The sequence below is a fragment of the Channa argus genome, chromosome 3 (assembly GCF_033026475.1).
Source record: "Channa argus isolate prfri chromosome 3, Channa argus male v1.0, whole genome shotgun sequence".
Lineage (NCBI taxonomy): Eukaryota > Metazoa > Chordata > Actinopteri > Anabantiformes > Channidae > Channa > Channa argus.
Genome location: NC_090199.1, coordinates 17,511,644 through 17,800,001, shown reverse-complemented (window position 1 = coordinate 17,800,001; position 288,358 = coordinate 17,511,644). Strand labels below are relative to the sequence as shown.

At 39.4% G+C, this 288,358-nt stretch overlaps 11 protein-coding genes and 2 long non-coding RNA genes across 38 annotated transcripts in view; 4 read left to right on the top strand and 9 right to left on the bottom strand.

The window, feature by feature from the left end:
• Positions 1–18,725, top strand: part of septin9b (septin 9b) — a 71,107-nt gene extending 52,382 nt beyond the window's left edge. For 5 of the 6 annotated variants that reach the window (XM_067498123.1, XM_067498121.1, XM_067498120.1 and 2 more), the window contains 9 exons: positions 4,150–4,335; positions 7,153–7,281; positions 7,444–7,525; positions 7,778–7,915; positions 11,253–11,370; positions 13,440–13,535; positions 13,805–13,901; positions 16,268–16,319; positions 16,632–18,725. In XM_067498123.1, the coding sequence (XP_067354224.1) occupies positions 4,150–4,335; positions 7,153–7,281; positions 7,444–7,525; positions 7,778–7,915; positions 11,253–11,370; positions 13,440–13,535; positions 13,805–13,901; positions 16,268–16,319; positions 16,632–16,848 (1,115 nt within the window). In that variant the 3' untranslated portion in view covers positions 16,849–18,725. Of the gene's footprint in view, positions 1–3,481; positions 3,641–4,149; positions 4,336–7,152; positions 7,282–7,443; positions 7,526–7,777; positions 7,916–11,252; positions 11,371–13,439; positions 13,536–13,804; positions 13,902–16,267; positions 16,320–16,631 lie in introns of those variants that run through there. The other variant, XM_067498125.1, reaches the window with a different exon arrangement.
• Positions 18,726–73,801: 55,076 nt separating this feature from the next.
• Positions 73,802–89,624, bottom strand: LOC137123541 (uncharacterized). 2 transcript variants are annotated; one of them, XR_010913862.1, is made up of 5 exons: positions 89,469–89,624; positions 88,547–88,630; positions 85,964–86,026; positions 80,017–80,209; positions 73,802–75,012 (listed from the first exon to the last, which is right to left on the bottom strand). It is a non-coding gene; the product is annotated as an uncharacterized lncRNA (long non-coding RNA). The 2 variants fall into 2 exon arrangements; XR_010913863.1 differs by having other exon boundaries at positions 85,978–86,026.
• A 290-nt stretch (positions 89,625–89,914) lies between these two features.
• On the top strand, positions 89,915–140,033 carry tnrc6c2 (trinucleotide repeat containing adaptor 6C2). 5 transcript variants are annotated; one of them, XM_067497415.1, is made up of 24 exons: positions 89,915–90,730; positions 99,967–99,986; positions 101,848–101,948; positions 102,316–102,337; positions 111,611–112,012; positions 120,898–123,354; positions 123,980–124,183; positions 124,738–124,904; positions 125,045–125,122; positions 125,293–125,350; positions 125,676–125,818; positions 126,048–126,194; positions 127,215–127,355; positions 127,853–127,972; positions 128,302–128,385; positions 128,952–129,234; positions 129,592–129,756; positions 130,606–130,797; positions 131,772–131,921; positions 132,056–132,172; positions 132,793–133,008; positions 134,466–134,539; positions 134,751–134,890; positions 135,380–140,033. In XM_067497415.1, the coding sequence occupies exons 3-24, from the start codon at positions 101,886–101,888 to the stop codon at positions 135,726–135,728; spliced, it is 5,772 nt and encodes a 1,923-aa protein (XP_067353516.1). In that variant the 5' UTR covers positions 89,915–90,730; positions 99,967–99,986; positions 101,848–101,885; the 3' UTR covers positions 135,729–140,033. The 5 variants fall into 5 exon arrangements, with proteins under 5 accessions (XP_067353516.1, XP_067353514.1, XP_067353519.1 ...); XM_067497413.1 differs by lacking the exon at positions 99,967–99,986; XM_067497418.1 differs by lacking the exon at positions 111,611–112,012 and having other exon boundaries at positions 89,916–90,730.
• Positions 140,034–143,401: 3,368 nt separating this feature from the next.
• cd7al (cd7 antigen-like) lies at positions 143,402–154,470 on the bottom strand. Of its 5 annotated transcripts, none has more exons than XM_067497407.1 (8): positions 154,350–154,440; positions 153,692–153,723; positions 152,951–153,010; positions 150,053–150,185; positions 149,291–149,641; positions 148,477–148,848; positions 145,233–145,339; positions 143,402–144,788 (listed from the first exon to the last, which is right to left on the bottom strand). In XM_067497407.1, the coding sequence occupies exons 1-8, from the start codon at positions 154,372–154,374 to the stop codon at positions 144,573–144,575; spliced, it is 1,296 nt and encodes a 431-aa protein (XP_067353508.1). In that variant the 5' UTR covers positions 154,375–154,440; the 3' UTR covers positions 143,402–144,572. The 5 variants fall into 5 exon arrangements, with proteins under 5 accessions (XP_067353508.1, XP_067353513.1, XP_067353509.1 ...); XM_067497412.1 differs by having other exon boundaries at positions 150,053–150,208; positions 154,350–154,381; XM_067497408.1 differs by lacking the exon at positions 153,692–153,723 and having other exon boundaries at positions 150,053–150,208; positions 154,350–154,470.
• Positions 154,087–162,420, bottom strand: znf207b (zinc finger protein 207, b). 3 transcript variants are annotated; one of them, XM_067497405.1, is made up of 12 exons: positions 162,259–162,420; positions 160,997–161,123; positions 160,739–160,877; positions 160,350–160,535; positions 158,935–159,010; positions 157,612–157,673; positions 157,189–157,328; positions 156,811–156,909; positions 155,845–156,093; positions 155,308–155,464; positions 154,660–154,836; positions 154,087–154,387 (listed from the first exon to the last, which is right to left on the bottom strand). In XM_067497405.1, exons 1-11 carry the CDS (start codon positions 162,297–162,299, stop codon positions 154,685–154,687), a joined length of 1,428 nt encoding a protein of 475 aa, XP_067353506.1. In that variant the 5' UTR covers positions 162,300–162,420; the 3' UTR covers positions 154,087–154,387; positions 154,660–154,684. The 3 variants fall into 3 exon arrangements, with proteins under 3 accessions (XP_067353506.1, XP_067353505.1, XP_067353507.1); XM_067497404.1 differs by having other exon boundaries at positions 154,087–154,836; XM_067497406.1 differs by lacking the exon at positions 156,811–156,909 and having other exon boundaries at positions 154,087–154,836; positions 162,259–162,418.
• A 6,184-nt stretch (positions 162,421–168,604) lies between these two features.
• Positions 168,605–215,981, bottom strand: rhbdl3 (rhomboid, veinlet-like 3 (Drosophila)). Of its 4 annotated transcripts, XM_067497394.1 has the most exons (10): positions 213,364–215,975; positions 212,712–212,735; positions 188,484–188,642; positions 182,465–182,689; positions 181,647–181,795; positions 178,294–178,406; positions 172,712–172,812; positions 172,555–172,605; positions 172,078–172,138; positions 168,605–170,642 (listed from the first exon to the last, which is right to left on the bottom strand). In XM_067497394.1, exons 1-10 carry the CDS (start codon positions 213,502–213,504, stop codon positions 170,371–170,373), a joined length of 1,296 nt encoding a protein of 431 aa, XP_067353495.1. In that variant the 5' UTR covers positions 213,505–215,975; the 3' UTR covers positions 168,605–170,370. The 4 variants fall into 4 exon arrangements, with proteins under 4 accessions (XP_067353495.1, XP_067353496.1, XP_067353497.1 ...); XM_067497395.1 differs by lacking the exon at positions 212,712–212,735 and having other exon boundaries at positions 213,364–215,974; XM_067497396.1 differs by lacking the exon at positions 172,555–172,605 and having other exon boundaries at positions 213,364–215,966.
• Positions 215,982–218,795: 2,814 nt separating this feature from the next.
• rhot1b (ras homolog family member T1) lies at positions 218,796–230,284 on the bottom strand. Of its 2 annotated transcripts, XM_067497391.1 has the most exons (20): positions 229,888–230,284; positions 228,981–229,039; positions 228,737–228,818; positions 228,585–228,628; positions 228,440–228,493; positions 228,258–228,310; positions 227,863–227,971; positions 226,918–227,019; positions 226,595–226,693; positions 226,349–226,457; positions 226,119–226,239; positions 225,763–225,847; positions 225,198–225,343; positions 224,814–224,914; positions 224,320–224,450; positions 223,798–223,881; positions 223,353–223,475; positions 223,060–223,262; positions 220,702–220,824; positions 218,796–220,056 (listed from the first exon to the last, which is right to left on the bottom strand). In XM_067497391.1, the coding sequence occupies exons 1-20, from the start codon at positions 229,922–229,924 to the stop codon at positions 219,939–219,941; spliced, it is 1,983 nt and encodes a 660-aa protein (XP_067353492.1). In that variant the 5' UTR covers positions 229,925–230,284; the 3' UTR covers positions 218,796–219,938. The 2 variants fall into 2 exon arrangements, with proteins under 2 accessions (XP_067353492.1, XP_067353493.1); XM_067497392.1 differs by lacking the exon at positions 220,702–220,824 and having other exon boundaries at positions 229,888–230,283.
• A 639-nt stretch (positions 230,285–230,923) lies between these two features.
• LOC137123537 (arf-GAP with dual PH domain-containing protein 2-like) lies at positions 230,924–235,655 on the bottom strand. Of its 5 annotated transcripts, none has more exons than XM_067497400.1 (11): positions 235,358–235,655; positions 234,690–234,820; positions 233,730–233,821; positions 233,487–233,572; positions 233,222–233,334; positions 232,917–233,063; positions 232,593–232,676; positions 232,424–232,490; positions 232,159–232,236; positions 231,710–231,877; positions 230,924–231,568 (listed from the first exon to the last, which is right to left on the bottom strand). In XM_067497400.1, exons 1-11 carry the CDS (start codon positions 235,443–235,445, stop codon positions 231,540–231,542), a joined length of 1,083 nt encoding a protein of 360 aa, XP_067353501.1. In that variant the 5' UTR covers positions 235,446–235,655; the 3' UTR covers positions 230,924–231,539. The 5 variants fall into 5 exon arrangements, with proteins under 5 accessions (XP_067353501.1, XP_067353499.1, XP_067353502.1 ...); XM_067497398.1 differs by having other exon boundaries at positions 231,710–231,938; positions 232,428–232,490; XM_067497401.1 differs by having other exon boundaries at positions 232,428–232,490.
• A 1,535-nt stretch (positions 235,656–237,190) lies between these two features.
• On the top strand, positions 237,191–239,396 carry tefm (transcription elongation factor, mitochondrial). Its single transcript, XM_067497390.1, has 5 exons — positions 237,191–237,341; positions 237,611–238,098; positions 238,335–238,484; positions 238,615–238,796; positions 238,921–239,396. Exons 1-5 carry the CDS (start codon positions 237,296–237,298, stop codon positions 239,183–239,185), a joined length of 1,131 nt encoding a protein of 376 aa, XP_067353491.1. The 5' UTR covers positions 237,191–237,295; the 3' UTR covers positions 239,186–239,396.
• Positions 239,397–239,481: 85 nt separating this feature from the next.
• On the bottom strand, positions 239,482–245,881 carry atad5b (ATPase family AAA domain containing 5b). The gene is made up of 13 exons (XM_067497385.1): positions 243,853–245,881; positions 243,660–243,756; positions 243,485–243,561; positions 243,152–243,300; positions 242,684–242,855; positions 242,254–242,519; positions 242,056–242,149; positions 241,918–241,982; positions 241,550–241,748; positions 241,338–241,462; positions 240,460–241,253; positions 240,034–240,192; positions 239,482–239,794 (listed from the first exon to the last, which is right to left on the bottom strand). The coding sequence occupies exons 1-13, from the start codon at positions 244,619–244,621 to the stop codon at positions 239,719–239,721; spliced, it is 3,042 nt and encodes a 1,013-aa protein (XP_067353486.1). The 5' UTR covers positions 244,622–245,881; the 3' UTR covers positions 239,482–239,718.
• A 135-nt stretch (positions 245,882–246,016) lies between these two features.
• suz12b (SUZ12 polycomb repressive complex 2 subunit b) lies at positions 246,017–259,269 on the bottom strand. 2 transcript variants are annotated; one of them, XM_067497388.1, is made up of 17 exons: positions 258,946–259,269; positions 258,583–258,727; positions 257,995–258,041; positions 257,814–257,878; positions 257,596–257,664; positions 257,403–257,452; positions 256,962–257,047; positions 256,629–256,860; positions 256,132–256,237; positions 255,927–256,032; positions 255,618–255,795; positions 254,322–254,407; positions 253,844–253,987; positions 252,430–252,587; positions 251,250–251,448; positions 248,942–249,021; positions 246,017–247,850 (listed from the first exon to the last, which is right to left on the bottom strand). In XM_067497388.1, the coding sequence occupies exons 1-17, from the start codon at positions 258,958–258,960 to the stop codon at positions 247,538–247,540; spliced, it is 2,079 nt and encodes a 692-aa protein (XP_067353489.1). In that variant the 5' UTR covers positions 258,961–259,269; the 3' UTR covers positions 246,017–247,537. The 2 variants fall into 2 exon arrangements, with proteins under 2 accessions (XP_067353489.1, XP_067353488.1); XM_067497387.1 differs by having other exon boundaries at positions 254,322–254,410; positions 258,946–259,268.
• An 817-nt stretch (positions 259,270–260,086) lies between these two features.
• Positions 260,087–270,214, top strand: utp6 (UTP6 small subunit processome component). Its single transcript, XM_067497389.1, has 19 exons — positions 260,087–260,346; positions 261,384–261,468; positions 261,566–261,607; positions 261,799–261,891; positions 262,299–262,346; positions 262,450–262,513; positions 262,610–262,728; positions 262,919–262,996; positions 263,129–263,210; positions 263,484–263,565; positions 263,667–263,845; positions 264,370–264,449; positions 264,617–264,694; positions 266,434–266,613; positions 267,690–267,770; positions 268,501–268,610; positions 268,783–268,849; positions 269,035–269,107; positions 269,412–270,214. The coding sequence occupies exons 1-19, from the start codon at positions 260,255–260,257 to the stop codon at positions 269,567–269,569; spliced, it is 1,791 nt and encodes a 596-aa protein (XP_067353490.1). The 5' UTR covers positions 260,087–260,254; the 3' UTR covers positions 269,570–270,214.
• Positions 270,215–270,898: 684 nt separating this feature from the next.
• Positions 270,899–274,368, bottom strand: LOC137123534 (uncharacterized). Its single transcript, XR_010913861.1, has 2 exons — positions 273,425–274,368; positions 270,899–271,950 (listed from the first exon to the last, which is right to left on the bottom strand). It is a non-coding gene; the product is annotated as an uncharacterized lncRNA (long non-coding RNA).
• Between the last annotated feature and the right edge of the window lie 13,990 nt (positions 274,369–288,358).

Genomic DNA, 288,358 nt, shown 5'->3' with positions numbered 1-288,358 from the left:
TGTTGGCCTGTCTAAATATGTAATGGTTACAATGAAAGATTTGTCACATGATTTATGTGGTCCTAACAAGCTTGAAAAATACCACGCGAAATACTGAAAAAGTATTAATATTAATTTAAGGTGTTTCTATTGCATTTGTAACAGGTTTTGGTACATTCAAATAAAAGTAATGCTCAAATTCAATTTAATGCCTGTCCAGGAAATGGGCCTATCTTCAGAAACGCCTCATCTTACAGTGTCCCTACACCCAACATAACCTTCGTCTTTGATCTCCCTCCCTCCCTCCCTCCCTCCATCTTTGTAACTTGGTTTGTAGAATGTTTTTACTGTGACATCCCTGGTGTTATAATCTCAGACCTGAGACCAGATAAAACTCCATTCAGAGCCGCCTAAATAATCAGAGCCATTATACAATCATTACCACAAGCGGAGCAGTATCCCTTGTGACTGACATTTATGTGTTAAAAGATGGGGTAACCCTTTAAGCTACAAACAACTCTAGTGCGGATGCGAATGCTGTGGTTTCATCTGCTGTGAAGCCCTCGGTGACAAACAGGAAGCCTAGCCTTTACCATAATACTGATAAAACACAGAGCAGGAACTCATTTTTGAGTTCACTATGAGTGAAATGCAAACACTTTGAAATGCAGATATCTGTCACCAGCAGCACAATAGAGTTAGTGCTGTTGATACACTTTGAAACAATCCCCATTCTACTACTGTAAGTACCCTCATTTGAAGATAAACCACCAGAGTCCTCTCTTTGATGGGATCTATCCATTCATGCAAATTAAAAAGCTGAGCTCATCTCCATTCATTGAACAAAGCTCTCAAATCAACTAATCCCAAAGTGCTGCCTTTTCAAGCTGCCTAGTGAATTCAGTGGAAGTTATTGTAACATGTGGTTGTCCTTGCACAACGCTGTTTTCTTTTGGATAGTTTGCACCAATGAAGGGAGCTTAAGAGGCAGGCCAAATAATATGTCATGTTTCGTCATTGAAGAGTCAGATTAGACTCATTGATGCACCTGGTGTGTGAGCTGCAAAATTTCATCTGACATAGAAACTTTTTATCTGAATGAACTGTGCACTTTTTTTTGGCTAAGTAAAAAAAGCAGTCTGAAGAATTTCAATACATTCTTCTATTTTTCATGCATCCGTTGGGTGGTTTGAGTTCAATTTTGGAATCAACGGCTGCAGCCACGGAGTCCTGATCTGAGTCACACTGCATGTCTCTGTTCATTACAAATGAAGTTAGTCATCCAGAAATGTGGTTTGCAGTGGCAAAGGTTGTTAACTCTTTCATTGTGGAAAATCATAATGCTGCAGATCTGATACATGAAGAGACACCTTAGAGCGTGTCTGTACTGTAAATGGCAGAGCTCGGCTACAAAACAGACATTAAAAAGAAAAGAAGTTAATCACAAATGTTAATGGGCAGCCATTCCATCTTTATTAGGATGCAGTGCAAATAAAAATGTAACGCTTGAATGATATACAGAGTGAGAAGTGTTGGTAGCCAGGGTGGGTAACTGTCTTGATTCTCCTGGCACTGTTTGTTCTTCTTTTTTCGGTTGCATGTGTTCGCATGTGTCTCACATTTGCCAGTTTTCGGTTCTACGCCTGTGTATCTGCCTCTGCCTCTGTGTGACTGTTCTATTCTTGGAGAACGGCCTTGTAAGCCAGCAGATGGCCCAGGGCTGGCATAGCCATGGTACCATGCCCAGCGGGCACTTTGGCTGCCAACCCTAGAGTATGTTATTAGACCTAATCTGCATTCTGTCATTCAAAAGGCCACTGATGCAATGGGCTCAGTGTATTACAGTTCAGTGCTCCACATGATGCATTTTGACGCTATGCTAACATTTGCAAACACATCTTGCACACTGAAGCTCAATTGATCCAAGTACCTCAGAATTATTGTATCACTTCCAGGACACTGCATTTCTGTGTCAAGTTTCTTGAGGACAGCAGTGCAGCATTAAATCACCAAGCACTGTAAGAAGATATTTGCAGGGGGATATCATTACAGCAGCTGTCCTCCTGAATGTTAGTGATGCTGATGCATAAATGGGGTTTTCGCTTAAGAATGTGAAAATTATTGTGCAAAAACAAACCCTAATTTATGGAACGGTTTCCTGATTAATGACTGCCACATAGGCATGGAGATTTCTTATTTTCCAAAGATTTAACCAGTAGAGGTGAGTTGTAGCCAAGCACCATGTGCAAACACACTTCATGAGACTATGTGGGAGCTGAGGGATGGGGAGACTCATGCTTTTGAACAATTTTGTCTTGTGTGTAGGAGAGGAAATTATATTGAATTTAAATATATACCAATGTAGATGTGATCTTACTCATATCAGGTGTTTCAACAATTATTTACTCCAGAAATCGTTGTACGATAACCACTGAACATTTATTGAACTAAACATTTTTCTTTTCTACAGTACACATTTACGAAGTAATTTCACAAACACGTTCACAAATCAATTCCATCGAACAAGGTAAGAAGCTGCGTGCCTCCACAGCTACAAACTAAACCTGTGACTTCTACCTTGTTGCGGTCCCCACTACCTTGACCTTAAATCTCTAATAGATGTACCTTGTAGCTCCTATAAGCTGTGTCTGTTCTTTACAAACGCTGAGCTGAACTACTTCACTTGTAACAACCTTTCTATATACATTGTTTCTACGACAACTAGTTATACAAACTTGAAAGGTAAACTTAAAAGCCAAACTTCAAAGACAGTTATGTGATGTCATTGATGACATCATCAGTACGCTTATACATACACATCTTAATCTAACTAGCCTAACAATACACAAAATAGGCAAAAACAGAGTAAACCCTGGTTGGCTCATACGACAATGCTTGACTTTTATTCTCTGTCTGTTTTGCTTGTGTTTTTCTTTGCATTTAACGGAAGACACCCAACACAAAAGGATTTTTTTTTTTTTTCATTTTTAAAAGTCTGTACTTTATAGCTGAGGTAAAAACAGGAAAGTTTAAGATCACACCTTTATACACCCCCTCTCTGTCTCTTATATATTTTAATTCCCACCTTTCAGTCTTCTCCGATGGCCCAGGTGGTTAAAATTCAGATCAATGAAGCTTGAGAAAATGTTCCACTGTCTGTGTGCTTTGTGAATATTCATATCACCAAGAACCACAGTGTTGCAAAAACATGTTATAGGCTGACTGATGCTGCGTCATGTCAGGCAGGCAAATGAAAGGCACAAAGGCTTCAGTGTTTTTCAGCAAAATCTGAAATGGATGCTGGTGTTTTAAACTTTCAGTGTTATGTTATATGAGAGAGAAAATAGGCTCAAAACAGAAACATTCAGGTGTGTGTGTGTGTGTGTGTGTCTGTGTCTGTCTGAGTGTGTGTTTGTGTTCGTGGTTCATATTGTCTGTGACTACAAACCTCACACAGACAATATAACGGGTTTCTGTTATAGGACAGGAAATGCTGTCTCCTCCTACACCAAGAGTGTGAATATGTTGCTGCTTCTGCTGCAAGCACATACTAGCACATTTGGCTCAGTTTAGCAATTTTTCAGTTGGAGGTTTGTTTGGTGTAGCATTGCCTTGGCACACAATCTTTTTCATCCAGTAACTGGTCCTTCTTTTAAGTGAGGTAAGTCTTGGCACATAGTTGGCTGCTCCTTCGCTTATATAGGTCTTGCCATTTTGTATGCCTAATTATTTTTTATTATCCTGAAATTATTCTTTAATCTTGAGCTGTACTGTGTCACTTTAAATAAATTTTCCATATAACTGTATTTTAAAAAGTCAAAAAAAGTGCATATATGTCTCCTGGCTGGCACCAGTTGGATTTTGGCAAAAGCATTTTATTGTTGCCTTTCTTAAAGGCGAACACTCATAAATTTGAATGTTTGTCTGATGCATGCTGTTTCACACAGGAAATGAAATGCTCGAAACTTGAACTTGGTGTTATCTGCAGTTAATAAGCTTTAACGTTTTTTTAATCAGTGCCTCCATTTTACTAAAGGGGTTATCAGTGTGTGGACTTGAGTGCTGAAAAACTGTGCTTTCATGCATGCATACTGAAGCTCAAAGCAAAACATGAAATTAAAACAACTCAATAAATATATATTTTTCCTTCTTTTGTTTTTAATCCTTTAGGGTCAGAGGTCAATCTGAGCCACAGCAACATGTCTGAGTCCACAAAGCCCCACCAACCCACCCCTCAAAGTAAGGGGGAGAAGACCCATGGCAGCGACTTCAGCTATGTGGGCATTGATGCCATCCTGGAGCAGATGAGAAGGAAGGCTATGAAGCAGGGTTTTGAGCTCAACATCATGGTTGTGGGTGAGTCGCACATGCGCACTGACAACAGTCTTGTCTTTGAAGAAATTATTTCATTATTCTGTCGACCTTGCAATTTAAAACATCATAAAAACATTGCAACATGCATTTTTAGAAAAGCTGTCAAGAAATTAGAAACTCTTGGCAACACTCAAAAAGTAGTCTGTAAAGTCCTAGAGGGGCTGATTTAGTGAGTGTTCAACGCTACTTGATTTGCAAGTATGTGCAAATATGTGGTGCAAATCAACTGACAGGTGATGAGTTTCTTAGGCTTCTGTGCTTTGATCCCCTGTTTGTCTTGCTCTTTAGAATTTAAAACAAATATTCACAATGTAGAGTGCCTGCAGTTTGATGTAAAGATGATTTTGGTTGTCACCCAGCCAGACCTTAATTTATGGCTTCATGTTCTTCATGTTCAATCTGAACTGAGAGTGACAAGACTGACACTGTAATTGATTCTACATGTCATTGACTCAATATTGAATTCAGCAAAAAAAATAAAAGTTCAGATGGTAATCATTAGAAACATCTTCAAATTTAGGCTTTAGCAACACTAAATGCAAAACAGTGTAGCATTTGTCTTTAACGGCGCCGTGCCTCAAGCTAAAAAACGAAATGTTTACACACATCTGTTTTCACTGCCGTTTAACATCATAGACAACATGCTTAGTTTGCATTTTATCTGATGTGGAAAATACATTTTTATTCTTTTCCTCCATTGCATCTAAAACTTCTCCTTGGCCATTACAAACAAAGATAAACACTGTATGTGTTTGGTTCTACTTTAGCTGTTCTGCTAAGAGTCAGCCAGCATGGTGCCTTCCTCAACCACCTCTTTTTTTATGTCTCCACAATATAACAAACAAACACATACACTTGAGTGGATAAAAGGAGGCTGTCAGGCTGAGAAAGTGGCATAATGATGGCGATTACTCTGACAAGCTGAAGCACACACTCCAGAGGGAGCACTCACCTCCTTTGAGAGCTATAACACACTTCCAATTAGGTGCCACCATCCAGCCTGTGTGTACACTTATGCACACACACCACAATTGCACCTGTGTAGATGCATACAGACAGGCACTTTTAAAATGGAAACAAGCCCCTGCACATATTATGCTTAAAGAAAGGAATGTCAAAATGTGTTTGTATCACACACTGGGAAAAGTGTCAAGTAGGATTCTTTAAGCCTTGACGTTAACTTTGTCTACATTGGCATGTTGGTGCTGTCTTTTTATTTCAGGCTCTTCAGGTCAGTGATATCCAACAGCATGACAAATGTAGATTTGTCGCTCATGGACTGATAGTGGCACAGATGTGTAGATCTTGGGGAGATTTCAAAAGTTTATGCAGTATTTAATCTAATCTTTCTCAGATGTCCATTTCATTACTGTTTCACTTTTGTTGCAGGCAAACATTTCTACATAAGATTGACATGTATCCACTTGTAGTGTTCCTTGAGGAAAAGTGAAATTTGTGCCAAGAGATGAACTATATCACTGTGTTGCAAAATAGAACTCACATTGTGTGAACAGGAGTAGAATACAATGAGGATTACAGAGTAGAAAAACTTGCATGAAGTGATTTTTGATCACTAGAGGAAGTCTTGATGTATCAACAATCAAGTTCTTCTGAATAAATATTTGGATACACGTTATTGGAGTTATATTTCAGACTCTAAGGACATTTGACCTGAAACAAGAGAACAATGTCTTACATTTTTTGGAGTGAAAGTTGGAAAAAGCAAAGTAAAGTTTCTGTTGGCTGACAGAGTCGTCATTAGGTTGGCTAGTGAAGACGTGAAAGGTTAGAGCAGCTGTAGTCTTTGCCCTGTCTCCTGTGGTCGCCTCTGTGACTTGCATTTACCTAATCGCTTCCCTCAGGCAGCTGCCCTTTTGATGTGCGGCATGCAGAGAAGACAGCCAGGGTGTCTGGTGTGAGTGTGGGTGAATGCATGCGACAAACAAGACTGCGTGGAGAGAAAGAGTTAGTGTGTGTGTGCTTGTTTTTTAAGGAAAGCTGTTGAAAAGGTGCCCTGGGGCCTGTCAGCTTGGCAACGTTTTACATGCCACAGTGGATGTCCATAGGGACTATAAACAGAGGGTGTTACAGGAATATACAGGAAATATGCTGGTGGGACATGTGTGTTTGTGCATGTGTGTGAGTGTGCCCAAGTGTGAGGGTTCTCTGCTTTGCTGGGTACATAGTTGAATAAATAACACTGGGGAGATGCTTCACCACCCTCCCCATTCTTGTTAAATTAGGTTAGAAAAACACGTGCATCCATTTACTGTGAAGTACAGTACACACACCATACACATGTTTCGAGTGAATTCATCCCCTGGTGGTATGACTGATGTATCAGTCTGATGTATAAAGCGGTAAACGCTTTTCAGTATTGGTTCACAATAGTCTACATTTTTGTGCGAATGCCTGTGTGTTTGTGTGTGTGAGTGTGCGTTTATGTTTGTGTTGGTTTTCTATATAATACATCTGTCCTCTTGGCCTCCTCCATGTGTGTCTGACCCTGCAGCTTTCCTGCTATGCTCATAGTCCATTACCACACACAAATGAACACACACTCGGCACACAACCCATACATCAGAAATGATGTCATGTGCATAATCAGGCTCACAGTTTTTTGGTGAAATGAGCACTAAAAGAAACATTTTTATTTGACTTGAATGACACCATTGTCTATAACACTTTTGCTCTTGTGATTTTCCAGTGAGTGTATTTCTACTTTCTCTAACTGTGTGTGACTGTGTCTGTGTCTGTGTCTGTGTCTGTGTCTGTGTATGTGCGTCTTTTCCTGATCAGGGCAAAGCGGCCTGGGGAAGTCCACTCTCATGAACACCCTGTTCAAATCCAAGGTGAGCCGTAAGTCTGTTCAGCCCGACACAGAGGAGAGGATTCCCAAGACCATCGAGATCAAATCCATCAGTCATGGTTAGCACACAATCATTAACAGACAGTCTAAAAACTTACAGTACTACTGATGCACAAAATGTGTGTTTACTGCTGTTCTTTAACACTACTGATCTATTGACTCTTTCATTATGTGTGTGTGTTATGGGTTAAAATGCTAATACATTTTCTTTCTTCTGTTAGACATTGAGGAGAAAGGAGTGAGGATGAAGCTGACTGTCATCGACACTCCAGGCTTTGGAGATCAGATCAACAATGAAAACTGGTGAGCTGATTGATGTTTCATCTCAAATCATCAGGAGCTGCTAGTAAAGCTGCTGTTGAGTAGCACATGCTTAGCACAGCCAAATACCAAAAACAGGATTTTTAGTTGTAGGAAAGAGTTTCTATGCGTCTATATTATCATGCCACCCAAATTCATATAAATATTTTTACGCAGCTCTTTTCAAAGGTAGGGAATTTCAGATAGCTAATACAAAGTTTCTCTCTCGTGCCTAAACTCTGTTTCCTTTGTCAGCTGGCAGCCGATTATGAAGTTCATCAATGACCAGTATGAAGTCTATCTGCAGGAGGAAATCAACATCAACAGGAAGAAGAGGATCCCTGACTCAAGGGTGCACTGCTGCATATACTTCATACCTCCCACAGGCCACTGGTAAGATCACGTCGTAGAAACACACATCACTTTTTGTTCCTCATTCCACAAGTTTCGCCCACAGCTGCAGAGACGAATTGCGTCTTCTGGGAATCTTTTTCTTAACCTATTGTCTTTCCAAAGCTCTTTAACCTCATCCGTCTCCAGGTCTTTATTTCTGTGTCCTTCTGTCATGACCACACTTGGAACTCATTCTCTCAATGGTGCTAAAGTATCAACTGAGATTTTGCAAAGAAATTACAATGAAGAGAGGTGAAGAGTAAGTGAAGCAACTATCATGATGTCTATCCACTATCAGAGTGTCTTGTATTGAATAGGAGAAATAACAGTTGAGATAATTATACACACGCACAAAATATGTAAACCCCTAACCTGAGCATGTTGAGTATAGTTTTACTGATCAGTATGTTGATATTTCCAGTGTAGGGCAAATGTGATCTCGCCATTCTTAACTTGCCAATCCACCCACTTCCTAATCCAAAGAATTGGAATTAAGAAAGAGCTGATTCAGAGATCTGGATTTGATTATTTATGGATCTGAAACATGTTTGACATATTTAAGATGGAAAGCCAGACTTACCTCATAATGTGTGTCTGAAGATATAAAATAAAAATTGCTTTAGTTACATTTTACTAATACGAATATAACGAAAGCCACATTTTCCTGCTGCTTTGTCAGCAATTAGGGTAATTTCCTATTAGTTGACTCCATGTTTTTATTTTTTTTTTAACAGTTAAATGTCTGCATGTGCTCTGAAGGTCAGAGCGTTTGTGTTTGATAGAGACATTATGATTGGGTCTGTATTATACACAAATGAACCAAAGTGCACAGAACACTGGTATCATTCACAAACTGTATTTTAGTGATGGCTCCATGTTGTGATGGCTCCTGCTTCATATTTGTGTGCAAGAGTAACTCAACAGTTGGCCACTTAAACTCTATAAGTCAGAGATGAGATGTTTGTCTCTGTGACTCCCACTGTTTGACAGACCCCCTCATCATCTGCTCATCTCACCACAGCTGCTGCTGCAGAGAGCGAGGGAGGGAGTGTGTGTGTGTGTGTATTTAACCCTGTTCATGTGAAGCAGGGTGTGTGTAGGGGACTCAAGTGGGCAGTGGGCATGCCAACACTTGTACAGCAACACTTATGTGGACTCTCTGAATAGGTTTGTGTATCATGTTGCATACAGCTAGACAGTTAGACAACACCCAAATCTTTCTGCTCCTTTTTTAAATATAAATCTGTATTACTTCCTTTTCTTAGCCTCCATTTCCTCAAGCATTGCCACTGTACGCGCACACACATATTCACACACACATATACACATATACACACACACACACACACACACACACACACACACACACACACACACACACACACACACACACACATACATACACTTACTTATACACATTTCATTTCACAAACAAATATTCAAACATCTTTCAGGAAGTGGTGTCTTCCTTACAGTCAACCAGAGAGTTGACTGCAGGAGAACAAAGGAGACATCTGTTGGGCTGCCATTATGAACTGACATAAGGAATAAATATGGTTAAATCGACAGACTGGGAAGCATGCTTATGTGCATATGTTCAGGTGCAAAGACTCAGAATCGGCAACGTACATACCTACACTAGATCTTTACAATCCCATTTCCAAATAAAACCAATGAAACATTTTAAAAGCTCTGTTTGTGCTGGTTTAGTAGCCCAGTTCATCAAAGTACTGGAACAACTCAAAAATCCTCTGTGGTTTTGTATGAGCACTTTTCTCCTTTTTAAAAATTTGTTTAATTTTTTTGTAGCATTTCAAACAGCAGTTTGTATTTATTGAGACCCAAATGTAATTTGCTTGTCAGCAAATTGCTTTTAAGTTGCTTCTGCGGTTTCAGATAGATGAACAGGGATCAGTGAAGCAGAACATAGCCTTGGCATCAGCAGCCATTTACAATAATGGAAGTCAGCTGCACTCTTTTCCCTCTGGGCAGTCTTGGTGTTAGCTCATTTAACATCTTCCTGAGAAATGGAGCGGTGCACTTTGACTCTTAATGCAGAGCCGGTCTCTGATCTATTACTAAAAAGGAGAGAAGGCAAAGCTTTCGACACAAAGTTGCTCACTTCTCCACGGAGGTTATGTTTCTCAGTTTATTTGAACAGGACAGATATTTTTTTCTATCCAAATAAACTGGACAATTTGGGCATGCATGCAGGTATAAGTGTAAATCTGTCTGCACATGCACACATGCACGTTTACTGTCCAGGCTGCATATGTCCATGTACAACAATACACGTGTACACACAAACGTGTGAGTGTATGTTCATTCATGTAAGTGAAGCAGCACGTGGCTATTTTTTACATTTTTGCTTCTGTACTGTTGCACTATAAAGTCATGTATAAATATATATTGCTTTCACTTTATGTAACACATGCTCCCCACTGCTTGTTCATAGTGATATGCCCGTTGGTCACTGGTGAGAGCCAGACAGGTCTCTCCTACAACTGCCCCTGGGTTGAACTTAGCTGGCATGGCTTGACTGGGACTAATTGGAGGGCAGAGCAGACAGCATTAAGGGAGTTGGTCTGGGGGAGCAACTATAGGCAAAGTTAAGACAGAAAAAAACAAGGAGGGCAGAGAGAAAGAACAACAGTTTTTTGCTAATCATTGCTTTAGCAGCAACAATCACAAGGTTGTCGCAGGAGAAAACATCACGGAAGGACAAACACTGAGAATATACTTTGATCGTAATCTACTTTAAGTTAAATACCAGCAGAATTTTACAAGGTTACAAACCGCACACGTAGTGATGCTCTGCACAGTTTTAAGCCTCAGAATGAATGTGCAAGCGCCACAGTAGACTCACTGCTAGGGCAGTGTAATAAGAAAGCGGTTAAAGTAAGTATAAGAAGGGAACATCAGCAAATATTAATGCAATGTGTTAAATGTCAACATAGTAAGAAACCAGGGTGGACCGAGACTAATGGAAAAGACCAAGATTGCCCTCTAGTGATCACAAGGATTCATTACATATAATAAATACTCAGTGTTGTGACTTCTTGCAGCAGAAGATATTTTCTCTCTGTCATTAAGGGGACAAGCTGATATTTTGACCCAGATGGGATCTAGTAACACAGAGCTGTGTTACTCAGAACTAAAAATAGATAAATAGCCCTTTTCTTAAAATTCATTGCTGTATTCTATTGTTTTTTACTTACTTGACTCCTTCAGCCCGAGGCTCCTTAATTTAGAGCATCTAAACAGCTGAGGTATATTCAGAGACACGAGCTTATGTATGAATTGAAATTGCAATCTGTTGTCTCTTGTCTTCCTCCAGTCTGAGGCCCCTGGATGTGGAGTTCATGAGGCGCCTCAGTAAGGTGGTCAACATTGTCCCCGTCATTGCCAAAGCTGACACACTCACCCTGGAGGAGAGAGAATACTTTAAACAGACGGTGAGAGGAGTGTGTGAGGATGTATTTGTGGATGTGCTTTTAGTGTCCAAGAATATTGTTTGTGTGTGAGCTTTTTTTTTAATGACACCTACAATAACTTGCAGCAGGTATTTAATGTACGCTTAAAAAAACCCTTACAAAACGGGAATTACCCCACAAACACAAAGGTATATGCAAACCACAGGCCACTAACATATGAAGAGCTGCCAGGTACCACAAACAAAAGCCATCTGGGCAAACCCACACAGCACCCATCCTAGGAAATACTGTATCATCTTTAGAACTGTCCGGTAGTTGTGCTCCGTCCAGACGAAAGCAGGAACTATTCATCTTGGCCAATGTTTTTACTGAGTGGTGTTACACAAGTGTGGCTCTATTTTAGAAGGGGAACCACTGCCCAGGTGCCAACCAAGCAGGCTGGTCACTCTGTGAATTACTGGGTGAGCGTACAAGTTCATAGCCACTGTGTGCTACATGAGAAAACACGTTCTCTCTGAGTTTTCGTCTGCAGATGACGCAAGTGTTGTTTGTTATGAAAGATAATTTTAAATGTTTAAGAGCGAACACTCTAAATTAACATGGTGCACATTTTGTCAACATTTTACCTGCTTATTATCAGTCTAACATTATCATTATGAGCGTGTTTGGACGCTCATGTTAGCAATTAATCCAAGGGGCAAAAATGGTTGTAGATTCTACTTTGTTCCAGTATTTACATTTAGAGGCAGATGTTAGTAATGGGCTACACTGTTCCTGGTTGGACCATTTCTTTTGCTTACTGGAGTACCTTTCATACCAGACTAAGTAAAAGAGTCCTCCTCTGCTATAACCTTACAGCCGTCACCTCAGAATCATGGATTTCCCTGCTACAACAGATTCTCGCTCCACTTTGCTGGAGTACCAAATGGTGTCTGGTTCATTCCTGCCTCTCTGTTGTTTCTGTTGGATAATTCTCAATCCACAGGAGGCAGACCGCCACCTGCCTTTCACCCTCATTTCCTTTATCTCTCCATTCCTCTTTCCAAGAATACACATTTTCCTAACAGCTTCATTCATTTTAAAAACTTGGAAGCACAATGGATGTCTTGGCTACTGTTTTCCCCTGATGCTTGTAACACCATCCAATAAGAACAAAGCAGGGATAGGACCTGGCCCCGGCAGAGAAAGACGGCCTCATGGCTTGTAGCGAGGTTGTTTTGGTTGGCTGCACAGGCTCTGCATGACCTTGAAGATTATTGAGTAAAAGCCTCTCATGCCAAATGTATTTCCCTCATTTTCCCTGCAGCAACTTGAAATGCAAACAGAATAAGAGGGTTGTTCTATTAAATGTTGGGCCTCAGTGTGTCCAGCTGTGAGTGCCTGGTTGCGTTACACAAATCAACCGTTGATGTGGGTTTTTGTGCAGAATTTCTCTTGGTTTGCATCCTATAATGTAACCCTGAGAAGCTTTCAAGAATAAACAATGAAACGTTTGATCAAGGACCAAGTGGAAATTGCCACAGTAGTAATTGTGGAAGTGAAGTCATTCATTAAAAGGACATTTCTCCTGGAATCTGTTTTTTAGACACAGAATTGGGGTGGCTATTTTATAAACCATCCCTGTGTCTGGATGTAATGTTTTTTCCTAAGAGCGGTTAACCTCTATGTTAACTCCTCAATGTCAAAGATATTAAGAACATTTCATGTCAGCCCCAGCCAGTCTAACATAACCAAGTATTTACTTAAGGGCTCGGGTGTGTTAGACCAGCTTCTATTCTGTTCTCTGTCCCAAACCCCCAATACCCTATTATCTTGAGTACTGACTGTGTGGGGAGAGGATGGATGAAGGATTTAGACCTCAGTGTTTCTTTTTGCCAATACTTACCTTTCTCAGGTCTAAGTCTCAGCTCTGATTTTGGAAAACTTTGTCTGTGCAGTGGTGATTTAGAAAGGAATCTTTGAAGAACCTAAAAGGAAAATTGTCATGTTTTTTTCAATACCAGACTCCTTGTTGTGTTATCACTGTGTATATTTAGCCAATTTCATTCACAGTAATGTTTCTTTATGTCGTTGTGTTTGGCTTCGTGCAGATAAGAGAAGAGCTGCGTGCCAATGGCATTGATGTGTACCCTCAGAAAGAGTTTGATGAGGATGCAGATGACAGGATGATCAATGACAAAATTAGAGTAAGTTCACAGCGGCTAGGTCTGTCGGTTTAGATTTTAACAGCTGCTGTAGAAGGTATAAGTGGCTTCTGCTGTTATTATTATTATTATTATTATTATTATTTAATTTGCCTGTTCAAATTTAAACCCCTGTTACATGTAAATTAATTGGAAAATGTTAAATTGCACAATTGCCTCAAAAAAGCCAATTACAGCATCACATCGATGTATGACCTGGTTGTGTGTTTCTTTGTTCAAACTGAATGTGTTTACACATGTGCACTCAACAGGAGATGATCCCATTTGCTGTGGTGGGTAGTGACCAGGAATACCAGGTGAACGGGAAGAGGATTCTGGGCAGGAAAACAAAGTGGGGCACCATAGAGGGTAATGCACAGAAATCCTAAAACACAAACAATCACTCATGCACACCCATAAAAAGTGGCAGCTGGTTATTGCCATAATTAAAACTGTTACCAGGCAGAAGAATGTTTGTGTTTCCTCATATTTAGTATATACTGTTAACATCACCTAAAGCCCTAAAACATAAAAGTTTTTTTTTTTCCTACTGAATTATTACATGCACATACACAGTACAGATTGGTGGAGTTCAATGTAACACTAACAAATACTTCCCCATACGCACACCTGGGTCACACCTGTTCATTTGACAGAGCCAAGGCCATCCAAGTCTATCACTCTGATAGTACATGCACGGTCAATTAATGTCTTTTGCACAACGTGCCAGTAACGCACTGGGGGAAAAAAACAGCTTTTGCAAAGCATCGACTGAGTTTCATGTTTGCTCTATTTTGAGCACGTGGAAAGTTACAAACTGCAGCTTTAAAATCTGGCCAGCTGGTTTAACCGTCTGTTGTTTGACTACCAGGCATTTGTTTACACACGTCTCTCTGGTCTGTAACTAGGGAGATGTATGAGACAGGAGAAGGAGATTTACAGGGACTTTTTGTGTCTGTGGGGATAACAGACAGAAACATAAAACATGCACATGTTGCCTATCTCTCTCACTCACACACACACACACACACACACACACACACACACACACACACACACTTCCATGGGGTAATTTTAATACATTTTACATTTGTTGGTCTGTGGTGCATAGTTACAAGGAAATTGTTAGCAACCATGTGTCCTTACCTTACCCCGTGTGTGTGTGTGTGTGTGTGTGTGTGAGAAAGAGAGAGAGAGGGGGCACGAATGAGAGAGGAGGGCTGTCTGAATGGATGGGCAGTGAAAGTATGATTGAAGGACAAATAGCTGAATGAGGCCTAGACAAGGGACTAATTCTGCTTACCAAACCATGTCCTTTGCTGACTACACTTTAGCACACACTTCTGAGGTGCATACTGAATTGTAGTTTGTCAGCTATGCTATATATACAATTACTTTACCAAAAACAAGAAATGATTACTTTTGTCAGGACATCTGCTTGTCTATTATGTTTGGAATGTGATTGCTGTTTCACTTTTATTGGTGTTTATTTTTGGTGTAAATTTTTAAAAAACATGCAGGATCAAAGTTAGAGTTAGTACTTCTGCAATACACACTGTAGAAATTAATATCATTGCAAATATATTAAGGATGTGAAAGGTACGGGGTTTTCTAACCCCGTACCTTTCACAATGTAACTCAAATATTCTTATACAGGTTTATAAAACCCTTCTAGTCCATTAGTAAACCATTACGATGCTAAAGGCTGTTTTTTCTTCCTAAAGATATGACATTTCTAGTACCGTGAACCTTTTTACTTTTATAATCTGAGGTAGCCACTACTCTCTTAGGAGGCTTTTGAGAAATTACATGGAATCGTGGGACAAATGCCGTCTTGTTTGGCTTAAAGAACAGTGTTTCCATTCTACAAGAGCCAAGTTGTGAGAGGGAAAGAGAAAAGGAGAGAAAAAGACGCTGGCCTGCCGGACTTGTCGGCACCAAAATCATAAACTAGGCCTCAGAGGACAAGCCAGCAGGAAACAGTTTGTTTTCAGGGGCTGAGAGGACAACTAGAGATGGAGGAAAGGAGAACAGTAGGGTAGATATGCATGGAAATGTATATATGCATTTAATTCTTCTATATGAGTAGAGAGGAGCGATACCAGCGGTGCAGCTCCTCACATGTTAGTGGTGCGTTCCCTCGATGCCACTAATCAGGCCCACAGACCCAGGAGTTATTCCACTCTCCTCCTTTCAAAGAGATTTTAATTTCCTGCCCCAGGATTTCAAAGCTTTACATAAATAACACCCTCCTTTTTTCATTTACACTCTTGACATAATCTATAATTCAAACATGTGTTAGCTCTACTAAAGGCACCAGCAGCTTGTCATAGGGAGTTTGTTAAAACGTCTCACTTAAAATTCTCCAATATAGTGGAGAGCAGAGATATTGAATTACTCAAAAGTGGAGGGAGGGTGTGTTATCTTGGCCTTTAGAAAATTGCTGGAGATGTCATGTTAGAGAATGCCCTTCAGTCGACGTATGAGCCACACTGCCATCTTCTGGTTTGTTAAGGAGCAGCATGTGATCTGGATCAAAACACTTTAAGGGACTGTATCTACAGCACCCAATGTCATATGTTCGGTGTCTTTCCCTGTATCTACAGCACCCAATGTCATATGTCAGGTGTCTTACCCTGTAAAGTCTTAATATTTTTTGTTCTTTATAAAAGCTTCAGGAATCATAACATTCTGTAATCTAAATCCTGTTTTCTCTTTTGTTTTTGTTTTTGCAGTTGAGAATATAGCACACTGTGAGTTTGCTTACCTGCGAGACCTCCTCATCAGGTGAGCTTCCATCATATGCTAAAGTTGCCCTGTTAAGGATTGAGTCACTTACTAGATCAGAAGCTATTTCACTTTTTCTGTGGAGATGTTTGAAATTAATTGGAAACATTTATCAGACTCTATGGAGCTTCACGTCTCATGTAAATCAATACAAATTAAATTCTTTGAGGTGGTCTGAGCACTTTCCTGTTCACTGTTACAAATGGCATTTCCACTCAGGTCAAGTATTTTGAGTTACCAAACTCTTTTTGTATTTTTATATCCTCGTATCCTTTATCCCCAACCTGTTGTTAAGTTGCTTTTTTCTTTCAGAACACACATGGAGAACATCAAGGACATCACAGGCAGCATCCACTACGAGACGTATCGCGTACGTCGGTTAAATGAATCCAACACCCATTTCACCTCCCTACCACCTGACCATCCTGCTCTTCAGAAAAATACCAATGGTGAGCCTGGGGAGCACACCAGCATCCCACAAGCCAATGGGGTGGCTGCCCAGCATGAAGCTCTGTCCCACGAGATGTAGAGTCCTGTTTGGTGCAGAATTAGGATTTTAGGACACGACCAGGCACAAAACATAACACCTTACACATATTTTCTGTTTACATGAACATGCACACAGTCACACATTCATGCTCTGAAGACAATGAAGTCACCTAGAAGGACTACCTAAATACAGCTTTTCTTATATCAGGATGTTTCAAGACAAATGACTCAGACTAGATTCAACATTTCCCTCCTGTGGGCTTTTTGCTTGTCTTCTCCCATCATTGCAGTTATGAGCAAAATCAAGTTTTCACTCTGGAGCCACATATTGCACAGAACTCTTTTTGTTTTTTCCATCTGCCTGACTGCCAATTGCAATCTACATTCAGGATTATTTACAATAAACCATGAACGTTGTCAGGTTACGGAGGTAAACAAAGGTGAATACATTAGTCAGTTTTGGCTAGTGGGGCTTCTTTTTAAAAGACTGACAGACACTCTCTATTGGGCGGCAACCACTATGCAAGCAATATATGTGTTACTTAACAAAATCCAGATGAATAACAGAATATCTTTGCGGCATCTTTGGTTGGTAAGAGGAAGGGCTGTCTAGGTGAGAAGAAACCGCATAACTGAATGGGAAAGTGAATCACAGGATATGAGACAATAGTAGATTAGCTCTAAACTAGAATTAAGTGTTAATGCCATTGGCCTGGTCTGCTTTGTGTTGTGCTGTATAGTTTTGTATAGATACTAGGGTTGGGTAGGGATATTTAGATTAGGTTTATAGTATTAAGGAGGAAGTAAAGATACTGTCGACACCTCTGCACTGCCAAATGAAAGTCAAAGCAATAGCAGTGGAGAGCAGCTTTTAGAAAAACTGAGTCCTCTTGTCTTTTTCCATTATTTTTAAAACCCCTTTCGACCAAACCATCTTGTCTCCTTCTATATAAGGCCAATGTTGTGTAATACAGTCATAGCTTGCATTTTACACTGCTCATTTACTATTGTAATTTTATTGCTGTTGTTCATGTTCTAACATTATTGTGTAAGATGTGTGTTGTTGGGGAATCTGTGCAACTGTCCCTTGCAGCCATTTTGTTTGATTTAATCTGTCTGTAAACCAAATAAAAGTCCTTTTTGTTCTAAAGAGAAGCACATACAGTATATAGAGTTGATTTATGAATAAGTATTTATGTGTATGTTCAGTGTAATCAGTAATGAGTTCAGCTTTCATTCCAGCTGTTGGCTTCTAAAGATGTTCTTTTAGTTTATGTTTTTTGTTGTCTGTACTTAAACAGCATGTCGTACCCTATTGGTCAGGCTGAACTGTAAATGGTGCCAAAGGACTTAACCTGCTAGTAAAGTGCTGAAGTGGTCTGTATTTGTCTAATGAATATTAATAATTCGAACTGACAATACCAGCAGATAGTGGTTAGAACGGTGATATTCAAATTGCAAGCTTTGAAGCATTTTGTCAGCAGAGGATGGTTTATTATTCACTGAAGTAGGAGTTTGTGCCAAGCAACCTGAAATAATATCCATAAAAAGAAATGATTCAATTGTATTTTTGATAATGTTTGTGAAAAATGTGTGCATTAATACAAGCTCAAGGGACATTTTCTAGAAGCTGGAAATACTTAAATTTTTAACATTTTCTGAGAGCAATATTCCTCATGTATGCTTTGCCTCTTTATGTCACAACAAAAATATTTTCCATACATGCAAATAGAAAAGAGAATGAATTCAAAATCAAAGACTGACTATTGTCTTTGTCCAGAGAAAGTTACTGGGTTACACTTTGTTTACTGTGGTATCGTTTTTGTGTACTTTGCTATGGTATTATACTGTAGATCAAGGTTTTATCTTTGATATGCTATTTCAAAGAATAAAGATTGATATTTTTATTGTTTTAAAGCAGTTGTCTTCATTGCTGCTGATCAGAAATTTTACCCTGTGACGAGGAACAACAAAAGGCTTGTCAAATATCATGGCTATAGTGTTTGGATTTTTCATATTGGATGTGGTTGTTGGATTAATTTTCATCAACATTGAATTATATGAAACCTTTCTAAATGTTAATGTTGACAGATTTATCATTCATTTAATTATGGAATAAGCCACTAAATGTGTTTTGAGTTAGAAACAGTAGAAAACCTCTCAAAGAGGTTTGAGACCTTCACCTTAACATTATTACCCTTCTTAAATTGAGGACTTGTTGGCTTTTTGTTACATTAAATAGAACCAACAGATACCATTGTGTGGAAAATAAATTGGAAATGCTGGACATATTTTATCAGTCAATGAGGAATAACCGGCAGAGGGTAGTCAATGAACAGTACTGAGTAGACTATTAAACAACAGATGCATGTTTTTTTGTCACATTGCATTTGAAGTGTTATTGACAAATACATAAACAAAATATTACTGTTTATTATATGCTATAAGAAATTGGAAGACTTTGGTCAACTGTGCGAACAGCAGTTCACCTCAGCTTCATAATAGTTTGCATTCAGACACAAACATGTTCAGCAGCTCATATCACTGAGATGAGATGTGAATTTGCAGCTTTGCAGCAGCATCACACCATGCTCACACAGAACTGGTTTAACAGAGCGTCTCATTTACACCTCCTATCACACTCTTTCTCAACTACCCTGCTGATCGTAATGTGTTGACAGTGTTGTTTGTCGAAGGTCATTGTCACCCTTTCACACGCTGTGGCTCCTGCTGTGACTTTTCCTGCCATCTCTGTGTTGTGGATTCATTGGTTTGATACTCCTCTGTGCTGAGGATGTCTCCAGCCATGGAGACGATCAACGTTTCTGAAAAATCAGTATGTATTGAAATCTCACCTAATGTTGGCACCTCTGTCTAAAGTGTTTGATGGGCAGCCATCCTGAAGCATGAAGGTGAGTGATAATGACATCTGTGGCACTGCCATGACAGGGCCAGGTATGCTGGCTGGCACAGGTAACAATGTGGTGATGCATTTGAACTGACATCTGTGCTTTCTCACTATTGGATCAGTTGTAGAGCATTGGGATGCAGAAGGCTGTGGGTTCAAATCCCACCCCACCAGGCGTGGCCCCGCCCAGTCACCAAGGCCCACCTTGGTGCCGGTCCTGAGCCCTGATACAATAGGAGGGTTGTGGCAGGAAGGGAAATCAACGTGCGGAACGCATTTTGCTGTGCTGACCCCTGAAGAAACAAGCCGAAAACCGCTGATACAGCATCTCTTTCCATCTCTTTCAATTTCTTTTTTTCAATGATAAATTCTCATATTAGATTATTAGGTTGTAAAATTTTAAACTGGAAATATTCAGCAACGTATTATTAAGTGAATATTAATATGAGTGTAACCGAGACACCCCATTCTGACAAATACTGCACTGCATTTTCCATTGTATAACACCAGGACAGATTTGTTGAGAAACCAGACAGATTATCTTATGGCACTAAGAGTGAATGGCTGAACCAAACTTGTTGGAGCTTCTTCTTGAAATGGCAGATTGTGGAAAATATGAAACAACTGTGGGGGGAAAAACAAAAACTAAATGTGTATCCTTTTCAAACAGGCTAATCCAAAACCATTGATGAAATAAGAAAATATCATATTTGACTTATGGGAAAAGCGGTAAAATACTGAGAGACACTCATAATATTCTGGGGTTTCGCAATAGATATGTGCTTATCTATACTTGCATATAGTTTATAAATGTGAAAAATAACTTGGCAATGCTAACTAAATCCTTTAAAGGGTCTGCACACAGATGTCGGACAGTTTTTGACAAACTGGGTAGAAGCACAACAGATTATCTGATGAGGAATAGGGAATACCTAACATGAATAAAAAACAGAGACTTAATAAACCTTTCTGCTAATTACTAAACAAATAGGCATATTAAAACACCACTCCATTCTCCAGAAGCAAACTTTTATAGTTCTGAGAACTTTTATTTTGAAGTTTTTGTGTCGTAGGCTCCAGTCCCTATTAAGTGACAGGTGTTATGCCTCCCCCTCCTCCTTAAGCCTTCATTGGATAATTGGAGAAGAAATATCAGTTGGTAGTGGACATACAAACTTTGGTAGCTGTTCTTTCGATGAAGTGAAGACAATGGCAGTAAGCATTTTCAAAATTTCACTTTTGCTTGTTATGATGATTTAACACCCAGATTAATGGAGAAGCAGTTACTTCTGGACTAACGCAGAAGTCTACTTACTGGAGAATGACTTGTTTAATATTTAATCTCGGGTCCTTAATCGGCCTACAGATTTTTAGCCATTGTGTAATTAAATCAGTTTACTGCTTTGTGCATGTGATATGATGTGATACCAGACTGAGCATAGCTGGGATAGAGCCTATCCCCGCTGTCAGAGAGTGAGAGGTGTGGTACTCCCTGGACAGGTCACCAGTCTATCCCAGGTCCAACACAGAGAGACAGACACAGACAACCATTCACACCTGCAAGCAATTTAGTCACTAATGAAGCTAACATGCATGTGTTTAGACTGTGCGACAGTGGGAGGAAACCGGAGTAAAACCTACCGCTCACTCATTCATCCAGGCATCCATTCATTCATTCTCCACACTTATTGGAGGATGTGTTACTTCTCACAGATTGTAGTTGAAAATGATTTTTATTCTGGCACAACACAAACAAGTGGGTTTGCTGAATCTAAGAAGTGGAATTGGCTCTTCAAAATCTGTTTTCGCTTATCGGTCATAGTCAACAAAGCCCTCATCTCTAAATATGCAGGCAGAAGTCACAGGAACAGAGGAAACTTCTGATATTTTTTAATCATGCTTCTGCATAATCTCCACAGCTAGCAGATGCAAGATGTGTTAAGCTACAGATCGTTCTTTTGCAGACAATGAATCCTCGGCTCAGGCACTGAGCCAATATGTAGTAGCACACTGTGAAACACTGGGAGCTCTGAATTAATTAGTCATTCAGCAACAATAACAAACCGGCATTATTTTAAGTCCTATCAGCTCTGGCGAGGTAGATCTGACAAGCTTTTAAATTTGACAGCATAGTAAAATGTGTTTCATTACCTTCTCTCAGATGGTGAACGGTCTGTCTGCAGGTGGCTGGCTGGGCTCAGGGCTCGTGCTGATGTGTCATCTGCATTGACAGCGATGGTCGGGCAGTTGGAGATTGGCAAGGTATGAATTTGCTTTTTTTTTTCAGCGCTGATAATAATAAAATGGAGCATTTAGGTCCTTTTTAATATGATGAGAACATGTAAATTACTTAACTGTAACTCTTAATGCTCATGTAGTAACAGGTGGCTTTCCTCTTTTTCTCGTTCCTCCTCCTTCCATATCAGTGCTGCTTTAGAAATCTAGAAACTCATGCCAAATCTAACAGTGGGTACATTGTCTTACATGTCTCAGCTGGAGCATATCACTTAATATGTCACTGCACTTCATCCACCACCATTTTGCTCTACAGTGCTAAATTATCAGTATGTGTTGGAAGGAAAACTGTGACTCATATCGCACTCATATCAAGTCAGTGTACCATTCTGCATTTTCTACTGTCTTAGAGTAACAATGTTTTAGGTTGATTATTGTTTATCAGATAAAAGCACCTGCTACAGGATTATCCTTTGGGCATACATTTCCCCCAAAATACCAAAAGAAAGAACAAATCCTGATATTAAGACAGGAGAGAAATAAGAAATAAAAAAACACCATTCCTTGTTCTTTTACTGGTCTCATCGTTACCAGGCAGAGTTCTTCCAGCCAGACGGCTAACGAGCCAACCAGAGAGATTCCCAGTCAGACGGTTCACCATCTGGCTGGTAAGCCTATCGTTGAGCGAGCCAACGCCTGTCTGTGCTGGTGTGGCACCAGTGGCTAGTTGTCTTGTACTTCTTAGTGCCAAATGCACACAAACACACACATCATTGTTCATGAGCCTCTGTCTCCTTTAGAACTAGCTGGAGACAGGCAGAACAGGAGAGACCTCTGTTAAATCCTCAGTCCCCAGCTACGAAAACGACCAAAAACAAAAGACCGCTGCCATTTGCCCAGCTCACACACTCTCTGCCTCGCTGCACAGCGCCTCCCCAAATAATCGACTCAAGGTAATTTGTTGGGAATTAATCACAATTTATTAACGTCTCTGCATTTATTAAACCTGTGCATGCTGATGATTGTTCTATGTGTATTGTACTCTGGGATAATCGTCACCTTTGAAATCACCAGCTTGATACACATATAAATGTGCACACGTAAACGCACACAAACTGTTAGTATTCTCTAATTCTCTGCACATTTTACCCTTGAGCCCTCCAACTTGCTCTCCTGGACACAAAGCATAGCACCCCTGTTTGTTGTTGATGTATACTAATGTTCCACACCCATCTGTTCGTTTGCTTAATTTGGATTTTGCTTCTTTCTAGCTATGTTTCCGCCCTTCCTGGTCCACTATCCTGTTCCCTTGCCCCCTTCCGAACCTCAAACATCTCTTCTGTTTCTCCCCTCTCCACCTCTTTTCCATTTCCTTCCTGCCGCTCCAACATCAGGGTGCTCGTCTGCCTGGATCACATCCAACTCTGGCACGGTCAGGGTGGTGGAAGGAGGAGGAGAGTCCACCGCCCCTTCCTGTCTGTATGCAAATTGGCCTTATTTTGATTAAAAGACAGCTGCATATTTTATTAAAGTCACTGTCGGAGGTGGGAAAGGAGAAGGCATACCTCTCTGGGGAGACAGAGGTTGTTTAGCTGGAGTGAATGTTGTGGGAGCTGCTGTTTAGTGCTGCTAAGGGGAACAGATAGCAAAGACAAAAGGGCTGCCCAGGGACTGCTTTGGGGTTTAATGGGGCTGACTGACTGGCACATCAGTTAAGACTCACATTGATGCAGATCGTGAGTGAATGTTTATTGCATGATAACAGGAGCTATTGACAATAAAATATAGCCCCCCCCCCCACCCACCCCCATCAGCCTTCAAGGTGCTCTGGCATGCCATGTCAGTTGTATTGCTGCCCACTGCTGCCAGGCTGCTGAGACAGAACTGCTGCTTCCGTTTCTGAGTCATTGAATGAGATATGATTTCCATGTGACCATCGTTGTTGTTCGTGACAGATGGGCTGATCCCTTGTGGGCTGAGTAGAAGAAATGATATTGCTCCAGCAATACATGTTCAGCACCTCAGAGGAATATATATATTTAGGTTTTCATCTAAGCCAGTAATAATACTTTCAGTGTTTGGCGGCTGGCTGAGCAATAGTATAATTTGAACTGTTGATGAATTAACCTGATTATATTGTGGATTTCTGAATGGCTTCTGCCTACCTTGTCTCTCATATTTTGTTTTGGCTAAGGGTGGCTGTCCCCCTACCCAGAGGTGGTCGAGGTTATAATCAATCAGAAACAATAGAAGAAGAGAGTGAGGGGCTCTGTCTTTCTTCACAAGACTGAATGCATTTATGCAGGGATGTAAGGTGTAGAGAGGGGGGCATTAAAAGGAATTGCGTACTGAGATGTGGTCAGGTGCACGGAATGCTGTAATGGGTGGCCCCCACTGCAAAGCCAAGGACATATACCCAAGAGGAACTGATTGAATGCCATGCCAATAAAAGGAGGCAGTTTCATGCACCATTGACCGAGTTGGCATCCCTACAGTCACACTGTGATGAAACCCCCTTCGAGGTCATGATAATGTGAATCACGTTTTGTTCCTCTGTGGGTTGTAGAGCTCTGAAGAAGAATTAAACAGCCACGTCAAACAGGATGTTTCCTTGTGTTTCTTTTGCAGTTCTTGGCATGTAGCTGATGTTTTCATTGTATGTCAAAATAAGAGGAAATCAGACCGAGTGTTTGTTTGGACACAGATGAAAAGATCAAATTCTTAGGCACAATAGGTGGGGGGAATAATCTGATTTCAGCCTGCTGTGCACACACAGCCGGAGAGATTGTGCTTTTATTTTCTCTGTAGGTAGAGCGCCATGTCCCAGAGTGGGCTAATAGAATGCTTGTCCTGTATCTTCTCAGCCATGAACTTTTCTTTGTCACAATTACATTCAGCCTGGAAGCCTGTGTGCAGTCAAACACCTATGTTGAACGTGACAAGGACATTCCTTTGTATACCACTGGAAAAGTTCTGTTCTCCGAAAAATGGGGGGGAAAAAACTACAGCCTTTACACTATGTTCTCCTTGTTTACAATCATGACTTTCTGGAATCTAAAAAGAAATTACTTGTACTATGACAAAATATATTTTGTGTGTAAATTAAATAGAAATCACACTAGAAAGATGAAGATGACAATGAAAACCCTGCAAATTGACTATAGAAGTATTTTAATATTACGCGTTAAGTTAGTCAGCTGTCACCAGTTTCTACTTATAACCCCCAATTCAAAAAAGTTGGGAAGACATTTAAAACATGAATAAAAACAGAATGCAATGATTTGCAAATCTCTTCAACCCATATTCATTAATTTATTCACAATAGAACATAAACAACATATCACATGTTGAAACTGAAAGATTTTATCATTTCATGGAAAATATTAGCTCATTTTGAATTTGATGGCAGCAACACATCTCAAAAGGTTTGAAGAGGGGCAACAAAAGGCTAGAAAATCAAAAACAAATGGAGGAGCATTTGAAACTAATTAGGTTCATTGGCAACAGATCAGTAACATGACTGGGTATAAAAAGAGCATTTCAGAGAGGAAGAGCCTGTTGCTGAATGTAGAGATGGACAGAGGTTCACCAATCTGTGACAAACTGTGTCTAAAAAATTGTGGAACAATTTCAGAACTTTACTTTAAAGTTACAGTAAATAATATCAAGTTATTCAGAGAATCAGGAGGAATCTCTGTGCACAAGGTACAAAGCCAAAGGTCAAAACTGGATGCGTGTGATCTTTGGGCCCTCAGACGGTACTGCATTAAAAACAGGCATGATTCTCTACTGGACATCACTCATGGGCTCAGGAACACTTCCAGAAATCACTGTCTGTGAAAACAGATCACTATGCAATCCACAAATGTAAGTTAAAACTAAATCATGCAAAGAAGCCATATGTGAACCCGATCCAGGAACGCAGCCTTGATCTCTGGCCCTAACTCATTTAAAATGGGCTGAGGGAAAATTAAAACATTTTTTGTAATCAGATGAATCAAAATTTAAAATTCTTTTTGGAAACCATGAGGGCCTTGTCCTGTGGACTAAAGAGGAGAGGGTCCATCCAGCTTGTTATTAGCGGACAGTTTAAAAGCCTGCATCTCTGATGGTATGTGGATGCATTAGTGCCTATGTTGTGGGCAGCTTACGCATCTGGAAAGGCCCCATCAATGCTGAAAAATACATAGAGGTTTTATAAAGAAGGCGTTGCTTATTTCAGCAAGACAATGCTAAATCACATACTGCATCCATCACAACAGCATGGCTTCACAGGACAAGAGTCCAGGTGCTGAACTGGCCTGCCTGCAGTCCAGAGCTTTCACCAATAGAAAAAAGTATCCCCTCATAAAACAAAAAAACCAGCAACAAAGGCCCACAACTGTTGAGGAGCTAGAATCCTGAATCAGACAAGAATGAGACAACATTCATCTTGTAAAACTCCAGCAACTGCTCTCCTCCTTCCCAGACATTTACAGAGAGCTGTTAAAAGAAGAGGGGATGCTACACATTGCAAATCATTCCATTCTGTTTTTGTTTTGCACAAATTCCCATCCTTTTTGTAGTTGGGGTTGTAATTCTTGGGCAGGTCTGAATGTGTAATGATGTAAAGAAGCACAATTTTTCTGTCTTCTGTCAGACACACTTCCTGACTAACATGGCTTATACGCTGATTAAAACCCTTCGTGTTGGCTGGTTTTGATCCATTAAGTGCATTTTGCTCATATTTGCTTGTGACATGGCTTATATGTTTTGATCAGCTGACAGCTCTTTGCAGCATAAAGATGTGATAAACATTAAGGTTGGTAGTATACATAGAAGGGTAGGAGGGTACGGAGTGTGTAAAATAAGCAGCTGCCACAGCTGCACAACTGCCTCCTACTGTTTGTCCACAGCAGTAACATTTCAAGCCTGTGCCAGCATGTGCAAAAATCATATTTTCCACCGTCAGTCTCTGACATCATATATCATACATTGATCCACATACCGCTAGGAGCCCTCTCCACTTCCACCACATCCACCTCTCCTCCCCCACCCCCTGCTCAGTCATTTTATCAATTCATTGTTTTCTCTAGGAAAATATAAGTTAAGCTTACCTTATTTACATTTATATGATCTGATTTTCTTCCGTATGGAAGGTATGCAAATATGCCCTTTTCTCAGGTCTTAGCCACTGAGAGTGTAGATTTGTTGTAAGGAATGGAAAAGAAATCACATTGCCCTCCAGGAGGAAAGAGACCCAAGTTAGGATTTCTGGACCTCATGAATTTTGTAATGATCAATTTTGTTTACCGCACCCCTTTCAAGATGTATCAGGTCATCTGAGCTAGGGATATATAACAAGAGATTGATTTACACCCAAAATAACTATCAATCTTTCTTTTTACTGCTGTATATACTGTTGGCCGTTGCCCCTGATGTGCTTAGAATATAATTTTTCATTTTCTTCATCTGATCAGTTTGTGTTTTTTTGAGATGCAGGGATGTGGTTTGGCAAGGTGCGTTCAAGCATCGATCACAAGTTTAATCTTCTGTGTATTGGGGGCAGATGGGGAATGAGACGCAAATCTCAGGGCTGACTGGATGAATTCAGTCTGCTTTTTTGAAAAGAGCCCTAGTTGTGTGTGTGGGTGTGTGTGTTTGTGAGTGAGAGCAGCAGAAAACGTGTATGTACGTGAGCGATTCACCCAAGTGAAACTCCTGAAGCCCTTGTGAAATGAGTGTCTGGGCATTGCACTGCTTTGGTGTGTGTGCACGTGTGCTTGCAAGAAAGTGTGTGACCAGTGGACGTTGGAGAGGGACAGCACTTGAGCAAATTGCTTTCTGCCAGCATATTGCCAGCGCCAGTCTTTATTTCTCAGGATGGGGAGGCACGTTTCAGATGATTACAGCCCCCATTTCAGGCTCACACTACTGGCCTGCCCTCTTCAACCCATAGCCATGCTTTACAATACACTCCTCCATACCATGCTATACCCTGCTTGATGAAATGCTGATGTGGAATATTTAACTGACACACCAAGCGAAAAACCTAATAATATAATCAGGTAATAAGAAATTAATTTTCTCCCTGGCTGCACTTTGACTGGGCTGTTGATACAGGGAAGGGGAAGAGAAATCATGAGGCAAATGTTCGTGACAGAATATTGCAGGTAGCCAGCCCCCACCCCTCTGTCTCTCTCTCACATCCTTTTTCAAGACACGATCCAGTGACTTGATAGCCATCCCCACATAGCCATTTACACATCCAGTGCTCTTGTGCACATACAACACAGTTGCATCCCTCTCTACACCACTGAACTGTAAATGGCCAAAGCAAGAAGACCACTTGTGACACCCACACACTACTACAAATGCTCATAAACACACGCACAGTGAAGGAACATTGTGATTGGCAGTGTTGGCATCGGCCTGAAGCAGACAGATGTGTGTATATTTGATAGCACTTGTTAGAAAGAGAGAAGCATCTTGCTGTGCTCATGAACCATGTAATTCAGTTTGGTTTGTCCTTTCTCATCTAACTCCTGACTGCTCTTTCTTTTTATGTTTCCGCATGGATCTCTTCTCTTTCTTCTTCTTCTCAGTCTCATTTCCTTATGTAGTTAATCAGCAAGAGTCCATTGGTGTCAGTGCTCTGGTGTTTTATTGTTCCCCCCTCTTGGCCCTGCAGGCCCCAATGGAAAGACAACAATAACCCTCCCCTCCCCTACAACACATACACATATGCATGTGCGCACACACACACACACACACTCACAAACACACACACTTAAAAATTGAGTACTAAGTGCCAGTGTTTCCACGGCCCTGCCTGCTTCTACCTGGCATAGCCATCCATCTCTCTGTGCCCCCCACCCCCCACCCACCACCCCACCACCCATCCAACTGCTTCTTTCTCCTCCTCTTCCATCAAGCCCCCCCTCTTCTCTCCATCCCCTACCATCGCCTTTCTACCTGAGAGCATTTGTCCCGTCGGTCTGTGAGCAGCCGATGCAATGAAAAAAGAGACCGGGGGGGGGGGGGGGGGGAACTCAGCGGCAATATGCAAAAATGCAAAAAGGTAGATGCACGTTGCCCTGGCAACTGCTCTGAGGCTATTTCCCAGTGCTGATGGAAATCAATGTCATGTGCCAGGCAAGCAGGCACCTCCATCTTCAGGAAAATTAGAAAAATGGGGGGTTAAGGGAGGGTTGAAGGAGGAGGAGGCATGGTTGGAAGGACAAAGAAAAATGCAGATCAGAAATCATCTTTTTTTCTCCTCTTCGAACCTTAAGGGCTTCTGACTATTATTCAAAGGAGCTAGAGGCACGCTGCTTCGTCATTTGGGTGCTGTCATGGGTCACCTAACCTTCTTGTTTCTGACCTTGCATCCACCAAAAAAATTCTGCCCTTCCACACTGAACACCTCCACAGGCCTTTTCTCATTTGTTTGTGTACAAACAGGATAAAACAAAGGCTCTGACTGTAAGGGTGCCAAATCAGAAAATAAATATGGGTGCTGGGAGAGGAAGAGAAGGGGGAGTGATGGTGTGGTTCAAAGGGAGTGTTTGTGTGTTTGAACTGGCCAAACAACTGAATCTTGTTCAGTTCAAGTTTGTTGGCAATATGCAGCCTCACACAGCAACAGCAATGTTGCCTGGGTGGGGTTGTTCTGATGTATAGTCATCCAGCACTTTGCCTGGAATTGCTTTGCTGGACCTGTTTAGACGAGAGATAGACAGGTTACCAACATGGCTGTACCCAAGAGGTTTTAACCACGGTATTTTTTTGGGGCACTTAAGTCCCCAAAATAACTCTGCTTTGGTACTACAACGACATTATACAACCAATGTAACCAATCGTCTCATATGATGATGAACAACTTTTGTTGCTTTACCACGGAAGGATTGAATGAAATCGTCCTGACTATAAAATCTTTGCTCAACATAGTGGTTCTGTAATTATGTCAACAAATTCACCCAAGCTGATCCAAGCAACTACTGAGTTTTACTGGCAGACTGCTTGTAGTTCAGCATGATTTACACCCATGGATCTTTATCCTCAGAGACTTATCTTAAAGACTGGCTGTTTGTCATGATCAAGCTTTGGAATGAACTACGATGGGATGGCTTGTTTCACTCTAATGTATTAAACATCTCATTCATCCAAGTTGAAATGTTATAATACGGTCAGTTTGTGTAAACATTTGAAACACAAATTAAAATTAGGTTCCCCTAATGTACTTTCATTGCATGATTATCCTAGTGGAGGCCGATAACATGTTCATATAGTAACTGGTCCTGTGTTCACTAGGCCTACAAATGAAAATGAAAAGACTATCAGAAAAACTGAACTGGCTATTGAAGGCTGATCAATGGGAGAGATGGTACTCATGAAATTTTAAAACAAGAAAAAAACATTTTTTCTCATTCACACTTCAACAAGCTTGGCATTTGGATTTTGGAACTGTTACCTTCGAGCATGTGAATCACTGGAGTGGCCCAAATCTACTGGCCATGTTTGCAAACTCCGGCACCAAAGAGCAACCACTGACAGCTGCAACATTATGAAGAGTCAAGTAATAACTACACCAATGTTATATTTTCTCCGTAGCTTAGATGTAATCTGATATACAGGTCAAAAAGTGTTCTGATAAATAAAATTGTCTTCCTGCTCATCTCCTCACTAAACTGCAAAATTCTGCCAAAAAATGTTTGTCATTCCTAGTCTTGTATGACTGTAGTGAACTGCTGTGTAGTACATAGGATGTGTGCGCCAAGCCAGTATGTTCTCCTCTTCATTTGCATACCTAACATGGTGTTCACACTCCAGTTGACACATTTGCAACCCGCCACTTATCCCATTACCGGCTGTCTGTGGTCACAGCATTGTTTGCTGTGTCGACACTCTTTCTTGCTGGCTGCCGGCTGATTTCCCACTGTGTGTTGGGCGTTGAGATACTCACGGGTTGTTTGGATTCAGTTGAACTTGACATAGCTGTGGTCATACGTGCACATGTACTGACATGCATGCCACCACACATGCTTTCACAAGGACACAATCTCAATACCAGATGTGCATTGACAGTTATATAAGGTAGTTGACTATACAGTGTTTTGTGTTTTTATGTGATTATAGTCATTCTGTTACTTAAATAATGTAACACACCATGCGTTGTTCCACTTGTTACCAAAGTGAAAACAGAATTTCACAAATGTCTGTAAATTTATAATAAAAAAAAGAAATATCACATGTACATAAGTATTGAGACCCTTTGCTCGGTACTTTGTTCAGGCACCTTTGACAGCAGTTACAGCCTTTTTGGGTATGACACAGCAAGATTTGCACACCTGGATTGAGGGATTTTGTTTGCCATTTTTCTTTGCAAATCCTCTTAAGCTTAGTCAGGTTGGACGGGGACCACCAGTGGACAGGCATTTTAAAGTATTTCCTCTTCTCTCAATAGGGGCTCAATCAGGGCTCTGGCTGGGCAAACCCGTGTTGTCTTGGCTGTGTACTTAAAATTGTTCCCATGTTGAAATGTGAACCTTAGGCCCAGTCCGATGTCCTGAGCACTGTGGAACAGGTTTTCATTCAGCATATCTCTGCTTTTCCTCAGTAATAACAGTCTTTTAGTCCCTGCTGCTAGAAAACACCCCCACAGCATGATGCTGCCACCACCATACTTCACTTTGGCATAAAGCTCAGATTGGTGGAGGGCTACAGTGATGGTTGTCCTTCTGCAACTTTCTTATTGGTTCTTGGTCACCTCTGTTACTAAGCCCCTTCATCACATTGCTGTTTGGCCAGACAGCCAGCTCTTGGAAGAGTCCTGGTTGTGCCAAATCTCTCCATTTGAGATTTATGGAGGCCACTGAGCTCTTGGGAACCTGCAGTGGAGATTTTCTTTTAGCCTTCCCCAGTCCCTTTGACCTCTTGGCTTTTGCTCAGAGACAGTATGCATTTTGAGCTGTGAGACCTTCTATAGGGAGGTTGTGTGCCTTCCCAAATCATGTCCAATTAATTTATTTACCACAGGTGGAGTCGAGTCAACGTCTAGAAACATCTCAGTAACAATCGAGAGAAATGGGAGGCGTCTGAGCTAAATTTCAAGTGTTTTTGCAAATTGACTGAATACTTATATTTATATTTCTTATATATCAGTTTTTAATTAAAAAAATCATTTTAATAAATTTACTAACATAACAAAATTGAAAAGTGGGGGTCAGAAAACTTTCACTGTATGTGTAGTATATGCATATTCTTGGTATACAAAACTACTGGAAACTAAAGACTAAATGGCATCTAAGTGATAAAGCTGCTAATAGGCCACATTGTCTCTGTCTTGATACAAACATTTACATTTCCCAAACTGCACTCTTTCTGTGTATGTGGCAAATTACTAATATATGAGTAATCATTTGTCATTAAAGGTTTAATTGTGTTAGCGCCTTTGCCCTGGATGTTTTAATTTGGGTCTTAAATAAACTTCTCACACCCCGCAGCCATTTTGCCTCCCTCCCACAACCTTCATCCAAACCCCTTTTTCCTTTTTATTCCCCCTCTTGTTGGAGGTCAGCATTACATTATAAGTAAAACGGAACAAAAATAAATAAATTACCTATTAGTGCTCAAGGATGAGTTGCCTCACTCACCTTCAACTTTGCTGCAGGATGTAGTTTGTTACTGTTTCCAAAAGCCCCAATGGTATTTTCTTTTTCACATGATGTGAGAGCTACAGAATGTTGTCCTGTAGTAAGTTTTTCAGAGTTTCATGTCGCTACAGCAGGGGGTCCCGGTATCTCTCACACAAGACTTGCATGACATTTCTGTTGAGCCCTTTTATCAAATGGCTGTATAAACTGGCTTACAACAACACTCTGAACTGACTGAACTTTAAAATCGCTGAGCTGATTCTCTATGCTGGAGGATTGCAGCTGCATGTTGTACGTCACCCATGGATTTTCTGATAAGATCATTTTTACCCTGCACATCTATTTTTGATGTTCTGTGTTGGTGGCATACTGAATTAATGAATATTCATGAATGTGCAGAAAGCCTATATGTATCACAGTGATTTCCACCCGTGTCATCAAGCTATGCAAATTACATCCTCACATCTCCATACGGCCATACAGCCCTCTATTTCTCCTTAATTAATGATGCCAAGAAAATGTTTTTTCTTTAGAGGAAAAATTAGCTCCTTCAAGACAGAATTGGTGCAGATATTAATGGGTGGTAATAACTCTAGACTTTGATTTGATGACTCAAGGAAATAAATATTCTCCATGTGAAGAACACACCTCTTTATGTGATTGTCCTTGAACTGAAAATGTAAATGCATTAAAGGAGTTAATTTACTACCAGTCTGTGGTTGAATAGACAAACATTGAGTCTAATTGGTTTGTTTGTAGTGTCATTATCACATCAATAGCATATTGTAACATTTGATTGAAACCCAATTAACCCAATTCTTTTTTCAACTGACCAACTAAAGTCAATTGAAAAGGGGAATTTGCCCACATACATACTGTACTCTAGTATGAATCCCTTATAATACACTAGCACACAAAAGCCTGATTAACATTCTTCTATATTAATGTTTAGTCAGTCAAAGCACTTGGTTAAGGCTGGAGAAAGATTGTGGTTTGGGTTTAATGTTGAAAAAGTTGAGGTTGACTTCAACTAAAAGACATGACATGTTAAAATTGTCCCAAACCTTACCCAAAATAATTTTGTTGTATAAACGGAACCATCTTTAACCAAAACCTGGCTTTGTACACCCATGATTAAACCCAGTTTCTTTTTAATAATAAAAGAAGAACATTGTGATGGGTCTTTGCTATCAATTGTCAATTTATTGACATTTTGTATATAAAAAGTACTTGCTCTTTGTGGCATGTGCAATTTAAATAAATGTTTTTTTCGTCTCTAGCAGTATATAGTTAACACAAGAATCATTTCTTATTCTGATGCATTAACTACTCCACATCTAATAACTATTCTCCTTTTTGCTGTTGCTCATGAATATGTATAGGAGTGTAGGAGGGGGAGGACATTAACTCATGAGGATGAGAATAAAGGGCAAAAGTGAGGATCAACTGTAACATTAGGGTCAAGTGCTGATCTGGCATCATATTTCCCTTTTAAATCTATATATACGTATGCTCACATGAACACATGTCTCTTCAGCTACATCGCTGCACACCCAGACGCTCTGCAGGGAAACCTGCCAGACACAGGTTAAGTCACAAAGAGACCAAAGCAGATGGATTAAATCAAATGAGTAAAGCAGAATGTTGCAAATTATTTAAGAGTGTGCTCTTTTACACATGTGCATGTGTGCGTGTGCCTTAGAGAAATGATATATGTAGCAGAGGATAGAAAGGGAGAATCTATTCAGAATGGAGGTAGTAGCTCACTGACAGACTGCGCTGCAATGCTCAGCCAGTTCATTGCTGCCATTCCTTACATCTTTTGACATTTTCAATTATGTCTTTCACACATCGCTAGGCACTTGTTTTTTTGTGTGTGTGTGTGTGAGTGTGTGCTCTTCTCATCATCCTCCTCTGCTTTTCTCTCCGTCTCCCTCCTTGCTGTTCTATTTCTCCACCTTCATTTTCCTTTTTAAGTGGTTGCTGCCTGCGTGCTTTGTGTGTCAGCCCTTTTCATATGTGGGGGTCAGGTAGCCCAGGGATCCTATTACTTACCTTCTCTGTGGTGGCTGGAATGAGCGGGGCACAGCGGGGTGAGTGAGGGATAGAGCGACGGAGCAGTAAAAAGGATGCTGACAGATATGTCAAGGAATCTTGTTCAATTTATCTGGTGATCCTGAGGGGCACCTCACAGGTCGAGGTGCAAAAAGTACAAGTGGACTTGGGTGTTTGGTTGGTTACATCCTTCTTACCTGACAATAATATTTGCCAATGAAATCACTTTAAATGTTGTCTCTAATGTGTTGTTTATTGCTAGCTCCTGTGTAAAACCTGAGTTCAATTATGAAAATACTTACTACATGCTATATTTAGATACTTACTGCACTTTGAGGTAAAATTTTTGGGTGCTTTTATTCAAAGCCGATTGATGATGTCATGTAAAATCATATGCGTGTTCATCTCTGACATATAATTATTACTTAGATATGTTCCCCTAAGCTGAATGGTGCTTTTTTGTATCTTTTGGTCCATTTTTCATCTGTGTCATTTCCAAATGCAGCAGGCAGATGTTTTTGTTAACGAAGCTTTGATAAATGTCCGGTACACTAGGTGCACTAAATAGCAGACCAACACAGTTAATGATCAGGAAATGAGCTCAGGAGCATTCAGCTGCTACAAATACAAATACACTGTAATTACAATAATGAAAAAAACCTAGTAATTTGCACAGAATGTGGTGGAAAAGTGAGAGCGAATGTTGAACTTGCAGTCATCAGGTGGACACAAACATGACTCCAAATGAATGCTAATTTTGCTCTGTGTTGGCTGCATGTGTAAATTAGCAGGTGTTTGTTAACAAGCCATATCAGCACGACCACTTGTCTTACAGCAAGATGATGTGTCAGATGCCATATGGCAAAAAATCAATTAATGCAGATGGAATATGCTCCTGCTACTCTACATTTCAGACATTTATTCTGTTTTTGTTACCTCGCTTTCTTCTTGAAACCTCAAAATCTGTTTTAAAAATACACGTTACTATGGATTAAACAACTCCACAAATAATAAGGTATTTAAAATTAGACCAAACTTGACCTGCTACAATATTAAAATGTAAATTAGATATTATTGCGTTGTAAAAATAATCCAATTGAATCTGTACAACTACAGACATGTAGACTTAGCTTGTTTTACTTGTAATGGAATACAATAATTTACAAAGCAGTTTGCTATTGCTAATATCTTTCTTCCACTGCTAGTGTTATTTGTGTTATGGACTATACTGCAAGATGGCATCATTGTAATAATAATAAAACAGTAAACAGATACATAATATAAAATGTCAGTGTGACTGTTACTATAAACACAGAGTGCCTTTAATTTCAAACACCAAATATTGATTGATGTATTGGCTCAGTGATTATTTGATTAATTGATTAACTTATAATGAGGACATAAGGTTTTCCATTAAGCGCATCAAAGGACACAAAACATTTATAATGCATGTTCCATATAAAAGGGAACAGTGATCATTTTACTAACTGATAGATTTAGAGATTGATTGATTAGCCAAATGACTAATTGATTGGTTTTAAAGTAAGGGGAAAACACATTTTTCTCCATTAATGTGAACCAGGAGGGATTCCCCTTGCTCGCAGCCGTGATGTAATGCGTAGGTTCTAATGACCTCAGCATAATCACCGCCATTATGAAACAGGCGCTCAGCTCTCAAAACCACTTCATCATCAGAGTGTTGCCTACTCATGCCGACAGTCATCGCTCATTCTCTCTTCACTCCCCTTCCACAAAGTCAGCCAAACAGATTACCAACACTGCTGCCAGACCCACAGCCAAATCACAGCAGACATTTATCAGGCCGCTAACAAAGCTTTGTTTGGCTGAGTTTTGATTTTAAAAAGAGAGAGGGAGAGAGAGTGGGTGCATTTTTGATCAAAAGGTAGTGAACTTTTGGTGTTGCCAAACTGGCAGCCTTGACTGTGTTTAGTGTTTTCAGAGGGCAGTCAAGGAAGCAGGGGGCCAGTTGGCTTTTTTTCCCAGTCTAATCATGGGAGCTTGTTTCCAAGTCTTTTCCCCTTTTATCAACCGCCCACCCACCCCGTCTCCCTCTTGCTGACTGTTAACCCTGACCCTTCGGCTGGAGATCCCCTGGCAATGGGGAGTTAGAAAGTGAGAGACAAATCTGGGGTAAGTCAGTGGCATGGAACACCAGAAATGGGGGAGACACGGTCAAGGGCTGATTAATGAGCCTTTAATTTAATCAGTACTTCCCATCTCACTAGGGCCTCTTCATGTGGCTGTGTAGCAGCTTATTATTTTTAACAAGTCTGTGATCTCCCTTTTTTCTTTCCCCTTTTTCTCCCTCTTTTTCCCAGTTTCTCGTTTATACAAAGCTCTTATCTGTGTCAGAGTCAGGATGTGAATGGAGGAGCAATGATTAATGGAGATTTAAGACCTACGAAGGATGTCTAGTCACTCTTTTCTTCTCTGTCTCCCTTGCTAAACAGAAATGACTGCTGGAGACAGAGTTTCAGACTGGGCAGCTGCTGTAATGTACCCAATTATGGCCCATGGCACTTTGTCCAAAGTTTGTTTTGATTGACTTTCCACACAGAGCAGCATTTATTTCACACTTTCCTCTCAGATTTTCACAAACACTTTAACTATAACATTAATATAATATTGACCACAAATGTCTCTTACAGTCTTTTCAATTGATAAATACTATTCATTGTGTTAAATGATAAGCTGGATGTGTCAGTTTTTGGTCATTATTTAAGTTCCTGATGTGTTGTCAGTATGAATGCAGCACTGACAGCATGGCCACCCTATTTAAAATGAATGACTACCTCTTCTGATAATGCACTCCAGTACGACACCACTACCCACTTTGAATTGTTTTGGGAATTGTTTTGGAACTGTCCTCCTGTAAAGTACAGCTCTCTAGGCCAATGTGCAAGCAAGAAAAAAAACAAAAAAAAAACAACTGTCTATTATAAATGAGAGGTTTGTAAGGAAGAGGTTTTGTGGGTTGAGGGGTCAACAAAGTGCAGGACTTAAAATCCACATCATTTCAACTACAGTACATCTAACCATGTTTATTTATTGCCTAAACCTAACCCTGATGTCTTTGTGCCTAACCCTAATCCAGCTCCTGTTTTTGCACAGTTGTAATCCAGCATTTTTACATTTTTAAGGTGAGAAATAGTGCTACACCAGATGCCATTTGGCGCCATTATAAAAGATGGCATCCACTATTTTGGTGTCTGACACTAGAACGGGTACAATTCCTCCTGCCTCCCTCTGTTGTGCCTTTTCAACAATCACTTCTTTGTGTCACATTAGAAAATGGTGTCAATCGACCTGTATGGGCAGTAATGTTGGAAGACCTCTTGGATTGTGCATATGTTAAGAACATTTCTACCAGGCAACTGATGTTGTTTCAGTGTGCTGTAAACAAAACACTATGATTCTCATATTGCTTCCTGTATGCATCTGCCAATCTACACTTTTGTACTACATGTGTAAAACTCTGGACAATTTCCAAACCTGGTTGTCCAGACGATTTACACAGTTGATATGTGGAAATGGCTTAAGAGAAGATTTTGAGCATATTTCTAACAATATAGTGATTCAAAAATGTACACACTGTCTTATTAGTTTTTTCACTAAACCTTTCAATTCTGATTAAATTATCACTGTTGATCACTTAAAATAAGTGAGGAAATAAAATTAGTGGTCAATAATAGAACCAATGAAACTGTAAGCCCATACTGACAGCATGAAACCCCTCTTTCCTTTACTGCACAGCATGATGCCCTTGTTTGCATTTTGGCTGGATAAAACTGCCCACACAGCACCTCTTTCAAATGCAGAAGCAATTCATTCATGTCGGCATAATTAGAAATGATGGCAGGTAAAAAGAAAGAAGAGTGAGGGAATGGGAAAGGCTTTGTAGTGAAGAAGACTGGAGCTGGGAGAACCTGTTTAATTCTACCTCTGATTACTAAGTGGCTCTGTCCATTATCTTTACACAGTGAATAGCAGAACACTATAAAGGTAAAATATGACTCATCTGTCACCACCAGTTATCATACTCAGTCGCTTATGGGAGCTGCTCCCCACCCTTATCCATCCCCACACAGATTGACACAGTCTCTACTTAACACACAGCCCTTCAGAAAGTGCTTTTAGATTGTGTGTGTGTGTGTGTGTGTGTGTGTGTGTGTGTGTGTGTGTGTGTGTGTGTGTGTGTGTGTGCGTGCATGCACATGCAGGGGTATTTTTACATAGAAACATTCTTTTTACACCAGATGTCTATGGATGTGCTTTCAAGACTGACTTTTTTGTATGTATGAGTGTTTGTATATGCATGAAAATGTACACATGTGTCTTTTCAAGAGTTTGTCTCTGTGTCAGGTCATTTCATATTTGTCTCTTCTCAATCTGAGACAATCTGGAGATGAGTATGTAGATCCCCTCCTCTATTCTCTGCTGTAGTGTTCTGAGAGGCATTGCCTCTCTTATTGCTGTTGAAAAGCCCCATCAGTGCCAGGTGCACTGATTTATGTCCCTGATTCCCTCCACCTCTAGCTTCTTTCCATTAGACTTTACAATATTTTCCCCATTGTTCAGCTCCCAGCATTATCGGCCTTGCCCAGGCCTGTCAACAGGACCTGCCCCACACACAATCACACTGGGAGCTGCTAGGGAAGGGTGGGGGGGTAGATAGGATAAAGCAAGAGATCGAAGAGGTAGGGTACAACAGATAGGAGAAGGGGAGGGAGAGAAAAATGCTGGGATGAAGAGGGAGATAGAGAAATGGCAAGCAGAGATGGGTGGGGACGGGATGAGTGGAGGAGGAGGGAGACGCATGTTGAAGGAAGTGTAGAATTGGAAGATGTCCATCTAAACCTCGGTTTTATTGTCTGTGAAAGGGTGGAGGTGCTTTAGGGAGGGAGGCGACATAAGTTAGGCAGAATGCAGGAGGTGCCATTTGATTACATTACTGTAGGACATTCTGTGAGTGTATGTCCATTATGATATAGATTTTATTACTTCAGAATGGGTCGGGGTTACTGTGTGCTGGAGAGATAAGTTGATAGCAATGGTGCTAGTGAGTGAAGTGTTTGATATGGACCCCAATCTGTCAATTTTAGTCATTTTTATTGCCTTGCAGAAAGGTTGGATGTAGCAGAAGCACACAGATGCACTTGGTTAAACGTAGGTGCCTTTCAGACTGAGGTTTATCATACAGTGGAGGCAGATGCAACGGAGTTGTTAAGTGCGGTGCAATGACTGCTTGAAAGGCAGCCTCGAGAAAGGTCGAGGGGGCCGCGTGAGCAGAATGTGAATGAGGCAGGACTTTTTAAAGAGATTCAGCATCAATGCTTGTCCTGATGATGTGCGAGCAAAGACAGAGCACAAAAAGGTTGTTTGGGATGGTGAGGCGCTGGAAGTTTCAGCTGCTTGACAACAGGGTCAGTTATTTTGGCATTTTAAAGGTGTATTTGTTCAACGGTTAATAATGCAAACGAAATTCAGTGCCATGTCTTCATAAATTCTAAATGTATTCTTTTGTTCCCCAAGTTCTGTAAAGGGAGTCCACATTGACTTACACCCACACCATTTTCATTAGAACAAAAGTCAATTGCTCACAAATGGCCAAGATTTTCCTATTTGTTTCAGGCCTGCATTAGCTACCCAGACAATGACATGGTAAATTTAAAATGAATTGCAAATCACCCTCATTTTATATGCAGGGGCCTCTCCCCTCTTGAAGAGCTGGCACGTTCCTGTTCAAGATCTCTCTGACATATACCTTTAAGAAGAGGAAGATGGGAAAACGGGAATGAAAAGAAGAGGAAGGAGAGAGGAGGGGTAAGAGAGAAGGTGGCAGATAAGCTTGCTTGCTTTCAACTCTGTGGAGGATAAGGGGGTAGAAGTTTTAATATCTCTAAATCAGCAGCTCGATATTGAAAGTGTCATCTAATTGAAAATGATTTAGGACACCGGGCTGCCTGGCAATCATATATAAATTCACTCCTGACACCAGCTCCAAAGTCTCTCTCTATTTCTACTTTATGAGTCATTTGCATGGTGGGGGCCTTGGAGAGTATAAACCATGCAAATGATATGGAGTGCTGCACAAGGTGATGTAACCCCTCCCTTCTCCTCCATCTTTCCATCTCTCCCTCTCATTCTCCCTCTTAGCCTCAGGAGAAATGCTTTCTGCTTTGCTGCTGCCTTTGTCCAGAAAGTCATTTATTTCTCTTGTTCGCTCACTTGCTATTTTACAGCTTGCCGCATAGGTTTGGGGGGGAAGAGCCAGCTGCCACCCCATTCAGCTGAATAACTGTCATCTCCCATTTGTGAAACCATGTTGTACGTAGAAGTCATTTGTGAAAAGACAGATGGAGAAACCCACAACAGAAATTGTGGTGTGTATTACTACAGTAAATAACGATAAATATACCTGTTCTTTATTGTGACACTGAAAGCTTTGCATTACATCTTTGCACTTCAGACTAGTAGTAGTACCTGTTTGTGACCTGAGGTCCAGCGAGAAATTTAGTTTTCATCACTCTATGATCTCTCTTTTCCTTTAATAATGTTGGCATTGCTAGGAGAAGGTGATTACTAAACACACACGTGGCAAGTAGAATCCACATGAAAGTACGTCACAAAATCAGAAGCCTTGAAATAGTTTGAGGCACAATAGTTCAATTAAAAACAAAGTGAATAAACTAAAGAGACAAAATAAAAAAACATGAAATCTTAAAAGATAGATGGTTATCGTACAATTTCCGAAGCAGTTCTTTACCTGTCTGCCTATCTCATCTCTCAGATGGATATAAAGAACAGGCAGTGAGAGTTCAAAAGGGCCGACTGTACACACTTACCTTTTACGGTTCCTATTAAACTTTTATGACTTGAAAATCCTCTATTTTTCTCTCTGGAGAGAAAAAACGAGATTAAGGGATGAAAGGATAAGGAAGAAATGGAGACAGATGGAAAGCAATATAACGATCATTTCTGTTGCTCCTGTTCTCCTGTCAGTGGGACAAAATCTGTAGTCAAACCCCTTTGGACTGTTTTGCCACGTGTCCCAGCAACACAGTTGTTATTAAGGCATAAGTAAACTGGCATTCGGTAATATCCATGTGCACATTATCATCTAACACTGTGTGGCCTCTCGTTGTAGAAACGGGGCTAAGTTATCCCACTGGGTGTAATTTGTGTGTAAACATGTGTGCCCTCATTTTTTTCCCTTCCAGTCTGTGGATTTGGTCCATTTACCAAGAAAGGCAGCACTGCACTTTATTCCTTACACACAATGTTTGTGTGTCTGTGTGCATATGCTTCACGTTTATCTCTGTGTGTGGTTTTCACGATTAAAAAATGGACAATAACAAAAAAAAACCTAAACCTTTGTTTCTTTTTGGACTATATGTATAAGTATGTCTATTTCACAAGTAGGTCTGCATGTGTGTGTGTTCAGTTGCCGGTGAGTGAATGACTGCAACAGTCTCAAGTGTTGCCCAGGGAGCTCATGCGTGCTGTGGTAGTCTTGTTTGTCTTCCACTGCTGCTCAAACAATGGATCCCCATGGGCCCGCTCTCTGCCTAATTGAGAGACTACAGAGAAAGAGGGAGAAGTGATAGTGCCACGCTTACACCAGCTCAATTACACACGCATCCACAAACACACCCATCATTTACACCACACACGTAGCCGCATAAAGAAGCATAAAAAAACGCAAACTGGTATAGAGCCACTGCGGAGTCACTATATACACTCTTGTATGTGTATCAGCAAACACACAGACACACCAATCACAGAAAGAGATGGCTGCACTTAATCTAGCAGCATGGAGAAGCCTCTCAACCCAGCTCAAGAATAAATCAAATAGTCAATATAGTATTGTGTGAGGCCTTGAAAGGTCTCTGTTGTGCAAGTCTTCACTATATCTACATTACATGGATGGTTACAGCATCTTGTAATTCACTGCATACATCTATACTTGCATCATTGTATAGCTGTTGCGTCACACTGTAACTGCATTAGAACATAACAGATTTCACTTGATGAAACAAGGACTATAAACAGGAATGTTGTCAAGAAATATAGATTTAAAGTCAAAATCTTTGTTTTTGGTTATTTTTTTATTTGAATCAATATCTAACATGTTAATGTAATATGAATATGTAATGTGTAAGTAATATTAAAGCTCCGTCCCAATTTCTTACCACAAAGTGACTATAGGAAAATGCCCAAATGAAGTTCATTCACAAAAGTCTGTTAGATCCATTAATGCACACTTGGTCCTAGAGCCAATGAACAAATAGAGGTACTACTTACAGCTTCAATAGAAAATCATAAAACTGCTGATTCAGCTCCTGAGAAAGACATTCTGTAAGATTAATTTGTATAATATTGCACAAGCAATTTGATTGACGTACAGTATATCAGTTCACCACTGTATTGTTTCTCATTAGTAGTAGCTATCTTCAATTTACTTGTATACTAACTGCAAACATGAAGTACTATGCAATTAGTATTTACGGCATACATACAGCATATAAATGCTATGTAGAGTGAAACTGTTACATATTTCTGTAAAACTGGTCGGAAGATTCGGAAGAAAACAGAAAAATAGCTGGACTCCTTCTCCATCTATTTAATCTTCTACAGTCAAACACACTTGCAAACACTCACAGTTTGATGGCCATGGTCCAACATTTGCTCTTGCGATCCAGGACCCTTATGTGAGAAGATAGAAGCAAAAAGAGAGCGAGAGAGAAACTGGAAGACGTGTGTGTGTGAGACCACTGCGCTGATTATTAGTAGTGCAGGGTGACGATCAGGAGAATAGACTGCAGAAACAAGTGGATTACGGCTTTCTAACGAGGACAGGCAATACCTCTTGATTGATGGCAGCCTTCCTACTGTACCATTGATCGGTTACAGCATGAGTGCTCGCTTTGGTATGTGTGTTTGTGTGAGTAATCTGGTTTCAATGCACATATCTGTGTGCCATCACGGCCTGTCTCAAGAATAAAAAAAGTAAACAGTGAAAATGATATCCTTGAATTTCACATCCCCGTAATAAGGTGTTTCCTTTCTATTTTTCATTTTTTTGCATCAAAGCAGCCTCTTTCTTTTTTCTTTTCTAAAGTGGCATAAAAGACGAGATCACAGATGTCGTTATAAATATTTCCGATGCACCCTCTAAGCCTATTGGGGGGGGGGGGGGGCCGTTGAACAGGGCACCTGTGTTCATCCAGTATCATTGACACATTTCACTTGGTAGCACAATAGAGCCCAAAGCAAGGAGCCATGGAAGTGTCAGCTGCTTGTGTAGTCAATGGGGCCCGTTTACAAGCTATTTAATGGTATAAAAAGCATGTCCTTTTCAGTGTCAGTGTGTTTCAAAGGCGCTCCAGGGCCATTTGGGCAGTGGCAGTGCCGCCCGCTTTGATTAAAGCGCTACAGTGCAGAAAGGAGAGAAGCAACACTGTTAAGTGAATATGGAAATGCCCTCCACAGTCCTCCCTTGCTCCAAACCTTTCCAAACACACAGAGCAGCATGATAGAAACGAGTATGACTTGCTTTTGTTGTGTGTCAGCATCTAAGCATTAAAGGGGCTGGTCTCTGTGTATTTAGTTAAAACAGAAGGGTGGTGCAGAGAATAGGGGGAAAATGAGGGTTGAGACAGACGTGATGGGCTCTTTTTTGTGCATGTGACCAGCTCAAATGTCCTAGTTTTAATTAACATGCTTCCAGTGACAGCAGCCCCTGACAGACTGAGAACATAGCCAGGACCTCTATCTCCTTTTCTCCCGGTTAAGCTACTAAAGATTATAACTATACATGAATACATAAATTATCTCTTTGACTTATTTGTCTCTCTCTATAAATATTTAGTTTAACATAATATGTTCGCACGTGGACTACATAAACCAAGTATATGCATTCAACCTCAACCTGTACATCTATGAAATAAATTACTCTGACTTGTCTTTGCAAAAATGCAAAAGCATAGCTACTCATACACACCCACTTACTGATCCCCATCCATAACAGAGATCACATATTCTGCCATGGTTATGTCCTGTACTGTTTGTTAACTCATTTGCATGTGTGTATGTTACCTGCCATTGGCCCTCAAATGGACCTCTCACCATAGAAGATTCCAGGAATTAACCTAACACAACATAGTTGTCATCCAGTAATTGCCCTAATTGTTTGGCTTGTCAACTCTTGTTCTACATATGAAGCATTAAATATGCTCAGTGCCATTAATCGAAGGATTATTATTTATCCACGAGAGGGCAAATGCACTGCATCTTGTTCTTGTTTAGTAGTTTGAGGTGTGGTGTATTTTAATCTACATAACATTTTACAGGCCTTAAACATTTAATAGCTTGGAAAAGTTCTTATTTTACAGCCCAACAAACACTCCTATCAAATTATCCACAGGGTTTACAGTGTGTCACCAGGCAAAGTGAGGTTCTTTGAACATTGTGTAAAATTTAATTTTGTTTAGCTTGCCTTGTCACAAATCAGAATCTGTTATTCTCATCACCATCATCCCATTACTGTAACTCCACACTCTAAACTTAATGTATTATCTGTGCATGGCAACATCAGCTTACCAGCCCTGATACCTTTCTATAGGCCCTTTTATAAAGGTGTGTGTCTGTGGGTGCACATGGTGTGTGTGTATGTGTGTGTGAGCAGGCAGATGGCTCAGGTCCAATTCACAGCTGATTCACCACTGAGGCTTATGTATTTAGAAGCAAATTGCCTCCAGGTTGCTATAATAAGGTGTTGAGCTGCCACTTTTATTGGATTTTTAAAGAGAGGAGATTACATCCTGTATATGTCTAATGGTCCCCACACACTGGTTATTCAGTTTTGGCTCTCTCCTCTGGTCAGGCTTTTGTTTGTCTAGAGCTAAGGCAGAGGGGTGTGCGTCATTATACCCTATTCACACAGTCAGTGCATTAATAACAATAACAATAAAAAAGTAATCAAATCTGTAAAAACAATATGTACTTAATGTTGGCCCAGATTCACTGCTAAAAGCCACCTCATCAAACTGCAAATTAGTCTCAGCTGTAACTTTATTACGGCCTGGCCAGGAGATGGGCAGCCATAAATAATTCAACCTCACCATCTCTGGAAGCACTGAGATTTAATTCTACAAAATGGAAGGTGGTGTGTGTGTGTGTGTGTGTGTGTGTGTGTGTGTGTGTGTGTGTGTGTGTGTGTGTGTGTGTGCACTTACTTAAATACATACATGCCTGCAAGGTTTTGTTTGAGCTAGTATGTGTACGTACTTTATTTGTTATATTAGATAACCACCCCACCCCCACCCTTGTATTCACAAACATACCCCTCCTCTTTCCCCCTCTTCTCCCATTTGCAGGCTGCTGGCTTCCCATTACAGAACATTCCCCATCAGGTAGCACCATGGCAACCCACACAACTGCATCCATCAACCAGCCAGCACCCACAGCAGCTACAACCATCGCGTGCGTGTGTGAGAGAGAGTGGTAAAGACAGAGAGACAGATAGACAGAGAGAGAGAAACAGAGACAGAGAAGAGTATGGGGAGAAAGGGAGAAGTAAAGTATGGGGTACACTAGTGGGGAAGGAATAGAGGAAATACAAAAGGGAAAGAAAGCAAATAGTTTAAAATTATAGCAGCGCGTTTAACTCTTCAAAGACTAAAAAAGTAGCTATAATTTGAGCTTCTTTTAAAAAATCATTACAATATAATATGATTTGGCTCTTATTTGTGTAGGTTTGTACATCACTTCTGTACTAGTACAATTTTGTCTGAAAGGACATCTACCACAATTTTAAACAAGTGTTCAAAGGGGGTTAAACGTGTAATTGCAGTGCCCAGATGCAGAACTTTGACTTGTTTTTACAACCCCATCAAACTTTTGCGATAAACCAGATTGGTCAGTTAATACCATAATGAATTAGTATATAATCTTAGCCAAGATGTCATCCAGTCAGTCAGGGCCATGTAATTGTTTATGTGGCACAAAACAATAACACAAAATCATGTCACAATTTTCAGTTTTCACTGTGACAGTGTACATAGCTCATTCCCCTGAACTCTTCACTTACCTGTTTTTCATTGTGCCTGAAACTATAGGAACTTGCCAAATCATAGAGCATCATATGTTGTATGAATTGATGCCTCAGGACAGATGGAAGCTGTCTGCTGCCCATGAAAATGTCATCACTGTACCTGCACCATACATCTTCATTAATGCAGTACAGATAGGCATCATGGGAAACAACCCAGTTTGATGGGAATGCTCAAGTGTAGTGAGTTGAGCTTGATGTGGTGGAAAGCAGGCATTCTGAATTCATTGTGTGTGCAGAATCAACCTATTAGTGACATTTAGCTTTTAATACTGCACCATCTCCCCAATATTGTGTGTCATCCTGTCTTTGTGTGTGTGTTTGTGAGGGCAAATGACAACAACAACAATCCTTAACATGGTGATGTATGGTGTGGTATAACACATTACCAAGCTGCAGTATTCTGACATCTGCACCTTGTTTTTTATCAGAGAGATTGACCCTATTCTCTGGGTGGTGGTAAGGAGGGTGAAGCAAGTGGGTTGGGAAAAGGAGCAGGCACAAGGGGAGCCCCAGGTCTCACATGTAATTGAGGATTGGAATGAGAAAAATGTAGACGGGAAAACTAAAAATAGTCATAAAGGGAGAGGGGTGGGTGAAATGTGAAATGGTTTTTCTCTGCCCTCCCTGTTTGTGTGTGTATTTGACTTCCCATGGTTGTGTGGACACATTTTAGTTTAAATCCATCCTTGTGAAGACATTTTGGTGCAGCTTTAAGGTTAAGAGCTGGTTTTAGGTTTCGTTTAGGGTTAATTGTATGGGTGTGTGTGTGTGTACGTGTGTCTGATCCTGTATGATGTAACACAAAGGCAATATCAGTGGCAATATTGGTGGTCTAAGGCTTGAGAGGCTTGAGTGTGCAGGGCCTGGGGGACCCTGTTGTCTCTCACTGTTTGTGTGTGTGTGTGTGTGTGTGTGTGTGTGTGTGCACGCGTGTGTGTAATGGAGCAACAGTTCTGTGGTCCGAAAGTGCAATCAGTTCCACCAAGCTGACATTCAGCACCTGCCTTCACTCCCCTCACCCCCTCCATCCCTGTCCCCACCCCACCCTCACTCGCCAGGAATGCAGTGGTGCAAGTGAAAAGTCCAATATTACTTGGGGATAAAAGTGGCATTAGCTACCTGCTGTGAAAAATGTGCAGCACAAGTCATGATTAAGAGCCAGGGGGTTTCAAGGGGTGCAGCCTTTACATGCTGAGTGTGTATGTGTGTTGCCCCTTTCACTATGAATTTTAAAGAATATGAAGCTTTTCCACACAATTGGAGATCATATATGTCTCATGCTGTTCCCTAAATTTGCTTCACAATTTCAATATCTGCCAATATCTGTGTTTAGGGGGGTTCGACCTTCTGCTAATTGCTAATCTGTGAGAAAAAGTGGCATGACAACAGCTGATAAGTTTGTTTTTCAATATGGTTACAGCTACTTCCCCTCCCAGCTTCACTCATATTAAATGGCATCATGTTGTTGCTCTCTAATGCATTTTAAGTTTTAGTCTCCCTAATTAAATTTTATGATATAAACGCTTGTTACAAAAAACAACAAGGTGGATTAATTCCTAAAGCTTAGCCAAACCTTGTGTTTATTTATCCTCAAACAAAGCCACTTAACCAAAGAGCTTCTGTTGCCTAAACTCAAATATGGAGACTATGGAGTCAAACTCAGATCTGTGACAGTTGTGTGGTCTACACCCACAATCCCACCCCAACGACCTTCTTTCTCTGCCGTAACTTTCTCTGCTAACTACAAGGCAAAGTTTTGAAATTTCATGTTTGAAACTTGAATTTTTGCTTCCTAATAAATTTGACTATTTTGTTTGTTGCCTGATCTGACTTATTATCGACGTGTCTTCACTTCCAGATTTCACCAATCTGCGTGTTATGTTTAGTAATGGGAATAATGGCCTACACCACAAAAGTAAAAGCTGAATTTATCCTTTATTGTGAATAAGAATGAAGAGAAGAGAATAACAAGAGCGAGAAGGAAAATAGGAAGACAAAGGCGAGCAGTAATACAGGCCAGGCTGATGGAATCCAGAGACGACAGCCTGAGTGGCCTTTTTGTGCCTGAGCAGCAAATTCCCCAGAGATGGAATATATACTCACTTATTGGTCACGTTAAAACCTGTCGCTAAATTCAGCCTCGGTTTGAGAAAATGTAGCTATATAGCTTCTTAAAAACTCATACACACTCTTGAGAAACCCCATCTGTACCGTGTTGATGATACTTTGATCCAGATGTAACAGCTTATTTCTTTACTTGACCCATTGCCCGAGGGAAGGGAGGTTAGAGGTGCGATGTGGCCTATCATTGTCCAGATAGGGGTAAATACAGTATAAAGGAAAGGAGTTGAAATATTGATGAGGGCCCAACACGGAGCCTGCAGGTCTGTAGCCTGGTTACTATGAGGTGCTTTATCATTCTCTCCTGTAATTGAGCAGCAGGGGAGAGAGAGAAGCCCTCAGGGCAGTTTGCAGGAGCAAGGAGCTGCACTCCCGCTGCAGCCAAGGACCTCCCATGATGCCTCGCAAACTGAAACATAGAATTGTGGGGAATCTACTTTCCAATCTCACATTAATTGGACATAATTTATCGTCTAAATGCTGCAAAGGCCATCTTTATGGGGACCGATCGCAGTGTTATGTCTGGATTGTTCCCTATTCTAGACTGTAGACTTTAAAAAGAAATTGTCAGCTATGTAGAACGAATCTAATCAAATTTGGCTCGCGAGTGGGATAGTCAAAGTTTAGATTTCTACTTTGTTTCCTCTATATGTACAACTACCAAAAGGGATTTCATCATTATCTGCAAAAACAAAGAAATTGCTGGGGTTGAAACTGCTGGAGGCAGGACTGTCTGTGAAACAAAAATTGTCACTCAGACAGATTGTGTTACTTTTCATTTTATGGAAATGAGATTTCATTTTTGCAGTTACCCATTATCCTGTGGCTGCTGGCTCAGTTTGATTCTGAGATGTACTACAGACTCATCTGATGCGCTGACGTTGGGACAAAACCAGCAGCTCTCTCTGCAACATCCTCCTTTAAGTGTGATACTTCCAACATTCCTCTCATTTACATATTTAGTGTGACCCCTCTCATAATGACCTGCTGGGAAATAATCAGCAGAGCCCATACCAGTAAAGCATGTGGGCATGGTGGCTTGCCAGTTGAAAGGGCCAAAAGGTTGCATTAGTTCATAATTTTAATCAAATATCTTGGAGGTTATTTTAGAAGACAGTGACAATTCAAAGGATCGATGAGGGGTGAAGGATTAGAAGAAACATGAAGGTGAGCAATAGACAGTCTAACAGAGGAGATGGTGGAGAATTTGTATTATATATGATATTGGGCAGTTCAGGGCCTGGAACCTGTGCTTTGTGTCACTCTGCTGTACACTTCCTTTTAAATCCGTTAATTAGAACGAGGCTACATAGGGATGCAGATTGACGAGTGTGCTGTCATGAGACGACTTGGCTGCTAATTAAGACAAGCTCTGGAAGGGAGGGGGTGGCTCTGTGTGTGAGCGAGTGCACACTTGCATAAATAAGCTTTTGCATAAATCTGTGTACATTTGGTTGCCTGTTTATCTGGGTGCATACTCGCATCTTGTGTAAGTACATGTGAGCGAGTATGTATTTAGGGAGTGTGGGTGGTTAACAGTTGCACAGGAGAGGAGGGGTTGATGGGGGTTGATGTAATCTGTGGGGGTACCCGTGTGAAACAAGCATAGAAGGTGGAGAGAGAAAATCTGTTATTTTGTGTAATTACCTCATAATTGTGTCCCTGACTGTCAGTGATTGCTTTGTTTATTAGAGGGAAAGGGGTAAATGAACTCCTGGTGATTTGTCTCATACAGTCTTCTGTTCCTGGTGTCTATATTTGTCATTAGGCAAGTGTGCTTTGTGGTCCTGTTTGTTTATTTACAGTAGACTGTTGGCATGTTTGTAAAGTGCCAAGAATTTGTAAACCAGCTTGAGACTGTGTGGTGAAGTAGAGGAAACTCCTGTTATTGCTTGAAATGAGCTGAGGCGTACTGAAAAAGAAAAGGACACTGGGATCTTAACAAATGCAGTTCAACATATACTGTACAAATATTTGACCAAATAGTATTTGGAGAAATTACTCTTGAAATAGTCTTGGATTGCTAAACCCCTTTTAGATCAGCATTTACTCAAGGTAACAAATATACAAACTGTAAATAGCCTGGTGAATTGTACATGGAGCTACAAATGATTTAAAGAAAATGATTTCACTGTAGCCAAAATTAACATAAACTGCAAATTATCTTTTCCTTGCAACTGGCCCAACTGTACCACTTTACAGTATTTGCAGTAATATAAGTCTGCATATGCTTTTATCATGCCACATATTGAGATTCCTCATTGTCTCCCACGTTGTTTCAGGTTGGGAGAATTTTACAGAAGAGCAAGAACATGGTTAGTTCCAGTTTCCAAAACCCATATATGAAAAATTAAATTTTTAAAACACTTTACCCAGCCACAAATTATGATCAGTTTTAACTAATCATAATTTGTGGCTGGTATAAATGACTGTGTTGTATTTTACAGGAGGACAGGCCCTTATGACGATGAACATTTTAATATCAACAGTCTAATAGTGAATGCCCTATGGTGTACACTGTCTGGTGAGTTGCACTATGTATACAGCATGTACAGAGCTCTCAAAGGACTTGACTCAAATGAAACTTGGAATTATGACACATAATGGTCAGTTTCCTCAGTGTGTGGGCAGGACATATACCAAGCAGCAGTTATGTTAGCCTGTCAGAATCATTGTGTTCTCATGTGAAATTATTAATTATACTGGGAGCCTTGCATATGCATATCTTCCTCCTGAATTATGGAATCCACAAGACTCCAGCTTCATTTCCTTAAGTCTCTCTCCCCTTAAATTTTCCCTTGAAATTTGTCTGTCTATTTCACGCTTTCTGATATAGATATGCTCAGAGTGAAAGTACCAAATGACCTTCAGCTGTCTCTCTCCCTCTCTTCTTCGCTTTCTGTTGTCTTCTAAAAATAGAGTCGCCCAATCATCAGTGGAGTGCTGCAGCAGACCCTGTGGGCACAGGCTTTGGCAAGAGGGTGCCAGAGATGAGCCTAATTAACTCATTGAGAAGGAGCGAGCAAGGGAGGAAGTGGGGGTGGCGGTTGTGAGAAAGCGAGGCACACAGGAGGGGGGTGGGTGAATAATGACGGAAAGATGGAAAGGGTGAAAGATGGAGTGATGCAAAGAGGAAGATGATGAGGAAGAGGAGGGCATAATGAGAAGGAGGGGTCAGACAGAGAGAGATAGTAGGCAAAACAAGGTCTCTGGGAGAATGATGTAGAGGAGCTCTAATTAGACAGAGGACCAAAGCACCTTCTCACTTTACATGTCGGTGGTGGGGGAGGTATGTAAGAGAGGGAGAATGGAGATAGATGGGTCAGGCAGCTGCAGCGCCAAGATATGAAAAGGAGCTATGTAATCTTCAATACTGAACGAACTGAGTGACGGCAATCTAGCCAACTCAATTAGCCCACGTCTATAAAACAAACTGCCCTTAATAGTTCTGTCAGATACTCATAGGCAAATTAACTGCCCGCTTCCTGCAGGGGAGCCAGAGTGAGAGATAACAGAAAAGAAGAGACACCCCATCATCTCTACACCACCTGCCCATTCAAGGTTAATCTGTTAAAGCCATGTTTTGTCCTGCTTATTGCTTCATTTACCTTCCCTCATAATGTTGCTTTTGCTGTTCTACATATCTCTTTAAGGTAAACAGTAAAGAAAAAAAATCACAGGTGTTTGTTTTATTTTTCAGAGCAACATTTTTATTATACTAATGATTCAATCAAATGTGGGTAAACTGTCAGGTCTGTATGTTCACATACCTGTTTTGCTTTGGTTTTGTTCAAAATGTCCGCCACTTGTCACAGCCTCATTTTCTTTCTCGCAAAGTTGTCTCCTTGAACACACTGTTACACTTAAAACTTTGTTAACCTAGTTTTCTATCCTATATTTTTATAAGGGGAACCAAATGAAACAAAAATTGACAAAAATGATATTAATTGATTTATTTATTCTGGAAAATAATCCAATGTTTAATCAGAGACATCATTTGCTGGGAGACCTAGCCTTACTCAAAGATGAGAAATTGTGCTTTTCACTATGAAAATCTAAGACTATCTGAGAAAATCTGAGATTGACAAAATGGGTTTATAGATGTGTGTCATGGCTCGAACAATGGAGATTTCTGAAGACCTTAGCCAATTATTTCTCAATAGTAACTCAGATAAAGCATTGCTAAACAAGAGTTTGGACTCCACCAATCTACTTTTGTGTGCAAATAGAGAACATTCAACACTATTGTTTCCTTATACACTATCAGGGGGATGTTGAATGACAATGGTTAGATAATGGAGCTACCAGTACTCTCCAAAAAAAGCATTTCGGCTTTGCCGGTGTTTGACCGGGATGGTTTCCCATCACTGATGAACCTGAAGAATTATGAGGTGTACAAGAAAATTGGTGTAGAGAAAAATGTCGAATTTCCCATCTGTGAAGTGAAGCTCAACAGTGGATCCTGCACTCAGACAGCAAACCTGAACATACAAGACATTGTGCTAAAAAAAAAAAGACTTAAAGCAGTAAAAAAAATTTTTAATGGGCCACTTCAAGTTGTGTTCGTGTAACTGTGCAAGTGTGAACTGGGCCTTTCAGGAAAAGAGAGAAGTATACTCAGTGAAGCCTCCTTGTCTGATTGTGTGAAGTCTTGGTTAGCCTCTGTTCCTTTAGAAATTCAACCAGTTCAGTTCAATCCCTCATTAAGTAATTTCTCACTGTTCTTTTTTAAAAAACAAACAGCATTTACTAAAATGTCTTTCTCTTTTTCAAGAAAAATACCAGGAACACAAGCTATTAGAAGGTATAATGTCTTAATGTGATTTTAAGAAAATAAAAGCTAAAAAAAAAATATAATTTTAGCATTTGAAAAACTACAGTCTCTGTGAGCTCAAAGTGTAATAGAGCAGGTACCTGTAGGTATAAAAAGAGAGATTACAATATTTCCCATAGCTTCATAAGACCCACCCCAATAATGCAACCGCAGAAAGACAGCAACTTAACATGGACAACTTCATGGTTTAGTGGTGAGCAGCAGAACATCAGTAGGTGAATATTCTAATCTTAAGCCCAATTTGATCCATTCAAATAAACAAATTTGTAAACTACAAGTGTATTATAATTTTATAAACAGCCTACTCACCAACAAAGGCCCAAATACAACAATCACTTTTTAACAGGCTTCCACAAAAAGATATTTCTCATCAAGTTTTTGTTTAATCTTTGTCAATTCCAATCTACCCCTCCTGGAATTGACAATATAAGCAAAACCATGTCACAATACCAATCACATTTATATAGAAAGTTTAATTCACAATTACCAAGATACCAAGATACCTACCCTGGAACCAGTAATGATCTACCCAAATGAATGAAGCCATACCTTAGTTGTCATAAACGATCATTTTCATATGAACACTATAAATTATAGCACTTGATTGAGCAAATATTCATCATGCAAACCCTTTAGTCCACACCCATAAAACTCTGCATGTCACCATGGTCATTATTGCTTTTGTTCTTGCATGTTATAAAGTTTGGCCAGTTTTCTAACACTTTGCACTTTTTGATGTATTCATGGACCACATACAACCTCAGCCATATGTCCCCATACTAACCCTGCCTGCCCTGCTGTCTTGCTTTCAGTGGCCCCTGATGAGCGTCCTGGCCCAGGCTGACTGTAATTACCAAACAGGAGGAGCAAGTAGACTAATTAACACGTTAACAAGCAGCAGCCAACCGACAAGGGCCTACAGCAGCGCCGAGTGAGGGTCTGACAACTTTATCCCCCATCTGTCACTAGGCATGAACACAGACCAGCACCTGTGTGTATGTGTGTTTTACAGCGTATGACATGGTCCACTCCTTCTGTACAAAAGAGGATAGAGATGATAATGGAGAGCAGCAGAAGTTAAGTGCCTTTGTTCATAGTGTCACCCTTTGCACACCACTGTGCAGCAGGGCCCAGCCAAGGCAGTGCCATAGATCACAGTTGGCATCGGCCAGGTGGTATGGTTCACTGTGCCAGATTCTCTTGTTTTGTAACAATACAAAAAAGAATCAGTTGGTAATTGCTGAAACTAAAAATCTAAATTAAAAAACAACGCATATTTGAAATGACACATTAAGGCTAAATAGTGACCGTGTAGCTCAGAAGACGAATTTTTGCCACTATTCGATCAGTGAATGATTGCCATGTGTTTATACTATACTGAGTGAAATAATAATAATTCACCAGTCACAATCCAATTGCTGGTGTACTATGACATTTACATAAATGAGTCTTGGGATATCCAATTCATCATGAATGAAATTCTGGATTCAAGGTAAAACTCAAACTTTTTCGGCTGCAACTTGTGTGAGAGTTCATAGTCTGTGATTATCAAGACATTATGTAAATTGAAGGATAATGGCGTCTTTCTGGTGCATGACTGGTAGTTTGTTTAGCATTCTGGGAAAGGCAGCTGGGGTGAAGATAACATGTTTAGGCCTAATAACCCATTTCCATCACTTCCTGTTGGCAGTGTTTCATCCCCCCACGGAAAGGAAAAGGATGTGAATATTCCACAGAGTTCTATCTCGTAGCGCTGATTTTTGTGAATGCTGGATAGATTTAATGGGGTTTACATGCTGCTATTTCTGTCCACCTTTACTCTCATCCACACTCAAAGTCCAGGATGCTGCTCCCCTTCTGTTGTCAAGACAACCATACACGTGGCTCTGCTTGTGTGTCCATTTGTGTGTCTGCCTATGCTAGCCTATTTTTATTTGTCTGGTACTTTACAGATATCCAAGTACTTTGCAAACTGAGAGCAGCATTTGGTGGCAGCTTGGCAGCAGCATCAGCATGACGGATCACAGAAAGGCTGCATCTGCCTGATAAAGTGGTAAATCTGGAGACTTATGCTCGTGCTTATATAAATAGAATATATATAACTATTTTTTTCTTTTTCAAAAGTGGCAAATGTAAACTCATGACCCCATTGTTGTCTAATCAGCGTCTTATTGTGTCTGTGCCTAAGGTCTGCAGTATCACACTGTCTCAGCAAACAACACGGTCTCCCTAGTGGCACGGCTATGCTTCATATCCAATTGGTTTGATTTCCTCTCTGAAGGAATACAAGGCACATCCTCCTCCCCCCTAGCTTTCTGAAGTGTGGCGGATAGTGTTTTCACGCAGTGTAGACCCAGCACTCTCCTCATTCATCAGCTTGTGTATTTGCATTTTCAATTAATTGCCAGCGTCACACACGGCGACTCTGAAAGCAGCCCCAGCTTTGTGTGCGACCCTTAATTGCAATCATTACGCAACGCAAGTAACCCGTCTTTGAGTGTTCAATTGTATACTGGGTTTAATTATGGGAACGGAGTTAAAGGCATTACTCAACAGTCTAATAGACCAGATACTGGAGCTGTTTTCTCTGAAACTGAATGAAATGATGGTCGAATGCTGAACTCGTAATTACTCACATTTGTGGTTGCTGATTTGCATAGCTGCATCATTTCAAAGAGGATGTAAGCATATTTGAAAACACAGATACCCGGTTTAAAGGAATATTCCAACACTGTGGCAATGTAACTTACGTCTCACAGTACATTTACTGAAATTAATTTAACTTTTCTCACTTCGTGTTAAGGAGGTTTCTCTGTGAGGGAGCTTAGCTTAGCATTCTTTCTGCCAAGCCAACTGTGACTCTGTAGTCACACAAAGATACAATTAATATTTATCTCCAAATCTAATTCTGAGGACTGCAAATAAATACATTTCACAGAATGTTGGAGTATTTCTATGAACACATTCTGGATCTCATATCCATGCAGACGCACATACTCACAGGCAGACACAGATACACTCTTATTTATTCATATGCATGCAGACACACTCACACTCACAAATAGATTTCGCTTCTTGCATGTGAGCGGTTAGGAACAAAGAGGCGATGTGATGCAGGGGGATGGAGAAAAGCAATTATTCTGTGCGGGGCTCTGTACCTGGGGTTAGAGCCTCGCCTCTGGAGTAAATAAGTCACTGTGAGAGTGTGTGCTCACGTCGCAGATCTAAGCAAGACACACACATACACATGCCGGCACACATGCACGTACTCCCAGAAGCAGGCAGAGGCACACAAATTCAATCTTGCATCTTGCTTCAACTGCAGAACACACACATACACACACACACTCCCCATCCTGTCACACAGATAGCCCCTGTGTTATAGTAATGAAGCTCTGTATGTTGCATTCACGCTCGGCCACTGAGCAAATAACACAAAAGGCTGCAGCAGAGAGCTCCCTCTGCTCTCCGGCTCCCTTTTTCTCTCCTCTTCCTCAATCTTTTCTTTTGTACTTCTTCCTTCACTCCCACTTTCAGAACCCTGATAAGAAATAGTCCTGTCTGGGCCATGAAAGAAGTCAAGACAATTTGACTTCAGAGAGAGTGGGAGAGAGGAAGGGAGGGAGAGAGCAGGAGAGGAAGATAGAATGAGGGTGTTTGAGAGAAAGACAGACACGGAGAAGAGGGAGCAATTGTGTACTTGTCAGCATAACACCAGAGCCTCTGATATAAATCTTAATATCCTATTTAAGGCTTTTCTTCATCACATGCCCTGCTTTATTAGCAGGGCTTCCCCTTTAATTTATCAAAATAAACTATGAGCTTATGGTTACGGCCAGCAAGGCAAATTAAAGCAAACAGTAGACAGAGGGGTGGGGGTGGGGGCAGCGAGTCATACACACACTTTCATAGGTCTCTTATACTCCTCCTTTTTTTATCTCCCCAGCTCCATCAATGGCATGTGAAAGGCCAGCTCCAATATTAATATCTGAGCTCCCCAACAGTGAGGTTTTTTTTATTTATTTATTTATTTTACGAACAGAGAGAGAGAAGGGGGGGGGAGGGTGAAGGAGAATGTGGGACAGAATGGGGGAGCATACAGTAGATCGAAGACACCAGGGAGAGCTTTGCGTAAAAGCTGGATAAATTTGTTTAGGGATCTCCAGTGTATCACTTGTGAGGAGGTGAAATAAGAAATCCACTCAATTAGTTCTGTGTGTGCATTGCTGAGGAAGCTGTGTGTGTGCATGTGTTGTTTGGGGGGGGGTCACATGCTTTTCTATCTTAAAGTCTATACTGGATTTGCTTTTGCATGCTTGATTACGTATAGGGTTTCTGTCACTGTTTGCAATTGAAAAAGAGGTTGTTTTTTGCTGAAACTGGTATCTAGTATATCAATAGTATATTTTATATTTTGTTATTCTTGTTGGAAAAGGTGCTAATGACTCACTGCTACAGTGAGTAGCACTGATCACCAGCTTCCAGACATTACTTCGAACGGTCAATTGACTTTGGATCTCCTGTGTCTGTGCAAGGGACTTTTTTTTTAGACTATGGTGTTTTGCAAAATACCACTCTGTACTTATTATTTGGCATTTGGTCGGGGTTGAAAGAAAAAGAAGTTCTGAAATTAAGTAAATATACTCAACACTTGACCAACAATTAATTAATCTCACCTCAGTGTCACCTGTTACGTTGTGCATGTGTGTCTGCACATGTGATATGGGGGATTAAATAACAGACAATGAAAAACAGCAAAAGAACAAGCAAAATGACACCAAGGTATGACAGGACAGGATGTCATGAGATTTAAATGATACACAAAGTGAGTACAAATATGTAAGATGAGATCAGGCTTTTCATCAGACGGGGATGAGACAGGACATCACTGATCAGTTTCAGTTCTCCTGTATTAGAAGATTTCTAAATGTATTTTAAATAAATTAAGAAAATGTGGGTTCCATTTTTTTCATTTCAAATATCCCTTATCATATTCCACATTCAGTTCTTGTCAGATCATTCTTGTGTAATTTACCTCCTGGTGGGATGGTTGTGATTCCATCAGCTGTGATTTCCCTGTGGAAGAGACGCAGCATCGATTTAACGCAATGGTCAATCAGCCATGAGGTAACTGATCACCATCCAACAGTGAAAAGGCTAGATGAGGCCACCAACCTTGTCACCCTTGACCTTGTTCTTCTGACCTCTGAGTCCGATCCAGCGGGAATCTGGCATAGAGACGCTAGAAGAAATCAATAGCAGGGGCAACATGAAATAAAACAGGGCTCCCAAGGGAGTATCCCATCCAAACCATCAATGTCCAGAATGGCCAAGCTGCCTGTCACTCAACCAATTTCGCTCGTGTACAGCATCACGGTTCTTACAATTTGTTTGTTTTTATGAGTAGTGACATGAAAGGGATTTGTACCGATAGCCTCTGGCTATTTGATATCCATGTTTCGTGAGCAAATTCTTGAGAATCCCCTGATTTCATTGTCTTGTAAATTGGATTATTCCGTTAACTTGAACGTTGGATCATTTTTGATTTTATACTAAAGTACTTCATACTACTGCTCTATTGTTCATTTACTGTAGGTTTAGTGTCAGTGCAATGTCATACATAATCAATTTGACAAATAACGAATTATGTTCAAACTGGGTCTAATATTTTCCATAAATACTGTAGTATTGTGTACCCAAAATAAATAAAATCCCATGTGAAACTATGAATTGTTAAGGCACTTATATTTTTGACATGATACATGTTTTAAATCTTTACTACAAACTTTTTTTTCATTTATTTTCATTTGCAGTGTTTCGTGTACAGCTGACGTGTGGAGTGATTCTGAGTTTTTATGGAATTGTGTGTTTACGGATGCACTCATGGACTGAAAATCGCATGCTTGGCTTACAGTAGCAAATCACAGAAGGCTGTTTCCTTTGCTCCCCCTACTACTATCAAATTACTGTTTCTGGGCAGATTTATTTTCAGATGAATACCTTTTCTCTTCCCTCTCCTGTCTTTGTGTTTCAAACAAAAAGCTGCTTTTTGTCTTTACTCCTTATCTCCTAATCAAACCTGGGGCCCAACCTTCTATCCTATGCTTCTCTTCCTCTCTGACCATCTCTCCATTCATCTTTCTTTTATCTGTGTCATCGAGGTCTCTGGTGGGAGCAAAGAGGTGACAGGCATGTGTCTGCCCGGCCCCACTGTCTGCCTTTCTAATGAGCCTGAAACACAGGGGGTCAGCCTATTATGGAGATGAGGAGATCTAGGCAGGCCAAAAGGTGATGGACTTCGCTAATAGGGGCCCTCTTATTTCTCCACCCCTTCCTTGTACTTCTGCTCTTCTTTTTCTGTCCTCTTCCAGTTCCACCTTTCCTTTATCCATTTTATAGGACCAAGGGTCCATCCTGTAAGGTCTAATGAAGGGGCTCATTTGCTAAACCGGAGCTGGCCTCCTGCTTATCCCCTTTCCTCCTCATCTTTCTTTCCTTTTTCTCTTTGTCTTTCTATCTCAGGGATTGTTTGAAGTTTCTCTTCCTCATTTTGTTGGTCCTTTCAGTCCAAGGCCACCTCTGTTTGTTTGCTCAGGCTCAGTGGGGTCTCTTTGTAGCTTGGCCTTGTGCCGAAACCTACTACTGCTTCCTCCAGTACAAAAGTGTCTGCGTGTATTTATGTGTGTGTGTGTTGCATTTCTTCAGCCTCTCTTCAATCATATTTCCCTCATTTTGCCTCCCCTAAAGCTCAGGCCTCAGTCAGCCAGGCTCACTTTGAAATGCAGCCAGAGCTCAGCTACACAGGAACGAGAGAAGACAGAGACACAGTGTTTTCTTGGCTTTTAACGATTTGTGTTTGAAGCAGTTAGACGCGCACACACACACAGATGAGCACTCAGTTTTTATTAGTTACAAATTAGCCAATACACAGCCAGCACCCTCTGTCTCATCTCCTTCTTCATGTGTTTTTTTTTTTTTTTTACCATGCAATCTAGTTTATTTCTCATGGGAGAAAGATTGTGAATTAACCCTGGGTAAATACGTACCTGTGACTATTTAATATTGAGTTGTAGACTTGATGAATCCACGGGGGTGTATGCAATAGCCCTGGTGGGATGTGAAGCTGCTGGGTCACCATCATTGAGTAGCGGCTTATTTAAAAAGTAAAAAAGCCTCAGAAAACTGCTTTGTTAGCACTTTAACATTTGATCTTCTGTGGTCCCGGGGATGTGTTCTATTTCACTGTTTGCCAGTCAAAAGCTCACTGGTGCTTTAGGTTGCTAGGTTAAATGAAATGATTAAACAGCAGGCTATTTGTCAGATCATGTGAAATGCAGATTAGAGCTGCTGTGCTGTGCCAATGAGTGGCAAAGACAAACCTCCAACACCACACACTGGAGAATGTGTGAGATGGTTGTTGCTAGGGGGAATTGGAGGGTTATAGTGACTATGGGCTATGAGAAATACACCTGCTTCTCTTCCAGCAGGCTTGATACTCTTTGCATCTTCTTACTAAACCCACTGAAAAACCCACACTGACTCAGGCTGCATAGGACCTGACACCTCCACGATTAAATGATCAATATTTAAAAGTTTCAATAATTTATTAGGACAAAAGGAATGTTAGCACTTCTAAGGCCTTCCAAATGTCAAATGAAATCACACACACCTCAGCTAGTTCAAATAATTGAGACAATTTATTTAAAAGTTATTAATAAAATGCTCTAGGCTGCTGCAATTATCTGATTGCCATTGCCTGAGGTCCCTGCCCCTGAGGGATATTTAGTTTCATAGCTGAACTCCCAGTGAGAAGTGGTCCTGATGATTAGCCCCTGTTAGCGTCAGGTCTCATCCACTTCTCTGTGTTATCCCTTAGCATTAGTCTAATGGCCCAGGAAACACAGATAATGACTCTCAGCACAGATTAGCATCTGCTGCTGCTGCTAGGCTGAGCACACACAAACACACACACACACACACACATTGTATATGTGGACATTAGCAGACAGAGATCATGCATTAACACATAATCACACATGGACATTAGCAAATGTACAAATGGAGGCTGTAGAGCAAATTACATGCATGGTTTAGCAGAGGATAACACAGATGAAAACAAACACTGTTTCTTTCAGACTTTCCATCAAACCAGAGTCACTTTAGCCCTTTTTTCTTTGTTTCATCCTCACATCTTTTGAACTTCACATCAACACTAAAACATCTCTTCATCTCATTTTCTAAGTTTCTACTGTATGGAGCAAAGGACTAACAATTTAAATTTAAAGTAAAACTTCTTTTCATTTCATCCTTTCACTTGTGACCATTAGCAACACTATTACTGGTTTGTAACTGAGCCGTATACGCTTTCAATATATGTGGTGTGTGGTTGTGTGAGTCAGGGCTTAGAGGAAGCCCAAGGCCTCATCTGTGATGTTTTTTCGGAAGAAGGAGCTGTGTGTGGGTTTCAATGCAAATGAGCGTGTGTGTGCTTTTCGAATGTTTCTCTGCCACATGTTTACAACAGAATGGGTGAATATTGTGTGTATCTGCCTTGTGCTTGTATGCATAAACCCGGGCTTCTTTGTGGATGTGTGGCAATCCCTCCTGCAGGGCAATGGAGTGGGCCAAAAGGGAGGATGCTTTTTCAGTGCTGTCTGAAGTCTAGCCGTCTATAAAGAGACCTCTTCACGTGCGGCACACTGGTGATAGATAGCCACTTGTGCTGCAGCTGACATCCAATCTGGCATCAGCGATTATAAAGCTCTCACCTCTTGATGTGTCCTTCTGTAGCCATTGGACCCCCTCCGCTCAAACACAGAAATCCCATTTTGAGTCACAGGGCACTGAAATGAGGTTGTGTCTGTATGTATGTGTTTGATTTTGTGCGTGAATGTGTTTGTGTGTGCGTGTGCCTGGGGAACCATATCTACATGTGTGAGAGTGGACAAGTCCATAGACTGAATGCATATTTGCTCTTTTTATTCCTTACACAATGTCTTCCTTTGAATGTCTATAAAAAATTTTCAGCTAATTAATTCTAACTTAAATGAGTGTTTAGCCCTGCTTAACCTGACCAACTCTGCTTGTTGGCTATTGTCACAGGAAGATGTTTGCTAATTTGACAAGTGGTTTCTCTTTCCAGACTTTGCATATAGTCCCCTTGTACAGGTTCTTCTTCTCCCTATCTGATATGTCCTGTAGCTCCCTCATGACTAACTATCCCTCTGTGTGACAGAACCTGCCACTGTGAGCAAGACATGTTCAAAATGCATGCACACACTGGGTTGACATTCACCGGGGAAATGTAAGCCCAGCATGGAGACTCCTCTGAGACAGCTGCACTGAAGTACACACTGCCTGTTTGATTAGACGGTGCCACAGGCTTCTCTGGTCTGCATCTCTGAGTGTGTGTCTGTACCATTGTGAGAATCAGAAGCCAGTATCATCTGGCTTTTTGCAACACCAATTTCACCTGATCCCAAGGGAGCCCAGCGCACCTCCAATAAGCCTCTGCTCACACAGAACAAATATCTCCAGCCTCAGTAACTATACATGAGCACCGAGGTCAAACCCCACCAGCATGGCTGTGGGTTATCCCACACCAGGCTTTTGTGACTCAATAATCAGCAAGTGTACTGTAACTTAAAAGCATAATTGCCACACGTTTTTGCTCCAAAGGTACAGTAGTTTTTGTTGGTCTACTATTATCCATATAAAAAGCTACAATATGCAGCTTATGAAAATCACTCTAATAGTAGCATGTGACAATAGATTAAACCACTCCACTCTTGGAGGCACAGCTCACAATATTTAGTTAAAAAAGGCTACAACAAATTGTCTATATGAAAAAAAATCAAATTTAAAAAAATAAATCTTATTTTAACTTTAGCAGACATTGTTTTTTTAATTAGGTGGCCTCGCCCCGCTACTGATCTGTCCTTTAATTCAGTTTTTCACTAAGCTGCTTGTTCCTGTCTGTGGCAATTTGTTATGCACGCCCGTTTGGAAAAAGCTTATTAGAAGCCTGGTAATGCTTACTGTATACACAGCAGAGAAAATGGTGCTGTTTATGAGAAATCTGCCGAGAGAAGTCCCATTTCCCTAATCATCAACCAAGATTTTGGAAACCAGTTCACATAAGGGTTAAGAAAATGGCTTTCCCTACAAAGATGATTTTATCCTGGTTACTGAAGTGTATGTAAACGCACTGAACTGAACTTTACACTACATTCAACACTAAACACTGAAGACTGAACACTAAGAAATATATTAAACTTTCAAAATTGGCATATTTGTGAAATACGTACTGTGCAAAAAATGGTAGTGGCAATGTCTTGTGTTTGGGTACGTGTTTTAAGTTTCCTTCAATGTATTTATCTAGTTCAGTTTTTATTTTATTTGCCACTTAAGGATTGCATTTCAGTTTTAACTTCAGTGACACTCAAAGGGTTATATCCTGTTCTGTTCTATTCTGAATGAGTCTGGGGCACGGTAAACACACACTGAAGAAATAAAATACTCCAAACCTTAAATCTGCACTAGTAAATGCTTTTTGTAATCTAACAAGATCAAAGGACAGTAATGTGAACACTGCAATTCCATAAGCTCTACTGAGCCATTTAGTGCATTTTGGATCATTTTTTATGTCTTTGGATCACAATGCCACTCTCATCCGCCTTGTTTCTAGCTGCAGCAGTCAGATGTTTTCACAGAAGATGAGATTTAGATTAATGGCAAAAGACACTGTATTTTTATCAGGAGCCTATGATGACTGTAACATAGCTAAAAAAAGAGTAACTATAGTAGAACATCTATGGATTTTCTGTATAGGCTTCACAAGTGGACAACACTGTTGTAAGCATTGTGCACTTTTGCAGTTACACCACCACACCCTTAGTGGGTGAGAATTGAGGTAGTTTTTTAAGTTCTTTTATTTTCTATAGATAAAGGTGACTGAAGCTGAGAGCAAAGTCTTGAGTTGGAGCCACCAGATGTTGAATTTTAATAAAATTAGTGCCCAGCAGAAAAGAAAGCTCACATTGAAGGAAATTATCCTTACAATCAATGAAAAAAGATTGTGTCAACCAATCTGGTGGTTGCAGTCCACTTTGCAAGGAGGCTTATTTACATTTCTGAGAAAAACAGCTAGCCTGGCTCTGTCAAAGAGTAACCAAGTCCTCCCACCAGTACCTCTAAAATGAACAAACTGACAATTCATATTTCCTTTGTTCAATTCATACAAAAAAAGTTTTAAGGTGCCATCAGACATTGTAGGTTCTGAGCCACAGAACTCCTTTTCTGCCTCAAAGTCCTGAAAACACAACTGAATACACATTTGCACAAAAGGAAATTCTCAGTGTGATCACACTGATGCAAAGCGAACGGACATACTACACGGCTTAGATCCAAATCAGATACATCTGACAATAAATGAGCATGTTAATTGTTTGTGTATGAACTTGTTAAAGTTTGTTTCCGCACAGCCTTTTGTGTATTCTCTGTGTGTCTGTGGACGCGTCATTCTGTCAGTAAATGAATTAAACTTCTGGTATCCTTTTATTTCAGACTTGTCAAAATTGATTTTCCTCTGTAGGGCGCTGATGACAGCGTCCCAGAAACAGATCTATCCTTGCTGCATTATACTGTACAAGCTCCAAAATATGTCCTGCCACAAAGCTGACTTGACTGCTAATGGAAAAACCTCATTTCAGTAGAAGCATAAAAACGGCTTTTAAAATACCATACCTCCACTTCTCCATTAAGAAACCTCTCCTTCTCTACCTTTCCCATTTCATGTGGTATTTTGAGATTCACCTCAGAGAAAAATGCCAAGAAGACAAAAAGTCAAAGCCAGGATATTGTATGCTTAAGCAGCTGGTGATAATGATGCTGCATTTGAGTCACTAATGGATTTTCGAAATAGCTCTTGTCTGCCAAGAAACAGCTTGACCCCTCTTTCGTGGTGCTTTTTATCATCAGAGGACCGAAACAGCAAAAGTGCATGCTGAATTATTTCATATTTCTTTGCTACGCTACATATGCCATGTGGATGATGACAACAAGAAGTAAGAGAAAAACATCAGTTTTTAGTTTAATGTGAAGTATTGAAAATATTGTTAGAATTATGAAATGACTGTCAAGTCACATTTTTCATATAAAAGCATGTGGCACCAGACTTTGAATAAAGGTGTGGCAATGTAAGTACTTAATAATACCTAATACTTTTCAATTTTCTTCATGAGTTGCTTTAATGGTATAAGCAACTTTCACATTACTTTCTCTCTGTCACAATTACATTTTGAACTCAAACACACTCCTAGGATCTGTGCACCTTTGCACAGATAGTGGTAACTCTGATATCCATTGCAGATACTCTAATTGTCTATAAGTTTTTTTTTAGCAATTATAAAACAATACATGTCCTGTAAGGTCTTGCGTAAAGGACATAATACAATTGCAGTTTCGTAAGTGCTGGGCCATTATCAAAATACTCACTAAATGCATACAATCCAACAGATGCGCTGTCTCTTTCTTATACATTCACACATACACGCACAAATAAGGGATACACCCTATCCTGATGTTTGTGAAGCGATCGGGACAATAGCGCTGATTAATAAAATTGGGTACTGACCGTGAAGTGCTCAAAAGAATCCTGCATTCTTGACTAAATGCATTCTCATCTATCACATATCACTCTATTGGCCTCATCACTGTCTAAAGAGCTGTGTTTACCCCGCTTTTTTAGATGGACAATGGAAGACAAGAAGACCACTAATGAGGACAAATGGGTAGTTGGCAAGTGAGTGATAACGTCTTTTGATGAGGTGCACATGCGTGATTTGAACTCCTTTTTCTATGCACCATTAAGAGTAAAATGTTGCCTACTGAGTAAAAATGAAAGTTGAAATGAATAAAGTTGTGAAATAAGAGCATGTAAATTACTTCAGCTCTGCTTCCAGTAAAGTGGGAACTTTCAACCTACAACCGCTTTTTTAAAACAGTTCGGATCATTCTCTCTAAAATGCAATTACTATTAAACCATATAAACACAAATGCCTGTCAATACAGTATTTTCTTGTACAAGACTCAGCGTATTGCACGATTTTGTCTCCATGCTGCAACATAATTATTAAGGTGAGAGACAAGACCTCGGTAAGCTGTCACATTAATGTAGTGGAGTAAAAAGCACAATATTCCCATTGAATTAACAGTGAAGTAAGGTACAAAGTAGCATGAAAAGAAAGAAAAAGAACTACAAATGTGCACTTACAAACAGAAAATGCACATTGTTATATTTCACCACTTGTGTTGTCACATGGTTAAGCATTTTGTATTTCAAAACCTGCACAACTACATTGATTTCCACACAAGACACCCTGCTTTATTGTTGCTACCCGTGGCTCAACTCGTTTAACCATTTTTGTGCACACACAGATTGGACTGGATCTGTGTGGCAGTCCATTTACCGCTGCTATGGCAGAAGGGACAAAGCTTCTACCAAAGCAAGATCTTAATTTTAAACTCCTATCAGACGGCAATAACGTCACATCTATGGTCTGTGAATTTGCACTGGCCCATAAGAACTGGATCATCACATCACCTGGGTTGTGTAAACAAACTCATACACATACAAAAATATGTGAGTGCACCAGCAAATAAATGCACCCACACTCATCCACCACCGTACACATAAACCACACAGAGAGAGGTGTGCTCCATTTTTCCATTTTCTGTCTCTCCTGTGATCACTCACCAATTTGAAGGCCATCAGAGTGGTGATAAAAACACACTGGGTGCATGAAGGGAGTCTCCCTAATGCGCTCTCCCCACAGTGGGGTGCACCATTTTTCTGCACACTTTCCCTACCTGCCCCACCACCCCTCCTCTCCTCTTTCCCTTAGGCCTGGCTAGATACATCTACAATAATTGGAGTAGCCATGACAGTAATGCACCACTGGGTCTCAGTAGCACAAACACACACTAAAAAATTGAATGCGAGAGAATTAGTCCTTTCACTGTAATTTACAAGATTAAAAGAGATTATGAGTGGCAGGATTAAGTAAGTATGAGAGCCCTTTGACAAGAGGAGGAGAGGGTTTCTGACCTTGAGGCTGTGGACCGGCACCATGTCTGGACAGTCAGATACAGTAATTAGCCTGAAGTCTAAGTAGAACACAAGCAGGCAGGCTAATAATAGTGTTATTGCTATTAATAATGAGAGTGACAACTGCGCACGTAATTATGACAGTCATAATCATAATGATGTAAATCATGTTCCGAGTTAGCACTTTAATCGTTGCATGTGTGTATGCGTGTTAGAAATAACATGAAGGTGATAAATTAATTTGAGGAGGTGTTTATGATTTAATGTCATTAGAACCCTGTGTGTATTCACTGGATTATCATTTATGTAGCACTGCTTTGTTGTGGGAATTATAATCTGTCTTGGCATTGTCAAGACTATCCACTGCACAGTATTACTTACACTGGGTTTATATTTCAATAAGGCCTTCTGTCTGTTGCTCCCACTCCTTCTAAACTCTAACATACACAGAAGCACAAAGCTAAACTAGACTGACAAAGGCAAAAAAAAGAAGAAAAAAAAAAAGAAAGCATAAAAATGGAAGCCACATGATGCCCCCTCACTTTTGTAGCCCCACATCAAGCCCTCATCATCATGCTTAATGTTTGTATCAGCCGTCGATAACCCCCCCAGTTCTTTCACGTAGGTTAGAGAACACGCTGTTCCTGGCTCTGTTCCCATCCAGCTAATTTTTACTTGTGCCAGTTGACCTTTTCCCAGTGCCTCTCCTTCTTGCTTCTCCTTGACCTTTTGCTGGTTGCCGTGTCTGCTTTGTCCTTTTGTTTCGCCCTGAGGTAATATCTCACATTTGGGCTGCTAGATTTATTTACTGCTTACCAAAGCACTGGGTACGAGCATGTGTGCCATCATACACACACACACATGTACCAATCACATGTGCATTGTTCATCTTTCTGTCAGTCTACCTTTCTCTTTTTGTGATTGTCTCCAAGGCACACACATTTAGGAGTGTAGGAGCAGAAAAAACTTTTTTCTGGAGGGTTTATTTTAAATAAACTCATAGAAAAATATGGATTCATTACTGCAGATTGTAAGATTATTTTGTAAGATTTTTTTCCATCACCTCTGCAATATATCCTCAAATGTATTCCAACTTCTTCCACAGAGTGGTATAATCCTGGAGGATAGATGTGAGGTGAGGGTAGGTTTACAATTGTTAGGATTTAATGTGGAATGACCTACAAAAAAAGAGAGTCTTCCAATTTCACCTTCTTGACTCAATTCCCCTCTTAATCTTGTGACTCACGCTTCTGTTTTGACTGTCTGTCAGTCAGCCTAAATAGCATATGATTGAGGTTCATTGCAGCAGATTTGGGAACCTGTGTTCGGATTTGCCAGAGGGTCTTTTCGTGCTGCTCTGTGTTGAGTTGAATTCATTACCAGGCACAGACTCTGTAAATTTCTGCTGTAGGTGGCAGCATCTCTCATACAGAAGCTGCTGCTTTACCAAAGTTGAAGTTTGCCTCAGGGGCACAGTTCAATGTGAGAATATCTTACTTTGATTACTGAGAGAATATTTGTTCTGTTGTTGACCCAGACCTACTCACACATGTCTTGCATTAAACATCAATCATCCATCAAGAGACTGCACAAATAATACTGAGTATAATAAAGTTAAAAGGGGTTTGTACATAGTTGTATTTTTATGTGTAAGTATTTGGTGAGTCCTAAAACTTTGGAGCCACTGATGTAAGAAATCCATCATGATGACTTTCAATTGGACAGAAGGAAGGACAGCATAGAAGTAATTGAAAAAACAAATATCTCTGGAAGAAATAGAACTTTTTTGTCATTTTCAATCTAATCCAGCTTCACTTATTGTATATTAATTGTTCAATTGAAGTGACAAATGTAAAATTATCTCTGAAATGTAAAGAACCTAAAATGACTTTTAAATCACTGACTCACAAATGAGGAAAAATATTGTTAACAAATTTGTTCAAGCGTTTATATAATCATCTTGGACAGGCTGTGTGACCGAGCAGAATGCCTGCATCATCCATACTACAATACCCATAAGCCCTAGGGTTTACACTGTCAGCCAACCAATTAACTCCAAATGCTTCTGTCAGCCAATTATGCAGAAATAATGATACCTTGGAATCCCCCAACCAAAAGAACACACACACACACACACAAACAGATGCTACCTTACTTCATCAGCATCTGAGTTACTTTGGACCTAAGTGTGTGTGTATCTGTGTGTGTCTGCATGTCTGCATGTGTCTGATGATGATGAAATAGCCATCTGCCACGGGCAGGCATGTGTGAATCCCAAATGAAGACGAGTGGCTGGCTTCAAACAGCAGCAGTCTGTAAATTGTAAATGAACAAGGAGAATTTCTGCCTCCAGGCAACCCAACCTATACCTACTTACATAGCACCAGCGCCTCACACTCCTTCAGATAAAAAAAAAACACCGGTCAATTACTCCCTTTTCTTCAATTTAATCCTTTCTCGCCCCTTTTTTCCTTCTGTTCTATTTGAGCTTTTTTCCTCCTTTCTTTGAAGATGATACCAACGGAAGTGGGTCAACAGAGACCAATGTCAGCTGTTTGCTGATACTTGTAAAATGAGAGTGTGGTGTGTGTGTGTGTGTGTGTGTGTACTGTATGTGTGTGAGCGCTAGGGAATGAGAACGGTTCAGAGTCAGAAAGAGATTTACATTGTGTTTGATGTGAGTAAGCCTAGTGCTGTGTTCATTTAGGTGCTCTTAGGGTCTTGCGTACTTATAATCAAATGATTTGATGATAACAGACCGGCCCTATAGTTGATGGCAATTTAGGCTCTTACTGGCAATTTGTGTCTATTAGCAGTACTCCATAAAACTGAAGATATACAGCTGAAGTCAAATTGAACATTTTCATCCATTACAAGAGGAACCTTTGATTTCAATGAAATTGTTCCCTTAAGGATACTTCAAACAATTTATTTTTTCCATTTACCGGGGGAAATTGATACAGTTGAAGCTCTGAGCTGAAGTTCCACCTCTTACTACAAAAGAAATTTTGGCATGAAAATCCATCTGAAGATGAAATATGATTGTAATTGCTGTAATTTTTAATCAATTTATGAAACCCCCATGTTGCCCGTATCTTTACTGTAGTTATACTGAAAAAAGTGAGCATTCATTGGAAAGGAAATATACAGTTAAAATGCAAAACATAAAGGATTAAACTGACTAGATTGAAAAAAGATCGAAAGATGCACCTAAGTCAATAAAATGCATTAGACTGCAAATGTTTGCTTGTACATGTATGCTTGTCTGTGCACATGCATGGGTTATGGTAGACAAGCCACACATGAGGCCTCTCAGACACAAAGGAGTTAATATATGTATAGAAGGGCCTCTGTGTCCCAGTCGTATGGAAATACAGTCTAGCTCACTCTCTCCTCACTCCCTGGTAATGCCTGCTACTAAACCCAAATTGACCATTATGTGTCTGCAGAGTGGAAGGGTCAAGAGATCTCAACAGAAATTGGAAAGGAATGGGGGAAGGGACACGTTGATTTAACTTAGGACTAGCGATACAAAGTCTAATGGGATATGCTCATTCCATGAAGCACTTACAGACACACACTCTGGAGATGCATACACCTAGAAAGGCACACATACATACATAAGAATAGCCTGGACACCTATGCACTGCAAATGCATGTCCATGCATGATTAACTGCACTGGATATAAATGCACACAAACACACACACACACAAACACACAGGAGCTAACATGGTCCCATAATCTACACTGGCCACATGCTTAGCAGATCAATGCAGCGATTGCCCCCTCCCCCCACCCACTCTGCTCTCCTCTCTCCTGTGCGACCTTATCTCCCAGGCTTAATCAAATTGCCAGTTAGAAGTAGCAGCTGGTACTGAAGGTTGTGGATGGAAGATAACCTGGGAGAGAGAAAGAAAGAGAGGAATAATGAACACAACCAGGCAGCTCCGCTCTGCCTCAGAAAGGAAAAAGTGTTATAATAGATGTGGACAGACGTTCTCCGTCAGCATCCAGCGCTCAATTCAGTCTCTCATCTACCACATTAACGCTCTCTCGCCGACGCTTCCCTTGCCTCCCCCTCCTCTTCCTTCCATAGTTCTCTGTAACCTTTTGCTATCTTTGGTTGTCAACCTCTCTTCCTCCCTCTCCCTTTCTCATTCTCTTTCTCTCTTCTTATCTCTGTCTGTCTCTTTCCTGCTGCAGTCTAACACCACACCTCTTTCTGTTTGGTTTTCTTCCCACCTTTTCCTCTGTACCTTTTTTCTTCTCTTCTTTCATTCTTGCTTTTTCTCTCTGCAGCAGTCTCACACTCAGATCTACATATCTTCAGCAGTAATTGACATTTTCCATTTTGCCAGCTTTTTTTCCTATCAGCTGCCAGCCAGCATCACCAAGGCAACTGCAATAGGCCTGTGACAGAGAAATGGGGAAGGGGGGGGATAGGTCCGCACTGGCTTCTCCTCGCCCATGACACACACCACACAAACACACACACACACACGCATACACACACACACACCACTCCTCTGCCCTGACAGGACCCTCGGCAGCCCACTTAGGGAGTAGTTAATAAGCAAAAAAATAATCATGAAGGTGCGTTCAATAAGGGCATTTAAGCTAATTTAAGGAATTAATGAGCATTTTATGATCTCCGCAGGGCAGAAAGGCTTGGCACAAATGGTCATGTGTTCTATGTACACATATAATCTTTCACTACATTGTGTCCTTCTGGATTATTTTACAGAAAGCCATGTCATGTCTTTGATTGAAGCATAAGTGTATATTCTGCAATGGGTATATTGTCCTATTTGTCTTGGAGCTGTCTTTTTCCATCCCTTTTCTTCTTAATGCCTTTTGAAAGTCACTCTCTCGCTCCCTCAGAAATGTACTGTAAACTAACTTATGTTCTCCTCATTAGGATTTTAATTACCTTTTGAGCCTGAAAACTAACTTTGTCAAACATATGACCGGGCAGTGCTCCAGTCTTTCTTCCTGTCACATTTCCACTTTATTCATTTGAAAGTAAAAGACAGGGGGACATGGGGATGGTGACGATACATGGGGATCGTGTTATGGTAATGTAGATGAACAACTCTCAATTTCCATGATTGATTCTGTATTTATTTTATTCATGAGATTGTGCTGTTGTTTCTGCTTTACATTTTTCATAGTAGTCTTTGTATGCAACTTGGAAAGGAGGTGGCAAATAATATCAGCAGCTGGCATGAATGATGGTAAATTAGAGCGAATTAAAACTGAGACCATGGGTGACATACTAACAAAAGTAGTAAGAGAAGTTTGCTTTAATTGATGACAAAACTGTCCCCCCATTTCCCTTTTCCTAATGATCCAGACAGTAATGCCAACCAGCAAATGTGAAGGTCGACAACTTAGAAGAAAGATATAGAAAGATAGATTTACTGATCAGTATCAGTAAAATGTGCAATTCTACATTTGTGTTACTGTGATTGCATGTGTTTGTCACAACACAATGTGACCTGAGGCCAAGTAATGCGTGAGCTTAGCAGAGATATCCTTTAGTATTCTCTGTCATTCAATAGATTTTTTTCTATTGCTCATTATTTTGTTTTCTTTCTCTGGTTATTTTTGATTTGGGTCACCATCTTCATAACTTTATGTATTTTGTAAAACCGTTCAATAATAGAGAGGAATCTTTTTAATTGTGCAAAATCTAATTTTAGTTTGAGTTCAAGTTAAATCCACACATAATATTTATGTTCAATTTAATTAACATTAATAATAATAACAATAAAAGTTCTCAATGTTTAGAGTCCTCATGAAAATTTTGTTAATGGTTCCCCGCACATTAAAGTTCATTCATCCAGCGTATCTATCTCCTTAAAAGCTCTTTTATTGCATGGTTTGCTTGCACATTGTGCAGCCACACATGGTCATTAGCTTCTCTTTCAGAGGCCCTGCCAGTTTTACAAATATGAAATCCTCTTGGCTTAAAAAATGGTCATACAAATAGTTGTAACTGGCATTGTGTGCCATTTGAGGTTAGCAGATTAAAAGAGGTATTTTGTGATAACAACAAAGTTTTTTGCAATATTAAACCATCTATATTACAATGCCAAAAATTGTTTTTTAATTTTTGAAGCTAAACTTGAACTAGTGAAGTATGCCTTTCAGTTGCAGTCAAATAGCAGCTTTTCCTGAGTAGCTGCCTTTCCCCACCTTCTCCACAAGAACAGACTATGGTCAGTTTTACTCATGAAAGGTGTCTTGTAAGCCTGCTACAGTTACTAAAAACAACTAATGCTACTCCTTAACAGTAAAGTGCCTCGAGATGACTATGTGGTGAATTGGCGCAATAAAATAGTTGAATTGAGTTGAATTTAAAAAGTCCTTCCTCTGTATACCATACATACTGTTATTAACTATTTGCTAAGTAGTGAGACATTTCAATTGCCTGTTCTGACTATCTAGTAAATATTATACCAATATTGTTGGTAAAGAGGATCTTGAAAGTTGAAAGAAAGCAAGTATGTGTGGAAAGCAGCTCCTATATGTACAGTACATTGGTTTGGGAGGTTTAATTTTGAGTTTGCATGTTCTCCCTTTGTCTTTGTGGATTTCCTTTCTTAGTCCAAATAAACAAATTGAAAAGTTTAGAAAATTGTTGAAAGTTAAGTTTTAACTTAAAGGGTTAGTTTGATTAGCAGATCCACAGTAGCTATGGATGGATGGAAAGACAAATGAATGAGCTGCAGCAGTTTCAGGGTCCTGTTTTTGTGCATGCTTGGTCAATTTCACACATATGACTCACTGGGCCTATAATAATGCAATATTAAATAGTATAATTCTCACAAATAACATCAAACAATACATATATGAACACAACAACAAAGATACAACAATAAGTATTTAATTGTCATTGATCAAACTCATAGTCTCAGCCTGATTTTGAATTTGGACCTGCCTTTTTCGACTATTGAAAAACCTGATACAAATGTACAAGTCTTGATTATCCACCTCCATTAGAGATAGATGATATTTTCTCATAACTTGAGTGTGTTAAAATGTGGTGTTGTGTGGTAGGAATGAAAACGCAGATAATCAGCAGGACTGGAAACACATCTCAAAAACCACAGCGAAGGGTAGCCAGTGCGATTTCTGTCAGTGCTCGTCTTTGTACAGCAGTGGAGATTCTAAGTATGATTAGAGAGGATGTATGAGATATTCTTTGCCTCCTCAGTGAGGCAACAACTACCACACACACACAATCCAATGTTAATCAGATAATTCTGACACATATTCAGTCTTGTCGTTAAAAATGCATCTATTTGGTTACCATGCAGAACAAATTCATAAATAAACTGTTGGCATGGCAAAGGCAGAGATAAGAATAACATTAACTTCCAATCTTAGGCTTAGGAGGGTCTTAGGCTCTGTCAGTTTTTACTTGAAGGCCTTAAGGCCAATGAGTAAAGGTTCCTTCCAGGAAAATTACTCCATTACTCAGTATCACTGTTTTCACATGTACACACATACACACTTTGTGATCCCTCTCCTGTGTTCTTCATGGCTTAGTCTTTCTCTATTAATGAGCTACTAAATTATTTCAATTAAAGTGTCACCTGTCAGTCAGAAAACTTCAGGTGATGTTTTGTAATGTGGAGCCAACATCAGAGATCCCCGAACCAAACTGTCAGAGGAATTCATTTTAATCATCTCTGTCGTGCGTGGTTGAACCCAGGGACTGAGACAATCCCTCAGCCTCCACAGATACACACACATCCTGCACTGTATTACCTCCACCGCCACTACCGACCCCCCCTCCCTTTTTCTCTACCCCCTCCCTCCCACATGTCTGCTCACTTTAATTAGCTCTGTATTAAATTAAAAGCTATATGTTGGCGTTAATTGATTTATCTGGAGACAGGGTCTATAATTACAGGTTCTCAATGGAGAGATCGTTGCTGTGACGCTAGAGGCTTTCCTCATTTCATTGTCTGTCTCGGAGAGAGACAGAGAGTGTGTATGTGTGTGTTTGTGTGTGTGTGTGTAGGCATTTATGTGTTGCCTGTGTTTGTGTGTAATCACCACTGTAAGCACAATAAACCTTGTTTGAGTCAGTCAGAGGTTAGCGAGCAGGCACCACTCCACGAACCAGGGAATAAAAGATGATGCAAATAGATGTCGTCTTGCCATAATGAAACACAATTACAGCTTTATTAGAAGATGTAATTGCTTTGTTAGAGCATCTCAATTTGTCCTTGTTGTGCTCCGTTTACTCTATACTCCATTCATCCATACTTGACCCGCCAAGTAATATGTGACACCCCCCTTCAGTTAATAATCTGGAAGCATGGCGAGTTGTCTTTATTGTCTTTCTGAACAGAAGAGCTTTCACTGGCTATGTGTTGTTTGTTCAGAAGGACAATAAGGAAGCCCAAAGGCTTTGGCTGTGTCATTGGCAATTGGTGTCTTGTAGTTTAACACACACAGACAACACTCAACCTTAAACCTACAGACACTTCCTGCAACATACAGGCTTTAATGTGGGTAGATAAATGCAGATGCACACATCCAAAACCACAAAACAGTACTCACACATTAATTCTATCTTTTACTGTAAATCTAACAAATGGGGGAGAAAATTGAAGCTGCTGCACTTCACATTTCTTTTTTCTCCTATTCTTCCTTCTAGTTCACCATATGCATCCTAATCAGAGGGCTGAGTTCTGTCTGTCTGTCAGCTGTAACACCACAGGCTGATCGAATGGCTGGCATCAGGCCTGGAGGTATAAAATGAGCCCACTGGGGCCTATAGTCTGGCTTGAGCACTAGTCAAACAGCTCCAGACATCATGGGAGAGAGAGAGAGAGATGCAGAGGCAGAGATAAGTGTGATGAGGTGAAGGCGAAAGAAAGAAACACACGATGAAAAAAGTCAGTGAATAAAAGGTGAGAGAACAAAGGAATGAGTGAGGAAGGAGAAAAAGACCGAGGCCAACTCATGTGGAGAATGAGGGAGAAAGTAAAAGAAGGGAGGAAGATGGATAGAGAGAGAAGATGAGAGATGGAGAGACATGGCTCATCTGCTTCAGCTTTCTGACTGCTGCGGGATTGCAGGATTTCCTAGGTCAGCCAGCTGTGGAAGTGAATTTTTCCCCTGCTTGTCTGCTCTTGCTCCCTCTCCCCCTTCACCGCTTTCTGGTACTTCCTCCCTCTTAGTCATCTTTTCTGACCCTTCTGTTTTTTTCCCCTGTTATGAGCAATGCATTCAATACCTATTTCGTTTCAAATGCTGTCAGGTTATACTCCCTCATCCTCATCTGTGGTACCTGTCATTATTCATATACAAACATGTCTTTCCACAGTTCAGTGTATTGATATGTTTTCTTTTTTTAAGCATGGACAAGTTCAGGTTTCACAGCATAAATGGCAAAACCACGTGTTTGCTATAAGATCCTGGCAGTGTACAGTAACAAGGCACTGTCTCACTCTAAACAACTGCAAATTCAATTTTTTTAGCATAGTTCACCTAATCTTAGTCTTGCAGACAAACAGGTGTGGATCTGGTGATAACATTACCACACAAAACTATTAGTTCCACACATCTATGCATTTGAAATATGGATTTTTCCATGTGTCTGGGACATGAGCTTCTCAGCAGTAGGTAGTTAGAGGTTTTTGCATCCTTATTGAACTCAGTACCATTCTGCGTGAAATCCTTCAGCTAGGCTCTATTAGAAAGTACTGCCTGGATAATAAAAGTCTCTCCAAGACTTTTTTCTCTGAGAGCGAGTGCTTCAGACAAGAATGAGAATAGCTGCCTTTGAATGTTGAAGTACTTCGAAGAAAGAATAACCAGTAAATTACTGCAAGTTATCCTCTATACCTTTTGGGGAAGTAGTTTTCTGCTTTTGACACTTTGAAATTCAGGAGCAGAAGGTCACAGATTGCACCCAGAGATATAAGGTCACAGCTATTAACTTTAGCTCTTATGGGTAATGGAAGGAGCACTGCTAACGCTAAACATGTCAAAAAAATTGGAGAGTGTACAAACTCCACACAGTAAGGCCCGACTCAGGTTTCTCCAATGACCTTTTGGCTGTGTGCTAACCAATAAAAATAATATTGTTAAAATTTCGTGAAAAATTCTTCTCTGTATTCATAAAAATGTAATGCCAAGTAGCCTAAGGTCCCACTGAGTAAAGCTGTAAGCTCATGACAAGTGGTTAGTCTCAGTCATTTGATATCTGGCTCGCTGTCAAAACCCAAAGAAATCTCCCCATCTAGAGTTACAGTTTGCCAGCCTGCCCTATCCCTCTCTCTCCTCCTTTGGATGGATGGACAACAGATTAGGCCTTCCTCCACCACAGTATGTTATATTCCATCCTGTGCTAAGTGACCTATGATTAATTGCACATTATTAACTCAAATGAGATTTTTCTCCAGATACGTAGGCGTCGATAATGTCTGATTTCTCTTTAATAGGCCACTTCTGACAGTATTCATAATGTGCCATTTGCCCTGATCCCTCCCTAATGTATTCCCGCTTTGTGAAAATTTCACTAATTTAGAGGTGGGGGGAAATGGGCCAAAGGGAACAGCAGATCAGGAGATGATTCTCCGTTCGCTTAGTTAGCCCACGGGCACAGGCCAATGCCTTTGGGGATGGAGGAAGAGTTGTTTCATGTGTGAAATCCCTGTTGAGTTACTCTGTGAATTTGCAGGGTATTACCAGATATTTTAGAGAATATTCTGCGTATTGATAGATTACTGTATTGCTGGTATCCTTGTTGTGCATATGGGCAGTATTAATGACTTGGAGTGATATACATGCAGTGATGCAGAACAGGACAGCTACAATTTAAATATAACAACTCTGGCATATTGCTACTTAAGTAACATATAACATAATAGGTAACTTCCTACTTAGTATAACATCAAGTATTGTAAATACTTTATTAAACTTGCCATACATGTGTAATTGACCATTTTCATTACAAATTACAAGTCATTTGGCAGACACTTATATCCAAAGCGACTCACAAGTAAAGAACGCATACCAGGAGCAACAAGGTGTTTTTCCTACTTTGACGTGTCCAGGAGGAACCGAGAGTCAAACCACTGACCCTGTTGTTCATGAACAACTGCTCTGCCAACTAAGCTACAACTACTAATACCTTCTCAGTGACTAGGCTGTCTAATCTCACCCAAACCCATACACACAATATCTCTAAGATGATGTGCTTGTCACTGTCACACACACTCCACTTTAACACTTTATTTTCCACCTTTGTTAATCTTCCTCTTTCCTGTTTGCTGTAGTCATAAACCTATACACTCTAAATCTCCAAAAGAGGTGTCCACACAAGACTGAGTTTATCTCATATTTGGTAGAACACCCAACACACAGACACACACAGACAAACCAACACAGACACATGTGTTTTCCCATCTGTCCACTTGAACATCTTTAATCCCCCTTCTTTCTCTGTTAGTGTGCTTTTGAGTTGTGTCTCTGTGTATATGTCTGTGTGATTTGTGTGAGTACACGTGTATGTATGTGCATTGTGAAAAGCAGCAGGGTTTATCTTCTGCCTCTGTGTGACGTGGCGCAAACAAAGGCAGTGTCCACGCAGCCCCAGTCTGTGCTGCAGCAGAACTGTAAACAATGTACCATTACAAAGGGAAAACCTTCACTGCCTCCCTGCCTGTGTAAATCCTACTGCTTTCACTACCTAACATCAGGAGAGAAATTCACACTTGTATGCTGTCTGCTGGTGTTTACTGGGGGAAAGACAGATTGTCAGTGAGAGAGGGAGGCAGACACACATAGAAGGAGAGAGGGAAGACATATTACTTAAGTCATATAGAAATTGCAGTGCAATATGCAGGAGCTGATGTTTATGACTGTTCAGATAGTCATAACCACAGCAGGCGGTGATGGTAATAATGCTGTGTTGACATTAGCCCAGGTGGGAATATGTCAGAGTTGCATCACCACCACCTAATTGCCACTTCCTATTGTTGTGTAATTAATGGTTAATTAGGAATCTTGCTTCAGTCAGCAGTGGGGTCATTAAGAGAGGTGTTGCAAGCACCATCAACAAATGCTACCTTTATGAATGCAAATTGAGCTGTTTTTTTCCCTGTACCCTCTTTTGTCCTTGTGCCACCAAGCATAAGCAGTGAGCTCACCAAGGCATCCATCTTGAACTAGATGTCGGGTGCTAAAGGATTGAACCGGGACAAGGTTTCTCTTGTGCACCTCAGTTTTTGTCTCTTTGTCTCTCTTTCTTCTTCCCAAGGCACCTCAGATGTGGTTTATTATGTGCTCTAGGTTGTTATTTGGAGATGGATTCCCTATGCCACCGTGCTGTCAGACTACAACCTATGGAGAAAGGAAAGGAGGGGTAAGAGGGCATAGATGGGATTGTGGTGGGGGGGTTACAGTCATTGGAGAATGCAGTGTGTGTGTGTGTATAGTGGTGTAAAGCACAGTTGGGGGAGGAGATGCAGAAATGAGGAGAGCATGCAGCGTGCAGCTGGAAGAGGCAGAGATGAGTGCAGGCATGAAATTGGCACCGCACCGTCCAACACCCTAATGCCACTACCCCCACCCCCCCAGTCCCAACCTACACCCCTTTTGTCCTCCTCCTCCAGCCTGATCAACTGAGGAATGGACTATGTCTCCCAACTATAGCCTTAGTGGGTGTATTGGTATACTTAAATTATGTGGCACTGTATAAGTTATATGTATATATACAGTATATATTCATATAACTTGCTCTTTGCCCCTACTACAGAGTGATCATAACTCACCTTAATTGTATTTGGTAGGTGGTGTTCAGATGTAGAGTGCATTGTGAAATGTGGCTGAGAGCGTGACAGAGCAGTAATAGGGGTGAGGGCAAAGTACTGGAAGGAGGGAAGTGATCAACCTATTGGCCCCTGAAAACACACGTTATACATTTAGGGTAGACGCACATTCTCACATGCACACGCACAACCTCAGCTAGCATGAAAACCCACCCCTGAATATACACTAATCTTGGCGCATGAGCATCAAGGGTGGCATACACGCAAAACACAGCATGTCTCAAAGTCAAACACACACATACAGCCTCTGCACACATTTTCTTGGGCTGTCTGTGTATAGCTGAAGTCCTTGTGACATCTCAGTCCAGATTACAAGTGACTCTGTGCACAGTGAAAATGCTCCTTACATGTATTTATACTGCAACTTCAGACATGCACAAACACACCCACACACTCTCTTCCGGTTTTTCCTCCTGGACAGCCTTGTTAATCAGTGTCATAGTAAATCAGAGACCTGTGGTGTGAAGGTGGGGAGCATAATAAGCTCATTTGGCCGATGAGAAGGTTTTCTCTGTTGCTTGTTGACTGATCTCATGTAATTAAAGCAGCAGCCTCAACTGTGCTGTGTATCCCCTGCCAGTCCTCTATTGTCACTCCATTAGTAAATAACTTGGACAACCTGCATTTGGGTAGACACACACCAAAGGAAGCCAGTATGAAGCTAATAAACTGTGTTGGTAGTCTATTGGTGAAACTATTATGAGATATTTATGTGAACATGCCCAAGGCAGGAAGATGAAAAGGTATGGCACATAACAACAGTTTAACTCATGTATTGCTGTGGTAAGAGTAGATTACCCAATGTGAAACATCCAAAGAATAACTGAATCCTATAGCCACGTACTTTTTAAAATAGACAAGCTTTTCACTTTGAAAACTGGCATCATTTTGGTGAAAATTGGTAAAACCAATGTATTTTAGCTTAAGCAAGACCATAACTGATATTTTTTTCAAAAGCTCTATAGTTTTTAGAGCGACACTATTCCCACAAAGCAAATGGTAGACAGACACAGTTACCAACTGGTAAACACACTGAAGCCTGAGTGTTGTTTACTGTGCCGATTAAAGGAGTCCATGTATTTAGGTATTTCAAATCTTCTTAGACAGAGTGTTTGTAACCAAACCGGGTTATACAATTCTGGAGTTTTCCAACAGCAACTGTTTTATCTGACTGTGACACTTTTGAGGTAGAAATACAGCATTTGTGTCATAAAAGTCATCCGCTGGGAATATAAACATAGATGTATGTGATCATCTGCTAAATGCAATTCAGCAACTGTTTGTCACACCAACTTAAAAAGAGATAATGTGTTAAAGTTGTGTCGACAACATCTTTATACTGCCCTCACATGGCAGGTGGGATAAACGACTGAGGAGGATAATATCATCGTTTTCATAGTTTTCCATGGGTATTGACACACCCCTAAACTCTGTCTGATGATAAACTAGTAACTACTTGACAGATAATGGAACTTGAAAATTGCCTAAATATTATAAATTCAAGACTTTTAATGTGTTTCCATCTAAGATTCTATCCAAGCGAATTCAAAATGTAGTTTATTTGAATTTTTTTCTTTTTTCCCATATTGTCTTTATTGATTCCCTCTCGCATCTTCAGACTTTCTTTTTTTGTCATGTGTTTCGCATTTCTGGTGCGTTGATGAAAACCAGATGATGCTAACATACCACACGTTAAGCATGCTTCCATCTCCTCCTCCTCCTCCTTCATCCATCCCTTGATGGTCAAAAGAAGGAAGGTAATTCTGGCCAGATCCTACTACACACCTTCAATTTGTCTTTTGCGGCTCCCCCCCTCCCTTTCTCCTCCTCATTCTACTCCTCTCCTCTCCTTTCTGCACTACCTCCCGCTTCCCTCCCTTTGCATGTGTCCTTCTCTCCATCTATCTTTTGCTCTCTCTCTGTCACTCACCCTCTCTTTCTCTCTCCCTCCTCCCTGTCTCTCTATCGTTCCCTCGCTCCTGGTGCAAGGTGATGGAGGCGGGTGTGTGTGGGTTTCCGAAAGCACGCCTCAGGGATTATACAGCCCTCTCGCATGAAAGATTCATGATGCTTGCGAGTGTGTGTGTGTGTCTGCGCATGTATGTGTGTCACTCAAGCTCAGGCACTGACTCGAAAAAGGGAACAAGGAGAGACAGAGAAAAAAGGAAAGAGAGTAGGGGGGATGGAGGGTACAGAGTGTGAGACAAATTGACGGTGCACAGCAGGGCTAACTCTCCAGGCTGTGATTATACCCCTGGCTTCTTTGCACACGCTTTTAGGCGCCATCTTTGTCACGCCTGTCTTGCAGAAATGACCAATGACAAAAGTTTGCAACAGAAATATGCATGTGCACATTGTCTGGTGGAAAGCAAATATCTAAAGATGTAATGATTTTTTATACATTCTCTGTTAAACTGAAACTCGAGAAAAGTTTCTGACACACATGGTAAAGGCCATGACAATGTGAGTGGACCCACTGAAAACCAACCCAAAAAGAAACTCCATCAAGACTGCTCAGGTCCTGAGCTGGGTTTTGGTTGCTCCGAAAGACGACCTGTGAAAACCAGGTCAGGCCACTGACATAGCCTGCAGTGCTGATAGGCAGCAGAAACATGTCACTAAAAACTGATTCAAGGTCAAAACAGGTGTTTAAAGGTTGCAAAAGGCAAAAGGTTGCCTAGATGTGGTTGTATTTAGAGGTGCTGGTCAGATAATTTATAATCCAGAACTTTTTTTTTCAGTAATAAGTCCATGAGAACACTAACTACACAGGGGTTTATAATGTCTTTCAAGATTACACCTGAACTTAGCATCATTATCCCTACTGTGGTAGCAACTCACATTGACAGAAATGTTGTTGTTTTTTTTAAGCAGTACAAAACATTTTGAAATTGATCTGTAGTGTGGAAAAAAGAGGGAGACTGCAACAGGAGATTTAGAGTTAAGAAGGTTGCAGAACTAAAAACACTTCACTTTTCCCTTGTCCTTATGTCCCCTCACTCTCTGTATGTTTCTCATTCTCTTACTTTTTGCCAGGTTCTTGCCTGGAAAGACCGTCTGGCACAATAAGCAGCATTTGCTATGAGCTTCAAAGCCAAAGGAAGTGTGTCACTGCCAAGTGTCTGTTGGGGTAGGACAACTCTATTCATGTGCCTTCACCTTGGCAGTCTCTCTATGAACAGAGAAAGTGGAGGCACAGTAGTGGTGTGTGCGTGTGCGTGTGTGTGAGTGTGTATCTGTGTTTATCCAAACCTCACTGGGTGCTCTAATAGCCCCTTGCAGGGCTGTTCCCTCTTCATCTATCCAGCATCTTCAAACACATTGCATTACTGATGGTTTTGATTGCATTTTAGATTTAAAGAGTGCTGGTGGGGAGAGCAAAAAAGACAGACATGATCAGGGATAGGGAGTAAAAGAAATGGTGACAGAGCGAAAGAGATGGTTGAGTATGAGGGAGCATAGGAAAAGAGGAAGGGTAGATCAACTAGAGAGACAAATGGACAGACAGCCAGAGAGGATCAGAGAGAGAGAGTTTAAAAAGGGACAGACAGTGAGAAAAGGGGAAACAGGAAAAACAGAGTGGAAAAGCCCCTGGGGAAGCGTATTATACGGCCGTTACACCCCTCTGGTGCAGCAGCGAATAGGAGAAGCTGAGTACCCACTATTCCAGTGACCTTGGAGGTCAGCTGGAGGAAAGCAGCATTAATCAAACTGACGCCCCGGCTGAGGCAGATGATAGCAGGCAGCAGTGCTCACAACAACCCCCTCTCCATCCACTTTCACACACCCACCCACCCATTAAAAGTCCGTCCAACCCTTCTCACATATATTATTTGCCTTCTTCCTCTGACTTCTTTTATTTACCATTTTTCTCTTTCTGTTGCTTTTTCTCTTTCTTTTCTGTCAATTCCTTTTCATCACCCACACTCTAAACCCTTTCTCCAGATACAAATAGTAAATTAACCCATCTCCACCCTGTGTTAATGGACTTCTAAACATCAGCCTCTGCCTGTGGATATGCCACCAACATTTGCATTGGATATGGGATTGAATTAGATGCCTTCTGGCCACTCGCAGACATGTGGATATTGATTTGCTTGTTTTGTTTTCTGTGTTCTATGTGTACATATCTTGTAGAAATGGCTGGATGTTTGTCACGTACATGCAGAGGTATGTGAAAAATGACCTCAGATATTGGCCTATTCATTTGGCCTTTATCCTGTCCTTTCTACTAACGTCAAATGCAGATGTAAATACAGAAGCAATCATTATTGTTGCAACACTGCACAGTGCTGGCCGATGAGGATAGAGGCAATCCAGTTTCTGAACTGCTAAAGCATCTACCTGTGCTGTTTCTAGCACAGCACGTCCGGGACTCAAATTTACTGTTTTAACCTTCTTCCCTCCCCACTCTACTACCAACCAACCAGCAGAAAATCAAGTCAACAAGCAAGTGTGTCCATGTAGTGGCTCTCAGCATCAGTCAATAGAAACCAATCAATACACACAGGGCTGTTACTGAATAAGGTGTGTGTGTGTGAGAGGGAGAGAGGGAGAGAGAGAGAGGAGAGAGGGAGACATATGGCTGTGTTTGGGTTGGGGATGGTCATAGCCAGGCTGGGTTAATCTGTAACCGCTTGTCTGTGCTGATGATAGTATTGATCTGGTGAAGATCGTATGAAGGTCAGTGGGCTGCCTCGAAGATGATAATACACTGTCTATTCTTTCACTGCCAGTAGATAACAGCTTATACTACTTCATTTCTAAAATACACATCAAATATCAGAGTGGAGGGCTTATGAAGAGCAAAAGCCGGAGGCAGAAATATTTATGTACTGCAAAAGTTAAGGTGGACAATATGTTTGCATCCATGTTTTGAGTGACAAGAAAGTGGAACAATTCACACATGCAACTGCTAAAAAAAGTGAAACCTATGATTTAAGTTTTGTTTTCTTTCTTTCTTTTTTTTGATTGACACTTCTAAAACCTTCCCTCTCTGCAGGTCACTATCATCATTTCAGAATGATGAAACAGAACTAGGCTTGTTAGCACTTAATTATTCATTTGAATCCATAAAAGAAATCAATTAAGCTTAAGTGTGCAATAAATCTGATTAACCAGTCAGTTCCCAAAACACCATAAAATCCACGCAGGTCTTATACCCTGGTAATGAGTTTGCAAGTGGGGAGGGGGAATGGGCTAATAAGTGAGGGTGCTCACCAACAAACACACATGCACGAGCACACACACACAGATGCACACAAACCTTGATATACAAACCAGTACTGTGGTTGTGCATTTTTTAGGGGGTGATAATTTGATGTATTAGCTATAGGGGATAAAAGATAAGCAGGGATTAATGTATGCTAATACTAAGGTCTGCAGCTTGTAACAAAATAAAGCAAGGTCATCAGAAAAAGGCGCACTTGTAATTAATAGATGAATTCATTACAAAAACAATGACTCAGTTCAGAAACACCATTGACAAGATAAGGAATTTGAAATGAAAACAGAAACATTAATGTTAATGTGTTGACAATGACAGCCACTAAATTCAACCTTGAGATGCTGTTAATGCAGTGTGTGTCCATTTGATTGGGCAAATCTGTCGGCCCCTTTTCCGCCATCGCTGTATCATTCCTTATTATTCTGTGACACACTCATTTGCTGTCGCTCTCCCTCCCTGCCTCTATTCCAGCTTTCCTCTGTCCCCCTCTCACTCACTCCTGACCTCCCTTTCTCGCCCTCCCTCTCCTGCTGGCCTTTACCTGCTCACTTGTCTCAGGGGAAATTACCACAGCACAGAATTGCTGTCCTACTGCACTGCAAGGCTCGACTCTGCACTGCCTCCCTCCACCCCATATATGGGTATACATAAGAACACACATATACAATGACTGTAGACATTCACTCACAAACAAGCATGTGTGCACACCCATGCACAGAAAACACACATAAGCTGTATATCCTCTTTCCCATTGCCCTTTTACCAGCCATTACTATTTCTTTATGCTGTACTTCCACCATAATATATCATGTACTATACAGAAGCACAGCAGAACATTGAGGGTCAGACTCATTGTGTTGCCAAGGATTGTACTGCATTTGTGTGCAGGAAATAGACTAATTATCTACCTATATCCATTTATGAACAGAATATATAACAGTAACTGCACCCATGGTATTACATGTGTGTTTCAGTGCACAGAAGTGTATGTGTGTTTATGTTTTTCCCTACCTAATGTCGTTTACGTTCAGACCTCTTCTACTCAAGGTAATTCACACTTAAGTCTTAATGAAAGGTTATAAAAAGGCTCCTTCTTCCTCTTATGGACTACCATGCCTTCAGCTACTTTCAGTCTGTCATATTTATCATTGCAATGCTGCAGACCTTGTAGATGAGCAATGAGCAACTCAGCAGGGTTTTACCACTCTGCACTGTTATTTAATGGATAGGCACTTCAATCACATTGTTAATCAGAGAGAGAAAAACTCAAAATGAATGTTTCAAGCTCAACTGTGCTGCTCCTACTTGCAAATTTAGCATGGAAGTAGCTGGGAGAATCGCTTTGCAGCATTCTTCTTTTATGTGCACTTAGGAGATGTTTTAATTTGAATCCTTACTATGTAAGAATTATCATCATGACGTCCTTTTGCATATGTCAAGTCATGCCTTTGGAAATGTCACTTTGAGGGAAACAGCAGTAGCTCACTGTCTGCATTTTGATTACTCACATGCATAAAGTCCAGACTGCAGAGGGGGATTGTGTATTCATAATCAATACTAAAGTACTGACACCCCCAGCTCATCAGTCATTCTGCATCACATAGCAAACTAAAAATGTCTTCTTCTAGAATGTAGTGTCTAGGGAATGAGGATTTAAAATCAAGATCTGTTTTTTGACTCATGCTGTCATGAAATGTTTGGCTATTCTTCAGATCATGTTTGTTTGGTCAATTCCACAAGATTAAACGTTAAGATGGTGCATTTGGAGAAGTGCTTTGTATTTTAGAGAAAAGCAAAGTAGTAGTAAAAAAATTCATTTCATGATCCTTTAAATTTAGCTGGTAAGTCATGAAATAAAACTAATACATTTTGACTTCAAAAAGCAAATTATATACCCTGCTGGGACACTTTTAATATGTATTATGTCTGATGATTTGTCTGCCTTTTAGGAATGTGTGCAATAATTAATGTTTCTAGACAGAGGCATCCTTCCATGGGAAACATGTAGCCACTGAGCACACGCATTTTCTATGCATGTCGTCACGTAACACTCAAGTCTGTGTGTTTGTGAAGAGAGAGTTAAGTTCATGGTATGCATAAGAATCTGTGGTTTGGTATATGCACATGAATTCTTGTGTGAATCTGTGTGTGTGAGTCTGGCAGACTCCGGTAGCCTTGAAATTAAAACCTTATGTGGAACGCGGCTCATGATTGGACTGGAATTAATACAAAAGTCAGGAGAGCACATTGAAGAGAATTGGGAGAAGAGACGAGAAAAACAGAATGGCAATAGCAGGGGCTGGAGAAATGTATTGTCTGCGAGGGAAACGAGTGAGCGATTGCCTCCGCTGCGGTCCTGCAGCTCTAGTGTCTGGGCTGTTTCTTATCAGAATGTCAGGCGGATCTTTCCCATTGGCTCGATTCTGTCAGCAGTCTACTTAAATGTGAAAGCAATTAGGGAAATTGGTGGAGTCAAAGAAACATCTCCGAGACACCTTAAAGAATAGCTGTGATGAGATGAAGAGCGGATGTGAATGAGAAAGGATGTATGCTCACACACACACACACCTCTGTCTATTTTCTTCTCTTCCACATTAACACACACACTTAAGTAGGTCTCACCTTTGATGGCTAAGATCACGTCAAACCACTATTGTTATTTCAAATCTCTTTGTATGCATGGATTTCCACCTCTATCGTTGACAACTGAAAAAGATTTAAGCAAAAACTAATGTAAGGACTTCAGTTTGCATGTTTATTACTCACTCTAAGCATCAAGTGTGTTTAAAGTACAAGTACGTATTTATGTGAACACCAAATTCCTACGAACTTAGTCTGTGATCAGTGAACAACATATCACTGAAGGCGTTTCTGAAGGCATTCCCCCCTGCTCTCACCTCTCTTAACCCTGGAACATCTGCTTTCTCCATTCATACAGAGCTTGCTGATTTAATAGCTCTGGGCATCTTGCCTTGAAAAGAAAGAAAAAAAAAACCCTTGGCTGGGGCCCCTGGCTTTCTCATTTGCAGTCTCCCCAAGTGATAGTATACAGACCTGAGCTTTACTGAGAGAGTTCTCACTGGTCAGCCTTCCCATTTGTGGACCACAGCCTTGACCTGTTCCCAGTGTGTGTGCCTGTGTGTATTTGTCTGTGTGTGGAGTCGCCATTTCCATAAGAAAGGAGTGCAGAGAAAGGACAGGGGCCACATTTTCTGTCTTAGAGATAGCTGCAGACATAGTTCAAGGGGCACATGGGTGAACTCATCCATCATGCTAAGAATAGGCAAGAATTATCACCAAGTGATTTTTGACATCATGTGGTCCAGATATTTTTGACAAAGGTCATCATGGATAGAGGAAATTGCAGTGGGCCCTTTAAGAGACCTTTACGTCTGCTAAATAGAGTTCATGATGCAAGTTCCAAAGTGCTTGTCGATTTCTTCTGTGTTTCAGGAATCACATGAAGTGGAGTATTATAGCCTATTTCTATAGTATGATATATTATGTAACAGTATCCACTGGTAAGGTTGGCGGTACTACTTACTTTTCTGCTTTTGGTTTGAAACGATGAGAATTTGTCTCTTTAAGTTCTAAATGTTTCACGGTGTTTTCCAGTTGGTCACAACTATTGCTTGTTAGTCACTGGTGTTGAGCACGGAGCACACAGGTATCTGGAAGCTTTTCCTCTTAGGAGAGTGAGGGCCCTAAACCCAAAACAATTAGTTAGAAGATCTAGATGCCTATTTTGCCAATTCAACCATTTGGTACATATTCAGAAAAAATAAAGACATAAACCCAAATCTACATTCACATTTGCCTTTTTTAAAGCACACTGTTTTTGCTCCACGATCCTCCACGCCTGCCCGTCCATCCTCTGCGGACGCTCCGAGTTGTGGAGAACTGGGCGGGAGAGCCTGAGGGCGGCAGGCGGAGTTACCGACTGGTGTTTTGGTTGGTCGGGGGTGACGTATCTGGAGCCACTTCCTGGTCTGCTTGCTCCCTGGGAGGAGGAGAGCGAGACTGCGGTTTTGTTAGTTTGAACAAAATGGCTGCGAGAGCGCTGTCAACGAGAGCTGACTGACGCCTACCATGACTGTCCGCTCCGCCGTCTGGATCCACGCAGAATGTATTTTCCCGGAGTCGTTTCTCACTTTGCATTCGCGGTAGCTAGCCCGTCGCTAGTCGTCCAGCTGGCGACCTAAACAAAACCATTTCTTTTGCACTTTAAAACTAGTTGACTGGGTGGCTGGCTGAGGTCAGCTTGCGTTAATACGTGAGAAGTCATCGGTGATTTTTTTTTTTTTAACGAAAGCTGCCTGATTTCGTTGGTTTCCAAAACCTCGCATCGGTCGACGACTTGCCACCCAACCAGCTCACAAGAACTTAAAAATCTAGCTGCTGCTGAAAGTAATTTCATTCGTATTCGTTTTTTGTTGTTGTTGTTGTTGTTTTTGTTTTTAGTGGTGCTTCGTTCCCCTCCCCGCCCCCCTTGTTATATTGTGACGTTTCAACAAACAGATTTTTTGCCGAGTGTAATTTCTTTTTTATTGTTACATTTTTGCTCAAAGCATACATTACCGTACTTGCTGTGCGTATATCTGGCTGAGTGGCCGTTGTTTACCTCGGTATCTTGTCACCAAGCTGCTTCTGCAGCAGTCGGCTTATCTGCCAAGTCTGCGACTGAATCTCTGCTCCATCTCTTTACGGGTAACTTTAGAAAAGACATTGGACAATGCCTTTCTGCATAATGTTTCTGCCATGCACCCACTCTTCACTGAAAGCTGCCAAAGCTGTGGTTAGTGCAAGGTAAGTTTCAACTCATTGCTTATTTCATATATATTTTTTTAAACATTGATTTGAAAATCAAAATCGCAGCCTGTAGCGTAACGTGGGCAGATGTTAACTATAAGGTTTAATTGAGCTTTTAAAATTTTTTTTTATTGAAATTATGATGCATCCCAATGAGCCCAGTTGTTTGACTTTAATACAATAGCAAGCAAAGTTAAGGGTCTATTAAAAGTTATCCATGCTCGTTTGTGTTAGAATTTCTTTACCTTATTCATGTTGAAATCCCCACAAATAACACTGGGTTATTATGTTAATGTGACACACATTTGATTCTTATTAAACACCCAAAATGGCTTGGTGGGAGTCTTTGAATTTCTACAGGAAAGACTGAATGAGTTGCCTGATTTTGTATATTAATTATGATGAAATGCAGTTTGTATTTGAATAGGATTTACATCCAAATATTAGAAGCTTTTGGGTTATATCATAGCCCTTTCATGTTTGGCTGGAGTGGACTGGGACCCACTTTGTACATGTGAGCTTGTAATGTGAGGATTTCTTGAACGGACTGCGAACAGCGGCTCGCCTTCACCAACATGTCTCCAGTTATTAGAGAAATATTGGTGTGCAAAACAACTTCTTATGAGACAGCCTGATGGCTGACAGTCGACCCATGTATGCTTCTGTTACATGTTTTTGTTTTGGCCATTTAGCTGCAGTTTTTTAGTGTGACACAATCCTACATTTCCTGGTGGTCACTCTTCCATGGTCTTTGGATCATGTATCCTGCACACTATTGTACATTCCAATACACTAATATTGCACATTATTAAACATGGCTCACCCCCCCCACTTGGTGCGAAAGCTGGGGATTCTGATTGAACTGTCGCCTTCCATTGCATCCCCCCAATCCTGCATCTTGTCCCCAGGCACTAGAGTATAGCTTTTAATATCTCCTCCGCATGTCTTAATTGAAGTACATAATTTCCCGTTCAATTTCAAACCACTCCCCACCCCCCTCTGACATCTCTGTCACCACTGTCTTATCTCCATCGTCACACACCAGTGAGGTGATGAAATGAAAATTACATGTGAGCAGCATCGGCACACATATCTAGATTTATTTGTGTATATGCATATCTGTGTGTACACCTCAAGGACTGTTTTTGTATGTTTTGGAATGTGAGTGTGCTTTTATTGTCAATATTGGTGTCAGAATTGTATAGCGACTACACGCACAAAACACTTTTTTGCTATGGGAATTTTTGGGCATTTATGTCAAGCCCAAAACTTGGTTATTGTCTAGAGGTTGTTCCTCAGGTTGCGAGCTGCCTTCTGCATGCTTTAGACACTCAGCTGACTTACAAACACACTGAGAGAACCCTGTTCTCACCCTGGGTCAAGGGTCTTTTTTCCATATGCAATCTTATCTTTCCAAAAGGATGACAAGTGGGTGGCTGTAAAGTGTTGCAGTGCCCTTCTGTTATGTACGTACAACTAGTGAAAAGAAAGAAAGAAAGTAAGACTGAAAGTTGTTATCATTAGGCTAACCCTCCTCAGACACAAATGCTTTAGCACTACAGGTGCCACTTCAGCCCTAATGCCCTTCAGATGAGCATTAAGGCAAATTTAGAGTATGTACAGTATGGTCTTTAAGTTACCATTACGCATTTATGTGTTGCAAAGAAAATATCGGCAGTAATTAAAAAAAAAAAAACAGATATTGCATAAGCCAGAATTCAAGACTTATAGCTGGTTTTACTCTTAAGGCATGTCATGTTTTTTTTATTCCCAGGGCAAAAAGACCCAAAATGATAAACTTGGCTTCCTTCTGGGGCCAAGGTTCATGAAATTATAACACTACTTTTGCCATTTTGGCAGCATACTAGCAGGAAGCCCATAACCCATGTTGGCGCTGGATCCAACCAGGCTGTAAGCTGTTGCCATCTGCACATTGTTATGATTAGAGTTTATTGTAAAAAAGCCACAAGGACAAACCCTGACAGTAACTTCATCTGTAGCCCGTTATCACTGAAGAGGCAGGATTGTTGGTTTAAAAGGAAACTTAGTTTAAAAGGAATGGCTTACTTCCCCTTATATGAACCTGCTAGTATAAAACAATAGCTCAGTCTTTAGGTTGCTAGAATTAGCCATGTTCAGATTTAACTGGACCTGTTTGTCCTATGTCATTATATCCACCATACACATGTTGGCTCTTCTATTTTGAATTTTAACATTATTCAAGACTAAGTGGGTAAGTCCCACTTGTTGTCTATCCCTTTTCCCTGTCACTGACCTTAGCCCAGACCTGAACGTGGTGGTGACTGAGCCTGTGATTATGGGGCTTTTCAAACAACTGGCACAGTCCTAATAGATAACGATCTTAACTGCACCGCAGGGTGCTGCTCTGGTGGGGTGGGGGAGGGCTTTGACAGTACAATCAGCTGGATTCAGTGGGAGGCAGCCAAAAGCCATTACTCTCTTCCTCTGCTCTATGGATGGTTGTTTGGAAATCCAGGGGGGTAGGCTAAAGATGTGCCAGACAGTTGGGTTTATTGTAGCTATTGTACTAGATGAGGAGTGTTTGTATGGGTGTGTGAACCAGCAAAGAGGGTGGGTATGCTGACTGTGGTGTTGGCAGCAGTAATGATATGTAGCATCTGCAGTTGGATGGACATAAACTTGAAAGCAAACAGTATAAGTCTTTGACAGTTTGGAGCACCTAAAATTATTTTGACATTGATTAGTTTCCTATAGTTTAATTTTTTGTAGATGATGGTTTGCAGGATATTCAATCTTGGCTGAATTTGCCATTTAAGGTGATATCTCAAGAAAAACCTGTGATGCCATTGATGTGACTTGATGTTGTTATAAATCTTATCTGCTAGTGCTGTTAGTGATAAATTCTACACTTCTGTATTGAAAGTTTGAAAGAGTGTAAGCTTCACTCACTTTTCAAAAGGTGAAATAATAATATATAGTTTGGCAGAGGTTTTTAAGTTTATTTTTAGTTGTGTGTGAAGGGCCTGGATTTGCTTTTATACAGAAAGATAAACACCGGTTGAACCGGGTATGTCATACACTGGGTTTTTGTATAATAAAACTACAGGAAACATATTACCATGCTCTGTAGCCCCCCTCTTTGTCTTACTTGTGTGCCAAAGGAGGAGAGCAGGGGTTTAGGGGCCCCACCAGGGGTACAGCAGGGCAGGATAAGAGTAGGGGGATCGGAGAAAACGAAGCTGAAACCAGCGAACTGCTGCCTCAGAGTCTTGGCAGGGATCCAGGGGAATGTTCAATGTGCTGTGGTTTGGTGCGGGACCTCCTTTCCTCCCTCTGTTCCATGTCAGCTAATTGGTGAGATGTGATGAGAAGGAGAGAGGCATCGAATGGTAGCTGGTAGCAGAGAATATGCAGGACATCCAACCTACAATGTTCTCTTTTTTCCTGCTCCAAACATTAGGCGGCCTTACTCATTATGTAACAGGACTTAGAGCATTTACAAAGCTCTCAGTTAAGGCTGTGTAAATAGCACTAGCATGTGCTGCTTGCCTGTGCTTAGGCTATGGCTTAGGCTAGTAAGCTTAGGTCATTTCTTTGCTGTCTGGACTGTTTACTGTGTATCTTGATCTTAAGAGCTTTGATTGATCAAGCAGAACTGCTGGAAAGTATCGACAAAACATTTATTGTGGTATTTGGATTTTGACCCATTTAATTACAAAGTATAATGTCTAAAATAGAGTGATAAGCAGGATATAGCTGTATTTGAGAGACTAGATCATAGGGTAGCAGATCTTCAGTGTCAATATTCTAATATAATAAAGCTAGCTTCTTTTCCCTCTAGACGGAAAATCATTCACTCTACCTGACTGCGTTCTCTTCACTCCAACTAGAGTTTGCTATGTGTACATCTTTACTGTCATCCCTCCGGCTTTACAAAGTGTGCTGTCACTTAAACCTTTCTCTCTCTCTTCCTCTGCTTTTTCTTGTCTTGCTCGGTGTCCTTACATGAATGCAGGTTTTGTTCACACAACTAAGCACAGCACTTATTTTCTGTGTCTCTTTCAGGGTCTATGTGATTGCTTACACTGTTGACAGCCATTGAATTGTTGACTGACGTTTTGTGTGTATGTGTGGTTATATACTGGGGGGAGATTGTGTCAAAGTAACCTTAAGGCTAGTGTAGCCAAGCTCATTAGCTGATTTGTGTAAGTGTGTAGGCGTGTGTCCTTTTGATGCAGTTTCTTCTGATTCAGAGTCTTCTGATTTTGACAGTTTGAGGGTGGCAGCAAAGGCAGGAAACAGAAGTTAAAAACCTGATTGTTGTCTTACTCCTTCTAACCTACCAAACAACAGTTAATGGATGCACAGCAGATAGCTGTTGCTCTCTGTTGTGAAGCCTGTTGCTGTTTCCTAAAATGCACTACATTGATTTAATAACATCTTGGTGTAAGAAAGCAGTGCATACAGTTTTTATAATACTGAATCTTAATAAGTCAGTGTAATACTAGGAACATCTGCTATTTTATTGATCTAAATACAGGTTTGCATATGCCTTAGTTGACCTTTAGTGTATATCTTTTTATTGTAGTTAGCACTGTGTCCTTCTTTAAAAGACAACCAGCAGTTTTTGCAAGTCAAAAACATTTTGATGCAATAGACATTTTAAATTGGACATATTAAAATGCAATATTGTAATAATAGTGTTTAGGATGTGAACACCTTACATGCAAAGAATGTGTTATGGCTACTGTCCTGTGTATCTCAATTCATTTAACTAATGACATAGCCTAAAGCATGAATAGAGTTTTTTTTTTTCATCTCTTCCAAGCCTGACTCTCATGCTTAAATTGTTGACCAAAGCTATGTTTAAATGTGTCCCATTCAATCAGCTATGGTGTAATGCACAATTAATTCTAGTAAAAAGTTTAAGCAACACCTGCTTAAGGCTAATCATAAGAGACCAGCCATTGTATTACCGGTAACAGCATTTCATAACTATTCGACCTTCCGATGGGGATTCACCTCAAAGCCTCTAAACTGACATGTAGGTGCACATATAAAAAAATAATGTGTAAAATATGCTGGCGTATGCAGAACATCCACTTCCACATATGTTAATAAACATAAAGCAGTCATAAGAAAAGACAAACACAAGCACGCTCGACTTGACAGCTTCTTCTTGAATTCACTAAGCTTTAGTAATGGTGCTGGCAGGGAGCAGGTCTGCTTGGTCTTGTCCTTTGTGCTGTTTTCCTATTTAATGAGCTGCCACCGTGTTAAAGTTTCACATCGTCTTGGCGGAGGAAGCAACTAAGACACTGAGAGGAAATTTTCTGGAGGTAAACCTCAAAGCGTGTATTTATAGCACAGTTCTGACTCTCTTCACTTTTTTTCTGCATCTTGCATCCACCTTTATTGCCGTTCTCCACCCACCCATCTGCCCTCTTATAGTCCTCCGTCTACTGATTCCAGCAACCAAGAATATTCCTGCCACATTTCATTGAGCAAGTCCAGTCTAGTAGCAATAAAGCGTGTTGTATATTTTCACAATCCACTTTCCCCACCTGCTGAAAGCAAAGCTGCTATGCACAGAGTGCTTACAAACCAAGCAGCCAGTGAGAGTGTAAAGTGTGACCAAGGAATAGAAATGCACAAAAACAACACGGTTATTACTGCTTATCAACTATGGAATTTACAGGCTTGTTTTCCCCAAGTCATTCAGGTTGAGTAAACACACAAACACCTACGTATATTTGTGGAGAGTAGTTGAGGTCTGTAGCAGCATTAGTAGTTATTGAGGAATTATTCCCCAATAGGGGCAGTTCATGATAATGTTCCATGTAATGAGGCTCAGGAGAATACTGTGGCTTCTCTAATGCCACAGGAATGGGTGGCTGGTTGAATGGTCATGGTGGTGGGGAGGTGATTAACCACACTTTCTGTTCATAACCTGACCAAATCAGTTTTTTGTTTTGCTGAGATTGGGAACACCACCATGTTTGTGATAGGTGTTGTGTCTGCAGTTGGTCTGACAGCTGTTCAGAAGCTGCATGTCTTCCAGCTCTTTCCCTTTTCAAGTTCAACCTTGGTGTTTCTCTTCCTTTGTCTTCATAGTACATAACTGAGCTCCTTTTACTCCCTTTTTCATTCTTTTTCTATCACACAGGCATGGTTTCCCCTTTCCCTTTTATTTTATTCTCTTCATTTTAGAAAGTACGAAATGAATGTTCATGGGGAGTTTTTTAGTGACCCCCCTGTCTGTTCTTGTCTGCCAACCTCAATAGTGCTTCATTGATTTATTTTTTTTCCTCCAGTTCTCCAGTGAGGTTTTTTCTTCTGTCTTTCACCTCTTCCAACATAGTCTTTTCTTTCTTTCTCTGCCCTGTCTGCTTCTCCAGCGGCTGTCGTTCTTAATTGGTGTTGCTCTGCTTCTGCTTTCATCCTCCGATTGTCTCCAACCCTCCACCAACTCCACCTCCTTGTTGTCTCTCCTTCTTCTCCTCCCAGCTCCCTCTCCTCTGCATCCCTGGCGGAAAAAGACAGGCATCAGACAGGCTGCTTCTCACAATTGTGTACATCAAGCTTCCCTGTGTGTGTCTTTGTGGTTTTATTTGACTGGGTTTGTGTGTTGTGAGTTTCTAGTCTCTTCATTTCTGTGAGGCATTTTCCTGTTGTCATGCTGCCTGCTCTAAATCTGAGACCTATAGTCTCAGGATATGTGACTGTTTTGTATCCTGCTTCACAGAATTTCCCAGAGACCCAAGTTTATAGGGAATTGTGATGTTTTCTACCGAAGTCTGCATTGTAAAGAAAAGCCACTGAGTCAACGTAGGCTTCCAGGGTAGGTCAGGGTTTAAAGTTTAAGACATTGTTGTTATCAATAGAACGTTTTACTTCAAAAGGCAGGTTTGCCTGTGGGACAATTCTAGTATAATGTATTAGTTCTGTTATAAAATTGATAGTTGAATTAAAGCACTTTTTATCAATTCATCAAATACAAAGAAGTTTTGTTGTATGCTTAGCCTTAGCGCTTCATTGGAAGTGAGGTAAAGTCTAAATATCAAGGTCATAATGCCGTGTGTGTGTGTGTGTGTGTGTGTGTGTGTGTGTGTGTGTGTGTGTGTGTGTGTGTGTGTGTGTGTGTGTGTGTGTGTGTGTGTGTGTGTGTGTGTGTGTGTGTGTGTGTGTGTGTGTGTGTGTGTGTGTGTGTGTGTGTGTGTGTGTGTGTGTGTGTGTGTGTGTGTGTGTGTGTGTGTGTGTGTGTGTGTGTGTGTGTGTGTGTGTGTGTGTGTGTGAAGAAATAATGTAGACAACCAGACTGCAAGCATCTGCTAGCTTCACACACATTTGTAACTCGGGACAGTCTCAGTACAAACCCAGCTGATCATTTGAATGTGTTAGTTAACAGCTTTGTAGCTAACAAAATACAAAGACAGGTGGGAATCTTTGGCAGACTCTCCGATCGTTTTGATAGCCGTTCCCTGTGTCCATATTCAGTTCAAAAAGATCAAATAAAAAGAAAGACAGGCACGGTATTTTAGCTTTTGTGCTAAGGCTGTTTGGTTTAAAACATTGATCTTTTGGAGCTGCAAATGACACCTGACAGTTGCAGAAACTGGTTCTGATGGTTCATTACAAGAACAGAAACAAAGCAGTATTCCTCTGTGTTGTTATGTTACTACCTCTGCAGCAGTAGAGAGGAGCCTCTCTGCCTTTGGGTCACTAACAAAGAGAAACATTGTAATCCAAAATGCAGTATGAACACAAATATTTTAAAAAGGGTTATTTTCTTTGCCCCACCAGGCTTGACTGAAGCTTTGTAAAATGCTCTATTGTGTGCTGCTCATGGCTCTCTCTTTTTTTTTTTTTTTTTTTTTTTTTTTTATAAGCACCAGAGTTTGTTGCTGTACGCCATTACCATTAGTGTGATGGAGGTGGGAAATGTGTTCACAAAATCCTCCACCATCATCTGAAAAGCTCATTATCAAGTTACTGAAATCCACTCAGATATTTGCTTTTTACTGTTCTGAAGATATGACTGGATAATTGTAGTATAGAGCATGCTGTATGTCTTTGCAAGGTTACATTTTTGTATTTCTTAATCATTAGTCTATCTGTAGGGTTGATATCCAGTTGTGAAGGTAGCGTTTGGCAACAGTTAATTACAATACTTTGTGGTACTTAGTGGTACTTCTTACCGCAGGTAGATTCTGGGTATGTTGGGATCTAAGGAGCTCTAGTTTAAGAGAAGAATGAAAACCACATTGTGGGTCACTAACCCCTAAACATATTTTGCCTAATTGCACTGTCATACAGCCAGGATGGGTAAACCTGATGCTAGACGGCAGCACAGAGACACCCCAGGGTCACTGCAGAGGAGGTGCTGGTGTCAGCAGAACTGAGGGAAAGAGACAGGTAAAGATATGTGGGAGCAGCTGAGGCCAGGGTGGAATCTAACTTTAGCATTGACTGTGTCAGCTCAAAAGACAACTGTTCACTCTCACATTTCACATAACAACTGGTTTTCTACCAAGCTGCTTCCAGCAATAGAGCGCCTGGTGATTAACAACTAGTTATAAACCAGTAACTGTGTCTTGACACACAAGATGAACAGTACAAAATACTGTGAGGTGAGATGACCAGGATAAGGCAGTCTTAAGGGCAGCTTATGGGGAAATGATAAACTGAAACACAAAGTTAAAAGCAAATTTACACCCCTCATATCTCCTGTCCCTTTCTGTGCTCATTTGCTTAGAGTCAAAGCCAATACTTGTTATGCTCTGTTTTTTATTTATTTTTGTCATAGTGTTTTGGGTTCCATGCTTATGCATCTTGAGAAAGAATGGTATTACTTTCAGAGGTGGAAGTTTGTGACAGTCAGGTGTCACCATGCATTTGGATGGTTGAGGAGAACCTGATTGGCCACAAATCTGGAAAAGAATGACTGATGCTACACCGCATACTGTATACTGCACACACTAAACTTACTGCATTGAAGTTATCTACACACATACACACACACCACACATGCCTTTCCTTAGCTGCTGAGATGGCACAATGACACACACACAAAGACTATGAAAAATAGGACTCTGTAATGTGTGTATTGTGTGAATTTAAGTGAACGAGAGAGCATAGGGAAGCAAAGGATAAAGGAAAAAATGATGAGAAGAAGAGAAAATCCACAGAGAAAAAAAAGTGATTTGTGGTTGTCTCCTTCTGTTTATCTACTCTTCTGCTATGCTCTCTAGACTGCTAGTCTTCCCCAAAGGTATGTCTCTAACCTCTTGATGTCCCTCCTCCTGCATCTTTCACTACCTGCCCATCTGTATGTTTTCCTTCTTTTATGGCTTTCTGCTATAGAAACATTACCCCACCATCACACAGGCTCTGTGAGGCCTCTACTGTCTTTTTGATTGACGGCTCCCTCCCTCTGCCAGTAGGCAGAACAGTAGGAGGTAGACCTTTGATTAATCATCTGTTATGAGCCATTCATACATTCAGATTACAAATCTTATCAGAGAATGCGTAGACACATACTGTATTTGTTTTTAGTATATCTGTTGGGAACAATTCAACAATGTCTGGGCTTTAACTGTTTTTTTTGTTTTTATTTTTAAATTGTAAATCTTTTTTTCTTTCAATAAATAAAATAAAAGTTGGTCTTTACATTTGTAAAAATGCCTACTCTAAAGTCAGACTAAAATCCAGATGTATTTGCTAAAAATATAAAATATCTTCTTAGAAGCTAGAACTTTCTTGGGTTTGATATTTTTTTAATGAATGGATCAGCAGTATTGTAGATTTTTTTTTTTGTTAGTTGATTAATAGAAAAAAATATTCAGGGATCCACGAAACATTTTTGATCACCGGACCCGACCAGACTTTTATTCTAACATTATTATAGAGTCCAACATTATTAGGCAAGGTGATCAACTGATAAAAAGAATAGACCAAGACACGTTACAGTACGTGGGCACATATGTTTTAGAAGTTAGAGAGGAGCACATGTAATTTATAAAAATGTGCAAAATAGTGTTATTCTAAGTATAAGTCTTCAACAAATAAATGGATGCTTTTGAGTTATCTAAAAAAAAGTTTGCGTACAATTTTGTCCTTCTGTGGTTTTTCAACAGAAAGTACTTTTTTGCTCTTTAATGATGGTGATTATTCTAGTAAAACGATGTGTTGTCAAGCAAATTCAGCATATTACCTAAGCAACAGGGCAGGCTTTGAGAGAAAGTTATGTTCGCCCATTTAGCATGGAGGAACATGCAGGATGGCCCCAAAAAATATAGGCTGTAATTTTTGGCTGGCGTGGAGATAATTGATTTTATTTGCACATTTTAGAGAGCAGTACTATTTGATATGTCACAGTGCTCTAATATAGATTAGTATCCCTTGCACTTACTGAAACGTAAACGTGCACACACATTCAATCCCGATGGCCCAACTCATGCCTCTAATATTTTCCAGGAGCTGTCACTAAATCTAAGCCAAAGAAAATAGAGGCTTCAATGGAACACTGGCCCCACTGGCTAGTTATATAGCTAGTTTGACTTACGCCGACTGAAAACTGATCTTTGTTTAAAAAAATAAATAAAATAACGCTGTATCTTATTCAGTCAGTCTTTTGGTCTTTGCATTGTCTTCCTTGCTTTACCTTTCACTAGCTCTCCATGTCTTTAACTTTTTTTCTCTAACACATACATTCATTTTTCATTTTTTCTTTTTACTTATTCCTTTTTGTACTTATTCCCCTATCATCTTCTTTTAAGTTTTTGACCATGAGGGAAACTGTTTCCCTTTAGAGCATGCCATGATTTTTGTATAAAGTGATGATAGTGGATGGAAAAGTTTTTCCAGACACTGAGTGCACTTTGGCTCTGACTCACATGGATAAAAAAGAATGGGTTTAAAGTCTATGTTCACTCGGCGTGTATGTGTGTGTTTAATTGTAAACATAACTGTGCATTTTTGACTATGCCTTAACACCACAGATGTTTAAAGTGCCAAATGCATGTTGGTTGACTTTAGTAAAGAAAAAGTGAAGGACACAATGCATTTTAGCTGAATCCTAGCCTTTTCCCTTCCACTTTAACTCAATGCTTCCCCCCTTTCTTTTTGGACAGCTGAGAGAAGCTAGCAACAAACGAAAGAGAACCATTTGATGGAAGAAAAGAAAAAGAAAAAACAAGAAGAAAAGACCAAGAAGGACGTTGCTCAGAAAAAGGTGAAGATGAAAACACACACCCATTTACAAAGCTGTGTATCTATTTTGACTCTAGTAACAAGCACTTGAACTAGCACTGTATGTGTGTGAGTTTCACAGCTGGTGCTTTTATTAAAGGTTCAGTTATGCTTTTGTTATCAAAGATTTGTCTTTTTATATAAAAATAGTTTAGACAGCAGACTTCCAGTAAAGAAACAAACTGAGAAAAATGTCTCAAAGAGTGGATCGCTGTTCAAACAACACACGTTGTATGAGTGTTATCAGTTAGATTAAACAACTGTACATTTGTTTACAGTTGTGAATGAATGAATTTTAAACACAATATTTTTTGTATGAAGTTTCTAAGTGTATATCTCCCTCTCTGCAGGCTGCTGATCAGAAACCCAAAGGTGAGAGTGTCATTATAATGTAAACTACACCCTTCATCTGTCTCAATTTCTAAAACTACATTTACACCAATTGTATACATTCATCAGTTCTCATTAACACAGATTGAACCATAAAGTCATACAGACAGATATTATACACACATAGCATTTAGACACAATTATGCTATTTGACTCTGTTTCACAGACATGCACATGCACATGCACATGCACACACACACAGCACAATAATAGTGGTGTGTAAGGGAGAGTGATGCAGAGTAATGCAAAGCAATGCTTAGTACACCCACGACACAGGCAGTGAAACGTGAGGGCACCCAGACAACACACTGTGTGGTGTTATTTGGGGGGAAGGAGTGGAAAAAAGAAATGGAGTTAAACTAACTGAGGAAGCGGGGATGAAAAAACAGTGCACTGACTTCCTGTGTGTATGTGTGTGTTTGTTGCCCTAAACTTTGCTGTATAATTACACTGAAAAGTTCATGAAACACCCAGTGGTGCCTCTATTGTTCTTAGCAGTTGCCATTGAAGACTATAGAGAATTTGAGCACAATTGCTGGCTTTAAGTCTTGCTCTTGTATTTGTTGGCGCTCATGCTTGTGTTCTGTCCGTCAGTTTGACCAGCAGCTTGCTCACTTGAGTGTAACTGTTGGGCTCGGCAAAGGCCATCACCGTTTGCCTTGAGCTCCGGCCTGTGTACTTAATTACCCTCCCTGTGTTTCACTGCCCTGTCTGTGAGCTTGGCCTTTTAACCGAGTTACTGCACAATACTAGTTGCTTCTCATTTGAAAAACACTCTCATTCTTATGCTTGTGTATTAAGCTGATAAGATTTTTTTTTCACGGCATTTGTAAGTGCAGCACTATAATATTTATAGAAAAATTATGAAAAAGCAATTGAGTAAGATGGTACAAGCAGACTTTATTGTCTGCAGCTGTGGTGCTTTTTACAAACATAGTATTTTCTGTTAGCTGCTAAACACCTTTATATGAGGAGGTGCAGTTTAAGTGCCTTTCTCAAAGGTATGTTAGTCATTATTATTGATTCCTTCTCGGCCTCTATCCATAGCCAACCCATAATAACATAACCAACCATTTATATTGACTAAAAATAACATGAAGGCATGTAGATTATGTTTGCATTTCAAAAATGTATACTTGCTGTACACATAGAACTGGCACGTTTGTGCTGCTGTACACTGGCCCACTGTGCCCATCACAGTGTTAGAGTACAACAACTCAAGAGTGTTACTTGTGCAAGTATGAAAATGTTGATATATGTGATCCTCCACATGAACCATGTTCCAGCCTTAAAGTTTTTGCTGACAAATGCCTAGTGAGGGTTTTTGTTATATAAAGAAGAATATTCTTTAACCTTATCCACACTGAAGACAAATAATAGTCCAGTGACAAATTTGTAACCAATTGTAGTGCACTGAAAGTTCCGAGACACATTACTATTCAGTCAGGTGGGGAAATCTTAAAACTTTTCCTGGAAGAGAGAGGCCCACAGTTATAAGCACAGCTTAGAAAGCTGTAATGAAAGCAGGGAAAGAAAGAGGCTGTGGAACAGGGTGTTCTTGGGTCAACTAAAAGCAAAAATGCAAGGAGGAAAGAAAGTAATGAAGCAGTGAACACTTTAGACAAGTGCCAAAAATGTCCATCGGGAGCCAGTGATGGTGGTAATACAGTAGGGACTAATGGCATGGACATTTATTTTATGGTATGTTTAATGAGAGATGAAGAGAAAGGGGCATAGAATGAGAAACTGATTGTGTGTATGTAGTGGGTACTCATGCAGACAGAAGGATAAAGAAAGTAGGTGTAAAGATGGCCTGCTTGGAGACTAATTGTTCAGCCAGACATCAGGACCTGTGACTTTGCTCATAACCTCCCATCTGCAATATATTTTCAAAGCAAGGTGGCATCATCTGGAATGAGGTGAGATTTCATGCGTGACACTAAATAGAGGTGTGTGTGTGTGTATATGCAGGAAGGAAGAAAATCAGTATGCAGTAGTGATTTGTGTCTTTCCATCCATATCAGTGAATTCTGCCTTCCTTATACACTCTTAGAAATTCATAGACACATACACATGCACACCACCTCCCCCCATCCTCATAGTCTTTTTCTGCTTTCCTCTCTGCAGGTCTCCTTAGGCCCAGGCATTTCAATTTGTTTGTCGTAATCGCTCTCAGCCTGGCACGTTCATATGTATGAAAATGAGATAAAGCTTCGGCGCAGTTGAATTAACTTGTCTGCCCCCCATTAGGAATGAAGCTTCACAAACATAGGGTTCCAGGAGGCAGTGTCCCACTGCCCCAACCTCCCCCCACCGCCAAAACCACCACACACACTCACACACACACACACACACACACACACACAGGCTGGACTTGTGCAGGGCCCTACTGTCTGCCCTTGTTCCGTCATGCTCCCCATTACCTCAGAGGGATGCTGATTATTCACCCCCAGCACACATGCAGCTTTATCACAGTCTCTGCCACCACTGCAATCACAATCAGCCAGTTTGACTGCTACACATATCTACCAGCCTTGACAAAAACATGTACATTCCAGGACACATACACACACAATCAGAGTCCATGAAAAGCATACACATACCTCAAGGTGTGAATGTGTATCTCTGCATGCCTACAGTCATATTAAAAGACATGCACACTCTTACCCACAGAAACCTATTCTCCAATAGTGATTCACATTTACATTTTGGGATTGCAAAACAGCTAAGGCAATAATGTAATCTATATACAAACACAAAAAAATAGTATTGAAGTTATGAGAACATGTGGCCAAAGCAGGAAGTTACACAAGTGCAATTCTTGAAACTGGTCACTGGATGCAGGTACAGAAATTAGCAGTAACACCACAGTGTGTCATTTCCACACCCTGCAATCTCGATTTTTGCTTGTAACACACTTTTCACTGCTGAGAACAATAAGGTTAGAGAACAAATATAGTTCCTATTAGTGCTATTCATCCCTCACTTTCCTCCTTGTCCATGCTGCTTCTTTTTCCTGTTTCATTTTGCACTTGATATGCTCTCCCACTGCAACCACATCTGAGGAGAAACATATTTACACTGTGTCACCACGGTGATAACAGCATTATAGTTTTCAAAGTGGCGAGAGACGCATATAAACACCAGTGTGTCGTATTATTATGTATTGGATTAATTTGCAATTTCACATGCTATTAATTGCGTCAACAATTTAAAAAAGAAAATTTATGAATTGCAATCTAATTAGAAGCTAATTTACTTTAGCATTCAGGCTGCTTTTCCTCTTCTGTTAAGCACATTTATAAACACTCGATGAATTAATATCAAATAGCTTGTGAAATACGTCCTGTGAATTTGTGACTGCCAAGCATAATTGTTTTTCCTCTATCCTCTGTGTGCTCACCCTGCAAGCATGTCAAGTGTTGAAGGAGAGTGAGGGATGGGGGGAGAGACAGGGGGCCAAGAGACAAAGGAAGCAAGAGGGTTTGCAAACTTAAACAATGCTTTCCTCTGTGTTTTGATGTTGTATGATCACTCACAAGCTGCTGACAAGAAGGTCCATTCAGGGCCTGTTGCCCCTCCCCCATCATATCCTCCTCCCCCAACAGTGAGCTGCTTTATGTGAAATATCAGGCACATTAAAAGGATGTTGCTCAAATGACTTGAATGACAGTTCAGCCTGTGTTTTAAGATCAAGGTGTTTGCGTATATGTTAGTGATTGTCCAAGGCTGTCTGTATGTCTTCATAAGGGGCTTTTCTTACTCTTCCCTTAGGTGATTGCCAATTACATAAAAGAGAATAGAAAATAAATTGTTGTTTTTTAATATTATTCTAGCAGTTAAATTTGAGATTTTTTTTCTATTAATTCTATACAGCATTTAACACTTTATTATAACATTTTATCATATAGTGATTATGATCATTCAAAATGCTGCTAATGTGGTAATAATGACTCAACACATTGTCAAGCGTAGGTTTTATGGCAGCTAAGTTTCAGAGTGAACAGCAGGGCTATGATAAATAAACAGAATTCCATTTAAATCCAAATTCATTGAGTTTTATTGACTACAAATTACTTTATTAAATAATGTTGAGTTGGGCTTCTTTTGATTAATTAGCAAAAAGGGCAGGGAACTGAGCCCCCTAGAATTTTCCCTTTTCCACTGATTTTTCTCATTTGTGTAACAAACGTTAAGATGCCTTGCATCAGGCTACATGTCTGTCAAACCTAAAGGCGTGTATCCTTACGCAGATGTTGCCCTCAGGCACTGACCTTGGGTGGAGGTGTAGCATGATCCCGCTAAAGCTTTTCACCCATAGTGTACGTTGGCTGATTTAAGGGTTAAACACCAAAAAGGATTTCTTGGGGGTAGCACATCCCTCAAGCAGGCAGAACAGGCAGAGCTAAGATGAGCAACTGAGATGAGAGAGAGAGTGAGAGAGAGAGAGAGAGAGAGAGAGAGACAAGGGAGCAATGAGGGAGAGAGATGCCTGGCATGGAGAGGGGGTGGGAGCAATAATTAGAGAGACAGTGTGTTAGAGGCGTGGAATGGCAAGAGGTCACAGGATGTACAGGGGGTCACAAGAGGCAAATGGAGGTACGTTAGGCAACTGCTAGTCTCTATAGCAACGGCCCATTATCCTAAGGGTGAAGGGTTAGAATTTTGTTTCCTTTTATTTTAGGTTTGAGAAAGCAAGGTTGTGTTTTTCTCTACTGGGACTAACAGATGGGGTCTTAAAAAGACACAACCACTAGTGTGCATAAATGCATGCACATACATTTGCCTTCTGTGACTAAAAGGTTGTTTACTCTGTTGACACATCATCATTTCTGTGTGATCCAGCAGCTGTAGCATCAGTCACATTAAATGCTTGTTGCAGTTGCAATGCTTGTTATTTAACATGTTTACTAGGAATGTTTCAACACATACATAATGTTATACATGTCTTTTATTATAATGAACATTTATTTATTTACTCACAATTTTTAGTAACTAGGATTAAAGGTAAAAGTATAAATATAAAGTATAAATTGTGAGGATTTGGGATCAAAGCATTGACTAACTTAAGTAACTAAAGTCATAAAAGGGGAAGTTACACTCATGCTGAAATTACTTTGCAGAAGGAAATGAGATGTGTGATATAAAAAAAAATAAATAAATTATATTGTTGTGACCGTGGGAATTTTATGCACCTGAACCCATTTTTTTCATGCCATTGTCCGCAGTTTTCATCGCATTTATTGGACAAAAAATGAGGATGCTGTTTCACTAATTTGGCAAATATGCATCTAGCATATGTCTTGTTTTCTTAAACTAATAATTGTAAACATGGCTGCATAATAAAATGTCTGCACAGACAGTAGATAAAAGAGCTAAAGCAACCTGCACTGCCTGGCACTAGGCTTATGGAACCAGTCACTATTGCTCTTACAAGAACAGATCTTGCCCATTATGTATTCGTCATGAATTGTCTATAACTGACTTCTATTTTTTTACATATACATTTTTTTCTTCTTTGTATGATTTTTTTTCCCCATCTATGCTCATTTTCTCTTTTTTTGAGCCTTTTGCTCTTTCTCCTGCACTCTCGTTGTGTATAATTAATTATTTAGTGTGAATAAGAGCTCTAATTAAAAGTTTGGTGTAAGGTTACAGAGAGGACCTCAGCTAGACGGTTTAATGTAATTTACAATCACTTGATACAAATGCTTATTTAATTGCCTTTCATTTTCAACTTTTTCAAAGTCTGCTTATCATGTTGTCCTGCTGTAACTTACATAATGATGTATTTGTCTCTGCTATAATGTTAAAAGGGTCAATTTCAGCAATTATTATTTTAATATCCTATCCTCTTCTAATCAACACTGGATTCTTATATTGTTAGAAGGAAAGCTAATAATCAGCTCAGCTAGTATGGTATTCAAGTAAAAAGCTGATTCTAAATAATTTGGTTTGGTCTGATTTTAGAAAATATAAGGTAGTCATAGAAACAAACTAAACCAACAGTAAGAGTTTGATAGGCAGAAAGTGTTTGTCTACCCATTTAAATTCAAATGCAATAACTTGCAACTTCACTAATTTACTGTGTGGATGTCATTGGCTTCCCTTGGCAGCGTGTGTAAGCAGCATACGTTTCACTTTTCTCATTTAAACTTTTGCAAGCACACACTCATCCAAGGGAATTCCCCGCAAATCCAATTTTTTTTTCTTTGCAGTCATTTTCTTTAACCCCCACCCCCAACACTTCAAAAGCACTTACCCATTTACCATGGATGAAGAAAAGATCTCTCCACTGCAAAATGAAAGATGTATCTCACTAAATCTATTTATGTGTGTCAAGGGCAAAAGGGTGCCTCTCTCACATATTTTTCCCTTTACATTCAGAATTTTCCTGTTTGGTTTTCAGGCATGTGCTTACAGACGTACTACTCTCCCTCCCAGCTGAAAATGCTTTATTTTTTTAAAAAGGTACTTTTAAAATATATAATATACCAAAGATTGTTATATATTTCACAGCTCAATAGCATTAAAGTAGCAAGTTTCTTAAAAATGGGTCATCATTTTAGCTTCTTGGCAAGCATAAAGTGATTAACACTGTTGGGGCAAAAAAAACATTTTTAAACTATTGTGCTTGCGTAGAAGAAATCAGATATCTATGACATTAAGAAATTGCAGCATGGACATTTTTTTTACCATAATAACACAAATACGGGTTGTAAAAGGTATGCTTGAGCAAGAGGAGTTGTGTGCCTCTCTGTATCTGCCATGTGGCTTTATCTGCTTTCTGCAGTATACTAGCCTACCAGGAGTAATAAAAATTGTTCTGACTTACTAACATTCGTATAGGTTTCTCTGAGCAAACTTTGCCAGAAACTAACAGCCCAGGTACTCAGGAAGTTCCCTTTAGTGAATGTGTATGTGTGGATATGAACTACAAAGATTAACACGTCATAGAGGAAGTTTGAGCAATAAGTTATATCCTGTACTAAAATCTGTCAGGTTCTGGTTCACTGAAAATTACTACTCTCTTTGTTAGTTAGGAAGAACTATAGCCCAGGAGGGAGGCAGTGGCTCATTTGGTAGAGTGGCTGCCTTCTGACCATAGGATTGGAGGGTCGCGGCCTGTTCTTCCCGACCACATTCTGAAGTGTCCCTGGGCAAGACACTGAACCCCCAAGAGCCCATCCCCATTCCCTGCCGCACAGCGCCGGTCCCAAGCCCGTTAGATATTGGGGAGGGTTGCATCAGGAAGGGTATCCGGTGTATAAACTGCGAAATCAACATGTGGACAAATGATCCGCTGTGGTGACCCTGAACTCACGGGATAAGCCGAAAGGACAAAAAAAAAAAGTACTAAAGGAGTCAAAATTAGAACCAAGTTTAAACTTTGAGTCGTTTAAAGGGTTTATAGACTCTGTTGCTACTGTTTATGTCAAAGCACAGTAAGAAGGGGAATAACAAATATATGATGGTGCATGAGGGCCGAAAAATTGTTTTTTAAAAAGGGATGAACACAGTGGAAAAGAAAGTAGAGAGAATGGTTGCATATAGAGTCGATATTTGGAGTGGGAAGATGGAGGATTGAAAACAGGGCTATGGCAATGCTAAGGAGACCGGAACAAGAAATGACGTATAAAGATTGTATAACGCCTCAGAAAGAGAACAAGACTGTTAGCAGAGAACACCAGGATGGGACACAGGTAGACACAGAAACAAGAAAGAAGGAGAGAGCTGTGGGGTTATGCAGCAACCCGCTCATGGAAAGCTACATTTTTGGGGAGGCAGAAAGACGGAGTGGAACGGGGGCAGGCACCACCCTGCTTCCTTATTGGCCAAGGCAGCGTTAGGCAGGCCAAGCTGAATTTAATCAGAGATGTGCGTCACCAGCTGCAGTTCCAAGCCTCCAGTCAGCCAGGGGGGGCAGTCCCTCTCCGTTGCTCCCTCCCTATCTTTGCATGCGCATTTGACTAAATTCTCATTGGAGGAAGGGTGGTGCAAACAACTGTGAAAGTGCCCCTTGCCTTGTATGTGTCTAATGCTTTTATGTTTTCTAGAAATTTACAGTAATACATGTTTGCGTCCCTTTGGATGTATGTGTGTCTGTGAAGGACAGACACACATACATCCCCCACCCCTATGTGAGAACAGTCTCAGCTGTTGTGTATAGCAGCAGTATCTATCTCGGGACCATAGAAAACAACATCATCAACTATTTATCATGCATTCACCCATAGACAAAGCAACTGTAATTCACAGACAGCCACAGCAGCTCTTAGGTCACCACCTATTAGCAGCTATTTCTGTGCTGTACAGTAGCTGCTATACCAGAGCTACTTTAGTTTTCCTCTCCACTGAAACTCACAATCATTCAGCCAAAGACCTACGCCAACATCCCCTTAGCTTTCTCAAAAGAAAATATTGAGAGAGGTTATTTATTTATTTATTTATTGGTCTTCAGAGAGCAAACCTTAGCCAAGTCAGTCTGTTTGTTTACTAGCAGTCCAAGTCCTGCTAATAGCACCTTTGAAGCTAATTCCTAATTAGACAGCTGGCTGGTCACTGTAGGGTTAGTGTTAAGCAAGTAGTGGTTATGGTCAGGTCCGCTTTAAATAAATGTAAGTCAATGTAAAGTTCTCATTAGCAATGAAAACAAATGAATGTAAGCGTAAGAGAGAGAAAAGAACCAGAGAAAGTTGTAATGAAAAGTAAAGAAGGTGTCTTGATGTGTTTATGCGTGTCTGTGTTCAGTCAGTAGAAGAAATATGACTTTTTCACAGAGTGCGCCTGATCCAGTAACATATGTTCACCAACAAGCTGCAGGAGGCAGTTAACCTAAATGGATATTTTACAACCAAAATACAGTGCACACACATATTCATATAAACACCTTGATGATCATCTACTGAATGTGGGTCTCATGTCAGTTTTTCCACATAAACTAATATCATTAGTTATACTCTTGTTCCAGCACTGCATGTGCAATTCATATAGGAATATTGTAACTGAAAATACACAACAATTGATTAAGGTAGACTATTTAAAAAAAAAAAAAAAAAAAAAAAAAGGCTGTTTAGAAATACATAATCTTAGCTAGTATTTTTGGTCACCCTTTGTCCATTGCTACCCAGCCAAACATCATTTCTGTAATTAAAAGGACAAATAGTGAGTTCATCCAGACATTAATATCTTGCTGCCTGCATGTGTCTTTTCTGTGTGTGTATGCTTGTGTGCCTGTGTATTGTATCCATCCAGTGCCAGAGCCTGCTCCCACTAAGCTCAGTCCCGGCCCACCCCACCACCTCCACCCTGCCAGCCCTACGCTGTCCCTCTCCTCCCCTTCTTCTTCTGGTAATGGCAAGCGTTCCTCCTCCAATAGCCAGCTCCCGACTCAGACTCCCCCTCAGCAGCAGTGCCAGTTGTCTTCTGCCAGTGCTCGCTACCCACCCAGAGAGGTGCCCCCTCGCTTCCGCCTGCAGGAGCACAAGCAGCTACTGAAGAGAGGCCAGCCACTGCCTGCAGGAGCTCTCAGCGCTCTCACCCTCTCCTCCTCCTCTTCTTCCTCTTCACCTTCATCATCTTACTCTTCTTCTTCTACAACTACCAGCAGCATTACCCCAAACTCTACCACCTCCACTGCGGGCAAACGCCACCCAGGTTTGTGTCAATATACTATGGTGCCAAAATGCACTGCAATAGTTTTTGTTTTTGGGTGGTGGTTGTGTGCAAATTTCATCTTAAAACTTTTTTTTTTTTTTCAGTTTTGTGCATGTTAGTTGCATTTTTAGTGAAAATTCAGCTTTTAAGCTCAGTAAACCATCTTTTAACTATAACATTCAGCTTCAACATTATCTCTTATTCGCACTTGTTTTCAAAATGTTTTGTGGGATGCTACTTCAGTGGTCTGTCTTATCTTCCTTTAATTTGTATTCAGTTTGTGTAGGCAAAAATACAGTCTTATGCAAAGCAGCATTGCAGATAAATTATGATGATTATAATTGTATGTAAACTGTATAGCTTGACTTTCGGTCATCTTAAAATAATGATGAGACCGCTCCTAAGTTTTGTGGGTAATAGCAAATTAAATCCAAATCCAAAGAGTTAGGTCTCAAGATTTTATATATTGCGGCTACACCTGTGTTTTTTCTTGTTGATTTCTTAGGCATTATGAAGGGATTTCAATTGGTTTGTTCTTGTTTCCCAAGTTGAGCTTTGCTAGTTGTGCAAGACTGGATCCTAGATGCTTATAACACCAACAGTGACAATGCCAGATTCTTTCAAATATGAAAAAAATCCTGTTTAGATGTTTTGGTCTGAGCTGGAAGGACCGGGTTAGGTTTTTTCAAGTTCCCTCTTCACAGGAACGCATGCACGCATGCACATTACAGTAGCCAGTGTTAGTCTTGTAATGAAATCACTGGTCGCCACTGAAATCCGTGATACTGAACCTGCCCCTGAGTTTATTGTCCCTTGCATTTTCAAGGTTTAGAGAAACTAACAAATTAAAAATGTCATCATGACTATGATTTATTTATTTTTAAATGATTTTTTTCTTTTCACATCTTTATTTCTGCTTTTTGTGTTCTCTTGGTCTCATCCTTGTATTACTCTGAAGGGTGTCTCTGTTTATTTCTCTTTGTAAAACGTAATAATGCACACAGACACATGAATGGTTGCACCTCACATCTTATAACATGACACACATGATAAACTTTGAAGACATAGATGCAAGAATATCTCTGTAGCACACCACGCAATGTTTTTATGTTGAGGGCTTTGAGCTGTAGCTAGCATGAGCATCTGCCTGGATCTTTGCTCAGTTTCTTTTCTCTCTGTCTTTTTTTCCTCTTTCATCAGTGTTGTTTTGCTACTCTGTGCTGCATTTTAGTACTGACTTAACAATTTTCAGAGGCAATCAGTAAACAAATCTGCAGCAGCTGTGGTACACTGCTAGCTAGTTAGCAAAGTACAGTGCTGTACATCACAGAGCCAGTAGGTCCTTGTATACTTTATATGTTTACTGTTACAATTACACTTGGGTCTGTCACCATTCAAATCAAATTCAACACAGGTTTTATTTAAGTTGCCCAAAATCAAAAACTTCAAGGGCCTCAAGGGGCTTTACAGTCTGTACAACAAGCAGTACCCTCTACTCTTAAAGCCTCCCAAAATAAAAACATAAAAAAGCCTAAATTCCATATAGTCTGTACACTAGCTAATGATTAAATAGTGTAAATTACACTTCTTTTCAGCATTGCACAAATTATATTTAAATATTGATCACTTGAGCTTTTTTCTGCCTTTTTTTTATTAATATTATTTTATCAGAGTTCCAGTTTCTATAATGACGTTTTACTCTGTGCTCAGCTGTTTAGTGCAGGGTTTCCTCAGCTGTGGGCAAGGATCTAAATTTGGCTTCAACTCATTCCATAGAGGCAATATATCTAAGGCTTTATGATTAAAATAATATGTTTCTCGTTAGGGCTCCAGGTTAGTAAAGATCCCCTGGTAGAGTGTATTAACCTATAATGTCCTAGTCCAACAGTTGTCCTGTTTGGCCTTTACCTTGCTCTGGTTTAACCTCTAGGGCTCTTAGTACAACACAGCCTCTGACAGAGTTGCTATTAGCTGGGGTTTTAACTCTTTTCTCCTCTTGTTTTTGTCCTGAGGGCTTGTAATCCACAGCCTTTTTTTCCTGTCTACTCAGCAAATAGCCTCAAGCCTTTGTTGCTTTTGTTGCACTGATTCTGGCATGCATATTTTAGAGAGTGGACATTGTAACCAAACTCGCTGCTCTGCAGTTTAATATGTAGGCACTTTAAATGTATAAAATTAAAGTAAAAAGAGAAGACCATGCAATTAGCCTAAATCATAACATCTTATAAATTACATACATGCATTACAATAAAATAATTACTGTGTAAACAAGACTAAAGTGAAACTGAATTTCTTGAGGCAGGAAAGTATTTTAAAAATATTTTTCATTATTAGGCTAACTATATGCTGCCCTATACAGTTGGACTTATAAATATTATATTAGTTGTGTCAGTCAGATCATTGGATCAGTGTGGAGGCCCTGTCTGATTAAAAAAGAGAAATCTGGGTTTTCAATATCAAAGTCTGATCAGGACAACACAGGGTTTTAGTTTGTCATGGCTTGAACAAAGAAGGACTCCGTCAGGGAGACGGTATACAAATTGACAACATAAAATACCTTTGTTAACCTTCCCTGGTGTTGTCATGCAACAAAGATTACTTCAAGAGCAAGGGTAACTTCTAGGAAACTAAAGGCTTCTCTATTTTAGTGTCTATTCTACAGGAAATTAAAATTCTATAGCAAAATGTAAAGGTTTTCATCTATATATTCTACCTCTCCAGAAAGTAGATTCAAACCTACACAAGTTGTTTCATCAAAGTTTTGACTCATCTTTGGAGGTTACTTTGACCCAACGGTATGTTATGGTGTGATAGTTTCATTACCTAAATACTCAAACACTTTTGCACATGGATACACAAACACATATCCAGCTGCAGTGGCTGTTCAGCAGTAAAAACACTCCATCTGACCTGGATGTGTCCTCTTAGATCTGTGTCTGTTTTCAGTCCAGCTGGCTCAGTTTAAAGGGGAATGGAAGCAAGCACAAACACAAACACATACATATTAGTTTCAAAGCTAACAGCACTGCATTTCTATCAAGTAGATGTTTCAAGGTAGTTAAATCCATTTGTTTTGACTCATGATGGTTATTTTGCTGTTATTAGGATCAAAGAACCATAATGATTTCATTTATAGCCCATGTTAACATTTGAAAGTGTGTGTGATTCATTCCAACAGACCGCCCCATCCCCAAAGTATGAAAGAGAAACGTTTTAAGATTCAGGGACACTCAAACAACTCCCACATAACCTCTGCTCTCCCTATTCCACTGAATTGTCCCAGCCACCAGACAGGGACCCCCTGTCCCCCCCACCCCATTGCACCCACTACCCACCACCCTCATCTCTCCAGCTGACTGGAGAGCATTAAGTAGTCGCGAGCAGCCTGCAGCCGTCCAGACAGGCTCTCCAGTAGCAGGTGCTGGAGTGGGGGTCTCTTAAGACTGTGGGAACTAAAGCCCAACAGCTGTTAGCTGGTCACCCAGACAGAGCATGTAGCCAGAAGGCACTCTGCTGGGTGCTGGTTAAACCCTCGGCCCTTTCATTTAGGTCCTTTTGAAGTCCAGGTAAAGCAGTTTTGTTATTGAGTAGATCTTATTTAAATTAATTACTTAGTGTGGGAATTGTTCTGCTAATTGTGACTGAAAATTTAGTGTTTATTTATATAAAGGTTCCTGACAGTTAAAACCCTTATAACTAGATAAAGAGAGCCCAATTAAATGGATGCTAATAAAATTCACACTGATTTACTGTGGGAAAGGATCCAATCTTACATATTTGTGTATGGCAAAAGTATGTGAGCCTCTTGGATTTTAAACTAGGTATCGTACCAGTTATTGAAGTCACAGGTTTAGATGCATTTACAAATATTAATACTGAAGATATATATGCAAGAAATAAATAACAAAGCGTGGATTTTATTTTCTAGTCTCAGTTCTTGTGTAAAAATCTGATCATATTTATACAGAAATTGAGGATTCTCAAACTTTAAAGTGCAACTGAGTATGTTAGGGTCATCAAGACCTAGATATTTTCAATTTTACTTTAAAAAGATCTGCTACTCATATCTCTTATGTATGCATTTTAAAATGATCAAATAATTAAGACTACTTCGTCATAACAAAGCCAAGGAGGAAAGCTATAAATTGCCCTCGCTCTCAGGCTGTGACACACACACACACACACACACACAAACACAGTGAGACATCCCCCTAGTGGCTTCATTAATCTGTGCTCTGTCAGGGAAACTAGGGAAGTCATCATGGTTTTGCTCTCGTTTTTTCTTTCTTCTCTCAGCACAGGTAAACAGACATGAGTGATGAGCTTTTTAAACCCTTCTGTGACCATTCAGTCAACCTTTCTTTTTCTCCCTGCATCCAGGAAAAACAAGTATACGCTGTCTTTGATGAAAGTGAGCGTAAAGCTCCCCTCAAAGAAAGATGGAAAGGGTCTATTTGGGGGACAAAAGACAACTAAATGTCCCCTCCTGCTGTAGTTCAAGTGTTATGTCATTCCACAGTTTACTCTGAGACAACCAAGATTAGTCTGTGGCTCACGGACAAACTAAAACCCTTTTGTTGCCACACCATCTCACTTAGTCTGTTTCTCTCTCACCTTCTCTGTTTCTTTTCCTTTGCCAATACAAGTACCAGCCCCTCCCCCCAGACTTTCCTCCATCTCTCCCTGCCCTACTCTCCTCCGTTCTTTCTGTCACCCTGCCTTTCACTTTATTCATAGGAAAGGAGAGGCATTCAATTCTTCCCATTTCTGTGATGGCAGGTTGACTCCTTCTCAGTTCATCTCATTTTTATTTCTGCTATAACTCTTGCAAGCTGGCTTCACATAGTTTTTGTTGCTGTTGTTTAATTTCACCCTTGCAGCACAAACACCTTTGGTGTACTCTTGAAAAGGATTTTTTTAATTAATATTATTATTTAGATGTAGGCCAGGTTCCATCCAGAAAGCATGCATGCTCACAAAAAGGCTCCCCTGCTCACTGTTGGAAACATGAGGAGCCATAGAGGGCCCTTTTGTTTTTATTTTTGACCCTATTCATTCATAATGCATAATCAGAGACTGCCCTCCTAATTGCAACCAGCCACATTACTGACACATGATTGCAAATGGTGGATGAAAAAATTGTTCTCTTTGTTTTTCATATTTAGCTCGCTTTTGTCCGATACCGCATCCCCCTCCCCTGCTAAAGCATTGCTTTGCCAAGAACCAGCAAGACCTTTCTGTTGGAATGTCTGGGAAAGGAGTTGAAAGGGTACAATCAAGGCATGATGAGGTGAAAGGATATGAGTGTTTTGCATTAGTCCACACATGTCTATATTTACAGTAGTAGCCATAATAGCATTAGAATTCATGTAGTATAATGCAATCCAACCCAATAGTCTTATTAGTGGAGGAAATAGTGTTACTTTTTTGTTAGGGCATATGCCTACATTTGCTCTTTACATTGTACACAGTAATACAAATCTGAGATGCATCTTACTAATAACCCAGTAATAACAATGAATTAGTGTAGTCAGGATTTTGTGGTTTTATTAAGTAGCTTTTTTAAGACATTCTAAGAGGAGGTCTCTTATTTCCCATTCTACCTTAGCATGGATCTATGTAAGGACTTTTAGAGTGGTGCTGGTGCATCTCTCCTCAGGTATTTTTCCATTCTCTTCCTCTTTCAGACTGACCCCCTTTTTCTACTGCAGCCAACACACATGCCTTTTTTTCCTTTTTGTTTTGTTGTTTGATCATAGTGTCTGTGACAGGAATGATTTCCACAAGGTTGCATTCCGGACTTTGATTAGCCTATTATGAAACTTTTTTTTAAACACTCTTTTGGAAGCAAAATGTGTAATGATAAATTATTATTAATGATAAAGAGAGGGAAAGAGGTAGATGAAGACGGGGGGGTGAGGGTTTCCCGAGGCTACAGCCTCTGAGCTTCTTGGCTGTGTTTCAGGTTTGGTAAAATGGTGATTTTCTTTGTTTAGAAAACCAACATTAATAGAGCTGGGACAAAGAAGAAAAGGAATATCATTAGTGCATTTTAACAATGCTGTCACATTTTTTTTTTCAGTTTAAAAAGAAAAACACATAGAAGCCCTTAAGAGATTGCACTAGTAACTGGGAAGACCCAGGTTTTGTTTGGGTTGAGTTTTGTTTCACTCCTTTGTTTACTGGATGGTAAGATGTATTTAAATTGTTAATTATTATACCAACAGAATTTTCTCTTTTCACAGCAACAGTATCAGTCCTTCAGTATGTAATGACACACAGATAATATAAAGTTGAATATATAGTTGGCTGTTAACTGGCAGTTTCCACTTGACTAATTTTGGTATTCACTTGTCAACTTTGATATGCAAGTTGTTTTGCAGGGATTACTTGTGTGCTTTGTGTTTGCTTAAATTTGTTAGTTAAACCAAAATTTGAATAACTTATTAATTAAAGGTTTTTTACCTGAATGCTCACATCTGGCTTTTTTACATTTGAAAAATTGTGTGAAACATGTGGCTGTTTGAAGTTTTTTTTTTTTTTTGCCAAGTGATTGCAAACTCACTAGTGTTGGTGTGTGTGTATACTGTATGTGTGCCATCAGTCTAACAGCCCCGTGCAATAACGCTGCCTGGGAATTAGAGATAAATATGTATGGCTTTGTGGTGTGTTGAATAGTATCTCAAAGCCACATATCTGTGTGTGTGTGTGTGTGTGTGTGTGTGTGTGTGCGTGTGTGTGTGCGTGCGGGTGTGTGTGTGTGTCGTCCACCTCAAACAAATAAACTTTTAACTCATCTGACTGGATTATTTTGACCACTGGGACTTTATCTCATGGCAGATAACCTGTAGCTATTATTGGCATCACTGAAACAATCTGATGGAAGCTAATAAAGTAATAGAAGGCAAGGCAGCCAAACAAGGCAAACATTTTACAGACATTAAGTAACCACAAAACATTTGTAATTAAAACTTAGTGAGCCAGACTGCTGATAATTACTCAGGCAGGTAGGCAGAAATGTATAAGTGTCTGTTAGACTTCTAATGCTCATTGAAAAACCCTGATGTACATGTCTAGAGTTGCAATTTGTGTGTTTTAATGTACTGTAGACATCTTGAAAATTTATTTTGTCATTTATATTGTATTAGAGAATTTAATGTTTTCATAAGAAGTGCACATGCAGCAACATGCTAACACAGATAAATATCTTTCATTATAGGTGCATAATGAAAAGGGATTTTTTTCCCCCTTTGTTGTAGCTGGATGATTGTTTTCTTAAGCTTGTGTGCTGGTGGTTTTTAAAGCAGTAGCTTTTTTAAATGGATTATTTGAGGCCGGACGAGTTGTTAGGATGTTTGCATGATGGATCAATACCCTCCCTGTGCTCACTCACTAGCATTAATAAGGCTATTGATTAGCTGCCTCTAACTGATTGATTACCCCGTTACAGCATCGACTTAGTCTATTATTAGTTCTCTGTCTAATGAGATGCTTTTATGGCCAATGAAATTGCTTGTGTGCAGTATCATGGTGATTGGAAAATTCTTGGAAAAGTAATTTTTAATAGTGTGCTACTGAATTTCCAGATTATCCTCAGAGGACTGAAAGTTGTAGGACAAGATTTACATGTAGTTCTTATTTCACAGATAGTAATAAAACAGGTATAGAAATTTACAAAATTTTATGTAGGCATGTACGTTTATGTGTACATACTTGGTGGTGAGAAAGCAGTAGACACACATTTATTCAGACAAGCTTGTAGGAAGTGGTCACTTAGTGTAATGCAGTTGAAGGAGGAGTAGGCCTGGCAGAGTGTGGAGAGTGATGAATGAGAAGTCATCCTGGTTTCATTCCAATAAATGAGCGGCGTTCCACTTGGGCTTCCCTTCACAGCCCCAGCCACGAAGCCTCGATGGAGACTGATGGGCCTCTCAGTGGTGGGTGTTAGAGTAGAGCAGAGGGGAGAAGGGGAGAAAATAAAGGGTGAGCAAAGGTAGGGGCTGAAAGGGTGAGTGGAAGGCAACATGGACAGTGAGAGATGAGGGGGAGGGGTATTATAATAGATAAGGGTGGCAAGAGAGTGAATAGATAGCAAGGGACAAAACAACAGTAAGTGAAGAGGAAATTAGTTGAATAGAGAAGTGGAAGGAAGTTGAGTGGAAGTAAGGCCAGAAGAGAAAAAGAAGAAGGATGGGTAAAAGAAAGAATGTGAGAGCTCAATCTCCACATTTCTGTATGGCTGACTGCACAAGGGCACAGCTATATGGATCTGCCATAGCTGATATGCCATGTAGCATGCTTGGCTGTGCATTCTAATTATGTGTTCTATTGTGGAACCTGCAAGTGTGAGCATGCAAGTGATAAAATTGGTTCAGGGGCCATATTACATGATGTTCCATATTCTAACTTTTTTTTCTTTCCTTTCTGCATTTTACCTTTTCTTTCCTCTTTCTTTGTTTTCTTTTTATCCTTCGTCTCTACTCATGTTACTCAGTCTCTTCTTTATATCTTAAATGGTAAATGGTCTGCAGTTACATAGTGTTTTTCTACCTATTGGTATTTAAAGGGCTTTACACTGCCTCTCATTCACCAACACACACTCATGCACTGATGGGGGAGCTGCTGTGCAGCTGGCCTGCACTCAATGGGAGCAACAAAGTTGGGGTTCAGTGTCTTGCTCAAGGACACTTTGACATGTGACCTGGAGATGGAACCAACATCTGTGAAATTGGTAGACGACTGCTTGACTTCCTGCACCACAGTTGCTGTTGCATTTTTGCATCTTCTGTCATTCAGCTCCTGTTTGTTTCTTTTTGACTTATCATCTTGTCCTACTCCCCGGTTCCCCTTTGTCTCAACCTCTCCTCCTTCCTTTTTCTCCTTAGATACATTTCCCCTGAGTGGCACTGGTGCCCAGTATGATACATCTCACTGGGGCACCTCTTTGCCAGTTGACAGCCCTTCCAGTGACAACAACTGGGACAAAGTGATTATTGACGGAAGTGACACAGAAGCTTGGCCGTCCATCAGCCGCAGTAGTGACCCCAGCCACCCTAGAGCACAAGAATGCCCCTTGGGCTTAGCTAGCTCTAAGCCAGACACCAGTGCTGTCACTACCACAAATAGTAGTAGTTTTCTGAGAATGGCCACAGGTGCTGCAGGCCAGCAGGCCCACTATCCATCTCTCAAAGGTAACAATAACATGATGACTGGCCCTGGATCAGCAAACATATTAACTGGTAGTAGAGGTTGGGGCTCAGATGGGAAACAAGACGGTGGCCGTACAGGAGTGCCGAATAACTGGGGCTCTCCAAATTTCAACTTAAACCTCAATCCCAATGCCAACCCATCAGCCTGGCCTGTTCTGGGCCATGAAAGTGGCGGAAGTAGTGGTATTGGCACCAATGGGGTGTCCAGCTCCTCATCTCTCCCACCAGCTATCAATGGCAATGGAAATATGGGGAATGGAAACCTGGGATGCACAGACAATGGTGGTGGAGGTTGGGTTAGCATGATAAATGCTAACGAAAAAGATCAACCGCACCCTTCAACCAATACAAGCTTGTCTTTCAATATGGAACCTGCTAACCTTAACACTGATGGACCAAACCACACTAAGCAACAGCAGCAAGTTCAGGAGCCTATGAGCCCTATCCATGGATTAACTGGCTGGGGAGGCCAGTCACCCACTGAATCATCTCAGCTTAATGGTGACACAACAGGCAGCTCTGTATGGAGTAGTGGAGAAACCAAGGCAGCTGAATCCCCCAAGGACCCAGCCTGGGTCTCAACTCCCTCTGGTGGTCTTTCTGCCTGGGGCCGCCAAAGTAGTGGTGGTGGGAGTAATGGAAGTGGTGGATGGGCTGATTGGGGGAAAACCTCCGGTGGTGGAGATGCATCCAAAGCCTGGGACTCATTAGATAGTGGTAATTCTGGTTCAGGCCAAGAGCAGCAACTTAGCTCATGGGGCCAGCAACCTGGAACAGCACCAGCAAGTGTAGGCAGTGGAGACAGCAGTGAAGGTCGATCTCGCTGCAGAGACAGATCTTCCAGCATGGATTTTACCCCTCTGCTACCTCGGCAGGACTTAGACCCGAAGGTGCTTAGCAACTCGGGGTGGGGGCAGACCCCAATTCGACAGCACACTGTATGGGAGATGGAAGAAGCCAACTCTGATGATGGGAAGAGCAACAACAGCTCTGATATCATGGGAGGCTCCAGTTCTAATGGTGGACCCTCATCCATCAACCCTAACATTGGCCCTAATCAGAGGCCTGGGTCTGGAGGAAAAAGTGACAGTGAGGTATCATCATCCTCTGGGTGGGGAGCCCCACCACCTCAGCCAATTCAGACTCCATCAGGATGGGGTGAATCCCCACAGTCACTTAGCAAAACCTCTAATGGCACTACCAGTGGATGGAGAGACCCTTTGCCCACCAATGGTCCTACAAGTGGGGGTACACCATCATGGTGTTCTGAGGACAAGTCACCCAGCTGGGATGATGGCCTAACAAAAAGCCAGTCTACTGGTTGGGGAGAGGGCCCCAAAAGCTCTCGTGGCTGGGGTAACAGTAATGGAGGGTCCAATGGCTCCAGCACACGGGAATGGGGAGAGAAGGAGGTCAAGAACAGTGGTTCCTCCAGCAGCATGTGGGAAGGAGAAGGAGGGAATGGAGTAAATAGTGGATGGAAGGAAAGCCCCAGGTTAGGAAACAGAGGAGGTGGCTTAGGTAAGCCTGCTCCTAATGTGAGCAATAGCAACTGGGGGGAGAACTCACGTGCCAGTGGCCCAGTACAGGGAGGCTGGGGCTCTACCAAGCCCCAGGAAAGCAGCAGTAGCAGCAGCAGCACTGGTAGTGGAGGAGGTGGCAGCATTGGTTCATGGGGTGGTCCTGGTTCTGTGAAACAGAACTCCTCTTCCTGGGGCAGTGTCAACAAACACGATCAGGGCATGGAGCCCACTGGCTGGGAAGAGCCCTCTCCCCCCTCTATCCGCAGGAAGATGGAAATTGATGATGGAACATCCACCTGGGGTGATCCCAGCGCCTACAACAAGACTGTCAACATGTGGGATCGCAACAATGCCAGTAGCAACCCTGGCAACAGTGGCCCAGCTCCCAGTAAAAATGGTGGAATGATTATGTCTAACAATACCATCAACAATCATTCTGCTGGCAATGGCAACAACAATCACCATCATGCTCATCACATGCATAACCATCCCCACCATAGCCAGCCCCCAACTCACCTGCAACATCACGGAAACAATAATGGGTCACCCAACAATGGCGCTTCACATCCAAGTACAGGCCCTCAGGGTAGACCCCCCCTTGCCAACCCAGGTAAAGTATAATGTACAATTGTATTATGGTACTTAAAATAATTTTCTGTAAAAGCTGATAAAATGTATTACCTTTTAAAAGTTAATGCAGTGTGTAAAAATGCAATAGGTAGGTAATAAACAAATTTGATAAAGCTCAATTTACTTTGACGGGATGGACTAAGCTTAATTCTTTTCACTCATTCAGACAAAGCGATGAAATTACTAATAAAACAATGTTTAAAACCGTAGTTAATTCATTGACACATGATTTCCTGAATGAGTTCTCCCACAGTGTTAAGCATCAATCAGACAGTCTTGCATGTATTGCAGGCTTCTTGATGATCATTACCTTAAGCTTGTACAGCAAGCTTAAGGTAATGCTGCAGCCACTTAATATTAGAAATAGAAGAACTTTAATGTTGAATGCTCTGTTTTTATGTAAATGAAAGCATTGCCCCCTGCTATTCGCCTTTTGCTGCACACTTACCATTGAATATTATGACAATCTCAAGTCATACCTGGCCATCTTTACTTCTTTTCATCTTTAAGACAGTACACATACACGCCACCTTTGATTTTCGAAGTATAATTCTAAGTAAGAGATTGTTAAATTTTACATGTATGGAATTCACTTTTGTTTCCAGGTTGGGGAGAGCTTCCCAGTGTTCAGCCCAAGTCAGAGCCTGCTTGGGGAGAGCCAGCTGCTCCAACATCAACTGTGGACAATGGCACCTCTGCCTGGGGCAAGCCTCCAGGTGGAGTAGGAGGATGGGGAGATGTTGGCCATGAGCCCTCTGGACCCTATGGCAGGGCCAATGGACCTCCAGGTTCTGCACCCTGCAAGCCAGGTAACACTCACAGATAAATAACATTTTCAAACACAGTTATGCGTGATGCCACAGAAAAAAACATGCCAGATTGTAAAAAGACACAGGAATATGTTGTTGATCATATTGCTAGGCATACATTCCCTGCTGGCTATTAGCCACACAGATGCATACAGAACATATTATGTGAAGTAAAACACAAGTTAGGCGAACAAAAACAGAGCTGCACCATTTGTGGCAGTACTGAAGGTTTTATGATGCTCCAGGCATGTTGCATGTGATTAAAGCAATTCCACCCCTCAGTGGTCTTTGCTATTTCTGCTGGTAGTATAAAATGGTAGAGTGAGGTTTTGGAGGAGTGGGGATGCAGAATGTAGAATAGCAACAGTGGCACCAAGTGGTCATTGTGAAAAGTACCTGGTGCTCATCCTCCTGTAACAGTTTGTGCAGTCTAAATGTGAGTGTGGCTTATGCTCTAGATACACTGTATCCAAAAGATTAGATTATCTTTCTTATTATTTTCTCAAATATTCATTTAGTTATGATAATAATGTTTGGAAATGTCTCTTTCTCAGGCCCCAAACCTATGCAAGACAGCTGGGGAACTGGAGGCGATGAAATGAGCATGTCAACAGGCCAATGGGACACTGAGGATGGGGACATGTGGAATAGCCCCACCTCCCAGGAGAGCAACTCCTCATGCAACTCTTGGGGCAATGGACCCAAAAAAGTCCCAAGCAAGGTCATAATAAATTTGTTTTAAAATAAATAAAAAAATATCATAACTTTATAAGAAGATGTCAGTGGCGATGATTAGCTCAATTTAAGGGAACTTTATCGTTAGTGCAATTAACAAAAAATATTGTGATTGTGTGCTTTCAGGGGAAGATGTGCAGTAAGCCAGATGAGACCTGGATCATGAACCGTCTTATTAAACAGCTCACTGACATGGGCTTTCCGGTAAGGATTTACAACAATATTTCTTTCAAGTTTTAATGGTAAATCCTTTAAAATGTCAATAAAACCCACTGCTGTACAGGCTAGAAAAACCCTCAGTAAGACCATCCAAACTACAATTAACCTACAATTAAACCATTATCAATTACAAGCACATTTTCTTTGCATTAAAGAGAGACCCTGCTGAGGAGGCTTTGAAGAGCAACAACATGAATCTCGATCAGGCCATGAGTAAGTTTAGCAACATATGTGTGGTGTTTCCTTTGCATGTGTAAAGGGTTGCAGCTATAGGAGCATCTGTTTACTTTACTTCACATGAAATAATTAATTAATTAACAGTACATTTTCTCTCAGATTCTGCTAAACATCATACCAAGTCATATATTTGTAGAAAAGTTATTAAACTATGTGGTGTAGCCATTTCTAAGAGACGCATTTACAGACATAAATTATTAGATGAAAAACAAAAATCTCTATTATGATTTGGTTTGTCACACAATATATTTTCCTGTCTAGATTTATTATTGACTCGTGCCATTCTCCTTTCTGTTCCCAGGCGCCCTGTTGGAGAAGAAGACAGACCTAGATAAAAGGGGCATGGGTATGTCTGATTACAGCAACGGCATGAACAAGCCCCTGGTTTGTCGCCCCTCTGCACTCTCCAAAGACCCCTCTGACCGCACCACCTTTCTCGACAAGGTAAAAAAAAAATAGCAGCTGACTAGCTATGAGACTTTTCTCATGTAGCAGCTAACTGTGTGTGCATTCGTTTTTTTAAATTTGTTACTGTGATTACTTGATGTTTGTCAAAAAGAACAGTTGTTATGATTTTCACTGATCATTCCTGTGATCACAACTAAATTTGCATCTTTCTTCACATATGTGATGTGTAACAGTTAAACTTTTCCATGATTTTCACCTGGTCCAGGATGGTGTTCTGTCAGATGATGCTCCCCCATCACCGTTTCTGCCTTCCCCCACCCTGAAGCTCCCCCTGGCCAACAGCAGCCTTTCTGGGCAGGGTCTGGGACAGAACAGCCCGGGGCTGGCAATGCAAAACTTGAACAACAGACAGGTATACAACTTGAGTTGAGCGAAATCTAATAAGTGATTGACAGTATTAAATACGATGCAAATAATGAATGAGTGTTAATACTGACTTTTTATAAATATATAGAACAGTAATGGCTTTCTCCTACTTCAATACTGTACATATTAAAAAGTTTTTAGTTTCAAAATGGTTACAAAGGGAAACTTTGTGACATTGGGATCATCTGTGGTCCATACTCAAAGACTAAAATTGTAATAAACATTTTGAGTACATTTGAACAGCAGCAAAATAAACGATGCATCACCAAAACCTTGTTCAGTAAAACACATCCCGGATTTATGATCGTTATTTTTAAACGTGACAGCTTTATGCAGAAGTGTTTATAATGATGTGATAGCAACGACACATAAAAAGATTTTAGTTATACTTACTGCTTTACCCTCATACACTCCCAAATCTCCACTTTAGTATTGCTCACTTATGTGTGTATGACCTTGCCTGAAGGGCTCTTTCAAATCAGATAGTTATGCTCTATCAAATATCATGCCCAGAGGTAGCCATGGCCCAGAAAACTACAGTGTGTCCTTGAAGCCCAAACAAAGGCAAATGGGTTTTTTTTTTCCCCCCTCACTGAACAGAAAAGCCTCTTCAGCAGCATTGAATTGGAAATATGGATCAGGCAAATTATTTTGGGCCATCGTAAAAATTTAAAATAGTCACAGTTTATTCACAGTAGACACTACATTATTTGCATAAATATTAAAGTGAAATTAAACCTCAAAGGTAAACGCTTTAATAGGATTTTCCCTGTTTTTAGATATACATTGTAGAACCCCGAGAGGTAAATGTTGGATGTGTGATATTAGGATTTAGAAATACAATATGACTTGACTTGAATTTGTGAATTGAATAGACCCCTGACATCTACAGACTTGACCAAAAGTGATAGAAGTAGAAACAAATTTATGTATCTTAAAATGGCTTGAGTTCTGAATAAATGTTGGAGAATTTTAAAAGCTGTGCTTTTATGACTCATGCTTGCAGATACCCAGTGGAATGTTTGGCAATAGTGGAGCAGCACAAACCCGGGCCTTGCAGCAGCAACCTCTTCAGACATCGGTGCCACCTCTCAGCTCCTCCCAGCCTAGTCTACGTGCTCAAGTGCCTCAGTTTCTCTCCCCTCAGGTAGGTACACACACAAAACAGTGGACAAATTGGGGCATAAAGCATGGAGAAATATGTAATATGACCAGAGAACACAATTTGTGTTAATTATTTTTAAAAAATATGTGTATATTGTGTATATTTTTTTCTCTGTTAAACCGGTCCCCTGATAATTGATATAATAATTAATATATAAATATCATCCTTTTTTGTGGCAATTTGATTTTTTGTGATACAGTATGCCTGACGGAACTCAAAAATAGGATCATTTCAATCTATAGTAATCTGAAAGGAGATCAGCATGAAGATGCTATGAAGACACAAGCAAACTTACAAATTACTGTCTGGAAAAAAAAAATCCATGACCGGTGAAACCTCTTAGCTTTGCAAGACTCCTCTGTCCAAATCCTTTTTCTCTTCATTTTCTTCATTTCAACCATTACTAGTGACTAATTCCACCTTGTCAGACGCAGTTGCAGTTGTTTTGATCTGCAGTAACTTTTCTGCCCTTCTTCCAGGTCCAAGCACAGCTCTTGCAATTTGCAGCAAAAAACATTGGTCTGAACCCTGCACTTTTAACTTCACCAATAAACCCTCAACAAATGACCCTGTTGTACCAACTTCAGCAACTGCAAATGGTGAGTCGTCAGCCTTCCTTCCTCCGCTATTATAGACATTTTTAGCCAAGGTCCTAATTTAAGTGCAGATAATGGGAAGCACACAACATCAAATGTGTCTTACTTTCCTTTTTTTATGTTAGTTTTTAGTTTTACTTCTGATATTGCATGTCGAAAGTCCATTGAAGAATCTCAACACAAGAGAAAAAAGGGCCAATATGGCTTAATATGACAAAAGCTTTGTCAGATGATAACTGTTGAACCTTCTATTATACAACCCTCTATTATATAATTTACCCCATAAATGCTTTTCTGTTAATTTATTTTTGTCTTGGTTCCTTTTTATCCAGGCGTACCAGCGTTTACAAATCCAGCAGCAGATGATGCAGGCGCAACGCAATGTTTCTGGCCCCATTAGACAACAAGAGCAGCAAGTGAGTCAACATAGTTACAAAGCATATGACCACAAAGGTCATTCACCTTTATGTGTGTGACCATTGATCTAAAACACTGTGACACAACTCAACACAACAACAGTCTCACATGACAAGTAACTGCGACCTGTTGGTGTGAAGATCTGCGAGGGAACAGGTTACTTCTCATATTGTTGAACTAAAGCCAATTCTTCTTTCTCCTTTTTTAAAAAGAAGACAGAGCTTGTTCCCCTTTTATGAGTAATGATAATTTTGCTAGATTTTGTGAACAAGTGTGGACAAGTTCCTCTCACCATTTTTCTCAGTTTCAGCTATTTTTCATAATCTATTCTCTCCATAACACCTCTCCTTCCACCCTCACTTTCTCTTTTTTTCTTTTTTCTTTTTATGGCCTCCTATCATTTTCAAACACATTTCTAACTAATCAGTTTTTATTTTTCCATTCATCTTGCTTTTGCCACCTCCTAACTTATTTAATCAAATTGCTTCCTTGCCCCTCTTTGGGAAATACCCCCTTTTATAATCACAATAGAATCATTTTGACAGTGTTTTTTTCCGCCTCCCAGGTTGCACGTACAATCACCAACATGCAGCAGCAGATCCAGCAGCACCAGCGTCAGCTGTACCAGGCGCTGCTCATGAAACAGCAGCAACTTCCCTCTCATTCCTCGTCCTCTTCCTCCTCGTCCGCTGGTCTGCACGCCCCTGGTGGCCTTGCCGGAGGCCATGGCTCCGGCAAATCAACCCTGGACCCCTTCACAGGCCCACACCAGGCACCGGGCCTCGCCGACACACTGCACACCAAAGAGCCACCATCTTCGCCCAATACCTACAGCACCTACCCTCTTTGTGAGTCTAGGATAGCGCCTTGTTTGTTCAAACAGTATCAAAAAGTATTCTTGCTTGTTACTTGAATGTGACGATTTTTTTCTGCAACCCTACAGTTAGCAGACTCTCTACTTGCACTCATACCATACAGCTTGGTCACTTACGATTCATATTATGTGCCTAACCAAAACCACAGCCAACCAAAACCATCATCATCATCACATCATTCCCTTGACAAGAATCATTGAGCAGTACTTTTGTGCAATGAAAATTATCATTTTCTTTAGTTTTCAGTTTCCATTTGATAATATTTTGTTAATTGGAACAAAAACATTTCACATCAAAATTATGTAATACAAATAAAATATGTTTGTGCAGCTGGACTGAATCCAAACATGAATGTAAACTGCATGGAGGTTGGGGGTCTCTCCCTAAAGGAGCCCCCTCAGCCCCAGTCCCGCCTGTCCCAGTGGACGCACTCCAACTCCATGGACAGCCTCTCTGGCAACTCCTCAAACATGGAGAACAACCTCAATAAGCATGGTACGTTGGAGGAACACTGGCAAGCTTGCATGCATGCATTTGCAAACATACAGTATTCAAGTAAAAACCAAATGAGATGATTATATAAACTATAATATTTTCTGTTAACAGAATTCATTTAAGAAAATCTTTGAGTTATCTGTACAGATATAAATGGACTTTTTGTATAATGGCAATTACTGAATATTTGCAATTTGTAGTGTGTAATTTTGAAGATTCATAGCTCAAATGTTTTCAGTACAAAAAGTAAGGATAGATAACCTGGTTACAGCAGCGACCTATCAAGTGCTGCAAAACTTAGTTGTTTTGCAGCTGAAATCATAATTGTTGTCAGCTACCCACTGTTACACAGTTGAGCCTTAGACTCTTTTGCAGATAAATAACTTAAAACTGACACAAGCTTAGTATCAAATTTGTTTTTTTCACACACATTGAAACTGCAAGATCATTCTTGGGTAAGAGTCTCACCGCCTAAGACGCCAGTGGTTTCTCAGAAATATTTTTATGTGGTGCAGACAGCATATTAGCATAACAATATGTCAACATTAGACATTTAAATTGTTACCAATATTTTTTCCTAGTACTATAGAAGTTTGTGCTGACTTCCTTAGAAAAATAACAATGTACTCTAAAAGGGTCCTAAATGTCTTTTTATGGTGTTAATTATTTGCATTTAGAAATAATTCTTACAGTTGTTTTTATAAACAGAAAGGATCTTAAGAGTGTAATGTAAAATATATTTTCTGTAACATAATTCCTATATCATAAAGAACACATTTTACAGTGTTAACACTGCATTTACTCATACTAATTTCAGTTTTGCTTTTTATTTGTGTTTGTATATGCTAGGTGCCATATCTGCTGCCTCATCCCTAGGCCCCCCTGGGAAGCCCCCTCAGCTGGAAGACTCATACAGTGCTTACAATCTAATATCCAGCTCTGAGTCCCCTAGCAGCCCCCTGGTGACTCCGGACAGCTGGGGCCAGGGCAAGAGTCCCAATGAAAAGATTACCAATGGGACCAACATTAACTGGCCCCCAGGTGAGGAGAAGATGCAGATATTCTGTTTTACAATTGGTGCTGTGACCTTTCCTGTTTTTTGGTGTTTTATCAGTTCTTTATAATGGTCACTACAAAAAGAGTATTAAATGTACACTGTACTGCAAAAATATACTTTTTGTTTTAACAGAATTGTAACTACTCACAGTAGGTGAAGTACAGTTTACTCATTACGTTAATGGTGAGTGTGTCCCAGTCACCCACGATGGCGTGATAATGAACCAGCATGAACAACACAGGACCCTGAAACTGAATCATTTGATAAAAATAGTGTTTCTCACACTGTGTCATGATGAATGTGATCAGTGACTATGACTGTGAACTGCAGTTCCATAGAGACTTTTGAGACTGTCATCCATTGTCCTCCATGACAGCAGTCAAATATTTTGAAGTTTGGACAAATCTGTCTGCCCACATAGATTTTGCATACAGCATGGTTGCTTCACAACACCACAGGTTCAAAAAAGAGGAAATCACTTTTTGTACTTTCGCCTTATACTGTGAGTTACATTTACATTCTACATTTACATTTAGTCATTTAGCAGACGCTTTTATCCAAAGTGAATGAGGTGCAATGCAGCAAAAATCTAAGTCGAGGAGAATAGAATAGATAGAATAGATTGAAGTGCATGGGGAGGTGCGGAAGAGTTCTGTTTTCAGCAGTTTTTTGAATAATGTGAGTGAGTTTGCTGAGCGTGCAGGGTTAAGTGGATAATTTGTCCACATCTTGATTTGGCACAGTTTTTACGGCGGATGCCATTTATTGTACATTTAAAAGCTATGACTCGTACTTCCAAAATAGGTCTGGGGTAGAAGAGCAATCAGATTACTGAGCCATATATTCAGATTTTCAGTAATTTCCTGAGGAACCTGGTTTCTCTGAGTAACTGGGTAACCTGGTTACCTAAGTGCATCTTAACAAAGTTACAGCTGATGCTTTAATTTTTCTCTCTTAGAGTTCTGTCCCGGTGTGCCATGGAAAGGCCTTCAGAACATTGACCCAGAAAACGACCCCAACATGACCCCTGGCAGTGTGCCCAGTGGTCCAACTATCAACACCAACATACACGATGTTAACCGATACCTGCTGCGGGACAGGAATGGAGGTATTATTGCAAGCAATGTTTAAGACAATCAGTAAAACTTCAAAATGTGCTATGTAAAATGAATTACTTGCACAAGTTAGCTAGTTATTTGTTTGTTTTTCTGTCTCTGCTCACAACACTCTACAACCATGTAGCCATTTACCCAGCTCTTCCACTTAAGAATGGCTCTCTGCCTCCCACCAGCAGTGACTGGCCAAACTATGGCTACTGTAGCTCTTTCAGTCTCTCTTCCTCTGATGGAGACAGCTCAGGTACACATCCAAAGTATCTCCCTCACATATGTGAACCTGCTAAACCTCTTCTCTGCCTAATTGGAGCCCTAACAGCCTTAGGACAGTGATTCAACATTGTCTCACATTCCTTACTTATCCTAAATCCTGCCCAGCCCCTGACCTATTTATTACCTGTCTAACACCTACCTCCCCATTAGACAACATCTATACTGATACTATAACAGCTGCATCACTAAAATATTACATTCAACCACCTGTGCCTCACAAAACAAGCCTTACCCCAGCTGCTCATGGCATCAGTACACACCCTGTTGGCGTGTTACCTCTAACATTTTTTAGAAAAAGATGTTTTGTGTTTTTGCATTGTCAAATGTGACCATAGATTTTGTTGCCATTTGCACGTGCACATGCAAGAAATATTATTTTAAATTGCTTATAAACACAAAGCTTTAGAAGATCTGATTCAGTTCAAGTAAGGCATCACCAATTGTCAGAACTGAAAAGGATTACTTTCCAACACGTTTCAAATTTCCAGTTTTAAAATCTTTAAAAATATAAGTATGGACAACAAGGTTTGAGTGGACTTGCATTGCTCTTTGACACGGGACTCTGTTGGGACATCTTCTCTCCATGTAAAGGTAAACTCTCTGACATGAAGTCCACCTGGTCCCCAGGACCCATCTCCCAGAGCCAAGCCTCTCTGTCCCATGAGCTGTGGAAAGTCCCCCAGGGGCCACGCAGCACCACGGCTCCTTCTCGACCCCCACCAGGCCTTACCAATACCAAGTCCTCTTCCACCTGGGGTGGGAACTCACTGGGGCTGGCCCAGGGCTGGAGTGGCTCCTACACATCTGGTAAGTACTCTCCTCTAAATCACAGTGTATTTCAGTTGAGTAAGAAGCAGAACTGAGTGAAAACAGCCTGTGTTAAAAGTCTATGCACCATTCCTCAAGATTAATATTATTATTATTATTATTATTATTATTATTATTTAACCAACCTAAAGTTACTTTTAACTGCATTATTTGAAACAAAAATATTAAAAAGAAAGAAGATGAAAAATGAAATTCTTGCATTTTTTACTACAGTTGGATGCAAAAGTTTGCATCACCATATTTTTAATCGCAAAAAGAACAAAAAAAACCCAAACATTTTTTTCCTCAACATTATAATACTTATTGCATATATATTTATTGCAGCTAGTACAAATGTTTTGTCATCAGAAATTGTTTTTTAATAAATTTATTAAGGGCTATGCAAACTTTGCACTGATATAATTTTTATCATTTTACTATATGTTTAATAAACTCTTTGTCCGCTTTTGTTACTTCTGATGATGAAGAAACATTTGTGCTAATTCAAAATGCTTTATTAGATAGATTTGCATCCCATCTTGCATGCTACTTCAATGTTAGGTGGATGCAAAGTTGCAAACTCTGAACCTAACATAATAATAATAATGCACGTTTTCGTAAAATAATGATGATTAAATCGGTGAAAAAGTTCGGATGCTTCTTCATAAATTAATTAAATTTAATTATTTTCGGCTGAAGGAACAGTTGTACAAGCTGCATTAGTGCATTATACTCATACTTATACTCATACTATGTTCAGCAAAAAATATTTTTTGTTTTCCCTTTGCTTTTTCAAAATAAGGAGATGCAATTTGTGTGTGATACCCATATAAATAAATACCCATATAAATTTTGTACATGTGAAGTTGTTTTAACAACAAATGAAATACAAGTGAAATACACAATATCTCAAAATGTGTTTAGATGATTCTAGTTAGAATCATTTCTCATTTGGTTCCATTTATGACACCTACACTAAATTAAGAAGTAGAAGGAAAAACAAGCTGATTTGAAGGCAATTCTCACCAAACTGAAAGCAAAGATATCATTCTCTGTATGATGGATTTTATTCAAAAGCGAGCACACAAACGACCAACTTGAGATGCATAGGTGTGGTGTAGTATTCAGCTGTGACGGTGTGTTCACAGCGCTTGGTATATAAAGCCAGTGTTGTGTTACCACCCTGCTAAACTGACATTTTGAGGTTTACCGGTTCTTCAAAAAGCCACATTTAAACATCATACTCGTGACCTTGTTTTGACATAGCACCTTTACATGCAAATTATAGAGGAAAGATGGCTTTCAGTCGTGCAGACAAGAATAGGGCAGGGAAATAGTTGTTGGTGGAGGAAGTCACGTTTTAGTCTGTTGAAAAAGTTAAACACTGTGACCATCCTTTTTCCCCCCCCCAGCCTTTTTACTTGACACATTTGACAGTATGTTCATTTCTGTTACAGAGGGAACTACTTGGAGTACTGACAGCTCCAACAGGACCAGCAGCTGGCTGGTACTGAGAAATCTTACCCCACAAGTACGTGCTCTGATTCTTGCTAGAATGAGGCTACAGTGTAATTAATAAAATTAGCGTGGAGATTTCAGGAAGTCAAGTACAGATCCACTGATAAATCACTGTCGTGTGTATGAAAAGTCTCAAATTAATAGACTTGTGTATTAAATTATTTAGATGAATAAACAAATATTAGTTACCATCAGTGTAGTTATGTGTTTTCTTTTTGCTCCAGATTGATGGTTCGACTCTGCGGACCCTGTGCATGCAGCATGGCCCCCTGATCACATTCCACCTCAACCTGACCCAGGGGAACGCTGTGGTGCGCTACAGCTCCAAGGACGAGGCCGCCAAGGCCCAGAAGTCTCTGCACATGTAAGGCTCTGCAACATCGCTCTCAGACAAAGTTGGCTTAGGAAAACTGCAATTGAATACGTTTTTACATTTTGTGAAACCATTCAAACAGACACCGGAAAACAGACGTAAAGGGAAAATCCAATGTTCCTGATAACTTAGATGTGTTTTCCCACACTGAGAACACTTCAACTTTTTTAGACAATGTTATTTTTGTATGTGGGTGATCACATGGAGGAGGAGGTCATGTTGTAGTCAGCTGTAATATGACATTACAGTTAAAATTGTTTCAGTTATTGTAAAAATTATGTGGAGAAAAATAAATGTGGTGTAAATGAGGGGGGACGCTGCCCTCATTTTGGTTGGCTAATAGTGGCAACCACTGCAGTGGGTTGTCATAAAAACAAAATGCAATACACTTTGCTTAAGAATTGTGTCAGGTGTAGACTGGCCCAGTTCACACACTAAGACCACCTTTTTAAAATGATTTTCTCTTTTGCCGTCTGTAAGGTGTGTGCTTGGAAACACCACCATCCTGGCAGAGTTTGCCGGCGAGGAGGAGGTGAACCGCTTCTTTGCACAAGGCCAGTCGTTAGGGGCAAACACCACTAGCTGGCAGGCCAACCCAGGAACCAATCAAAACCGGATGGGCGGGGCAGCGCAGTCCCACTCAATTGGCCAGTGGAGCAGCGGTGGCGGGGGAGGCAAAGCCAGCGGAGGCGACCTGCTATGGGGCGGGGTGCCCCAGTACTCCAGCCTGTGGGGGCCACCGAGTGGAGAGGACGTCCGTGTGATCGGAAGTCCCACCCCCATTAACACCCTGCTACCTGGAGATCTGCTGAGTGGGGAGTCCATGTAAGATGATGCCACGACACACTAACCAACCAACTCACCACCACGTCATGTCAGCTATTGGTGGAGGGTGGGGTGGAAAATAAGTAGAAAACGAAACAAAAAAAAATCTGTATGAACAGGAGCAACATCCAAGCAAATCATGTGGTGATAATCAGTATCAATTTAAACTGTTTTGAACTGTGAATTGTAAATCAGAAGGTTGGGGTCCCTACCACGCAGACTGCTGACTCCAGTCCTTCTGCTTTACCTTTGTCCTCGTTTTTTGGTTTCGTTTACGTTTTTTGGGGAAAGAAGTTCCCCTTTTTTGGTATTTTCAAATGCATCATATGAAACAACCGAAGTAAGAAACAACACAAAGAAACCTTTTTAAGTGTTTTTAGTTTTTCCATAGGTGTACACGACATTTGGTGTCAAGTGTTTTTAGGAGAGCAATCAAAGCTGCCATCCGAGACTTTCCTTTTCCCTCCCAAAAAAAAAAAAAACATCCCAAAATAAGACTTAAAATGACCATTCCCAGCATGTCCATGGCCAATGATGTGGTTCAAAGACCTTTACTGGTTATGTTATGTTTGTTTCTCAGCACTAATATTAGCCTTAAGTGCTCTCTGGCCCAGGTCCTTCCCAAGCCGCCTTTTTTAAGTTTGTTTTGTAACTAAAGAAATAGCTGAAATCTTGCACAGTTTCACCTCTGAGCCAGCAAGTGGTACAGGACACAACTGGTGACCAAGCCTGTCACTGGGCAGTAAGAAGGCCTGGCCACATGACTGGCCCTACCAATCATCAGCTTAATGTTTTTGTCTTTTCAAAGGGATTGACACAGCTGTTAATGTTTTTCATGGGTTTAGGTCCTAGCTCATTTTTTGATATCCATCACAACACATAAGCTGAGAGATTATTTGTTAACCTCACTGCGTGTGTCTCTGTTTCTGTACACGAATATGTAAGTGAGGAGGCACCTAATCATTGACATCTGCAAGCCCAGATCCTTCTGGTCGCCTTCAACTTTGATCCCAGTCGCCTACTGGTGCTTTGTTGGCTTTTTTTATCGTTCAGCTTATTATGAAGCCCAGTCGTCTGTGTGATCTGCCAGTTTTCGGAGGAATAAAAAAAAACACAATTTTACTTGTGTGTGACAATTACATTGTGCAATATATGCCATAGATTTTTCTTCCGTCCATACCTGCTATCCACCGGAGCTGGTTTCTCTTTTATGTTCTGATTGTTGCTGATTACAGCAAAAGACTTTGGAACTTCAAAAACTTTACCCCTTTTCAAAACTTGGATTCCCCCCAGGCCACCAATTCCTCTGCAACTGTCGGGAAAACCTCTGCAAAGAGGAAGTAGCAGCTGTTGCAAGTGTGCATGCAGCAAGGTGGACTAAAGAGTGAAACTCTGCTCACAACAATGCACACTTCCTCTCTGCATGCTACAGCCACACCCATCAGAGACTGAATCCCCAGTGGGTTTGGAGGTTCCTGGGTATCTGGCACAATACCAAATAAGAGGGGTTCCTCCTAATGCAGTAGACCTACGAGTGTTCCTTGCGTTTGATACTGTATAAACAGTAGAGACTAAGACTTTTATAAATTCAAAGGGTTTTATCATAGCACTTATGAAGAGCAAATCACTTCAACTGCAATCCAATAAATCAAAAAAGAAGCAACAAAAACACTGAAAACAAAACAACAAAAAATACTGCTCTTTTAAGTACTGTATCTATTCCATGAAAATGTGTGTGGCTTTGTTCCTCTGGTAGCAGGATGAAGGGAAACAAAACTGAAATTTGGACTTTTGGGGGAAAAAAACTGCAGTCTATGATTTATTTTTTTCCCTCTTTTGAACAATATCAAAGTGAATTTCACTGTGCCTCCAAGTGTTTGGAGGCACTAGACTTGCAATGCCAGCTGTCTCTTGACACCCGCTGGCCAGACAGTCAGAGCGGGGTGGGGAGAGGGAGTGTCCACTGAGTGCCTCTCTGCTGTGGTCCTATGTGTGTCATGCAGCGGGCCCACTGTGCAGCACTTCCTACTGGGCTCCCTTTGACCATCCCTCAGTCTGGCAAGAAAGCAGCTCCTTCAAAACCAGCCAATCACGGCTTCACCACATACGGCATCTCCAGTTGGGGATCCCCCAACACTCGACCCTACTGCCCTCTCCCCCCATCTCTCTGTTGTTTGACACAAAGATCACTTTAGCTGGAAGATGTAATAGTCATATTTCTGGAATTTTTGCCAGTGTACTTATTTTTTTTAAAGATCATTTGTCTTTATTTTTTTTCCAATGTGTTCTATTGTTATTTTTTATCGAAATGCAGTGGTCTACAAAATACTGGCTGCTGAACTAGCCCTTCACTGTTCATATGCAGAAACACTTTGGTCAGAGGTGCCTCTGTATGTTCATCCTGTGTATTGAATGCAAAATGAGGATCAATACTGCAGACCGTTATTGATTCTTTTTTTTAAGTAATCATGCTTTTGTGTTTTGACAGTATTCTGTAGTACTTCCAGGTAGTATCTTGAGATGAGTGTTTAAAAAAAAAAAAAAAAAAAAAAAAAAAAGAATAAGTGTGTGTCTCAGACAGGGTTGTGGGTGTTTGTCGCTCCAAGCTGCTGTCCCTGCTTACCCTTTGCCTAGCTGCTGCGCTATAACCTCCTCCTCCACCTCAACCAGACCCAGTAGCCCTCCCCTGACCAGGCTCCAACAGGCCCTTGTATCTGTTTCTATGCAAAAGACTAGGGGCCGGGCCCCATTATAGCATGCCAAATCTGACTGGAATGAGCACTCCTACCAGAACATGGCAAACCCTAACACTTGTCCCCCTGTGCACTCCTGACTGCACTTCAGAATGGCCACCGTTTCTGTAAAGTAAGGCTAAGCCGCCAGAACACTGTCATATGCTAAAGTCCGAACACTTCATCAAAGGTCGGCCTTTCTTTCTGCGCTGAAGACACTTCTGTCCAGCTTGATCTCAGGGTAGGGGAGTTTATGATACCAAGTATGAAATGCAGCTCTCTGTATCTGTCCTTTCTACTGTGAGAGCAAAGTCTTAAATTACACGGCGATCTGCGCAACAGTATGTATAGACCTCATGCCTCGAACTAGATCCTAATTGGATAGGAAAAAAAAGGCTTGTACTGAACCCTTTTCCTTAAAGGTGGCCTGTCGTCTCTTTGTAGGGGCCCATTATTGCATGTAAAAGATGCCAACATAATGTGCCAATATAAATGTGCTGTGTCATACTGTATCTTTTATAGAGAGCGCTTCTGTTCCCTGAATGGATGAGCTTTGAGAAGCTTTGCAAAGGGAGCAGCGGGGGACAGGAGGGATCAAACAAATGGTCGGCAGCATCACACCCTTAAATGACTGGGATTTTTTTTGGTTTTGTTTGTTTGTTTTATGCTTTTGTGGGGAATGCCCCACTCTAAGGAGAAATCTTAAACTCAGTTGGGGGTTTCAAGTTTGCTACAGTGCACAGTTGATTATGATGGGTAATCCCGGGTACGTATTTTTTTAAAACCAAAAATGAAATTGCATTTTAACGTCATTTTTATGAAGTTTGACATAAAAATCTTAAAAATGCTAAAAAATCTAAATACAAAAAAAAAAAATCTATAATATGTTAAAGCTCTGCACTTCTAGCTGAAATGTCTCCGGTCATCAGCCTCTGCTACCACCATTTAAAGGAGTAGAATGGTGGCCGGGGTGCCTTTTTGTGGATGCTGTATTTATCTTGTTTTATGTTTGTGTCCTGCTCAAAGCGGGCCCATTGAACTGTACATTTCCACAGACCCTGATGGCTTGGGCCCACTGTATCAGCCTCACTTACCCCAGCCTGCATCAGCAGGAGGGGAGGGGCACATTTCAAGAGGTACAAAGTCTTAAATCATAATGAAAAAAAAAACTAAAAAAAAAAAAACATGGGAAAAGGCTACCTTTCAGGACTTGGAGTCCTGCAGCACACAAGCAAAAATCACTATTGCCTGTTTCTGTAACTGCCTTGATCCGAGCTCAGACAGACCCAATAGCCGAGGACCTCCCAGCATCCTGTACTAACTGGAGAACCCTGACAGTGAAGGGGGGTTTCCCATGCTGCACCAGCATCGAGAGGCTCTCCTCTCTCCTCTCTACAGCTCTGTTCTAGAGAACAGTATATAGGTATACACTACACACACACACACACACACACACACACACACACACACACACACACACACACACACACACACACACGTGCGCGCATATATATATATATATATATATATATATATATATATATATATATATATATATATATATATATATATATATATATATATATGTGTATATGTGTATATGTGTATATGTATATGTATGTGTATATATATATATATATATATATATATATATATATGTATATGTATATATATATGTATATGTATATGTATATATATATGTATATGTATATATGTATATATATGTATATATATATGTATATATGTATATATATATGTATATATGTATATATATATGTATATATGTATATATATATGTATATATGTATATATATATGTATATATGTATATATATATGTATATATGTATATATATATGTATATATATATGTGTATATATATGTGTATATATATGTGTATATATGTGTATATATATGTATATATATGTGTATATATATGTGTATATATATGTATATATATGTGTATATATATGTATATATATGTGTATATATATGTGTATATATATGTGTATATATGTGTATATATATGTATATATATGTGTATATATATGTATATGTATATATATATGTATATATATGTGTATATATATGTATATATATGTATATATATATGTGTATATATATGTATATATATATGTATATATATATATGTATATGTATATATATATATATATATGTATATATGTATATGTATATATGTATATATGTGTATATATGTATATATGTATATATATATGTGTATATATATGTGTATATATATATGTGTATGTATGTATATACACACACACACACACACACACACACACATACATACATACATACATATATATATATATATATATATATATATAAAAACACACTGTGAGGCTATTGTGTGGTATCACCTCTTCAGACTTCTTTGATCTTAACCTCTGAAACTTTTGATTTTTGTTTAAAAAGTCTTGGTTTAATCGAGCTGAAAATGAGCAATATGTATTTTCCCCGCAAATAAGTGATACAAGGAAAGAATTTGGGTCTGGTGCAAACTGATACTTGATTGATTGAAAGCTACGTCTTTCTGCTATGGAGCTGGATATGCACGTTTTGGTTTTGATGACATATTACAGTACTTTGAAGTGCTTGTACTGTAAATACGTGTATTTGTTTGTTAATTATCTAAAAGCCCAACCTGAATCACCTGGTTTAATGCATATTTTACCCAGTTGATTTTTTAAAAAAAATCACAAACATATCAAAACAAAACAAAATATTGAAGACAAATACTTGAATCATGGAGCGCCAATACCGTAATGTGAAGTCAGTAACACTTTTTTTTTCTCTGCATCTGACAGGTACACTTAGGGGCTTTTAGAGAATATCAGAAATGTATTGCATAAAGTTACAAATACAGAGTCTTTGAAAAAAAATGCAAAAGTCATTGTAGATGTGTGCTTGAAGTCAGATGTTTGTATGAATGTGTGCGCAAGAAACTGTGTGTGTACAGGGCACATGGCCTGCTGTTATGTTCCACTCAGTATGTTATATTTTGTGTCCGTTTTAATCCTTTTGTTGTTGTTGTTGTTCCGTCAAACTATTCTGATTGACATTGTTATCTTCTAGCGTTGCACTGAGTGTCTCCTACCCCTCACTCAGCTAATCGTAGATAAACAAGTCTAAGTACAGAGGGGGGATCATGACAATTCATGTGTATATGTTTACTCAAGGACTTATTGGATTTTTTTTTCTTTCTATCTGTAAAAAGTTTATCTACCTTATAGTGGCTTTTATTGTGGAATAATCCAATACACGGATTATAATTGAGTATTGCACCATTATGTTCCAATTATATTGAAAAATGGAGGTTATAAAAAACAAAATAATATATAAAAAAAGTAAATAAAAAATACAAAACATGAAAAAGGGGAAAAAACAAAGAACTGTGGCCATAGGTAGCTGTAGAAGGAATAGTATTCCCTATGTTAACTTCATGGAGAAATGGAAAGGGGGTAAAGTGGGAGGTGAGTTTGTTACAAAACTCATTTCAGAGGTGCCTATCTTTTCTGTTGTTTTGCAAAAGCCACCTGTCGTTTACAAGCATTTCATCTGTCTGAAGTTCAAGGAATTTATAACAGGAATGTTGTAAAATAAGAATAAAAATTTTCATCTTCCATCAAATATGGACATGAAATCTTGCAAAATGAAGATTTATGCTACTTTCAGAACTCTGGGATTGATCAGTGTTGTCATATTTTATTTCCAATTTTTTTTTTTATTGCTCAGTGTCGACAGACTATCTCTGTATGTATTGAGTTGTGATGTTATGTTTTCTGTAAGCGACGCCGTTTGCTCTCTATCTTGCACACTCATACAAGAAGTGGATTTTGTCTCAGGAAGGCCAGGGTTCCAGATACCAACTCCACAATTTCTAGGTTTAATGTCTGTGGAAAAAACAACTGAAAATAATAAACTCTGAGAAAGCACTAAAGGTTATGAGTTTAAAAGTATATAGAGTACAATTGTTTGTTTAAAACAAAAAAAAAAGTGTTCGTAGCAAGTTACATATTTACCAAATAAGACTGAGAATCAACTTTGAAAAGAGTGGAGTGCTTTACATGTGAAATCTTAAGTACAAATCGCTTTACATTTAAACAATGAGAAATTGTTTGCTCGTCAAAAAGACAGTGACAGAAGATGCATTTGCATGTTTGGAGTTTTAAGTTGCATTTTAATTTTTTTATTTTATTTTTTTTAATGATCTATCCTCTCTGTTAACACATATGTTCCTGTTACAGGTATTCAATAGCTGAGATTTCTTAACATGTAACAGGTGGTTTTCTGAGGCAGGTTGAAGTGGAGGAATAAAGCTGGTTTTTAAAGGATCATGATCTATGCACAAGTGGGAGGGAAGAGTCCAAACCTCACATATGTACTGCAGCCGTTTGTTGACTCATGCTCTGGGGTTCAGGGTTGGACGTAGGGTTGTTCTTGTTTTGTCTCTTGCTCACATTTCCTCCACTCTTTCTTCCCCTCATCTCGTTATCATTGTCATCTGATGTTTTAGCAAAACTTTGCATTGCGTGGCCATGCTGTGTAATCCTTAACCAATGAGCGCTTATCCTTCTGCTAAAGCACTGTGGGTTGTACTGAAAAAAAAAAAGCCCATGACTTTTAAGGCTGTCTGTTTTTTAAAGGGGAGGAGGGTGGGTGGGGGAATGGGGGGATTTTGCCTTTGCCTTTCTCTTTACTTTGGAAAAAAACATTAAGGAAAAATGTCTGTAACTGAAATACAAAGTTGTGGCTTTTAATGTTGTTCTTTTTTCTCCTCATAGAATGTGATTGTTAAGGACATGCACCGAAAATGTTTCCATGAATTAAGGAGCTTCTTTCGGACTATATTAATAAATTACAAACTTTCTTGGCTGTTACTGGGCATCTTGTGCTTTTAATTGTATTTCTAGTTTGCTTCACTTGTGATTCAGATTGAATTTTATTTATTTTTTTCAAATCTTACATTTTCTTTATACATCACAACAACAAAGTCATCTCAAGTCACTTTAAATGATGTAAAGTATTGACATTACTTCATCAAGAGAACCTAACAAAACATCAGTGAGTACGTACTAGGTGACAGTGGAGTCAAATTATACATATGTCATTGCAAACAAAGAAATACAATTCAGTATGAAGCAAACAAGTTAAGACGCAAGATTAAATGTTTTTACAAAGCTCAATTATTCAACAAAACTAAGTGAAATGTTCTTTTTCTGAGAATCTATCAGATTCGGATATCATCCTTAACGAAGATCACGGAAAACAAGACCAGGACTATATACTTCACACAAAGGTGAATGTTTACTTGTCACTTTCAATCCCCTCTGACTTCTGAATATTAAAATATTTCTCTGCTTCTAGCTGAAAAACTGCCCCAGTTGACATCACTCTGAGGAGTTTTTCATCATTAGGATGAGCAATGAGATGACATCTGAACTGAAGCTTCCTCAAAGTGATGTCATCCGGAGGCATTTCTCAGCTAAAAGAGGAGATTTGTTTTAATATAAGGAAGTGAAGGCTTCCTTTGAATTAAAAGAAAGTACACTATCAACACCGAAACATTTCAGTTATGAATGGCATCAGCACAGACTTTTACCTGTTATTTGTAACACTGTTTCAGGTTTTACAAAGTAAGTTTCAAACATGACACATTACATCAAAAACATTCTGCAAAAACAGATGTATAATTTTTGAAATGCTATAAGTACTGGCCCATGATCTGTAGATTAGTGAATCATTTGAGCAAACAGTTCCAAAGTGATTGAAAACTAAAACCTAAAGCGCAGTCATACCTTCCATGGTTTATGAGCTTCACCCGAGGGGAACTTGCGCTGCCAGTCAAAACAGTAGGACTGTAATAGATGCACACCTTAATGTCTTATCATATTTCAGCCTTTTTGCCCCTCCCCCCCAGGAACATTCGAAGCAATTTAAAAGGACATGCCATGTTGTGAACGCTTAAAAAGTAGCTTCAGTCCAATATTCAAAAGACTTTTAAAAGTAAAAAGTTATTAAAATGAATTCCAGTGAGGCAGCTGAGTTTGTAAATTTGCCTGGTTCATGATGCTGGCAAGTCGCTCTTAAGGTTTCATTTCTGAGACTCAATCTGCGGGGAGAGGGCTCCGCTTGGGATTTCATAATGGTTTTCAAGACAGCTTTTCTTCACTTGGCAGTTTCTGTACTCAGAAGTCTCCATTTCCTCCAGATGGTTTGGAGCCACTTTGCGTCTATGAGGGTGCACCCCAACCATCTCCTCATAGATGGGAGCCTGATGCTGGGACTTGACACTGTGGCGTGCCTTGCCCTGAGTCATTGAAACACAAGGAGGAAACAAATCAGTGAAGGGAACAAACAGGGTTTACACACACTCTAGATTTCCTGTGTTAAAATCAAAGTTTGTCATTTTACCTCGAGGCTGCATCCTTAATAGGAAGTTCTAACCAAACCTAATTCGTACTGTGACACCTTACTTTGGAAAAAACTAAACAAAGGAACATAAGTTTTGCCCCATAAAGTTCTTAAAACTAAAGCACAGTAGGGGTTACACTTTCTTTTACTGAAGTTTAAGACAAACATGCTGACACCTCAGCTACAAGTTATGAAAGTAGTGTGGTTTTGTGGTGAGCTGCAGATATTCTGGCACGGTCTTAACAAGCAGGTGCTGTTTGTCATCGTGCAGCAGTTGCCTTTTCCCCTTTACTCCTGCGTAGTCTCAGAAAAACACATTATAAACTATGCATTCACTCACTTTATAAATCACCACAAGTCCGAAGAGAAGGAGGAGGATGAGAATGGCCACAGCGGAGAACAGACCATACAGCAAAGTGGAGTAGGTAGAACAGCTGCAGTGATCCCCTGTGAACAAGCAGAGAGATAAACGTCTGAGTGTTGTCTTCGCTGCTAAGCGGCTTCACGCTCTCACCCAGGGCCACGACACCCCACTAAGAACAAAAATGACACCAAGCAGCTTTCCTCCCACACTGTGACACTCCACTGATCAAATCTTTATACACGTATGTCGTTCTCATCATCAAATGTGCAATTATAAAATACTGTAAGATTAAAAACAACACTTGAAAATAAAGGTAGAGCATAACTGTTAGAGGTAACTTGTGTACGTGTTTAGTTTCCACATAAACCCCTGAGGCAAACATCCTTCCTAGTTCTAAGAAGTAAATTGAATATATTGTATATATCATTTTGAGAGGAAATCAGCCATCTGAGATGCTATGCCTCTACGCGAAGTGGTTTGGTTCACTCAATGGAAAGTTACAGATAAGTCTAACAGGAAAATGATCTGAAACAAAAACTTTAATAAAAACATATACATGTAAACTTTTTATATATATGTTATCTTATTAACTAATTCAATTCCCTTTAAAAAAAAACCATCTCATTTCTTCTGACTTTTCAGCTCTGCAGCTGAAGATCCACATGCTCAAATTCTTGTCATAATTTACACTTCCTTTTTTAATAAAAGGAAAGAAATTTCATAAAATAGCTGATCACTGTAGTCTTTAGCAACATTTGTCAGACGGGAATAAGAATACCATTTGTATGGGATTGTTTTCATCTGCAGATTAAAGACATTTGGAATGCTACAGACTTATTTTTATCTGTATGTCTTTTTTAAAGTTTAGATATTGTTTTAGCTGTTTTCAGAAAAAAAATCCTGTTACGGCAAATTAATAGTTTATGGTTCTACCCACCTTTGCTCAAAATGACTATGTGATACTTTCCAGTTTTTGCTGATATAGTAAAATATTATAATTAGACAAATAAATGTTTAGAATTTCCATAAATTCAGCATCATTCACACACACACCAGTCTCCACAGCGACATATGTCAGCAGATTGACAGGACATTTCTAATTTAGATTCACTTTACCGAGACATACAATTTGAAATAAAGTAGATATTTCATTTCTTATTGGTGTCTGACTTTATCACCTGACAACAATGTGCAGACATTAACACATACGACCGGGGAAAACGGGAACTTTGCTATTATGAAACATTTTGCATGTGTAAGAGCATGTAAGTTCCACAAAACCTATGTGAGTTTATCTCATTTGTGACTTAAGTATTGTCATCAACATTGTCTTTTATTAGCAGCAGTTATTTTAGAAGGACATTATCACTTTAATGTGTTTTCTGTTGTAAAGCCTCTATGACATCTACTTCCATTAAGAAAGTATTTTGGTTATTTTATGGTCATCTGTCACACTTTTAATTTTTTTTTTTTTTTTACAAGTTGTTGTTTTATCCCCCAAGTATACAACTGGTGGAAGAATAAATCTGCATTTACGCATTTGCTTGCATTTGTTGGCTTCATGCTGCTGGTTACGGTGAAAGTCCATTTTTGCATAAAGCAAATACATTACTATTCCTACACCCAATCAGTTAGCAGTAACATATAACCCATATGAATTAGCAACAGCTCTGAAAATTAACGCCATAAAAAACTAATGGGTTTGGAAAAAGATCACCCTGTGTTAATACTTACATTAATGCTTAATAATTACAGCCTTAAAGCCGTTTGGATACTTCTCTACCAACTTTGAACAAACTTGACTGAGCAATGTTTGCCTACTCTTTCTTACAGACAGTGGTAATTTTGCTAACAAAAAATATTTGTTGACGACCAGATTTCTGATGAAAATGAGACTATAAGTAAATGAAATGTATCCTTTGAAAACGAAAACTTTGACAATACATTTAAGATTTATTGCCAATGATTAAAAACTGAAGATATAATGTGAAAGAGGGAGGAAAAGAAAAACAAAAGTCTAAAAACAAAGTCTCATTTTCACCAACCTGAATCAAACTGTCACTCCCCAACACTCCCCCTTCATTGCATAAAACATTTCTGATTTAAAGGTTGATCTGACTGTTGACCACTGTTAATGATTAGTTTCTTATATTTAGTAACTTTCTGTCTCTCTCACCTAAAGTTATTGGGTTCATGACCTAAATGAATCTGCTTAGAATTAGACAAATAGCACAAAAAAACACAGAGAGCATGCTGACATGAAAAAGGTAAATGTAACATTAAGTTAGGACTGTTTATCTTGCTGCACTCATGTTGATACTACAACTACCAAACTTGTAATGGCTAAATGAAAACCGGGTTATCAGATCAGTCGAATGTGATAGTGACGGTTGGTGGACTCTGCGGTCTTAAGGTCTTTCCACAGATTTTCAGTAGAATTCAGGTCTGGACTGCGACAACATTCATGTTTGACTTCTTCAGCCACATTATGGTCAGTTTGTCTGTGTGCTCTGGGCCAGTGTCAGACGACAGCAGGTTTTCTCAGGAATTTCACAGTATTTTGCCTCATCCATTTTTCCTTCTATCCTAACAACAAACATCCCCAAAACAGGAAGCTACCAGCCTGCATGTTTTACTACTTGTCTGTCTGTTGAACGTGCATTAAATTTTGGTCTCATCTGCCCATAGCACCTTTCTCAATTTGGTCTCATTTGGAATCTTGCAGGTGCTCTTTGGGAATGACACTTTATTTGTCCTTTCATGGGGTGTGGTTTCTTTTTATGCAACCACAAAAGCCAGACTTGTGGATTACTTATTATTGTGATATAGTAACACGCACACATTGGCTGGGTGCTCCTTAGCCAAATCAAGTTTTAGTTTTTTTTAATAGCTGTTGCTCTTTTACTTCTTTGTTGCAATTTGCATTCAGTAAATCAAGCCAGAAAAAAACTTGTTGTCATTTCAGGCTGTGAAACAAAATGTGAATATCTTCCTAACGGCGGATTCTTTTCTATACCCATTTTTTGGGTAATGAATTAATGTTAGAGTTTCTTTAACCACAGTTGTGGTTGTGCGTAAATATATCAATACAAGTAAATGATAAATGTAAATGATATTCAACAGTTAGTCTGGAAGTAAAATGTATTTTTAAAAGAGTATAAAATCTAATTTTCAAAATGTATGTAACCTGGTGATCAAGTCCCGCTGTGACGTGACCCACCTTGCACAGAAATAAAGAACACTCGTCTCCCTAGACTGGAGAAGCTGTTGGGCCTGCCATACATCAGCAGCTGGCAGCTGTACAGGGCGCTGTCATCTGGCTGCAGCTGCTGCAGGGTAATGCTGTAGGTGATGCCACCAGGGCCAGGCACCAAGGACAGCTGGACTCTCTCAACAGAGAAGTGGGAAGATGAGGAAGGAGGGCTTTGGTGCTTTAATTGATACAAAACCTCCACAGTAGCCTGGCCCCTCTGCCGCTTCAGAATCACTCCTTCCACAGCTGAGCGCTCCCCTTGTGGGGGGAGACAAGGGAGCACGGCCGAGCCCCCGGTACAAGTCTCTACCAACTCAATGTCCATGGACCCGGGGGCGTCTCCAGAGGAGAAAGGGAAAAAATATTGATGTAATGCACAAGGGCACCACTACACTTTAATTTTAAACAGTGACATCATTTGGACTAGTCTGTCATCAGGGGGTGTCCTGAGCTTTTTCCCAAAAAAAAATAATGATTATGAAATAATAATGAAAATATTGTGGAAATTAATTATTAGGGGGAATATATTATGAAGATTAAATGTTTTAAAATAGTAAATAAGTAAATAGAAGTTTAGAAGAATACTGTAATTTACCAGCCTTTATATATTACGCCTCACAAGACTGCAGACCTTAGTGAGTGTTAAGGAAACCACAGCACCTAACACTCTGCAAATGCCAACCTCCTCCTAAAGCCACATGTGTTTAAGTTCTCGCCTTGTTAGGTTTAACCTTCAGTGGGCAACGAAGGAAAAGTGTGGGGGAAGAAAAAGAACACTCACCAGCCTTAACTAGGAGGAAGAACTCAGTCTTTCCTTGGATTCTTATATCTTCAGAAAAAGGGTTGTCTGCAACAAATTCACAGTGGTAGCGGTCTGTGTCACTGACCCTCAGCTGAGAGATTGTCACATTCAGAGAGTGGTTGCTGGGGTCTCCGCTAACACTGGTGCGGTTCTTGTCATTTTCGCCGGCAGTGAACTCACTCTTGGTGTGCATGAACAGCACTTGACTAGGACGCAACCAGCTGCGCTTCAGGTATACACCAAATGGCGAGGGGTTTCTCTGCTCAACCACACAGGAAAGAACCACAGATTCACCTTCATGCCTCTCCAAGAAGTGAATGTCACTGAATACTTGATAAAAAACAAAAACAGATTGGTTACAAACAGCACTACTAGGTGTAAGAAAACACAAATACCAGCGGGAAAGTTATGTTGGGATTAACTTTTTTTTAACATACAGAATATAGAAGTTTCAACAAAACAGGTTCCACTGATGTGGCATTCTAGCAACATTTTCCAGAAATGTGTAGTGTTAGAAAGCAAATAATACATTATCCAACATGTAAAGACTCAACTCCACATTCCACCAAAAACATTTATAAATCATTCAACAATTTGAGATGGACAAAATAATAACTTTTTAAAAATATTTTTAAAGTGAGCCTGTTATTTTGTCCACACAATCTATAGGAAATTGAGTCCTGATGACTCACCCCACGGACGGAGCAAATTCTCAAGACAGCCACCCCAAGCAGAACTCACCAAACCCAATCTTCATGGTGATTAGAGTCCACACAAAGGCCAGAGAGTGAATCCTTCTCATCTTCAGTACTGTCCGAAAATTTAGATCCCAGGGCAGGTGTAAATCATACCAGCAATATGGCATGAACTCAAACTGGATGTCATAAGTTTGGGTAACTGTAAATGAAACCAAGAGGAACTCCGTGAGGCTCCACCTTCAAACCTCAAGGCACACACAAAAGGAAGCATACGCTAACCAACACCACATATGATGGAAGAGCTACGTTGGAGGCGATATGGCGGCAAATTATTAATATAACCATGCACAATAGCAGAAGCAAAGATTAGAGTTAGGAGGAAAAAGACATTAAGAACCAACTTGTGTATGTACTTCTCACACAGTGAAGGTTGTTGGGTAGTTAGGCTGCAGCCTACCTGACCTGTGCATTACTTTCATTCACAAAGTTCCTATAAAATTGGCATTAAATGTGTTTTACATATTTAAAAGGAAAACCTAATGATATATTTTTGCATATCCCCAATGGAAATTATGCTGACTGACACTTTCTGAACTGAATGTGTCTGCTGTTTATAATTTGCATCAGCTGAAAGTCAAAAAAAAAAAGTGAAGAACAGAGCTGTACACCTGAGACTTGAGGCTGATTTAATTGACAATAATGTGACCTTTAGGCTTTATTTAATGTTTTCAGTTTAAAATAAAGGTTCCCATTCATTTTAGTTGTTTAAATAACTTGCCATTTTAAGGCAATAGTCAAAGAAACATGGCTCTTGCAAAAGTTATATTTTGTCATTTGCTTCTCAAGATTTAGACCTGACATGAAAACAAAACTTAATATTTTATCATGTGTTTAACATGGCTATGTAAGACTATTCAATTTAGAATAATAAAATAAATGGAAACAAAACGGTAAATCATGCTGATGGGACGAACACACAAACACAGAAAAATAAATTAACTTATTTTATTTAATGATAAACCTAAGAGCTGAAAATGTTGCTACAAGTTAGATTTTAAAAGGATGTTTTGGACCTTTTCAAGCCTCTAAACAGACGGTTTGCTCTGTGGTCTCAGAACATTATCAGTCTTAAGCAGCTCCATGTGACGCAAGCATTGTTATTCTCGTCCGGCAGGAAACCACAATTTGAAGTAGAAAGAGGTGGTTTTTAGCGACTGCATCAGTTAAGAAGCAGCGGCCAAAATGTAGCTAAGGAAGCGCTCTTTAAAAGGTATTTTATCACTTGCTAAACTGTCTGTAACTGGATGCATTGGCGAGGCTTTGTTAGGGAGTGCCTGGTGGGCTTAAAAACACTCAAGAGGGAGAGAAATGTGAAAAGGTGTCATGCGTTACTTTGTAAAGCATATCTGCTGCCAGTGATGCTTCAAAACCACAAATTCAGATTTAAAGACTGCATGACTAATTCATGGAATGTATGCAAACCACAAAAAAGAAAAACAAAACGTATAAACCAGTGCTTTTCCTTTAAGATTATTCCTTCTAGATACATTGTAATAATTTGAATTCAAGAAATGACTGTTTAAAATAAAGCCCAGCACTTAAAATCCATAAGTGTGCACGTATTCTCTAAAATATTTATTTACTCCATATAGTAAAAGTAATGGTGCCTGATATCATTATCAATAGTGACGCATCAAAAAAGGCAGAGACTTGTCAGTGGTACTTCAAATCATTTATGAAGAGTTTGGGGGCAGGACAACTATGTGTGAAATCCTAATCTGAAGCACAATTTAGAACTATTCTGCAAGATATGGTGGAGCAAAAGTTCCACAATATATGCTTTAAAATGTCGTGGAGTATAATGTACTATGAAAAGTATTTAATTACAGGTGCCTACAAATTGTTTGAGTAAATGTTCTTACTTTACACCAGTTTTCCAGATTGATTACATGTGTGTATTACTGGTGTTTATTATCAAACATATACCACTAGGTGGCCTATTGGTTCTTGTACCAAGTCAAACGAACTGAATGTTTCTCAGCTTCAGAAGTGCAATCTAAATTTTGAACTTTATATTGACAAATCACCATCAAAATGATGTAAAGTGTTTATTTTAAAACAACATATGCTATTGTGACACATCACATTTATACACTGTTATGTCTAGCTACTTTCTGTACATTTGTTCCTTAAAGCATAGCTTAATATTTTTACCGAATATAATTAAAATAAACCACATTTCGATACAGGAGTTTTTAAAAAAATCTGGATTTTGAAAAACATTTATTACCACAAACAAAAGTGAAATTCACATTTTATTTTTGATACTTGTTCTTAGCATAAGTTTACTAAAATCTTTCTCCCACTTCCCCTCTAGTGATGTCTAGCTCTGCTGATCATTTTTGAGTTCTCATGCAGGTTTTGACATTTCTCTTTTAATACAACTGAAATAAACAGTTTTTTTCTGATGCTCACTACTACATTGGAGGAATTACATTACACAAAATCATCTGAATAATACTGTTACCTTTTTTAATACAATAAGAGATTTCACTCTTTCAAATACTACTCAGTAGTGGAATACTACTTTGAAAGATCAGAAAGATTAGTAACCACCAGAGAGGGGAGTGACTTCTAAACACACACACACCCTGTAAAACCCACTGTTTACTACTTACCATGTTTGTCCATTTCATACCAGACAAGGAACAGAGAAAAATTCAACATTTACTTAAACTTGTCAATACTCAAGTTTATAATCCTTTGGGTAACTTAAGAGAATGAAAATGTCACTTATGGCATATTATAACCTTCTGTACATGCAACTTTTTAATGATCGTGTTTTAAAGACTAAAGTTTAAACACAGTACATTATGTAATGCAGTGCCCAGCATCCAGTTGAACAGGACAGACCCCGATATAATAAACATCAGGTACTTACTGGGTTTAACTGTTCTGTCAGCCGACTGTGTTTTAAAGCTGAAAAGCTGATATGGACGGGCTACAGACAACAAAAACAAATACAAAGCAGTAAGTGATCTGACCAGAATAATTTGTTTGCCACATTAAATATCTACAAGCACTTCTTACAACACAAATTTAATTTCTTCCATGGGTGCACTACTGACAGAGTTGTGCACCTGCTGCCTACATCTTTGCATAAAAAGAGCGACACCCTGAGATCGCTTGCTATGCTTACAGCAATCTCTAACACAAGATAACTGCAGATATTATGTATGAAAGAGTGGAAAACAAACAAAACCGCAACCACATAGCTATACAAGCTAGATCAGAGTTGGGAATCGTATACTGCAATTTGAAATACAGTTTATCACAATAGTGTGATACGTCTGTCAGTGGTGGTGATCTCCTTGTGCCTAAAAGCAGCTTGGCTTATGTTATTCCATAATTTTGTCTAACACAAACTGTTTTCAAGATAAATTCATGAGGAACTGTTTCCATTAAACTAAGACGGAGCCGGGCTTCACAAAAATTAAATTTAACACAGAGGTACTGTATTGTTGCTTTGCTGTGTTGCTCACCCCCGTAGCATATTATGGGCACATGACTATGATAAATTGCAATAACTATTACAGCATTCATGCATATTTGAGAGTTGTGTGTACAGATCAAAAGCAATGAAAAAAAAACAAAAAAACAAAAAAAAACAAATTCTTCTTACCCAAGAAGCTTTGAGTTGTAAGAGGTGTATATCTAAAAGTATCAATTAAATGTGCAGTTATTTAATAATCATACCATGGGAAACATGCAGCATCTAAAACCAAAAGTTGGCCAACATCTTAACTTTTTTTAACTGGCGATATACAATATTTGGGTGTATTAAATCTTAATTCTGTTACTGACATTAATAAAGCATATTTGTACTTAAACATCCAGTCTTTTATTAGGACAATGTAAGGGAACCCTAAAAATAAATGAATAAATAAATGATGCCAAACTTGTTATTTGAATAACTGACGGTATTCCGCAGTTAAATGGAGTCATATGAAGTCTAGAAATACAACACTAGTACTAACCTTCATGACTCACCTCCACGTACGTCAGGACAAACCAGCATTGGATTTCAAGATGTATTTTATTACAACAGATTCATAAAACATTACAAAGGATGCATACAGGTACCCTTGTGACCAGGACATACTAAAAATAAAACCTGAAACTTACTACTTAGTTGGAATCACTTTCATCACTGAGACCCTCACCAACCAAGGTTGGGGACGCAAGTCCAACAGCACCTAATCATGCTGTGAGGGCCTCAATAACTCTACCAGATATATAAACAAAAGAATATGAATCAAATGTTTACAAGAGAAACTTGCCTTTGTAATGGGTTGGTACGTTCATGTAACTCCAGCAGCTTCAAAAGAAATATGAATCATTTTAACACACTTCTATAAACCTGAGTGAGACCTATGGGGAAAGAATATATCCTCACACATAATCAAAAAAACAACAAAGTAACTGTCAGAATCTTGTGTGGTGTTTGGTTGTTTTCCAATAAAGATGTTACATTAAATGTCCATGTGTTATAGCAAAACTTTTGTCTTCACCACCACTGGTATTAAGGCTCTTTGCTTGCAGCTAGGTTTCAAAAAGCACAAGGATGAGAGAAAGGTGTTAACCTCAAACCTAATGTGGTGGCTGCTTTGCTGCTTCAGTAGCGTCCAGCCGGAGACATGACAGGGGGCCTCATGCCCATGGGAGGACCTCCCTGATAAGGAGGCACCATAGGAGGGCCCTGCCCATATGGAGGTATCCCTCCAGGCATGTAGCTTGGCATGCCTTGAGGAGGAGCACCATACTGACCTGCAGAAAACAAATAAAGACCACAATGAAATAAAGCCACAGTTCTTACAGACTGAGCAGCATAAAATAATTTTAAAAGAGGAATGTCCTTAAAGAAACTTAGGAGCAAACCATTACACACAAATCGAACAAACAAATCAATGTTTATTTAAATACCACTTTCCAAAAACCAACAGATTGTGCTTTACAGTGAAAATAATGGGATTTTAAATGTTTAAAATGCAGAAATTTAATTATGCATAATCTACAGAACAGCAGATAAATGCTTGAAGTATTAAAAATAAAAATCTAACAAGAAAAAAAAAACGCTGTTTTGCATATGACCTTTTATTTCCAAGACTGATATAAATCTATTCTGATACACAATATAAAGGGGCACAATGAACTAACAATTTATTGAATTATTGTTGTAAAGTGTCTTTACATATGATTTACATATATTATGCGCATTTCCAAACAGCCATTTCTTACCATGCATGGGATGCCTCATGCCAGGCTGCTGTGGTGGAATGCCTTGCTGTGGGGGTATTACGCTGCCCACAGCTGCCACTGGAGGAGCAGCCGCATGGGGCTGACCAGGCCTGGGTATGAGACGCTGGTAACGGGGTAACTGGGCTTTCATCTCCTCCTGTTGGAAGGGACCACACACAAAGCATACATTCAGACTAGAAAAACACATGCATACTCCCCTTACAGAACAAAGATATATGGTCACAAAAATGATCAAGAATTGGGTACCAATGATGACGTGCCCTGATTTCAGACTGAGGATATTCAAGTTCAGAATCATCCTTCGACATAACCACAAAACAGAAAATACTAAGTAAGAATATACAACCTAAATGCTCCATCCATTAGGTGGATATTCTGAAAATGTCTAATTTTATGACAAATACTGCACCAGCAAATTATCTTAAAATTATCTTAAAGTACTACTAAAGGATCTATTATGTGTATCCATCATTACTTACTGTGAAAAGGGCAAAACAGAAAGCTCAAGCAACTTACCAGTGAGATATCCTCATCAGGGTGGATCAACTTACTAGTTGCACTCGTTGTAGTGAGGGTGGCAGGCTTACTGGTCACTGTGGCTGGGGGTTTGGCCACAGTGCTGCTAGAGGGGTTAGAAGAAGAAGTAGAAGAAGAAGAGGAGACAGAGGGCTGGGTGTAGGCAGGGAATGTTGTTTTGGGAGCATCGGAGGAAGAGGCTGTGCTGTGGGAGTTTGAAGCTGCAGCTCCTGAAGCACTCTGCTGGGCCTGTACAAAGACACAGTTCATGTAACTTGCTGCTTTTTTCCAAAGCTACATAATATGCGCCAAACATAAAAACAAAATAAAGGCTGGACATTCAAACTGTATCCTTTTGACTATTATATTCAAAACCCCTTAATAACATAAACCTAACATTCTCTTTGAGACTTCTCTTTTTAAGTACTCAAAGCTGCAAGTTAATTTGTGATTTTGTTACTTTGAAACAAGTGAATTATGATACAAATTCAAATTTAAATATGTAAATTGCATTTTAATTTGAATTACAGTTAGTCCAATGATCTTTATTTTAAGCAACAAATACCTAAATGTAATACAGGAACTATTCACATGTTAGGGGAGTTCAAATTTTACATAATGAAAAATAATTTGTTGCATGAACCTAAATGCTGAGAATGTAGTAATCTGTCTCAGACATTCAGAATTGAAATAGTGAAAGAGGAAAAAACAAATAAAATTAAAAAAAAAAAAGAAAGCACATGCACTGTAATAAATCTCACAGATAAAAAGTATGCCACTTTTAGTTAGGGATTATTATCAAATTACACCAATAATATGGCCAATGTGCTTGAACTAATGCACAAGTAGGCTTAAGTCAAACATTGTTAGTAATCAGTCTATTCCAACAAAATTTGCAGGCAGAGTTAATGAATAAGCAACATGCAGCTGCTAAAGTCCAAGTCAAAGTCCTCTCTGTGAGCATACTTGTGGAGTGTTAGCAAAGGGAGGCTGGGAGGAGGCAGACTGAAGGTCTGCAGGTGGAGGAGAAATGGCTGCTGTGCTGCTGTGAACACCAGAGCCCATCTGCAGCATGGTGGAAAGGAGATCACAGCATTGGCATGTAAAATGTCCAGATAATCTATCCAAATTCAACTGACAGAATATATTACATATTGATACTTTTAAAATGAGGTGTGAATGAGAAAGAAGGAAAAAAGGAAACAAGAACAGTAAACTATAAAGTAGACAAAATGGATTATTAACCAATACAAAAGAATTGTCTACCCTAAACAGGGTGCAGTTTTTAAAACAACACAAATATGCCTAAATGGTCTTTGTCATTGGGAGATGCATAGCGCCCACCTGTGCTGCACTTGGGAACAGCGGTTTAGTCACCACGGGCTGTGCTGCTGGTGCTGCCGGTCGACTTGGTATCGCACCTGCTGCAGGGGCTGGAGCCATGTGAGGCATCCCTGGTCTAGGAGTCATGTGAGGTGGCATTCCTGAGAAATAAACAGACAAATCCTATTAAAATACTTCCATCACAAAACTAAAATAGTTTTGTATAAAAGTGTATAGGAGGCAAGAAGGTTTTAAAAGGCTTTTATTTAATAAATATAACACCTGTAGCTTTCTTGATGGTAAAACTCCATGCACCTTACATAGCTAGATTTTTACCTGCATCTGCTTGCTGAACTAAATATGGTAAATGTACATCTGGTGACCCCATGTGTAGGCTTTTGGGTTTGATTATCTATTCATTATCCATGAAACAAAAACACTCACCTGGAGGAATACCGGGCATTCCTGGCATCATGGGTGGCATCATCCCACCCATTGGCATCATCCTACAAAAGCCAGTAACAAAATAATGATTTTACTTTTCCCTTTTCTAATTGGAGGATCAGACAGAAGCTGATGTATAAATTTATAAACCCACCAAGGCAAATCAGTTAACCGGAGGATATGATTTGCTTAAAAAAAAAAAAATAAAAAAAAAAATTAAAATCACCATATTAACTCATTAACTCAAACTCACGAGTTGGTGTTTGAGCATATGATCAATAAGAACACATATGTAAAATAATTAATAAAAAGTAACATTCAAACTAAAAATGTAAAATTTAGCATTCGTACGCATTGAAGCAAGTGAATTTCTATGACCCTTCCAGGATTTTAAACAGGTTATCATGACTGCAAACACAATTGTCCTCTGTTTGTTTGCATGAAACAATTGAAATTAATTAAGTCATCTTTCCACAACATGAGTGTATACAGTGGAAAATGGTGAGAGTACTGATTATATTTTAATGGTTTAAACAAAACAAACAATTACAAATCTAAAACTAAATTACAGCATATACTGGGGCTAGTTCAGTAAATTACTCCATAGTCATTTTGTAACCTTTTTTAAAATGCGGCTGTGCTTTAAGTTTCTAGCATTACAATGTGTTCACCAAGTTGCAATTGTGGAAACCCAGACATCAGAACTGAATAAAAGTGTCAGAAATAAATATTCTATATAAATAGTGTGGAAGCTGATTTTTTTTTTGTCATTGTCCATGTAATAACATGTTGTGTTTCTAAATTTTAGATTTAAATTAAAATTTCAGATTTTCATTTAAGGTTTCTGCTGGAAGTTCATTATGCTCAAGCACAAGATGCAGTGAGCAAACAATGCAGTAATTGTGTTAGTGCCTCAGCCATTTCTGTAGAACTGGCCTGCATGATTTGACCAACTCAATGAATCTTTAATACTGAAAAGCTGCATGTGCACATGCTTTATTAGTAGTTGACATAGAACTTAAAATAAATTTCATACCCTTCATATAACAGTCTAATGGGTTATAAAATATAATCACAAAAATACTGCAGTCTAAGTTTTTTGGCTAATACACAATAATTAAAACTCATTAACTGAACTGAAATAAACAATTTTTTCCATGACTTTTCCAAAGCTTCTGGGATTTTCCAGTTTCTTCAGGACTGAACAACACCATAGGACCAGACCTAAATAACACCTTTCTGATATATCATGATTTTTTCCAGGTTTTTCATGATGGGACAAACTCTGATAATGAAACTCATAGTGATTGAGTGAGTTATTACCCTGGTGGCATCCCATGCATAGCAGGAGGCATGCCGTGCATCATGGGAGGGACACCCGGCATCATAGGAGGCATTCCTGTAACAACGAAAGAGGAAACATTTTCTGTTTACTTAACACTGCATCCCATATACACTAGGTTTTTTATATTTTATGATTTCAGGCACAAAACTTGTGGCACTGTATTAAGCTACAATCATACAACAATAAGTAATTAGCAACACAGCTATATGTGCTGAAAGGCTACCTTTTGCATTACTCAATGTCTAGTTAAGATACTGAATCAACTTACCTTAAATTTTAATACAAGTTATTGACTATTTCATGTGTTTTTACTGGTTCTCCTGCGTGGCATATGCTTTACTAAATAACAAAAATTTTAATGAATTTCAACTGGACCAATCTTTCTCCTCTCAGAAAAAAGGGGGCAGGGCCAGCAGCATGTGCACATTGGAACACCACACCTCAGACTCTACCACCTAAACAAGAATCATGTCAAACAATACTGAGATAATCTTCGGATAAGTGTCACAGTGTGTGCTATACATTTTTGCTAAATTTCTAAAGGAGAAAAATAATTAAATGTGGGAAGGTACCCTTTTTTTCAAACTGCAAATACAAGAATCTCCTTTTTTATGTGGTAATTTTATTAAATGACAGAAAATGTACTCTGTTGTGATATGTGTGGTTATCAAAATATATTTTACCTACTGTATATCATTATATAAGGATGTCCCCACATTGATAACACTAGGGAACGGTGAAACTAGCTGTAGTATAGAGCTGCTTTAAATAAGTCACTATGACGAGAGTAAACAAAAACTTGCTAATCAGACATTCTGATTATTTTTTAAACGTTTATTATGACTGACATCAGCGACAATCAAGGAAGATGTACATTAACTATAACTTTACCCGATGTTCGTTTTATAAATTATTTTACTTTAGACTCTCCACTCTGTGTTGACTGTGACTCTCCATACAAGACCTCACCCCAAATCTCTACTTTGTAGAGTTTCTTTCTGGTCTTTTAAGCAAAACTTTCTTCTAGTCATTTGACTAAAGAACACAGACACATTTTCAAATGGGAATTTCTCATGGGATTTGTGGAGCTTGTCACAGACTACAAATCTGTGACAGCTGTCGGGAAAAGCCTTTAAGTGTAAACTGACCAGTCTTTCAAAGTCTTAGTCTTCAGGTGTGCCCCCACTGTAATTTGGACAGTGTCTGCCAGTGTCTCATCAGCTTAACTGTGCAGTGGATTAATGAGGATTTTACTGTACAGCAAGTCATAGTACAAGTACAACAGATTAGTCATATTGATACTCTGTATAAGCAAGTACTCAAATGTAAGTACTAGTACTCAGTCTGAGAAAAGTGGTATCACGATACGAGATTATGCTCTTCTCATATTTACCTTGATATCCTCCAGGCGGCATCCCAGGTGCGCCAGCTACAGGAGGGATTCCAGGCTGGGCCATTGGAGCAGCATAGCTTGCCTGGGGTGGGACAGCAGGAATCTGCTGAACTGATGGTCCTGCTTCATCATCGTCGTCGTCCTCATCAGAGTCGTCCTGATTGTTTGACTTTTTCTTTTGGCTCTCTAAAAACACAGTGATTAGATACAAGATTGGTGAGTATGTAGCCAAGGATCAACATTACAAAAAATGGCTTGAACCATTCATGTCCTAGTTATACAATGCAAACATATTAGAGTATTCAAAACAGTCATATAGTCAACCAAGCTTTAGTCTGGACATAATCACCTTTGTAGTACCAATGTACAGTACATAGAAGTGTACAAACCTTGTGATTTCTGTTCCAATGTTCTTCTTCTTTCCTGCATGTCTTTCTCTGGAATCCCTTCCATGCCGTAGATTTCCAGCTCTATGTCTGTTCTTCCAGGAATTGCATTTGGTACACTATCAATCGTCTCTTTGTGCACCTGAAATACATGAAAAGTAAGTCAAAGCAGAATCACTGTACACATGGTTAAAACAGCAAATAGCCCTTTTTAAATGTTCCATGAACTAAAGTTGAATATATGAGGAAAAATGCTCCAACCTGCATACAGTGAATGGCCAAGCCTGGACCAGTGTACAATTTCTTGTGGCAAATGTGGCATTTAAAATGCTTTGCCTTCTGATGCTGAATGAGGATCTTTTCATCATCAAAGTCTCGATTACAGTACCTTAAGAAAAGAATTAAGGACTTTGCTCGAAAACATTAGCAAAACAGTTTTTTTTTTCACTTAGTTGTTTGAAATAAGGAACCATCAACTATTATGATATCCGTTTTTGTTTATTCATTTTTATTTTACTTCAGGGAAATTATACATTAATCAACACTACACAATTGTGTCAGCCTTGCATGAAGGCTAATTGTTACCTGTTGCCCCTTGGTGTTTTGCGGCCATTAAAAAAAGCAATACATACAAGAATGGTAACAAGCAAAACAAGAAATTAAGCGGCTAAATTATACATAAAGCCTAAAATGCTGAGGCAACCAAGGGAAAGAAGCCATTTACAAACACATATTGATGAAACAACAAAATTACAACCCAAAGACACTCGTAGAAAGACCAGAGGGGACACAATGAAATATGGACAAAAATCCCGTTCTCAATACATCATATCTGGGGGAAGAGTGAGAAGCTTTGGCAGAAGATGTTTTCCTACGTGGGAAAGCCAAGCTTCTAGTGAATCTGTCCTCGACATTTTTCTGAGTTTAACACATTAAGAGGGAAAGATATGATTGTATTCGATTTTTTATGTATTAAACATACATGAATTTCAAGCTAAAGTTACGTGTTTAATATAAACCCAAACCTAACGTACAATCACACCAAGCTATTTAACTTCAAACCACACAATGCTTTAAATTGTTATGGGCGTTTTAGGGAAAATGCAATTAAGTCACTACTCGGTATGATAGCGTTAATAAAATGAAAATAAACACGAGTCGGAGCGCGTGTTAAAGGCAAACGTCTTGAAGCGGTGAGTCATAAACGTTATCCACAATCGTCACTTCATGGCTAACGGAAACTAAAACAGGAGGAAGCACTTACGCTAGCTAGCTAACTACTATAGTTAGGTTTGGCTGTTCTTTTCCAAGCCCTACCCTTACTGCAAGGCGTCTTTATCAAATGTACAATGTACCCTGTTTTGGTAAATATATGCTGACCGAAACTTACATTGGTCTGATACTCTCCAATTATTGGATAACGTTAGCTTACAAGCCGATAAACCTACGGAGAGGCTAATGGTAGCATAGGCCTTCCTTTTGTCAAGCCAACCGTTGCCATTTGTTTTTCGTCAAAAGGATACCAGCACCATGGCTTCATCTGCTTCTTCTTTTTTCGTCCCATTTTCAAAGAATACTGAAAAAAGAGGTATTCGACGGTAAATGGTAGTTTAATTATCTGTTTGACAACAGCATGCTGTAGTCCCGTAACGACGCCGCAAATGGCGCTTTGCTGGCGGAAGTTTTAGTAAAGACTATGAGTCTCGCGTTGACAGAAAGTGGACGTCACGCCATAGACACGCCTCCACATTTGGAAACTGGTGGTGAGCTACTTCATTATAAACTCATATTAGCTAAATACTACCGATCCAAAGTACCAAAAGACACCATTTCAAATGCTTAAAGTAGGTTTTATTTAATGAGTCATTAGAATTAGAATATTTATTATATTCTATTTTCTAATGCAACCGCAAGGGGGCACAAGCCAGTGTCTTCTTGTGCCAGTCCCAAGTCTGGATAAATGCAGAGGGTTGTGGCAGGAAGGGCATCCGATGTAAAACACATGCCAAATCAAACATGCGAATCGTGACAAAGGCTTCCATACCGGATCGGTCGGGGCCCGGGTTAACAACGACCGCCACCGGTGCTGTTGACCTACAGGGTACCGGTGGAAATTGGACTACTGTTGGTCGAAGACGAAGAAGAAGAGGAGGAAGGTGTGTTCGTAGGCAGAGAGAGAAGAGGAAAGCTAAGAATGTAGGACTGACAGTAGGGACTTTGAATGTTGGTACTATGACAGGGAAGGCTAGGGAGTTGATCGACATGATGCAGAGAAGGAAGGTGGACATACTGTGTGTCCAGGAGACCAGGTGGAAAGGTAGCAAGGCTAGAAGCTTAGGAGCAGGGTTCAAGTTGTTTTACCATGGGTCAGATAGGAAGAGAAATGGAGTAGGAGTTATATTGAAAGAGGATTTTGTGAGGAATGTTCTAGAGGTGAAAAGAGTATCAGACAGGTTGATGAGCCTGAAGCTGGAAGTTGAAGGGGTGATGTTCAATGTTGTGAGTGGTTATGCCCCACAGGTAGGATGTGAGTTAGAAGAGAAGGAGAAATTCTGGAGTGAGTTAGATGAAGTGATGCAGAGCATCCCCAGAGGTGAGAGAGTTGTCATTGGTGCAGATTTCAATGGGCATGTAGGTGAAGGGAACAGAGGTGATGAGACTGTTATGGGCAGGTTTGGTGTTCAGGACAGGAACGCAGAAGGTCAGATGGTGGTTGACTTTGCAAAGAGAATGGAAATGGCTGTAGTAAACACTTTCTTTCAGAAGAGGCAGGAACATAGGGTGACGTACAAGAGCGGAGGGAGAAGCACTCAGGTAGACTACATCTTATGTAGACGTTGTAATCTGAAAGAGATCAGTGACTGTAAAGCATTGGTAGGGGAGAGTGTAGCCAGACAACACAGGATGGTGGTGTGCAAAATGATGCTGGTGGTGAGGAAGATAAGGAGGACTAAGGCAGAGCAGAGGACGAAGTGGTGGAAGTTGAAAAAGGAAGAATGTCGTTTAGTTTTCAGGGAGGAGCTGAGACAGACTCTGGGTGGTTTGGAGGTGCTTCCAGATGACTGGACTACTACAGCTAATTTGATCAGGGAGACAGGTAGGAGGGTACTCGGTGTGTCATCTGGAAAGAGGAAAGCGGACAAGGAGACTTGGTGGTGGAACGAGGCAGTTCAGGAGTGTATACAGAGAAAGAGGTTAGCTAAGAAGAAGTGGGACACTGAGAGGACTGAAGAGAGTAGACAGGAGTACAGGGAGATACAGCGTAAGGTGAAGATAGAGGTGGCAAAGGCCAAACAAAGAGCATATGAGGACTTGTATGCTAGGTTGGACACTAAAGAGGGAGAGGTGGATTTGTACAGGTTGGCCAGACAAAGAGATAGAGATGGAAAGGATGTGCAGCAGGTTAGGGTGATTAAAGATAAGGATGGAAATGTATTGACAGGTGCCAGTAGTGTGATGGGAAGATGGAAGGAGTACTTTGAAGAGTTGATGAACGAGGAAAATGAAAGGGAACGAAGAGTAGAAGAGGTGACTGTTGTGAAGCAGGAAGTAGCAAAGATTAGTAAGAGTGAAGTGAGGAGGACATTGAAGAGGATGAAGAGTGGAAAGGCAGTTGGTCCTGATGACATACCTGTGGAGGTATGGAAGTGTCTAGGAGAGGTGGCAGTAGAGTTTTTGACTAGTTTGTTTAACAAGATCTTGGAGAGTGAGAGGATGCCAGAGGACTGGAGGAAAAGTGTACTGGTACCAATTTTTAAGAACAAGGGAGATGCGCAGAGCTGTGGCAACTACAGAGGAATAAAGCTGATGAGTCACACAATGAAGTTGTGGGAAAGAGTAGTGGAAGCTCGGCTAAGGGCAGAGGTGAACATTTGTGAGCAGCAATATGGTTTCATGCCTAGAAAGAGTACAACAGATGCAGTATTTGCTTTGAGGACGCTGATGGAGAAGTACAGAGAGGGTCATAGGGAGTTGCATTGTGTCTTCGTAGATTTAGAAAAAGCGTATGACAGGGTGCCGAGAGAGGAGCTGTGGTATTGTATGAGGACGTCTGGAGTGGCAGAGAAGTATGTTAGAGTGGTGCAGGACATGTATGAGAGCTGTAAGACAGTGGTGAGGTGTGCTGTAGGTGTGACAGAGGAGTTCAAGGTGGAGGTGGGTCTGCATCAAGGATCGGCTTTGAGCCCCTTCTTGTTTGCTCTGGTGATGGACAGACTGACAGATGAGGTTAGACAAGAATCTCCCTGGACTATGATGTTTGCAGATGACATTGTTATTTGTAGTGAGAGCAGGGAGCAGGTGGAGGAAAATCTAGAGAAGTGGAGGTCTGCTCTGGAAAACAGAGGAATGAAGCTTAGCCGCAGCAAGACAGAATACATGTGTGTGAATGAGAGGGACCCAGGTGGAATGGTGAGGTTACAGGGAGCAGAGGTGAAGAAGGTGCAGGACTTTAAGTATTTAGGGTCAACGGTTCAGAGCAACGGTGAGTGTGGAAAAGAGGTGAAGAGGCGAGTGCAGGCAGGTTGGAACGGGTGGAGAAAAGTGTCAGGTGTGTTGTGTGATAAAAGAGTATCAGCGAGAATGAAAGGAAAGGTGTTCAAGACGGTGGTGAGACCAGCAATGTTGTTCGGCTTAGAGACTGTTGCACTGAAGAAAAGACAGGAGGCAGAGCTGGAGGTTGCAGAGCTTAAGATGTTGAGGTTCTCTTTGGGAGTGACGAGGATGGACAGGATCAGGAATGAGTACATCAGAGGGACAGCTCATGTTAGATGTTTTGGAGATAAAGTCAGAGAGGCCAGATTGAGGTGGTTTGGACATGTTCAGAGGAGAAACTGTGAATATATCGGTAGAAGGATGCTGAGGTTGGAGCTGCCAGGCAGGAGGTCTAGAAGAAGACCAAAGAGGAGATTTATGGATGTAGTGATGGAGGACATGAAGTTAGTTGGTGTGAGTGAAGAGGATGCAGAGGACAGAGTTAGATGGAGGCACATGATTCGCTGTGGCGACCCCTGAAAGGGAGCAGCCGAAAGGAAAAGAAGAAGATTATATTCTATTTTCTAAATTCTAATATTCATTAGAATTTAGAATATTTGCTGTATGCTGAAACATGCAAGAGGCATCTAAGTAATTTCAGTTGATTAGGGACTGAGAAACGTTACACTGAATATTACATTGGGTTGAATTTTATGTGCAGTGGTGAGTGTGTGCATGTGTAGTAGATCCTGCCAGTATCAAGTACGACAATAATTACATGTTATTGCGCAACGTAGATTTATCGTAAATATAATTTGCATGCAGATTGGTTGTATTAGCCACTCTTAGTCTCATCGTGATCATTTTTGTAAATTATAACTTTTATATATTTAGATAACTTTTTGTAACCTTTAGTCTATATCGTGTGCTTTTATACTACATATATGTAAGTTTAAGGGTATATCTAAGTTTCTGCAAGGTGGCAAGTACTAGCATGCCAACAATGGCAGTGTCGTCTGACAACTTCTGCATGTCACAGTGGGGTGAATTGTACATGAAATCCGAAGTGTAGATGGTGAACAGAAAAGGGGAAAGCACCGTCCCCCTCGGTGGCCACATCCAACACACAGTCGAACAGTCTCATGTACTGTGGTCTGTCAGTGAGGTAGATGATGGTCCATGCAGCCAGATGTTTGTCCTCTCTGCTCAGCTCCTTCCTGTCCCCTGAGAAGAAAGCCCTCTTCTTCTCGTTCAGCAGGGCCTTAAGCTCAGGGCTCACACAGGGCTGTTTTCATTCTTTCCAGGTATCTTCCAGGTATTCTTTACACTGAGAGCAGTAAATACATATGAGTGTGGAGATGCATGCATCTGGAGCTGACTGGCTCTGGCCTCACAGCACCACATCTCACATGTGGTTGCGCAAATGTTTTTCAATCAACGTCCCCTTGATGGAGACAAAGTTGCAAAAATAAAACAGTGTGTCTCTTACCTTGCCATCATGCATTGGAATCTCAGCTGGGATTTTTGAAAGTTACTTGTACTGTACTTAAGTAGTATTTACATTATAAGTCAGTTTCTTGGAGGGGTTTGTGTACTTCTGCCACAAGTGGTATTTTGTGGTATTTTGTGCAATATTACTTTAACTATACATATATACAAACACCAATGTCCAAATTATTTTGTTGCTTGGACTGGAGTTGTTTGAATCGTTTGGGTTTAATCACAGAAATCTTACTGCTATATCATTTAATGATATTTTGTACAAATATGTGTGTGTAACTTTGAGCTGACATGCTAGGAAATATCTTTCCTTCTTTGACTTTACAAATGTTCATGCACACTGTGATATCCATATTTTTATACATGCTTTCCACATTTACTTTGAAAGAATCTGGCTGGTCAACACATAACATTTAGCTCAAACCCATTGAGCACCTTTGTGATGACCCTAAATGGCAGTTGGTCAGGCCTTAGTACCGAGCATCACCATTCACCCTCACTCATTCTGAATGTTAGTTAATCCCTGTTACCAATTTGTAAAGCCTAAAAACCAGTAGAGTATTGGCTTTGTAACACTTACAGTAAGGTTTAGGAATGAGCTGTTCTCTATGCCTCTGTGCTTAGTGCACACACACTGATGAAGAGCCTATACAATAGATAGAGAAAATGACAAAATGTATACTAAACTACACCAACAATGCCACTGCTGCACCATCATCCTTGTTAGTATTAAAAAAAAACTTGGCTTACACTCTGTGCAACAAAGGCTATGTTATAGTTAGAAACATGGGTAGTAATTATTCATCAGACAGTATAAACTGCCAGTGTTAGCATATTTGAATTTTGCTAAAAAGATGCAAGACTCGTGAAAAAAGGACCAAATTGTAACAAGAACTGCTCTGTGCTGGCAGCATGAATGCAGAGACATTGCAAATGCGTTCAGACAGATTTTCCTGCTGCTCCTCCTGCCTTTCCTTCCTCACTATGGTGAATGATTATCTCCGAAACTGGAGATTTATGAAAAGGAAGCACAATCAAGGCAGCTTTTCTCGGAAGCCTAATGAATTTTTCATTATACGTCTTCAAAACTGCTACTCTCCATATCGTTGCACTTGCTTTCTTCATTGATTATTTTGACACGGGTTTCAACCCCGACTTCCTACTCTGCGGCCCTAAGTGCTCTTTAAATAGAGGTTGGGAGTTTAAAGTTAATCTGGTTTTAAGACTGAGACCTGCTTGTTTTGAGCTCTTTTCTTTTCACAGGGTGGCTCATTCTTGTTCCTGGACGTTGAATATAACTGGAAATTTGGTGCGTGCATCTGTGAATTTAAAGCTACATGTAAACTAGAGGTATCATGAGAGTCAAAGGCTTCAACTGGACCTCTCCACATGAGGAGATGTTTTGGTGCATATTTCCTGTACAAAATATTAAGACAAAGTTGCATTCTATACTTTAAAATACATATTTACACATGTATTAGGGGAATTGTATCTAAACAACGTGGAAAGGCCTCTTGTGACAAAGATTCACTGAAAGGCAGTAGTGCAGCAATTTGCTTCTAAAAGGGTTTTGAGCGAGGCTCCCCCTGACCAAAAATTTCTGCTTGAATAGTAAATTTATTAGCATTCTTATTTGATTACTACAACTACCTGTACAGAGAGAGGACTGAAATAAATAGACATAAATAAAGTGTCAATGCACACACAAGAGATATGATGAACAACAACCTTAGCACAGATTATATTACTATTTAGCATTTGCTAAACAGCTAAATTAGGTAAAAAAATTGACTTTGGTCAGGCCTTATGAAAATAACAGCATTAAAATGAGGTGTGTAAACCTTCAGTCACTATGAGCACTACTGAAACAGACACTAAGCAACAGGAAGGCAAAAATAAATGTTTTTGTATAAAACTGTTTAATGTGCTTCAATATGTACATAGCAAATCTACAAAATATGCACACTTTTAAAATATCATTGATTTACCCCTTTACTCATAGCCCTTAATATATACAATCCCAATCTTTTTAATCAGTTTTAAAATAAGATACAGACATGTTAAGAGCTAAGATATCACCATGCAGACTGACCATACAATTTGCACAATATACCAATGTCACCAGTAAAAAAAATCAACAGTAAATTCATGTTAAAATATTAATCTGTATTTAATAACTATGGTAATTCTTGTGCGAAGCAGTTACCAATGTAACAGGTTACAGTACAATACAGTTTGAGACTTACAGCTTAGGGCTGGGGTCACTTTCTATCCCGATTAATTCAATTAACAATTTAAGTTGTTACAGGGACTAATATGAGAACATTTATATTTTCCCCAACTGCCTCCTGAACCGAGACAGGACTTAAGCCAGGATGAAGTCATGGCATGTGTGCTTTTCTACGTTTGATGATGAGACAAAACACAAACAAACAAATTATCCAGAATGGCTCAGCTGTTCCCACTGGTGAATGCGTTCATTAAAATAATCCCACTTTTCTTAATTCACCACATCACCAATGACTAAACTTTTGTCTCTTTTGAAGTTGAACTTTTTATCATTCAGTCATTGCAAATGACCAGGGGGGTCAAGGAAAAAAAGGTTGTCAGTTCGAATCACTTTAGAGATCATCATCAACACAAACACAAACCTTGTCGGGGGATGTGCTCGTTAACTGGTGCTTGTAGCAATGTTTTGGCATCGTTTTTAAAAGCTTAAAGTCTAAATGGCACTTCTGCTTCTTTTTTTATTTGTACACACAATGGTGCAATTGCTGCATTCCTTGCACAAACAAAAAAAAAACCAAAGTCAAGGACGCATGTTTGAGGTTCAAGTGGCGCTGAACATAAATTAATCCTTCTCTGGTAAATGCTAAAGGCAATACTGAATAATAAGCCACACATTCCTTCAAAGGTAAACTGCTGTAGTAAGATCTCTTCATACTGTAAAGCAAATGAGCTGTCCTGCTGTCTGTTTTCTCTGAACCTCTTACGCTAAAGAGCTGGATCTGATGGTGAGAGCACACCAACTAAGCCTACATTCTTTTATAACCTTATTCCTTTTTACTGATAAAAAGAATGCACGCCGATTTGAGAATCTTTAGGAATATTTTTGTCAGAAAACAGTTTATACTGCAGGGCTTTACTGCTGTCACCCCAAACAAGAGGAAACTGTGCAGAAATACTTTCGTCAAGCTGACATCTCCATCAGTAGGCACGGTTGGATTGAGAATGAAGAGGCAGAGGTTAAGCAATGTGAACAAGATTGTTCCTGCTTATTTCTGTTGTGGTAAATCTGAGGCTTCTCATTTTTTAACCCAGTGTTGTCAACAAAAAAAAACATTGGTGGATGCTCTTAAGACAAATATCCTCCCTTGTATGGAAAGAGCAAATGATGGTAAGGCTTAACCTAAAAGAATAGTTGTAGGTAGGTTGAAAAATATAAACTATATGACTTACAGAGTGGGCTGTTGCAAGTCAGGTATCCCTACATCAGAGCACTGTTTGTGGTTAGGGCAAAGGTGGCTGTTAGAGAGCTTTGGTCAGACCATGATGAAGCTCAGAAAATGAGGGGTAAGGTGATTCATCTAACCACTGGGACTAAACTAGACCAGTGGAGGAATAAAGAGGATACAGTCTCTTCGGTTCCACTAATAAGCAAGTCACGGTGGCGGGGGCAGTCTCACATCAAGTAAGCTATAAGCAAAAATATTCCAAAAAACAGCGCAAAGCACAAACAAGGTGTAGACACAGAAGAATATCCAAAAAAGGGACTGCTCCTGAAGCCGCTGCTCATAGTTCTGCAAGACCACGACACCCAGTGTCAGACCAACCACCACTCCTCCTAGGTGAGCTACAAAGCTGGGATTGGGGCATGGAGGAAAGGCTGGAGGGTAGAACCTCAACCACACTGCCCGTCCAAACTCTACACTCACTGTGAACAGAAAAGAGAGAGAAAACTTTAGCATGATGTAAGCATGTATGTAGTTCCTGACAACTCACTCTAAATGTAACTAACTAATGTAATAAAAGTGTCTTCAATAAGGCAGAACAGATACATTTGCCTTTTCTAAATTGTACTGAAGACCAAAGATGATGTTTGTTCAATTTAGACATATATTTAGACAATTTAGAAATAATGGCCATTTTATAATCCATGCAACTGTTCATTGATGATATTTAGTCTATTTCCACTAGTGACAAGCTAGCTATTAATAGTCCTCAACTCTTTATCCTTTTGAAAATCTGGAATTCCTGTCTAACATGCAGACATTATGATCCAATTTTTAATACTCTATTACAGTAAAGCATAAAAAAATTCAGCTTTCAACTGTCTCCCTACTTTGGTGTCATTATACAGTGTGTTATGTGGAATCCCACAATGCCATATAATGCCATTTGAAACTATGTAGTAGCCATGTGAAACCTTTTAGTGGGATCTCAGAATTAGACGTGGTGAAGCTATGCTGCCAGAAAGTTTTAGATTTTTGCGTATGGAGCCAAAACAGCCTATGCTATGTAGCCAAAATATGCAGGTAATGTGGGTATTCAGGAAATAATGCACTTCAATCTGGATGCGTTAAGCGTCTGTATACAGGCAGAAAATGAGTAATCAGATTCCTCCTCTACCCCAGACTTATTTTGAAAGCCCTGCTCAGACATTTGAACTGTAATGGCAAAAAATTAGTTATTAATTATAAAATAATTAATTATGAATATAATTCTTTATACTAATTATATTTTATTATAAGGATATCTGAGGGTTTTAAAACACAGAGTCAAACAAACAATGTTTGAGTCTGTTGAGTTGTTTGTTCTTTGCATGACACTTGGCATGTCATCCTAATCTTGTCATGATCTGGCCATTCAAACTCACTTCCCTTGTCATCACCGTTCACAACTGTGTACACCTGTTCTCCTGCCTATTTAGACCCAGCTCTCCCCACAGTGCCCTGCCAGATTCTCGTCTTTTCCCCCTGGATGGTCCAAGTTTCATGTTTAGTGAATTAGTTTGTGTATTGTGTTTTTCTGAATTTACTGCCTGTCGGCTCTACTTAAGTTTAGTGAAATTATTATTCCTTGCTAGTTCAAAATAAAATTCACTATGCTCTAATACCCCTCACTGCGTCTACTCTTGGGTCCGTTTTTTTTTTTTAAATTTCTCTGTCCTTTCGGCTTATCCCGTGAGTTCAGGGTCGCCACAACAGATCATTCCACATGTTGATTTGGCAGTTTTTTTACGCTAGATAGAGGAAATGCCCTTCCTACCACTGACCCTGTGGTCCGCAGATGACTACCTTTACCAACTGAGCTAGGGTACACAAATCCTTAAGGATGAAGTGAAAGGGGAGTGTTTTATCCAGACTTACTGCACACAAGAGCCATGGCCATCCGGAACAGCTTAAACTGACACTTCATTCCTGACCAATTCTGCAAAAAGAGAGAAGGAGAAGATGGACAAATATTAAGAAAACGTCTGATAAAACATACCAAACTGTGCTAAAAGGTCAAGTCTTCCTTCAGCACTCCCATCTGCTAATGTGACATAAGATCTCACCCTCTGTCTCAATTCACATCAATTTTAAAAGCCCTAGAGACACTCTGACTTACAATTTTTTCTTGCTGTATTAGATAATATTATTTCAGGTATGAGGCCAATCCCCTCCATCATGATGCCAGTAATGTTGTGGAGGATCTACATAAACAATACTTTTTAGGCATAATAGTGATATAGCTTGAGTCCATAGAAAGCAGGCATAGATGTTAAAAGACAATGCAGTGCAGTGGGATGAGATTTCTTTACATGCTACCACATAAACATGCACACTTTCACACACTTTTCTGACCTTTGAGGGAAAGGAAAAAACTTGACTGTGATGATGAGGAATGCATGGCATCTGTAGATAGAAAAGCACCTGCTGGGCCCCCAAAGAGGTTGCTTTGATGTAATGGCAATGTGATAATCAACTACAAACACATGCACACAAACATTAAAAAACTTACCATTACTACATTAGCTAAATGTGCTGAGACCAGGGCATACACTCCCCCAGACGACCCAACCACTGGAGCCATCATATCAGTGACAGACACTGTCAGAGACCCTATAATGAGATAAGCCATGGATCAGTGAACCAGCTTTGGTAAAGTTAGCTTTGGTAAAGTACATTATGGAATTATCTGCAACAGCAAATAGCAGTAAGGAGATGTTTGGCAAGATTAAATTTTAGTTCTTTGAGAAAAAAGGGGAAATGACAATTCATCATCAACGGCAACTGCGTTAACTCCAGAACAGCTATTCTATAAACTTCGTAGTGAGAGTGTTTTCTCAATTAGATTAGATTTTCTCAGCCTGTCAGTTGACTATATGTGGGATAAATAGATATCATTTGTGCTAATTATACTGAACCTAGTTTGTTTATTTGAAATGTGTGTCATGCTGCGGTCTTAAGTATAAGCATTCAGTATTCAGGCTGGAAGTTTGAAAGTTTTCCATTACAGCTTTACACTCTAATGACTAATTTGAACAGTTTTTATACAAGCAGTGAACATTTGTGCACTGACAGCATCTATTTTGTATAGCAGAAAGGCAGCTTTGCTACTTGCAATTTAATGCTGGTGTTTTTTAAATAGGTATTCATTATTATACAGTACCAGCACATACTGTGATTTCTTTATAAAACAAATGCATTCACACAAACTCAGCAGTTGCTGACAGTGAATTGGTCTATTTAATACCTCGGTACCAATTCATCGCATGTACATACGATCCAATCAAGAGCTTACAAGTTTGAATGTGGGGACATTCAGAAAAAGAGAGTCGCCACAGGAAATGTGTTTTAACTGTAGTCTTTGTGCAAGATATAGATTTAAATAAACGAAGATAAAGATGTGCTTATTTATAGAATTAAATTACCAAAACATAAACCATCTGCTTTTCGGTCTTCTTTTGGCCTTTCTCTCCTTTCACTCCACCTTATTTTAAACATAAATGCATTTATTTGTGTCTAATTTACATATACAGTGGGAAGCTGATAGTTTGTAAACCCTTCATAAATTTTCATACTTCTGCGTACATACAATATGACCTATGTGTGTTTAGATTTTCTTTGAAACAGGATTATTAAGACACAATGTCTTAAGAACAGTCAAGCCAAAGACAGGTGTAGTTGGTCCCTGAATCTTTGGTCAAACAACATAACACTGGTCTAAGTCATATTTACTTTCCAAATCCTTGCAATTCTGGGAAAAGGAGACATCTATACCCTATGTTAGATAAACAAAATGAATGTAGAGTCAATAAAACAATCAGTGGATCCTAATTAACCCTTTTACCAAATTAGATTTTAGATAAACATAAAACTTGAGTCATCAAATAGCCAAAAAATAAAAAGTAGCTGAGCTTAGCCTATGCCACACTGAGTCACCCTTATAACTTTGCATATTCATCCATTCATGTGGTTTGGATGATGTTCAGATAAAATTTATCTTATTTGGTGACTTTAGTCACTCTTTGCCTGTCTCTTTCTTAGCTCCCTGTCGGTCTTTTCTCTCCCTCTCTCGCACACACGCACACACACACACAAACATTAGGGTATTTTACATTATAGGCATATTGTATACAGTATTATAGCCAACAGAAAGGGCTCATTTTATCAGTATATTTGAAGCGATTTACTTTTTTGTTGGATGGTTGGTTTGTTTGTTTTTAACTATACAGTATTACTTTGCATTAAGTAAAAAGGAAATATAATAACCAAAAAGGATAAGAGCTTCAAAATTATATATAGCCTATGGTATGATGCCTACTGTATGTAGAAAACATAGATAAGACAGTTGGGTGATTAAACAGATTTTTATACGCTGACCAGTTTGCCTATTTACCTGAGGACTTTTTAATATAACACACACCACTTCATGTTGTTAATTCCAGCAGCCTACATCCCCCAAAAAACTTTATGTTTGATAAGCTATCAAATTAGCTAAAAATATTCAAAATTCCTATGGATAACCCTAAGTGAGTTTCAAATCAGAGCTTCTCTGGGTTGAAACCCTGTATTTTCAAAGGAGTATGTGTCTGAAAGTGAAATGAAAGAATTTTCAAAATCTGACTGACATTTAGCACCAAAAGGCAGTTTCCTTTATTCCCTGATGTGCAGTCTTCTCAGGTGTGTGAACCATAATGACAGCACAGCATGGTGTAATAACAGCATCTGACTCACCAGGTCATTAAACGCTGTAAAGTCATCTAAGCAGCCGGGTGATTACACACACACACACACAAACACACACACACAGATTAGAAATACACTTTTTGACAGAAACATTATGCAAAACAATTATAACTAATAGAGTTTTAAATGAATCTAAATTAAATTATAAACCAAGTTTTATAGTCTAATTGTGACCCTCAGTAATAAAACTGAGTCATAATATTTCTCCTCCATTAGAAACACCCTTTGAAGCACTTCCTTCCTCTTCAAACATACACAAACACAGGCATACAGACACTGAACCACCTGATTTAGGACACCCCCACCTCTATAGTTCCTGTGTTTAGGAAGTCTGTCTGGGCAGGGTGACCTCCATCCCTGTAATTACGTAGGTTTAATAACATTACTTTAGCTACGTTGCTGTATGTGCACACAAACACACACAGACAAGGACAAAGTCACGGTGCCTCAGGAGGCCCCAAGAGGGCTGTATTTTTTAGAGTCAGACGTGGCATCTCATTTATCTTAGTTTTTCTTCCAAACTGCAAAGGCAGAACCAGGGACATGAGAGTAAATAATAATGCACATCAGTACTCATAATGAAAAACAAAATCAACAGTTTGGCTGCATGTTGAGCTGAGGGATGGGTCAAAATCTTTGGACTTCTGCAGACACCTACATTGAAATTATGAGTGAAAATTTAAGACCCCTTGGAAATTAAAACCTAATCCTCCTTTAAATTAAGATGGCTACGAGACAGACCAGCCTGTTTACATTATCACAACACAGAGTTCTTTTTTTGCATGATGTGATGAATTTTCCATTCCTATTTTAATCTTACATTAATCCCAAAAACCAACATGTTATTACCCCAGCCCTAAATAGCACGTCATAGGTTGATATTTATTTGGAATTTGTCAAAAAATGACAACTCCAGATTGTGTAAAGAAGTACAATAAGATGTTTCAGACAACAACATACAGAATGTGTTTTCTACTTGTTCCCATGTTGTTGTACACATGTTCTTGTCTGTTGCTCCATGTCTGAAACTGTGCAGAAGGTTTTATTGGATGTACTTGTCTGCTTTCCATCAGAGATTACTTATGTTTATATGCAACTATGTGTTGGCCATAGATGGTCATCAACTAGTCAATACTTGACCTATAAACTCTGCCTTGACCGTTGTGTGTGCCAGCTGAGCCCCTCTTTGTTCATTCTTGCTTATTGTAGTTCTTCATACAATCTGGCAGTGTCATTGTGTAGCAAATTCAAAATAACAGTGGATGTACTGTTTTAACAATTTACATCATCTACCACTTGTCAAAAATGCTAAAACATTACTCCAAACTGTAACTTAAAATTTACCCATATATAGAAAATGTAAAATTTTAAGCTACTATATGTATTGTATACCATATGTAATTTGGAGGTCACTAAAGATGGTGATATTTAGAGGATTGCTTCTTTAAGCAAATATTTTTGTCAATGATACCTTAAATGTAGGTATTAATAACTTGTAATAAAGATATGTACTAAAACAGGATATTTACAGCTGCATAATAATTAACCATCAACAGTTAAAATAATAAGAGAATTGTTTGCACAGCTAACTGGAAATCAAGTCAATATTTTTTAACTTATATCATCAGAAAACCCAGATGGGGGCCTGGTGACTCAGTGGTAGAGCATTGGGGTGGATGCAAAAGGCCCTTAGGGTTTGAATCCCATCCCACAGGTGTGGTGCCGCCCAGCCACCAAGGGCCACCTTTGTGCCGGTCCTGAGCCCTGATAAAACAGGAGGGTTGTGGCAGGAAGGGCAGCCGGTGTAAAAACTCATGCCAAATCAACTTGTGCAACACATTCCCTGACCCCTGAAGGAACTATAGCCTATGAAGCAATGCTGCATATACCACATATATAATACTAAATGTGGGATATGTTCATTTATTACATATATCCACTTGTTGCTAAATGATGAGATAATTTTGACTTGCTAGTTTTGTTCTATACTTGTGCTACTATACTCTATATAAATTCACAGTCAGAAACAACACAAGATAGTGCCTTCCGCTGGTGGTCGATATCTAATTAAAACAGCTTCTGTGTGTGTGTGTGTGTGTGTGTGTGTGTGTGTGTGTGTGTGTGTGTGTGTGTGTGTGTGTGTGTGTGTGTGTGTGAGACAGTTGGTCTGTATCTGTACATAAGTGGGTGTGATTTATGGTGTGCTTCCTCCTAATTTCAGTGCAATGTTCATGGTGCAGACCACCACAGCTAGTATCCCCAGGGTGTCACTGACCTCTGCCGCACATAGGCGCACACACACATGAACACACACAAACACGCACACACAGATGGATACTCAGAGATAAAGTCATAGCCACATAATTTTCATGAATATTAAACAAGACAGGACTAGCTATAATTCACATCTAGAATTCCCTCTGCACTTTTCCCGCTGCAACCCGTGTACAGTACTTTTTCTGTACTGCATTTATAGAATCAAAAAAATTTAAACTCAACATTTTAAAAAGTCCTCCATATTATGGACAAAACTGTCACACCTGGACACCAAAAAAATCTCCAATGTTTGGTTTGGGAGAATCAAACCAATACCAGGGTACATGACTTTATTGTTTTCTTTAATGGTTAAACCACACAAAGCAGAGCTTCAGTCTCTCTCCCTTTCTCACACTCACAAAGATACACAGAAATGCAGACTCACTGCCTGAGCTGAAGAGGTTTGAAATTGCACTAGTGCCTCCGGTTGACAGGGAAGTTGGAAGAGAGCAGTGACATTTTGTTTAAAGCTGTTTGTGCTTTCTTTTTTCATTTGCAGGTGCTTGCTTGGTTTCTTCTAAATCTCAACCACCTCATCTCCTCCCCTCTCTAAGTTTCTCATATCCCGTTTCCCCTCTCCAAATCCTCTCAACCTTATTAACCCCTATGAATTCATCTCCCCCTTTTTGTCTCTTCTCTCTCTTCATCCACACGCACTTCCGCCTTCTATTTCATTATTACTGTGCGTGTAAGATTTTCCCGCATTCAGAGATGTCTCTCTTTCCTCTGTCCTATTATATATGAATGCAGGGGGATGCGAGGGCTTTGATGAGGCACTGACAGCCCCTTACATCCCACCAGGTCTGCTAAGAAGACAGAAATACAAGACCATCTGTCCTAAACATGCCACACACAGAAACACACACACACTCTACATTGACCAATATCTACCAACACACTGCCTGGAATCTGGTTAATAAAAGCAAAAAGACACCCCACAGGTTATTTGTGTGGATAAGAGAGGGTTACTTGTAAGCAGTCATTGACGAGGGACTGAGTTTGTAATTGCATGTATATATTAGATCAAATACACACCTGCCAGCACGCCACACACATAGACCAGTCCGATTCTCAGGGCTCCGTGGACCATTTCTAGTGGGACTCCCACCAGCAGTTGCATGGCCATGTTTAGACTCAGGTGTTCAATCCTGTAAAAAAAACATATATAAACATAGTTGAAACTAAGATTTAAAAATGTAAATTTCATCCACGTGTATGTCTGTATGTGCAACTATTTAGTAGAATAAGTCAAACATTTGAGTAATCATATATAACTTCTGACTGAATCTTATCCTGAGGAATACAAAATAATTTATAGTGGCTGTAATACACACTGCAAACCAACATCTACTATGTGTCTAATTTCATAATTTCTGATTGTTATTGTTTCAGTGTATACTGAATTTATTTAGACTTTTATTCAAACATAGAACCGTAAGCAGCTTGACATAAAAAAAAATTTCTGCCACAAAAATGCTCTAAAAATGAAGATATAGGTGTGATAATAAACTCTGTGGGGTGCTTCCTGTGGGTGGATGATGATTGACAGGGAACACACTCAACTCTGGCAACAACGATAAAAGAAAAACTGTGACAAAATCAACTGCTAAGTTTATGTTTTTTTCAATTTTGTGCAAAGATGTTTTCTACACTGTCGATGTATGAATGGCACCAAATGACTTCAGATGAAATGATGAAAATTTTATTTCTCAGATAATACATGCTGCACACAGACATTACCACAAGTAAATGAAAAGATAAGGACAACTTAGGTGATTGTCACAAGTAAATAAAGAAACAGCAGAATAAAGCTATAAATAAAGGCAACAAAAGATGAAAATCTATATTCCTTAGCCTTTAGATAGTAAATAACACTCCAAATGATTATATGTCACACATTTTAAAAGGAGATTAGAGTCTGCAATGTGTTGGTTTTATTTATTATATATTTCATCTGCATATTCCTTTTGAGACAATATTAGTATGCTTGCTCACGCACACACGCACACACACACAGGCCCACATGCAGACCCAGAACATCTGCTGCTTCATAAGAGCACACAATTGCGGTGGCTATCAGTCAAATAATCATCAACACATGCCATGGCACTCAAACATTACATGTGAACACAGCCAGATGTACAAACACAGAGAAAGACACACACACAAAACCAATGAACCAGTGAACCAATAAAAGAGATGTGCATCAGTTGCAAAATTTACCCAAATCTGCTCATAGTTTCTGTTTCAGTGTGATTAAACTATCAGTAAATGATAACTTGCTTATGACCATGTATGCACACAAACACACACACACCATACAGACAGACAGACAGACACAAGTTTCTCTGTGCACTTCATGGCTGAAGAGACCTTTAAGCGAGACCTCAGTCAGCAGCTCAGACATATCTGGGTACCAGAGCAGAATCTAAAAGGACAGTAACAAGCAGGATCTTTGCACAACAGAAGTACTAAACATGGAGAAACTACTATGTGCCCCTTCCCCATAAAGAAATAAAGAAAAACCTCTCTTATAGAAAAATAACCTAAACACAAAATAAAGTAAAAATAAAACTACACCAGGTGCTCAATATCAACCTTCAACCATGGTTAATGGCACTTGCTTTATTTATATGACCTTAATTTTAACCATGCACTTAATGCTGAACAGCACAAAGTAACAACAATAACCACAAAACCACAGCAAATGGAATTTGTGATTAGGCCGGGTTCTATTTTAACATGAAGAAGCCATCAGTAAGAGTTGACGAGACATGTTAAAAGACGTTGTAGGAGTATTAGTGAGACCAACTGAGCTTGAAAACATGATAGAGCCATGCTAATGCTTTCATAAAAATATTACTCCTGTTGTTTTCATCTCAGTAACAACTAAACAATTCCCACATTAAATCTGATGATAGAGGAAAAAAAGAGATAGCTGCCACAAATATTGGCCATCCCAAGGCTGCCTTCAGACTGCAAACCCCCAGACAATATGCGGTATAGACAATATACAAAATTCATTTACATCACCAATGGATTTTGCATTATACTAGAAAACAGGGAGGTGGATGACCTTTTTCCTCCAGAAATGTAGTATTTGTTGGAAGGTTCCCCTGTTACTTTGTCCACTCTCACTGTGTGAGTTGCCTATGTGAGGCTGTGCATGCAGCATCTACATAACATACGCTACATATATCTATCAGACTAAATTTAGTCCCATAATTCACCTTTTTATAGCCATTTCCCTTGAGCACCTAGATAATTCCATTATGTTACACTCTAACCAGTGCATGTTAAACATCCCACCTCAATCCTATCATCCTGTCCAGTTTATCTCTTCACCTCACTCCATCTCTTCTCAGAACATCCAAGTTTTCCTAATTAAATTACCATTTTATTAGTTCTCCCTATTGCCTGAGACTACATTTACCCAGAAGGGTAATTAAACTAGTACGACCTGGCCTGCACTGATAATAAAAGTCAGTAGTATCTCTAGTGACAAAGGAGAGGGGAGGAGAGGAGTCCAATATGCTGAAGAGGTTTTATTAAATTATCTGTCTCTTAAATATGTAGCAGTTTATTTTATCAAACGAGAGAGTAATTATGAAGATAAATCTTCACCACGTTCAGATATGACAGTAGCACTGCACTACAGTATATGCATATTACTATAATAATACAATAGTAATTGTGTTGTGTTTGAATCACACTTTAAGTGTATATAAAAGGATAAGCCAAAAGGACAAAAAAACAAATTAATTATTATTATTAAACACTTAATAAATATTATGAACTTTCTTCTAAGACACAGTAATGCTGTGGGAACAAAAAGCAGGTCATAGTCCCTCACTTCCTCATCTCCTATCTCCTATATGCATTCTGCCAAGATGACTCCAGCTCAGGTGGTCGAGCAACACTCTCATCTGATTGAAAGATGATCCCACGATGGTGGAACGAGCTACCAAACGCTACACGCTCAGCTGACTCTCTCCCAATATTCAAAAAACTGCTGAAAACTGAACTCTTCCGCATCTTCCTATGCACTTAAATCTCTTAAAAAAAAAAGTCCTTTCTGCTCTCTTGCACTTGCATTTTGTGAACTGTGAACACTTTTCTGATAGGACTTTGCTTTGAAATTTTCTCCTTGACCTAGTTTTTTGCTTGCCTTGTACCTCATTTGTAAGTCGCTTTGGATAAAAGCGTCTGCTAAATGACTAAATTTAAATGTAAATGAAAGACTGTTGTTAAGCAATAGTAATGGATAAGTTCATGCTATGTAAAATGTATAATTAAAGCAATTCCAATGACCAAAGTCTAGGGTCAAGGACTCTGCAGCATGGTGTGACACTTATGATCTGAAATCCAACAGTGGGATGTCAACTCACCCAGTGTGCATGAAAATGTAGCTGAGGTACCTCCAGGCCTGTGCTCGTAGCTGGGGGTGGTAAGGTAAGGGGCTTTTCAGAAATAAGGGGCTGGACACCTGCAGGACGAATCGGTCCATCTGAAACCCATAGTACATGAACACGGCCACCTGGGAAATTACAGAGGAGTAAACACAAATTGCTTTCAGGAGGAATATTATTTGTAAACACACCACAGTAAACACAATAAAATAATGCTCAGCATCATAAATCACAACATATTGCTCTAGTAATCTGATGAAATTTTACCACAAACTTTCAATTCAGTTTAAGAACTTGTCCTCAAGAGTTATCTGTCAAATTACATTAGTTGTAAAAGCAAAATTAACTTGATGGAATTTTTTAAAGAAAAGTCAATATTTCTTCAATATTTATAAAGAATTAGTTTTATTAAACCAATAAATATCAGACCCAAGTTGTTTTTACAAAACTTGAAATAACACAATCTATTCTAGTACATTTTTAGTTACTTATGATATTACTAAACTCAGTGTAAATGCTAGCTGTTAGTAGATTACCATGAAACAGAAGGACATTTTATCATGGCTGAAAAGGGGTTAAAGGTCTTTTAAGGGTATTTTAATAATGAGATAAACTGTTTATTTTCTTTGAGTAGTGTGGTTTGCATGCACTGCACATTTGCATTCCTTGTATGTTGGTGTATGTGTGTATGTGTGTTCCATGAGTTTCTATTCTTTTCCAAAGCTGTGTATAACTGCAAGTGGTCAAAAAATTTAGATCATACATTCAATCTGACATCATGCTTACAAACTATTTACCTCAGCAATGGTGATAGCAAGGATGAGCCAGGGTGGGGGGCAATAGGTATAGCTGTCAAAGTACCACTTGCGGTCAACTTCACGGGGCAAAGTCTCATAGGCGATGTGTCGGACCAGCTGTTGAGACAGTCCCAGGCCGACCTCATCTCTGAGACTGCATCCTTTTATTTGCCTGCTACCCTGCAGAATGGCCCTCCGGAAACTGTTGGAGCGCTTGTTACTCATCTAGGAAAAAGGAGGAAGGTAGAGAGAAGAGGCATGAGAAGCAGGTAAAGGGAGGGAGTGGAAGAGAAGACAGGGAGTAGGAGGGACAGAGAAATACGAAAATAAAAAAAAGGGTAGGGGGAGAAAGAAAAGAAGAAGGAGAGAGAGCAATGAGACTGAGGTCAGAGGGGTTTACAGAATTCATTGTAACTAATTCAGCTTTTTTTTGCGTAATTGACTTTTGTCTGCCTACACTAACATGCAAACACATTTTACTTAGTAATGTTCAAGAACTGCTAAATGAACAATGGGAGACTCAATACACAGGTACAGTACTTCTATTACAGACCAGCGTACCACACACTAAGACTCCTCCCACCTCACCATAGCAACAAAATTCCTGCATCTTCACTTAGCAACCGTCAAACCCTTCTCTTCATTCTTTCGTATAATTGAAGAGCTCATGTCCAAACAAATATTTTCCTGTTTTGATTGGTAGGGAGCTCACAAGTAGATCATCAGTCAGACTCCTACAGTTACAGACGACTTTATCAGTCATTATCTTTTTTTAAACCTGGCAAAAACAGTTTTCATTCTCATTTAAAAGTACCTATCATCTATTCTGATTATGTCCTGTTATTTCCTAACACCAGTGTAAAATTTGTAATTCCATGGGCACACAGAGATCAGTTTTTTAATCTAGTCAATCAGCATAAAATTAGCTGTCTGTGACATTTTTAATAACTGAATAATTACTTTAAGGCTGTTGTTTGGACAAGATAAGACAGTTAATGACATTAGGAATTCTTCATTGTTTTCTGTTGTATGATTTAAAGTTGCCATAAACTACGCACTAAAGAAACATAGACCTTCCCTAGACCATGAGAATTAAGTCAGCTATAGTTCAGAAAGAAAATTTATGATTGAAGCCTGCAAAAATTCCCCAGGCTTTTAAATGCAGAAATAATGAGAGCATATGCATTAACTTCTCACCCTAAGAGATGAAAATGTATTCATCATACAGTGAACATAAGAGTTGTTACATACAGTGGTAGCCATTTTTAGACCTTGTTTCATATAAGTGCAAGAAAAAAATCCGAAAAAATATATATATAAAGTACGTGTTTCAGCTTTTGGCCTGTAAATATTTATTGATCACAAATGTTATAACCTATTATAAATATAAACTATTTTTTTAAAACGTATAGTTGGGCTCTGTGCCTTTATTTGATAATGGACAGTATAGAAACGACAGATTGCTGGGGAAGACAGATAGGGGTATGTCATGCAAAGATCAGGTCAGGTTTCAAACTGGGTATTACATTGTATGTGTCGAAACCTCGGTGACCAAATGCCCTTAAATAAATCTATCTTTTCATTTTATTGTCACACACTAAGTGACAGAATACCAGTCCAGAAATATCTGTACTGACATGAATGAGTGTGCCTATCCTGGTGCACTGGAGAAAAAATGGTCCTCTCTTTGCATACTCTTCGGTAACAGTCTTAGCTTTCAGACTAAATCACTGCTCTCTTCAAGCTTTGTGCCTTTACTACCATTCTAGTGTGTTTTATAACATTGTCCATGACGATGCAGTGTCTTCTGTCCCACTTGTCTTCTTCTTTCTCAACTTCCCCAATCTCTTTCTTACTCCGCTCTATTTATGTCACTCTCTATAAATCAATTCTACGATTGTGTTTGTGTCTCCAGGATTGCAGGAGGCCCAGATTTGTCAGAATGTGGATGTTATTTTAAGGCAATAAGAATGAGTGATATTGTTTTCAGCAAGGGTATACAGATAAATCAATAGATAAATGTATAAATGTGGCAGAATCGCTATTGGCAATAAAAGTATAAAAGAGTGGGTGGATATAACAACTACAACTTCTAAAAGCTACAACTTTAAATTGCTGCAAAATGTTGAATGTCTTATGAGGCTGGAATTGATGGTTGGTTCAAGTACAGTATAAACACAGATCTATCAGAAGAAAAGTGACTTTATGTTTGGAAGATAACAAACTTGAAAACAAAGGTACATGCCTCAATTTATTTCAATTTGATATACTGATAAGAAGTTGGATGTAAAACTCAGAACATCAATAAAGTCTCTGTCTGAACAGTTGGCTGATGGTTATACTGGGACTGTTTAATGAGACTTTAGTGTTGCTGCAGGGACCGCTGTTTGGAGATAAACTTCAGAAAAAGCCAATTATTTCAGCTTTTATGTCAGGCACTGAGAACTGTGGGAAAATGATTACGGGTTGCCATGGCCACTTCCCAACCACATGCTAAAGCAAGTACACACCCATGAACACATAGATGCACCCACATACACAGATGCACAAACACACTGACACACAGACACACACACACACTTTCTATGGCTGTGAGGACACTTGCTGAAATAATGCTTTCCCAAGTACCTTACCCTAAGCACAGCTAAATATTTACTTTAAATCAAAACCTTAGTCTAACTTGAACATGATTCTAACATTAACCTTAAAATCTGAAACCTCAAGCTGTAAGGCTTGTTCACGTAGTGCCAAAATGTCCTCACAATAATAGTAATGAACAAAATGTTGACTATGCCATCATAGAAAAGCATGTACAGACAATTCAAATACACACACACACACACACACACACACACACACAGACCTCCCCCCAGGCAACTATGCTCCATAAAAACAGCCCGTTCTTTGTGTGAAGTGACTGCAAATCCTCTCCTCTTTGCACAAAAATAAAGAATGACATTCTGTCTGTTGACCCAATGGCAAAGAAGAGAGAAAGAATAGAGGTGGAGGGAGCAAATAGGTGTTCTGCCAGCAAAAGACAAGTTTACAGTTTGATCAATGGAAAACACAGTCAGAGGAGGGGGACATACAGTAAGTAAAAGAAAGATAGAGGTAGAAAGATATAGAAAGACTAGGAGACTGATTGAAGGATGATGGAGATGGCTAAAAAAGAGGGACCAAAATAGTGACTAAATGCAAAATACAAATTTTTATCACAGAAATAAAGTAAAGGGTCAAATGTATGTGAAAACATATGCTTTGCATCCATTTACTATGGTTGAACACAGCAAGTGTTTAAGAAGTTTTGTTTTTAAAGAAAAATTCAAATAAATCCATGATTATTAGGCATTCAAAATCTGCACTGCACATTACGGTATAAGCTTATAAAATATAAATCTACAAGTGTAAAAAATAATTAAGGCAGTAATAATTTTACTGCCCACTGCAGCACCTTTCTGGGTGGCATTGGGAAATCAGCAAGGACTTTTTTGGCTGTACACCAGGAGTTGTCCCATTCAAATGAAGGAATGGGTTTGCTGTCTGAACACAGCCTTAGTGAGATTGAACAATAATGCTGGGAGAAGTTGTCACACTCCAACTAATTCCAAAGGGGAGATTGAGGTCAGGGACTTGTGTGGCTTCTTCCACACAAAACTCAGAAAACCTTTTCTCTGTGAATCTACATTTGTGTGTGGGATTACTTTTAGGAAAGGGCTTTCCACACTCCACTACAACAAAGTGTTAAGTATAATATCTAAAATATCATTGTATATTTAGTAGCATATATTTTCCTTATTTATTAAACAAACCTAACCCAAACTAGAAAAAAGGTAAGAGGGTCCTCTACCAGGCATAAAATCCAGGACAGGAGATCTATGAGTTAAATTGTGCACACCAGCATAAATCCGTCAAGTTCATCTCACCAACTGTATCCTGCAACAGACCAGATGAATGTGCCTGTATACATTGAAGGTGGTACATACTACAGGGCCAGTTCTACAATTGTACTGTGATGTATGAGAGAACGTCTGACAGAAGGACACAAATGGACAGAAAGAAGAAGAGAAAAGAGTGAAAAGCACAGATAAGAAAGGAGTGGGAAAAAGATAGGAGCATGTGCAAAGAAGGGACAGACGTAAAGCCAAGGACTGAGAGAAGGTGGAGAGAAGAAGAGGTAAATAGAAAAGTGAGCAGTTATTCAAACGCTGACTGTGACAAAGCAGTAAGAAGGCAATTACTGACAATCACACTGATGGAAGAGTCTTTTCTGCCCCCCTTTGCTTTTTAATTCTTTAGAAGCAGAACAGATGGAGAGATAAAATGCACCAACAGAAACCAGGCACTGCCAATTAATTCGCTTTACGAATTACAGCTCTCCCTCAAGTCTCCTTTTTGGTTTCGAACCTTTGATCTATAAGATCACTAGTGCCTGCCATTAGAAAGCCTATTATTTTGTTTACACACTCTACAATTAGGCCATCTCATCATATTTACAAGCTTTTGTAAAGAAGTGTGGGTACAGTGTATATAACATTGACATATTTTATATAACATAAAGCTCTGAGACTTTTCAATTCACAATGATTTCCAAAAGAAAAAAGCATTGTATCTTCACATTTTGCCAACTCAAAACTTGACTGGTGTATTGTATTTTACTGATTAGACATTATTAAATTTACTGTCAATAGAATTTCTGTCAATCAATAAATATTTTTCCATGTCAGTGTACAGTACTTTACCATAAACATGACTATGTCACTTTGTTTAAATCTCTTAAAAGATAACAATTTCACATTACAATTTCTGACCAGTCAAAGATGATATTTTAAAAATGCTTGTTTTGTCCAATTAACAGCTCAAAATCTAAAGTGATTTACAATTATCAACAAAGTGACAAAAGACAGGGAATTTCCATTGATTGAGAAGCTGGAACCAGTGAAAGTGTCATTTTAGCTTGATAAATCCCTAATTAATTCATCTAAATAAATAATTTCAGAATTTATTAATTTATTACAAACATAAACAAGAATGCATGTATCCTTTCTCTTTTTTTATCCCATTTCTCTCCCTGCTCTTTTTGTTTCATTTCATTGTAGCTGTCTCAGTGAATGTGTAAACCATTGTGAATGCAGACAAGGCTGGATGCACCCCATTCCTCTCTGTCCCACTTCCAGTAGCTTACCATGACCCAGGGCCTGTCACGTGACATGTAACACCAATAGGAAACAAATACTGGAAAAGCCTTTGACATTTATCCACGCTACATTCCTCACCCACTATATCAGACAAAACACTGCTCAGACGAAGAAGAAAGAATGAGAGAGATGGACATACTCATACTTACAGACAATAATGAATTCTTTAGCCACCCAGCAGCCACTGTTTACTACATAACTACTCCCACTTCAAAACAACTCCCATGAGAAACAGCAGCAAGACAGCAAAAAAGCGGGTACAGCTGAACTGTGAGTGAGACCTGGGACAAAAAGTGAAGGTGAAACAGAAAGTGGGGCAAGGAGGATTTCTTACTAAACTGAGTGTCGTGTCTAGATATGTCAAGACTCTCCACCCTGTAACTGGGGACACTGTTTTAGAATATGGCTATTAGAAATGGATGTAAATTTTTAAATTTAATTTAAATGACACAAAAGGAGAAAACACACGTTTTTTAAGAAGTGGGGCACAAAGTTTTGCAAGTAAGTCTCAAATCGAGACTTGAAAAACAAAGTATAAGACTAGAAATTCACTTGGGCCTTTGTTCTCAAAGGTCCCTTAATTAAGCGTTGTCAGCACTATTTCAAATGTCCAAACTGTGTAGTATAGTGAACTAACAGAAGGCACAAGTCATCTATGTCAAGGTTGAATTGCATTTTGTGAACTGGTCAAGTCAAGTTTAGAGGTAATACTTAATGTTTAAAGATATATTTATAGTATATTGTAACCTAAATGACAGTCTAAACAGCTTTATAGTGACTGAACATTGATTGATTGAAGTATATATAAAGTCAGAACATCTTACCAGGTTGACGAAGTCCTGGTAGCAAATTTTTCCATCAGCGTTGCCATCAGCGAGGGCCAATAGGACTTCCAGTTTGTGGGGATCAAGCTCAGAACCATGAGTTGCTAACAAGTCCCTGAATCGCTCTGTACTGATGAAGCCTGAATTGTCTGGATCATACTGTATATAAATGTAAAGAGACAGAGCACAACAAAATGTTAAGTATAAATGAAATCTTAATATTTAATGTATAATCTGTCCTAATAAAATAATGAAAAAAAGGGAAAAACTATCAAAACAACTTTGAGCTATTAAAGAATTATATGGTATTTTACAGGCCCGGCACACAAGCAATACATCAGAAAAGGCAGCGACAACAGTGAAAGCAATAAAATGTATCCCCAAATCCGTAGATACGTTGACCAGACCAAAGATATTTTAAAGAGATAGAAATTCAAACGGCCTTCAGAGCAGCACTTAAATGTGAAAAGCGTTTTGGATTTTCCATCATGGTCCCACCCTTTTTCTGCTTAGCACCCCATAGGTTGGGTTTCAAATCCTAAGTGGTTGAAACCACCAAAATTACACAAATAAAAGTAAAAAATATAAATTTTGTGCATAATGCTGTAAACTACAATATATCTTAGAGCACTAGAAGTCATAAAAGAGGTTTGCTGATTGCACAGAAGTGAGCAAAGGCATTTATTATGGCCTGGTTTTAATGGAAGGGGCTGCCAGTAATTATGCCTTGATTGCTAAAAATCAAGCGGCTCTTGATGCCCTAAAACAAGGTTAAAATAGACAGTGCTGCAGCTGTGTCAGTATCTGCATTCAACTGAGTACAAACATGAACTTGAATCTTTGATTTGTAATAATGTTTGTGGATGCAGGCAGAGGACAGTGCCTGTGTGTGAGTGTGTAGGCATAAATAACAATGTCTTTGTATCTGTACATTTGCAAATATATGTATGAGTGTAACCATGTCTGGGTGTGTAAATACAGCACATTCATGCATAAAGATGTGAAATTCAGACACTAGGAGCCACATGCAAGATTAAAACAACCCTGAACCATAAATAGTGACCGTGCATGCTGGGGTGTGTATGTGAGTGTGTGTTTGCCATATGCCAGTGCTGGCAGACACAGAGTAAAGCCAGGCTGGCAGCAGGTGCTCTGTGCTGAACCAAATGACTGAAGAGGTTTTGGTTCTGCCTCATGTTGTTTGTCTTCATGTTACCTAATAGTGATGAGGTGGTTTTTATCCCCAGTTGCTCTGTGCACACTCTTTGAGACAGGGCTGTAATAGTCACTCCTTTTCCAGTATGTCATGAGAGGATTACTTCCAAAATCATCTGTGTCATTGGGAGATCGTGTTGTCTGGCACACATGCTAATGTTACATTAGGTACATAAAGGTCTACACCTCTCAGGGATGATTCAATTTAATCAACAATGTGTTGGGTTGTGTTGCAGAAATTGTTCCTATTGTTCCTGAACTAGAGGATACAAAATGGCAAATTTACAATTTAACATTCAAGGCAAACAAGTAAGGAAACTTATTATTATATATGTACTTGCATGAGGAAGTGAGTCAGCCAAAGCTATTCTCACCACACATTGACCATGTTTACATGGACTTAAGTAACCAGGGTACTCAGAGAGATCATCCCTCTCAGGTAATTGGGGAACAATGCACTTAAGTAACCTGGTTACTGCAAACAGAATATACTTGCAGAAAAAGAGTATCCTGATTTCTCCTCAACCTGTGACTTATTTTAGAAGTATGGATCACAGATTATACCTGTATAATGATGGAAAATGCTGCTTTTTGACTTTTCTCTCTCTCTCTGCGTGTGCCTATGTGTGTGTGTTAGTGTGTGTGCTCGTGTCGCAGCAGCGACAGTGTAGGGAGAGAGAAAGCAAAGACACACAACATAATGCACGGAGAAACTACTTATTTAGACTTCTACAAGACACTTTGTGTAAACTAAATTTTCCTTCGGACCTTACATGAACTTTGTTTAAAAAATGAGGAGGCAATACCCCGTTAACTCCTCAATGATCTCTACTTTCATTTATTCTTTCAGTCACCTGCATGCAGCTTACTATCTGCAGCCTTTGGTTACACACATGCGCACTTGGAGAAAGCCGATTAGAAACCTGGTTACGCTTATACTTGGCAGAGTAATTGACCTACTCGGCACGAAATCCACCTATGGAAACCTGCTTTCCCTAATCCCCTACCCCGATTTCAGAAACCAGCTTTCCTGTATACATGACTCATAAGAAACCAGCTTCCCGAGAAAGCCAACTGTAACCCAGTTACTTAAGTCCATGTAAACGCGGTCAGTGTGTGAGCTGCACAATATGTTGCATCTGTGTGTCTCCCTGTCACATTGTTTGTCCCAGACAGTGCAGGGGTGTTTTTAACCTGGACTAAAGGATTACAGTCCAATCCAAGACCCTCAATATACACCTCCCCCATCATTCTCTTACAGGCACACAAACTTCCGCACACCCCTAAAAACCCTTTTTGCTCCACCCTACAGATAACACCCCCTTTTCCCCGCATTCATCCACCTCTCCTTCACTTTCTCCTTTACTACAAGCATATGACCTAACTTAGAAAAAATATGAACTTCAGTAAATTTCCCTGTTATCTTTTGTCCTGTCACTCCTAGGTTCAGGCAGTTAGTTACATTATCTCCCTACCCCAACACAGACACACACAAATCCTGCTGCAGACATAACACCACAACAATTCTCAACCAATGAACTCTCATTATATTGAGGGCTTCTCTGCAGCCTGGTGTCAGTACTGTGGAAGAGAAAAACAGCCCAGGGAGGGAGGGCAGTAAGACAGAAAACAACAGTAGGGTTGGGCCAGTGGCAAGGGGGCGCAGATGGGACACAATGCAAGGCTTTTTGTCTTCAGCCTCATTTGCATAAAGCTGAATAATAAAGAACCAGAGGGTAAGGGTCAGGCAGGAAGGCAACTATTCAAGATTGCATAGAGAGTCTGGAGAAATAAAGTAGCCTATACAAGCGTAAAATATACAAAAATCTACAACATAAACAACTCACATTTTATTAAATCTAGCCCTCAGGGTGATAGAGTGATCCTTCACAAGATCCTAACAACCTCAACATTTAAACTGTTTTCCCATCTTCCACATAGTACCATTAAACATAGGGGAAAGATTGTCCAAACTTCCCTCCCAACTGCTGTATCTTTCAGTACTCTCATCTGTCTGCACTAAGTCAGATCATGTGACAGAAAAGAAACAAAAAACATGCAAAGATGTCAAATGCCATACCTAGGAGGTTGCATTACAGGATATTTATATCCATATTTTAATGAGTTACATCTGCAATAACATCAACAACATCAACAATAATAAGAGAAAGAGTTAGTGGCTGTTAGACGGTAATTGAGGCTTTTTGATCAATTGCACTACTGAATATAATTCTTGCCTGACTTTTTGTACTGTCAGTGTGACCACTGACATTTGACCCAAACGGATATAGGTCAATGTCTCACTTTGAGCAGCTGGTGACCTGGAACAATAAGCCTAGGCTAAGAGTAATGAAGTAAGAGGAAAAGGTTAATCAAGAGAGAAAGTGAGAAACAGAAAACTAGTGGCCAGACAATATTACACATTATTCTCATGAATGATTTAAAAGTCCTTCTAAACAATTGCCCTATATTTGTCCAATGTAACATCTCAGTCACAGCTACACTGCTGATAATACACTTGCAATTATTTTCTACTATAAAGGAGGAAGTGGAGCCCAAAGCCATTGATAACAAAACTTACGACAGGATGTATCGTGAGAACTCTGCAGGAGACAGATCATCATGTACCATGTAATCACAAAATGCTGGCTTTGAATTGCTATGAAGGCCATTGTGCAAGTCATGCTGTTAGTCAGGCCTAGTGGCCCCATGATGGTAGGATGGCATTGGGTCCCGCGGGTTTGAATCCCACCTCACCAGGTGCGGCCCCACCCAGCCACCGACATAAAAACTCATGCCAAATCATGTCCTTGAGTTATTGTAACACATCGAGTATTGTATGTTATTAGACTATGTGTGAGTGTGCATGTGTGCAAACATATACCATAGATGGTTATGAGGAGGCTGTGCTAAACATGAGCACCTAAGCTTCTTACACTGATGTTCAGTATTGTTTAATATTAGCAAACATCAGAGAAGAACCTACTATCTACTATGACCTCAATAATAAACAGAGAGTAGAATTATTATCTTTCTGAAAGTTTCTAAATAAAAACTGAAACATTATAATATTGTAAAAGTAGATTCATGGCAGAGCTGCTGTATTGGCTTGCATTAGATTGTAAAGGTTTACCTAAGTGAGTGGCCAGTGAGTGTATATGTACACACACATACACACACACTATTTCTGATGTATGCGTCACAATAGGCCTGCAAGCGGTCCCACAGAAACACACACTGTACACAACTGACTTTTTGTTATTATAAAGCATTGCAGTGAAAAAACAGCCTCAATCTGCTCATTTAGCTGACCCTCAGACAAAACAAGCTACTGTATCTTGTATGCGGTCATGGTATTTAGTCTACAGTGAATCAAACAATGCATTTGAGACTTACAACAATAAAGCTATATCGTATTATACTGTCTTACAAAAACTCATATCTAAAAAAGCTCTAAAATATTTCACTATACCTACACAATGTTTGCCACCCATTTCATAGTTCACAGCTTCTTATCAAAGAACATTTACTATCATTATTCTAAATCAGTATCCCTCCTGTCACTGCCACCAAGCAGCATCACTCCTTTATTTGATCTTGTAGTTATCAAAACAAAATAAAAACAAACTACAATTACTGAATGACTTGCTGAACATTGAACAGCCGATAGAGTACATTATCAATGTTACTGCCCATTAAGCTGGAAGACACTCTATTCTCGGGGCTCATCATCTGCCCTGGTCTCAACTTGTTCTTATTTCGGAGAGTATTTCAGGTGGAGAGGATGTGGGCTTTCTGCAGCAGCTCTGAATGCGGGGGCAAGAAAGTGATGGAGAGATGGAAAGTCATACACTCAGACAGACAGCAGTCATCATTAAAACAATCAAGATGATGGGGCAATTAGTCAATATGGATACTGATGGAAATTCTGATGTTAGTGAGAAGGAATTGTAAGAGGATCTGTGAGAAACAGGTGTGGGCAATTCTGGTCCTCAGGGCCCTTTGCCCCACTTGTTTTCCATCTATCCCTGCCCTACCCACTGTTGATTACCTGGGTCATCTCTGTTCACTCAATCAGTAAATTACTTTTCTCTTTTGCCACCACTGGGTTTGTGGTTTTCAGTGTAATATCTCAATTGGAAGGGTCAACATTTCTGCTCCTGTCACAATGAATGTAATTTGATCCCCTGACTTTTCATCAAGCAGTATTATCTGCTCAAAATTTCAGTTAGTTTAATACTTTGTTTTACTACTTGACCAAACACCTGAAAAACTATGAGAACATACCCATCAGTTTTAGTTATACTTTGTGTGTTTTGCATGAATCATCAAGGTACAAGGATGGTAGACATTGTAAAGAATATACCAGCTTCACATATAATTGTTAGTGTTTGCTATTTGAAGTGTGTTTGCATTTAGGCCAAGGTACAGTGTCAAAGAGTTGTGAGCATATTGTAGTTGTGGATTCTTACTCTTGTTTAGGTCCAAAACAATGTTTTTGGAGAAATCTGAACACTGCTGTAGTGTAGGAACATTGTGGACACAAAATTGAACAGATAAGCCAACACAGTGCTTAGTGCATTTAGTAAAATTAAATAGCATGCTCACAGAGGTCAATCTGACATGAGCAGGTCTAATATCTACCACAGTCTGGGTCTAACAATGTGGCCAAGCATTGATGCTGACATGGTATCAGTCAGTAGCCAGTGGGTTGTTTCATTGTTCTCTGACAGAGAAAGAATTTAGAGTTTCTAATAAAATCAGTGCTGTTCAGAGGAGCTGAAGGAAATGCAGGTATGATTCAGAATCTAACAATACAAACCACAAAGGGAATTTTTTAATTTTACTCCGCATATATGTGGTTTTCTTCTTCCAAATTTCATTTTTCCGCACAGATAAAAACAATCTGATGTGACACCAAAAGTAGATGACCTTCTTCATTTTGGTTGTCACTCACTCTGTCAGTCAGAATCTTATTCTTCTTTTCAATTTCATTATAATTAAAATGTTCAAATTGAATTTTGCCTGTATTCAGCTGGGAACAAATTTCCACCTGGGAGGGACCCAGATGTGCAGATCTAAAACTGCCATGCTCCTCTCAGTCATATCGCCTGCTGTTGTCACTTGACATCTGAGTGACACAGCAACACCAAAGTGAGGTAGGATGCAGAGGAAGGAATGTGATGAACCACCACTGTTTAACACCATTTATTACAAAGACACGAAATCTCCTGTGCCAGAGGATTCTGCAGCAAAAGGTCAGCCGTCTGGCTCACATAAAGACCATGCATGTCACGGCCCCCAGCAAGTTCTGTGCCCACGTCACACTTCACAGACATGACTAATGCTTCAACAAGACTAGGGCCCAAAATGCCACAGTAGTGCCTGTTAATGTAGCCATAAAAAGCACCTACACTCAAAGGTTAGGGCCAAGGCCAAAGATGAACAAGGAAAGGAAGGAGGCATAGAGGAAGAGAGTCTGGCACAAACAAAGAGTAAGCTGGCATCAACTTTAGCTATCCAGCTGGCTTCTTATCTTTGTTCGGAAATGTTATAACTATGTGTGTCATAATAATGTAACTAAATTATGCCCCTCGACTTTAATAGTATATTATAGGGGCTAATACTTTTCTTGTTTAGGAAACAGCACAGCTTTCTTAACATAAATGAATCTCCAGTGTGGCAGGCGTCTTGTACAATTACGATCTTTGATAGGATAACTTTCAGGCGGGCACAAACCAAGTCAATTAAGCAACAATTGGACAGAGTGACATGGCATACATCAACAAGTTTAGAGAAGACCTTCCTTGTCCCAGCACAGCACTCTTATTAAAACCCACATTCATTAAACAGCAGGTCCTCCTAAAGTCTCACACACTGTCTATTCTTTATTACCGTTGTTTGAATATGGGCGTTTATTCTCTGGGAAACTGGTGAAACACCGAGGAGACTACATAGCTGCGCACACTGCACACTCAAACTTGGTACTTCCCTGGTTTATTTTGTGAAGAAATAATCAGTTGTCTCCTGTTTTCACAGACTTTTTTTAACATCTGACTGGAGACCTGTTACGTGTCAGCCTGCTTTAAGGCCTCAGCCATCGTACCAGCCCCCAAAAAGGTGATTACAGACCCTTTGACCTCACTTCTGTGGTCATGAACTCCATGGACCACAAGGCCAGTGGTTCGATTCCCGGTCCTGGCCATGTGTCAAAGTTCCATCTCCCTGTGAAGATGCTGCCATAATCGAATCTTCACATCCTCCATCACAGTCGGGTTTTTCATCCACTCTGGCTGCAGCCTCCCATTTCCACAGGAGCTGTACATCTCCAGGATTTAGAGGCAGGGTCCATCATAAGTGTTTCAGCCCCTCCCCTCTGGCAAGAGGCTCCAGTCCATCAAGACTAAGACCACCAAACAAACAGTTTGTTCCCCTCTTCAGTTACCCTGCCGGACAGATCCCCAATCCTCCCCAGATAAGCGCCCCCAACCTACGGTCAGTCACTCTTACTTTTAAGTTTCACCACCTCCCACTGAATACTCACTTCTTCAATTTTTTTTTTTTGTGTTATTGTATTTTATTCTATCTTTTCTGTTTATATATTTTTCTGTTTCTGATTCTGATTCTGATTCTGATTGGTTGTAGGACTGAATACACTTTTTGATGTGGAAGATACACAGTAGAAGGAAGAGAAACATTTCAAGGTGAGGACTGTCAAGTGTTATTTATTGCTTGGAATTATAATGCTGGACATGAAAAGCCAGGAAGTGCCAAAATACTAGGTATATTTTTGCTTTTAGATATTGTCACAGTCTTGTCCCTGTGTTTATATTATCTAGCTTTATTTCCTGTTTTGGCTTTTAATTTATTGATCCTCCTATGTCTCTTCCTGTGAGTCTGTTTGCTGTCTTTACCTTCCTCGTTTTGTCCTGATTTGTTTCACCTGTGCCCCAGTCCTTTTATACCCTGCTCTCCCCAGTGTTCTCTGCTGGTTTGTGTCATGTGTTATGAGTGTTAGTACTCAGTCTGCCTAAGTCACTAGTTTGTATCCTGCCTGATCCTTGGCTGGACCCTGTCAAGGTTTTGGTGTATGGTTTGGTCTTTCCTTATGTGGTTTTGTATTTCTCGTTATGTGTTTTGGTCTCTTCTAGTTATCTGGTTTGGTTATTTCTTGTGTTAGTGGTTTGGTTCTCCTTTGTTTAGTTTGCATTAGTTTATTGGTCTATTTATTTACTTTACCCTGTTCCCTGTATTAGTTACCCCTATTAACTTCCATTTCCCTCCAGTTTAGTTTGTTTAGGTTTTATTGCCATCTGTCTATTCCTGTTTAGCTCATTAGTCCCTATTAGTTTACCCTCTTGTGTGTTTGAACTAGTTACGGTCTTGTCTGGTCCCTGGGTGTTCCTTACGTTGTATTAGTCTTGTATGTGTGCACCTCGTTTTTGGTATAGCTGTACTGTCTGTCGTTCTCCCTATTCATGTATAGTCTCTCATTTTGTTGTCTTTAGTTCTGTAAAGTTTATTACCCTCCTATTGGAGTGATTTTTCAGTTGTGTTAAACCCACCTGTTTCATTATTAATAAATACCCTTTTCTTTACACCTCCTTGCCTTCTCCTAACTTGGGTCCTTGTAAATTACTTATACAAAACGTAACAGATATGGTATATGTAATGTATGCCACTTGTTTGAAACAGGTATTTTTCATCTTATGTCAACTCATTATATGGGAATACTAGGCTCAGTAGCAATTGGAAAAACAGTTATTGCAAGTTTATCATTGTATTTTTAGAATTTAACTACTTTGACCTTGTAATAACTATCTATAAAAATACCCCACTTTGCAAGGTCTCAGTACTCTTTTCTCTCATGTTTTCAGAACATGAGAGAGAAATATATTAGTACATGAAAATGTTCTCTCAAATGGAAAAATAAGAATGAAATCTAGCTCCTTCTTGCACTTAAGCTGCAGTGAAGGTAAAAGTTCTCTCTCCTACCTTGGCATATAATCTCACCCTGCAAGTGTTACCAAGTCAAACTCCCAATATCAGCCCACAAAAATTGAAATTTCAAGTGCACAGCATTACTTGTGGGGCTATACAAGCAGATTAGCCTTATCAGGAGGCACAGACAGAAATGACTGGCAGGACAAGGTGGCCACAGTATCTCCTCTCTTCTCTTCCTTTTTACTCATCCATCCTTTCTTTCCTATACTCTTTTATGTTCTTTAATTTTGCATTCCCTACTCTCTCCACTGCTCTCCTGTCCTCTATGAGAGGAAATGCACAGTCTGCCATGTGTAACTGCTTTCAATTGCATGCAGTCTAATGTATTCTGTTACTCATTCTCATTCTTTCCTTTTCTGTAGCATAAGTGCTGACTATATACAACACATATGAAAGGAAAAACAAATCTTCAGATCACACACATTACAGCTTTCTACTTGTATTTTTCTTCTCACACATTACCACAGACTCCGTAGTACTTAAATATCTAAAATAATATAGAAAATAATTGCTGTTAGAATTACAAATAGTAGCCCCTTTGGCATTAAGAGAATATTTTTTTAGGGAATCGCATAAATTGCGCATTCAGTCAATGTGGATGACATGGATATCAGACTGAATTGGTTTTCTATCACTCAGAAGTGTGTTTCATGGTGGCTGCAGTGATGGCTGACATGTCTATTTCAGCTAATCAACGGAGGGCCCGGTGACCTGTCTTGCTTGACAGATTAGAAGCCCTCATTCATCTTCACACCCACGTGCACAATCACACACATGCAAACACAGTTGTCTGGGGCCATCACAAATTAGCACGGGCTGTCACTGTTTCCTTGCCAACTGGCCTGTAACCAGGCAACGTAAGTTGGTGGGAAGATGTGTTCAGTGGGTACATACGCACACATACATAGATGGGGACTGATAAGTGGATCGATGTCAAATACTGAGATATTACTTTAAATTCCTAGACTGCTGATCCCTTGACTGTGCTGGACTCACTCACAGACAAACAGTAAACCACAAGATCATGTAGATGCGGTTTACATAGCTAAAGTATTGTTTATGTCCTTGAGACAGTACATGGCAATTTCAGCAAGGTTAAACCTTAAAGGTAGAATGCCATTGGTGCAAACATATACTTCAGATCATATAAATGAATCCTTGGTCTCATATCACAAAATAGATATCAGAGTTATCATTTAGTCCATCTTTTTCTCATCTGTCCTACCTTTAGGTAACATTAACACATACTTAACTGTTTGAAGTCCTCTTTATGTTATGTTAGATAGACTCTTTAGCTTTGGATGGTGTCTGCAAAAGTGTTAACGCTGTGTAACTTGTATTTAGTTTCATTTTTTGCAAACCTGTATTTCTGCTGAAAGTGACATGTGCAGTCTTTATTTTCTCTACATACACCCATTCTAAATTATACTGCTATTATGTTCATCCTAAAAAAAGGTCAACGGACCCTGCCTTAAGTAAACTCTTCTACAGACCATGATGAAATGAGAACTGATCATCTTGATACAAATGAAATGTTTCTAGGAAACACAGCATTAATATGCTTGATCAACCGGCAGAATGTTCTGTCTCTGTACCATTGACATATCTACCAAAGTCCACTATATTACAGCAGCTCACTTTACAGACAGCGACTAAGATCTACTACACAGCACTTAATAACCACGACTGCACACCCACTCACTGTCGCTTTTCTCTGTCTCTGCCTCACCCTTGAGCCTCCACTAACACACACACTTTTAGTGTACTATTCCACATAGCCTATTTTACTTCTATGTGAAAAGAAAAACATACACAATTCTCAATAAACATTATTTAATATTTTAATAAATGTACACTTACTGTACGTGCTGACTAATACAGGTCCCCTTCTGAAGACATGCATATCCATGTAATATAAACAGCACTGTGTGCATGTGTCCACCCCTTTTTTATAAAATAACCGGCCCTTGAGTAAAGCAACAGACTCGACCAGATTGCCTGAAAACCTTAAGATCGATGTTTAAAATATACAGTCCCTCTTTAACAGTATTGGAATGAATAGGACAATTCATTTGTTTTTGCTGTACACAGAAGATATTTAAGTTTAAAATCAAAAGATGAATATGGTATGAAGGTACATCATTTCAGCTCTTATCTAGATACATTAAATAAGTTACCTTTATAATAAGATCATCCAAATTTAAGTGAGCAGAAGTACCGGAACAGACAGTTTGAGAGTCAAATCAAAGTATAATTGGTTACATATCCCTTGTTTGCAATAAACGCATCACATATGCAGCTCACTGTCATCAATTTTTTCCTTTTTGGATACTTTGGATACTGCTTTTACTGCAGCCTCCTTCAGTTGTTTTGGGGGAGTTCTCCCTTTAATCTGCTTTTTAGTAAGTGAAATGTTCATTTGAGTTGAGGCCTGAACATGAACTTGTCTAATAGTCTAAAACCTCCTACATTTTCCCTTTTATGAAGTCTTGTGTTGAGTTGGCAGCATATTTGGGGTCATTGTCTTGCTACATGATGAAGGTCCTCCCAGATAGTTTTGATGTATTTCTCTGTAAATATGCAAACAACATGTTTCTGTTCACCTCTGAATTCAACCAACACAGGTTACTGTATATATACACTGTATATATAAAGGTTAGTGCATATTTTAATCATCAACACAAATGTCTTCACTGTACAGCATACACATTTGAACTGTACTGATTATTACTACTGGTGTCGATAGTGTTTGATTTCGTGACAAGATGGAGAGCAATAGACTTGTCGACAGTTTAAAACAAGTGCGAGAGACAGACTAAATGAGAGAGCGAGAGAGAGAGCTGTACTGCCCCCAGGGTGTCTCCCAAAGCAGAGGGGATTGCAGCAGACAGCCGAACGGCCCACAGCAGGCTCTCTAGTATGTGTTTAAATAAACACTTCACCCCCTGTCGCTGCTTGTGAAGCATTCACAATGGATAGAAGCATGTATAAAGGCACAATAAAACAAACAGACACACAAACACACACACACAAATAAGACTCAGATACAAAACAAAAACACACACCATCAAGGGAAAGCACTGACAAAATCCCATTCTACCTGACACAAATGCAGGCCTAAAAAGTCAAAAGTCAAAATCTCTGTCAGCACACACACAATATTCGAGGGACTATCCATGTCACTCAGACAAAGTACACAGGCAGGTCATCACAAAGATTAAGCCATAGATGGCTGACCTTTTCCCCTGAAACCTCCCATTTACAACAAGGTGAGAACCGTTCATTACTGCCAGGCTAAATCCTCTATCGAGCATCCCTTCATTGATGCACGTATTCAGCAGCTCTTCACAGAATAAGAAGGGGAACAAAAAAGAGGGAAGAAACATTTTGTTTAACGAGCCATCCCCAGGCTGTCTTTCTTTCCCATTCAGTCCCTTTTTTTTGCTGCGGGCCTGCCCTGAGGTCAACTCCCCCAACAGCACAATCAAAACCCTGCGCCACTGATGGCAGCAGCCCCATTCACCATAGAGATTTATGATTTCTAATAGCTGGCAAATAGGTCCGAGGCTGGGGCTGCCCTGAGGGGAGGCCCCAGACTTATTTTCCTCGAGTCTCAAGACGAAAAGAAAAGAAAAAAGGGAGGAGCTGTGCAAGGATGGGCATGAGGAAGGGGGAACTGGTAAGGCTGTCGGAAACATTTTCAAGGTTGCCATCTGGACAGCTGAAAGCCTTCAAACTGTCTGCCACTGTTCAACGGGAACCCAGAACGATAACACTGCGGGGGTAAAAGAATGAAACAATATCAACAAAATGCCCTGTGCTATTGACATTTACTTTGCTGTTCTGGGGCAATTTTGCAAGCAGGAGCATTTAATAATCAGCTACAATCAGTCAGCTGTCTCCAGATTCTTGGTGTTAGTGGAAAACACCACTAGAGCACCGTCTACTTCATAATCCTATTGGCAAAATCCTCAGAGGTCAGTGAGCTTGTGCCTTAAAAAGTAAGCTATTCTGACCAGCAGCACCACTAAAGCTACTTAATTAACAACTGAAAACCTCTTGGTCTATACAAAAAACAAAGTGTACAAAGGTTCCACACTAGTAAATAGATGTCATACTTTTTACAGAATCAACAACAAGAACATGTTAATTAGTGAACTCGGGAGGTGCTTGTAGGTGGGTTTTCAATTAAATAGAGCTTTTCATGTTTGGGCAGAACTGTGCTGTTTTTGGCTGTAGCTTTATATTAACTTAATAGATATAATTATGGTATTGAAGTTCTCACCTAACTCTCTGCAAATAAGCAAACTGTGTTATTTTTCTCAAAATGACAGACAATTACTTTAAAATCTGAGTTGTAGTACAGAAGCAGAAGTAGACTTGCATCCTCACAAAGTTTCAAAGTCAGCTTGTGAGACAGGAAGGGAGACAGCTGGCCAATAATTGGAGTCTCAGCCAGCCTCTATGCAACTCACAGTTCCTGCAGTGCTGTTTGGGAAAAATAACAAAATAACAAAATCTGTGGTGACAGTCAAGACAATCAGATGAACTGTGAACCATTAGTTCATTTTAGACAGAAGAAAGCAAAACGATAGAACGCAAACACAACTTTTCCTTAGGATACACAAATTTCAGTGATAAATTGCAAAATACAGAACAATTGCCTGTGTACCAACAGACACCTTTATCCCATTAAAAGACTCAAATTTCTACAAAGGTTCTTCTGTAAAAGTGACAAAAATAGGTTTACTTAATACACCTGTAATACAAGTCACAAGCTTGGCAGCTGTTCCCTTGAAGGAACTGATTCTTATCATATTGACACACTCAGTGCCACGGTCACTGACAACTATCCTGATGAGCAGATGTACTGGCAACTGTGGCTGTAGTAACCCCAACAACAAAGAGATTCTCCCGTGTACCTCTGAAACCCTAAGAACATTTCTGTGCATTTCTACAAAGCAACATGGTTGGAATGGTAATAACTTTGTCACGGGACAAATCTGAAGGCTCTCCTTGGCCCTATCTCACACTTAGCACTATGCATTTGGGGTGATCTAATTCCAAGTAGAAAAGTGTAAATATATGTGGACCTGTACTTACAACACGTAAAGGAGGCACTTGGACCACTTCAGCCATATTTGGGGGTGACATGACCACATCAAAACAGAAATCCCCTGTACGATTTGGTATACAAGCTTAAAACACTGAAAACCTTCTGAAAACAATATCCAGAAATAGCTAAGGTGTGATGTATAAACAACATATCAGATGTTGAAACTGAGAAATTTTACCATTTCATTGAAAATATTATCTCGTTTGAATTTGATGGCAACAACACATCTCAAAATAGCTGGAATAGGGTAATAATTTTACCATCTTGTAGCATCCCCTCTTTTTTAACAACTCTCTGTATATGTCTGGGAAGTGAAGAGACCAGTTGCTGGAGTTTTAGAAGAAGAATGTTGTCCCATTCTTGTCTGACGCAGGATTCTAGCTGCTCAACAGTCCTGGGCCTTTGTTGCTGGGCCTTTTTTGTTTCATAATGTGCCAAATGTTTTCTATTGGTGAAAGCTCTGGACTGCAGGCAGGCCACTTCAGCACCTGGACTCTTTTCCTGTGAAGCCATGCTGTTGTGATGGATGCAGTATGTGGTTTAGCATTTTCTTGCTGTAAATATGCATGGTCTTCCCTGAAGGAGACATTGTCTGGATGGGAGCATATGTTGCTATGTACTTTTCAGGATTGATGGTGTTTTTTCAGATCTGTAAGCTGCAGACGCCATAAGCAGTAATGCACCCCCAATTCCATCAAAGATGGAGGCTTTTAAACTGATAAAAAGCTGAACGCTCCCTCTCCTTTTTAGACCGCAGAACACAGCGTCCATGGTTTCTAAATTTGGATTAATCTGACCAGAGAACAATTTACCATTTTGGCCCAAAGAACAAGGCAGCGTTTCTAGATCATGTTCACATATGGCTGCTTCTTTGCATGATACAGCTTTAACATACATTTGTTGATTTCACAGCAAACTGTCTTCACAGACAGTGATTTCTGAGCCCATGTAGTGATGTTCAGTAGAGAATCATGCCTGTTTTTAATGCAGTGCAATCTGAGGGGCCCAAAGATCACACGCATCCAGTTTTGACCTTTGGCCTTGTACCTTGTGCACAGAGATTCCTCCTGATTCTCTGAATCTTTTGATGATATTATATACTGTAGATCATGGGAACTTCAAAGTCTTCACAAAATTTTTCTGAAATTGTCCCACAATTTTTTGGTGCAGTTTTTCTTACATTGGTGAACCTCTGTCCATCTCTACATTCAATAGGCTCTTCCTCTCTGCAATGCTCTTTTTATACCCAGTCATGTTACTGATCTGTTGCCAATGAACCTAATTAGTTTCAAATGCTCCTCCATTTGTTTTTGATTTGCGGCAATTACTTTTCTAGCCTTTTGTTGCCCCTCTTCCAGCTTTTTGAGATGTGTTGCTGCCATCAAATTCAAAATTAGCTAATATTTTCCATGAAATGGTAAAATATCTCAGTTTCATTATCTGATATATTGTTTATGTTCTATTGTGAATAAAATATGGAGAGATTTGCAAATATAATATAAGTTGCTCCTGGTGAGCACCTTGCATGGCAGCTACCGCCTTTGGTGTGTGTGAATGGGGGAATGGGAAGCAACATGTACAGGAAACTTTTAAAGTGCTCTGGATAAAAGTGGTATATAAGCGGCCATTTAGCATTTACTATGTATGAGCGGAGGAGAGAAAGACAGGGGCAGAGCAGAGCGGAGGAGAGATAGGACTGGTAACCAGGACAACACAGATCAGAATCAAGGCTGTGACACTATGGCAATCCCTCAACACAATGATTAACGTGAAAGTGAAGTGAAAAGATTTCAAAACTGGTACTGCATCAGCATTTGGAATGTACAGGCTTGTGAGCAGAGCTAGCTGATTCAGTATTAGTAGAAAAAGTGCATTTCTTATTTTGAAGGTGAGATCTCTGGCCTTTTTATTGACTGTCTCTGCCACCTAACTTACGTGAATACTACTACTTTATTAGGTACACCTGTACAATCTAATGCAATGAAATACAGCAGCTCTGAAATGAATTCTACATTTACAAGATTATAATTTTTATTATTAAGTTGAAGCTGTCAGAAAGTGATAATTCTACTATGTTTTTGTTGTTGAGGTCACAATGGATGGTGGAGTCTAACTGGAGTGCATTATGTAAAGAAGTAATTTGCTGCCCACCCTATTTAAAATGAACGAGGGAGCCAAAAGATTAGAACAAACTACACAAGGTAGTACAAAAATGGGCATGCTTTCTAATGGTCTGTTTTTTGTGTTGTATAATGTGGTTTCTCCTTGTCACATAATTCATATAGTTAGCCAATTCAGCATTTTGGCCCTGCTGGCAGCCTTTGGCAGCGATGCCCTGTAAGACGACACGGATGGGGACAGGATGGGAAGTGAGATCTGTGTGAAAGCTAAGCACTGTCACTCACCTTGGCATCTGCTGAGCCTGCCAGGCTGGTCAAGGCCAGATTTCCAGAACAACAGCCAAGGCATCCCAGAAGGACAGAATGCTTTTCTTTAGAAGACTTAAGTGTTTTGACAATAAAGATATTTAAATTATTTAATATTATGAGCAATCTCATAGGTTGATGTTTTAGGCATAATCAATTAATAGACATATCAAGTGTGAGTATAGTCCCGATTATACTACTACAAATTGGCTTTATCCTCAATTTAGGTTTGTAAATGACTATAGACTATTAAACTCATTGGTTTAAGAAAAATGAGAATAATGACACTTATGTAAAATATGTTGATATTACGAGGTGTGTCAGTACAGCACGTAAACCAGTCATGCCAGAAAAATCTAATTACTTTGAACCATAATTAAGCTATTATTTTAAACTAGTTCTTTACAGAAAATTGACTATAGTGTTAATGTAAAAAGTGTCATTTCAACTGTCTACTTTCAGTTTTGGAACTGAGACAACCAGGGAGTGCGAGGGAAGCCGCTTAGGGGCTTAATTTATCTACAGTAAGTAATTTTCCAGTGCTCATCAGACACATACTGTATATCAGCTGCAGGAATGCACAGGGGGAGGGATTGTTGTGATTATCACAGTCTATCACAGGCCCACATCCAACTGGGACCCCACCTGCTTTGTGCCAAATGGAAATTATTTTTATTCCCATAAGTGGGGTGTCAAATAAAGAGACACAGCTATGGAGTCTGCAAGGAAAGCTGTAAGCTTCTGAGTTTTCATGTAAACAAAAAGAGAGAGAGCAACATGGAGGAAAGACAATCAACAGAACAAGCTGGGCTACAGCTCATTTGTTTGAAAGGCAATACTTTAAAGATTCTTAGTACAAAATAGACAACAAATTCTTTCAAACAAAAGAAAGATTTGAGAAAATTTCAACTTTGCTATGCCAGCAAGAAATTCTATTACGTATGAATTATGTGTGTCTCGCATTATTTTATCTACACAGCAGTCTACCATTACTTCAGTGCTATTTCCCCAGGGGAGAAGGAAAAGGTAAAAGACGAATAAACAACAAGACGCTGGTGAGGCAGAACAGTGCTTCATGGATAGCTGAGCACATAGTAAGACAAAGTGATTTGAAAGCCAGCAAATAATTTAGAGCTTAAACCCAGAAAGTGTTGCTGGTGTTATAAATCTAGCACACGGGCGTGAACATCTGGTTTCATCTGGTAGTTGTCAGCTTTCTTTTGCGGTTGTTGTCTACATCGCATCTGTCTCAATAAAAACTAAATGTTGTTCTAAGAAGAGAACAGAAAAGAATGAAAGAGTAGTATTCTCAGTGTGGAACATTCTCTAATGGGTACTGTAGCGTTTGACTGAAGAGCCACAAATCAGTTAACACTAGCTGTGTGCCCCAAACACACACATCTTCCATTTCATGTTTCATGTTTCATTTCATTTCATGACCTCTCTGCCATTACTCCCAGAACAAAGCAGCAACAGGCCTAAAAGTCATGCACTCATACACATTCAGTGCATACACCACACACGATGTGATAGATCATAGCCAGCACCTCACCCTGTCAGCAGCTATGTAACTATAACCTGTGGGAAAAGTATTACAGTTTCAGGCATAAGGAATGAATGGGCCTGCACTGTCTTTGATCCCCAAAGGATCTGACTGACAGCCTGAAATAGGAAGCTGGAAACAGCATTGTTTTACTGGTAGAGGTGAAGTTTTTCAACTTACACAAAGGTACTGTAGTGTTACTGTCATGTGTACCTGTTGCTTAACACATGCAGACATAAAGTGGTTGGCAGTGGCTCTGTTCTAGCAAATCAGTAGTTCCGGGGGGTGTTCTGTTGTGCTGTGCGTGTAACTTACATGCCATGCTCCAACTAGACGGTTGGTGTCTAACCTTACCGCAGACATTAATGACAGATTGCAAAAAAAATCAGCAGCAACAATCAGCTTTTTCTTTGTTTTGATTAAAATTTCTTCACACAGGTTAATAAATGTTCCCCCTTTAGCTGGACTCCTCTTGAATCTGTCTGGCTCTGCAGGGGGTAAAAGACAGTTGTAACTGGCCTAGGCTGTTTTATTGTCTGACAATTAAAATAAATAAATACACGGTTGGCCTAAATTTGTTGCTTGTTAAATGAATATGTCTAACAATGAATGTACAGTGATCTGATAATTACAAATATGCTCTTAAGTATGTACACGCATAGCACATAGAAATGGCTACATCACTGAGCTATACAAGAATAAAAAAAACATTGATTTCATGTCAACACTGCTAGGAGTTTGCACACTATAGCCAATTATGGATACAGTGGCACACTTTCTTTCTCCCACTTAGAGATCGACAGGTACAGATGCTATTTTTACTCCTGCATAAAAGCAGAGACTGTTTTTTACAGTCCACTGACTGGAACTGTGCCTTTCATTAAGTAAATCTATTTAGAGCTGAGCAGAGGAAAAACAGGGGAGAGGGGAAAGATGAGCTCTGATTACATCTTTCAATAAAAATGCTTAAGGTTCTGTCTGTTTTTTACCAACACACAGCCCAGGCACTATTTAATTGAATGGGATGGGGTGTCATCCACTGCCTGTAAGTAATGTTACTATAAAATTCTAAATCATGACAAGACAGTTCGATACCACAACAAACTGCTCATTGATCCGCTTCCCCTAATCTCAGCCCATGTCAATCACTGCCGTAGTGTCAGATATGCAGGTCAGCAGGCTTCGACCCCACCATCTGTGTACTGAATGTGTGAATGGTAATTAGACAATTATCAGAAAATATTATGGATGAAATTGAGAAAGAATTTGCACATTATAAAAGACACTAGAAATAGAAACTTAACTTGACTTTGGTTCATAAAATCATCATAATTTCTTTGATTTCATTAAAGTATTGATTTGCATTGGAAAGTGCAGCTTTCTTTCAGTCTTTTCAATCGTTTTTTAACCAGTGCACCTACTTTTTTTCTGATCCTATAAAAATGTATCTTCACCTACTCACAAAGTCTAACTTGATATATCTCTTCTCTACATCTGTTGCTGCCAGTAATAGAAATGATCACTGTTATTTTCTCATTGTTAAATCTCATTTTGGTTTTTAAATATGTATTTTTTAACAATAAACACACACACACACCACAAAAAGGAAGTTATATAACTGAAGTTATATAGAGTTCCCAATAACACCAATCAACAACAGTATCAGCAACGTGCTGGAAAATTCAGGAAGAAGTGGGGTACTTAAACGTCCTTTTGTTTTTTAAATAGGGGAAATTGACAGGCTGTAGAGAGACATTCTATCCGTTCATGCACCAGTAAACACAGCTGAGGGTTCCCAGTTTTCTTATCTATTAAGTACCAGTTGGACGGTTCGCCATTCATTTGAAGTGCACTTTTAAAAAAAGAGCGATGCTGAGGCGATGCCAGCTGTGTTGTGCACAGAACGATGGAGTTAAATGGCACTTAAAATAATGATCTTCTTCTTCTATTAGTTACGGCCACTGAATGTCTAACAAGCTCATTGAAAAGCAAAACAGAAACTCGAGGAAACACGAGTCCCACAAGGAACAGGTGGCTACCCCAACACTGAATGTCTCCTTGCTTTAATTAATGGTGTTAGCTGGATTATTTTAACAATAAACCATACTACATTGATAGAACTTAGAGGTGATGGGAAGATGATCATAAATCATGTACAACATTACAACATGGATAATACAGTGTTTCCCTGCATGCTAAGCAAGTCTCTTCTGGCTGGAAAACAATTCTAAGATATGATTGATCTATGATTTTTGTTTAGTTTCAGTGAGGAGATGTGGAATCAACTCCCATTCAGTGGTCTTCTATGCCACCAAGCAAGAAATTGAGGGGGAAACACTCATCGAAAAAATGCAGCCATGTGAAAGTGTTTAATCACTAAGCCCCTCTGGGTGCATGCCCAGAGGCATTTCAACATGGCAGTGGGAACAGGCTGTAAGGACAACAGCACCTGTGAACACAATTATGGATTACATGCACACATTTGGACACAAAGTTCAAATCAAAGAATTGTTTGCTGAAGGCTAGGTTTTAGATTTCTAATACATTAACAGACAGAGATGGTTGTATAGGACACACATACAGTGTGTGTATGAATAATGCCCCAGCTTTCTGTTAAGACAGACTTCCAGTCTGTATACCTGGAGACTTAACGCACGCTTTATAAGCACTAACACATTCCCAGTTCTTTTACATAACAATATTGTGTGTGTCAGTGCAGATGTAGACCTTCATTATTAACATTGTAAATAGAAGACTCTCTCTCCATTTCAAAAGGCAAATAATGTACATAGACTTTACTATATAATTGTGAACATAGGACGAAAAGGAATGACATAAAGGAATTATATTGAAACATGTATAATTTTCAATTACTGTCATAAATTGAAGTCAATCTGACATGCCCTAACATGGTTTATCAGATAAAACCTGGACATTAACTGTGGTCTATTCCCGAATTTCTTAGTGAATGTGCAGATCTGGAAGCACAAAATCTACTTCAGACCCTTAATTGTTTTGGAGGACAATAACTGTACTCTTTCCAGATGTGTGTATATGTATTTCTGTGTGTGTCTAGAGGGCAAACAAAGGCTGTGGCACTTTAATTATGAGGGACAATGACAGACCAGTCCAGCTCCTAACCTCCTATAAGCATCCCCTCTGCTTTATTAGATGTCACCTCTGTCTGTTTTCAGTTCTCATGTTTGTTTCTGGTGATGGGGAACATGAATCAAAGCATTCTGAGGTTTGGTCTCATACTTCCTGCACACAGAGGAGAAAAGCACTTATACAGCAACAAAATCCTCTCCAGGGACAGGAGAGAGGAGTGAAGGGGGAAGTGAATAGGGCAACGCAGCACTTTGATTCCAACCCCCGATGGTCTGAAACCCCGAAATTGATAGCTGTATGTACCGAGTTCACTTGGGAGCATGTAAAAATGATATGATAGGCAAGGTTTTCTACACAGCACAAGCTGCAATTAAGAAGTTGGAGGAAAGCAATAATCCAAACAAAGAAAGGATAAGTGAGAAACAGTGATGCTGTCTTCTTTCTGCTGTGTAAACATCCCTGATGGGATGGACAGAAGAGAATGTGCTCTGTGTCTGACAAGGCAGGGATGCCAGCATTGATTAACACAAGAAATGCATCATTGTCTTCATCTCTGGGCACGTTTTGCTGATGTATTAAACTCAATGTAGCATTTTGCTGAAAATAACAAGTGCTAGAAGGTCAAATTGCAGCTTACGAGACATTTGGAAGAGTAAAGATGGGGATATTCTTGAAATACACTAGTTTGTACAAGTTGTGATCTGGGTTAAACCTAATCAAGGTGCATCTCAATGCAGAGGCATTCATACTGTAGCTCCTCCAAACAGCTACTCTTAATAACAGGATAAAAATCTTGAAAGACAATAAAATGAAAGGCATGTCTAGGATCAACAGGCTGATGGGTCAATTCTCAGATTTCCATCCACACAGGGTCCAAAGCCCAAAGCAAGAAATTGAAATCAGGTTTCTACTGCAGTTAGGCCAGCATGTAGGGTGAATGAGAGCAATACTGTGAAGCACTTTAGTTTAAAGTGCACAGTACATAAAAGCAACCAATGGGGTTAATACAGTTTTGTCGATGACACTATTTTATAGATGTGTTATGTCTGCCCCCTTATAACAATGGAAAAAATAAACATATACATAGTTGAATATTAACCAAATAAAATCCTGGGACTTGCTCTTTGTTTTCAATCAGCATTCATCTTGTCTATGATTCAGTGACACTGGTTCCCAGACTGCCAGGCAGACCCTTATTTTCCTAGTTTTTACTGGCCCATCATTTCTCTTCCTTACTCACTTCACAGACGATTTCCGAGGTCAGCCCCCTGACAAATGGTGCAGGTTATTGAGAGTAGGAAGAAGAGAAGGAGTATAAAAGAGTGAATGGACATTTGTGCTGCCAGACCGGACAGCAACCTCTCCATTTAGATAAAACCATGCTTTTTAGACCAGCATCTACTTGAAGAAACGCAAAGCTGTGCTGCACACATGAAGACAACGGACTAAGAGGCCCCCTTAATGCCTATCAAAAGATTATGCTTCCTCACTAACACACACTCACACACACAAAACACACCTTACATAGCCTTTCTCATTATCCCATGGGACCTCAGTTTCTTTCTGAAAAAGCGAGTCTGACACGAGCCTTTGGCTCAACCCTAGACACCATTGCTGACCCTTGCTCACACAAACACACGCACATACACAATTTTCCCTCAGTAGAAGGGGGAGCCCCAGAGAGGGCAGGTGCTGTGCTAGCCTTAGAGAGCAGTAGATGTGTGAACAAAAGTGTGTACGTGTGGGGCCCGTTTGCCGTCTGTCAGTCCAACCTGCTGCTTGCATGATCAGGCAGTCAGTGTTTCCCTTCTCTTGGGGTTTCTTGGATCTGAATTTGTGTGTGTGTGTGTGTGTGTGTATGTGTGTATGAACACCTGCATGTGTTTTTTGGCAGATTGGTCTGACTCATAGATCAATGCATCCAGTATTATGTATCACTCTAATAGCATTATTAGGGTCAATGTCAGCAGACAATATAGCCACAGCCTTCAGTGGGGTCCTGCTTCACTGATGCTCTCATCTCTGCAGGAGTTTGGTTTGACAAAGCTGCGGCCTGGTTACATGTTATGCCATAATTCCTACCCAGCAGGCAGAGGATTTAAAGCTGCACTAGGCAAGATTTTGATCTAAAAATACATTTGCCTAATCAGCCTGAATTGCAAACTGAAACTGAAGGAAAGAAGACTCCAGCAGCTGACACCCGATAAATGTACCTAATTCAACCAATTTAAATTCTGTTGCGAGGCATGTTTACCTACAGATAGGCCCAAATAAAAATAATTGGCGAAGCAAAAACTATAGCAATAAGCAAAGGAGCACTTTAAAAATAAATGTATTCACCTGCATTAGATCTTTTGGGTTGCTTTAAACAGCATAGATGATCGAGTAAAATAGTAAATATAAGCAAGCTGTTTTGTGAAGCCAACTATAATCTGAATAAACTACATCATTTCTGACTGCTCAAGTTAAAATCTCTCGGTTTAAGTAACATCCATTAATGATAATGTTACAGAATACTTGATATAATATAATATATATATATATATATATATATACAAAGGCGATATTCATAAAAATCAAAGAATTACGTATTGGTTGATATTATCATGAAGCACTAAATATTGACTTCTTCCAACGTCTTCCCTTTGTTCCATGACCTTTAAGCCAGATGCTGCTTTTGTTATTTGTTAAACAAAACTCCCTCAGAGGTCACCCACAGATTACACATCGATGAGCACCTTCACAGACAACACTCCTTAATAATGAATGAAACATGCACATGCTGAAAGATTTAAGCCAGTTTAGCTTGTACGTACCTTGTCAAACAGAGACTTCCATTGCTGAGACAAGCAAAGAGAGAAAAAAAGGTCAAGTAAAGCAGTTAATGAGAGAAACAAACAGTAAAAAAAATCTCTGAAATAGGTACCGAAGCACAAAGAAGCACCTGTTTGGAAATGGTGACTCTTGGTCAGAAAAACTATGGATATTTGCCTTAATTCCAGTCTTGCAATCACATGCAGTTATTTTCATTTATTTTTGGCTGAGATCTATGAGCCATAATGATTGGTACCAAAGTGTGAGGGTTCTCTTGTAGTAAGGTGTCCGAATGGCTGAGTCAGCTTATGTGTGAATACGTCTATGTGTTTGTTTGTCCATTAAAAAATATCCTATTGAGGATCTGCTGTGTGTTTCATTCGGCTACAGTGTTGCCTATAATGCCTTTCAGTTTTTAATATCTCTTGTGGCATCCTTGCAATACTTTATGGCTTGTGGCATAAACTTTATAAAAATAACCATCGAAACTCAATTTAAATTTGCTGATAAAGCTTATACCCCATGCAGCACATAAAATCGAATGCACTGTGTAATTTTTCTCTAGTGCCAAGGAAAATGACAGTTTAAGTGTAAAATAGTGAAAAGAATTAGTCCATTCGTGTCCATTTGAGTTTACAATGTGTCTAAACTTACGTCCTCCGGAGATACGGGTAGTACGTCGGTGCTTTCCAAGACCTCGATCTCCTCGCCCTCTGCGTTCGCAGCCACGGCCGGTGAGGAGTTTAGCGGCACCTCCCGCGTTCCTCTCGCCATCCTTGTGCTGCTCTTCTCCATACACCTGCGTAGAGCAGCGACTCAGCCCTCAGGGATGACTTCACATAGTGCACTTTACGGGCCCATCTCGCTTTTAATGAGTGTCAGCAATGACAGAAAGTGAGACAGCTGAGCATCATGCTCACTCGCTTTCTTCGATTTTGTACGGTCAGATTAGTCCAAGTGAAATGACAGACGCGGATATATTAACGAGGTGTTCGTCCACCAGCGTACTTCCTTCCACCGAGACCAGACCAGACCAGTGAGACAAATCTTTGTCCACAAGGAAAAGTTAATGTGATAACAGTTCTGGGTTATTAAGTCCCTACGTGGTGTCACACTGCCGTCCACTACATCCTAAGTCTGTACAGTTGGAGCTGGAAAACAGCCGGAATTTTGCTCACCACGAACAGAGGCAGCGGTCCAAGTTTCTGAGGCAGGAGACACATTTACAGAGCGAGTCTCACTTTGAGAGATGCTATGCAGCAGCAGCAGCAGCAGCAGCAGCAGCGACTTGCAGATCCATCCGAAATAAATAATGACATCATCAAACACAGACAAGATGAAACGCAGGAAAGACGTGATAAACCCGACTGAATTACGCACCAGCCACATAAGCCTGATCCATCCGCGGGAGGCCGTCAACTCTACTTAAACAGCGGGGAAACATGACTGATTCACAGACAAAACTCCAGCTGAGTGACCAATTTTTTGGTGCGTCATGATACCTGGCACGCTATCGGCGGCGCAACGTTGACACAGATGACTGTTTCTCCGCCGCGTGTCGGCAGGAAGACTCATGGGGTGTGTGTAGAGGGGGGGACTTTAAACACGCCCACCACCTTTGCTGGGATGACTGCTGCCTTTGCTGGGTCCAGGTCAGGCTGGTGTTCCCGGGACGCTGGCCCTGTAACATGTGTCCTTCCCGGCACACACACACACACACACACACAGAGGGGTGGAGGCACTCCGGGTCACTGCCAGCTGGCTGTTTGGTCTTCTGTGCATGATAATTACATCATGTAGATATAGATGTATAATTATATAGTAATTTACTACCAGTCAAACGGACAGTAATGTAAATGTAATATCAAGTTGCAACCTAACTGACAGCTTTACAAATGCTTAACAGTCTTAAATGATATACTAATTGTAGAGGCAGGCTTACTCGTGTCCAGTGGTCCAACAATTATCCACTCCAGACATCATACAGTGATCTCTGGAGTGGATAATTGCACTGAACATTTATTGAATTCCACGTTCTGCAATCGATCGAGCTGATAACAAAGTAATTCCACAGAAAACGTTCCTTAACGTAATTCCACAGAACACGACATGTCAAAGTATCTCTGGGCAAGACACTGAACCCCAACACCCCTTCCTCAGCCGTGCAGTGCCGGTCCTAAGCCCGGTGGAAACTGGGGAGGGTTGCGTCAGGAAGGGCATCCAGCGTAAAAAACAAAACAAAACAAAAAAACAGTGCCAACTTAACTTGATCCGCTATGGTGAACCTGAACTCACAGGATAAGCCGAAAGGACAAAGAAAAAAACTAACAAAAAAAAAAAAAAAAAAACGAAAAGAAACCGTGTACCTCCACAGTTACACACTCAATGTTTCACCACTGTTAACCAGCACCTTTGGTCTGAAACTGCCCACTAATGATAAAGCAAGCCTACATGAATTACAACTGTGGGCTTGTCATGTGGTGAAAAATCCATGTGGAAAATGTATTGTTTGTGTTTGGTAATAATGCAGTAAAACGTTTGTTTGAACAGGCTTCCTAACAAATGAAAGAGTAAGAAAGACAAGAACTGGTAGATAGGATTAACACTGAAAAATGAAACTGTATGAGCTTGGCAACTCCAAAGGTAATAATGGTTAAAATGTAACCATATTTAATTACATGAAAATTGTAATTAATTGAATTTATTTGAAAAGCATGTTGTTTTTAATTAACCTCAACAATCAATGACAAAGTCATAATTTTTAGACATTTATGTATTGCCTGTAATACAGGTTTGCATTTTATAGACCAACATCAGTTATTACAATTAAACTAAATATCATCTGTGCCTATCTATGACAGTGCAAGAATGTTTTGTTCCCACACAAGATGACCGGAGAGTATTGTCAATGCTTGATTGAAACACTGGAAATTGATCAAAATTTCTTTCTAATCTTAAAACAAGCACAACTAATGTATGTCTAAAGAGATAAAGAGTTAGTTATGAATTGTGTTAGGGTTTATTTTGAGGTATTATGAATAAAACCCTGTGCTTATACGCTTTACGCTTTACAGATGGACAATTTGAAATATAAGGCTGCTACATTTCAACTCTGGCTCATCTTCATCATAGCTGTTACTGCATCTAAATCACAAATAAATAAATTTCCATATGGTCTTAGAGTGGTTACCTTTCAGCAATGAATTGAAGCATGATTTTGTTTTCATGCAGCTGTAGAAACAACACAATAACCGCTCTGTAGCTCTAATCAATTATTACACCATATCTTCATACCATATTTTCTAGTTATTGATAAACATTCATTAAATGCTGACCAAAAGTGATTCCACCTACATACAGATTGTTAAATTCACTTGTACACAGAGGTCAGGGTTTTTCTTGGGTGGAATTAATTTAACAGATTGTGATATATTCTTCTTATTTTTAAGATTTTGCTATATCTCCAAATAACTCAATAAGCTTTGCAGGACTGTTAAAAATTCTCTCTTTGTCCAAATATGTACTCTGATAACTATTGCTGCTGCAATGCCTTAGTCTCTTTCAGTGGATTTCATTGACTCATTTGATATAAACTCATCTCATGATATGAATACTAATTAATAATGTCACACAAAAAGTATTGTAAGGTCACAAATTGCATGCAATAAATCTTAGAAACATGGGAATGCCCAAGCTTGTAAATTCCAGATGTTAGAGAACATGACAGGCCTACTACTACAATCACACCAGTTTCAAAGAAACATCTACTGTATATCTACCAACTATCTACCATTATCATCATACAAACCTAACAGTTAGGCAGAAGCCATGTGTGAGATGTTATTTTATGGTGGCATTGTCTGCAGCATCCCACTAGGGAAACTTGCCCAGGTAGGGAATTGCCATGGAAACAATATAGCTAGTTGATTTTTTTTTTTCTTTTAAACCACTGGGCTCTTCTCCTGACTCCTGCAAAACAGTATTAGTTTAAAGTTGAAGTTTGTTTAAAAAAGTCAAACAAAGGATTCAGGAGCAATTCTTTGTTTAGAGGTCAGTAAACCATGTCTAAATGTTTGGATTCTTAATTGCATGTGGTCTTTTTAGCATGTGAAATAAATGTGGAATTAAGTTACATAGCAACATTTTTCCAAATACTGTTGCTTGCTATTCTGATTACTTCTGGTTGGGTTCCATTTTCTATCTCTTCATCTCTTACCATCTTTATCAAATTTTAAAGGCTCAAACATCTTTTATAGCCTAGCAAAATATGTATAAATAACCGATTCTAAATGCCGTAGCACGCACAGGTAAATAGATCACAAAGGGTAACCATGTCCCCTAACAGTTAACATTTAAATCATTTTAAAAGGAGTGAATAGCTTTGCAATTACTTATTTTCTGTTTTAATGTAGAGTGCTTTGTAGGGATGTTTTCTCTTTGACATGGAAGATTCTTCCAGAAGGGTTGAAGACTTTCTATATGAACTAAAAATAAATCAATATGAACCTTTTCACAATCCCCCACATGCCACATTATCCCCCATTATGCCACATAGTCATCTTTAATGTTACGAAGGGTGAGGGGGGAATATCCTGTTAACTACAGCTATCCTGGGAATTTCCATTTAAAGCAGCTCATTGGACAAAATAAGCTTTGACCACATGGAGGTGTTACTTTCTTTTAACAGTGGTTTGATAAAGGCGTTTACAGTCACAATGTTCTGTTTGAATCCCAGCATTTTCTAACATACCCTCACAACACAGCCCATATTTATATATACCACTAATTTGCTAAAATGTCCACTTCAAACGATTTAGCACTTGATTATATGAAATAGAAATGTTTCCATTACTTTTAATAAGGTAATTGCATCAACCAATTAGGGTTATCTATTGACTGCTGAAAGTAATTAACCTTTGTGTATCTGCATTTAGCCAACAATAATTTTAACCATTACTGTTGGCTAATGCTAGCTTATCTAAACCTTGATGTTAGCCTACATTTAGCTAACTACTTCCAACCTTTTATAAAACTAACTTCTTTTTGGCTTAACGTTACTTTTTTAAAACAATAAAATCAAGCAGTTACGTTTTGTATTTATCCACTAATGTTATTTTTAGCAGTTTACAGTAATAACAGTTTACAAAACCCATTTTGTGTTACTTTGAACAGACAACACCCATTATTTTACTTTTGTATAAAGGTTTTTCTCACAATTACTAGACAAATACATCTCTATTCCTTTACCATTTTCATGCAACTACTAAATGCAATTAGCATTTATTCATTACTTTAGCTAATATTGCCAATCTGCTTTTTTTGTTTTTATACCTACTCATAAATCAGTAACACACACACTTAACTCAGATAATAATTTCTGCTACATTCCAACTTATTTAAACCAAAGCTGTTGTAGAATAATCACTAATTTAAAAAGCAAATGTTACAATAATTTACATGAATAGAGCGGCTGTAGCTCAGTTGGTAAGGCAATTGTCCACGGGGTCAGTGGTTTGATTTCCGGTCCCTCCTGGCTATGTGTTGAAGCCATCGGCATGGTGTGTGTGTGTAAGTGTGTGTGTGAATGGGTGAATGAGAAGCAACGTTGTAAAGCAATTTGGATAAAAGCCCTATATAAGTGGCCATTTACCATTTATATTCCATTGTATACTTAACTTTTTGTGAAATAACTTGGCGGCCTCACTCTGATCCAGACTCATCAAGCATACAAGGTGATTATGGATGTCACAAGCTGTTTCAACTACTGAACACTTTTACACAATGCTGCCCTCTTGTGTTTTAGTAAATCCTGCTGTCCTATCAATATATGCTTGTATCATATAAGCTGAGATTTTTTACTCAAGTCAGTTAGGGTTTGAGATATTAAACAAAAACATATGGTGTTATGATATTAACAACTGAGAGATCCATTTCAGTATTTTAAAAAATACAAATAATAGTATATTAGTCAATTCCACTTACAAATACACAAACCCTTAATGGTTAATTTGTCACTGGAAAGCAGGTAATGGAAAAATCTTCATATCCCTCAGTAAACTAAATAAATAAAATTCCATCACAACCAATGTAAGAGACGTTTTTTTATTGGAAACCTTTGGAAAAGCGCAGCTGAGTGCATTCATCAAACTGAATCTTTTGACAAGCAGCTGCAATTGAATTGAAATTTACATCTCGAGCCATTCTGCAACCAAGACCACTGATCTGTAATCAGGATCAAATAAACATCCAATTTCACTATGACTGTGGACTCAACTACCATCTGTGCAGCACTCCATCAATAAACTTCAGTACATCCCAGGATTATTGGAAGCTGGCAAGCAATGTGGAGAAGCTTGCACAGTAATTCTTCTGGACAGCAAGTCTTTAAAGCATGCAAACACAAAATGTACAGAATGGCTGTATAGTGTAAATGTTTAATATATTAGCACACGCACACACACACAGACACACACACACACACAAATGGGAAGACATGAGAGAGCATCTGACCCTTCCACACATTGCATACACTGACACTACACTGACTTGCTGAGATGTACAAAAATGTGCATCTGGGCATTTGGTTATGAAATCTTAAACCCATGTTGTGTCATGCAAATTCTGCAAAAAATTGTTTGCTACTGTTTGCCTTAATGCTATTAAGGCTATTGAAATGGCTATTAAACGTAATCACGTTGCATTTAATGTTCCGAGTATAAACCCAACAAGGTCCCTTTGGACAATGTCAAACAAATGTATAGTCTTTACTATATTACATACAGTATGTACATAGAGTTCACTCTAACAAAAGCATCAGTTCTACTGCGTACTTCGTACATCACAGTCCATAAAAGTGAAACCATGTTGTTCAACATTTTAAATCAGCAACCAAAAAATAGCTATAGATAACTTACTACTGTTCGCCAGCAGCTTACCGTCAATTTTTATATAAATATAAAGATTGCGTTACTTTTCAAATGCTTGCAGATAGACACATAATGCAAATTAGCAATCTGGTACAAAATTAAAGATTTTTTTCTTTTATCTCCAAGGAGACAATTTTACAATGGAAAGAAAATGCAAAACAGAATGGAAAGATCAAAAACATATTTTGATTAAACTACAAATCCATGAAAGATTTTTCCATTTAGAAAAGCCTATATTGTGATGGGTCAAAATAGCTCTATATGTACCATGAGTAAAGACAGTCTAACCCAGGTGCCTAGGGATCACCGTGGTTTGAGGAGAACTCTGTACATGGCAAAACCCAGTACAGCAAACACTGTGGCCCCGACACTCATTCTCAGCCAGAAGGTCGAGCTCTTCAGGTCTGCCTGGCTTACATGCCTGTTAAAGAGAGAGGGCCAAAAGAAATAAATGTGGGATAAAGTATAAAGAAAAAAACAGAGATGAGAAAAATGAGCATAAAGGAACTCAAAGATGTTCTGCTTCACAGAGTACTCATAATTGGGTCAAGGATAATTGATAAACATCTCAGCCACTTTGCACCATCTAATACATCATCTAAACCATATTGAAAAATAAATGAAAACTATTTTTTTTAAATAATGTCCCTCTAGTTTGAAACACAATTGACAAATAGAAGTTACAGAAGTGAGAAGTGATTCGAAGAATACTATGGAAATACATAAAACGATCATGAAGAAAATATGGATGAACTGATGACAGAATGACACTGAAACCTTGAAATATGGAGCTGCAGAAAAAAAATAAACAGTCAAACAGATGAGAGACATGCAGGATTATAGTTATAAATATGTGAAAACATCACTAGAAATTACTTATGACATCTTTGTTAAATGAAATAGCCAAGGAACAAAGACATGCTGAGGGTCTGGCCTGATGTCTCAAAATAAAACAACTGAAGGAGTGGCAGAATGCAAAAGAAGAGATGCTTGAGAAATTACAGCAAATTGTGTTGACGGTAACATGCACAGAGACAAAAAGAAGTTGGCAAGAAGTCAAGAGGACCTTCTGAGTATGACAGCGTAGAGTTTAGCCCTGACCGTCTGCAGCAGTTCGGAGTTGAGGATGTTCTGACACAAGCAAAAAGTGCACCGGTTACAGGTGCACATGCAGCGCAGCCGAGCATGGCTGAGGGGAGACATGGGGAAAACACACCCATACCAAAAAACAAAAACAAAAAACAAAATAAAAACAAAGTGGGATTTAAAAATGCTCCAGCACCAAATGTAACACACACACACACACACACACACACACACACACGGAAGAGAAAAAAAAGTTAGAATTTAAAGATACTGCTACCATTATGAAAGAACATCATACAGGATCATCACGAGAGCCAAGTACAAAGGGAGAAGCTGTGATAAGTATTTGGGTTTAAATACTTATAACTAAAACATAATTTTGGCTTAATATCCCAAGAGAAAGAAAATCTAAATAAAGTAGGTGAAACATTTTTTGTTGTTGTTGGTGGACTAACCCATTGGAGTAAAACATTTGTGCTGTGTAAACTCTAAAAAAAAAAAAAAAAAAGGATACTCATTAATTTGGCAAAGTCAAAAAAAAATCTGAATTAACGAGTCCACTACAATATTTTGATCCCAAAAAAGTTCAACCTGTTTTCAAAAACTGATAAACATAAAAAGCGAAATGTGTCATAATGTGTGATCTGCAACGTGAGGGTTTGCCTTAACAGCATACTTCAACCTCAATGACTGCCAGAGTGTGAGCCTCAGGGAGAGTTAAAAAATACTTCTCAGCAGGGAACCGCGTTTACCTGCAGTGCAAAACACTGAGTTCAAACTGAATACAACAAGTCCAGACATCACTGGGATGCATTAATGCATGTAGACTGAAGAAGGTGATATGTGATATCAACACCCAACTGGAAACAAGTTTGTCCAAAGGCAGGGGAATTAAGTAGCACCCGGACTCTTCTACTGTGAAGCCATGCTGTTGTGATGGATGCAGTATCGAAGGTTTAGCATTGTCTTGCTGAAATATGCAAGCCTTTCCCTGAAAGAGACATTGTCTGGATGGGAGTATATGTTGCTCTAAAACTCTATGTACTTTTCAGCATTGATGGTGACTTTCCAGATGTGTAAGCTGCCCACACCATAGGCAGTAATGCACCTCCAGAGATGCATTCATTTAAACTGTCAACTGATAACAAGCTAGATGATCGCTCTCCTCCTTAGACACTGTGTCCATAGTTTCCAAAAAGAATTTCAAGTTTTGATTGATTTGACCACAGACCATTTAAAATTAGCTTTGGCCCAGAGAACACGGTGGCATATAAGGATCATGTTCACATATGGCTTCTTCTTTGCATAATACCGCTTTAAAGTACATTTGTGGATTGCACAGTGAACTGTGTTCACAGACAGTGATTTCTGGAAGTGTTCCTGAGCCCATGCAGCGATGTCAATTAGAGAATCATGCCTGTTTTTATTGCAGTGCAGCCTGAGAACTGAAGATCACATTACATCTGCGCACAGATTCCTCCTGATACTTTAAATCTTTTGATGATATTATATACTGTAAATCGTGGGAACTTCAAAGTCTTCACAATTATTTTGTTAAGGAAAATTTTTCTGAAATTGTTTGTTTTTAGATGCAGTTTGTCACAGCCTCTCTGAAATGGTCCTTTTATACCCAGTCATGTTACTGACCTGTTGCCAATTAACCTAATTAGCTGTCAAAGCCTCCTCCATTTGTTTGTGATTTGTGGCAATTATTTTTCTAGCCTTTGTTGCCCGTCTTAACTTTGAGTTGTGTTGCTGCCATCAAATTCAAAATTAGTATTTTTTGAATAATTTTGAACATTTTCCATGAAATGATAAACATTTTCAGTTTTATCATCTTATTATTTGTTATTTATGTTGAATTATGAATAAAATATGGGTTGATGAGATCTGCAAATCATTGCATTCTGTTTTTAATTTAAGTTTTACACATCTTTCAAACTTTTTTGGAATTGGGGTTGTAGATAATTAATCTCTTTCAAATTCATTCAGATAGTAGTTAAGATGTTCTCTGGATAAGGATTTACACAACCATTAGTGCAAGTTCCCATTGAACCAGGGGAATGTATAAACAAAGGTCAAATATACAAGGAAAGATTTAAGATGGTAAAAAAACACAGATCATATAAATTGAATGACATTGTTATCAGGTAAAATAATATGAGATATCAGTCCACATTGTATTCAAGAGATGTAAAACTCCATTTTAGTTCACGTGAACAGAGCTGTGAGGATGGCACAACTTCTGCCCCAAATACACAATATCTGCTACAATTTAAATTACTTCTTAATAACATAATTCATAATCACTCTAGATATGTAGCATCTGTATACGTACGGGTACATAGCCATTGTGGTAAGTTTGGTGTAGATGTCTCTGCTGGGTGCTGCCACTGTGTTACAGGTGAAAGACTGAGGAGGTGGCATCTTGTGCCTCCTACAGAACTCCAGAGGACTGCAGCCATAAATCTGTTTGATCTCTGGCAGGTCTGACTTTGCTGCTATCATCATACATGGTATCTTGCTGTCGATAAAGTATTGCTTCATGAGGAAGAGAGGGGAATTATGATTGAGATATTTAAGATGTAAATCAAGAATTGATATGATGTATGTCTATGCATACTGCTTTACCTTGAAGACTTTGGTGCAGTATTCAAAGGAGTAAGGGTTGCTGACATCATAGACAAGGCAGATGACATCACAGGCCATATCAGCATCAGATAGGTAGTCAAAGTCAGGGAACACTTCATGAAGCTGAGAAGAGCGGAGAGGAGTTTAAGGACATCATTCTCTCTCTCTCTCTCTCTCTCTCTCTCTCTCTCTCTCCATTTGCATGTTAAGTAGGTCAATGCTAACAGTTTGTCAAGCAAGCTGAAATGCACGGCAGACAAAAGTAGTGGGTGACCATGATAAGTGGCTTATGTAATACATTCAGATAAGAACACCCAACCTCAGCCTGGGATGATGGTTCAAAGTTGGCAAGTTTAGGCACAAAGGTAATACATATAAAACACTGGTTCAGCATATAAGTATAGTTAAAACTTTATTTATTTTTTTTTAAAAACTTGGTACTCACAAGAAGGTATTTCTCTTGGCCATAAACATAGGTTGTGCTGATGGCATAATAGGATCTGTGTTCCTCTCTTATTGTTTTTTGGCACTGAGTGGACAGAAATCCAAAAAACAAAACAACACACACACACACACACACACACACACACACAAAACAAAAAAACAAAAAAAAAAACAGGTCACACAAAATAAAATAGATACTATGTTAAAACAGAACAGATCAAAGCAGAAAATGGGAAATATATATGCCAGTCTATATTTTATGTATCCCATTTTAAGCAAGAATAGAAGGTGTGTTTTAACTCTAGGTAACTTATCTGTGTCTTTGTGATAAGGGTACAGATATTAAATATAGTTTTCATACAGTATATGATAACATCATGTAATATTTGCTTTTCTTGTGTCTGTGTCAGAGGCTAAAGGCATGTGAACAAGTTAACAAGGCTCTATTTACATCAGGGAAAGTGATGGCAAATTAAATTAATAAAATGCTGTATGTTGATTATTAGTGTTTGACTCTATTTACCATGAGATTTCTACCCACGAAGGCTTGAAGTAAGCCACTTTTGCCACTGCCAATGTCCCCAAAGACATTACAGCGGAAGACACTACGCTGGGTCTGCTTCTTCTGCAGGTCAATCTTCTTATCTCTGGTTACTATAGGAGGAAAACCACACCCACACACTTCTGTGGATCAGTTGCAGACACACACACACACACACAACACGTCTACAGACACTACGCAACAACATTCAGTTTGAACTGCAGTTGTCGAACAGCTGATGCAAGGACAAAGCTGACTAATGGATATAATTTCTGAATGCATGACTATTCAGTAAAATAGTTCAATGAATTACGAGGCAATTTCCCAAATATTACAACCAGTTTATGAGGCTGACTAATATTCAAGATTCCGGTGTTAAAATGCACAAATGTATATGAAAGCACCATGTTACGTAACAGTGTTTGAACCATTGTGAAATATTAATATGGAAGTTAATATATGATGGTTTAATCCACCTGTAATTCCTGAAGCTTGAGACTCCTGTTCAGCGATTATCGAGTAACCAAGGTAACCCAAATACTCTAGACATCGCTGGACGTCGAGATAAGTTGTTAACCTAACAAACATGGAAAACAGAGAAATGGAAAGAAATTTTAAGAAAAAATTCCTGAGATTATGTGTTTTTCCCATCTGCCCAAACAGGACGTTATGATCAAGGTTTTCCTGATTGTAACGTTAAAAGTAGTAGTTAGCCTAATACCTTTAGTTTAAAGCCAGTATGTATACAATACTGTGTACAGTATTTCTCATTTTTGTAATGCTAGTGCAGAGGGTTAGAATTATGTTAAATGCAGGGTGAAATACTCATGAGCTTTATATGAGTTTAAATGTCCACTTACGTCCACTGTGAGAGATACCCCTGGTACGTGATCCAACCTTGGTCATTAGTGCAAACTGTATTATTGACATCTGGACCCCAGGGCATGTAGGGGAAAACATCAAACAAGTCCCTCAGCTCCTCTGGTGACAAGGCACAGTCACGGTCCTGAACAATGCAAAAGTTAGTTAGTGTTGTACGGAAAGAGAACAACACTAGACTGTCCTAGCTCAACAGATGCCAGGGAAACAAATATATACATATTTTTTTCCTATCACTTCAACCTGCAAGAATACAAATGATGGACTTAAGCAAATATGCATCAAACACTAAACACTGGGCATAAGGCAGACCTTAGCACAAGCTGCCACTTTCACTCCTTGACTTTGACTTGAACCTCGTGGCTAATTCTCCTGTCAATCCCTTCTCAGTGGCAAGAAGTTAAATCACACATCAGCAGGTGGTCAGCGTTGGCTGTCTTGGTGTATTTCGCTTCTTTATAGTGTTGGGTGCTGAGCAGCTTCCTTTAAGTGCCTCTCTGGGCCAAAGGCTGATGTAAATAAAGAACCAGTCACACAGGATAATACCTTGTCATGTTTGTCAAACACGCTCTGCAGAAAGAGGTAGGCATTGTGGTTGAGCTCTGTAGTGCAGTCTGGAGGAATTTTCAACCTAGAGTGAAAAAGTAGGTGAAAAAGACATAGTCAAAGGGCAAGAGCAAAACACGTGATTAAACAGAAATTATTACCAAAAAATGAGAGACAAAGTTTAACAACAATCACTCTATAGTACAAATTTTTTTACCACATACAATTGTGGTGAAAGTGTGATGTCAGATACTGAATATAATACCTAATTCAAGGGTTTAAGTTATTATTACACTTTCACATTTGTTTTTAATAGGGAGCTAAAAGGCGTCTGAAAAATAATAATGGAAACTCACGGAGGGAAGAGGTAGTCCTGATTTAATTCCAGATCATCATCATATCCGAATCTCCTCAGCACTGTCCAAGTTGTTTCATGGCGACCCCGCTGAATGAACAGGGTGTGCAGGAACAGGAAACCTGCAGATGAGGGTCACAGAAATAAAAAAAAAAAACAACAACACAGTCTGGAATAATGTGACTGCAGTTTGTGTGTACATGAGTATGAGATCACTAATTGTGCTCCTACCATTGAGAGTGAGTCCGCTGTCACAGACTCCCTCACTCAAATTTTTCCTCACCACGTTTTTAACATCCTCTAAAGCTTGAGGCTCTAGTGGGGTGTTGAAGCATGTCCGCTATGAGCAGTCAGATCAAAACATCACTGTAAGTTAAAACTAGCAAAAATACTGTTCACAGGTAAAGAAATGGGTGAACTCCAATTTGAATATCAATTGTATATATTTGTTGAACTTGCTGTTGACCATTGATTAACCTGGAAGAAGTTGAGCTCAGTATCATTTAAGACGCCGTCATTGTCTAGGTCTGACACCTTGAAGATTCGAGTAAGGGCTTTTACACAAAGTGGCTTCATCTGGAAATTAAAGTTGACAGATCATAAGTTACTTAAACACAATTATTTCACACTTTGCTAATGTTTAGTTTTGACAATCAAAGCAATACATTCAATTTTTAGACACATTTGTGAGCATAGAACTAAGAAATACAGAAATGTATTTCCCCAAATGCAGGCCTTAATGCTAAACATGATAAGAACCAATTGTTCTCATAAGCAATTTTATTAAATTTTTCACTTACATCTTTTTTCTCTGGACAGTAGAGGGGACCTGTGGGATGCAGAACTGCCTTCTGGGCATAGTAGAACAGCTCTGAGATGTTTTTTAGGTTCTTTGCTGAACACTACAAACAACCACAAGAGGGGAAAGGGGGTTTGGTTATGCGTGTGTAAAGTGTGTTTAGTCTTTGCACCCAGCACACACGCTACTGTAGACATTTAGTATATAAAAATATCTTAACACCTTCACAACCAAGTTGGAAATACAGTGTGGCGCTTCCTGACTGTGGATTTAACAGTGACTTGGCAGTACCATTGCAGTTTACCCACCTAACAGTGTGTGTGTGTGTGTGTGTGTGTGTGTGTGTGTGTGTGTGTGTGTGTGTGTGTGTGTGTGTGTGTGTGTGTGACCTAAGTAAAGACCAGACAGGCATTAACACATGGGATCTGTCTGAGCGACACACCTGATGTAATTAACCAGTCTTAAAAAAAGCAAAACCCCCACTTGAGTGTTCACAGAGGAGATCATTGTAAGCACTTTGTTTTTTATGCATGTACAAAAAAAATGAACATTCTTGGTAGCATTACAAATAATCTATAATCATGATAATGATAAAATTATAAGAAGGCTACAGACATCCCCAGTTTGTTAATTTACCAAGTTTAAAACCACATAGTTGAATTTGACTTTTAATACAACTACTTATACTACAACCTACAATCACAGTGAATAAGATATCACTCAAACTAATAGAGAGAACATATTCTTAATTTACATAATTTCTTTGTGTTTCTTTGCTACCATCACGTAAAAAGTATTTAAAAAATGTATAATTTTACTTGGAATTTGGTGTCAAACCTGAATGAGCAAGACTTCTAATAACACTTTGCTTCCAATGTCCATATGACTGTTGTTTTATTAATGAGACAGCAGGATCAGTAAAATGGTTTAGTTTAGTGTCTCTCACCTCAACACAAGTCTCTATCTCAGTGTACTGGTTCATTATGGGCAATATTGTCTCCATGCTGCTGTGTTCCACTAGGTCAGACTTGTTCCCCACCAGGATTAGAGGAACCCTGAAAAAAGAAACATACAAACACACATGGGCACACGCACACACGCAATGCAATGTGTTACAACAAATTAATTATATAATGAAAAATGTAAATTTGAAAGAAGTTGCCTGATAATTCAAAATAATTAATTTATCTTTATGTATTTGAGGCTACAGACATTAAAGCTGCTCTTGTGAAATGCTTCATTTACAATTTTGTTGCCTTATCACAGTGAAACAATTGTAAGAAATTCTATTGGGTTGAATTAATACTAGAATTAATATTAGAATTTGATACAAGCACACACCTGCTGTCCTTGTCCGTATTCTCAGTTATGAGGGGGATCCAGTGGCTGGTCACCTACAGAAAACAAAAAGTAGACAGGACTACTTGTAATATAAGAGTGTCATTCCATCATACTGATAGGTTGATGTGTTAAGTTATATAGTTTAACTGCTATGCAAACAAATTATGGAAATTCTAATTCACCTTTTCTATGGACTTCTTGTTGTTGACAGAATAGACAATGCAAATGACATTTGCCTATGAGAGACCGACACAAAAGCCATTAGTCTTTTATCTGAATTTAGCACTTCTCTCGAGTGCAACAGAAATGCATAACACACCGACTGACCTTGGAGATCTCCTGAAACAACTGCTCATCTGTTTGTTCTGCCTCTGTTAGAGAAAGAAATAGGAATAATAACTTAACTTATGCTAAAGCAGGTTGCCAAATTTGAATGCAGTAAATCTGAAACACCATTAGATTGTCAATCAAAAAAGTACCTGAATAGTCCACAATGTGTGTGGGAACTCTCTCCGGTGTGACATCTGCAGGTATGGTGATTTCCTCAGCTCGATAGGGCACCTTGGAAAAGTACCAGTGATCAGTTATTGCTTACGGAAACATGATGACAACTAGATACAGAGCTACTACAATACGCCTAAATCCATGGCAGGTATTCAATAAATTCAAGCTGGAGAGGCATTATCAAGTTTACTAATATCTAGCAAAACAATTTGGTCATACCACATTTGGGAACTCCTCACTGACCAGGGACATGATGAGAGAGGTTTTCCCCACCTTGGCTGTGGAGACATGAACAGACAAGTGGAGTTTAACTTTTCCTGTACCAGATCTCCTCACTAAAATTATTACAGCTGATGTGAAAGTGCTAGCTAAGGGAAAGGGACATCATCCATTCATTTCAAATGAAAATAACAATGACTAAGCTTTACACAGTATGGTGCCCATGTGTGCGGAACACAGATTTTACACTAAAAACACTTCAACAGCACACAGGATATTTAGTGGCTGCTAGGTTTGATTCTTATATTATTGGACTGACCTTTTAAAACTAAAATATAAACCTATCTAACACTTATTATTATTGGCTGATGTTAATAACTGGAAGTTTAGAAAATATGGGGAAACAAACTAGTTCCCCGAATAACTGGATTGAAGCACAAAAAATATGAATAGCACTTCTGAAAACACTCCCTTAGTTCAATACATTGACCGCACTAAACCCAAATAGACAGACGTCACCTGGAAGAGTTGGAGTGTTCAGAAAATGATGTCTATTTCCTTTGCTTTGTAGTTTATAGCACCTCGGCACTGCTTTTAATGTTTTGCACAGAGAAAATGTGCTAAATGACATTGCTGCTATGTGTTATATAAAGTGTGCTGCTACACAGCGAAACCAAAAAAAAAGTGCTGTGGGCCTATTTGAAATATATTCACATACATTCAAAAGCAAGATAAGATATGAGATGTGAGGCCACATCTGCTGTTATAAACACACATGCACACCGTAATCATGAGACTGGTCTGGATGTCTGCATCACATGCCGGTAGCATCAATGTTGGCTGGACACTGAGGGCTGACTCTGCAGACACCTAACCATCACACTACGACAACTTGAACGTTACTTACGCTCGCCCACTAATAATATCCTCACGTCCTTGCGCATCCTCTGCGGCGTTGACAACCGACTCCGTAAACCGGAATGTGTGAAACATTTATGCTCTGGTCCTGGTGAAAGGATACTGCCGGGACCACCTCTTCGCGGCCTGGCTCACTTGCTAACGGCTACGTTCGCATGTCAGCTCCCGCTTACGGTGGTTCAGAACAGACAGGTTTACACCACCAAATCTGACACACAGTGGGACGTGCGTGATCATAAGATGTTTGAATGTATTCCACCTGTCTGTCTGTCTGTCAGTCAGCCTGGGTGCTGCTGCTGGTTCCGCTGCCTACCGTACACACATACATGACTGTTAGCGGGCGCTAACAGGCGTGCTTTCCACCACGCCCCTCCGACTTAACTAACAGTGTCAGGGTTAACAAAGATCGTGTATTGGAATCTGCTCCCAAAGGCATACATATCGCCCGCTTCCCGCTACTACACTACAACTATACTACAACTATAATGTAAACTCGTAACTTAAACTACAGACAGAAGTCTTTACATTTCATCTGACTCTGTATGTTAATAAGCTGTAAGTGTATTTCTGGAACCGGAAAATTCGTGAAGAGTGAGACGTTCTGTGTTTATTAGCAGCTTGGCAGCGCCAGTCAACGTGCGCCCCCTATAGACAAAGACAACGAAATGCAGCGACTGGAAAAATAATGTGTAGGCATGATTTACTGTAGCTGGATGAAGTGGAGCTAATCTAGAACTGTGACAGTTTCACGATCAATAGTTTAAATGTTACAATTATTTGACATAAATAAATGGAATTGGGGAAAAAATGGATCATGAAATGTAATTTTGCTGGAAAATGACGTAACTGATTATCAACATATATGCCAGTAAGTTTTATGTCAGTCATTTAATCGACTTGTTCAAGCTCTACTTGTGTAAACTGTCCCAGTACAGCAGATTAACTCATAAAGCATCAAATTTTGCAAGCTTTTCATATGCTTTATGTGCAAAAATCTTTCAAATGTAAAATAGCTAAAAACCAAAGCTGTTACAAATTTTTAGTGCATCAAAAATACAATTTTTACAAAGTTTGCATAAACATTATGGTGGAGTAGAAGCAAAATGTGTGAAATTTGCACCACAATACAGACCCGGAGTAATTACATATTTACAAGATATATCCCTAAAATGGTAAATTGCAGTATAGACATTTAAGTAGATATAGACAGCTAAAATAAAACAGAATGTGAAAAAATAAAAACTACCACTAGCCTACTCCTACTACAAAAACACACATATTATCCATAAAATCTATACTCACTATGATTAATAAATACAATATTTGCTTTCAGCATGAATAATGAATACTTTTGGAAGTTGTTACTATTTTTACAACAATGCAAAAAGACCAAAAGATACTGCTTCGGATTTGCATGGATCTCCAGCTACAAACTTCTCCAATAAACTGCCATCAGCGCTGTATGCTGTGCAAAATGTGGTAGTTCATCAGTTGTCAGTGGTGTTAAGCAGTCATGCAGGACATTATGTGAAAGTGTGTCTCCATATTTTTTTCAGTCCAGTCCTTTTTTATATGACCAAAAAGGATTTTCTCACTATTGGATTCTGAGTTTTTGCAAACCAAAACCCAAAACTGTTTCAGTCATTTCCCCCTTCTTAAGTTTGCTTCATCTATATCAAAGATAGAAACAAACAGTTAGAAGTGGGTATACAAAAAATGAGCGGTCAAATGTAATTCACCCTTACTTTATGTTTATAGCACTACAGGATAACATTAGCTGTGCTGTTTTAGGTGCTGCTAGAAAATCTTACTAGCATAGTCCTCTGGGGTCATGGGTTGAGAGATGACCTTTCTGAAGGCCTCCAGCCACTCCTTCTGCTCCTGATCCTGCTCACACATAAACACAAACTGTCTGCTTGGGGTCTGCAGGGTGATGCCACGGTGCCACCGGCCACCCCTTGTGCTCTTGTTGCTGCTCTCTGAAACAGAGTAGTTATGGTTCTCTGAGCCAATGAAGACAGCACCCAACTCAGTGGCATCCTAACAGTAATAAAAAAAAGAGTGAGTTTAGAGAGGAATATCAATGTAATTAACAGCAAACACTATTGTTTCATATCACACTAGATATGACATGAATGGTAACTGTATTTCTTATACCACAATGCTTATTTTTCTATTATTTTCATACAACTTCCATAAACTTATTATTTTTGCATTTTACACCCCCAGACAAAACAGTGGTATATCCGGTGTTCGTTACCAGTGGAGTTTTGAAGTAAAGAAGCTTTCTGCTCATTGAGCACAGTGTGAACCACCTCTTCTTGAATGGCTCCCGCTGCTGAAAACAAATACGCAAACAAACCCACAGAATAAGGGACATGGGGAATAAGGGAAAAGTCAAAGAAAGGAAAGAAAGAAAGGAAAAGAAAAAAGGAAAGTCAAAACATTGAACTAAACTAGTTTGTCAGATATCACAAGATATCAATCAATCCAAATAATTTTTGCAATAAATAAAAACAACTGACAAACCGTAGGGCCGGTTTTCTCCATGTAGCCCTCTTTCAGGCAGTTTCCGGTTATCTGAAGTATTAACTGTCCAAAGACATATGGGTAACATTAAACTAAGCAAAAGCTGCAGTTTAACAGTGTAGCAATTTATGATTTCATTTTCATCATAATAAAACAATGTCTCACATCATTGTCTTGAAGAGTGAGATGTTTCTTCTGAAGGTATGCCAAACGTGTGGATCGAATAGCATTGAACATGGACACAATTACCTGTAAGCGTCAGATAAAGGACAGCATATAACTATATCCATGAAGTGTGTTGTTTTAAGAATTAGATTGTAGGTGTTCCATTGAAGCCTGTATAGAAATACAATAAATAAGATTGTGTTTTTCTATCAATTGTAAGATAGTGAACATATGCACTGACTTGTGTTGGTGGTTTGTAATGGTGTATTTGCTAAGTGTCTGCTACAAGTGGTTATGAAACAGCACTAAAATAGTGAAACTCACTTGTCCGTTTTCATGATACACAAACAGATTCCTCGTACGCTCATCCTGCAGATAAGAGATCTGCAGACCATGAGCATGACCAATCTTCTCTGGCTGAAATACTGCATTCAGATCCTTCATAGAGATTACAGCTTTGGGAACCTTGGACTTTGTTGAGGGAGGGACAAAGTCTCACAAAGGCAAGATAATAAAACATTTTTAAACAAAAGGTATTTGACTATAACCTAAGAAATCTCAAAAGTATCGCAGACTCAGTGATTTAGTCATTTAGCAGCATGATAATATGGTATTAAAGAACCGCTCACATCCTCTTTAATAAAGTATCTGAGGGTGAAGTCTTTCCGATTCAGCAGAAAGATCCTCTTAAGGAACTGCTTGTTGTCTTTCCCCTTTTTCCATAGTGTTGATTCAAATACATCTGGGTAAGATAAATCAAATAAAGAAAAAGCTAAATAAAACTAATATGCATATAATGATGTGTGCAGAAAACAATGTTCTGATTAGTTCTGAATAGTTTATGGGTAGTTGTTTATGTACTTGTTTATGCTGGCACAGTGGAAAGATAATTACCTGTGCTATAAACTTGTTGAAGATAGTTTTCTCCAGTGAATTCTCTTCTTTCATACTTTGCACGGATCCACTGATCCTTAAGAACACTAAGAACAACAATAACAAGATAAAAATCGTCAGCCTGTGATTTATTGTGTCTATGTTAATGTGCATCGGGATTGTCCCACTCTCCATCCCTTAAATAAAGTATATATAACTCAGTTAATAGGTAAAATAGTGGTCTATGTGGGGAAAGTCACTCACACACAGTCTTTTTGCTGCGGTCGGTAGAAAAAGCCAGGGACACATTTTTCAAAAATGGCTTTGGCTGCAGAGTTTCCTCTCTCCTGCATGAACTGAAACCAGATATTTTGAAGGTTTTAAAATGGCAACCAATATTCAGTCTTTATCTAAAATTTGTGGATCGCAGAACAGGATTACTCAATATGTCAAAACCAGACTTCATCATTATCTAAGTATTACTTCATACAATAATAACCAAATTCAAAATTCAACATTCAAAGGTTTTATCTGTGTGGTCAAAGGCACAAACACTAATTAAAAGATCTAGACATGAATAAATGAATACAACTTTATTTATGTGTCATACAGCTAAAGGTGCTTGACCCAGGCAAGGCAAGAATACATCATCCCAAGATATAGGACTATATTTACATAATTCAAACATAAAATACTCTTATACACTGATGGTTAGCATTTAATCACAAAAATGAGCTATTTCATATATTTACATTCATCTGTAACATCAAGCATACTGTGATTCCCATCAGGCATTTTATGGAAGGGTTACCTTAAAGCTCACAGTAAAACAAAAAATGTATTTCATTCTCAATCTAATCCGAATCACACAGGAGACTCTTTCTGTGTTCCTGTAGATCTGAATGAAAGCCTCCAATTTTCACTGAGCACAAAGAGACCTCTGAGTTATGGTCAGGTTAGGATCGACATATTGATCAGCATAATATGTTTGCTTAATAAGTAATTATATAAATGATTAGAAAAAAATGTTTAAAAGACAGTTTTAAAGATTAAAATTATAGTGTCTATATTTGCAATAAATGTGTAAAATGCCAAAAGGTTAACAAAGTATATTGAACCAGTAAGTGGACTCTGCAAGTTTTTGCAGTAAAAATATAAAAGCAATACCTATTAAATTAGTTATAAGCTTTCCATTTGTGATGAATACAAGCTACAAATCTATACCTCTACTAGTGAGTCCTCCCAGAAATCCAGACGTATGGATTTTACTTTGCTGACAGCGGGCAAATTGCGATGCAACCCTGAGCAGGTCAAGCACACAAAGATTCCGAGAGTGTAAGACGCCCAGTCAGGCTCTGTGAGCATACAAAATACATGTTTACACTGTAGGAAAAACTGAAGGTGCAAGAACTGTTGTGGGAACCAAAACTAACTCAAAATATATAGTTTTCTTGGCAAATATAGACAAAAAAAATCTGGGAAAATTTAACAATGAGATAACCAGAAGTTTAATTACTTCTGTATCTTTTAATGTATTTTCTACCACTCTGCCTTTCACACAAACAAACTTTATTAACACCCTGTGTTGAGAGGTATAAGAGGAACAATTAGATCATTTCAAAGAATACAAACAGAACACTTCCCCTTAGAGGAGTTCATATAATAACTACAAAATGTGATTTGGCTACAAAATGGTAACAGATAATAATGTTAAGATCAACGTTGCATGACCCAATGCACAGACTATTGTTTAGCATTCTTTAAACTTTAACAATGAAAAGTGTGTTCATTCTTCAACAACATTGGTATAATGTTGTTTCAAGATGCCCACATGTTAAGCTGACATGAAAAAACGTGATTAAAATGAAGAAATTATGGCTATACGCACTCACCGGGAGCTCCACAGTCAGCACACAAGTTGTTACCTGGCTGTCGCACCATATCAAGCAGGAGTTTGTTATTTCTGTCCAGACTAGCCATAGGTGAAGGTAGTTTGTTTCTGTCAGACTGACACTTTAGTCCCAACAAAAGAGCTACTAGGTATGAACTCCATATTGATTCTAAACAATGTATGTTACAGAGCTATTCTGCTTTGTAGCAGATGAAAAACATAATTTCTTCTCACTAGCAAATGACCGAGCGTTTCCTCTTAGCAGCAGAGCATCGTGAAGTTAATTGTTCTGCACACAAATGCCCAGGTCCAGAAATAAACAGAGAAAGGAAGTGAAAGAGACGCTACCATGCAGGGAGTGATTGGCTTACATAGGGTCATAAATTTGCATTTGGTTCATAGAAAACTGTTGAGCTGTTTTCATCTTTACAAATATAGCTAAATATATTTTACATTTTTTGTTAAGTGAATTATTGGAGACTAGATAAATACACACACACACAAATTGTATACGTCTTGCAACTTGTAAAAATAGACTTTTTAAGTATGTGATTTAAGCGACCTGCACTTTTTTGCTACACTTATAGGTGTTTTCAATTATAATAACTGTCACTGCATTTGTGATGTGTACAGACTGTGCCTAGCTGACTTACTTGTTCAGGAAGAATAATGTAAATGCCTCTACCCTTTAATGTCAACCTGAGCAGAGACTCAGTATAATCCAATATGTGGAAACATCATCACTGTGACATATGTGCATGGTTTTATGTCTACCAGAGCGAGAAAACCAGAGCCTACCTGCTCAAATCTACTGTGTGATCATTGTTAAATCTGTCTAGCAACTGACAGTTCTGAAGAAATATATGGCACCACAGGATGTAATAGAACTTACAATTATATTTAATTTTATACTGTATACTCAAATGTACATCAAATCATGCTTAGATGTAATGCAACAGATAGAGCAACTTCCGTTAAATTAGAAGCAGGAGGTTGGTCAATGACATAAGAAGTGGAGCTGGTCAGAAAATCGACAACACACATGCAACAGTTTGTTGTGATGAAGAACGTTCATAGATTCATAACAATGTTTAAAGATGGCTGTAAGAGTTCTGTGTTTATACCAAAATGTAAAACACTATTAATAAATTCTGGCCACTAGACAGAACAGTAACTACAGGAAGAAGAAGCTGACAGAAGCACATTGTTATTATTAATTGAGAAAAACTAAAACATTCCATTACAGGTTTACCTCTGCAAGACATCCGACCTTCAACCGATCCAGAGAGGTGGTGACTCAAATGTATGCTTAGTAAAATTAGCAATAATGTAAACAAATTTAATAAAAGTGATGCATTACCCAAAGCTACATATTAAATAGCAACAAAATGATTTTAATTAACAGTTAAAAGTAAATTATTATAAAAAGTTGCCATGGTTGACAGGGATTATTCTGATGCATGCATCAGAGTCAGTGTTACAGTATTATAAATGATCAGATTACTGATGTATAAGAAACCTTTTTATATTAAAGCTAATGTTTTAATTTGTAAAATAAAACAAACAAAAACAAACAAATCACGCATTAATCAAGAAGAGTAACTAAAGCTGTACAACAGTGGTAGTGGAGAATAATAAATCAAGTATTATATAGAAATTAACTATATATATGCAGGTGTAATTCCAGGTTAAAACCAATATACTGTACATCCAACATTGATGGTAGCCAAGTAAAGTAAAGTTATTTAATCAGCCAAATCACACTCCCATACCCTGCGTTTGCAGCTTTAAAGACGATTCAATAAACAGGTAGTCCCCGGAACTAATGAAAGAGGTGTTTTGTGCAACATCGGTTGATTGTAAAGTGTCGGACAATAACCACAGGGCAAAGTTGTTCAACCTGCATGATGTTGTAGCGATTATTTATTTTATATTAAACATGATGTGGGTCGCCAGGCGTTTTCTGTCGTCGGTCGTTCAGAGAGGTAAGTACGTGTAGTCAAAGTCTGGGTCCTATACGTGTTGTTTGCAAAAATGTGAGCCCACTGACCGGCAATGTTAGCTGGATTAACACGACTGATTTAAATTATAACCTACATTAATATATCCGGTGTAATTGGGGTTTGAATTTTTTTCTTTTAAAATCAACAGCTAACGGAAGTCCTCTTGTTATGGAGAGCTCAGCTTTTCACAGGGTTTAGTTTAACACATGCAGATTTGTGCAGTCAGTCCGTTCGTTGTGTTTCTTCCATAGGTCCGTATGTAGCTCAGTCTGGTTTGTTCCGCCGCCCCCAGCACGGCTCCCTACCTGAGCTGGAGCTGCGGTATCTTCAGTGCACATGTTGCTGGAGAAGCCGGGTTCCCGTGGCGCAGTTTGAGACTCTGAATGCCACACTCTCCTCCACCTCTGAGCACTGTAAAGAGGACTCTGTCAGGCCTCTGGACTCCTGCTACACCCCCGAGCAACGAGACGTGATCCTCCAGCTCCTCAACACCGCCACACCGGCAAAGTTGGCCAGCGTCAAGCTTCTGAGAGGCCGCAAATGCCTCAACATTGTGGAGTACAGGACTAAAAACGGACCATTTAAAAATCTGGAAAGTGTGTTAAATGTGCCGCAGCTAAAACACAAAAGTGCTGTCATAGTCTTCAACTCCATCCTCAACCCAGTTAAGAAGGAGAGGAAAGTGAAGATACAGTTAGCGAAGTTTATCAGGCCAGAAGTTGAAAGGTCTTGGTTGGAGGTGAGGTTCCTGTTTTTCATTTCATACTATGCTTTGCCCTTCATAATTCCCATCAGTATACTTGCCTGAGATGCAGGTTCAGGGATAATTAAGTAAGCGTCAGCCTTTCTGCTGTTGGTTGTTTGGTGTCATTATTTCTTCTAATTTCACTCCAGGTGCTTGATTTAAAATTGATCAGAATTCAGCATTTATCAGGACATTTGACTATGAGCATTTCTCTTCTTCCGTTTATTTAGGATGCCAGTTCCATAGTGTCAATAGTATGTGGGACTAATAAAATTGCCTGGGCACATGTTGACCGTGGGATGACAGTATTAGAGTGGCAACATCTGGAATGCCCTAATTTCTTAAAAGGAACATACATGGCTTCTTCTTACTTAAGTGATGTGAGTATATTTATTGGACTTCATTTCACACCTGTTCTTATGTCAGATCTCTACTAACTTCTACATGGATATCACCATACATAGTTCAATCCCATATACAACTGCTCAGTGTATTATTATCTGCCAACAGGTCTCTGCAGTCGTGGCAGTCCTCCCTTCTACAGCAGACTTCTACATAATAGAAAAATCATCCATCTCATTCCAGAATGCAGCTCTGTTCCCTGTCATGGCCCATATGAGGACTGTGGAAGCCATGTTGTTTGCTCTGCTGGAGCCCAAAACCACACCACCAGAGTCTAACGTTCCTCCCAGGTGGGAGAAAAGATACCTTACCCATTTTGTCATCCATAAATGAGACCAATATATATGCAAGTATGAAGAAAACTAAATTCAGTAAATAAAATTTTTCTCCTTTCATTTATTTATTCTTTTGCAGAGTGCTCAATATGATGCGTACTGCTGTAGGACGCCACTTTGGACTGATGGTGGGCGAGTGTCGGACTAGTGGGGCCCAGACAGTGCGACAGCTGATGACAGAGTCAGTGACACAGAAGCTTCCAAGGATCAACTTTCCCCATGAGCTGCTGGTCAAATACAGAAACTCCTTCCAGATGGGAAGCAGACGAGGAGGAGAGGAACTCTGTGATGCCCTACTTCAGGCCGTGGCTTTTTACGAGTTGCTCAGTGAATCTTCAAGTTAGCCACCACATGGGCCAATCTCCGGCTCCAACCACGCACCCTGACCTTGCACTACCTCTACTAAAACAAACCTCCAGTGGCATACTGAGCCCATTTGAACCTTTTATGATTATTCTTTTCAATTATCCCATAACAAATCCAATTGTAGTTGTTGCTACATTTAAAGTAGCTTATATTCAATTCAGTTCACATAAAACACTTTTAATACTGTCATTTGTGTGTGTGTGTGGGAGGGGGCATTAATAAGGATTGCTACTTTGTTTTAATAGTTCTGCTGTTGCTCTCTGAAAATTTAAGAAGAACAAGAGGTTGAGTTTTTAAAATAAGATACATTAATAGTAACCCATGTCTGTGAACAATACCAATATTCACAAACAATAACAATACTGAGATAATTTACAAAAATATAATTTTATTTATACATTATGGTTGCACTTGCATATAAACAAAAACACCAGTGTAAAATTAATTTTAATATTTAATAAAATGTATACTGGTTGGAGTAATATGAAGTAGTAAGGATGTGATGTTTACACTATAAGAAATCTTCAGCCAGAAGGTCCATAGTTGACTTTGAGAGGCCAAGGTATGTGTTGAAGTAGTTCAGATACCTAATATCAGGGAAAAATAATTAGAATTTAGTTGCATACGACAGATTTCTATGTACAAACAATTTTGATAAATACTAAAAGCTAATTACAGTGAGGAAGGACTGAGTCTTTAGAAACCACTATCATCTAGTCACTTTGACTACCTTGATATTTTAAACTTGCATCAGTGTGAATTATTCACTATTTGACAGTGAACCTCCTGAAGTGAAAGTGAACCAGTGGAATTGTGTCTGGCTCACCTGAGCGGCTCCTCTTTCTGTTTCTCTGCTTTCTGAAAGCGACAGATGGCACGGAGGACAGGCATGTAGTCCACACTGACAGCTTGTCGGTTGCCCAGCAGGCTGAAGTATTCACTGCCAAACACTTTTTGGCTCAGCTCATACCTCCTTTGGGACACACTGGACAGGTAGGTACAAGTATAAGATGGTAAAAAACAAAAATATATTTTGTCTGCCTCATATTTATGTTTACAATGCCAAGGGCCATCTGTATTCCATGAAAAAAGTTCGCTATTATGGATTTTAAAAATGTAACCATAGATGTAAAAGTCTATTATTTTATTCTAACGTGGCACATAAATGAACTTGCATACTCAGATCAAAATTTTTTTTAATCAGAAAAATGTATTCATTATTCAGGAGGTGGGATAAAAATAAAAGACTCACCTTGGTGTGCACAGAGGCTGAACAGTAAAGTTGAGGTTTTGTCTTTTGGAAGCAGCAGGTAGCCCCAGTCTCTCCACCAGCCTTTCCTTCTTTTTTTCTTCCATTTCCTGTTTGCACTTTTTGGCTCCAGTCCATGACTCAGACATTTGGCAACAGCATGTGTGAAATGCTAAACCCTCAACAGAAGCCTGAATATTAAACAGCCTCTCCTGGCTCCAGCTCCTGCTGCCCTCCTCGCTCATCTCGTCTAACAAGCCATCCTTAATCTCTGCTCCTGTCCAGACAAATGCCTCCGGTCTGCATGGGCCTGAAACAAGGGGTCCTGCAGCCAGCAACATGGCATCAATGTATGAAATGGCATCAAAGAAGTCAGCCAGGGCAACTAAACAGTCGGTGTCCACTCTGTCTGCTTTTTGTTTTGTCTCATCACTTGAACCAGGAGCTGTTGAGGGGGCCCCATTTAATGATATTCTTTGTTTCAATCTACAAGGTGAGGTGGTGTCAGACATTGTGTTACATTTCCTTCTGCTAAGCCTGGAGACGTTCCTAACAAATTTGCAGGTGATCGCTGATGCATTTGAACTGACATTCTCATTCAGCTGGATGTGAACATTATTCTCAGAGGATGCCAGTCCAGAAGAAGTCACTGAGTCCAGGTAGTAGACTGAAGTTGCCTTAGCCCCAGTTGGTAGCAGAAGCTCCAAGTTGGAATAGAGTAGAGGCACACATCTTCTCCAGCTCTCAGCTAGGAGCATCAGGAACTTGGTCATGTCTGCTTCAGAGCAGTATGGACTCTGAAATAAAAACAGAAATGCTAACAGATTAAATGCATTTGTGTTGGAGAAAAGATTCTATAAAAGAAAGATACGAGTACTTGCCTTTAGATGTTTGAGTAGCTGGATTTGGGTCATATGGGTGAGGCCCAGCATACTGGCACTGCAGCCTGTTTCACATGGAGGAAGCTTCAACTCCAAACTTTCTTCTCCTTGAGTGGCATTCAGATCTAGATTAGGGAATTGAGAAAATGTACTATGCGGAATATGTCTTCTCGAAAGGTGGCGTAATTGTGATTTTTTTCATACAAACTTACTCCATTTATAAGTAGGCTCCTTAATCAAGCCTCTGCTTTGAGATGCCCGTCCTCCACCACTGTGCACCCAGAGCTGCAGCTGCAGCAGGCAGCGTCTAACATCACCCTGGGTGAGTCTGAGGAGGCTGCTAACATCATTAAACTCTAGTTGTGCGTTCTCAGCCAAGCCCACCAGTTGCAAATGGCTGCAGAGACTCGCCTTTGAATATATTGAGTAAGTTCATTAAAAACTGATTTTTACTCATTTTTTAAAAAATTATTCTTTATGTGTAGGTGACCTTTAACAGTACGCTGAACAGCCAGAAGAGGGTAGAGTTCAAACAAACATACATAAAAAATGTGCCAAAGTTAGGTTGAGTTTGATTTACCAGTGATGGGGTTTGGAAAATAATTTCCTCCAAACTGCAGCCGAATCTTTCTCTGAATGAGGGATCTTAAGAAAAAATGTATGTTACATCACAGCTTGTCTTCAAATCTCTTCAAAATTACAAAGTGTGTGCATTTACCATTGGTGGTTAGAATGACTGGTCTTTTAGTGGTTGTCATGAAAGTCTTGATGGCTGCAAGGAAACCAACATCATGGTCAAATATGACATCAACCTGTGGGGGCAGAAAACAGATCAACTGAGATCAAACGTGGATCATGTGCAGCCTTGTATGTTTTAAATTATAAGTCCTACTTGTCCAGCCGCCAATGGGTTTACCTCCTCAAACAGAATGAGTGATGTGGCTGTTTTTTTGCTCCGTGGCTCCGTTTGATCCCAGCTTGGTGATGGGTTGCCCAATGTCTTGGCGTCTGGTTTCTTAGAGGGCGACAGGCCACCAAAGTTTAAGCGATCTGCTTTGACTTTCATCTTAAAGTAGTTGGCCAAAGTGACTATGGTTGAATTAGCTTTTCTTTTGCGACCAGAGTTTTGTGCTGCCCTCTTTTTTGTAGTAGAGATGACATTTTTAGGATGCACCAGTTTTCCTGTAAAGGTCAAATTATACAAATACCTGTAAAATATGCACTTAATGCTGCATTAACCATGCAGTTTATTTTTTTTTACATTTTCACAACACTGTCATTGTTGCAGGCTTGTCTATGTAACTAAAAAAGATATTTTAATCAAGACCCAGTCTTTCATCTCCTACCAAGTAAAGTGTCAGACTTAGTAGGGCAGTTGGTGGTGGTGTAGTTTTTGAAGTAAGCTGGTTTAAGTGGGTCCTTCCCTGATGACTCGACTAGGTGGGACTGGGTAGCCTCCTTCAACTGGGAGAGAACATGGCAGCCATTGCGCTGTGAGGAAGAGTTCACCTCAAATATCTTTCATTGAAAAGGAAAAGAAAACAAACTTTCAATACTGTTTTACAATGATTCTAAGTTACAATAATGCCTGTTGATTTATCTAGGGGAATCCCTATTAAAATATTTTATTTATCTTTAACGAAACAATGTGCATCAGATTTACATACATTGTTTTCAGTGATGAAGTCGTATCAAGTTTTTTTACTCTATGTAAAATCAGTTTTATGTAAAGTTCATTTATGATATTGTCAAATGTAAATACGTTTAATAGAATTATAAGCCTTTGATTCAAAAAGCTGTTCATAAATTCCAACCTTGAACCCAAGCTCCTTGGCACAGGCATATACTGAAGCTGTCTTGCCCACACCTGGAGGCCCCGTTATCAGCATGGTGTTACCTAGATTCTCCTCTCTGTCATCATCTGCCCCAGCTTCACCTTGGAAGTCTCCAAGGTCCCAGGAGTCTGTGCAAGAGATAAGTCACTACTTTTCCAACCCACACGTGAAAAACTCAGCAAAATTCTGTCTCATTAAAATAAAAAAGCAGTCTGGAAATAAAGCAGGTTTCTGACAAATGTTTGGTCAAAGCCCATTAGAGGTAAACATTCTTACCCTAAGTGGTTATAGAAGACAAATGCCAGCACATACCATTGCTGTTTTCTTCTTTTCTTTTTTCCTTTCTTCTATCATCACAGTCTGCTCTTAGTTTCCATTTCTTCAACCAACTGAATTTGAGATAAAAATCTAATTTAAAAAAAAGTTTTCAAACGAATTTTGTGTGAAATACATTAGGAAGCTAATATATATAAAAGAAAAAACCCACCTATACAATTTGTTGACTGAAAGAGAGTTGCCATTGACTTCACTTGAACACTGAGGGCCATATTTGTCTGTCCAGAGAACATCCTCAACACTGGATACTAGACAAAAAGGAAAGTTATGTTATTTTTGTCATTAAAGTGGCATAAAAACAACAAAGTTTTCGTAATAAATTTCAGTGCTGTGTGAGAGTTTACCTTCTCTGAGAGTGTCACGCGTTATGGGTGGCTGATGTGTACATTCAGGTTTCCCCTCATAGTTGCTGTCCAGGCCCACTGAGTCCCCACTTTGTTGCCTCAGTCTGTGAGTACGACTCAGTTTGCTTCTGCTGGGCTGCTTCTTCACAGGAACTACAATACTTTCCAAAACATTTTGTGCTGGCATGTGAAAGTGATCCACACCAACGGAACGCTCTGTAGAGAGACTAACCTTCAGCCGTTTGGATACACTCTCAGAGAGTCTGTTTGCTTGTTTCCTCTTATTTGATATGGAGTTTTGTAGGGAGCTTGGCTTTCCCAGAAGGGGGGCATCTCTCTCAATTAGACGAGACGTTGTACATGTCGATAACAGCCGCTCACCTCTCAATCTTTCCGAGTCGCAGCTGTGAGTAGGACGTACTGATTTCTTCTTATCTGCAGGCTCACACAGCTTACTACGCCTGCTCCCTTTACTCATGCTCCTCTGTGTTGTACATAAGAAGATTGGTGCAATTTTAATGTTTTCTGTGCAGCAACGTCGCCTTTCTTCTTGCACCGGTTGAATTTTTTTGGCGATAAGACCTGCAGCAGAAGCAGGATTTGAGCCATATCTGTCTTTTGCAGACATTGGGATAGACACTCCCTCCGGTGATTTAGCATCATTGGAGCAACTCGACTCCAACGTTATCGCCTCGGTTGCTGTCGCGTGGTCTTTGTTTTGGCAAAATTTATCTTGACAGTTTTTACTCAGTTTGAGTTTGTTTCGCATTGTAAACGGCAAACCAAAACAGTCCAGTAATATTTTACATTTGGCGCCTGGCTGTCATTCATGACGACGTAGTTACGTCATTATTATGCGACGAAGATTAAGCCATACCCCCTCCGCACCCCCAAAGCTAAAAAAAAAAAGCAATTAAACTAATTTAAGTATAAAATCTATCTCCTTAATATTGTTGGTATTGCATCGTTTGGTGCCGCTGCCAAAGACCATATTGGACCATGGCCACAGGCTGACCGAAGCCTCTGACTTCCACAAACTAAACTGTATTCAAGAAATAAAATTAGTGGTGGTAATGTTGGAAATTGGAATCATCTGATTAAGCTTATTGTCTAGTTTTGCACAGTCAATGTGAATATTTTCTGATTATTAGGATTGCTGGTCTAACAAATAAACCCATAAGAATATGCTCCTCCTCCTTCTAAGCGAAATCATGGCCATTTTCAATATTCTTCTGTCATTTTATACAATAAACAGCCACCAAGTTATTAAATAATTTTTAAATTCATACATTTATGGCAATAAAAGACAATTAAAATATGCTATAATCACACCTCTCCAACATGCACAGGTCTTTCATGTTGTACTACGGTGACACTGAAAGAAAGCAGACTGCCAGAGTTTCTAAAATACATTTAATTTTAAGAGCACATGAAGGCACTGATTACAGCTTTAGAGTAGATGGGTTGACTTTTAAGAAGTACCATCACTGAAAATAAGGAGAAGTTGACATGATGCAAACAGGACTGAACCATCAGTGGGAAGTGTTGGAAATGATCGTAAAAGGAAAACGTCTCCGCTTCGGTTTTGGGAGCCATTATGGAACCAGTGGCGTAGCTAGAGATATTTTTTTAAATGCCGTTTGAAAATAGACTGGTTACTGGGCAGATGTGGTGAAAAAAGAAAAAAAAGAAAATTCATCTAAATAGAGACAAAACAGAACATTTCTCAGGTTTAAGAATCTACCTTTTCCCTGAGCTACCTCTTGTCATTAATGGACTGAAAAATGGAGTAGAGGAAAAAAAAAAAACAAACAAAAAAAAAAAAAAAAACCTGCTCACCTAAAGACATGCAGGACATACAAGTTAAATTATAAGAGGCGGACACATTTAGAGTGTGTTTTTCCTTTAGAAGAGAGATTGACAAGTGTCTGAAAACACCTGTCTGAGAAGTTTGAAAAGTCACCATTGTGTGTGTATATCTAGCAAATGCCTTGTGATAGAAGTGGTTTAATTCTGTAGCTGTTAACTGCATACAGTCATTTCTTCATATATACACTGTAACTTATAAAAGGATTTAGCCTGGAAGAAGAAATATTCAGATTGGGTTATCATATAACTGATCTCTCAAAAGAAAGTCTATAAATATGCAAAAATCAGCCATAAATAGGGTCAAATGCATTTTATTTAAATATAAAAATCCCCTTAGCCAGAATGTGCACTTCACGATTTTAACAGCATGTCTTGACAAGGTGGATAAAGATTCCATGTGGATAAAGAAGCTGTTGAATAGTGATGGGAGAAAAATATATTGTAATTTTGGTTGTCCACAAGAGAAATCTGATAAAATAATGGAAGGTGAACGTCACCCATTTATATGCACACTAAACACTTCTACGGTATTTTCAAAGACTTGATATGGAATGAACAAAAGTAAAGATGTTAAAAATATACAGAACTAAAAGACTGACGAGTACACTCCCCTTTGGCATAAACTGCACCTAAAAGAACAGACTACTGATTGAAACCTGAAAAATAAACAGCATATTGCTTTGAGAGAATGCAATGCTATGTTAATTATTGGATGAGAATGGCACACAGTTTGATGTGATTCATTTTTGTAAATCAGCTGAAACCCAATATTAAAAAACATGTTTAAACGTCACTCTGAGAAGAAACTACAGGTGCCTGCATCATTAGAAAAATGCTGCCTTTTTTTACCTTTCAGTCTAAGCCATACATGGATGATGTGCTGCTGGTTGTTTCAGTATATATTAGGAAAAAAAAAGAACCTATTTAGAAAAGTTAACTTTCTGCTCTTTCCTTGAACTATTCTCATTATAGGCCAAAAGGCTTAGGGGTGATGAAGTAGGAGTTGTAGCCTGGACTCAAAATGTGACCTTATTCTCTTGTCCAGCGGCCAAAGATACATTATAGTTGCAACAGTACTGTCATGGCAACATAACAGCAATATCCACAATTCATCTGGGAATACAATTTTTTTTTTTTAGTTTTTTTTTTTAAACAAACTTTATATACTCCTTTACTGTAACGTTTTCTTAATTGTATGAACCTTCAACTTAAATGTTATTGAGAAATGCTTCTCCACTGAGTACAGTGGGGAAAAAAGCTGCATTTAAACTTTTTGTGCAGCATAAATTTAAAAAAAAAAAGAAAATTTAGGGTCAGCTCTAAACAAACACCAAATGCTAAAATAAACATCTAAAAAGTATATTTCAACAAGGTTATTGTGTACATGTACAAATAATCAAAAGTGACAATGTTACCAGTATAATTTTAACTGTAGTCTCAATACAGTTGTCTATAACAAGAACATACCAAAGAAAGTCATGCCACATGAGAAGATTCTCAGTTTGTTCACTCTGCCATCCAAACAGACATTTCAGTGGCTCCTACTAAATACATATTAAGTAGGTACCAACTTACATCCTCTAGTCCTCAAATTCCTGGTTTGTGTAGTTGTGGGTAATTCGTTTTTACTGTTCATATTTGGTTCAGTTCTCAAGTTCCAAAAATGTGTTTACCTTGTATACTGATCTTCTTCAGGTCAGATGTTCCACTGACCACTTTAGTCCGTCTAAGCACCAAAGAGTCAGTAATGTTCATTGAAGGAAAAAACAAAAAACACAAATGAAAAAAAAAAGATTGTCCATCTATCCAGCCTGCATCAGTCTGTTAGTGCGCTTTTTGTCCTCTTGCCCTGTTTTCCCCCACTGGAGTTGACAGCATTGCCATTGCAGGCTCCTGCTGGCACCAGGGTCTGGTCCTTCTGCTCCTCCTCTGTGTCTGGCAGCTCTTCCTGGATCTGTCGCAGACGGGCCATGGCTCGGTCGATGGTGGCTGTGCTCACCAAGTTGAAGTCGTGCATGCTGACTAGATGCAAGAGGAAGTTACGGCAAAGGTTGCGATGGATAAGGTGAGCACCACGGTTCTCCACAAAAAGCATGATAGCTGGATTCATCTGGTTGTCTGCTATAAAACTGCAGGGAAAAAAAAAAAAGGAGATCACAGAATAGCTTAGATCTAAGTGTTTTAAAATATCAAACAAGAGTGGCTATAAGAACATGCAGAACTACACAAAATTTGTACCAAAGCCCTTAATTTTATGAATGAAGAATATTTACTGATGACCGACATTTCTCAACAACACAACAGAATCCAAATAAAAAAGCAACATCTGAAAGCAGACGTATTGGATTTTTTTGCTAATTGAGAAAACTAAATATGTGATAGAAGGATGAAAGGAAATGATTTGTATGAACTGAAGTGTTGTTTAACAATATGCAGAATGCCTGGAATCATAAACTGCAACTCCACTGCCTAATCTATCATCAGATTAGGCAGAGCTTGATTCAGCTGACTAGCACGCCATGATACCATTAATAAGAAGCATCTGATACTTTGTAACATATTGTCTGTCATCTCACATTACCGCTTCTTAAAAGAAATAGGTTCATTAACAAAAATCAACATTTGCGCCATGTGGATCATAAAGACATTAAATCTAAATACAGTTATGTAAAATAAATAAATAAATAAATAAATTGGAACGACACAGTTTTGAGCAATTAGCTTTTAAGATGACCTCCTGAAATCGTCAAACATCTTAAATCATGGTAAGTAGTAAATAAATAGTCAATGACAGCTATGGCTTCAAAATGCAAAAATGTTGACTTAAAATGTCTGAGAAAAACTAAGCTTAAATATGCCAATATGTTATAGTTGACTAAAACAAACACCAAATGAATGGAATTTCGCAATGTCAAAACACTATAGACTCTACAGTAAATTAAATTACGTGCCAAAAGTAACACTGCCAATGCATGAACTGTACATATGATTGTATGAATTCATTGTTGCCAATATGTAGTGACCTGCTGGGAAGAAATTCTGTTGAAAAGGTCAATTCAGAGGCAAAGTTACAGTTTGAAATAGCAAAATAAGTAAAAAAGCTTAATGATTTTTACACACATTACATATGTTTGCCTATAAAAATTTCCAAAACATCAACTTCAGTAATTACTGGGGATCCAGTAATATATACACCACCTCTCCATACTATGGAACGTACCCATGCTTCATGACATGCAGGTTCCACAGCTTCATCACCTCCTTTTCTCCTTCATTAACATCTGTGAACTCATCCAGTTGCTGAAAGTAAAAAATAAATAAAAATATACTGTGAAACTTGTTTGATACAATACAAATACACCGTCTTACAAAACATACATAACAGTATACTGTATGTCATCTGACACATTTCACTGTTATATCAGCAAATACAGAGCCTTGAAAAATTTTCATACCCTTTGAACTTTTCCACATTTTGTCACATTACAACCACAAATTTAAGTTTATTTAATAAGTTCATTTTATGTGGTAGACCAACACAAAGTGGTACATAATTTTGAAGTGGAAGGAAAATTATAAATGGTTAAATTTTTTTTTTTTTTTTTTTTTTTTTACAAATAAATATCTGAAAATCTTGATGTGTATTTGTATTCAGCCCCACAGAGTCAATGACTTGTAGAACCACCTTTTGCTGCAATTACAGCTGCAAGTCTTTTGGGGTACGTCTCTACTGGCTTTGCACATCTAAAGAGTGAAATGTTTGCACATTCTTTGCAAAATAGCTAAGTCAGATTGGATGGAGAGCATCTGTGAACAGCAGTTTTCAAGTCTAGCCACAGATTCTTAATTGGATTTAGGCCTGGACTTTGACTGGGTCATTCTAACATGAATATGCTTTGATCTAAACAGTTCAATTGTAGCTCTGGCTGTAGGTTTATGGTTGTTGCCCTGCTGGAAGGTGAACCTGCATCTCACTACTGAGTTTAAGGTTTTATTCTAAGATTGCCTTGTATTTGGCTCCATCCACCTAACCATAAACTCTGACCAGCTTTCCTGTCCCTGCTGAAGAAAAGCATCCCAACAACATGATGCTGCCACCACCACGGTAGGGATGGTGTGTTCAGGGTCATGTTCCCTGTTAGGTCACACATAGTGTTTTGAATTTAGGAATTTAGTTCCAATTTTGGTCTCATCTGACCAGAGCACCTTGTACCACATGTTCCTATGTCTTTCTTTCAACAATGGCTTTGTTCTTGGTTCTTTTCCATAAAGGCCAGATCAGTGGAGTGCATGACTAACAGTTGTCCTGTGGACCTGAAGCTCCTCCAGATTTACCATGGGCCTCTTGGCGACTTCGCTGATTAACGCTCTCCTTGCCCGGCTTGTTAGTTTAGGGGGATGGCCATTTCTTGGTAGGTTTGCAGTTGTGCCGCACTCTTTCCATTTTGGGATGATAGCATGTACAGTGCTCCCTGAGACGTTCAAAGCTTGGGATATTTTTTTTTTTATAACCTAACCCTGCTTTAAAACTTCTCCACAACTTTACCCCTGACCTGTCTGCTCTGTTCCTTGGACTTCATGATGCCGTTTGTTCACTAATGTTCTCTAACAAACCTCTGAGAGCTTTACAGAACAGCTGTATTTATACTGAGATTACATCACATACAGGTATTTACTGATTAGGTGACTTCTGAAGACAATTGGTTCCACTGGATTTTAGTTGGTCGTATCAGAGTAAAGGGGACTGAATACATATGCATGGCACACTTTTCAGAAAAAAAAATTGAAAACCAGCCCATTCATGATGTGCCACTTTGTGTTGGACTACCACATAAAATCCCAACAAAATACATTTATGTTTGTGACTGTAACGTGGTAAAATGTGGAAAAGTTCAAGGGTATAAATACTTTTGCAAGGCACTGTACAAATTAAATATGACTGTCTTGAGAAAGATTGACCCCTGGAGAGTCCAAGTTTATCTATAGTAAGTAATGTTAGTGGGTTCGGAAATCAATACCTTGTGAAAAAAAAGTTGTGTGTGTGTGAAAATACGCTAAAGAAGTGTTTAGTGTTGGCAATAGTTTATGCTCTTAGCACCTTTAAGTTATTTATGGCAAACGAAGCCGACTCAAATACATCGACTCTGTTGCCATGGTAACTCACCAAAATCTGTATTCCATTTTTGTTATTTTCCCCTCCTCTTAAAAATGTCCTTGGGCACTTAAGAAAAACTGACATCTAAAGAATAATTTTTATTCTAAATCTTAACACGGCAAGTTTGATTATTAAAAACATTGAAATTGCTCATGTATTGTATTTTTTTCCCGAGACTAACCATGAAGAGAACAGCTCTGTAATCAGTAAAGCGATATTACACAAGTGTGTAAAAAATAATCCAAGATGTGATTCTGCATTTTAGTAGGTGGAAATAATGTGAAAACTTTCTATGGCAGCTTTCTGAACGTTTATTCCTATGTTGCAAATGAGACGTCTTTACAGTAAAGCCAGACACAAAACAACTTCTCACCGTGGCAGTCTTCTCTCTGAGCCATTCTGGATCTCTCTCATCTTCACTGTCCACATCCATCTCCTGGGGCCGCAGGGGCATGCAGCTGTCACTGTGGAAGTACAGGCGGTTGTGTCCGCTGACATACGTCCTCTGCTGCTCCAACTCCCCATCCTCAAACTCTAGGAATTCAGAAAGGCTTGGTTTGGTCCTCTTGGGCCTAGTAAAAGTGTGAAGAAAAAGCAAATACTGAAAATATACCATCCATGCTATAATTTCAAATGGTCAACTCTTTAGGTCATTTACTCATATGTACAGGACTGGGCAATAAGGCCAAAAAACATTTATATGAACAATACACAATGTAATACCTAATACCTTTAGACTTAAAAAAAAAAAAAAAAAATGTAAGAGGTGGGGTCCCTTATTATTGCGGTAACATGACTACCTATGTTAAATATTTCACTGCCTTGAGCTTTTGCAGCCATTACTCCAGCTTGTTTGACTGAGTAAGGCCTGTACATAAAGTCAAATGGGCAAACCTTACACATGTAGCCATCTCCAATGGCTAGAACTTACATTACTGTCGTAACTCCAGAGAACTGCAGGCGTACCCATTTGAGCAACAGGAGAGGAAACAAATCTCAATTTGGTAATTAGGGCATTTTTCACAAGTAGCAAATTAACTTAAATAATAGATTATGCTAAATATACAACACACTTTACTTCCTTATAGACAAACTGAAAACAATGGAAAAACTCCCCAGGTTGATTATGCCCTATACAACATATGCCAACTTCTCAGTACATATTAGTTTGGAAAATGTTCTAAAATGCTACTGGACTATCAACAGCAATATATGACTCCAAGTCTTACACATTATGTCTTACAATAAATATCCTAAACTTTATCAGACAGCTTTATTTTATTTAACAGACTATGTTTTAATAACCACACCATTATAAAAATAAAAACTATTGGCTTAAAGTTTATTTATTAAGAGTCATCTTCTTGTTAAACGGTCAAACTGTTAAAACTACCAATTTATATTTTTATTTTATTATTAACAGTTTACTAATGTAAAAATCAACTGATTACTATTTAATCACCAAGACAGATTCCAAGATCAAGACAGCAAGTCTAATTAAAAAGACATGTGTAAAACACATGACTTTGAACTAACTGAAAATCATCCTTTACCTGCAAACCAGTATGTGGGTGACGGCAGTCCTCTTCACTGGACCATTCCGACTGAAAGCAAAGCCTGGTTGGCTGTGGATGTCCTGAGGGTTGCCAACATATGAGCCGTCATAGCACTCATTGATGGATACATCTATCCTTGCTCCCTTTGGGTGAGGCTGCAGATTTAAAAAAGAAAAATGTTGGATTAGTGAAACTATATTCAACAACACAAAGGGACTGGGAAAACCTGTCACCAATAGTCAAGATTAAAAGACTTCTTAAAGGGTAACCAATAAAATACTTTTCACTGCATGTGACCAAAAAACACACGGTGCTGTACAAATGCTAAAAGCAAAATGGCTTAAATTTAAATAATGGTGAAAATAGATACATTTTTCTAAGTCTCATTATTAAACATGTCATTTGTATTGCACCAACTAATTGAAAAAAAATATATAACAGTTTGTACCATGAAATAAAACAGAGCCACCCTGCAGTGTTCCCACATAAGCTACAAGTTGCTTTCCTGCCATAGAATTAGCTCGATACCATTTCTTAAAAGCAGAACATGTCAAGACTGGCACAATTAATAGTGTCAATAGTTGTGTGTGACCTTCTAAACGGCAATACTGCCCATCATTACAAGAGCTCAGTTGCCACTGTATCATTAATATATACAGTATGTTGTACCTAAATAGATAAGTAAGGAGGTGCACACTCAGTTCAGTTTTATGTCATCTGGACATTAAACAGAGGCACTGTACAACATACAGTTTCTTCTAACCCACCATAACATCCATAGAAAATCCATACTGGTGCAACAGCTGTAGCTTAAACTTATAATCTCACATACGGATAATGGTTTTTGCACTAATCATGACTGGAGATCTACACTATATTGCCAAAAGTATTCGCTCACCTGCCTTTAGACCCATATGAACTTTAGTAACATCCCATTCTTAATCCATAGGTTTTAACATGACGTCGGCCCACCCTTTGCAGCTATAACAGCTTCAACTCTTCTGGGAAGGCTTTCCACAAGGTTTAGGAGTGTGTTTATGAAATACATAATACACAGTGCTTGCAGTCTTCGCTCTAATTTATCCCAAAGGTGTTCTATCGGGTTGAGGTCAGGACTCTGTGCAGGCCAGTCAAGTTCTTCCACACCAAACTCACTCATCCATGTCTTTATGGACCTTGCTTTGTGCACCTGAATTCATTTATTTGGATGGGTGAGCGAATACTTTTGGCAATATAGTGTATACCAAACCCAGATATTCTTTTTTTTATTCCCAACAGTGCTGGACACTTCAGAAGGGTAATGAAACAGAAGAATTTAAACTGTGTGCAAGGCCAAAACCTGATAAATTCCAACAATCAAATCTCCAGTCCCCCAAATACAACTAGCCCAACCATACACATTGATACTTACCACATAGTTGAAGATGAAGCGGGAGTGGGAGAGTTTGAGGTGTTTGAGAAGACTGTAGAGTTTGCTACAGTTCAGGGTACACCAGGGACAGTGAAGATCGTCTCTTGCCTCAGTCTGCTGCCGCGTGTTGTTGTTGTACAGGAACTGAGCGACAACAGATAACAGTAGTTACTACAATGTAAAACAGAGAAGGTCAACCTACAGCAAAAGTAAATAGGTGATTCTAACAGTTAGTGTAACCCGTTACTGTCACATTTTGGCACACAAACAAGGCTGTGCTTTACATGGTTAATAGTTTAGTATTAACAAATATAAACCAGTGAATGTTTCTATGTGCTAACAATGTGACATCAATTATTCTTTAAAGCGGTTGCATTAAACAGAGCAAAGACATTTTGGTTTTCAGCTACCTCACGAAAGGAATCCTGTAAATCAGTTTCCCCGGCCCAGTTGTATTCCTTACTGTTTTGTGGTGTACCTGATAAAATATACGTAGCTTCTGCCGCGGCTCACACGGGACCTGCTCTTTCTTCGTCTGAATGTCTGTGCTGACTGACTCTTTCACTGCTGATGGGAACATATGGAGAAGGTAATTGTTGGAGAATCACCAAATAAATTCTGTGGATTTGATACGGTAAACATGTATTTGAAAAAAAAGAGAAAGTAAAATAAAAATGTAAAAATTGCACTGTTCCCCAATGACATCAATATATTATTTGTCAGCACACGGTATATATATATGAAAATGTGTGTGTGTGTGTGTGTGTGTGTGTGTGTGTGTGTTTCTGAAGTCCCTTTCAGACATGGCATTTGTAACACTGCTGGCAGGGAGCATTAAAAATAAGTATAAATATCTTCCAAATCACAACAGAAGCACTGCTGAATAACCATGGTGAGTTAGTAATGTAATGACAACAACAAAAAAAAGATACGTTTTCAACATGGCTGCTTCTGTGATGGATTTAAAAATCCATTTTACAGTTGAATCTTTGTGCATAATGACCATCGTGCATTGTGAGAGATGGAAGAAGGTTCAACCCAAATTTAAAAAAATAAAAACAGCCCGACAGGAACCAATACTCATATTTTATATAACTTTAGCTATATTAAATAAAACCTATGGAATTCTGCTACCCAAACGACATTAAAAATGAGGAGATGTTAATGATTGATTTAATTCCCACTTTATCCTAAATTGCATGCAAACCTTTTGCTGAATAGTCATAAGTAAAACACAAAAACCAAAACAAATTTTGATCATGACTTCCACAGAAAAGCTACTCGGGACCTTTTTCAAACATGACAGACATGTCTGCATATTCATGGTGTGAAGCACATGTCTGAAAGGGACTCAACAGTTATGACTCACATAGTGCGTTTTGTCAAAGTCAGTTACAAAAAGAACATCCTACATGAATATCACAGTGGGTGAAATGTCCAGAACCATGACCCGTTCAGCTTTGCTCACATTATATGTCATTAAGTAAAATCTTATTCTTTGGTGCTCACTTTCAAAAGTTTTAGATTATTTTTTCATGAAGCAGAAAGTCGATGTGTAAACTATTTGTCCCTCCATTCTTATCATCAAAGGATGTTTTCTGTCTTGTGTTCTTAAATGTAACAAGATTAAATGTAATATAAGATATGAGAAAACTTATTTTAAACTGATGATGTCATAAAATACTAAAAAAATCCCACAAGTCACATAATTTCTAGAAATCAAATCTTAAAGACAAAAAAGGTTTAGGCTAACTTGTGGCATTTCTTTACTTACTCATGAGGGCAGCTCGGTGATTGCTGGTCCTGGTCTCCATGGGGCTGGAGCTGTCTGAGTTGCGGGTAGCAAGGGGTTTGGCCACGGTGGCAGTGGACTTTCCGCTGGCATCACTTGTCCAACGCAGAGTGAACTGAAGTGTGGGTCCCTGAGAAAATGTCTCAAATGGCGGCAGTCTCTGTGGGACAGTCACACACAAGAAGAGAGTGAGAAAAATCAAAAGTAAATTCTTAATCTACAAATGTTCACAAGTCAAATGTGACAAATAAGACCATACTGCTTGCAGATCCTCACACAAATCTGTTCTACCTTTCCATCAAGAATAGTTTCCCATGTGGCTCGCTTCTTGCTCAGAGGGCTGTCCTCCATCCCTTGCATTGACACTTCATACTCCCCATCCAGCAGCTGCAATCTTCTGCAGAAGGAAAACCAAAGTACAGGACTTCAAGAATATAGTCAACTGAAGAAAGAAAAATAATGTAAAGAATATAAAACTTCAAGCACAAAACCTTACCTATTCTTATCAAAGACAGTCATCTGTGCAACATAGGTCTCTGTGGTCTCTCCCTCTTCTCTGTGAGATAAACTTCTCTTCTTTCTACTAGGAGTATCTGTTACATCTTTACAAAAAAATAGAAATTAAAAATAGAATTTTCATATCCAACCAATAATCACTTTAGTGACATCTGACATTTTTAAATGGTGTGTCCATAGAAACATAGGGTCCTTGCAACTAGCAAAAAGACCAACTTTGAACCATCAAAGGCTCTTATTATCCAGTACCTCCTGGAATTTGTGATGCTGCGATCGGGACAATTAATTCAAACAATCCCCCATGAATTCTTTGCAACCTTGTAATTTAAAACCTCCTAAAAGTAACAAAAAGATGCAGTGACACATAACATTTTTAGCCCACAACAATCACAAAGGTCAGTGAAATCCTGGAGGGACTGATAATAAGTCACCCCATTAAAGTCTGCACTTACTAAAAACACAGCATAAATTACCTACCAATGTTTTCATTGGCCTCTCCATTGACCAGACCATTGGTTTCCCTTCTCCCTGTGCGTGACACCCTGAACAGGAGTGAATAGGACTTCACCATGTGGCTGTTGGTGGGCTCAAACTCATTGCTGGAGACCAGTAAGGAAGGATAGGAGCCAGACTTGGTTTGGTTACTGTCAGGATTCAAAGGCACCTGCTTTTTACCTGTAGGCACTTGCTTTATCGGGCAGCTGACATCCTGATGGATTGAATAATAACCAAATTATAATTTACACGATCATTAGTAACAAATGAAATTATTTTCTATGAAAGTGGGGCTTGCTCAATACTTTACTGTACCTTGCGTTTTTTATGGCAGACTTTGACGAGTAGCACCTCTAACGACACAGAATTTTGTTCGTTTTCTGAATTCTGAGATGGCTTTTCTGTACAGCAACAAAAAGTTTCAAGTCAGTCCACATCAGTCTTCTGAAAAATACTTGTTTAGGAAGGTGAATTTTAGCATTTGTTCACCATTTAGGGAGTTGTGGATTCAACTTGTGGATTCAACTCATGGTTATTTAGGAGGCTGTAGTTTGTGCTACTGTTGAACGGTTCTACATTTTACAAAGTTGCTGTTATTTAGCTTAGCCCTACTGATATTAATGAGAAGAACATTATAATGGAAACACCATCTGTATTATAATACATTTCAACAGCACCAAAAATTACATTTTCTTACAATCAACAGATACTGAACACTTTTATATACAAAAGAAGTAATGTACTTAGTGAGCTTACCATCCTTATGGAAGAACCCAGTGAAGGTTAACTGTAGGTGTGATGACAAGCTAAAGAGTCAAAAGCCAAAATGCACACATTAAGTTCTCCAGCTGTTAATATGAGCAATTAAAAGTTATATATTGTGTTAATAAGATTACTGTGATGTATGAAGCAATGAAGGGGCACATTAACTCTTGGTATGCTTTCTTACCTTGGAGAATCCTGCTCTCCCTTCATCTTCTCCACTGTCTCCAACATACCATCAACCTTAAAGGTTTTCCTGGGAGGAAGGAGTCAGTCATACAGATTGTTTTTAAAATAAAAAAACATGACTATTGTCACTGGTTTTAATCATGTTTAAAAGTTAATCGTGCAATAGAATGAACCCAGTTCATTTACAATGCATGAAAACACGAGTAGATATTGCACCTTTTGGCATTTGTTCGACTGTTTCTGTGAGACATGAAGGTGAGCGTCCTGTGCAAAAATATGGGCTAAACAAGGGAAAGGGGGAAAAAATAAATTAATCGTTTAAAAAAAATACTTTATTTAAATATATTTATTTATTATAATAAACTGACTCAAAAGATATGCTGAATAATTCACTTACTGCAATTAAGTTCCTTGTGCGGAGAAATCTGTATATCTGAGTGGGTTCTGGAAAAAGAAAAAGTGGTAATTGAATTGGACTCACACACTAAACAGTATCTTGCTAACTTTGCCAATTTAAACCCTAAATAATTCTAAAATATGGGTGTTCTTTATTCTTCTTAATTATAAGGGGAGAAGTTTAGCTTTATGAGCCTGCTTTCATTTACTTTTTCTGTTTCCTCTGGAAATTTAAGCCAAATGCTTAGAATCACATGCCAAAACGTGGGGTGTTAACAGGTGGTGGCTTCTTGAGCTAAACACCCACCAACTAAAGCGAATCAGAACAGATATTAAACAGGACATGATCGTGATTCAAATGATAATTGCTACTGACACGTCAATGTAATGATAGTGCTTAACAAAATGAAATCTCTTTCCGTTTGAGCATCCATTAAACTAGAGGCCTCTCAGCTAAAGCCAAATATTGGAAACAAAAAGACTGACAAACTTTAGCGGGTAGTTAAATTCTCATCGAGAGCATGGAAATATGCTTCCTATAGTACCAAGACATAACAGCTGTATTGCAAAGTAACGAGTAAAACCTCACTTTCAAAGGCCTGTAGGAACAGCTCATGGTCGGCCTGAATCTGCTCCATCTTCGGCTTCTTCACGGAGTTCATCATTGCCGATGAGGCAGGGTACATAGCCCCGTTAGCTTTACAACTCGCCCCACTCATAATATGACCTGAGTTCTGTAAGTGACACATCACATTTTACTCCACAAATTAATACAGAACAATTGGTAGCAGTACAACAAGTTAGCTTAGCATTAGCATTCCAGCCAGCTATCTTGGCTAAAATAGCTAACGTGTTAGCTACACGGTATCTCTTTTGTTCTGAGTATCTACTATTAGCGAAACGTCCAAATCTAGCATGTTATATATAGTGAGCACAAATAAAGGCAACTCACCCTGGCTGCTGGCATTAATTTCGTATCCTCGCTGCCTCCAGCGCAAGCCTGGCAGACTCAACAGCAGAAACCCATGAAGAGATGAGACTCTGGCTAGTTAGCTAGCAGTGCTAGCATGGCTCACTAGAAAACAAACTTCCGTACGTTTGCTTTTACCCCCGCAGTCAACTGTCATAAATATCGTTTGATATCCGAAACGGTTAGAGAATTACGGATGAAATTATTGATTATCTAGCTGTAATTTGTTGTCGGTGTGGTTTCCTTCAATTCGTACTGAACAACAGAGCACTAGTCAGCTGTCAGCCAATAAGAGACGAGCTAAGATAATCCCACACCGTGATTGGTTGTTTGGCTCCGGAGATGACACACAACCGCTCTCACTTTCTACGATTTTGCGGGAAATCGAGTGTAGTGGGTTTCGCCGTGATAAGACGATCACGCTGCTGAATGTTTCGGGCATACGAAACCTGACAGGCTCCACGCACATTTTATAACTCCTCCGTGTGATTCCACGTTGATAACGGAATGTTTTAAAAGAGAAACCACCAGACTAACACAAAACACAACAAAACCGCAATATACATGAAAGTTGCCACTAGTGAAGGTATAATATGAGATAAACATTTTATACTTGGTATTAATGGTGGCAAAAATAACTTGAGTGATGAACATTTTAGCAAGGTAACAATAAATAACCTTAAAACCAAAATTGTCCCCAAGAGATTCTCAAAAATCTGCAGTTTAAGTATCTCTTACATTTTCTATTTCGTTATAATTTATTTTGTTTACTCGCCCGACAGAAATATTTAGTAATTGTTTTTTTCCTTTCGGTTTATCCTGTGAGTTCACAGCGGATCATTTGTCCGCATGTTAACTTGGCACAGTTTTCACGCCGGATGCCCTTGCTGACGCAACTGACTTGTGACCGGTTGAGGGTGGGGATGGGCTGTTGAAGACAATTGGACATCTGGTCGGCTAGAGCGGGGCGCGAACCTCCGACCCTGTACTAACTCCACAAACATATTTATTTTTATATAAATATTTACATATTTAGGTTATATATATTTACATATTTATACATATATACATTTAAAAAAATATATCAAGTCCAACACATTCGTTCCTTGTTTCCGAGCGGAGCGCTTTCCAGACGGAACCGGAAATACAACGAATCACAACTTCCACACATGTGTGGAAGAGAAGAGCAGCCGGTTGTCCACAGTTTTACGGTTTTTCAATGTAACTTTTATGTCAACAAAATTATTATTTTCACCAGATAATCCAGACCTGTAGAGGCTGCGTTGACAAAATGGCGGAGATCGTTCAGCAGCGTATTGAGGACAGGATCCCCGAGTTGGAGCAGCTAGAGAGGATTGGACTGTTCACCAAAAAAGAAGTCAAGTAAGACAAAATCCGACGGGCTTTACACACTGTTCTTTAGCAGAACAGTAAAGCAGACGTGTAATTTACCAAGAAATTTTGCAAGGACAGACTACACGTTCTAATTTTAAAGCAGAGAAGTGGGAAACATTTTATAGAAATATATAGAAATATACAGAAATGACATGAACGTACAGTTTTACTCGCCATGATATTCCCTTATGGAGCCCAGTGGTACAGATTCAATATTAGTATTTCTAAAAGAGAAAACAATGTTAATACTAATGCGTGTATTAGAACGAATCTAGCAATACAACATGTGCCATGATACAGGAGTTATTACAATTTGATATGCTGTGATACTGCAGGCAAGGCCATACATTGTCTTTATATGTAATTTAGGAAAACTAGTATTATATAAAGAACACCCGCCAATACTATAATCTGTTTTTAAAAAGCTAACTTTTTATGCAATCAGCGCAGTAGGACATCAGAACATCTATCTAGTTGGGAGGGGTTCAAGCTCAGCACATAATTAAGCACTGTCTGCTTTGAACTGTTTATTAAAAATCCATAAAGTGTTTTGACAATCAGTAGAGTATCACAAGAGATAATATCGTCATACTCAAGTGTAGAACTTTGTTTCTGCAGTTATGGTTAACCTGTTAACTGTGTTAAGTAATCGCATAACTATAGGCTCTGACTTAGAGATATTTAAAAAAATTTAAAACTCATAGAGCCTGTCTGTAACCAGTCACTGGTTACCATTTTAGGTAAACCATTGTCAGATTCCATAGACATTGAAATCCAGTTTGAACTCATACTTGTGTCTTGGGGTGTTTAAAACAACAAATACTTAATTCTTTAAAAACCACATTCTTGAGACCTCATGGATTCACTACTGTTAATGATATTTTCATGCCCTTCAACTGCATTTGACCAAGGATTTGTGTGTTTTACTACAAGATCTCTTCTCAGGGATATGTCCTACCAAGCATTTGCAACAGTTTGCAGTTGGTTCACTTTTTTTATTAACGGTTCTTTAATTACTTATGTAGATCCATAATCAAAAGAGCAATGGCCCTGGAATACAAGCTCCACAGGTTGATCGTAAACAAAGAAGACTTCATTGCATACATTCAGGTAGTGTAATGGAAACTGTTCACTGTGGATTTTAAACAAGGAAAAAATGCTACAAGTGATGTTCAACACCTAATGCAAACATTTTGTGTCTTTACAGTATGAAATCAACATTTTAGAGCTAATAAAGAAGAGAAGAGCAGTAAGTGGCCTGTGATAGTGGTGGCAGTAGTGATCACTTCATTCTATGTTGATATTTCTCTTTTGATTTAATTTAGTTAATGACGGAACCAATTATCATGTTTTGGTACAGCAGCTAGACACTGATAGACTGTCATTGTTGCTTTGAGATAATGTCACATCATTTGACTGTGCCAAATGTTCCATTTGCAGCACATACACTACCACTTCAAGAGAGAAGAGATTGAATACCCTATCATCCATAGAATAAATAGTATCTTCAGAAGAGCAACAAATAAGTGGAAGGTACAGTATGCACAGCATTTATAATGCTACAGTTAGTCACACTGTTGTATACAAGGTATAAAATGCATGTTTGTAACATCAAAACGTTCATTGTACATTATAATGTGAAAGTTCAACTAAATTTATATATTTAAAAAAACAGTGAAATCTAACTGCATTTTCTTCATCAACGATGAAACACATTTATTTACACGTATTTTCTTGATGGAAAAAAACACATTATGCTTTATTGGTCAAATAAGGAATTGTATAATTTTAAATGGTATCTTGAGCCTAAAACACACTGTATGACTGTATGTTGACTTCCCAACACAAAACTGTCTCACAGAAAGATTGCAGTGTGTTATTACTTTAAAATTACTAAAGGAATAATGGGATAAATAACCAGATATTTTTACTTCCTACAGGATGATGTGCAGCTTTGGCTCTCACATGTTGCGTTCAGCAAAAAATGGGTATTTAAAGTCTAATGATTTTCTTTTAATAATGAGTCTGAGTCTGCTGAGTCTGATCAAGCATTGTGTCTAACCATGATGTATTCTGGGTTTCATTCATCAGGCCACCAAAAGCCAGATCAGTAAGGTGTTCTCAGCCATGCTAGCTATTCACCCTGACAAACCAGGTACAGAAAACCCTGATTTTGAAACAGCTGCAAGTCCCCTTCATACCTTTTCCTTGTCCAGTAGAATTACTATTGACCTCATTTTGCCTTCTTTAGCTTTGTGGTTAATGGCTGCCAAGAGTGAACTGGAGGATAGAAATTCTTCTGAAAGTGCCAGACATCTATTTCTTAGGGCTCTCCGCTTCCACCCAAACAACAAGAAAGTTTACCAGGAGGTAAAAGAAGATTTTTATTTTTATGTTACATTTCTAACAAATGAAACCTGTCTTTGAAATCTTGTTCACTGGTTTTATTGGACACTAAGCTAAAAATCAGTGTGATATGCTGGTAGCAATTGTTGAAAGTGTGCTAATTGTGATAGTGACGTCAAATATGTTTCTCTAATGTGCTCCAACTCTATGCTAGTACTTCCGCATGGAGCTGCTGCATTGCGAGAAACTGCGGAAGCAGAAAGAAGAGCTGGAGAAGGCAGAGATGGACCTGGTGAGTGTGGAACAAATTGAACATTAATTGAATATCATGGGGAGTAATTAAACTGAGGGAAATGCCAAAAGTCAGTGCACACACATTAACTCTCACTTTTTATTCAGTAGCTGCTCTTTCTACACATTCCAGGGTGAATATGAGTTTTCTCCAGAGATCCTCAGTGGTAAACTGGCCGAGGTTGTGTACAAAGATGGTACAGGAAAAATCAAAGGTAGTGTTTTTAAAATTTGTATCCAATTCGATGCAAAGGCAAAAAAAGCTGAAGGATTTTTGAGAAGCGGTAGTCTCACTTGTAATTTACGATCCAAAGTTAGCACAGATTATATTTTCAGTGTTGATTAATTGATTTTTGTTAACATATGTCAGATCATTTCGTTGATTTATATGTTTGTACATTTTATACATCTGCACTTATAAATAGGAGAAAAGTAATTGACATGTCTGGTAACTTTAACTTTCTGTTTCTGATGTTTTTGTCCCACAGAGGCAGAGTTTGTCATCTCACTACTGAACGTAGCAGCAATCTTTGACTTCACCAAAGAACTCCAGGGATTCATCCTACAAGAGTAAGTCCCTTATTTACTGAAAAGGGTTTTACTGTGTGTCACTCTCATTTAATGTAATCAGACCTTTATTGCTAAGCATGAATCTGCTTTCTTGTTGTCAGTTTACAGACCAACTACACAGACGACAGCTTGACATGGGATTTCATGGCAAAGAGGGAGCTTGAGGCTCCAGGGGCAGGAGAGGAGCTGCAGTCAGCCAAAGGCCGAGCCTCAGAAATCAACCGCAGAGAGGAGCGCTGCTGTCAGGTGTATGAGGAGGGCATCCAGAGCACCAACACTGGTAAGAGCTCACGTCTACAAAGAGAATACACATTTTACAAAAAGGCAAAAGTACATATTAATTCAATATTATTTTCTTTAATTCAATATTTCCAACATTAATTCCTCCTATTAGAGTGGTACTCTAATTTTGTTGTATTTGTCCAATACAATGACAATAAAGTCTAAAGTCTAAGACGAAGTAGTCTAAACTCTGGGCTCACTTACGTGCTTTTTTTGGTGCTTTGGATGCATCTGATGATCTTCCTTGGCAGATGTGAGTGAGTAAACCACAAGTGAACCACTTCTCCCAAAGTCAAGAATGACCTTTTACAGCAGTGTTCTGTACACTTTGTATCCATATTGTTTAATAAAAGTAAATACCGTTTTACTTAACAGGTTCCTCCCCTTGGTTTATTTTGCACATACTGTCATGGATGTGTCTGACCCAAGGAAAAGGTCTGAAACATCTGTGCATCTTATGGGTGCCCTGTATTCATTCACTGAAAGCATATTTTCTGTCTGCTTCTCTCTGTCATGATCTAGAGCCCATGTGGACCTGCTATGTAGCCTTCTGTTTGGAAAGACTGAAAAGAAAGACCAACGTCCAGGAGCTAAAGGAAAAAGTAAGTGAATAATCTTTCATTTTAAAATGAAACTATTTAATTTTCAGTATGTGACAGTTTGTTTGCTCCTGTGGAAACAAATGTAACATGTACACAGAAAAATGTCAGGGGCTTAGGTGTTGTTGGAGTTGGATGCTTAACGGGTAAATCGTGTGTGTGTGTGACAGAGGCAAGAGAGGCTTCTAAGTGTGCTGCGGCGTGCCCATGACTCTTCACTGCTTAAAGAGGATTATTATAAGACCTGGGTAAGACACTATCTTCATTAAATTTGTAACGATCACTTGTCAGCTGTCTGTTTACACAAAGCTTGTTTTACTGCAGCAGTTTTGCTTGGCTTTGTTAGAACCCACACACTTCTTCAGATGCTTCTGATTCTTCTCCCCAAAGCACTGTTGTGTAGATGCATGGCCAGTAGATACTAAACACATGAATTAAAACCAAACTACTGTCCCCTGCTCATATCAAACATTCACCTTTGTCCAAGGCCAAGGCGAAGACCTTTTATCCATGCCGCCTCCAACCCATATTACTTGCTGCCCTTTTAGTTATGACAAAAGATCCATCGATATTTTTTGCACAGTTCACATTCTGCCAAAATCTCAATACTGTTCAGTAAACAAGTTAGTTTTGTGTTGAAGCAACTGTGATTTACACTCCTCATTTCACTTTTAATTTGGCAGTGTGAATCTCCACAAATCAAATAAAAATGTTTACACCTCTTTTTTTTCCACATACAATTAACAAAGTGAGTCTGATTGCATCTTAAGATAGAATACACAGTGGCACTATAAAGAATTTGATGTTCTATCCTGTCTTCCGCATGACGTTACAGTCATGTTTGAACACTAATATCCCTCTTAATAAAATCATCTGAGCATATTGGGTCTTAGTATTAGGCAAATAGATCGATAGATACTTTATTAATTGGATAGATATTTTATTAATTTTTATCAATTAATGGTGCCAAAAAGAAAAAAAACGTGGGCAATAATAAGTATTGATTTAATAGCTTGTTGATACACAGCAGCAATGACTTGAAGTAATCGTTTCCTGTATGATATTATCAGTCTCTCACATCAGTCTAGTTGAATTTTGGCCCATTCACTCCACTTTGTCCTCATTTGTCCATAGAAATTTGTTCCAGAGTTCTTGGGGTTTTATCAGATACAGTTTTGTGAACCTTAGTTCTGCTTTTATGCTCTGTTTAGACAGAAGAGGCTTTCTCCTGGCATCCTTTCCAAACAAACCGTACCTGTTCAGTCTTCTTATTGTGCTGTCATTGACCTTAACATTTAATTTGCTCAGTGACATATAGGTCTTGGGGTTTTTTTGTGTTTCTCTGAGAATTGCACAGTCTCACCTTGGAGTAAATGTGCTAAGATGTTCACTCCTGGGAAAATTGGCAACTGTCTTGAATGCTTTCCACTTGTGAATAATCTTTCTCACTGTAGAATGTGGAACTCCAAATTGTTTGTATTTGGCTTTTTGACCATTTCCAGATTGATGTGCAGCAAGAATTGCTTCTCTAAGAACATTGCTTATGTCTTTCCCTCTTGGCTCTGTGTTTCACACCTGAATCCTCCAGACTGCCAACTGCCAATACTTCTGCTTTTATAAAGGTCTGCAGACCTGCTGAGAATAAACTAATAAATGGATGATGATTGACTGCAACTTACCTTCTTAAATCCTATGGAAGCAGTAAGGGGTTACTTAGTATTACTTAGTATTGCCCACATGTCATTTTTCTTTTTGGCCTAATTTTTGGCACGGTGAAAAAAGCTATATGTTGTTTGTCCGAGGTTGTATTTGTCTAATAATAAGAACCACTCTGATCAGAAGATTATTTTTTTATACCCATAATAACCTAGAAATAAAAGATGTGGTCCTAGTTTTTGGAAATGACTGTATATAAAAAGAGGTAAAACTGTTGGAAAGCCACTGCAATGATGTAAGGAAACCAACATGATGTTCTCCGTGTCAACAGCTGCAGATCCTGCTCTCATCTGGAGATGCTGAAGGAGCGGCCTGCGTTGCCATGGGAGCAACACAGCGCTACAGCCAATCGGTGTCCATGTGGAGCTTGAGTCTGCAAACGCTAATGCAGCTGGGGAGTGGAGACATGGGCAGGTTTTTCCAGGATGCTCTTACACATGTTAATCCTAAGGTACCCACAGTACACACGCACTCACACACAGTTTATTTTCTCAAATCTATCAAGTTTGGAATTTTATGTGCTTAAACCAAGCCCATACACGACAATAGTTGTGCTTTTATTGTGGTCTAATAACTGTTCTCCTTGGACAATAACACACATGGACATACAACAGCAACCAGTACTGCTGTATAAGTGGGCCATCTCCTTGGCCCAGTTAATCTCTTTTCTATTCTATTAATTCTCTCTAATGGCTTCCTCTATCTCCCCCTCCTTTTTTCAATGAAAACTAAAGACGTGTAAAACTTCAGGCATAGCAAATAAAAGCAAAAGAGCATGTTTATTTTATGGTATTTAAATTCCCTTTGACTTCCTGATATTAAAATGAACTCCCTGCTTTAGCTGAAAAGTCTTCCGCATATGTGTCATCTGGAGGAGTTGTGGAATCCTTAGAACCCCTCTACAGAACCTCAGAGATTTGGTCATAGTGTCTTTCTCGGCCATCATTCAGCAATCAGTGATGATAACTTTTATAGAATAAATACCTACCACAGCATATGATTGTTCTCTTTCTTAAAGGTATGAACATCTTACTGCTCTCATTATTGCACAGCTCGTTAGAGTATAATGCTTTAAAGCTATGAATACACACGTCTTGACTCAGCCAGATGCCATTTAAAGCAGTGAGTGAAATAGCTGGTATTGTTGTAGAGGGTTTCACAAGACTGTGGCCCTGAGAATAGCTGTGTGAGGAGGATTACTACACGCTGCTCATTATGCCCGTTTTTTTCCTCTCAAGATAAGTACACTGTATAAGTCTTGTGAACTACTATAAAACCCTGGGTGGTTTACATCTGGAATGTCAAACAATCGAAGATTGTACTGAGTATATTACAGGGCACAGATAATTTATTGATGACAAAAGTGTTGGGAGATGTTGCATAACAGTCAGACAGGCAAGATGCTAGTGAGACACAAGCTGATAGCTGTGCTGGCTGATAACAGACATAATACTAGTGTGTACCAGCTTGTGGTTGTTTAACTAGTAGATGATTATTGAGCTAATTCCTTTATGCCTTTCTTGACAGGAGAGTCTACCACTTTGGCAGCTGCATGTCCAGTGGTGCGTGGCCAACCAGAATCCTGAGGAGACAGAAGCTGTCTTCAAGGTAGATGAACTAAATCCACTTAGTCTGAAACGACTGCTCAGCATTCAATTATTAAAAATTGTAAGTTCCCCTTTATGTCAGTGTGCTCAGGTCTATTACTATAGTCCACCTGTGACTAATCTAAGTGATAGTTTACAGTAATTTGACATAGACTGACATTATTTTGAAAAACGCACACCTCACAAATCATCAGGACAACACCTAAGACCAGAATGCTGGGGTAGTCTCTGTAGACATCTACCTAGAGTTGAGTAACGATGTAACTGAGCAAGGGCCTCCTGGTCAAGAAGGTGACCAGGAGCCCAGGAGTCAGTCTAACAGCGCTCCAAATGTCCTCTGCAGAGATGGGAGAACCTGTCATATAGATGAACATCAGCCACTTGCTAATCAGGACTTTACGGTGTGTGGCTAAATAGTCCTTTTGAGTTAAAGACATACAATGACCTACTAGGTCTGGTGAGTTAAGAACTAACCCCTTTGAGCAGAACTTCAAACGCCATGTCTGGCATCCACCAGGCCAAGTGAAACATGGCACCATAAAAAGAAAAACTGCAGAAGTCATGTTACTCTTCTGGTCAGAAATACTAAAGTACAGATATTGTAATGTCAGGGAATGGATACTTCTTGCAGATACATCTGGGAGGATTAACAGTCCTTTCAGTCTGTACAGTGTTTTGGCCACAGCAAGGAGATTTTCTTGCAGACAGTTTTTCTCTTGTTTTTTTCCCAGAGAGGTTTGCTGTCGGCAGTGGCGGCTGTTGCCATGGAGATAAAAGAGCACTACCTTGATTGGTCCTATTCGTCTGGAGGCTACAAGAAAGCTATGAAGACCTTCACAAGGTAAAACAAAATCACTTTGTTGGCTCACATTAATTATAAAGAATATAAACCCACTATATATTTTAATTTGTTCTACAACATTGTGTTGCAAATGCACAATAACAGATTATAAGTGTATCTTGTATGTTTGCAGATTTTAAATTTGGACAAACACCTTTTCCCTCTTGTGTAGTTTACAGGAAAACCGCCCCTTGTCCAAGGCCTTTTTCACCAGAATGATTGAGATTGAGAAAGAACAAGTACGTACAGCTACAACAGCTACTGTCTGTGACAACTCTTGCTTACTCTTGGATTCACTATTAGTTGAATTCATAATTTATTACAGCTGCAGGATACTTTTAATTACGGATAGGGGCATTTGTTGCTCTTTTTAATTAAGCCAGACAGTTCTGAGCTCTGATAATAGCCCAGTTTGCTCTTCTAGGAGACTCCAAAAATGAACCATCTAAGAGACTACTATGAAAGGGCTCTGCAGGAGTTTGGCACCTCTGATGATGGTAAGTGGAGTTTAAATGCTTTAAAAGAACCAGGTTCAAAAGGAAAGGTTGCGTTAGATAAAAATATTTATTCACTATATCAAGATGTCAGGTTTCTCCAGAACTGCAACAAAAATACTTACCAAATCATATAAATAATTGTCAGTGCCAAATAAAAAATCTGATCTGTTGTGAAGATGAGAATAATACATTCTTAGACACAGACTCAAAGATGGTCAAAGGTCTGGTATGTCGGCCAAAGAAACATGTAACATTTAGAATATGTGGAAAACCCTTGTTGACTCATTACTTTTAATTTCTGAAGATCTATGGTTGAAGTACATCCAGGAGGAGCTGGGGCCCCTCGGACAGCCGGAGAACTGTGGCAAGATCCACTGGAGAGCAATGAAGTTTCTGGAGGGGGAGAGTGTGGAAAGATTCATTTCCAAATATACTCTCCTTCAGACTGGACACATATCTTAGATTCAGAAAGTTCTGATACCAGTTTCAACCACCAGTGTTTAACAACTGTGTAGGAGTTTGTCATTTAAAGAAAGCAGCAGGTATTTCTCCTAGAAGACTAAGGTCATGTCTGCTCAAGAATTGTGCCATTGGCTGTAAGTGAAAACCCAGTTTTTCTAAGGATTGTTGTTGTTCTACCAGTGTTCTCCTCTGGTGTTTATGGCTTTAGGGAGTATTTTACATATGATTTACAACTTGAACCCACTTTGGTTCATAAGGGTTTATACTGCATTTCATACTAGACTGATGTTGAAAACATGTAGTATTAGAAGGAGGACAAGTTCAATTGAACCCAACATTTGTTTTGGAATTTGATTAAGATAAAATGTTAAGCTGTTAAAATTGTCTTTAAACACTCTTTCATTTTTAGTCTGATTTTATCCCCTTTCTGGGGAGGGATGTACCACAATGACATAGGTAACCACACAACACACATCCTTTTTCTAAACTCTGAAGGACTCAGGGCAATAGTTTCCAATCGCCCACCACTTCTTTAAACTATGTCATGGACGGTTAGAGAAGATAATTTTACACATTGACCAGGTGCATACAGTCAGCACCTAGTACGTTATTTAAATTATATGTTGATTTCAACCTTTTACAGTTTTTAACACAAACATTTTAATTGAACACATTAAACAGTAGTAGTAAGGTGGTGTAGTTACACATCTGTGGTCAGCTAAGAAAACTGTCCATGTGCATAAAAATACACAGTTTTAAGGACACTTCATCAACATAGTCATATTACACAGCACTTGTGCCAATAAAGATGTTACAGCTATGAGAGAAAACAAAACCCGAAAAAAGCACGGTATAAAAAAAAAACTATATGATGTTGGACTTCAAACATAATGTGTGTAGACTTACAAAATTGTATTACAAGGGCTTATAAGATTTGTTAGGACCTGAAAAAATGAAATATACTTCCACTGAGACAATGGAAAGGTGTTACCACCTGGTCTCATGTTCAAAAATGAAATTTATGTGGCCAAATTTAGATAATGGAAGATACATCAGTACAGATCTTTAATCACACAGTTGAGGCAGCAAACCACAGGGCTTCTCTACACTCTATTCCACCAAACATATTTTCAATGAAATTAGCATCTCCTCATGTCTCAATCAGCCTTTGGAGAAATATGAAATCAAATAATGCAAATATGAAAACAATTGAGTAAAAACATGATGTGCTTTAAGGCAGAGGTTATTGTGGTGAAGAGCAATTATTTTCAATAATGATCCCTTTGGAAAATGAGCAAAGCATGTTAAAGATATGGACAGGACATGGTGTCAGCTGAAATTTCCTTTATGTAAATGGGGGTTGAAACAGTTCTGACAATGCTACAGCAATGTGTGTAGGAGTTTTACACCGAGTTGGCAAACACACATTGGTTTACTGAAATATTGAGCTACTTGGGCTATTGTTGCAGATTGGCCAACTGATGTTTCCTGTTGATATAATGCAGTGCCTCAGCTGACACAAAGTATTTCTTTCATATCAGCCAGAGAAGATATTCAAACACATTTAGATGACAGCTTCAGCATGACAAACCTGCAATCACCTGCTGAGTCACAACATCCCGTAATGCTCTAAGTGCTTATTCAGAAGCTTTTTTTCCCCAACACCGTTGAATAAAATTCTAAGATGTTGAATATTGGCACATACAGTTATTAGTTATTAACAGAAAGATTACAGTCAGTATGTGTGAGACAACTATATATAATGGCCTTTAGGAAATAGTTGGACTCTTTAACAAACAAGCTCCTTCATAACCATTATGTTAGTGACAGAGGACATGAACCTCTGTGTTTTCACCAAAATTTGATTTAGCAAAAAATGTGGTACTTCAATGTTAAAAAAACTCACAGACTGCACCTCTCTAAGTAAAGACAGTGTCACCTCTTCAAAGTCTCGTCTGTTGGAATACACGTGCCCTTCAGCTCTTATGAACCTGGTGAATGTGGCTAAAATGTGAAAATTCCCCCACGGCCATCTTTAACACACTTGACTCAAGTGGATTCTGGTTGGTCCGTCTCCCACACGTCCACCCCCGCCTATCCCTTCAAACGTCTTCAGAGCTTCTTAAAGAGGATGTAGGTGAAGAGGACTAAAACTCCTGCAGACAGCAGCCCAATCACACACTGGTGAATGGTGATGACGTTCTCCAGGGCATGGATGCGCTCCTCCATAGCGTTGGTGTGGATGTAGTCATAGATGGAGGCCCCGATGCTCCACACCGCCCATACAGCATCCACCAGCGCTTTCATAGTGGGAGAGACCATTCAGAGGGCCGCCTGCAGCCGAGCTCCGGCTGCATCCGCTGCCTATTGGCCCCACTGCACTACAGAGAGCACGAGAAGAGGGTGACACATGGTGCAGTGAGGAGAAAACAATTCGTGGGCATAGTGACAGCCTCCAAAACAGCAAGCACAGTTTCATCTTTACAATCACGACAGTTTGGACTAGAGGACCGGGGTCTAAGAAGACTTATTAAAAATACTGCAAATTTGTCTGTGGAAAGAGTGAAACCTGAGCGAAACCGCTATGAAATGAATAAAACTGGCTTAAATGACAAATAAAAAGATTATTATGAGATACAAATTTTCACATTTATTTAAAAACTATTATATGTTTGATATTTATGCAGAACTGACATAACCAGAGTATCACAGTAGTCACTGGTTAAATTTCTGTCTGCTGAAGGAACAGATTCACCAACTCATCACTGTGGTGCTAATGTATGCAAGTACAATTTTCAGGTGCTTTACTTCATCGACTGTTCATTTTATACTACATCATGTCCTTTATCCTGTGTACTTTCAACTCAACTACAGCATATATCTTAATATTGTGTCTGTATTTAATTCCACTGCTAGATGGTAAATGGTCTGCACTTAAATAGTGCTCTTCTACCTTACTGGTACCCAAAGTGCTTTACACTGCTTTTCATTTACCCTCTCTCTCTCTCTCTCTCTCTCTCTCTCTCTCTCTCACAAACACACACACACACGCACACACGCACACACGTCAAGATTATATATTGCTGGCTCATTATGGTATAGATTATACGTTTCATCACTAAGAATACAAGAAAAATACACTCAGACAAGTTATTCTGCGTACTTTTACTTTCAGTACTTTGAATTTCCTCTTTCTTTCGACAAGACACAAATTAGACCAAAAAAATTAAACCTTGTGTTTTTACTGAGATTTGAAGATACTTTTACTTAAAGACTGAAAAACTTTTGATACATAACGGTTACTATGTTCAGGGGGCAACTGATAAATAATTGCACCTAAAATGTAACAATTTCCAATGTTTGTACAATTCAGTTATTAAGAAATATTGTAATGCAAACTAAATTAGACAGCTGGAAAGGGAAACAAAGAATATATCCCAAGTCTCCTATAGCTTCTCTTTTTATTTTGGAACAGAACAATTGAAACCATTGTTAAAAAGTAGTATTACAGTATCAGATATAATTGATCACGTCTACTTTTCAATCTGTATGAGAAACAATATATTATCAGTTCTTATAAAAAAGACTGTGGTGCTTTAATCAATACCGTTTCTGCCCAAACGCCGGGGTCGTTACATCTCTCTACCCACTCGTTCAACAACTGACGTCATCTCAGTATGAAGAAACTTGGAGTGTGATTCACATGATCTGACATTTGATCTTCTACCAGCAAACACACACGAATTCTGCAGCGCAACAGGAAAATGAGGGAGCAAATAGGAAATGGGCTGTGCACAGAGATGAAGACGCACTGGCTTCATGGCGAAGACGTTTGCAGATGAAGTTAAAACTCACCGACGGGTGTCAGATGTTAAGTGGGATGATGCAGAGGATGATGATGAACATCCGTCCTGCTCTGACTCATTAAGTAGCTAATGAGTTTTCTTGAGAGGAACAGGAGCCGGACCGCTCTCGTCATGGGACCAAGTCGGACATTGCTATTTGGTGTCAAGCCAGCCTGAATCACAACGTATCGCTTCCGATCAATAACATGCTTCTCTGCTTCCGTCAATGATAACATATTTTTGGTGACACGGTGCCCAGGCGAACGCAATGGCCACGTGATCCTAGATAAGAGGTACAAGTCTAACTCAAATACACAACGGGACCTTCACAACTAAACCTCGTGTCATTTGTTTTATTTTGACAAGAAAATCGTACGTTTTCCGGCATTGCTGTGGGCTTCTCGAGAGCACTGAAAGCAGCTGACTGAGAGCGTCACCACGGGCACTAAAAGTGGAGCATGACCTCGGAAACAGAACAGAATCGAACAGAGTAGGACAGAATCGAACAGAACAGAATAGACAGCAGGATACGACGGAATGCAAATAATCACAATAGAACAGAAAATGCACACAATCACAACGGAAACACTGCACAAAAAGCAGATTTATGGCTGCACAGCCGGATAAGAGCCCAGTGAAAGCTCAAACCCTCATTTACTGTTAGAATAGAATAGAATAGAATAAATGGAATAGAATAAATAGAACAGAATATATATCAGGACAGGTAAAACAACGGAAAATATAAATAATTTTTTTTTTATTGTATAAAAAAAGGATAATGTGAAATAATTAGCCCACAACAGAATATAAAAGAAGAAACTGAAACATGAGACCTAATTGAGACGAACAGTTGCAATTACTGCAGTATAAATATAAAAAGATATACATAAGGTGGAACAGAGTTCAGTAGAGTTTAAAATCTATTAACTGGGAATTAGAATCCGTCTTTCGCGCTCTTACCGCCTCCTGATGTGCAGCTACATGCGATCACACTCAGAGACGTGAATAAATCAATAAAAGGTGTTTGACACGTGCCGTGGTGCGCGGCTGCCACCAGGGGTCGCAGCACGCTAACGTGTTGCTGGTCGGGGAGGTAACAGGAGAGGTGCGATGAACCTGGGATGTATATAGTCTCCTGAACAGCATCGATAAAAGGGGAACACCTTGACAGAGAGACGCATACGAGCCTTTCCGGAGACGCAGTGAGCGCAGTACGGGTCTGTGTGGCGCATGTGGACGGACTCCGCAACACACCGCAGGAATGTGTGGCCAGCACACATGTTCGGACATTACTAAATGTAGTGCTCTTGACCGTTTTTAAGTCCTCTGTTAGTATAATTGAAAACAGGGGGCCACGCCGCTGCGTCCCCGACGAAAACCTATAATTGGAGACGAGCCAGTGACGCGCTGAAAATAACCAGGTTACCACTTAGCACCGGTCCATTTTGGGGAGGGCCCAACACGAGGGCGCAGCACCATATATCAGCTTCTTCCAGCTGTTTGGGAATATCCTGCTCATAATATCGACGCTGCAGCATGACAGCAGCAGGCTGCTCTCTCTTTCCGTCTCCCTGTCTTCCCGATTGTCTCTTTCCAGAATGGATATTGGGCGGCTGGCTGGGTGCTGGGTGCGCACCGGGGATCTCTCGGTGGGAAATGCAGAAGCTTTTTTTTAAGGACGGGAGGGGGGGGAGACTGGCACAAGGCGCGACACTGTTGCGTCTGCATGCTTTTTTTCTCCTTGGACAGAGGGGAAGAGATGGGCCAGTGGGACTGACCGATTTATTCCAAAAGACAATTCGTCCCCCCCACCCCCAAAAGGATAATCTTGCTCATTTTGGGATGCGTGCAACACCAAGTGATCAGATACTACTGGGGCGGCGGTGGTGCTGGTGCTGGAGGCTGATGGACGACGAAGTTCAACTTCGCTTTCTCCCCCGGGCGGCAAGCAACCAGACAGTCTGCGCTTTTTGCGCGAAGTCCCCATGTGGCTACGGGATGCTGACACCTGCCCGGTACGCAGGTAACAACAACCGGGCAGCATCACATACTTCTCCAGACACTGACAGTAATTTATTCACAATCCTTAGGTAAAGCTTTGGAGCTTCCTCCACACTGAGTCCCCGGCGATGGGACTGATAGAGACGATGGTGTGAGTCAGAGGCTGGGTCTTTGCGGGCAAGGTGAGTCCTCAGTTAATTCAACTGGCCTACAAAGTCCCAGTTTCTGGCTCATGTGACCACCAACTTAGACAATACACTTCTGCAGCATGTTAATCTGCAAAAAAAAGAAACCGGAGATGGGAGATGGGAGGTCTTACGAGGACTGCAGACAGGCAGTCAAGGCAGTTTTTAAAAAAGCATATTCATATGTTAGTAGATAAAGTCTCCGTGTGAAATGTAAGTAAACAATTCTTTTAAGATCACAGAATAAACAATGTGAGGAATAGTACTAATAATGATAGTTAAAAGAAACTTAAAGCGACACTGTCAAGTACAAAGAACAGTAAAGTGAGCTCCCTGTAAAGTCACCGGCGTACACCACAGTTCTTCCTAAAGCGCAGGTGATGTACGAATGTTACAGGTAATTATTAAAATATCTAACGTTTGGCGTATACTTAAAGACAGGGTCCAACACAAATAATTAAAGGTCAAACTGCTGCAGATGCTTAAACAAAAGGAAAAATATGAATCTAAAGGGTTTTTTATTAAATGTGTGATATCTCAAAGGGTCAAACTGTGAATGCCATCGCTGAATAATTGGAAAAAAACACCTTATGATTAGTCAAACCTGACCTTTTCTGGAAGAGTCTTGTGAAAGAAAGCATGCTTCTCAGGAGTGTCACAGAAATCCAGAGCAGAGGTTTCTTCTCTTTAATGCAGACAATGATGAACAACTTTCACATGCCGTTTTTCTAAAAGAAAAAGAAAAAAGTGGTTCTGCATTTTTTAGTTGGCCTCATTCTGCTGTACAGCCCTTGATAAATTGTTTTCAAAGCAACTCCAGGCTTTGTCTTGGTTTATTTTTTAATCTTAGCCCAAAATAGGCCAAATTAGGAAAAAGAGAAAAGTTTCACTTTTAGAGAGAAATTAGTTAATTTGCCGAATTAATTTCATTTAATAAGGCAAAAACTTTAATTGACAGAGACACATACATCCTCTGTGAATTGATATGAACAGTTCTATCATAAATGGACATTAAAGCGGATGCTTACAACTTAAGCTCTGCACTGAAATTAATAAAATAGAGATAGAGTTGTCGAAATCTCAAAGTGCCGTTCTCTATTATGATGAACAAGTGTGTCACATGGAGAAGAAGTTGTTTTGGTGGCCTGTTTCTATATCCGTCCTGACCCTAGCATGCCGCGCATACCTCACTAATGAATTTAGCATCCTGACACTAGATGCTTTATGTAATTAATAGAGCTGAGGGCCATGGTGGCATCTCCATGCTGCAAGTGACACATAGGTAAGACATTTGCTGAAGCATGGGATTTTAATTTTAAAAAAACCCACAAGACCTAGATGGGAATCTGTTATATTAATCTGACTGTCAATGACATTTATTAAAATGTTAAAGCCCGATAACTTATTGGTAAGCCTTGAATAACACATCAGCGGCAGGTCATTTGATTTATGAGCCTTTTAATTTTTTTGTAGCGGCTGTAATAAGTTGCAGGCAAGTGGACGCTTGTTAAACGTTCTTAGGTTCTAATGAAATTCTTGCGATCGTAGATGATGTGCTACTGCTAATTAACACTATTACATGTAGAAAAGGTTTTGAACACAGTATCTTTGTTATCAGATGGTTATCATGAATACATTTAAAATCAAATATGGAGAATGCATTATATTTGACCAGTGTGCCTCGGATGCACTGTGCCATCATCACAGATTCCCTCCAACGTAGCCCACTAAAGCGCATTGACACATCACAGAAAGCAGATGAATCCACTCCAGCCAAAAGCTCTCCATATATGCTGTAGAAGCAGGGCGAGTATGAGAGCTGAGGGCCTAGTAAGGGAGGCTTGGTGGAATGAGCCTGGTTTGAATAAGCAGCATGGCTACGGGGAGCTCTGGGATAGTCACCAAGTGTGCTGATTAAAGTTGTGATATTAAACAGTGCTGGCTGCTACTGCCTGCCAAGCCTCCCTCAGTGGCATTTCACATTGTTTAAAAGGCCTAATCGGACTCATCTTGCCACTTGCTGCACAGTGTTGCTTACATCTTTTTTTCTTCACCACGGCTGGATCATATTCTCGACTCATACCATTTGTTAGCGGGGTCGTAGACTTGCTTTAAATAGACTTTTCCTACATTTCCCAGGTTGTTTTCTGCATTGGGTCACTGGGTTCGCTTAGTTCTCAAATTGACCATAACAATCAGTGCATCTGTATGACATTGTGAGCATCCCATAGATAACTCTGCTAGGGCAAAAGCTTCATATTGTGTTTACCTTCAATGTGAAAGCTGGACTTGGAATGAACACACAGAGCACTCCTTGGAAATTGTGCTCTTAGCTCATTCAATCTCCTTTAAAAAACGTCACTGCAACTCCCAATAAAACTCTGCCATTATAAATATACAATTCATAAACACTGGAAACCATGCTTGCTTTTTTTCTGAAATATATGACCCAAGCCTTCTGAAAAGGTCAAACTCCAGGTTGTTACATTTCTTTAGCCACGATTAAACAGATGCCAAAGTTATGCACCAAATTGCACTTGAGGAGCCAGCAAATGTTGTAGTTTGATCTCAAAAGTTTGGAATGAGAAAGATTAAGCTAGGGAGGCAGAGAGGGAGGGAGGGAGAGAGAAAAGGCAGCAAGAAAAGTGAGGGACTTTTAGGGGCAGCTGTGTTTTATTAACCCAGTCATAATGCCCCTAAAAATCCTTATTGCTCTTGCAATGGTCAACAAATCTCCTGCCGCAACATATAGAGGATTTCTGAACAGAGTAGGAGTTCATATCTGCTGCACTGCAGGGCCACCGCACAGTGTTTATGTATGAGCTACATAGGTTAAACTCAGAGTGTTCAGCTTCACTTAAACCAGCTGTATAAGTCACTGAGCTTATTGAGTTGCAGAACACATGAACGGAAAGAAACCGTCTCAGAGGAGCTGCTGAAATCGAACAGGAACAACAGTAAGCTTCGTCAAAAGTTTCACAACACGTCTGCTAATGCAGATTAGCACAAATTTAGAAATGTTAACATCTCTATCTGGGAATTGCACAGGCAGAATGAAAAGCATCTCTTTACTAACAATACCAATGTTTCCCTTTGGCAGATGTATGAATTACAGTGTCATTATTTTTCTGCCCAAGTCTTCATAGTTTAACATGCAGACAGGGGAGGCGATTCCCCATGTCCTTCAGTATTTTGACTTTTCAATCGAGTGCTAGGGGACAAACTGAAAGACAGCGACAGAAAGGGAGACAGGTCGGTCAGACAGGCTGGTAAGTAGTGAAGCCAGTCCAAAATAAATTCAGAAAGTATGAAGACACAGAGCGCAGGCTGGTAGAAATAACAGGCAAGCTGATGGTAGTATGACAGATAAACAATGAGACAGCTTGATAAGACAGCAGCTGCACAGACAGACGCAGAAAATGGGAACCAGGCAGACGTTAAGACACAGAAACAGGCAGAGACAGGCAAGAAGACATAAAGCGATACAGGCAAACAGCAGGCCTCGGAGGACTGAGATCCAGGCCTGGGTGTGGTGTGCTGGGCTGTCGTGGCTGGAGAGCGGGTGGTGTGGAGTGGAGCTCTCGGTGTTGGTAAATGAGTCATCGGAGGGAGTCTATTCTGTTGAGGTTCCCTGTGGGATGGCCGCTGCGGGATGGCCGCTGCTGAAGGAAGGAAGGAAGGAAGGAAGGAAGGAAGGAAGGATCCTCTTCAGTTTGAGGGAAAGAGCGAGAGAAAGACAGACGAGGGGAGAAGGAGTGAGGGAAAGTGTGGATGATGACTCAGGGCCACGAAACACATGGAGATGGCGAATGGAGGGAGGAATTACTCATCAGAGCATGTGGAATCTCATATGGCTATCACAGGACTGACAGTGTGCTTCCCCCATGGCTGCTGCTCACCCGCCATCCAGCCGCCATCACTCCCTCAGGCACCAGCTGAACGCAAACCAGTCGCTCTTTTACCAACCGAAAACAGAGAGAAGGCAGGGATCAGGGTGAGCTGCGGGTCAAATTCACATGGGAAGGGTTTTTTTTTTTTATTTATTCTGTTCCCCTTCAGTTAGACGCCTGGGGTCATCATGAGGGATAATTAACAATATATTAGTCTTTTAACCGGCGCCAAATTGACTTAGGTCAGATCGAGTCACACCACGTTTTTTGGTCACCTGTGTCTCTACAGCTTCAGTATGATTGATGAGTGTTAAAATAATGGTGCGTCACTGTCAGAGACATTTGAATTTCAGCAGAGGCTGTAAAAACCCTCCTTATAAGCATGTTTCAGCATAAAGTGTCATTCTGGGCTAAAGAGAATATGGCTTGAGCAAGTGGAGTAATGAGAGCAGTTTCCTACACCACCTGAGTGTTGAAGGCCAGACAGACCTAAGTCCAGGTATTAGTTTTATTGAGTATAGATATTTCGGTATTTTTGAAAAGTTGTTTTACCTTAGTTCCTGTCTTTTTATATTTGGGTTGTAGATTACAGCAAGTTGCTGCAGGTCTCAGTGCTCTTGCTCCAAATTAGGCAATACTGTCAAAATCCGTAATCAAAGGGACCTTTCAAAAGGAGAATATGTGTCATGGTGAGGAGAGGCTGACATTTTAAGTCCAATAGCTGTTTCTCATCTCACACAACAGCTCTTTATGGCTGCATAAATCCATCTTTAAAGTGATAAATGTGACACTATACTAGGCATGTAGATGACAAAGTTGTATTGAGTGATGACAAGACAAGGAACAGCAATGGGGCAAAGGGCTACAGGTACAAAATGTACAGTGGCTTCTCTTTATCTGTCTGAGAGTCAGCAGCTGAAACTGTAGATGTCCTTGGTTATGAGTGATGGTGAATTAGGTGTGCACCCAGATGTCCCCAGTTTTACTTAGCATGCGTGTAGAGGACATTATGTGTCCTCTACATCGGTCTTAATGAGTTTTGGTGTGCACCAACTTCTTTGAACTTTTAAAATGCATGCTGCCAAAAAATGGTGATGAGTACAGCACGGTGGCATGACTCAACAGGTGAAAGGGGCACACCCATCAGACTAGGTTAGCCCCCCTCAGCACCAGTGGCGGCACAGTCCCAGAGCTTTCTGTAGCAGAGGTTGCCATTAGGGTGTGGGCTGACAGCGCTCTAACACCAAAAGAACCTCTTAAATCAAAGCAAACACTGCAGACAAAAGCGAGAGGGCAAGAAAAACTGGAGCAAACCTTTCCCTGTGTGGATCCCTCTAGCACCCCTCTTTAATAATGAGAATGAACCCTCCTGACCTGCTTTTGGTGAAAACAGCCTGTGAGACCTGGCTCTGGTATGACTAGAATAAATAGAGAAGAGTATAAGCAGCTATCACACATCTGCAGTAGTAATTCCTCGTTTTGCTAGTACTAATTATTATGTGATGTGGTTGTTCCTGTCCACTATCTTAGTAGATGTAAAAATCATACCTAAATGCGTTGACAAAGTGGACACTGACATTTAATTTAACTAAAACAGGTTGCACCAAACAAGCTATGTGGAGATGATTGTGACTAAATAGTTACACCCAATAACTGACAAAGCCAACGTTAGCCTGCTAATAGTTGAGCTGATGCAGTTTTATTCTGATGGACTTTTACTTTGTACATTACAGACCAATAACATCTGAATACATGACCACATACATTAAGCTAAATTAGTATGATCACATATTTCCCATGCAAGTGTAAGTACAATTGCACACATACTACTAAGAAGCAGGTGCCTTTCTCTATTTTTGCAGGTAAAACAAAGTGAAACTCACGTTTGCAAAGTACTGCCATTTGCATTTGCAGGCATGATGCATCATTCAGACCCCCAGGAGCTCATTTTCTGGACGTTTTGCTGCAGATTGTGATGCTTTTGTGACTTTCAGTTTACACAGTCTCCTGCTTCTGATTAAATGGTGTTACATGTTTTCTAGCAACAGATTGCTACTAATTATATCACCAAAGTCTTTACTATCTAAGATGTTATCAAGTTTTAATGGTGTAACCAGATTCAGTAAGGCACTAGTAATGAAAACCTTAACTCGCACACACTAACAGATTTGCCAGTATTCGGTCTTGTCACAAACTGTTTGATGTGAAAAATCCAATTACAGATTCCGCATCAATAAATAAACGCTGAGGCAAACAGACTCTGGTTGCTTCCTTTGAAAGGATCCTGCAGAAGTACACCGGAATGATAAACAAATTAACTAACATGGCTGAGCTGCGCACATGAGTCCCCGGCCTCAGCTATAGGTGGAGGAGGTGTGTCCCAGTCTGTCAAACACATCTCAAATTGAGATCTTTAGACTCCGGGGTCAGCACTGTGTACACACAACTGAATGCTCAGTGACACAAACAAGGGCACATGGCACATCTTGACCTCTGTTTTACTCGCTTTGTTCATTTTCTTTTTATGCAGAATGTCATCCTGCTCACTGGTATTGAACTTTTCTGCACAGGCCAAGTGTTCAGCAGCCGGGCCCCATCATCCACTGTTTGTCTTGGTGATTATGTTTGTATATGCATATACATATACAATCAGAGTGAAGTAGAATATTTCCAGCATTGATGGTTGTGTTGTGTGGAACTATAGAAATGCAGCCCTCATAGTGGAGAGGTGCTCAACTCAACTTAAATATTTTGAGAAGCCATTCCTTCTCTCTCTTCTTCCCTCCATTCCCCACCACTGACAGGGGCATGCTGGTTTCCAGTTGTTTTCTGGCTATTTGGGCTCAGCGATGCATGTTGGCAGACCTCACTGGCACTTTCTCTTTGCATTGAAAAATCTGTTGGAGGCTGAACTCAGCTCAGTGTTTGTGTGCCCTGTGTTGAGTAACAATGAGCTCCGCAGGCCGATTGGCAGATGTTTGATGTTGCAGATATAGTCATGCCATTGTGTAGAGTCAGCAACTAAATGTGTGTGTGTGTGAATAAGGGGTGAGGGAAAGCTGGTATTTGTTTTGGCACAAAAGATCATTTGCCAGAGAAGGTGCTCCACTGACACAACTTGCCAAACAATCCTGCAGCGGTGAGTGTTTTATCTGTCCAAACTCTTCAGTAGTCATAAGGGAAAGGTGGGGTTTTCACTCCCCACACTCACCTCTTCACAGCCCTTTTGTAAGCTCAGCAGGCTAATGTGGAGCGAGGTGGGCTACTTTCAGTGTGAATTTGTAAAAAATAAAAAATAAAAAAGCAGTGAATGTAAACTGCTGTTTCTGCAAATCTCTTCGTAACTGTAGTTAACAAGAGGATGAAGTAAACATTTTCAGCTAATCAGGGACATGGCACAGCCTCATGGCCGTTCTGATCTTTTCTACTTGCTGTGGCTCAGTTGAAGTCCCATTGTCTGGCCCGATCCAACATCATCTAGTTCAGAGGGTCTCTGTGCCAAGCTTGGCTCTGAGGACATTACAAAAAGGGAAAACCCATCTTCCCCAAAACCTTCTTCCATTACAGAAAAGAGGTTTTCTGCTTCTATTCAAGCCACTCGAAAAACATCAATTGCTGCTTTTTTCAGTCTTTATTTTGGCAAAATCTTCAGTCATGGGGACAGCGTGGTTCTTCCATAGTTGGTTTTTAGAAGAAAGGGAGATTGTGTGTGCGTGGATGTGTTTTTGCACCCTTAAAACTCATGACCATTGGTGTTGTATGAAAGTATTTTTCATCCACAGTGTGCAGCTGAGAGGTCTGTGAATTATCAGCATCTGCATTGCTTTTCTCACTGTAATGTTTACAGCTGATGTGGGCATGAACTGGATGTGTGTGTGTGAATGTGTGTGTTGAATGAACTGCAGTTTTTCTTCAGCAGCAAAATGATGGGATGGTACCCACCTGACTCCAACCAAAGGTTTATATGTGTTACATCTACATCCATACATTTGTGTCATATTTGCTTTTCATCCCTTCAAATTTGGCTGTTTTTTTTTTTACTATATGCTTTCTCTCAGACATACGGTACAGGTTTATTTTTGCAATGTTTGGTTTTTTTGTCCTTTCGGCTTATCCCGTGAGTTCAGGGTCACCACAGCGGATCATTGTCCGCATGTTGATTTGGCACAGTTTTTACGCTGGATGCCCTTCCTGACGCTACCTTCCCCAATTTCTACCAGGCTTGGACTGGCACTGCACAGCTGGGGAAGGGAATGGTCTGTTAGGGGTGTCACTTCAACATATAGCCAGGGCCGGGGATCGAAACACTCACCCTGTGGCCCGTGGGCAACTGACTTTACAAACTGAGCAACAACCGCCAATGTTAATGTCTGAATATAAACAGTTTGTACCACATACATTAAAACTATACACTGAAAAAATATATATATAAAGCACTTACAAAGCTCAATAGTTAACACGTAATATCTTGTTTAGTTTTTAGAAATGAAGAAGTGTTAGAACTCCCATTGTAATTTCACTGTAAGTTGTGTGCTTGGCTGGGCACTATTGTCTCGAAGTCTGCAAAAGACTCTATATAACCCTGTGAATTCAGATTTTTAGATATGAATATGGCAAAGAATTCCTACCAGGATCATAGTCTCACATTTTGTCAGTTTACTCACGTATGGTGACACTTCAGACACTCTTTTGCTTAATTGTCAAATAGCCTCTGGCTTTATTTAGCAAGGGGAAGATAAAGGCTTAGGGCAACTTCAACTGCAGAGATATAAACGCTTAAATAAATGCAACAAGCATGGAGCCCTTATCCTGCAGAGCCTCAGCAACAGCTACAGTTGTTTCATAAATCACATCCTCATAAATTGTTATAAAGGCAGATGTACATAATAGAATAAACACTCCCCTTTTCCCAAGGCTGTATAGGAGGATGGGAGTGGGGGTCAGAAGGTGATGGAGTTTGGGGGATAAATGCAGCTCAACTTTGTGCGTGCACCCAAATTTCCCTCTTAAGTTCCCATCCGCCCTCCTCCTTTTCCCATATTATCCTGCTCTTTGCCAAGCAAACATGTTATGCATATGAAAAGCTATTAACGAACAGAGTGACTTCAAATCATTATTTAAAGTGTCAAAAGCTTGAATAAGCACTGTTTATACAATAAGCAGTACCTGCAGGAATAATTAACACACATTCAACCATTCCTAGCATTATTTTGTTCACAGTTCTGTCTGAAGAGCGGTCACAGATGTTACCAGCAACTGCATTTCCTAACATAAAAATTCAGAGGTGCCGCTACAAAAAATACAGCGAATAAAATAAAACCTCAAACGTAACAAACCTCATTGCAGATAAATTCTCGCCTTCAATATCCTGAAGTAAACTTTAATTTTAATAGCTTAGATTAACTTCAGATTGAAGTCAATTAAACTATTTGTAAAGTTAGGCCTGAATTTACTCATCAGTTTTAATGATGCTAAATTTACATCCCAGAACAATCTCAAATAAGTTGTCAACTTGGTGAGAGCATTTCCATGCAAGAGATTGTACATATACATGATTATCATCTATAATAATACTTGACTCAATAATAGCAAACTAACAGAAATAGGCCTGGGACTCCAAATCTGAGATGCTGATATAGTTAATATAGACAGGTAGTGCACCGTGCCCACAAACAAAATCTAAACCAAACCCGCAAGTCATTAAAGTTTTGGATATGTGGCAGTTTTCCCCTCTGTCTCATGCTGCATTAAATTTGGTCTGCAAACATCAAATTTGCATGTTGGCAGCAAATGTAGAAACCAACAGTATTTTATTCTTTGTTACTTTACATGGACTCATTTGGATAGACTTTGGCAAGGCACTGTGTCACTTTGGGAGTCATTTCAACCTCAACCTGATCCACTTTTAGTTGTGAAAGCCTCTGGTAGCCATATGAAAAAACTCTGGCTTGACTCATCCAAATCAGACTCCTTAAATGTTAATCACCATGTGAAAGGTTGTGTTCTGTTCTTGATCGGCCTGGCTCAGGCTCAGAGTGATGTGTTGTGTTGCAGGCATCAAAAAATCTAGTCTAGATTTCCTGGAAGTCTTTTCTTTTTTCCCTTACTGGCAACTGTCACACACAAAGCTTTAGAGCGGGTGTAAATAAGAGGACATGCATGCTTAATGAGCAAGAGTAAAAATGACTTAATTGTTTGTTTGAGCAATGTGGCTGTGCTCATAGAACTGAATGTTAAGGTAGTGAAACTGCTTAATTAAGTTGACTGGGGAAAAAAGGAGATAAACAGGGATATTTATGGTGACTTCAGCCTGGTCATAGCGGTTTAATTTTACACTTTCTATTAAAAACTCCTAAACATTTGCTGCCATACACAGAGACCTTCTGAAACCACTTGTCGAACAGATTAACATCTTACTATAATATGCCAAAAAAGGACTTAATGAGTCCTTATTAAATACTGACAGTCACATCTTGTCAGTTATATGTGCAGTGCCAGAAAAAAGGAGGAAAAAAATAAGGAAACTCAGGAATGGTTGTTTGCGCTCAGATTTACAACCATAGGGTCACCAGTGGAAGTGGAGCTGGAGCAGAGTGGTGCAGAGCTCTCCTCCTCTCTCTCGGCCTCCTTTACCTCCCCTGCTCCTACGTAATTTTATTCCTTTTCTGTTATAGTATATGGGTCATGCTGTGATTGTGTGTCCATGCAGATGAATATCTTCTCTTCTCTGGTGAGCATACGGAAAGAAGTACTCAAACCTTTACCACCAAGCATAAGTAGCAACACAGTGACACAATGCTGCATTTAAGGGCAAAGGTCATGGTTTTAAATTTAGTACATGTGTAAATGCTTGTGATACATTAGAATGTAGTGCATTTTTCTGCCAAAAACTTAACTCATTTTGTTGATGTTATTGCTCTAACTGTAACGGATGTGATTTAAGTCAAACAGTGCATCATGTGTAATTACATGGTGTTGAAGGTGAAATACTTTTCCCCTTAAATTACCTTAAATTACAGATTACTAGTGTCATCTAAAGCTTCATATTATGAGGTGGGCAAAAGTTTTTCAAAACTGTGCGGACTAAAAATGTACCTTGTCACACTCCACTTCTGCTCTTTTCTGTTATCTGTGTGCATGCATATGCATTTGTGTGAATACATGAATAGCCTACCCTTGCTGTAGCCATAATTAAAGAATCTACAGTACATTTTCTTTGAGGAACTTAGTCACATGATGCATGCCTTTCTGAAGTACTAGCTAGCTAGTTTTAAAAAAAGTGGCAATATTTTATGCAAATTTATCATAGTAAACTAAAAATATTTATAAATGATAAGATGTGATGAGATGTACTGGTGTGTGTGTGTGTGTGTGTGTGTGTGTGTGTGTGTGTGTGTGTGTGTGTGTGTGTGTGTGTGTGTGTGTGTGTGTGTGTGTGTGTGTTTGTTCCTACCAGTTTACCTTCACGCTCATGAGGAGTCACCACAATCTTAGTCCAAGCATGAAGGCAGGATGTTTTTGATGAAGCAGTGGGCTTAATTTAGGTCCAAGTATTCTCAGTATCTGTCACCTAACTCCCAGTGATCTCAACATGCAGTGCAGGAGGCATCAGTGTGAGTGTGTGTGATCATGTTTATTCAAGGAGAAAGGATATACAATAAATTCACTTCGCCACCCAAAAAAAAATTTCCATTTTACTTTTAAGTTGGTGAATGATAAAAATACTAAGAAGGAAATAGCTACAGGTTTATAACTGACTATTGTGATACGCTTCTTGTTTGATTGAATTTTATTATGAATCATTAATACTTAGTATTACAATAAATAATCCCATAAATTTAGCCAAACACCAAATGACTCCATTTCTTCTTCTAAAAGAATTGGCTTAGTTATGGCTCCTGCTTGGCCATAATATAACCAAACAGGCGTAGGCATTGCCAGCAAGCCAGCAAACCAGCAAAAGCAAAAGACGAATACCAGCAACCCCTGCCAAAGACTTCAGCCTGCACCCAGTGTTCTCATCCTGGTACATAGAGAAATGTTCTGCCTACTTCTTTGAATTACACAATTTTTATGCCTGTATGAAAATTTCTTTTATTCATAACACTTTACAATGAGCAAACTCTGTGACACTACAGTGCACAGTACTGTGTAATGCAATTACATGATCCTACTTTTTCTGGACCTGAGATGTCATCCATCTTTGAGCAGCACATGCATATGTTGAAAAGAGCAATGTGGCTTTTGAAAAAGTGTAAGAGGATCTCACGTTGTTCTGACCTCGGGCTTGTTGTCATTTTCTGTTGTATTAAACAAACGTGCTCTGACTCGTCAAGTGACTGTACAGAGCGCTGAGCGGAGAGGTGTGTGGTCGTCATGCATCCATAACGAATGTAAGGAAAGGAAGGCCCCACAATGGCATCGTCAGATCAGGGTCTCAGAGACCATATTTAAAATCTGGGTCAGTGTCCAGGCCATAACATCTCTCTCTCAAACTTAAGAGTTCTTACACTCCTTGCCCCGAACCCCATTTTTACCCATTCTTTGTCTTTTCCCTCACACAGCTCCCTCTCTTCACACATTTTACACACATCCTCATTTCATTCCCTCTTTTTTTTATCTTTCTTTCTTTGTAGGTTTGGTGTGTACTGCCTGAGCCGTTCACAAAGGCAGCAGCTTTGTCATCTGCTTGTGTTGATTTTCACAGGCCGCATCTTTAGATTGAGATCATATTAGTTTAAGTGTAAATTAGTAGGATGAAGATAGGCACTGCAAAAATGTAGGGAACAATTTAGAAAGGTCAGGTTAAACTTAATATTTTATAATTACTGAAAATATTATAGTGGATTTTTAACTGTTGCTCTTCTC

Bases quoted from the DNA above. Each gene is read 5' to 3' on its own strand.
- rhbdl3 (XM_067497394.1), bottom strand. From the start codon at position 213,504: ATGGAGAAGAGCAGCACAAGGATGGCGAGAGGAACGCGGGAGGTGCCG. The intron at 182,690-188,483 runs GTAAGATGTTCT...CCTTTTTCCTAG, and splicing joins ACCAGGACTTCGTCAACCTG to ATGAGTAACAAGCGCTCCAA. The intron at 181,796-182,464 runs GTAAATAGTTTG...GTAATTTCCCAG, and splicing joins TTGCTATCACCATTGCTGAG to GTGGCCGTGTTCATGTACTA.
- znf207b (XM_067497404.1), bottom strand. From the start codon at position 162,299: ATGGGACGAAAAAAGAAGAAGCAGATGAAGCCATGGTGCTG. The intron at 159,011-160,349 runs GTAAATATGAGA...TCGTTGTTACAG, and splicing joins GCCGCCTGGAGGATATCAAG to GAATGCCTCCTATGATGCCG. The intron at 155,465-155,844 runs GTAAGTTGCTTG...CCCTTCCAACAG, and splicing joins CTGATGAGGATATCTCACTG to GAGGAGATGAAAGCCCAGTT.
- tnrc6c2 (XM_067497413.1), top strand. From the start codon at position 101,886: ATGGAAGAAAAGAAAAAGAAAAAACAAGAAGAAAAGACCAAGAAGGAC. The intron at 102,338-111,610 runs GTGAGAGTGTCA...GTATCCATCCAG, and splicing joins TGCTGATCAGAAACCCAAAG to TGCCAGAGCCTGCTCCCACT. The intron at 132,173-132,792 runs GTACACATCCAA...CTCCATGTAAAG, and splicing joins CTCTGATGGAGACAGCTCAG to GTAAACTCTCTGACATGAAG.
- rhot1b (XM_067497391.1), bottom strand. From the start codon at position 229,924: ATGCGCAAGGACGTGAGGATATTATTAGTGGGCGAGC. The intron at 227,020-227,862 runs GTGAGAGACACT...GGTTGTTTGTAG, and splicing joins AGATAGAGACTTGTGTTGAG to TGTTCAGCAAAGAACCTAAA. The intron at 220,825-223,059 runs GTACGTATACAG...GTCTCCCCTCAG, and splicing joins ACCACAATGGCTATGTACCC to CCATGCTCGGCTGCGCTGCA.
- cd7al (XM_067497407.1), bottom strand. From the start codon at position 154,374: ATGAACGTACCAACCCATTACAAAG. The intron at 150,186-152,950 runs GTAAGTACCTGA...TATGACATCCAG, and splicing joins TGACAGAACAGTTAAACCCA to TTTGAGTTCATGCCATATTG. The intron at 149,642-150,052 runs GTGAGTTCTGCT...TTTTTTATCAAG, and splicing joins CACCATGAAGATTGGGTTTG to TATTCAGTGACATTCACTTC.
- suz12b (XM_067497387.1), bottom strand. The intron at 257,879-257,994 runs GTAAGTGAATTA...TCCCTTGTTTAG, and splicing joins GCACAAGGAACTTAATTGCA to CCCATATTTTTGCACAGGAC. The intron at 255,796-255,926 runs GTAGAACAGATT...ACTGTCCCACAG, and splicing joins AAACTATTCTTGATGGAAAG to AGACTGCCGCCATTTGAGAC.
- atad5b (XM_067497385.1), bottom strand. From the start codon at position 244,621: ATGCGAAACAAACTCAAACTGAGTAAAAACTGTCAAGATAAATTTTGC. The intron at 243,562-243,659 runs GTGGGTTTTTTC...TCTCAAATTCAG, and splicing joins TCAGTCAACAAATTGTATAG to TTGGTTGAAGAAATGGAAAC. The intron at 243,301-243,484 runs GTATGTGCTGGC...TCTCTTGCACAG, and splicing joins AAAAGAAGAAAACAGCAATG to ACTCCTGGGACCTTGGAGAC.
- LOC137123537 (XM_067497398.1), bottom strand. From the start codon at position 235,445: ATGGCTAGTCTGGACAGAAATAACAAACTCCTGCTTGATATGGTGCGA. The intron at 234,821-235,357 runs GTGAGTGCGTAT...GTATGCTCACAG, and splicing joins TGCTGACTGTGGAGCTCCCG to AGCCTGACTGGGCGTCTTAC. The intron at 231,939-232,158 runs GTAACGAACACC...TATTACTGTTAG, and splicing joins TTTACTTCAAAACTCCACTG to GATGCCACTGAGTTGGGTGC.
- tefm (XM_067497390.1), top strand. From the start codon at position 237,296: ATGATGTGGGTCGCCAGGCGTTTTCTGTCGTCGGTCGTTCAGAGAG. The intron at 237,342-237,610 runs GTAAGTACGTGT...TTTCTTCCATAG, and splicing joins GTCGTCGGTCGTTCAGAGAG to GTCCGTATGTAGCTCAGTCT. The intron at 238,485-238,614 runs GTGAGTATATTT...ATCTGCCAACAG, and splicing joins CTTCTTCTTACTTAAGTGAT to GTCTCTGCAGTCGTGGCAGT.
- utp6 (XM_067497389.1), top strand. From the start codon at position 260,255: ATGGCGGAGATCGTTCAGCAGCGTATTGAGGACAGGATCCCCGAGTTG. The intron at 263,211-263,483 runs GTAGTGTTTTTA...TTTGTCCCACAG, and splicing joins TGGTACAGGAAAAATCAAAG to AGGCAGAGTTTGTCATCTCA. The intron at 268,611-268,782 runs GTAAAACAAAAT...CCTCTTGTGTAG, and splicing joins GCTATGAAGACCTTCACAAG to TTTACAGGAAAACCGCCCCT.